We start from the raw sequence: 244,526 nt of genomic DNA, 5'->3' as shown, positions 1-244,526 counted from the left end.
GCACTGAGCATGGCAGGCCAGAGAGCCTGCAGCACCTCCCTGCTGTGCACTGGGTGGGGAGGAGTGTTGTTCATGCATTCCTTTTCCAGTGTCCTGGACTGCCGACTTCGCGGTTCCCGAGAGGTGATGCAAGATGACGGTGGGTAGAGGGCGGAAGGCTGAGGTTGAGCAAACATCGTCAACCTGGTGACTGGCCTGGGAGGATCAGTTGTGCATGTGGTTCTGACACAGGTAGACTATCTACTAGGAAAGGAGATGGCTTGGAGCAGAACCTGATGTGACTGTCCTGGATTTATTCCAGGGTGTTGCAAACTTGTTCTGCAGTAGCAGTGCAGCATTTGGCCCCAGCTGCTGCCTCACAAGGATGCATGGGCCTTAACCAGCCACCAAGACCTTAGTGTCCAGGACTACAGGGACAAACCAGTTCACAAATGGCAGCCTGCAGCAGGGCCAGAATCAGTGCCCAATCCACTGATGCATGGGGGCAGGACAGGCCCCTTCCCTAGTGGAGGGAGATGAGGAGTGGGAGAAACCCTCCCCAGCACTCACAGGCTTACGTGCTGATTGTGGTGTTGTCCCGTCCCGTCCCATTCCCCGCCCCCCCCGCCATCTTCTGGTTCTCATTTGTGTTGCTTCCAGGACCCCACCATTGCATCTGGCATGCCAGGGCACGGTTGTGTAAGCACCTAGATACTATGCGTGCCACTCCTAAGCAACATGTTCTTATGTCCTCTGATGCCTGCTGTATTTAAGGGATTAATTGTGGGAGAAATCTGTTTGACAGCTGTGTCCCTGTTTACTGTCATGCTGCAGCAACTTAGTCACCAACTCTGGTGTTCAGGTGGACCATTAACGCTTAGCGTTGGAAAACCTGACTGAGCTGTTATTCCTCGCTGACAAGCTGAGTGAAGACAGATCCTCCCAGCACCTTCGGTTCTGCACAGGTAAGTGCCAGCTGAACAGCCCTGAGTGGGGACAGGATATTGTCACTGCTGCTTCCTGCCCCTCTTTGTCACCTGCCCACAGCAGTGATCCATGTTCTGCTTCTACCCAAAACACATTAAGCAAAGTCTGCTGCTGAACCTGCACCCGAAGCTCTAGCCTACCTGCTTTTCCAGAGGGAAAGCAGGAAGAATTGGCACCTGATGAAGATGCCAGGAGGCCACAAGGAAGGGAACCCTTTGCTTGAAAGAGCCTGTCAAAAGCACCAGCAGCCAAGGATGGAGCCTTTCTTCTGTTTTCTACACAGGATGGAGGTCTCCCCCTTGTATATTGGCCAGCATCACTGCAGGGTAGGTTTGAATGTCCCAAGGGTTTCTACTCCCTTGGTACTTACAAGCTTCACACCTTGCTTTCCCCATCATAAACTATAATCCTTTCTTCATACAGGCCTAATCTGTTGCCTCCCTTCCAGATCCTGTGGCTTCTGTCCATCCTTAGTCAGGGCCCCTCCCTGCATTTTGAAAAGTTTGTTTAATCTTTCTCTTACTCTTCCCCCACCCTCCAGTCTTGTGTTTCCCTGTGTTGACTTCCATCTTTCTTGCTTCACTGCTAATAAGGGGAACAGACATCACCATGCTGCTCATGGGTTGTCACATTCTTGCTTTGGTTTGATTGTTTAAGCCCCTACGTACAATGTCTAGGAGTCTCTGACCCCAGGAAGTAGCTGCAGGAACTCCACTCCAGATGCAGGCTACAGATCCCTCTACAACCAGCTTCACTCTGTTCAGATGCACCCCGCTGCATCTTCATTGCTCATTTTCACACCTATGCCCTCTGATTCAGGTAAGTATGGCCTTTAAACCCAGAACAAGTTGCTTCCATCTATCAAACTTGCTGTCCAAGAAACACTAACTTAGGCTATTCATGTGCTTTCTTAAACTAGCGTATGCATATTCCTGGGACATGCAATCAACTTCTGGAGGAAACGAGATGGAAATGAAAAATAAACAAGAAAGGATGACAAAGAAACAAAATAATTTAAAGACAGGCTCAGTTAGTCTCACTGTAATCACAAAGTGTTACTCTTTATTATTTGTAACATGGAATCAGAGTGATACACAAGCCAAAGAGTCTGCGAGCTACTGGCTTACACCCACTTCTCATTCACTGCCCATCTTTCCCGATGCTCTAGTGCCAGCCACAAAAACCAGAACAGCAGTATATGACACCACTACTGAAAAAACATGTTGTGGGCTCAGGCTCCAAGCAGGCAGCAGCCCCCTAACTCCCTGGAGGTGAGATCTACTGCAGAGTGAAAACCTTTCCAGGCCTCCCTTACTGTTCAAACAGCAGCCAGGCATCTATGTGGCTTCCTCCTTTCCCTCTGTGCAGATGTCAGACTAGGGCCAGTGCATCGGAAGCAGAGGATGTGGTAATTGTAAAATGATGTGTTGAACAAAAGAAAGCTCTTGCTTGCTGCCAGTACCTGCTGGCACAGCCACATCCACCAGGATACGTCTCACCACTTTCTGCATTGCTTGTGGTCAAGGTGAACAGTCAGGAAGAGCTGTATGATCCTGTGCATTTGCTTAAAGGAGGGAGAGAAGGATGTGGATGGAACCTGTGGGATAGACTGTCCTGCCCTACACAAGCAGGTTGGTGTGTGGCAGGGGGGATACATACATGCCACAGGAAGCAAGTTTACTAATGCTCTGTGAATGGAACAGCCTTGTTTCAAGACACTTGTTGTTACCTCTTTCCAAGAGAGGTGGATTTCTGGGGAACAGGTGACTAGGGCCCATTGCCAGGAAGGGTTCAGACAGCAGAGTGAATGCCCTAGAAACACCACTGGTGGTAATGTGCTTTTGTCTCGTCTGTATTCATCCTCATCACTTCACCTTGTTGTGTTCTTGCTCATGGTCCTAAAAACAGGTCTCTGCTCAAACCCCAAAGCTGCAAGAGAAAGATGTATTATTACCCACATACCACCTCATGCAGGGCAGCTGGCCTCTCCAGTGAACACCTGGTAGCAGGCGGTTCCCTGGATCTCAAAGCAAAGAGGCAAACAGTGGAAGAGAAGCACAACCTGGCTTCTGAAATCAGGAATTTGAGCTCAAATGGAAAATTTCACATCCATCTCCCCTAGCTGCGGTCATACGAGTCCAGTGTTCTCTCCTGCCCAGGGCAGGGGGTTGGACTTGATGATCTACTTAGGTCCCTTCTGATCCTGCCAACTATGAATTTGTCTCAAACACCTCTGGGTGCTGGTGTCAGCAAACCCAGTGCCCAGCCTGTTCCTACCTGCCCAGGGTGCCCCCTGCCTGAGTGTAGTACTTGTTGTAGTCGAGGCGGAGCAGCAGCTGGGCCAGGTCAGAGTTGATCTGGTGGTTGCGGACACTGGAGAGAATCTTGAAGAGGAGTGAGGACTGGCGGCTGAAGCCCTGTGGGGGAGAGAAGACCAGCATCAGTGAGCTGAAGCCACAGCAGCTTCCTGCCCCATCCCTGACAGCAGGATGGTTCATGACTCAAAGAAAAGCTTCCTTCCAGAAGCCAACAGCCCCTGGTAGTAGTGTCACTTTGCAGGTAAGCCAGTGCAGTGGCTAGGGCTTGAAAACAGAACACAATTAGGAGAAAGATTCAACCAGTCTTCCCATATCCAGGACCTTCAGTGTTAACTGAGAGTCTTCAGTGAGTTTTACTAGCTTCCTTGCAAGCACTTCTCCATGCTGCTGCCAGAAAGTGCCGCACCCTTCAGCTCTGCAAAGAGCAAACAGCAGGACATAGTTGCTGCTTTTTGAGGCCTTTTTTTGTATGCACTGCACCCACTTGTTGGTTTTCTTCTGCTTGATCAAACCAGTCTACATGCTCTTGTTCCAGTTTAGCTTGAACAGATTCCAACCCTGCTGTGGCTAGACTAAACTGAATTATTCACCTCCATGCACTAATTTTATTACATCAGTTTAAAAATTACAGGATATATAACACACTGTCCCTGCTTCAAGCAGGCAGGACTGTCATCCTACCCTGCTCCTTGCAAGTCTCTGTACAGAGAGGAGGAGAGGGGTTCACGTGGCCCAAGACTCACCTTTACTAGGATGCTCAGCTGGGCAGCTCCACGTTCATCCAGCGGGCCCAAGTTCTGACTGACAAGGGAACAGAAACTGTGACACAGATCCAGGATTTCATTCAAACAGTGGAAAACCTGTGAGAAGGCAGGCAGGGCCAGCAAGGGAGTTTTAGATTTGTGTAACAAGTGGCATTTCCTAACAGTGGGTCTTGTTTAATCTGACCATTTAAAAACAGCAGGAAATGCTCACTGGGGAAGGCCGCTGACATGCTGGCCACTTTTCTACCCCTCTTTCTTACACCTCTGTAATGTTATTTCTCTGATCACCACTTGTCTGTTCCTGAACAGGAAACATGCAGCTTCTTTGGAAATCCTCTTTTGAAATTAAAGCGAAATAACAGCTTGGCCTTGAAATGTGGAATGTTTTGTATAACGCATTTCTTTAGAAGAGTAAGAACACAGATGACTGAAACATGGCCCAAAACTCTGTAAAAACGAACTTTGGATAAGATGTAAAAGCAGGAATTTCATGCTACGAAGTTGAGAAAATTCTTAACTTCTAAACGTTCCTCCATAAATGTTTGAAATCATTTTGCACTAAGTGCCTATGAGTGAAAGACTTTTCACTGATGATGAGAAAAACAGTACAGGTAGGGGCCTTTAAAAATTCACTTTTAGGACCTTGCAGGGACTGTGACATGTTGACATGATCGCTTTAACTTTAGAGGCCAAATAAGCCTTCCTGTGCAATCAGGTAGGAAGAACTGATGCTATGGAAAAAAGGATAACAGCATTTTAATGAAAAACAGGGATTGCTATAGCAGGAAATTCCTAGTTAACAAGGAGCTAATTCAGAGGACTCAGAGAGACCTGAAAGCTAGGCATGCATCAGCAAAATGAGACTAGAGAGAGAGCTTTTCATCAGTGAGGCAGAACCAACTGGATAAGCCACCAGCTGGAAGCGGTAGGTTCTCCATCTCTTGGCATCTTCAGATCAAAGTGGTGCCAAAAAGTGCTGGGCTCAATACCAGGGTAAGTGAATGAAATTTAATGGTCCCTTGTGGCTTCAAACCCTTGGATTTTGTTCTTAAGAAATGCTAATACACCTGGTGCATCAGGGAAAATATGCTGAACCCAAGCAGAATCCTAGGGCTGGAAGGGACCTTAAGGACCACCTAGTTCAAGCCCCTGCACAGGTGCAGGGTGCACTTGCTATTACCGAACAACCCTTTTACTAGTCTCTTCCAAGGATGAAAATTATTGCATGCAGTTCTGGGCTCCACATTTTAAAAGATGTAGCAAAGCTAGAGAGGGTCCAGAGGCAGGTGATGATGATAAAGGGCTTGGCAAACAAGTCATACAAGGAGAGGCTGAAGGAACGAGGCATGTTCAGCTTGTAGAAAAGGCACTTAGGAGGGAACATGGCAGCAGGCTTCAAATGTGTGACAGGCTGCTGCAAAGAAGAGGGAGGACATATTTTCTCTCCTGCTGTAAAGAGCAGGACATAAGCCAGTGGCTTGAAGTTGCAGCAAAGCAGGTTAGATTAGATCTCAGGAAGAACGTCTTCATCATTAGAGCAGGAAGGCAGTTGCCCAGGGAAGGTGCGGACTCTCCATCACTAGAGATGTTAAAAAACAGGTTGTGGACAGTCACTGGTCAGGGATGATCTACGCCGGGGTGGGCAAAACGCAGCCCCGGGGGCTGGCCTTTCTATCCGGCCCACAGGGCCCCTAAAAAACGTAGAGAATGTTAATCTGCCCTGGCTACCTCTCATGCGGCCTTGATGGGTTTCCGAAACTCAGTAAGCGGCCCTCTCCCCAAAATAATTGCCTGTCCTTGATCTAGGCATAGTGATTCTTATGTTTGGCTACAGGGATTTCCCAGGCTTCTGGGCTTGGCTTTTTGCTCCCCCCTCCCCTCACTTTCTGCTACATGTTTCAGGGACTAGGGACAGAAGTTACACATAAACCAGGTTAAAATCATCAGAAACTGGTTTAAACCCATAACAGAACAGAAGCTCAGTGCACATCAACCCATTTCAAAATGGCTGAAACTGGTTTAAGATGCACCTGGTTGAATGTAGTATCAGGCTTAACTGATTTGGGTCAAACCGGTTTATGAAACTTCTGTCCCAGACCCCCTCCTGGTTCAAGTTCAATCACAGACCCCCAGCACTCTGCAACCCCAGGCTGGGCTGGGCTGTGCTGTTAGCTCCCAGAGAGCAGGGGTGGCCCTGTCCCTCTGCTCCCTAGCTGGAGCAGTGAGAGCTGGCTGACAAGGAGGGGAAGGCAACAGTGTGGCTGGGGATGCAGCCCAGTCTGAAGGCATGGGGACTGCCCCCTCCAGGCAAACTCCAGCTGCGGTCTGGGGCCGGGGAGGGGGTTAAGCACCCCTTCCCTCCGCTCAAACTTATTGCTGGCTACAACTCTGGACTACAAATCCCAGAGGCACCTGGAAGCAGGAAGAGGAACTGGTAAGTGACTCTGCAGAGTCCTGCTGCTGTAAGTCTGGACTACAAAACCCAGAGGGGGCAGCAGGAAGAGGAAGTGAACACACAGTGAGAGAACCATGCTCTAGCTCCCTCCGGCTTGTGGCCTGAGCTACTGCAGGCATGTGGCTGCATTTCCTGAGTCAAAGGTAAATATCTGCTCAATTCTGGTTCAATTTAATCTCTGCATCTTGTATTAACCTACAAAGGTTGAATCGATTCAGCCTCAGGCTTTTTGACTGTACTTGGCCAGGGTGTTTTTAAGCCTCCATCAGAAGCACTGGGTATTGGCTGGGGATGGGGGGGAAGGAAGGGGCTGCACCAATGCACCTGCTGAGACTTAAAACTGGATGTTCCTGGCTAGAGAGTCTTGCCTCTCTGCTTCGGGTCAAATCGATCGCCACATTTGGGGTCAGGAAGGAATTTTACCCTATGGTCAGACTGGTAGGGACTGGAGGGTTTGTGCCCCCCCCTGCCTGGGATCTCTTAAGCATATATTAACAAACCTTTTATAGAAGCAGAACATTGGCTGCCCTGGTTCCCTTGTTTTATCTATGACAGATTCAGGTGTTATGTCCTGTGCTGTGTCAGTGTTGATGGTGGTTTTATGAAGGAGTTTAGATCGTGTATTTCTGAAGTGCACCAATACATCGGTCCCATATTGTTTCAGCACCAATATAAGGAAAATTGACATTATCAGCAGCCAGCTTTTTTTGATTCATGTTGCGATGATGTCACCAATAAATGTTGCATGCATGCATGCAGCCACAACACAGCACACAGGTGGCCAAGAACGCAGCCCAGCGATGTGGAGAGCAACATCAGGCTGGTAAGTCTGTTGTGGGGGAAGAGACCGAGAGAGTGGGGCGGGGGCTGGCACTAGGGCAGGGCGGGGCATGGGACGGACCTGTGAGTGGCTTGCCCAGGGGGCATGGAGTAGGGAGTGGCTCCTACCGCTACACACCCTCCAAGAGGGCATGGGGGGTACCCTCCAGATCTATGCATGGGGTGAGGGTGGGCTGCCACTGCTGGCTGGGGCCAGGGTTGCACTCGGGACAGGCAGCAGCGGTACTAGGAAGGAGGCTACAGCTACCAAAATTTGCAGTAGCCCCCTCCCAGAGCTGCCACTGCCTGGCCCGAGCCCAGCCCAGACTCGTCACCCCAGAAAGAGCCCGGCGCAGCCCCCAGCCCCAGCCCACCCTGTGCACAGAGCCAGGGTGCACCCCCATGCTCTCCTGGGGTGTGTGCAGCAGTGCCCCCTCCCCGACAAGTCATGGCTCTGTGCCATGCCCCACCCCACCTCAGGTGTGCGGTGCCTCCCCCTGCCCACTCTCCCCCTCACTGCAAGGGCCTTGATCTGTCCCTCCCCATGGCCCTTCCCCCACAACAGACTTTCAGATGCTGCTCTACAAGCTGCCAGACCACATATCAGCCATCAGATTGGGATCAGCTGATATGGATTGTGCCCCCCATCCCCCAGGATGAACTGTCCACAGCTCTGCCCTACTCCGTGTCCTATTTACCATCCTGGCTTAGCAGCACTTGCATCTGTCCCACTCCCACCCTCACTGTGGGAGCCTTAAGCAGCGCACCCCCCATCCCAGCCCCTTGCCCTTACCAGCAGAAGGCTGCCCTCCAAGCTGCCCAGCTGCACTCCTGGGTACACACATGGCCGCTGTATGCAAGCACATGGCATTTAATCGGTGACATTATCGGCTACACAGGCCAAGAAAAGCCGATTGCTGATGATGTTAATTTTCCTTTTAATCGGTGCCGATCCAATATACCACTGATATACCAGTGCATCTCTTGTTCTAAAGGGAGAACTTACCATAGTACCAGTGAATCAAGTGTAAATGTTATTTCAGTCTGTTCCCATCCTGCAGGAAGTGAAGCTAAGCCCAAGTAATTTTCCTCAGATAAACTGTATCTTACCTTCACTTGCTGCAGATTATGAAAGGACAGACAGCAATTACATAGGATCAGCTGGTATAAGCTCCTAAGTAGTAATTTCCCCTCCAAACCAGGGGAACTGTACAGCTCTCTGCCTTAAGTGTTTCAACAATGCCTCCTTGTGTCTTAGCAGCAGAGCTGTTCACACTTGGCGATCTAAGTTTTTCACAGAGATGGCAGGAAAACAAAACTTTAAGATGGAAGCAATGAACTGAAGATAGGACTTAGACTGTCTAATTTATCCTTTTAACAATCCTTTAATGCTAAATCAAGTTGTTGAATGAAAGCAAGCAAGATGCCAGAAAAAAGGAATGGAAGACACTTTTCACCTATCCTAGGAGCCTGTAAATAATGTTGTGAATAATGCAGAGGACAGGTTACAGATACAAAGCCATCTAGTCTCCTGGTCAACTGGGCATAAAGAAACAATCTGCATTTCAGTGCAGCAAGCATAAAAAGTCACACATCTAGGAAGACAGGCCATGCTGACAGACATGCTTTTCTAGAAAAAATGCAGATGAGTTAATTCCTGGGATTCCAATGGCCTGTGAGATTCAGGTGGTCACAGTAGGTTACTTAAATATGAACCTAGTGAAATGCTCCTGGCTTGTCATGTCTATTCATGAGTGAGCACATAATCTCTGTGATACACTGCAGAAAAGAATCAGAAGGCAAGAACAACTCACAGGTTTCAGCAGAATGAATGACTGAGCCAACAGGTTACTGAGGAAGTGATCATGAGCCAACCGGATACTCTCAAAATCCCGGGTAGAATTTATCTGTTGCAGAAGCTGTGAGAACTGAGATTCCAGCACATCCACCTGACGGGTACATCAAAAAAATCTCATTAGCATCATTCTGTTCTCCTTGCATGATGGATGCCATTCCGCCCCTGCCCAATCTATTCAGTCTGCTTGCAGACGGTTAGCAAAACCCTATGAATGACTCACCCCAGCTGACTTAAATGCTTGCCTAAATGCTTTTGGATTTAAATTTCAAGGCTGAACAAAAAGAAAGATTTCTACATCTCCCTGCCTTTCTGCCATCTGACACCACCAGGGAAGGAATCCTGCCTTCTCTGCATCTCAAAGAGCAACTCACAAAGATACTCTCATGGATCCAGAGGAACAGACTTCCACCTTCAGCTGCTTCTGCGCAAAAATGAAGTTTATTTTTTTACCTATGGGGACTTTTTACCATCTTTAATTTTCCCTGAGCCTGAGGAAGGGCACGTGTGCCCGAAAGCTTGCAGAAAAAACTATACTTTTTTTGCAATATCTTAGCTGGTCTAATAAAAGGTATCATCTCTGAACCAAGAGTTCTAGAGTTTTGCATTTATTTTTGTCTCAGACCAACGCAGCTACCAAATACATCCCTGTCTAAATGTTAGAATTTGTAATTTGATGGTACAGATTTTCTAAAAATGGAAATCTTCTTTCAAAAAAAAGTCTAAAGTTTGTTTGTAGTTCATGTAGGCTTTTTGATTCTGTTGAATAAAAAATTATCACCCACTTTTTCCTACTGGAAAAACAGGACTGTGAATAAACAAGAACTGAAGTTGGAAGGTTCTGTCTGGTCAATTAGGAAATTAGTTCAAAGTACCAGAGTTTCAAGAAAAAGTTAATATTTTCCCCTTTTCTACTTTTTTCCCTAACTCACATACTGTCCTTTCCTTGTTAAATAAGCAGTATAATTGCCAAAGTAAGCTAAGTGAAAAAAATACAGCTATAATGCAGGGAAAAGGTAATATTTTCTCACCCTACATACAGCTTGAGTGGAAAGTCACAGCTTGTATCAGTGAGAATTGTTATACTGTTAACTTTCAGCAAAAGATTCAAAAGATGTAATCTAACCTCTACACTTTACATTGACATTTTCTGACCAGGGTCTTGTTTATACCCTCCTGTCAATTCTTCAGATACTAAACACTAAATTCAGGATGGAGTTGATGTGGAGAGGGGGAAAGGTGGGAAGGCTCCTGATCACATGGATTCTCAGCATGGCTGCTATGAATGTGAAGTGCCATTTGGAAGCTGAGACTCCCACCTTTCTAAGAGCACCGAGTACTTGCTTACAGCTCTGCCAGAGACGATAAGCTTTAGTCATGTACTGGTTCCTCAGAGAACCAGTCTCTTTAGCACCTGTTCAGGATGTAATCTAGCAGGGGTTGGTCTGGTTCTGCGTGTTGTTAACCCTTGTCCTCCCTGCTACTCCATATCCTACAGATAAAACCTAGTGGGGAGGAAAAGCTCCAGCAAACAAGCTACATCTTGCTGCACTGGACTTGGGTGCCTGCTCAGCATCCCCTGTACCCTGACCTGCAGATAGTACTGGAGATTGTCCACAAGGAATGCCATGTGATCCCGCAAACGCCACTTGATGGCATCAGTTCTGTTGGACTTCAGGTGCTTGCGCTGCATCTGCAGGGCCCAGCAGTGCTGCAGCTCAGCCTGCACCCGCCTGACACTCAGCAGGTATTTGAAGACGACATTGTACCTGCAGCCAAGACAAAGACTGACCTTCTGAGCCATGTGAATTCTTCAGGACCCAAACACCCACTACAGAACAACACAGATGTGAAACCAAGGGGCAGGAGGGGGGCTGAACACTGAGGCAGAGCAGCCATGGTGATGGCCTGCCTCTGAACAAAAATGCTTCCTGCAGCCAGGGGCACTAACTCAGGGCTCACCCTGGTGCTGCAGAGGAGGAAGGAATGGAGCTGCCGGGTTTGCTGCAGGAGAAGCACTGCTGGTGGAGTGATACATACTGACCAGCACTGCAGCTGCTTACCCAGACACCAGCAACACGTTCTTATACTGCAAGTAAGGAAGGTAATGCAGCTGTACCCTTTTCACTGACCAGTATCCAAGATACTATATGCTAACTAAGCAGGCAGGGGCTGGCACTCACTTCTCCAAGACAGCAGGCGTGAAGAGAATGTGCAGTGGCCACTGTACTTTGTAAGAGAGGCCGAGTGCAGCCCAGCCAGAGGTGGGGGCCTCGCGAGGTGAGAGCTCCCGGGAGGGTCCTTCTCGGGCCTGAGAGGGATCTGGAAAGAAACAGAACAGCAGAACTGTGACCTGGGCACAGACACTTGGAGAAGGAAGAGATCCTCCAGCAAGCAACAGAGCAGGGGACAGAGTGCGGCAGGGCATCCCCCTCCAGGACCAGGAAGTACACAGGAGGGTGCCCGAGTCAAAGGCAGGTGCACAGGAAGCTCAGACTCCTTAACCTGAAGGTCTGTGGAGTGGAGCAGAGACTGAAGCAGAACAGCTCTTGGCTCCCCCCAACCCTTGGCAACAAGCTCAAGTCGGTACCTTTGTGCTCCTTCCCATGATACTCGATGGTCAGGTGGAGCAGGGGGAGGAGGTTATCATCATCCAAAAGCACCTTGTGGGCAGATTGCTGGAATGCAACGTTGACATCTGACAAGGAAAGAGCATAAGCCTCAGGAACAGCGTCATGGTGCAGCCAATGCTAACCCCAGAGCTGTTACCAGGACCAGGGGTTGAGAAGTTTGTTCTCATACCTCAGCCACCCATGGGTAGCCCACTCCCATCCCTCTTGGGGGCTGTGCAAGTGGAACCTGCTCCTCCACCCAGGATAATGGGCACTCACAAAAGCATGGCCCTAGCCGGGCCTCCTGACAGTACAGTGCCAGATAAGCCACTGCCCATATGTAGGAAAGGGGAGCCCTCCATCTGACTCCCAGGGCAGCACTCCAGTGGTTTGACTTGCTCCTATTTAAAAAAGGAACTTACCAAAATGCGAGGTAGCCATGCTACTAATGCCAGGTAGGAAAAACCTTTTTAAGGCACAGTTTAATCCATCTCACCCCTTCCTTAATGAAGGATTGCTCCCTAAAGCTATTACCTAGACCTGGTCAGTGCAAAGGGCAGGAAGACTGACTGGTAAAGCACTTGAGTGGGGACACTATGGGGTCTTCCTTGCTGGCTGTTCAAGAATTAAATTGATCTCATATTTGCAGTGCTGGTAGGGCTTACTATCCTCTCACTACAGCATGCAGAGTGAGCAGGACTGAGCATGGGACTCACCATGTTCAGTTACAGCAGTGGGTGGTGTTTTTAGCATGTGCTGTGCAGTGTCGATGAAGGCCTGAAACAATTCTCCTCTTCCCAAGAGATAGAAATCTTTAATAATCTGTGAAGACAGATATTTAAATATGAAATTCCAAGAGAAGGAGGAGGAAGAATTGTACAAACATCTGTTTCTGTTACTGCTTCAACAGACTGTGGCTTGGGCTGCTCTGAGAAGCGGCTGCAGAACATGAATTGGGCTGAGGCCCGTGGCTCTGGACAGCATCCATCCTGCCTGGATGGCCAGCAATGTCATTCCTCTTCCTTAGAGGGCAGACTGTGAAACCATGTACCCCATAGAGAAACTGCCTGCCTCTGTCAGTCCCTGATATGCTGCTCCTATCTTAGTGACAGAAGTAATGGGAACAGCTTTACCCGAAGGAGAAAAATGAGGGAAAACTGTTAAAATGACCCCTTGAAGAGAAGCGTGCATGAGTTTGCACAGATAGTTGTTACCTTCAGCTGTCCTAGTAAATCCGATTCTTCCACCATCAGCTTCCACAGGTGCTATGGAGATGCAAGAACATGCTCAGTCCAGCCCAACACCCACAACACTGTATTCTTCTCTGAACCTGATCAGATTCAACTGCAACTCAGAGCATGCCAAGTGCAGTAAAGGAATTTACACAGAACAGAATATGCTGTTCCCCACCACCAGGCCAGCATAGCAAAGGGGAGGAATCTGCCTGAGAATGATCTGTGTTACTAATGAACAAACCCTTTAATTCACACTGCCCCATTCCCCCTAGCAGCAAACTGTTCCCAAGATTTCCAAAAGAAGTCAAGATCCACATAAGAAGACACTACAGAGGATACAAGCGGAGTCAAACCCTGTTACAAAGCCAACTCAAGTCTTGGCTCTTATTCCTGGCCCCCTCCCCATGGTGAGGACATGTCTGACTCCTCTGCTGTTCCCATCGCTCTGAATACAATGCCCAAGTTCTATAATAAACTGAGACTTTGTATGCAAATTAAATCTCTCTGATGCGAACTGTAATGTTTCTTGCTATATCTATTTTGACTAAACATTTAAAATATGAAAACGAAAGGGTAAGGGAAGACAAGTGTTCCAACAGATATTCTTTACACAATGTTCTGATTAAAGAAGACAATGCAGTATCACAGCAGACATTCAATTAACAATGCAGTCACCCCACCTGGGCCTCGCCCTTCCTGATAGCTCACAGGCGGCTTGGTTTCCTTGCAGTGAGATTACCTCAGCAACAGTACTTCGTATCCAGTCAACCACAGACTCGAAGTCCACCAGGCTAAAGAGTGGCTGTTGCTTGAGTCGGTGCAACTCTGCAGCAAAAGTGTCCTCCTGGTTCTTCAGGATGGAGCCTGCCCAGCAGACAGAAGAGCATTGGGACACAGGTAAAACAGCACAGAAGAGCACAGTACCTCAACAAGCCACTCAGTAGCCTTTGCCTAAGAGACCGAGTAGAAGTTTGATGGCTACACTTCCCACCAGCTGCATCTCGGCCACTGGGTACCCACCTTCCTTGCACAGAGCACTGCCTAACTTGGTGTACTGGGGTCACCTAGAAGTAAAATGCTTCCAGAGGGCTTCTAGAAGTGGCTTGTCCCAATGATACAACATCCACCACTCTGCAAGCAACATTTTCTATTTCCATCCTACTTCAGAATGTGGGAGTTCTTTTGATCAGCTAAGCTAAACGACAGGCCCCACCTTTACAAGAAGTGACTTAGTGTGGATGATGCTTCATGCCATGAAATGCAACCACTTAAGTGTCTTTGCACAGAAGGCCCAAATTGAGTGCACTTGGGCAATGCTTGAACACAAGGGGGCATAAGACAAGATTTGGTTCTAGTAGCTCAGAGGCCAGAGACAGAGGATGCTGCCATCTGAAAACAGGTGCCCGAGTGGACTCCCAGCCTGGGGAGCAGGTCTGAGGGAAGGAGCGAATGGAGCCATGTGGCAGGTCATAGAGAGGAAGGTGTCACAGTAGTTTGCCTCAGACCTGACAACAGGCAGCTGGACCACAGGAAACTGGGAACAGCACAAACACCGCTAACCAGACTGGACCTGTGCAACAGCTCTATGTCTCAACCTTTTGATTTGTGTAACACTACTTCCCTTTTCCTAGAATATTGGCAGATGTGTGGGAGGAAAATGGAGACTGGCAGACTGAATGGGATGAACCCTAGGTGAGGATGTAGAAATACTGAATGGTGAGTGAGCCAGAAATACCTCATGGCTGCTATAACACTCAAAGACACAATTACTGTGAGGGCTGGGAGGCGACAACAGAGTCTCCGGTGGGCTCAAAGGTTGGCTTAGAAGTGATTGCTCTTGCACTGGAGGGCAGGGAGACTCAGCTGGAATCACAGAGGTGCGTGCTGCAGGATGCGTGGCACGATGCTCTAGAAGCGCCCATGTTCCACACAACATGGGAAGCCGCAGGCAGCTGTCCTACCTTTTCTGGTCAGGGTCACGTTTTGATTCTCAAACATCTGAACTGATTCTCCCACAAAGAGGATTTTCTCAGCAACCCGCACAGGAATGTATGATGGTAGCATCTCCACCCGCAGGGAAAACTGTTTCAGAGATGGTGCCAGCATGTTTTCCTCCTCAATCAAGCGCTATCACAGGACAAGAAAGGAACACAGAAAAAAGAGTTGGTGGAACGGATGAGGGACAGTGCAGGGGATGGACAATTCAAACAGAAGAAATCAGCCATGGAGATGGTGTGGAAGAAGACAAACCCAATCTACATAATGCAGGGGGCTTGCCTCCATTCAAACCATACCTACAGGTTGGGGAACTCCCCTCTTGTCAGCACGGAGGCAGAAAGGGATCTGGGGGTCATCACTGACTCCAAGATGAACATGGGCCGGCAGTGTGGGGAGGCAGTAAGGAAGACCAACCGCACCTTGGCATGCATCCACAGATGCATCTCGAGCAGGTCCAAGGAGGTGATCCTCCCCCTCTATGCGGCACTGGTCAGGCCGCAGCTGGAGTATTGCATCCAGTTCTGGGCGCCGCACTTCAAGAGGGATGTGGACAGCATGGAGAGAGTCCAGAGGAGGGCCACTCCTATGATCAGGGGACAACAGGACAGGCCCTATGAGGAGAGGCTGCGGGACCTGAACCTGTTCAGCCTCCACAAGAGAAGGCTGAGGGGTGTCTAGTGGCCTGTTACAAACTAGTCAGGGGGGGACCAGCAGGCACTGGGGGAGTCCCTGTTCCCCCGAGCACCGCCAGGAGTGACCAGGAATAACGGTCACAAGCTGGCAGAGGGGAGATTTAGGCTAGATATCAGGAGGCGCTATTTCGCGGTCAGGGCGGCTAGGGTCTGGAACCAGCTTCCAAGAGAAGTGGTGCTGGCTCCTACCCTGGGGGTGTTTAAGAGGAGGTTAGATGAACATCTTGCTGGGGTCATTTGACCCCAGTATTCTTTCCTGCCATGGCAGAGGGTCGGACTAGATGATTTGTTCAGGTCCCTTCCGACCCTAGAAACTATGAAACTATATTCACAGTACCAGCCAATTCCAGTAAGTGTGCATTTTTTTTTTGTTAGCTGCTCTCCCTCTCAGCTCCAAATTCTCAGCACTCAGGTGAAGAACCATCTAGTCCTTGTTCCTTACTGTATCAGGTAATCCTACATCTCCACTCCTGACAACTCAGTTTTAAGGAGTCTTCATCTCTTTATCTGAAAAGAAGCTGTTTTGGCATAGGCATCTCCAACATCCTCTGTGGAGATAACTGAGGAAGAGATGCATTTGATCCCTCTGCCATGTCCTTTATTTCTCTGGGAATCCAGCAGGCTGAACAATCATTTCACAGGCTCCCAGCATCTGATAAACTGAAAATCTTTATGCCTTCTGCTAATTGTCCTTAAAAATCTATTTTATCTTTCCTAGTCTGTGCGTTTGTGCAACTTATACTTGGCCTGACCTTCCTACACAGGGAAGTTGAGTGTGGAATATCAGGGGGTGAATTCACAGAGCACTTGCACTGTGGACGCAAAAGCAATGAGAACATCTGTGCACATGGTTCTTCTGCTGGCCACATGCGTCTGCCCAGACCCACAAATGCCCTAAAGAAGCTATGCCTTGAGCTGGAACCTCACCAGGTCCTGTAGCTCTCGCAGCTGTTTCCCTGTTAGCCCCCCAATTCCCAGGTCATCATCCTCCTCTTCTGGCTGGGCAGGGACATTCCCTGAAGATGGGCCTTGTCTGATGAAAAACTCTTCATGTTGATCCAGCAGCAGTCCATGCAGCATCCAGGCAGACAGCTGCTTATACATAACCCCATGACACACAGCCAGGATCCTGGAGACCAAGAGAAGTAAGAAGTAAGAGGGATCTGTGTATAAAGCAGCTGGAACTGAACATATATTATGCATCAGATCAGTTGGCCAGATAGGAGCTCTTTTGCCAGAAAGCTGTGCGCTCCCAGGAGACATGGATGGTCCTGTGCCTGCCACGAGCATGACACCTGCTTAGTTCCATTACAAGCAGTCAGACATGTGACACACTGACATGCCCAGGATGCCATATGGCAACCCTCCAGCTCACTGTTCCTTCTCACCCGGACATCTCAGCAGCTCCACAAACCACACCTGGAAAGTCAGTGCCCCAGTTCTCTCCACAGGGACATGCCTCTATCAGTGTGCAACTAACCAAATTACCCTACTGTCTGAACACCCAAGCTAACTCCCAAGGGCCAGTGATACCACGAAGCAGCTCCTACTGTGATGTGCACAGGAACTGCACCAGGTAATGGGGAAATCACGACAGTAACTAGCAGAACTCTCACCACTCAGCCAGTCTCAGCTGGCTCCTTATTGGCCACCTCAGCTGAGAAGCCATGGAGACTGAACTTCCCTCCCCCAGAAGATGCCCCAGCAGCTCAGCAATGAGACAGCTGGCAGATCAGTGTCTGGCAGAGGTCACACTGGTTTTGTCCAGGCTGCACTCATCCTGAGGATAAGCAGAGGACTTACACCCCCAGGGCTGTAAGCCCAGCCCCAAGCCCATTTCCTGGATCAAACAGGGGTGTTTGGAGAAAAGATTCTATTACTAACTACAGCTGTTCCACAAGAACTCGGCAGCAGGATTAGAGAATCTCCCTACTTTTCCAGTGCACTGCGCACGGGGGGCAGCCCTCCACAGCTGTGCTTGTGGACAGTCTCCAGGATCTGACAGCCATGAATCTGCAGAAGAAATAAAGTAGTTACAGTGGATCAGCAGCAAGTTGCTGTCTTGATGCACTGCTGGCATTCCAGACGTCTCAATGACGACCTGCCATGGGATGGAAGGGAAAGGCTTCACAAACTCCAGGGCAGTGGATTGCAAACTTTTTTGGCTGCACACTCCTTTACCTGAAGAACATCGCTGCTCATTTCCCTCAACCCCAGTGCATCTCCACATTCACTCCTCAGGAAGTGTGTTGATGCCAGCATCAACACCCAGCAATACCATCACTCATCACACACTAGCCAATCAGAAGCTTCACCACCATTATTACAGCTTAGCCACACGCGGCTGGGGTGTGCACACCTCAGTTTGAAAACCACTACTCTAGGAAATGCTGTGTGAGCCCCTTTTCCCAGACACCACTTAGCAGCCAGCACACAAGCTTCCCCCAATGCTTCACAAAATCTAGCAAATGCCCCCAATTTCCTGGGATGCAAATCCTTTGGGATCAGGCATAAGGAGGAGTAAAGCCAGCCGCAAACATGGCAACATGCTCCATCCCTGTATACTGAAGACAGCAGTGTGACCAGGTCAAGGGAGAGGATTGCTGCACATCCGCATCCTGTCCCAGCTCCAAGCCTGTCTGCCAAAAATCTGTCTCTTTCCCTCAACTTTAAAGATGCAAATCACCCCACTGCCTCACTCTTGCTTATGGTCAGAATCTCTCTGCTGCCTGCTTCATGTAGCCTCTGAGAAAAAGACAGACCCTGAGAAACCCGTTACTTCCTGATGAGTGCACCCACCAACCACCTACAAGCCCTGTCTATCATCTGGTGACACCTCCACCCACAAGCAACTCCAACTGAAAGCAAAGAGAGGGAATGCCACATCCCAGCGTGGATGCCCCAGTCACCCCTCACTGTACCTTCTGAGTCTTGATCTGCTCAACCACCACCATCACCGAGGGGAAAAGCAGCTGGAACTGCAAAGCAAGGATCAACACATAAGAGCAGGCTCCTAAGCAAGAGACAGCAAGGGCACTTGGGGCAAAGCAGCAAAATGTAGTGATTTTCTAGCTGGTTACTTCAGTTGCCCCACAAGTAGGTAGCACTATCGCCCTGATTTGGGTGTCCCTAGAACAGGAGACCTCAGTCTCTGCACGGACAGACAATCAGCCTAAGATATGGGAAATGCAACACTACGCCAGCATCAGGCTCAAGCTGCATCATGAAAGAGGAGATAGGCAGGTCCGGAGACACTCTGCACAGTAGGCAAGCTGTGTGGAACACAAAATTGTACTGATAAGCTGGCAGTGCATCACTGTGATTCTGCAGTTTCTCAAAATGCCAAGTTTGAGACTTTGGCTCCAGGATATGAAAAAAAAATCAAACAGCTCCCCCCACCACTCCAGTTTCAGAGCTGGACTCCAAATGAGTTTTCAGGAAATGGAGGGACAGATGCATGGTTGAAGTGAGAGCTCTTTGTGCCCCAGGCACACTCCTATACTCTTTAAAGGGGCTATCCGGGCATCCCCAACTCACAAGTTCTTCAGCCATGCAATAAAGCATAAGACTCCTGGCAGGACTCCATGGAGGAAAGGTCATGAAAGACAACACACTGGATTTAATGATTTTGGAAATCAAGATGCCTAAAAACAGACACCATGTAGCTTCTTCCACCTTGGTGATATATGTGCTACCAGCTACTGCAACCTTGCAGGAAGGAAAATCTATTTTTTCTTGCAAGCTTAGGACTAAAGGTTAATGGTGACATTAAAACACAGGAGAGAAGTACAGCTGTCAGGTGGTTGGAAAGATGGGGGTCTAGCAGCAATGCCAAGCTCTGCACCATTACCCACGTTGTACCAATGAGCGTTAAGGTGCATAAACCCGAAGCCTCCAAGTCCTACGCAACATACCTGATCCAGGGAATAGTTAACGTGCGAGATGGAGAGATGAGGATCAGCCAGGAACTGCAACGACAACAGCAGTTAGCACAAATTGAAATAATCCACAGCCTATGAGTCCGGCTGAATGAAGGTAAGTGAGAGCAGACAGCCTGATGACAAGAGCCTTTGCTCGCAGCTCACTCCACAGACTTTTGGGCCATGTCCCACTTCAGGCTGCAACTCACAGTGAGACCACTGGCCACCGACTCAGTGACTCCACCTGAGAGGTTACACGACAACTGCTATCCTGGCCATAACAGGGGAATTAGTTAAAAATCTTCAGAGTTAAAAGCATGGATCACTACAGCTGGAGTGACAGAGCCTTGCCCTGGAACTGAGGGAGACCTCACATGGATCAAGAAGTCAGTGACACAGAATACATTGACCAGTACTGACTGCACTTGCAGTAGCCATTTGGAAGACATCCCCAAAGTGAAAAGTGAAAGTTCCTGTCCTGTCCCTGGCAGCTAGTTGTCAGGCTACTTGCCATACAAGAGGCAGGTCCCCACTGCACCAGAGTTCAGGCTGCAGCATTTCCAGAGCCCAGCCACACAGTACCACAGCAGCACCTCCCTCTTACCTCTTGTTCCAGGTCAAGCAGTGCCTGACGATAGGGCTGCAGCACAGAGTCAAGCCCCGTGCAGAAGGCCCGCAAGTAAATCCCATGGAGCCCGCTTGGGTTCTGCTGGGATGGGTGATGGTCCTGGAATCAAACAGTAAAGTCTGGATTGGCCCCAGGCAGGTCTGGATGGTTTAACACCAGCCCAGAGATCCAAGTTACAAACATACCCATCTCGAACAACCGCAGCAAGTGCCAACAGAACTGACAGGTTATGAGATGGCGTTCATGTTGGCAAGGATGGAGCAGACCTGTATTCAGTCCCCTCAGAGACACTGCTCGCCACAGAAGAGGCAGGTGCCCACTGCAAGGCAGTCTGGAGACAGAAGACCATCTAATAAAGGTGGCCACTAACATGTTGCTGTTATTTGGGGCAGCCACTGAAAGAGGCACATGTATGTAAAGCACTTTCCACAGCCCCACCAGCCTAGTGGGATGGGCGAGCACCCTCGAGTCTTACAAAGCCTGTCCAGTCTGCAGTGACTGCAAGTTGTTATTCTTCCCCAGGTGAATTAGGTTTGCATGGTAGAGTCTGCAGGGGCTTCACAAGCCTTTGCTCTTCGCTCTCATGTGGTATTTCTCTCCCTGTTGCTCTCCTTCCTTCTCCAAATTAGCCTGACTGCAGCAGGTAAGACAGTACTGCGCTAAGGCAGACATCGCTATGGATAACCAAATGGAAGCGACCGCCCACCCGTCAGTGACACGGGGTCAACAACGCCTAAGTGTTCCAACAAGAGGCCCTAGGCCATAGCTCAGCGAGAGCGCTGCTGGTTTGGACTCTCCACCACAGGCATCTTGTTAGAGGACGTGCTTTTGTTTATATACAGCGCGTAGCCAACTTGTGGCACTTGTTGCCACAAGCGTTTGTGGAGGTAGATGGTATAAGCAAGTTCGGAAAGGAAGGTGGACAGGTCCGTTGGGAGCTATTAAACAGAAGTCAGTGATGCCTCCTTTGACCTCTCTAAACCAATGAGGGAAGGTGACATGGGGCACGCATAGAAAGATCCTCTCCATTCACAGACTTCCCCTCTAAAGCACTTACTACTTGCCCCCATCGGAGACTGCTGTATTTGTTATGCCATAACTGAGCTCTGCCTTACCAGAAACTACATCCCCCCTCGATGGCCAGAGATAGCACTAGGCGCACAACCGATTTCTTGAGACAAAAAAAATGACAGAACAGAAAGAGAAGTAAAACTGAAGGTTAATAACCAGGCACCAGAGGAAAGCACCAAGCAGAGAAAGACAGACCAGTGTCCGCTGCTGCCTGGAAGCACCTAGGTTTGTAGACATTGCACAGCAAGACTGCTTGGAGATGTGCCAAGACAGGGCACCAAACGGCAGCCCTGCAGATGCCTGGGCCCCCAGCCAGCACCTCGGCTCTCGTCTGGCGGACAGACAGCTTGGCCGGGGCCGGGAGGAGTTTGAGCCGAAGACCCTGGGATGTCAAAGGCAACATCCCGGGTGTGCGGATAGCAGCAGGTGCAGGGAAGAGCGCAACCAGAACCTCAGCGAGAAGACGTGGACGAGGAACGACCGCCTGGCATGCTCCGCTGCTGCGGGGGCCCGGGTCTCTGGCAGCTGACGGACCGGCGTCTGCACAAGCGCACCCTGCCCAGGGCTCTGCGCCGGAGCTGCCGCCTGCCTCCCCGGCGGGTCGAGGCCCGAGCGAAGCGCAAGCTGGCCCACGGGGGGGCTCCCTGAGCCGACACGTCCTGCCGCTCAGGGTGTGGGTGGGTGGGCAGTGGCAACACGTGTGCCACGTGGAAGCGTACAAGCAGGGTGTGGCGGCACGGCCCTGCAGCCGCACCTGGGACTGAGGCGGGCCAGGGTCTGGTGCCAGGAGCCAGGGCCCCCGGCCCCGCTGAGCGGGCTGCGCCCACCCTCCCCGTGCCCTGTGGCACTGGCGGCAGCCGTTCGCGGGTCCCCCAGCCGGGGCCCTGCGGCCTCGCGGGGCAGGGCGGGGTGGGTCCTGTCAAGATGAACACAGGCCTGGGCCCCGACGCCCGGCGCGGCCCCACCTGCGGCTGCTGCTGCTGCTGCTGCTGCTGCACGTGGCCCGTGTACTGCGCCACGAAGTCGGTGAAGCGGAGGTAGTCGGTGCCCAGGCGGCAGAGGCGGCTCAGGACGCCGGTCTCGCTCGGGTGCAGGAAGGGCAGCTCCTGGCTCACCTGCGGGCGAGGCGGGCGGTCAGGGGGGGCGGGCCGGGACGGTCGGGGGGGCGGGGCGGGGCGGGGCGCGGGCCCGGCGGTACCTGCAGGCCGCCCCGCTTGCTCCACGTGAAGGCAGCGCCCGGGAACCCGCTCAGCGCCAGCAGCAGCTCGTGGATCATCCTGCCCGAGGCCGCGGGGACTGCCGGGAAACGTCGCCCGCAGCCGCACAGGCCGCCGGCGTCGTAGAGCTTGCCGGGAAGTGGAGTCGCACAGGCCGCCGGGAGCTGCGGAGCTTGCCGGGAAGTGGAGTCCCGCGGAGCCTGCCGGGAGGCGCGGCGCGGGGCGCGTGCGGACGCTCGAGGCGCGGGCATCGCTCGGCGGTGAGTCTCCTCGGCCCCCTGTCTTGGGACTCTTGGGCGCGAGGCTGTGAGGAGAGCTCTGCTGTGAAGCCGGGAGTGCAGGGCAGGGCCCCGTGTCCGCTCCCTCCCCGCAAGGAGGTCGCGCTGCTGGCAGCCCAGGGAGGCGGCCCGGGCGCTCGTGGAGCAGCCGGCGGCTGCGGCAGTTTGCCGGGGGCCGGTACTGCGAGACCTGCAGACGTGGGGACGGGGCGGAGGGCAGGTCACGCGCACAAGGATTTGTCACAGAAACCTGGGCTTCAAGCTCGAGGCCCGCTCGCGGTCCAGCATTATGGACCCCCGTGCCGGGTGCGGAGCTACGGGCACCGCTCCTGCTCCATCTCCGTGGGTTTCGTCCGTGCTTTTCTGGCCACAGCGGTGCCCCAGGAGAGGGGCCGACTCCTGCCCAGGCACTCGTCCTCCAGCCCTTCTTGGCCGGCCCCTACCCCACCGGCACAGCCCACGCTCTCCTTCTCCGAGGTGGGGATTTGCACTTGGCTTGTGTCTGCTGCCCAGGCAGTCTGCGTTAGTGACCAGCCCTTAGCATGTAGGAGTCATTTAGCGCTGGGGAGGAATCTTTAACTTAAAAACCTGCTTTCCAGGATGTGGGGTTGAGGTTGGACAAATTCTGCCTGAAAAGGTGCGTGGTTTTAGCTGGGTATTAGGTAACTCCTGGGAGAACTCAGTTAGGGACTGGGTAGCTTCTCCATCGCTGAAGTGTTAGAAGGTTTGCTCTACTGTGAGAAGTTGTGGGTTGGATGCACAGAGTATCTGGTGAAAATCTGTAGTCTGTCTCCTGGCTTTCATAGACTTCATAGACATCAGGGCTGGAAGGGACCTCGGAAGATCATCGAGTTCAGCCCCCTGCCCAAAGGGCAGGAAGTCAGCTGGGGTCATAGGATCCCAGCAAGATAAGCATCCAATTTGCTCTTGAAGGTGTTCAGTGTAGGTGCTTGAATCGCCTCCGATGGCAGGCTGTTCCAGACCTTGGGGGCTCGGACAGTAAAGAAATTCTTCCTTGTGTCCAGCCTGAAACAGTCTTGCAGTAGATTATGACCGTTCAACCTCATCATCCCTTGGGGCATTCTGGTGAGCAGACGTTCCCCCAGATCCTGGTGGTCACCCCTGATAAACTTATAGGTGGCCGTCAGATCATCCCTGAGCCTGCACTTTTCCAGGCTAAAGAGCCCCATGGCTCTCAGCCTGTCGTCATGAGGTCTGTTTTCCTGACCTCTGATCATGAGCGTGGCTCTTCTCTGGACTCTCTCAAGCTTCTCCGCATCCTTTTTGAACTGTGGAGCCCAAAACTGGACGCAGTACTCCAGCTGCGGCCTCACCAAGGCTAAGGACAAGGGGAGCATGACGTCCCGGGATTTGCTTGAGAAGCGGCTATGGATGCAAGCCAGCGTCTTGCTCGCTTTACTAGCTGCAGCATCGCATGGCAGGCTCATGTTCATCTTGCGGTCAATGATGACCCCCAAGTCTCTTTCTTCTGTAGCGGTAGCCAGTGTACCACCGCCGAGCCTATAAGGATGCTGCAGGTTTTTCCTCCCAAGGTGGAGAGCCTTGCATTTTTCAGTGTTAAACACCATCAGGTTCTCATCCGCCCATTTGCTGAGCCTGTCCAGGTCAGCCTGGATCGCCCACCTGTCTTCTGGCGTGGATGCTTTGCCCCAGAGTTTGGTGTCATCAGTGAACTTGGCCAGGCCACTTCTGACTCCAATGTCCACATCATTAATGAAGATACTGAACAATATGGGTCCAAGGACAGAGCCTTGGGGGACCCCCCTGGTCACAGGACACCACGATGATTGACTTCCGTCAACCACCACCCTCTGGGTCCGACCACGGAGCCAATTTCCCAGCCAGTGGATCATTGTGGACCCAAAGCCACAATTGGCCAGTTTCACCAAGAGGTGATCATGGGATACCAGATCGAAGGCTTTTTTGACGTCAAGGTATACAACATCAATCACTTTTCCCTTGTCCAGGTGCTAAGTCACCTGGTCGTAGAAAGAAATGAGATTGGTCAAGCAAGACCTACCCGCAACAAACCCATGCTGCCTATCCCTCAGGATGTTCGCGTCGGCCAGTCCATTAAGGATGGCCTCTTTAATAAACTTTTTCTAAGATCTTCCCCGGGATAGAAGTCAGGCTGATGGGCCTGTAGTTTGCCAGATCCATTTTCCTCCCTTTCTTGAAGATCGGCACCACATTGGCCTTCTTCCAGTCTTTGGGCACTTCACCAGAGCGCCAGGAGCTCTTGAAGATCCGTGCCAGGGGCTGGGCTATGATGCTCGCCAGCTCCTTGAGTACTCTGGGGTGAAGATTGTCAGGGCGGGCTGACTTGAAGGTATCCAGCCTCTCAAGGTGTTCCTTCAGGAGGTCAGCATTGATGGAAGGCAGAGGATCTCCCTCACCCGGACTTCCCTGTCCCGTAACGGGCATAGGCGTCCCATGGGACTGATGAAAGACCGATGCAAAGTACCCATTTAATAGGTTGGCTTTTTCCTGGGCGTCAGTTGTCCCATCTGGTTCAGCAGGGGTCCAGTGCTTTTTCTCTGGCTCCCCACATATCTGAAAAAGGACTTTTTGTTGTCCTTGATGCTCGAAGCTAGTTGGAGTTCAGTTGCAGCCTTGGCTTTCCTGGTTTGCTCCCTGCAGGACTGAACCCATGCAGTCCTCCTAGTCTCCCTAGCTTTAGAGTCTGCAAACCTGTGTGGTTCCATTTCATTTGCTTACAGGTCAGTCTTCTCTCCTCCCTTTTTTAATACATACAACTCTCAAAACAAAGCAATGCACAGGCGTGGCCTAAGTTGTGCCCACATGGTACTTTAGTCTTACCAACCCGCTTATTTCAGGGTGTAGCAGCAAATGTGGGAAGTGGTCCAGCCTTGCCCACAGCTGTGATGGAAAGTGCTCAGTGACGGACCATAGGGTTTGTTTCCATAGCCACCTGGCAGCACTCTACCACTTTGACCTTGAGTTGCACTTTGAGGACAGACACATGGGGAGAAGGTGTTAGCCAGCCGATAACGCGTGTGGCTGAGCAGAGACAGTTTCATAGTTACTAGGGTTGGAAGGGACCTGAACAGATCATCAGGTCTGACCCCCTGTCCTGGGCAGGAACGAGTGCTGGGATCATAATACCCCAGCCAGAAATCTATCCAACCTCCTCTTGAAGACCCCCAAGGTAGGGGCAAGCACCACCTCCCTTGGGAGCCCATTCCAGAGCCTGCAGCTCTAACCATAAAGTAATGCCTCCTGATGTCTAACCTGAAACTGCTCTCAATCAATTTGTGGCTGTTATTCCTTGTTATCCCAGGTGGTGCTCGGGGGGAACAGAGCCTCACCAATTTTCCACTGGTCCCCCCGGTGAGTTTGTACATGACCACCAGATCCCCTCTCAGCCTTCTCTTGTGGAGGCTAAATAGATTCAGGCCTTTAGTCTATCCTCGTAGGGCCTGCCCTTCTGCCCCCTGATCATGTGGGTGGCCCTCCTCTGGACCCTCTCCATGTTGTCCACATCCCTCCTGAAGTGCGGCACCCAGAACTGGATGCAGTACTCCAGTTGTGGCTTGACCAGCACCCCACAGAGTGGGAGGATCACCTCCCTGGACCTGCTTGCGATGCATCTGTGGATGCACGACCAGGTGCGGTTAACCTTACTGACTGCTTCCTCACATTGGCAGCTCATGTTCATCCTGGAGTCAACAATGACTCCAAGATCCCTTTCAGGCACTGTGTTGACAAGGAGGGAGTTCCCCAGGCTACAGGTGTGTTGCAGGTTCCTTTTCCCTAAATGCAGCACCTTGCACTTGTTTGCGTTGAATTCCATCCTATTCTCATCCACCCACCTCTGTAACCTGTCTAGATCTAGCTGGATTCTGTCCCTCCCCTCCAGTGTGCCCATGAATGAGGGGTGCCACCTGGGCAAGGTGTTGCAGACAGCACTGCAGACACAGGGAAAGAGCTTCCCAATGTGCAAGTATTTCCAGAGGGTGTGTGATATTGCAACCCACACTGTGGGTAAGAGGGAGAAAGTGTCCCTGACTGCCCAATGGCAGCTGCGCTGCTCCATCCCGAACCTGCCTGGCCATGGCCTGGCATTTTGGCCTCTGGTGCCCTCACCCCTCCCAGAGAGGTAGCTGTGGTGCCTGCTTCTGCCCCCACCCTGCCCTGGGGACATGATGGTTGCTCGTGGGGCCTGGGCCATGGTGTTGCCTATGACTGGCAGAGACTTGCCATAGGTGCAAGTGGGACCAGTGGGTGGGAACAAGCGTCTGATGAACCCTGACCTGCCTGTCCCTGCTCCCTTGGCTGTGTCCTGGCCTGCACTCGCCAGCTCCTCCCTGGAGGCAGGAGCCTTCTGCACAGCCTGGGCCCCAGCCCACAGCCCTGTAGCAGTAGCACCACCCAGCAGCGAGCAGCAGCCAGGCCAGGTTGTCCATGGTGCTGGTGCTGGCTCCACTCTGGTCAGGTCCGACCTAGTTCTGTTGACTCCGTGCATGGCCTCTTTTTCCCCGCCCCGCCCTGCCAGGGCGGTAGGAGGTGGCACCAGGAGCAGCTTGCTCTTTGATCCATCCTGCTGGGTTGCTGCTGCGTGTACCACCACTGAATCAATCATGCTGCTGTCACCTCCACTTTCTGGCCCTGGGAGCGTCAGGCCTTGAGACAGCTGCAGCTCTGCAAAAGGTTTCCCAAACCTGGGCAGAAAGTTGGCTCCCCTACAGCCAGTGGGAGGCTTGTCATTGTCTTTGGTGGCTGCCCTGGGACAGAGGGGAAAGCAGGTGCAGCTCCAGGGTGGCTGGAGATAAACTGCCTTGTTTTCCTAGTAGGTGACCATCAGCTTTGGGTTTTTGGTGTCCATGTTCTAAAGGAATCACAGGGGCTCAGGTACAGAGAACAAATTCTGACCAAAATGAGCTCCAGTAGTTGCTACTGTCACCCATGGCCCATGAGTCATCTGCTGTGTACTGAGATACCAATGTGGTTCATTCCTGTGGGCCACTGTCAGAGAGGACCTCTGTTACCTGCTCCCATGAGGAGTCACTAGTATAGTTCACCTCTCTAGGCCAGGATCCCACATGCCACTGGAGTCATCCTGTTGCTGTTTATAGTTGCTCACAGAGTCCACATCAGGGAGCATGGTAAGAGTTGCATGAGAGAGACGGCAATTCTGGTTACTAGGAAACCTAGGAAATGGGGTAACTTGTCAGAGTGATTCCTGGATGGGCAGTGGACTTGAGGTAATGGTCCTGCAAATGCTTCCTGAATTCCTGGGGTTTGGGGGAATTTGTCTTGAATTCTTCCTAAGAAAGAGCAACATTGATTCCTTCTTTTCCTGGGACATTAGCGTTCAGCCAAGCCTGTGGTGGTTAAAATTCAGCCCTGTGCAAGGGTCAATGCCAAAGGACCGCTTTCTTTCTATTTTGTCATCTTTTCAGAATACTGAAGGGTGAAGAGCCTCTGTGCTGGTTCTCAGTTCAGGTGTGAATTTTATTCCTTCTGAATATAGCTGCTGTTGGAAGATTTCCTCATTGCTGTCTCTGCTTGGATTTCTAGCAAGGAGAGAGAGGAAAGAGGAAGTGCTGCATTCAGAAAAGATCTCATTTCAGAAGAAATGCTGTCCTTACCCTTTATTGGTTGATGTAGTGTGTTAGCTGATGCTGTAGTTGCTGTATCAAATTAATTTGGTAATCACAATGTATTCAGCACCGTACAGTGCACAAAAAATTGGCTCCCTGCTCTGAAGGGTTTCGCGTCTAAAACACAGAAGCACAGTGGAAAATCCAGAGGTGGAAGCGTAACTGTTGGACAAGCAAACATACTTCTTGTGGATACTAGGGAAGAAGCTGGTTTTATTAACAGGTTAGTGAGACCCCACCTCACTTCTTTTCTTCTTTTCAGATTCTGTACTGCTTTTCTTGGGAGGTGCCTGATTTTACATGGAAACCTAAGTCAACCAGAAAAAGAATATTTAAATCTAACCAGCCATCCAAGATATGGTTTCTCTTCTCCTCATTCTGTTTGGGTTGTTCAGTTCTCCTCATTCAGTTTGGCTGCTGGCCAGGCTCCCTGCTGCCTGATCACTGCCACTGCTGCCCCAGGAGGACCCCAGGTAAGGCTGCTGGGGCCAGCACAGGTGCTGGCCTCAGCCTCCTCTGCCCCACCCAGAGCATTTTTGCCTGCACTAACCCCATGTACAGGGGTGTATGCCAGGGCAAAAAAACAACAGCACAACCGCATGCCCTTCTCATGGGGACGCAGCCAAAGTGGCTAGTTTTGAGAGAATTAGAGTGTAAAAGAGCATATTAGCTCCAAACTCAGAACAAATGTTAAAAAATCCCAAAACAATACCTTTTTTAACTCTTTCAGTCTGGACAAAGATGATCCCAGGCTGCTGTCTTGAATACTTGGTGGACCAGATTGTTTACCAATATTTTCTCTGGACAGACATGTTTTTATAATTTTATTACGATTTTTAAGATCTTTTCACAGCTATAACCTTCAAAACAACTATACTGTTGATCCCTTGAAGGGATCTAAACATAAAAATACCAAACAATTTATTGGAATAAAATTAATCTATAAAAGATCTTTGTCCAATATACCAAAACACCTGGAAGATCCAGACAAAATAGACTGGACAGTGGCTTCAACTGACGGGGAACTAAAACTCTGGTAAAACTTGGGCTTGCTGGCAGTAGGTGAGGGATAGTCAAAAAATGGTTGTCACAGGGCACATGCAGACAAATAACACACCTTCTGTCCCAGACAACTGCAGTGGGTGACAAGTTAATTATATAGGTGTATTTGCATAAATGACTAGTCAGCAGTTAGCCTGTTTCTGGTGGTTCTGTGTCAGCAAAAAAGATTCTGCTCCCTTGTCTCTCTTATTGCTCTTCTCTATTGTTCTTTTTGAAACAGAACTTTTCCAAATGGCCAGCTGAACTGACTGTGACCCTCTTTTGAATGATACCGTTGCTCTAGGCAGTTTGTAAAGCCTCTAGGCATTGGGTTTCAACTCTTAATAGCATTATCCTCATCTGATTGTCAGAAAAAATATTTTGCTAGATGCCTGGGCAGTGGTAAACCTGTCAGAAACCTGGCATCAGGTGAACAATAAGAAGAGAGGGTCCAGAGGCAAGTGACAAACATGATGAAGGGCTCGGAAGACAAATTATACAAGGAGAGGTTGAAGGAGTTGAGCATGTTCAGCTTGCAGAAAAGGCATAGAAGGGGAGAACATAATAGTAACCTTCATGTTTCTGAAGGGCTGCCGTTAGGAGTAAATTTAGACTGGATGTCAGGAAACACCTCTTTACTGCTAGAACAGTGAGGCAGTGGGAATAGTCTAGGGAGCTGTGGGACCTCCGTCATTGAAGGTTGTCAAGAAGAGGTTGGACAAGCATTGGTCAGGGATGATACAAGTGTAGCTATACATATGCTCTGCTATGGGGATTTCCCAGGCTTTTAGGAATTGCTGGTTGCTGCACAGAGCTGGGAAGGAATATTTCCCACCTGCTGCTATGTGCATTTGTGCTCTTTTTCTTTTTTTGGCTTTTCTCAAAAGCATTGGGTATTGGCTGCAGCTGGGGCTGGGGGTTTTGACTGGGCTGTGCCTGTGCTCCTGCTGGGGCTGAAACACAGAGACTCCTGGTTAGAGGGTCTTGCTCTTCCACTCAGGGTCAGACAAATTGTCATATTTGGAGCCAGGAAGGAATTTTAACCCATGGTCAGATTGGTATGGACTGAAGGGGGGTGTTGCTTTCCTCTGTAGTGTGGAAGGAGGTGTAACCCTCTTCCCTAGATCACTTAGTGTATTTAACTACCCTTGGCACTTTCTCTCACCCCCTCTTGCAACTACTTTTCACTATGCTGTGCCTGGCTTGTTCTACTCAGACCTGAAGGAGAATGTCTTGCATTCAAAAGCTTGCCTAACTCTATCCCATATGTACAGTTGGTCCAATGAAAGACGTCACCCTAAGAAATCCTAGCCTTACGTAATTTCTAAGTAGCCATGGGAACAACACTCTTACACCACATTTAACACCCCGTGGTACCCCTGCTTTACCTGTGGCAAGTTAGGGGGTTGTAGTTGAGTTGGGGTTGACTGTAGATATGCTAATAGATTAGACAATGGATTTGTATGGGATGGAAACTAATATGAAATACATTCTTCCCTGTCCTACTCCTCCAAGACATAGGGATCCTTGCCAAAGCAAGCTGTGCTAGCTGATTATTTCTAACACCAGTATGTACATAGTGTCAAGAATTATAACCTTCTATTCTAGGATTATTCAAGTGTTTCCCACAGGTCAGAATTGGGTCTTTTGTATAAAACAATGTAGAAGGGCTTATTGCTTGAATAACAAACTGTAGAGCAATTGTCTTTAATCCATTCCTTCCTATCTCTTTCCTCCTATATGATTGTTCCACAACCTTAGAACCAGCAAAGTAGAGAGCCCTCACCATGCTTATTATGCTGTAGAGCAGGGATGTAAAACATCTGGCCCTGTGGACCGATGAAGGTCACTGGGCCACTCTATGGGCCAGACCAGACTGACCTCCTGTGCAGTGCCCATGACATGGGCTCCAGTCCCACGCTTTATATGCAGCCATGCTGGCCCAGAGGCTTGCTGTGCATTTGGGGCCAGCATGGTATGTGGGATAGACCCAGAGCTGCAGGTAGCACAGGGGGTGGTCCAGTAACCCATGGGCTGGATCATACTGTTCTATAGACTGTATCTGGCCCTTGGGCTATGTTTTTGACATTCCTGGTACAGACAGAAGCTGGGCCCTGATGTTGAGCTTGAAAAAGCATGCCTGCAGCTGGCCTGGTCCCCAGTGTCAGGCTTCTTGCATGCTTGCAGTTGCATGATTGGAATCTGAAGAATTTTCTCCCAAATCCCAAAAATCTCTTGTCTTGTCAAGCACACCTGGCATGACAGGACCTGCAATTTTGGGGATCCACAATGGCATGTCTCAGATCTCAATTGTGTGACTGCATTGTCTGCCAGGGTCCTAAGAGAGACTCCTCTCAAAATGGAATCCAGTGGTTTTTCCAGCCCTTGAAAACTTCTCCACAAGGGTTGGTAGAGGAACCCAAATGTACCTTATTCCTGTGAGTTCTAGTCCAGGGATCTTGCATAAAACAGTTGAAGCCAGTTTTCCTTGGTCTGGCGCTGCATCCCCAAGGTGCTTCCTACCTCACTTTTCATGAAGGCATTTTTAACTCACTTATTTCTTGTGCTTCTCTTTCCCGCTCCTCTGAGTGGCTTCCCCTGTAGCTCAGTGTTACATATGGCTCCTTTCAGTTATGCTTCAGCCTCTCTGAGCCCACTGTTCAGTCTCCCTTTGCTGCAGATGGGCCCCAGGGGCACTAGCCTCTCACAGAGCCCCACAACCAGCTCTTGGCTTCTGATAAGCACAGCAGCCCAGAGGCAAGCCAGCCGTCCCACCAAGGTTTTCAGTAAGCCAGAGCCTTCAGACAGCTCCTAATTTGCTAGTCTATTTATTTCCTATCAGAGCAGCCTGTCTGTCCTCTTCCGTAACCAAAATGCTGCTGCTGGCTTTTTGCATCTTAAGTTCAGCACTCATGAGCAGGTAGGGCTCTGGGAACAGGAGAGGACAGCGTCAAGCTGCTTGGCTCTTATGGGCTAGTTCATAATGTGGCAGTGGCAGCCCACCCCATCTCAGGCGCCAGATCCTGAAGTCCCTGCCCGGTTGCTACTGAATAGATAAGGTGTCTACTTTCCCATGTCAGATACATTTCTACCACAGCCTTAGATGCTTATACCTCTGCCTCTGAGCATGAAAACTAACCACTGAAACTGTACCAATGCTGAGTGACAACACTAAACACCGAGAGGATTTGCAAACTAGGCATTTCTCCATTTTTCTTGCTTGTAAGGCCTAATCTGGTAGGCACGTTTGCAGCTTGTGACATCCAAGTGAGTTGGTATAAAACATGTTTGGAGCCTTTTACCCAACAGCCCAGAAGTTACAGCGTGTCCCTGGGATGTTGGAGACCTGTGTTCAAATACTTGAATCAGACCTAGACAGGTTACAAGGGTGGGCGGATGTGAATAGGATGGGATTCAACACAGACAAGTGCAAGGTGATGCACCTGGGGAGGAACAACCGGCACCATACCTACAGGTTGGGGAACTCCCCTCTTGTCAGCACGGAGGCGGAAAAGGACCTTGGAGTCATAATTGACTCCGAGATGATCATGGGCCGGCAGTGCGGGGACGCAGTCAGGAAGGCCAACCGCACCTTGTCGTGCATCCACAGATGCATCTCAAGCAGGGCCAGGGAGGTGATCCTCCCCCTCTATGCGGCATTGGTCAGGCCGCAGCTGGAGTACTGCGTCCAGCTCTGGGCGCTGCACTTCAAGAGGGATGTGGACAGCATGGAGAGGGTCCAGAGGAGGCCACTCGCATGGTCAGGGGACAACAGGGCAGGCCCTACGAGGAGAGGCTACGGGACCTGAACCTGTTCAGCCTCCAAAAGAGAAGGCTGAGGGGGGATCTAGTGGCATGTTATAAACTAGTCAGGGGGGATCAGCAGGCATTGGGGGGGTCACTATTCCCCCGTGCACTGCCAGGAGTGACCAGGAATAAGCTGGCAGAGGGCAGGTTTAGGCTAGATATCAGGAAGCGCTACTTCACGGTCAGGGCGGCTAGGATCTGGAACCAACTTCCAAGAGAATTGGTGCTGGCTCCTACCCTGGGGTTTTTTAAGAGGAGGTTGGATGAACATCTTGCTGGGGTCGTTTGACCCCAGTATTATTTCCTGCCATGGCAGGGGGTCGGACTAGATGATCTACTCAGGTCCCTTCCAACCCTAGAAACTATGAAACTTTTCCTGTCTGAATTGGACTAGACATTTGAACTTGCATAACCTTCCTCCTTGAAGAGTACCATGTACTGAGTTGCAAGGCATTTGCAGTTGGATAGCTTTCAGTCTCCTTTTGAAATTGTTCCACTTTGTGTATACCTATATTTATTGGGCCACAGCAAGTGAGAGGTTTTTAAGACCCAGCTAGACAAAGCCTTGGCTGGGATGATGTAGTTGGGGCTGGTCCTGCTTTGAGCAGGAGGTTGGACTAGATGTGACCTCCTGAGGTCCCTTCCAACCTGAATTTTCTATGATTCTGTGACTCTGTAGCTTGGTGGTTTGGCCACTGATGTACCAGAAACAGGTTCAAGCACAAGCCCCCTGGGGCAGCATGATGTGAATTGCCTAGATTTCATAGACATTAGGGCTGGAAGGGACCTTGGAAGATCATCGGGTTCAGCCCCCACCCCAAGGGGCAGGAAGTCAGCCAGGGTCAAAGGATCCCAACAAGATAAGCATCCAAATGTTTCTGAAGTGTCCAGAGTAGGTGCTTGCACCACTTCTGGGGGGAGTCTATTCCAGGTCTTGGGGTTCAGACAGTAAAGAGGTTTTTCCTTATGTCCAGCCTGAAACAGCCTTGCAGGAGTTTGTTACCATTGGACCTTGTCATCTCATGGGGTGCTCTGGTGAACAGGCTTTCCCTCATATCCAGATGCACACCCCTTATGTACTTGTAGGCTGCTACCAAGTCATCCCTAAGCCTGTGCTTTTCCAGGCTGAGGAGTCTCATGGCTCTCAGCCTCTCTTCATAAGGGCTGTTCTCTTGCCCTCTGATCATGCGCGTGTGGCATTGCATGTCCCTCAGTTTCTTGTTCCAAGCAGTCTGAGTAGATAGCTGTTAGTCTGCCGCACCTATTACTCATCCTCTCTGACTGACATTCTGAATCTAATACAAAGCCTCCAGGACCAAGTTGCTAAACCACAGGTGCAGGATGTTGTGCTGCAGGCAGAAGTTCATGACTTGCAAAGCAGGTTTCATTACTGGATGCATCTCATGGCAGCAGAGAGAAATGTAGTTCCTAAACCAGTGTCATGTACTTTTACAGCTCCACCTGCTAAGGCATCCAACTGTCAAAGGTGTAGCAATGCTCAGGTTTGAGCAGATAGCAACAGATGGCTTTAAGGCCTCTGTGCGTGCATACCTTTTGTGCTGTAAATGCCAATCCCAGTGGGCTCTGTGTTATAAATTCTTAGTGGGCATGTGTCCGCCCTGTCTTTGAGTGGTGACTCATCATCACATTTGTTTTGCGGATGTGAGTTTCCAAAAGCAGGATGGAGAGGTGATTCTGGGGGCCATGTTGCTGTGACAGTACAGCTCTGATCACAGAATTGAATATATCTGTTTTGGTTATAAAGGGTTTTACAAGATCTAGATATGCCAACATAGGTTTTAGTGTGTACTCTTCCTTTAAACAACTGAAGAGGAACTGCATGTCCTTTCAGAGAAGTGCAGTCATTTGGGATACCAGTTTGGAAATCTTTAATGCCATTGAGGGAGGTTATATACCAGTAATCTAAAAATTACACAGAAGATCGGTCTAACTAGCATTTTCTAACTTCACATACAGACTACTTTCCTAGAGACATTTCAGTACTAGCCAAACATGTTGTCCATGGGAAGGTTGGCTTTCTATGAAAATAATGGTATGCCACCATTATTGGGCTAGATAGAAAATGCCATTGACAGAGTTCTGGAAGGTAGCTGGAGCATCTGAGAAACTGAAAGGCATCACCAGATAATCAAAATAGCCATACTGAGGTCTGCACTTTTTCCCCCACTCCATTGCTTTCATGGATGCAAACCAAATTATAGGTGTTGAGGAGGTCATGCTATACAAAGATAAACATAGATGATGTTATTCATTGGCTCTCACTATCCCTTTTCAGCAAGATTTATTTCTGATCAGAATGCCACCAGCAGCCAGCTCTCTGATTCTGATTTCATGAACAAAGAGAATTCTCTGCTGCAACTATTACATCTACATCCTACATGGTCAGCCACAACTTTAAATTCCCAAAGTTTGTGATGATGTGTGTTATGACTCGCCTCTTGCCAATGAGTTGGTACATTTTAAGAAATTTCTGGTAGTTGAGGATGCGGTTCTTTAGCAAATCTTAACTCCTGTGCTATATTTTCTTGAACAAAGACTTGCCAGGAGAGACCTTTTGATCTCCTCCCGATGTGTCTAGCCTATTTCAGCTCTTGTTACACATTTCCATGCATTCCACTGTCAGGCAGCTCTGGTCCAAAGCCGGCATAGTTATCTTAACTGTTCTTGATCAAGTCACTAAAGTGTCACCTTTCATATCATGCCTTCAAGTTCCCATTACTGAGGGACTGGCCTGGGTCTTACTGGTTCATGGTTTCAAAACTGTTGGTCTGTTATCTAGCAGTCTCAGCCACCTAAGTGTCAAATAAACTTTTTATTTCATAGACATTAGCTATAACAAATAGCCTGCAGCTCATCTAGGTGACGGCTGAAATTTTAAATCCCATTAAGCAGTTGGTTGCTTCCACGTTCCTACTGATCTCTGTGTTTAGCCTGTCCCTCGAAACCTCTTCTAGAAAATGACTTTCTATTATAGTTTCACCAAGATGCCGTAGGCAGGATTGGACCACGCTGTGCCTGTCTCTGGGCACACTAACAAGGTTTCAGGGTACCTGGGTCTATTGTACTGGCCCCTGCACAGTTCTTCAGCTGCATCAAGGAGTTTTAAAAAACACTGTTCTCTTTGCTCCAGACATTTGTTCTTGAAGCTCCCACAGCTGTCAGAACAACTGGGTGGAAGGGCAACAGCAGCAACTTCTCCGGCAAGACCCTTTTAACTGCCGTTTTGCTAAGAAAAGGGAAATTTTATGGGAACTGAAAAATCCACCTGTTCTACACACATGGTAGCATAGATTTCATACCCTGGCAAATACAGTTGTAAAATGTTGGACGTGACAGCCACTATAAAACCTGCTTTTATATTGTCTGTCATGCCCCAAAATTTGCAACTACATTGTTGATGGTAACAAATAAGCGCACTGCAGTGTAACTATTATCTTTGGCAGATTAACATTCTACAACTGTGGCCTATCTAAATGTTTCTTTTCTTCAATAAACCATTTTAGATGAGCAGCACCACACTGAGGTTTGTGTTTATCAGCCAGCATAGATGCTCCGTGGGTGCCTTAATTCACACAGCTGCAGTTTTGTGCTTCATTTGGCCCAAAGCCGTGATGAACATGAACTCTGGTTTTGATGTAAACCTTTTACACTTTTGAACTACAACCTTCTACCTACTATGTCCAGATTGATGGACAGACTGACTAGATTAGCCAAGTCTTCAGACAGTATCTCTGTTATCTTGTCAGTTATCACCCAGTGGGTCTCCGTCCTCCCTTTCTCGCAAGTACCTGCTACAATTCTGACTATTTATTGACCCGTCAAAGATCCTCATGTAACAATTAGAGATTGCATCCACAATTTTTTATCTGTGCTTAGCTACAGTCCCTTATACTCCTAAAATTACCAGCTTAGTTCAGAAACTATGCCATGCCTGGTACGAACTGAAAGAGCGTCTCAACTTTGCCAAAACGCCCATCAGTCTTGTGCAGACAAATGCCACTAGGAAGCATCCCTTGTCAGAGTTTGTGATGCAGTGTGAATGTCACCACAGAATTTTGACTTTACTCAAGCTTCAAACAAATTGGAATACCAACATCTGAACCTATTCAAAGTCAGCCAGCAAATCAGCTCTCTCGCCTTCAAAATATATTTACCCAAGTCAATAAAACTGCACCTGATTTTGCAGATCATGTTATTAAAGTCATGACAGTTGGTTTCTGGCATGATCGAACTCTCTACTCATGTTGATTGCTGTTCAAGGGCCTTGAGAATGATGTATGTAAAAACGTTCTTGCCCCTAAGCTGGTTGGAGGAAGCTCATATATCCAGTCAAGTGGAAAGGATATGGGCCAGCCAGCCAACTAGAGAGCCTGCTAGTCATGTCCCTGTGCTTGATTTGATCCAGGAATTAACCGCAACCCATCCTTTTGATTGGTCACCACAGTGCCAGAAGCCATCCCATGCTACTTCCACTTTAAGTTCGAAAAGATAAGTAGATGACATGTAACAACAACACAGGTAAAGGCTAGTGGTAAGAAGCAGGAAGGAGAAATTGTTTAAGTAAGCAGTATCATGTCTCCTCTGCCAGACTGAGATTCTTCAGAGGTTCCACATGTGTTAATTTTGTCTGCTGGTACTCACAAGTGTAATATTTAACATTGATTCTAGGCAAAGGTCTTATAAATACCAGGGAGAGAGAGAGACTAGAACCAGATGTTTGATGAAGAATCTTGAAGGTAAAGTCACTTTGTGTTGAAAGCTCCAGCACTGGAATTAAAACAGGAAGATTTAATTTTTAAAATGTCTTTTCTATGCTTGTTTGTCATTATCTCTGTTTGTATTATTTTTTAACTGCATACAGGCAACCCCTGACATTCTGATTAATTGTCTTGTGACATTCTCCTTTTTTGTTACACAGGTCTCAAAGTACCATGCAGGATTTTGCAGTGCCAAGTGCCTTATGGGGCTGAGCTAGTCAGTACTGTCACACTGTCTCTCAAAAGATGCCTGTTAGAAACGCAGGGATTTTTGGATCATTTGTTTGTTCTAGTGTTTGTTTTGGATTTGGTGTATCTCAGCTTGGGTGGGTTGTGTCCTAGTCAAGATTTACAGGAGAATGCCAGTGACTAGTCTTAACACATCAGAGCTAAACAATTGCTCATTGGGGTTATGCTTTAAAAAGCAGCATGGCAGCTGTTTTCACCAGACCATCTCACTTTGTGGATTTGTCCATTTGGGGATTGCGTCCAGAGTCTGAGCAGCTGCTGCCACACTGATGAGAGCCTCCCAGTACAGACCCTGATTCTTATGCCTTTTCAGATCACAAGTTCTCTGACTGAAACCCAGCGTTCTGCTCATCCCATCTCTTTTCTCAGGAGAGTCTGAGGCACAAGATAAAAACAAGGATAAAAGGTAGTTTCCTCTATATCTGTCACTGTTGTTACTTAGATAAATGGTTTCACTTGAAAGAGAGAACGTGTGAGGCAAAGAGGTTTTGGGAGGAGAGCAGGGGGATGGGAGCAGAGTGGACTGAGGGAAGAGAACAAGGGGGCAGAAGCAGGAGGAAGAAAATCTGGGAGAGGATAGAGGAAGGAAAAGTTATAGAGAGAGGTAGAGAAGACTGATGCATTAAACACATTTTTAACCAAAACATTTAATTTTTTTTACTGAAATTGTACATCTCTTTTTTCTTTCAGCCCACCATAGTGCAGATAACAGTCATGCTGCTGTTTTTCCATTAACCCAGCCCCCAATGCGTTACCCCGGCTGCGTGCTCCACAGATCTCTGCCTCAGACTCCCCAGTCTGAAAAATGTTCCTGACAAAGAAGCAAGAGATGTTGTCTGCCAGAGAGGGGTGGAAAGAGAATGGACCTGGTTACAAGGTTTGTTTATCAGTGGTCTTTGGATGGTGCAAGACCCCAGCGTGGGTGATGGATCGGTATACATTAAGGTTCTTACCGCTGAAATAGTCACCAGGATGAGAGGTAGCAAAATATCTAGAGCCAGATTTTAAGCAGTTTACCTAGCATCTCTGAATACTTTCCATAGGTGCTGCTGCATGACTGAAAACCTGGCCATTAGTTATTTTTATGTATTACTTAAGTGCCCTATTACCAACTTTAGCACTGCTTAATGGGAAAATTAGCCACACTTTGGGACCCCTACCTTGTTACTTTTCCTCTCCTACCCTCTCTTCTGTTTCTTGCCTTCCTGCTTCCCTTCTCATTTTTTCTATTTCATCAATCTCCTGTTTTCTACCCTCCTTTCTCAAATCATCTGGTAAAATAATCATCAATAAAAGAGTCAGTCTTGACATTTACACCATCATCTTTATGTTTGAGAATGTAAAGCAATGAGATAAGAGGTTATTTCAGGAACACAAGCTAGATTTCTTTTAGGGTTTTTTTTATGATGCTGATTCCATAGGATTTTTGGTAAATTATGTGATGGAACTGCTCTCTGCTGATACACTAACTCTCACCTTCACAACATGACCTGTGGCCACTTGAACATTTTAAAGAGTTTAAATATATCTTATTTAATTGCCTTTTTGCTTCCCAGAGAAGACGGAGAACTCTTGAAATGAGTGAAGCTAGTAACTGAGTCTGATCTAAGAGGCAGTTGTGGGAAATGCAGGAATCAGGAGAAAGAGTTGGACCTAGACACATGCAACACTGTGCCTTACTGGGACCTTCTACTTCCAGGGGAACCTATGCAGACCTGGCACTGGAAATGGCAGGTGTTTCTCTGTTCACAGTCAGGATGAGATGAAGGAGCCAGTTGAAAGGGCAGGTGGAGCGGTGGTGCTTGCTGCTGTCTGTCACATGCCGGAATGGGCTAAATCAGGGGTACTTAACCCCTGGCCTATGGGCCAGATCTGGCCCCTGACACTGTTTTCTGCCCCATGGGGATCCCGTTGCAAACCTGCAGGCCATGGCCCTGCATGCTAGACCAGGCATGATCCCAGTATGTGGGGGTGGCATGCAGCCTAACCCTGGCTGGGTGAGGTGGAGTCCTGTGCTGCCACTGCCTGGTGAGGATCAGGTCCTTGGGTCATGTGCTGCCTCCACCCAGCCCCACATGCCAGAATCAGGGTCTGGGTGCCCCAAACTGTCCCTGTCTAGCCAGGGTCAGGCTCCAGGGGCTTGTGCTCTCTCCCTGCCCAGCCAGGGCAGCCCAGCCTTGGCCTCTGGCTTGGTGGAGGCAGCATGGTGCCCCAGGGCCTGATCCTACTGCAGGGGGGCAATGTGGGGCTTGATCTGGCCCACAGACCAGCCCTGTGCCATTCATCTGACCTGCAGGGTCAAACCCACGTGCAGCACTGGGCCATCTAAACTCAGACAAAAAGCTCTGGCTGATTGTCCAGCTGGAGTTTTGCTTGTACACAACAGAGGTGAGATGCTGAAGACAGATAGCAGGGACAGCAGCAATACTAATCTGGCTGTTCACCCCCACTTAGTCATTTCTTAGGACTAGACTTCTGTTTGGAGACAGCTCCTCATTTCAGCCACAAGAGTGAGCTCCTTCCCTCCCTTTCTCTGTGGACAGGCACAGCTGCCGGCAGATCTTACTCCTTGGCACTGCTGCATTTTCTCTTACGTAGCTGCTTATCGTAGTCTTGAAATACAAGCCTCACTTATGAATATGCAAAACCAAACGGTTACTTCCCACAGAGCGTACATGAGTGGGGTTTGTCTCAGGTTGGCACTGGAGGGTGGATAATACGTGCCTTTGGTGCTAAAGACAATGGCAGGTACTGAATCAGAGTGATGGCAGTTTCTGAAAATGGGTGTGGTGAGGGTAGAAGGAGGGTGGCCACAGGGTGAGAACACCGTTTCATTCACCACTACGCAGTGCATGTGTAGAAGTACCTGTGGGTGTGTCACTAGGTAATGGCAGAGCTCCATTCCAGGGTACTCCTGAACCACTGCCTCCAGCGAGTGGGGACAGTACAGCACTTCCTCCCTTAGCTCTGGTGGTTGCTCTTTTTGTTACTAAACGCTGTGGTTTATCTTAACCATGTAACATCTCAGGGTACAGACGAGGTAAGTCACAGGCAATCTTATTTGAGTCCAGTCTTTTCTCCCACCCAGGCAGGGGGTCGGACTTGAAGATCTACAAGGTCCCTTTCGACCCTACCTCTATGATTCTATGATTCATTCCTCAGAGGTATTTTCAGTCTAATTTAAATCAATAAAATATCACCAGAAGCATGTTACTTACACTGATGTGGCTTTAAAGTTACATCAGAGATTTCACCCAACCCCTCGAGAACACAGAAACAGCTTGATTCTACCAGGAAGAGGACCCAAGAGGCCCATAATGAAATGGGCTGTTACTGATCTAAACCAACTAATGTTTCCAGCTGCTCACAGAGGTCAGGGAAGTTGTAGAAGCAGGTAGGAAGTGACATTTGAGATGCTGTTGGACAGGTTTTTTTCCTTCCACTGGTCTACGGAAAGAGCGTTTAGATCACGATTCATAAAATCATAGAAAAATAGGCCCGCAAGAAGTCTCCATATCATTAAGACCAAATCCCTGCTCAAGGGAGGATCGTCCCTGTCTACCACATCCCAGACAAATATTTACCTAACTTGTGCTTAAAAACTTGTAATGACAGATTCCTCAGCCTCTCTAGATAATCTTTTCCTATGCTCAACCAACCTGTTATCTAACCTAGATTTCTCTCATTTCAGTTTAAGCCCCTTGGTACTTGTCCTGACCCCTGTGAACACAGAGAACAATTTATCCCAGTCCTCCCTACAGAAACCTTTTTTGTATTTTAAGATGTGCAAAGAAGAGCAGGAGTGGCTTGAGAGGGTTTTATATTGTGTTAAGAGCACAGGAAGCCAGGGGCCAAACTAAAACAAAAAAAGATAATAAAATCTGTCCAAGCTTCACCCACTTGAGACACCAACATGTGACTGTTCACAGTAGGTTGTGTATGGTTTCTGCACTTGAGACTTTCAGTGGGGTTTGAACTTTTATTAGCGCTAAAAATTTAAAGTGCACAAAATGAATGCATCATATGTTAACTAGATTAAGACAGACCAACTGCTAGATTTCAAAGTAACTGTAGATCAGGAATCATTTTTGCATGGGGTATTTCTTGCAACGTCCAGCAAAGATCTGTTCTTGCCCCTGAGCAATACTGTATCAGTGATCCAGAGCAATGGTGCTCAACCCTTTGGTCCTGTGGGCCAGGTGAGTGGTATTGATTCGGCAGGCAAGATTGCTCCATGAGCCAGATCCAGTGTAGTGTCAGCACGCAGAGTCAGTCTGTGCTGCAGCAATTAATGCTGAAACAGCTCCTCCCACAGCGAAAAAACAAAGCAAGTGGCAAGTCAGCCACTATTCACAAAAACTGCACAGCTTTTAAGGGGTCATTGTAGTTGTAGACATTGAACATGACACATACCCAAGCAATGATGTGGAAAATGAAGAGAATCCAAGGATCCAGAAGAAGGGTTGGATGTGGTTAGAGCAGCAGGCAAATCTGAAGATCCTTGTAGCAGTGTTTTTGATAACTGGAGATGGGAGCACCTGAGTTTTCAGAGCAAACAATGCCAGAATCCCCTGTATTAATGCAGACACACCACCAGTGCTGAACCTATTTGATAGAAATGCTGAAATGAATTAATTGCAGCATGTGTAATAACTTCTGATGATAAATCTGTGCATACAGATACCAAGTGTGTTACCCTGGTGATAAACACTATACAATTAAAAACAGTGTTTTGGTAGTTTTCTTAGAAATCTAACAATGATATTGATGCGAGTGGTCCTTTGGGGTAACTGGCTGATGAATTCCTTATCATCCTTCCCCACTGCTTTACCATTGATCATTGAGGTGGTGGCAGGAAATAAGTGTTGGCTTGGAAAAGATCTCTCCTTGCATTCTATGGAGTTGCAGGGTACAGGGGTGTTGGAAAAGAATACCCCCCCAAGTTTCTCATAGATTGTATTAAAAGAATAGCAGTAAGAGCAACTGAAGGCAGAGTAGAAGGAAATGGACTTGAAAGGGAGTGAAAGAGCTTGACACCCGAAAGTATTGTTAGTAGCCTGTACCCAGCTTGGCACCTCTTCTGCACCTATGTGTATTCCTTTCTAATGCCAGATGGGGATCACTGTCTCAGAAAGGTTCTAATATGTGTGCAAAGGACCCGTGCAGTTCACAAGTCAAGCCCAGCAAGCTAGGGCATCTAGAGCAAAAGCTTGATTGGGAGTGATCTTGGGAATTACATTTTGAGTGGGAGTATGGGGCTGTAATTTTTGTATGGGGAGGGGGAGTGTCTTTTGCACGAATTGTCCTTCCAAACAGTCTTGGATGCCACACTAAATACCTTACAGACATGGGGGCAAATTCTTTAAGGCACAGATTAACTGGATTGACCGTGCATTTTATGCACATTATGCTACTTGAGGAAAATTCAGCAGTGGGCTTGGAAGAGTTAATTCAGCTTGGATCTCATTTCCAGCTTGGCCTTTACAATCAAAATGCCATTTCTTCCTAAAATGTAGCTGTTTTCCAGAGACTCGCTTTGAATGAGTGTCCCTGAAAACAGATACTGGATAGTAAAATCCCAGGAGGCTGTAGCAGAAGTGTATTTAAACTGACAAAAAGCTGGATGAAGTAGAATGAAAATGGCCTACTGAATTCTCCAGGGGTTTTGGTGAGAGCTCTGGTTGCTTCTGGATGTTAATGAGCATGTAGCAGCAGCCACAGCTCAGACCACTGATAGAGACCCAGCTCTCTGTGCCTAGTGCATGGCTGACAGTGCCAGGGCGCACACGGTAACTGGGGAGTCTGCTGGACTTCCAATACTCGCCCAGTCTTCTCTGCTGCCATGTAACTGGCACAGGAGCTGCCCCAGCATATTTCCTTAATTAGGGATTATTTCCCAGTTAGAAAAAGAAAGGGATGCAATTGAGTAGGATGCTGCCTTAGGACAGAACAGCAACAGAGACCCTGTCTACTTGCCAGATCTTTGCAAATTGTTTAAAAAACAGGGAAGGGAGGAGTCATTTCCATTTTCAATAGTCTTTTCCAACTAATTACATGTATTCATTTCTATTCCAGCAGTGCCAAAAGACCCTTATCAAAGATCAGGGCCCCATTATATTGGGCACTATCCAAGTGAATAATAAAACATTCCCTCCTCCGGGAAAGGTTTCAGTTTTCCCAATAGATCACCAGACATTGGGAAAGGTAGAAGTCAGTGCTCCTCTCATTTCATAACATACAGTTTGAAGGATGAGTTGGTAAGCAAATCGTGCAATTGAATATTTTATCGAACAAAGACATCTCCCTCTGGACAGACGGGCACAGAAGTTTGGACTCGATGGAAACCCACCCAGGATGCCTTTTGGGACAGGAGCAAGTTAGGAAAGTGCATGGCTGATCCTGACAAGAGAAGAGCAGCATGACCCAAGGGAAACTTGGGCTATGGTTGTTTTTACTCTCGTTAAAATAAGAGCTGTTTCAAAACCCAGAGTTGGCAGTATAGCAAACAGGTGGCATTTGGACAATGACAGTACTAATGACCCTAGTTACCTGAGCACCAGACTTGAGACACCCGATGCCTGGTTTTTGAAAGGGTTACTCAGGTTGCAGCTGACACCCTTGGGAGCTGCAGAAGCAGCATGGCTTTGAGAATCAGAGGTCCCAAGTTAGAATCCTGCTCCACCAGTGACTCACTGTGTAGCCTGGGGCAAATCACTGCATCTTCCTTTCCACCTTCCTCATCTGTCAAATGGGGATTACAGTATCCCTAGTTTCCCAGAGGTGTTGTTCCAAAGATCAGTGTCTGTACCTTGCTCTGAATGCACAAAAACACAAGAAGTGCTCTGACAGTCAAATCTTAGGTACCCCACATTGGGTGTTTTCACTGAGGCACAGGAATTTCGTGCAGGGTTTAGATGGGAGGCAATCCTCTATCCTCTCCCAGAGTTGGGAGGCAGTCCCCTCAGTGAATAGGAAGGAAAAGAAGTCCTGTCCTGTTCACTGAATGGCATTCATCCTGCAAATGGAATAATGTAGGTGTTCTGTGGAGAAATAGTGTCAGCTGCATCATATGCACAAAGGGGAAGAAATAAAATCTTTGAAGCAACTTTGTATCTAGTAATGAGTTTGCAACCAAAAAAGCCATTGTTTAAAATGTTGGGTTTTGTATCCTAGGTAAATAATTGCCGTGGGAAATTGGGAAAGGTCAAAGAGGAAGAACCTGCGTTGCTTGTACACTGCTACAAGAAGCTTCAGCAATGAAATGGAGGACTAGAACTTCAGTTGTGATGTGGCAGTGATCCTAGGATGGTGAGGTATTTCCATTACAGCCTTCCCCATTGACACGGGCACACAGGACATGCATTCATTTCTTTTAATTTTTCTCTTATTTGTTGCTGCTTCCATTTGCCTTGTGGTGCTGAGATTTACTGCTCTGCCCTCCTTGGTAAGGGCTGTTCTGAAAGTTTCCCAGGGAAGCTCTCCTTACTCACACCAGTTAGTTCATGTGGGAATCTTTGTGCTGGTATCTGGAAACAATGTGCCTCAGATGTCTAATGGTTCCCTCTGATTCTGGTGGAGGTGAGCTGCTGGTTGGGGATTTCTTGGACCTCTTGAGTGGTTTGGAAGACTGCCCATGCAGTGCCCACAACCTTTCACAGGTTCTTGTTTTTGAGGATGTTCTGTTTCCTGTATAATGTTTTGGAAAATCTCCAACTCTTGCAGCCCTACTGTAGCACAGATTATGTTGGAGTTGTAAAGACTACTCTCCACTGTGGTTCCAGGGCTGCATATCTTTGCTTTGCAGGTGTTGTTGAGCATAATAAATGTGGATATTATTCCCGGCTCTGATGCCACTGAGCTCTCTCTTGGTAACATGGTGCTGCCCAGGTAGATGGCCTGGTTTGCTTTCTACAATGTGTTTGCACCTCTGATGTTTCATAAGGCATTGGCGAGACCTCTGAAAGACTGCATACAATTCCAGTTAGTTGAAAGAGGAATTCGGACAGGAACAGGTATAGACAAGGGTTACTGGGATGCTCTGGGGAATAGAGAGTTTGGTTTGTTTAATCTAGTGAAACAAAGACAGATGCAGTGTGATGTGATTGTTATTTGTAAATACAGGAAGGCGGTAAACATCATGGCTGGGAAAGAAAACTGTTTAAAAATAAAAGACAATGCTGGCACAAGAACAAATGGAGATTAATGTAGCTGTGAATAATTAGAAGGCTCATAACCATCAGGAGTGAGGTTTTGGAAAAGCCTCCCAATAGGAGAAGTGGGGGCAAGAAACTGGACTTGTTTTACAGTGGAGCATCAGTGTGTGGACGTGGTTACATGGTGCGGTTCCCTGCAAAAGCAGGAGACTTCTAGACTCAGTGACCCAGGAGGTGTTGTCCAATCCTATATTCCTGTGTCCACGTCCACATGCCAGGGTCACGTTTCCTACTTCTATAGGAAGATTTAAAAACAAAACAACTATTGATGGGAGGTATTCAGCTGAAAAGAGCTTTGATTATTTTTTTTTTTTTTTTGGCAGGGGGTGGGCAAACCTAAAATTTGGACCAAATCTGAACCAACTAATGCTTTTTCAAGAAACCTGTTTAGTTCCTTCCAGCCCTGCTTCTCTACGATCTATGCCAGGCGCCCACAACCTGGACTTGTAAGGTGTCAGGGTGTGGGGATGGATGGCAGGGGAACCGTGAGGGGCCTGCGCCTGGTTGTGGCAGCGCAGCCCCAGCCCCTTGCCCAGTGTCTGCCCTGAGGTGGGCATGCCAAGCAGAGGGGCTGGGCATGCCGCCGCGGTCTGGCACGAGCACGGGGCTTGCCTTGCCCGCCCCGTTGATGAACCGTTTACGCCCCCGCCGCAAAGAGTTGCGCAGATCTTTGCGGTAAGAACCGGTGCTGGTACCGTCCAGGCATGGGCACGCCACGGCCAAGTAACGCCTCCTTGGCTGGGCGGTACCCAGTGCCGTGGGTGTTTGGGTGTGAGCGCAGAGGAGAGGGTGCTACTCACGCGGACAGGGCGCGTGCTCTCTGCCTGCCTCGGTCTTGAAAGCATCTGCCGAAGTGTTGGGCCCGGCGACAAGGTGGCCATCGGCGCGTAACGGTGACCGCAGCGTGTGCAGGCGGCGGCGGCGGCGGCCAGCCACGGGCGGGCGCGCTGCCGCGGGGCGGGGGCTGCTGGCTGAAGTCCTGCGCGCCCCCCGTGCCGGGAGACAGCGACGTGCTCGTGTCCGCTCCCGTCAGCCGCCGGGCGCGGAGCGGGGGCGTCCGCCGCGGCAGGGGCGGGGCGGGGCGGGATCCGGGGCGCGGGCGGCTCCTCCCCGCCGCCGCGCCCGGGCAGAGCAGGAACAGGAACCGCCGGCCCCAGCCCCGCGCAGCGCGCCCCAGCGCCATGTCGCTGTCGGACGAAGCGGACGGCCCCGGGGTGGCCCGGCCCCACTACGGCTGTGAGTACCGGCCCGGCGGGGCAGCGCCGCGCTCCTGCCGCGAGTCCGGTCCCCGAGCGGCGCTTCGTGGCGGGACCTGCCAGGGGCCGGGGGGGGGCACCCGGCTCCTCTGCAGCAGCCTGGGCGACGGGCAGGGGGCTTGCAGCCCGCTCGCTCGCTCCTGCCGCGTTGCCAGCTAACACGAGGCTTGTTCAGCGCTGCCCCTCCCGCCTTGCGCGGGAGCGCCCGAGTCCTGCGCCTGTGCCGGGCATGACGGCCCGCGGGGGTGGCCGTGACACCCCGGGCTGCTCGGCCTTTGCTTTCCCCAGGCCCTGGGCCTGCTGCCCTCCTCGCCTGCCAGGCCTTGACCACGTGCGAGTCCAGGAAGAGATGCTGCCTGGGGATCCCCCCTTCACCAGCTACCTCTCCCTGCTCATCTGTCACCTCCAGGGCTGATTTCCTGGCCGCCTCCCGCCTTCTAGCTGCACCCAGGCCTCACACATGCTACTAACGATGACTCGGTTCAGGCCCCGCTCCCGGGCTGGGTCATTTCAACGGGCTTTCTTGTCCTGCCTCTGCCTTCTCTGGGGCTGGGCTCTCCCCAGCCCCAGCTCTAGTTCTTCCTTTGCCCTGTTCCTGGGCTCCGGCCCTGCTCCCAGGCCAGCTGGCATCTCCACCACCCCTGGTCCCAGGCCCAAACCACCAGTGTTTTCCAGGCAGGCCCACAATATTCTACTTGCCTGCCCTGCTCCCAGGCTCAAGCATATCCCTGGTGTGAGTCAGGGGCTTCTCTGCTGCCCTCCAGTTTGGGAGGTCTTCCTCCCATACTTGCCCCAGCTCGGGCCCAGGCTTATACTCTCTCACCTGACCCCTTCCGGTCCCTTGAATGCCACCTGGGCCCTTTCTAGAGCCTTTCTCAGAAAGTAACAGGAGCACAAAGGTGCCTGTTGCGACTTGCAGATGCTGCACAAACCCTCCGGGTTAGGATCTGAACATGGTGAAGTTTCCAGTTTCTCCTATGTGCGTCCCTCTCCCATGTGAACAGCCCAGCGTTGTGCAGTGGAGGTGGGCTGCAGTCCATATGCACGTTTTCTCCAGCGTGAGGTACCTGGTTCTCTCTTCATGCCTCCTACTCGCCTGCATCAGACGCCCGGCTGTCCTTCCATATGTCTCCTCTTGCTTCATTTGATACATGAACATTTTGGTTCTTGCAAGACTATTCCTGTTTTCTGCACAAAGAGAATGTCTCCTTTCTAAATCGATACATAATGTGTTTCAGTTTGCAGTCCTAATGTAATTTTTAACATTGAAAAGTTGAGAAACTGTAGCGTTAATGTTGTAGCTTTACCTCTGCCCCTTCTGTATCTGCATGGTGAATGACGTGACTGCACACCCTTCTTTTCACAGGCTCCCGGTTTCATTCTCAGTACAAGTTAGAAGGTGGATGAGGCTTGGCTTCCAAAAGAATGAAAAAAGTGGTCATGTGGATTTATGGCTGCTTTGAGACCTAATTTGTCAAAATTGCATAGAAGCAAATGGATCTTGCTTTGAATATGCTTGTGTGTAAATGGGTGAATAATAGAAAATGAGGGTTGGAAGGGATATCTAATTCAGCCCCCTGCTCCAAGTAGGACCAGCTCCAGCTGTTAGGTTTGAACACTATGTATACTGAGTAAGGTAAGGGGTCTCTGTTTAGTAGTAGTGGAAACAAAAGTACAGGTGCTTAGCTGCCTTGCTAATTGCATGCTAAATGAGTCTGGGATAGCTAGGAAATAATAGTATGTGATTATGTATTTTAAATACTGTATCATTAGGCAGATGTGAAATGCGAGACAGTGTTGCACAAGACCCTGTCTCCATTAATGGCAGCCTGCAGCTTAATTATGTTAAAAAACACAGATTAGACTCTGCTAGATGCAGTTGAAATCTTTTTGGGATTTGGCTGTGAAAATCACTAAGCCACTGTGAAGGGCAGTTTTAGCCCCTTCCCCCAAAGGATTTATAGATTGACCAGATTTGGGTAGGTTTTCACAAGACAGCAAAAGGCACTTTTTTGATGTAAAGGCCATCCATGTACGAAATGCCAAGTTCCTGTTCAAAAGAATGGCAATGCTAGAGCTTCTCAAAACAAATGTCACCAAATTCTTTCAAAATGGGCAAAATATATTTTTCTCTCCACGTATTCTTGGAAATGGCTGAACCTCCTTGTCTGAAAATTTTCAGAATGATTCAGCCTGAGGTTAGCAACCAGTATGCAAAATTTCACCCTAAATAGCCAGAGTTTGAAGTTGTGCCCCATAAAATAGGAAGAATCAGACAGTGTTATAACAGCAGTTGTGCTGTCAGCTCACTTCGGTTCAGAAGGAGTCCGCAAATATCCATTTTTACCAAATTATGTAGTTGTCATCTTTCCCCTTTGTCTCAAACTTCCAAAAAAAGTAATGGCTGAGCCAAGATTAGATACTGACAGTGTTTCGTTTGAAAGCCTGTCTAACGCTATCCCAATGGGGGCTGGACTCGATGATCTCCCGAGGTCCCTTCCAGCCCTAATGTCTATGAAACTATGCAGGTGGTCCGATCAGAGATATTGCTGTTAGAAATCCTTGCTTCTCACAGTGTGAATCACAAACCTGTGGAAAAGCAGGGCTGGAAGGATTCTCCAGAGGTCATCTAATCCAGTCACCTGCATGAGGCAAATCCATTAGCTAACCTCTAAGCAAAACTGCGTGGTCAGCCGTGACACAGTCACACAACGACACCTGAACCTGCCACGGGTAAAGCAGGGGGACCATGGTGGCCAGCGTCCTGCTGCTGCAAGGTTGTTAAAAACACTCGAGGTCCAAAGAAGAGAGCCATCCCTCACTCGCTTTAGAGGAAGGTGACCCCTCGGTCTGTACGAATCTGACTGCGAGGTAAAATTCCTTCCTGACCCCCAATATAGTGATTGGTCTGGCCTTAGCCAGGAGCCTCTGGGTGTAAGTGCCAGCAGGAGCATAGGCACACCCCAGTAAAATACTTCTGAGGAAAGCAAAAAAACAAACAAACTCTTAAAACACATAGCAGTAGGGGGAGAAAAATTCCCTCCCAGCCCCATCTGGGAACCAGCAAAGGCCAGAAACCTGGGAAATACCCATAGTAGAGCATAGGAGTAGCTACGTCTAGATCCTCCCTGACCAATGCTTATCCACTGCCATTTTTAAGCACAGTGCATGAGATGCTCCGGGCACTTTAATTAAAGTGCCCCCCAGAGCGGGTGTATAAATGCCCTTCTTGAACTTCTCAGTCATGGAGAGTCCACAGCTTCCTTTAGCAATCTATTCCACTGCCTCGCTGTTCAAAAAGTGCACAAGTTCTTCCTGATAGCTTGTCTAAACCTACTTTGCTGCTGTTTCCTACTCTGTACAATGAGGAAGCAGACGTTCTCCCTTCTATTTACACCAGCATTTCAGATATTTGAAGACTTCTATCACGTCCCCTCTTCAGCGCCTTTTCCACAAACTAAACATACCTATTTCCTTCAACCTTTCATTTGACTTGTCATCTAAGCCATTTAACACCTTTGCTTGCTTCTGGACCCTCTCTGACTTCTCCATGTGCTTTTTAAGATTTAGAGCCTAGAACAGTGCACACAGCTCTGAAGCCTGACCAGTGATGAGTACAGAGGCATTATCCCATCCTGTGTCTTACAGCTAACGTATCCCAAAACTGCATTCATCTTTTGTGCAGCTGCGTCACACTGCAGACTCATGCTGAGTCTGTGATCTACCAAGACTTCCATATCCCAGGGATAGTTGAAGGGCGGATGCACAAGCTTGCGTCGGCTGCAGTACTGCAGAAAAGGCCTGGGGGTTAAAGTGGACTGTAAGCTGAATATGAGCTAATAGTAAGCTCTTGCTGCAAAAAAAAAAAGCCAATGACATACTGGGTTGTATTAAGAGGAGTGTCACTTGCAGATTGAAGGTGTGGTCTCTCCTGGAGTACGGGGGCCAGTAGTGAGACCTGCACTTCAGGAAGGTCATGGACAGATTAGAAAGAGTCCACTGGAGAGCGACAAAAATGGTGAAGCCTGGAAAACATGACTCATGTCTGGAGAAGAGAAGACTGAGGGGGGATTTGATAGTAGTCTTCAGATTTGATAAGGGGTCAGTACACACACCCATGGGAGGCCTCAAATGCCTCTACACAAACGCTCGTAGTATGGGCAACAAGCAGGAGGAACTCACCCTCCTGCCAGCTGACACCAGCCCGGACATAGTGGGGATTACAGAAACGTGGTGGGACGAAACACACGATTGGGCGGTCAATGTCAAGGGCTATAGGCTGTACAGGAGGGACAGGACAGGAAAGAGAGGTGGGGGCATGGTGCTCTATATTAAGGAGGAATACACATCCTCGTCAATTAGCAAGGAGTCAGGAGAGGGGCACTCTGAAGTGCTTTGGGTTAGAGTACAGGGCAGTTGAGGGGAAAGGGACTTAACGGTGGGGGTCTACTACAGACCTCCCAACCAGGGAGAAGAGCTTGACCAGGAATTCTTGGGTCAGTTCACAGAGGTAGCGAAGGCTAAGGATGTGGTAGTCATGGGAGACCTGAACTTCCCAGACATCTGCTGGGAAGAGCAGTCAGCCAGGTCTGACCGCTCACGTCGGTTCTTGGCCAGAGCGCAGGACCTCCATCTAACCCAGGAGGTGCACAGCCCCACCGGGGGGACGCCTTGTTGGACCTCATGCTGGCCACGGGTGATGACCTGGTGCAGGGGCTGCGGGTGCTCGACCACCTGGGCGACAGCGGTCATCGCCTGCTGGGAGTCACCATCCAGCGCAAGGTGGCAAAGGCATGCAGTAAGGCAGCGGCCCTAGATTTTAGAAGGGCAAACTTCAGCGACCTAAGGAGGATAGTCGGGGATGTGCTGAGGTCCCGGAGGGGAGGGGAGCCAGGTGTCCAAGGAGAGTGGTCGCTCCTTAAGGAGACGATCCTCCAAGCCCAAAGGAAGGTAATCCCAATGAGGATCAAAGGGAGCAGGAGAGCATACAAGCCTCCGTGGCTCACCAAAAGCATTTGGGAATGTCTCCTTGCTAAAAAGGAGGCGTACACCCAATGGAAAGAAGGGGTCATCACCAGGGAGGGCTATTCTGTAGTTGCTTGGTGATGTAGGGGGGCAGTTAGGAAGGCCAAGGCAAAGATGGAACTGGGGCGAGCTTCCCAGATTAAGGACAATAAGAAGTCCTTTTTTAAATACGTAGGGGGTAAAAAGAAGGTCCCGGGTAATGTGGGGCCCTTGCAGGACGCCATGGGAAACTTGGTCATCACACCAGACGGCAAAGCTAACACGTTTAACGATTTCTTTGCCGCCGTCTTCCTAAGTAGGGACCAGAACAGCCACCTCCCTGCTGGACCCTCCCCGGGCCCCGGGGGAGGTACACCTGGGCCACGGGTTAGCAAGGATTTAGTTAGGGAGCTTCTGGAGGGGTTGGACGTATTCAAGTCAGCCGGCCCGGATGATCTCCACCCTAGAGTACTAAAGGAACTGGCCGAGGTCATTGCAAGTCCCCTGGCACAACTTTACAAGCACTCGTGGTGCTCTGGTGAGGTACCGGAGGACTGGAAGAGGGCCAACGTGGTCTCCATCTTCAAAAAAGGGAGGAAGGAGGACCCAGGAAACTATAGGCCGCTTAGTCTTACCTCGATCCTGGGCAAGGTGTTCGAGAAAATTATGCTGGCACACATCCAGGAGGGGCCAGCAGGAGACTGCATGCTTAGGGGCAACCAACACGGGTTCATCAGTGGCAGGTCCTGTCAGACCAACCTAGTGGCCTTTTACGATCAGATCACCAGATCATTAGATGCAGGGGTAGCAGTGGACATCGTCTTCCTGGACTTCCGGAAGGCTTTTGACACTGTCTCTCACCCTGTTCTCATTAAGAAACTGGGGGCTGTGGTATAAACACCCACACAGTCAAATGGGTTGCCAACTGGCTGGAGGGCCACACCCAGACGGTGGTAGTGGATGGGTCCTTCTCAACCTGGGAGGACGTGGGCAGTGGGGTGCCCCAGGACTCGGTCCTCGGGTCTGCACTGTTCAACATCTTCATCAGTGATGTGGACGAGGGGGTAAAAAGCACCCTGTTCAAATTTGCTGATGACACTAAGATGTGGGGGACGTGGCCACACTGGAAGGATGCAACAGGCTACAATCAGACCTAGACAGGTTACAAGGGTGGGCGGACGAGAATAGGATGGGTTTCAACACAGACAAGTGCAAGGTGATGCACCTGGGGAGGAACAACCGGCACCATACCTGCAGGTTGGGGAACTCCCCTCTTGTCAGCACGGAGGCGGAAAGGGATCTGGGGGTCATCATTGACTCCAAGATGAACATGGGCCGGCAGTGTGGGGAGGCAGTCAGGAAGGCCGACCGCACCTTGGCATGCATCCACAGATGCATCTCGAGCAGGTCCAGGGAGGTGATCCTCCCCCTCTATGCGGCATTGGTCAGGCCGCAGCTGGAGTACTGCATCCAGTTCTGGGCACTGCACTTCAGGAGGGATGTGGACACCATGGAGAGGGTCCAGAGGAGGCCACTCGCATGGTCAGGGACAGCAGGGCAGGCCCTACGAGGAGAGGCTACGGGACCTGAACCTGTTCAGCCTCCACAAGAGAAGGCTGAGGGGGGATCTTGTGGCCTGTTATAAACTAGTCAGTGGGGATCAGCAAGCACTGGGGGAGTCCCTGTTTCCCCGAGCACCGCCAGGAGTGACCAGGAATAACGGTCACAAGCTGGCAGAGGGGAGATTTAGGCTAGATATCAGAAGGCGCTACTTCACAGTCAGGGCAGCTAGGGTCTGGAACCAGCTTCCAAGAGAAGTGGTGCTGGCTCCTACCCTGGGGGTGTTTAAGAGGAGGTTAGATGAACATCTTGCTGGGGTCATTTGACCCCAGTACTCTTTCCTGCCATGGCAGGGGGTCGGACTAGATGATCTGCTCAGGTCCCTTCCGACCCTAGAAACTATGAAACTATGAAATACCTGGAGGATGGGTAAAGAGAGGATGAAGATTAGAGACTTCTTTGTGGCCATAGGGAGCAGGACTAGGAGCAATGGCCTCAAACTGCAGCAGGGGAAATTTAAGCTGGAGACTAGGAAGAACTTCATGAGAGTGGTCAAGCACTGGGACAGGCTGCATAGAGAAGTTGTGAGATCACCACTGTTGGAAATTTTCAGGAGCAGGTTAAAAACTTGTTTAGGATGCATGAGTCAGGGATGTTCCTGCCTTTAGGAGGCGGCTGGACTAGATGCGACTTCCTGGGGGCTCTGCCAGCCTGACTTTTCTATGGTTCTAAGATGTTGTAAGAGAAATGTGAGAGAGGGAAGGGGAAAGCAAGGAGACGGAGTCACAAAAGCTAAGGGAAGATGAGGTCAAAAGGCGGGCCACAGTTGATTGTGATGAAGGCAGTTGACAGGCCAAGGCGGATGCGGATGGAAGGCTGGCTCTGAGCCTTCCCAGGACAGAACGATTAGAGTCTTTAGTGAGAACGGTCTCCATGCAGACTCAAAGCCAAACTGGGGAGAGCCCAGGGAAGAGCTGAAGGAGAGGAACCCCGGGCGGTAGTTGTAGGCAGTGTGGGCTGGGAGCGCGTTGTCAGGGCTCAAACATCGATGAATGGAATTGTGATGCGGAGTCTCCTAACAAGGGACTGGGCTGGGCTTGCTAAGCTAGGGGATCCTTTCCAATCCTTCATTTCAGAAACAAAGAGATAGAGCAGTAGTTGGAGAGGTAGGTGGGGGGATGGTGGGGTTTTACGATGGTTTAAGTTTAAGATGCGTAACCGGGCTTGTATAGTGAAGGGGAAGAATTGGATGACACTGAGAGGGTGGGGACATAGATGAGTCAGTGTGAAAGTTCAGAAGGGACAGGGTTGGTTCAATGAAGCAAGCAGAGATGAGAAGGGAGAAGACAAGATTTTTGTGCCAGTGACCTGTAGCAGAGGGGAGAGCGAGGAGATTGACTGCTTGATTATTGTATTTTGCTTTGTTTTAACGGAAAGGTCAGCTTAGTCCTATGTTTGCTTCATGGTAATGAAAATCTGGGGCCAGCTTTAACACTCCATTAGTGATGGTTTGGAGGAGTGATGAATAAGAGCAGTGCAAAGGACCTGTGTGGTCCAGTGGATGAGGTTCTTGGCTGGGAGTTGGGTAACTTGGGATGGGGCTTTTGCCTGGGAATCGGGTGACGTGAGTTCTGTTTCCTGTTCTTTCACTGCCTTGTCATGAAAACTTAGGCAATTCACTTGTCTTCTTTATGTTTTCCCTTCCTTCCCTTCCTTTATCTTGTCAGCTAATATTGTAAACCAGGGGTGAGCAATTATTTCAGTTGAGGGGCCACTTAATGAGTTTTGGAGACCTGTCAAAAGCGACATCCATATCTCCCCCTCTCTGTGATTCCTCTTCTCTCTGTCTGTCTTCTCATCTTTTCTCTGTCTATCTGTCTCTCTCCTCTCCCTAGCTTTCTCCCCCTCCCTCCCTCCAGAGCCCAGCTGGAGCTCTAGTTTGCCAGGAGCCCCGTAGCTCATCTGTGGACCCAGATGGCAACTTCCACCACAGCAGGCAGGCAGTGGCATCAGCTGTGGGTGCTGCCAGCAGGTTCCAGAGCCCAGACGTGGCACCTGCCGGCAGCTTCACAGCTGGTGCTGCAGCCCGCCCAGCGTGGCAGAAGCTGCTGCCCAGGTTCATGGCTGACACTGTCAGCAGGTTCCAGGTTGGGGCTCCGGGCAGGAGCTTCTGCTGCACTGGGAGCTGTGGATGCTGCCACCAGGTTCTGTGCTGGCCTGCTGGGGCTCCTGAACCTGCCGGTGGCAGCCACAGCTGACGCTGCCACCCATCCTCTGTGCCCAGGTCCACAGCTGATGCTGCAGCATCAAGGGCAGTGCCGCTGGGTGGAAGCAGTCCCGCCTGCCAGCCCTGCACCTCACAGCAGCTGCAGCCGCCAGCTGCCTGTGGGCCCGATCCAGTGAGTTGGCAGCTTTGTACTCTCAGGCCAGACTGAATGTGTTTGCCCCCCCCCCCGCTGTAAGCCCTTCAGGTCAGGGGCTGTACCTGTGTTTCTGCAGGGCCCTGCATGATGGTGCCCTAATGTCTTCAGGGCCTCAAGGCACTACCGTAATATAAATATGGTAATAAGGCAGTGTACATGGGGATGGCTCTCCTTGGAGATGGCTTTAGCATTACATACACTCCTCCTGGAATATCAATAGCATGCTCATCTCACCATACTAAAAGGAGAAACAACTATGAAACTATGTACGAATTGCTGAAGTCATTCTAGGTTTATCTGAGTATCAGCTTATCAGGTGAGTTGAAGACTGATGGGGATTTTTGTCTGTTTGCAGCTGTCCTTGATAATGAGAGGCTCACAGCAGAGGAGATGGATGAGAGGAGACTTCAGAATGTGGCTTATGAATATCTTTGTCATCTGGAGGAAGCAAAGAGGTAAGTAGGAGTGGGTTTGAAACCTGGTGGGAGGTATCATTGTACCTACTTACTGGTATAGTTGGATACAGCTAGTGCTTTGCCGTGCTGCTGAGTTGACTCTTGAGGTAGACACATAGATAACATGTCTATCTGTTGTAAGAAAAAGAAAATAGTGTGCAAAGACACTGCAGAAGTCTGTGTTGCAGTTATCTTACTGTTTATACATGCATACACTTTGTCTCCATTCTAAGTGGTAAGAGTAATGGCACAGATAAGGCAGTCTATGTTCAGTTGCCTGTAACTGCTAAAGTGTAATTGTTTTGGCTTAAATTTTACAGGTTGGTCTTGGGCTTTGGTTGAATTTTGGAAGTTTCAGTAAAAATGAGTTTCCAAGAGTAATAGTCATGGGGCCAGAGGGAGAACTTTTGCTGTCCACATGAAAATCTAGCTATGTTTGCTAGGATAGAAGCCACAGGCGACTGCCATTGTGCAGCTCTTGTTCTTTGTTCACTAATTTTCTACATATTTCCACTGTTAATTTTACTGAGCCTCACTGAGTTACCCGAGTCTGACTGCCTACTTTCATAGGTGCCAGGAGACTAGAAAGAGTGTTTCCAAGCTCTAGTGGGAGGCACAGGTTTTTACCATTTTTACAGATGAGGTAACTAAGAGATTTTGTGAGGTCCCTGTTGGCAGACCTGGCAGTAGAAGTCATGTCTCATCCACTTAGACCGCTGTTCTGAAAGCATCTGCTCTATCTGTGTTTGGGTATACTGTCTGCAAAAGGGGTGGCTGCTGCAAGTATAGTTTCAGTTCCTGCAAACAGTAGTAACTTATTACAGCTGCCTGCCAACACTAATGCACCTTGGTGCCAGTTGTTGATTTCTCTGCTGATGGTTCAGAATTCAGACCCTGCTGACAACTCGTTGTGTGTTGCGGGATTCTCCATCACAGTTTTCTTACAAATTCTGTTAAAGTTTAGACCTGTTGTTCTAGGCTCCAGGTCCAGATTCTCACAAGGACTTGGAATTAGGTCCCTAAATTCTACCTACATTTAGGTCCTCAAAACAGCAGCTCAGCTGTTGTCCAACCCTAGAAACATCTAAGGTCCTCAGGTACTTAACGTTTTCAATGCTGAATTTCCCCAGGCACTTAAAGTTTTCCTTTGTGTGCGTCAAGAAACACCTCAGTCTCGACAAGGCTCTGTGTCTGGGCTTTTAGTTCACATGTAAACTCTGTTGGAATCTGCAAACAGATGTTCCTCTGCCTCATTAGCCCAAGGGGCTCATTCTGCTGCATGTGCTGGATTATTCTCTACATGCAGTGCAGTCACAGCAGTTGCTTTCTTATAAAATTAAGGGTGGTGATGATGCAGCCTCCCTTTTATCCAGTAGCTCAGTGGTTAGAGCACTTGCTTAGGATGTGGTAGATATGGGTGTTTAATTTCTTCCTCTGAGGGATTTGGTCCCACATCTACTTACTAGGAGAGTGCTCTAAATGCCCTCTGTGCTATAAGCTGTGGGGGGTACTCCCATCCTTTTGAAACTGTGCCAGTTTGCCTAAAGTAATCATTTACATTGTGCCTGGATTGAGATTGAGCAAGACTTTCTAGTTTAATGGACAAGAGACACAGGTGAGAGGAGGAAAAGCTGTGTTCTAGTGTCCATCTTAGGGCTGATCATACATTTTTAGCAGTGCTTGTTGAATGTCACTTATACAAACAGTCCTTGGAGCAGGATCTGGCACCCAGGGTTTGAGATGTCACTGAGCAGTCACCCTCATGAAAGGCTGCATTGATGACCTTCTCCATGTCATGGTAAACTGCACTGTGTATTTACACTTCTGTTTTATTAGGACAGTCTTAGAATCATTTACATGTCCATTAAAATTCTTGGGTCGCATATTGTACGGACTTCCATCACACCAACACTGTTATGTGTTCTGCTGTTGCTCTGCTGAGAACTGGAAGTAGGGGTAGAATGCTAAAAAAAGCTCACACAAAAGTGAGTCGGGATAAGTTCATTTTAAGAAAAACTTCAGATTTCTGATTTGTCAGCCTTAAAATGTGAGTGCAACAGCTCAATTGATGATGATGTAGTCTGTTAATAAAGAGGCGATTGCAAATGTACAAACTGAACACTGGTGTCTTGGGCTGGTACTAAGGTAAAGTTGTATCAGGCTTTTGTTTTTTGTCACTATGGCTCTGTTATAATTTAGCACTTTTTGGCTCCAGCTCTCTTTGTAAGCACAATGACTCTCAACCTCCCTGTGATGCAAGTAATCCCCATTATATTACTAAGAGAAGACTGGCAAAATTTATTACTGACTTGCCCCAGGCCACAAAAGGAATTGGTGCCAAAGCAAGACTGCGGTACAGGAATTCCTGTCTTTTGGTCTGGTCCTTAAACCAGATTTCTCCTTTGGATAACACACTGCTTAAATTCCAGAAACAGAAGGACACTGCAAATCGCCATGGGTCTGGGCAGAGTCTACAGAATAAACATAACAACATGAACAGCTATATGGCAGGTATAATAAAAAATAACGTGTGTGCAGATGCCCTGGGCTTGCTCCCTGGAGTAGCAGCCACCAGCTCTGACGTGGCAGGATGGCCCTTATCAGAAGGGTGGGAGTTGGTGTTGTCATGTTTTTGATCTGGGACCTGAGCTGACCGTTTTTCCTTATATGTGTGAATGTTACCTGCTGAGATTTCATAGTATTTTAATGACAGCCCTGTGCTATATTGTGTCCTTAATGCTTGTCTTCCTCTAGTGGTCACTCCACTGATAAATTCAGAGAAAGCAACGCTTTCTCTTTCTAGTCTTGATTTGCTTTTTATCTGTTTTACTGCCTGTGTTTGGTCAAGCAGTGTGTAAATGTGGAGCCTCTAAATAAAAATAGCTGTGTGTATGTCTCTCAGTTCATTACAAATATTGTGTAAATGTATCTATGTATTGGGTATAGGTTTCTAATATGAGCCTTGAAGCGGCGGAGTTTGTGTGCCCGGCTCTAAACACTCTTCTGGAGTTTTTGGGGCAACCTGGAGATTGCAGCTTGGAGTGCTGGGATCCTGTGTGCATGGGCCAGGAGCTTGCAGCTGTCAACTGAGGAGTTAAAAGACATTTTCTCTTTCTTCACTGTTAAACTAAGAAGCGTGTCAGTCATGAAATGACTTAATTGACCCCCAGATCCATCCAAAGGAAAGATTTGGTTTAGGCCTGTGAACTACTTAATTTGTTTTTCAAACTTGCGTATGCCTGGCATATTTCTGCCCTTAATAGTTTTTAATTCCTAATCTAACTTCCACATACCTGCAGCCTGGTTACAGATTAACACTGTCTGGGTGATTTATGAACATACGTGTTTATGACTTCTGAGTGGTGAATCCCTGTGGCCATTCTTGCTTCAGAGTGACAGAGGAAAATTAAAAAATGTAACACAAGCCATTTTCATTTCTAAACTGCAAGGGATTTGCATTCTGCAGCAGTGAGATGCAGAATGGCATCACTAGCCTGGCATTGCATCTTCTCATCTTTCCAGAACTCGGAAAGAATTTTTTCCAAAAGTCATCTAAAATGCGGTTGAGAAATGACTTGATCGTAGCTGCTAACAGTCTACAAGGGAAGGTTTTTGCTGCTAAAGGGCTCTTCAGTAGAGCAGAGGGAGACCTGGCAAGATCCAGTAACTGGAGTTCTGGGTTAGACTCATTCAAATAAAATGCAGTCAGTTCAGAGGCAGGGCAGTTGGCTGTTGAGCACCTTGCCAGGGAGCTTGGTGAACTCTTTCTCACTCGAGACCAGAGTTATTTCTAAGAAGATTTGCTGTGGTTCAGTCACAAATTAAGCATGGTGTAGGAAGTACACAACGGTCACAAGCTGGCGGAGGGTAAATTTAGATTAGATATTAGGAGGCGCTACTTCACAGTCAGGACGGCTAGGGCCTGGAACCAGCTTCCAGGGGAAGTGGTGCAGGCTCCTAGCCTGGGGATTTTTAAAAGGAAGTTAGATGAGCACCTTGCCGGGGTCACCTGACCCCGGTGCTCTTTCCTGCCAAGGCAGGGGGTCGGACTAGATGATCTACCTAGGTCCCTTCCGACTCTAGCTACTATGAAACTAAGTACCAAGTGAAATTTGTGACCTGATTTTATGCAAGCAGTCAGACTAAATGGCCATAATGGTCCCACTGGTTTCAATTCTTTAATCTAAACTTGTGTTCTGAAAAAGGCTCCTGCACTTGGGGAGAGGCTAAAATCAAGCATGCCTTTGCTAAGCAGGCGGTCGCATATCTTGTATAGAGTTCAGTACCATTTTGAAGTTCATCTGTTTTCGGTTTCTAACTTTAATTCCCTCCACCCCCCCCATCAGACAGTTCTCTCTAGATCTACCACAGGTAGACTTAGGAACAGCGATGAACATGAAATAATAAGTAGTTGTTGTAGACTAGGGGTTCCCCAAATGTTCTTTGTGGAGGACAGTTAATGGATGGGGCATCACAGTAGAGGCTCGATAAACAAACGAGTCTGCAGTGTTGTACCTTTATGTTCAACAGAGGCTCAATGGGGCATGGTGATCAGTTTAAGTTGCATTTAACACAATGTACCTTACATCATATACAAAGTTACAATAAAGAGAGTCCCAGGGCTGCTGTGAAGATGTGTGTCAATTAGTACTGAGCAGTTTGTGTCGGTCGGTGCTGCGGAGAAGAGCCACCATTAGAGCCCCTGTGCAGGCTGCGTGCAAACATTCGTGAGCTGCAGGTGGGTTGTGGGCCCCATTTTGGGGACTCCTGTCATAGACAGTCATGCTTGTGGGACTTGTTGTATACTTGTCAGCAAGAGTTGTCTCTAAGTCAGAGTGAGGATGGACTCATGGTGAGGTTTACTGTCTCTGCAAAAGGGACTGGATTGCTTTTTCCATTTTGCTGCTACTGCTTAGCATATTGACCGGGATTGTCACGTAACCTCTCTGCTCTCCCATGTATATCCATATCTTGTCTTTGGTTGTAAGATCTTTGGGGCAGGGACTCTACTTTTGTTGTTTTTCTGTGTTTGTATGGTGCTTAGCATGATGAGCAGGGATCCAGGTTTTCAGTTTGCCACGGAAAAACACAGTAAAATCTGGATTTTCTCATTTTAAAGCGAGTTTCCCCTTGCAAGCTAGCGGAGTTCGGGCCTGCAAGGGGCTAAGGGGAGTGGGAGGAGGGCAGTCAGGCAGGGGTGCCATGTGCACGCGCACACACACATGTGCATGGCTGTCCTGCAGCCTGGAGAGCAGCTCCTGCAGGTAAGTCTGGTGGGGGAGGAGGGTGGGTTCCTGGCTCCATAGCCCTGGCAGCTGGGGGCCCCCTCCAGCAGGGCTGTGGGTGAGGAGTGAGGGAAAATGGCATGGGCAGAGAACTGACATCTCAAGGCTGCACAGCGCCTCAAAGCAGTGGGGGGCAGCCGCAGCTGCACCCGTGTCCTGGTGAGTGAAGGGGCAGTGGGAGCTCTGATTTTCCATTATAAAAACCCTAAACCAAGCACCAACGTTTATAGGTATTTAGAATGTATATTGCAGTCATTGAGGCACTGGTAGGCTTTGAAATTGCTTTAAAACTGTAAATGTATCAATAAAACATTGTGTTCAGCTGATACCTGTATATATAGTGGTGTTTCATTTTAACCATGGAAAAACACAGATTTGTTTTTTTTTCTAATGGGAGAATTTGTGGGGTTTTCTCTCCACCCCTGTCAGAGCATTTGCAGTTTTTAAACAGAGATGACCAGGATTCCTGATGAGGTCCTGTTCATGACTGGTGCTTTGAGTACAACAGTAATATAGTAGTAATATCCTGTTTCATCAGCTGTAGGCTGGAGTAGATGCTGTCTAATCTGCCACAGTTCAACAGAAGTTTTTCATTAGCTCCTGTTTGGGCTTCAGCTGTACCCTGTCCCGTTTCATGGATGACCTCATGCAGCTGGCTGGGGGTGGCAGCTGGAACTGAGACTGTCATGGGACGTGCATTTAGAGCTGTATTTTGAGCAGCGGGTGGAGAATGGGGAGGACTAGAGCAGAGTGTCACCATCTTTTCCCAACTCTGAATACTTTCCTTGTGACGCACTGGAAACAGTAATGAGAAGCAGAAGGAAACAGCAGTAGTTGCTTCCATGGGATTGAACTGAGAGGCACAGGGCTTGGATTTTTTTGACAGTAAGTGGCATGAAAGGAGCACTTAGAATGTGGTTTTTGGTGCGCACGGAAAAAGCCAACACACACTATTGTAAAATCTTTGTGGGTCTGTCAGGCCTGCCATTATTGTTCTTGACTTCCAAGCTCTTTTAAGTTTTTGGTTTGGTTTTTTTTTTAGTCCTGTTTATGGCAACAGTGCGAAGAGATGCTCATCATGTCCTAACTTACAAGTAGCCACCTGAGATAATTCTGCTTCTTTTTAAATCTTCTTTCAGTGATTAAAGTAGTTAGCTGAGCTAACGAGACTGCTTGCATTCTGTTTTTGAGGAACTTTGATTGTAAAACCGTCCTATTTCTCAGGGACGTAGACTTAACGTTTATTTGGAAACTTCTGCCCATGTCATAACTAGCAGTTTTGCAAATTCAGGAAATGTGGTGAAATTTCTTTTAAGGAGAGTAGTCAAGTTCATTTTCACCAGCTTTTAACAGCACAGGAATTGGGACTGCAGGAAAGGCTTGTTGGATACTTTAAAGAAGAATAGGAGCTAGATTTAAGAATATCAGTAGGCATGTTTTAGTGCAGCCATAAGTTGTCAGGCCAGAGACCGGAATCGTTGAGTAAAGTCACTGGCCTTCGTGTGCAGGTCAAACTAGATGATCATACTGGTCCATTAGCTCACAAACCATGAGGGCAGTAGAAAGCTACATGGCGTGTTGACTCTGGGTAGTGTGTCTCTTAGCTCCATGTGTCTATCCAGATATTTTTTTCTTGGTGCCTTCCTGTGAGGCCCTCTTTCCTGAGATGCTTTCTGAGCTGGTGTCTCAGGAGTTTGCTCAGTGCTGACTGTCAAAGGCATTCCGACCTTTATCTCTGAGAGCTGTATTTGTTGGGCGGAGGGAGTTTGGGTCCTGCGACTGCTGTGCAGTCTCTCACACGCGCTCTAGTGTGTGTGGATACAGAGATCCTCAGATTTCTAGGCAGAATGCGTGCCTCTGCTGGCAGCCTGGCACCATGTGGAGTCAGAAAGTGAGCTGAAGGCAGGCGGGCTGTGGCCTAGCATGAGATGTACTGGTAATTGCTCATTTCTGTAAGGTGGCTTTGCTGCCTCTGCACCATTCTGGGAGCATATATTTACAGAGTCGGAGATGGATGACCTCTCTCTTGTCCACTGAAAACACTTCCCAGGAGGGGTGGTTTTACCTCACGAGTGCTGCTGAGCTCAAGGATGGAGGTGTAAGGCTTGCACTTGCCTTCCTCGGAAGCTTTGGGACATTTGGGCACAGCTATGGCTAGAGATCTTGACTGGGGCATGCTGATGCTCCTCATGCTAACTACAGCGAACGCAGAGTTTGTTTCCTGGCCGGAGAGTCTCACTCTTCTGCTCAGAGTCATTCTGAATGCCAGATCTGGACTCGGGAAGAATTTTTCCCTTATGTCAGATTGGGATAGATTTGGGCTTTTTTTTGCCTTCCTCTGTAGCATGGAGCACAGGCCTTTTCCTAAGATCTGAGCATCTTTGCACTACTGGGAAGAACTTCCTTGCTGTTGTAGTGGCAGGGCTCTGACAGTGCCCTTGTCTCCTGAATGAATGAAAGCAGGGGATTGACGAAAATGTTCAGGGGGCCCTTTTCAGCCCTCTATTCCTGTGTATGCCCAGCCTGATATTGCAAGCGGGAAGCAATTGATCCTGTAGAGCCATGTTGGTGCCTGCTCTTACCTTTATCACCGGAGAGGCCTGGTGAGGAATGATGGGGTTTAGTATGGCTCAGCTGTTTGCTCTTACTAGAGGTGTCTTTCTTGATCCTAAACAAAAGTACAGAGGGAAGCAGTGATGTAGGGTCCTTTTCTTCCCAGACTACTTCAGCCCTTTGCCTTTGGGGTAAATTAAAGGAGGAGAAGAAAGAAGGATGGAATTTAGCTTTGATGTTGCTGAAAGCCGGCAGTCTGTGCCGAAGACAGGAGTTGCCTCAGTTACTGAGAAGTGGGATAAAAAAATGAATATTAAAATTAAAACACATTTTTATATAAACTGAATCTTTTATGTTTCATAGATTTCATAGACATTAGGGCTGGAAGGGACCTCGGGAGATTATCGAGTCCAGCCCCCTGCCCAAAGGGCAGGAAGTCAGCTGGGGTCATAGGATCCCAGCAAGATAAGCATCCAATTTACTCTTGAATAAGCATCCAATTTACTCTTGAAGTGTACTTTTCAGATTTCTAAAAATGAAAGCAGTCTTGTCAAATTTGCCAACTTATAATGACGCCTACATTTACTATAATCTATTAACATAATTTAAATATTATGCAGTACATGTTTGCTCCCATGATTTTAAAGAAGTCACCCTACTGCCAAGGTGGGAGAGATTGCTAACTAAGCATATGGAGCCAGTTTGCTGAAGCTTCAGGCGAGTGTTTGACAGCTGTAGTCTCTTTTGCAGGGTGAGAGGGAATACTTCTTCCATTTCTCTTTAGTTCAGCTCAGCAGTTAGCTCACTCAAAGTTGACAAACTGCTATGTAAGATGAAAAAGAAGGAAAGTTCATTTTTCCTTTTTTAAAACTATAATTAAAAATTATAGCATTATAACTAATGCTAAAATCTTGCGGTATTTGACGACCAGAAACAATCAGTTCATCTCATTACCTACACAGAATGCTTCCTTTGTTCAGTATGTGCCCATGTAACGTAGTTTACGAAAAAATAATTCTGAAATGCTGGGTTTTTTCATTTTAAGTGAATTATAATTTCAATCCAAAAGCAGCTCAACACAAATCATTATTTAAAAAAAAGAATTATCTAGGAAATAAGAAATGTCTTTCACCATTTTCTAATCTATCAAAATGAATATATCAATTAAGAATTTGTATGAGAATGTTTTAACAGATATGTTTGCATGTATTGGATCCTTCTGGTCAATAAAAAAGAGTACCATATTTATCTTAGTGGTTACCAACCACCTGAAGACCAGTGTTTATTTAAGAAAAAACTAACATGGAGAGGGTCCAGAGGAGGCCACTCGTATGATCAGGGGACAGCAGGGCAGGCCCTATGAAGCGAGGCTACGGGACCTGAACCTGTTCAGCCTCCACAAGAGAAGGCTGAGGGGGGGTCTAGTGGCCTGTTACAGACTAGTCAGAGGGGACCAGCAGGCACTGTTCCCCCAAGCATGACCAGGAGTGACCAGGAATAATGGTCACAAGCTGGCAGAGGGGAGATTCAGACTAGATATCAGGAGGTGCTACTTCACGGTCAGGGCAGCTAGGAGCTAGAACCAGCTTCCAAGAGAAGTGGTGCTGGCTCCTACCCTGGGGGTCTTTAAGAGGAGGCTAGATGTACACCTTGCTGGGGTAGTTTGACCCCAGTACTCTTTCCTGCCATGGCAGGGGGTTGGACTCGATGATCTGCTCAGGTCCCTTCCGACCCGACCAACTATGAAACTATAAAAGCATACAAAAACAAAGCAAAATTAAAGTAGGTAATATAAAGCCCAGTTTCTTGCTTGCTGATTTAAATTCCAATTAAAAATGATTACTCTAATATGTTGACCCATCCTGTGGATCTGTTTACCTTTTTTAACAAAGTCCTTGGGTCCTTGGTGCTACAGGAAATGAGCGGCGTGGAAGGAAGCTGTTTGGAATGCAGGTGTTTTTCCATGCCCAGTGGCAGAAGAGCTGTTGAGAGGGTGAAAATCAAGCTTTTAACCCATACTTCCACACTGTGGGAATATTTCTTACCTAACAACTGAATTAAAGAACAAAGTGTGACCATAAGAATATGATGATAGAGGCCTCAAGCTGGAGTGGGTATCATCCAGGAGAAGTTACTTTTGCAATCTTTGCTATAAGTTTTCAACTATAAGCTCTTGTGTGCATACATATATCCTAAACTGTTCTTGTTCTTGACAGGTCTAATTTTGTTAACATTTTAAAAATTCCAAGTTTAACAGACTACAATACACCTACAGAAAAGCTCCTGAGAAACATCATAGATAAATACAAGATTTTGTAAAGAGGGACATGTCATGTAATAGAATTGCATCACGTGGTCTATGGGACAAAAATATAGTTCGTTGGTGTTGGACCTGTTCAGAAGGGGGGAGGGAATTGTAGAGTCTTAGAAAAATGAGGGTTGGAAGGGGGCTCAGGAGGTCACATCTAGTCCAACCCCCTGCTCCAAGCAGCCCCAGCCCCAGCCCCAACTATATCATCCCAGCCAGGGCTTTAAACACCTCCAAGGATGGAGACTCCAGCACGTCTCTGGGGTGCCTGTTCCAGTGCTAGACCACTCTCCTAGTGAGAAAGCTTTTCCTAATATCTAACCTCAACTTCCTCTACTGCAGCTTGAGGGGAATTAGGGGTTCAGGTGTCCTGGGGGAATAGAAGTTACAAGGCAGGTCACGGCGGTACAACGGCAAAGCCTGTAGTTGTCACCCACGCTACCCAGGAGCCAGCGTCATGACCTAGGAAGGTGCCCTGATTGGCAATGGCATGGTTGTTTATGGGCATATGGAGAGGAGCATGTCACCACTATGTTTAAGAGGTGCCTGAGTTGAGGCAACTGCTTTTCTTTCTAGAGGAGATGATGAAACTTTAAGCCCTCACTTCACTCTTGTGTATGATGTAGCTAAATTTGATGTTTTGACTGACATTTCTCACCTTTTACTTTCAGTTCTAGAATGTGTTTTTATTTGAAAATTTAATTAAAATTTACTTGACTGTTTTTAGAGTGGAGGGATGTTTGCTCATGGGGCTTTGAATGTGTGTAGCACATCATCTTTTCCCCCCCAGAAGAATGCATCAGAACTCTGATTTGGGATGTCCCTACCCTTGTATGCATTTAGTTGTCATTGTTCATGTGGCTTCAGAGGATTATTAGAAGTTATAGTAAATTGAGGTGATTCTTTAAGCAAGTTTTATGTTCTCTAAATTCTTCAATTTCCCTCCTTTTGTACTTGGTGAGAATGCTGCCCAGCAGTCTCTTCATCTTTCAGTAACACCTGTTTCCCTCTTTGTGATGGCTTTTAAAACGTTTCAGTAAGGGCAAAGCAGGTGTCCTGCTATTTCACATATACCCATGAATCATGGGAAAAATTGGTCATGAGTTTTGAGAAATTCCAGCTGAAGGGACAGTGGATAGTTGCTGGAGAAATGATGATGTTGTCCTGATATTCAGAAAGAGCCTATGGAATGACTACATTAGCCGACATGATTCTAAGGGTGGGGATGGGCTAAGGAAGAAAATCAGATACAGGATTCAAATGATAAAGCACAAGGTTTTATGGAAAATGGCTCTTGGTAAATCTGATGTAATTCTGTGATTAAATTACAAGGTGAATTGAATAGGAAGATACGCAAATACAGTATACTAGAAGATTGATAAGGCAACTGACTTAATACTTTATCACATTCTCATTAAAAACTAGCAGGATTGCATTCCGCAAAAATCAAGGTTCCAACCTGGAAGGATCTGAGAAGCTACGAAGAACCCTAAACTCCAGTTTAGTTGAGTCTTTTGGCAGTTCCTGTGTTTCCAAGGCCTTAGCTATTAACACTTTTTCTCTAGTAGGTTTGACTCCCATTTATAAATTTGGCTTTCAGGGACTCAAAACACTCTAACATTCACAAAAGTGCTGCTGCAGCCTCTGTCCGTGTCTTAGACAGCTACTGCCAACGTGGTGCTTGTTTCCAGAGTTTGCTGGCAGCAGTTGGCATTTGACTGTGTAGAAGCCAAATGAAAGTCTGATAACATTTTTAAGTGGTGTTGGTGCTGGGTGCTAGATTCTGTTGGGGGCAGTGCAGTGTTTTCCTGGGAGGGAGCCGTTCTTGTGAGGAGGCATGGAAAGCTTGGAGAGAGACAGCTTTTGAGCTCTGCGTGTCGCCTGAGTGGAATGTGTGGTATTGCGAAGTTCTTACTATTGCACAGTTTGTCATTTGTGTAAAGTGAATGAAGTGGCTGCTTATTGGTGCCTCCTGGCTCGTTTCTGGCTTCCTGTTGAAAACTACAGAGATGCCTGTTCATATTGACGCAGGCTACTTGAGAGCCTATGCTCTTGTGTACAGTGCCGTGGCAAGGAAGTTTGGCACCTGGGGCGAAGCCCGCAGGAGCAGCCAGCCCTTGCCCCATGCACAGATCTGGGGGGCACATCCCCCCCACCCCCATGCTTGCCTGGGAGTGGACGCAGTGGCGGGAGCTGCCCTCCCCCCATCCCCATATCCCCCAACACAAGCCACTCGCAGCTCCCTCCTGCACCTCGCCTCAGCTGGGTAGCGCCCCCCTTTGCTTTGGCACCCGGGGTGGTTGCCCCACTTGCCCCCCTTGCTACGGCACTGCTTGTGTATTTTGTATGTGTCCGAGTCTCAGACTGTGCAGATCGAACGGTTGAACTCTGTGCAGCGTAGCGCACACAGGATTTGACTGCCCCAGGAGACCACTGTCAACAGAGCTGCAATGGCAGCAGGCCAGGCGTAGATGCGGCTGTGCTGGCATTACAAGGAGTTTGCTGCTGTTCACACCAGCTCCCCCCACATGGCAGAAGCTTCATTTGAGAAGCTCCTGTCTGCTGGCAGAGCTGAGTGCGCCCCGCAGGCTTTGCGACCAGAGCAGTGTTGGCGCATGGTGACATTGGCTTAGCACTGCCAACAGAGCTTTGCAGCATAGGCTGGGCCTTAGACCTTTTGAAAAAAGGACCGCAAGACCATGGATGGGAGCGGGGTGATACTAGTGATCTGCAAATGGAAGGTAGCGAGTGGCATGATGCACGATCCCAAGAGTTGCACCTCCCACCATGCCACACGTGTATGGCATGGCACATGATTCAGGGATAGGGCATTAAGAACCCACTTGTGCCTTACTTGCCAGTGCAAGGTCATTATTTTTAAGGTCTGCGGTGCAATGAGCCCAAGACTGGCAAGACTCTCCCCAGTCTTGGCCTCATTGCACCTCCACATCTGCTTCTGAGGCTCAGGCAGGGCCTGAAGTCCAAACACTGGTTCTGCCCCCACCTGATTGTCTAGGGGACACCTGTGTCCTGGGCTCTGGGACTGCTCCACCTAGATCCTGACACTCAGCATGTTGGGCTCTGTCCTGAGCTAGTCCCAACCAGCCCGTTCAATTTAAGGTGTGATACAAATGAGCTGTGAAGCTGTTACATGTTATATGTGGAATAATTCTGTGGCTTGTTTATTGTATTATCACACCTTAAATTGACCTTAATTGGTGGGCAGGTTACTATTTAAGGGGTGACTAAATGTAGCATGTGTTGGGGGCCTAGAGATCATTCAGAGAGGAGCAGGGTGGAATGATCTAAATTGCAGTAATTTACATCTCTAATACAACTTTAGTATAACCAGCTTCCTAGGAGAAGTAACGGAGGCTAAAAGCCTGACAAGATATACAGGATGGATCTGGAGAAAGGAGCTAAGTAAGAGTGGCAGATGTGAACAAGTGTATGTGTTAGCGCTGAAGGAAGAGAGAGCAAGCTTGGAAGTGCTGGCACTTGATTTTCTCCAGCACAACGTTTCTCAACTTTTTAAGACTCAAAGCACCACTTGGAATATACTCTTTCACTCATTTTTTGACTACAGAAAAATAACAGCGCAATTCTTCTGTTGCAAACAACTCAGAAAAACCAGATTTTTTTGATGCTATGGATTCGTATTTGAAAGCTCTGGATTTACCTTGTGTATCAGATGTATGTGTTTGCACAGCTAACAGCACTAATATCATGTGGCAGCCCTGGGTGAGAATCACTGCGTTAGGACCATCCAGTGGTTTTGAAAGAGGAGCTGAGCCAGGGCCAGAGATTAGGGAGGCACAACTGTTTGCCTGGGGAGAGGGAGTAGTGAGCAATGAATCGCTTATTTAAATGAGCCCTCTGTTCGTTTCAAGGTCTGTCCTTCTTGCCACATTTTCTCATGCTGTTTGGAATGATTCACATGTACTTCAGTAAAGACAATCATATGCTGTACTTGTTTAGATACCTTGTCTTCAGCTGCTTTAAATGTGCCTATTTTATTTTAACAAACCATCCCAAATGACATTTTTCTATTTATATTAGGTTTGAGATTTAAATTGGCTTTGAATTCCTGGTGCAAAAAAAGACTGTGAGCCATCTGGAGTAAGCACAATCTTGTTGGTACAGTGTTGCACGCTTTCAGGCCTCTGTCCCATCCCTGGGCTTGAAGTGCTACTGTAAAAATGAACTGCAGCTTCCTGGGAGGCTGCTCCTGAGGACAGCTCTGCCTGAGTGACGACAAGGAGGAGCTTCAAAAGGAATTTTCCTTTGCATGTGGTGTGGGGACCGCACTGCACCGTCTTGTCCGCAAGAGATTACTGGCACTGCAAGTATTACCTGTCTGAGGCCCAGCCAAGCCATGGAGATGCACCGCGTGTGTGCACTCGGCAGTGAGCGTTGAGCCTGGATGTGGTGCGCGGGCACCCTGGGCTGCGGGGCAGACCACCTGCCTGTTGCGTTTCCTGTGTCTGGAGCAGTGTGTGAACTCCACCCATTTCACGTTGAATTACTGCAGCACGCTGCACTTCGGGCTACACCTTCGAGCCCGCAGTGCATGTGCAAGGCTTGCCACTTGATTTCTGAATGACATTTAAGACTGCGTGGATGAAAACAAAATTTAGAAAACATGAAGAAAAGATTGGATTTTTATATTCAGATGATCTAGACCTCTCTGTCTAAATTCAAAATTGACATCCTGTTAACTATCTAGATTTATAATCTCTTAAAATGACCTAAATAAGAATGTTGCCTGGGTAAGCTCTCCTCAAAATCTGATGTGTTAAAAGGTGCTGCTTTTTTAATGTGATAAAGACTCAGGAGGGAAACATTTTAGCTTTTGAGGTAAACTCAAGATTTATAAATATGCCACAATGAGACTCACTGCATTAAGTATCTATATTATTTTTAGTCTCTGCAGTGGAAAAATGCTGGTAGTTATGTTCCCCTCACCCCTGCCCCCTCAAAAAACAAACAAAAAACCCATGCTTTCAGTTTCTGTTCCACCAAAAAGGTTTTTGCCTCATTTGTTTTTGGTTTCAGTCTAGCTAGCAGGTGTAGAGAGACCATTATTTTAATTTAAAATGTTTTGTTTAAAGTTGAAAAATCAAGAAAGTGTCTCTCCCATTCTATCAGTGAATCTCATGTGAGAGACGGGATGAGATCTGTTAATTCTAATAGCTTGATAGACACAGAGCCAGGCCACCTTTTTAAAAGCATTTGGTGTAAAAGATGCATATAGGTGCGTGGCGTGATGGGATTTTCTAAAGTGTCTGAGCAGGTTAGGAGCCAAGTCCCATTGATTTGTCTCCTGTTAATTTCTGCAAGAGTGTCAAGATTTTGTTCAGCACATATATGTACTTTAAAGCATCAGAATATCTTGGTTCTGTCACTTTGGATTAGACTTTAAATCTGTCAATTCACTGATGATAGTTAATGCTTCTTTTGGGATGGTTTTGTCAGGGATGGTCTTGCCCTGTGCGTAGGATTGCAGTAGATCAATAGGAACCAACCTTTTTGGCAGGTGTGCCACAAATTAAGCCCTGCACCCTTCCCAAATGGTACTCCAATCCACTTCCCCTGCCTGATCCACTGCTCTTCTTTCTGTTCTGTTATGTGCTCCCTGCCTGATGTACTGCTCTGCTTTCTGCCCTATTTGCCATTGTGCTTCCTGCCTTCTCCCTAGTTAGCCACATGCCACACGTGCCTCTGCTTCGCCCCACCGTGCACTAGATGACCTCCTGTGGTCCCTGCCAGCCCTGTTTTTCTGTGTGTCTTTCTATGAACTTTGCAGCATACTTGGGAATTTGGTGCAACTGAAAAATCTAGGTAAGATTTCTAGCCGGGATGCCTAAATTTTTCTGTTGAGGAGTCTCCCTGGACAGGAAAAAGTTAAACTATGTAGTAACCGTTTCCTGTCAGTGGTACTGGGTGTGCCACCTGCCTGCCTCTGCAGTTTTTGGCTGTCTGCCTGGTCAGTCACCGACGGAGAACAGTGGAAAACGGGTGCTGAGAGATTTTGTCGGTCTTGCCTTTTCCCTTTTTTTTGGTGGCAGCTGAGAGGGCTGTGGAGAGTTCAGATGAAATGGTCCCTTTGCTAGATACCCGAGACCCCTACAGTAAACTGCTGGGGAGCCTTTCCTTTAAGACGCTAAAAGAAAGTTTAAGACTAAAAGGTGGTTCCCTCTTCTCTGAGAATCTGAGTGGGAGTGCGCAGTGGTGTTATAATTTGTAATTATGGAGGCACACCCTTTCATACTGCTTTGGGATGGGCTGTGGGGGAACAGACTTCCCAGCTTTCCTGCAGTGCATTGTCTACAGATTCTGCTCTGCGTACAAATGTGCTTTGTGTGCATGTAATTGGATCAGTGTGGTGAATAGAGGCTGTTTTGATTTTTAGTTTATAGTACGTACCTCCTGGATTTAGACACCCCACCTCCCCCTGCCCCACCACAGCAAGGACACATACTAAGGACTAGCCCTTAACTCTCAACTTACAAGATTCCCGTTTCCAGCTCTTGGGCAGTAGTTGGGATCTACAGCCCTATGGCTTCTTGCTTCTGAGAGTTTGTGGTCGTAGTGCATCTGAGAAGATGGATCTGGCTCACCACAGCAAATGACCAACTCACTTCATGCTACTCTAAATCTCTTCGTTTCACTGGAGCTCAACACAAAGAAACCTCCATGCTGACCCTGACTCGGATCGTGGAGTTAATGGAAGCTGTTTGGGATCAAGGTTGGCAAGAACATACCTTCTCTAGCAATGACAGACCTCATTAGGCTACTCCAAGTGTGTCCCTCCTGTGGTTTCCAGATTTCTTGTTTGCCTTCCTGGCAACACCCATGAAACAGAGCAAAATGGAGATCATGTTGACATGCTAGATGCACATCCAGTGCATCCACTGATACAGAAACTTATTACAGTCCTGGTTTTGCTTGACCTGATTTCTCAAGTGTCGGAACTCAGCATTGCTGCACCTCACAGGTTGTCCCTGCCTAGATGGTGTCCACAGAGAAAAGATGACCAGCCGCAACTCAAACATCTTGCTTCAAAGCATGACTTTTTGCTTTCCAGGCTGAAATACGCAGCCAAATAGAAGGTATTTTCTATTGGGGTAACTCACCATCAGTTCTCACCATTGACAAGTCCTGTTCCAGCAGTTCTGGCCTCTACTTTCCTCAGGCAATTAGACCTATTCCTCAGCTCAGTAGGACTGGTTCCTGCAGCACTCTCCGCAGATCATTTTCCTGTCCAGAACCAGACTGTTTTTACAACAACACAGTAAAAGAGAAAATTCCTGAAAGTGTTGACTTATGTTTTCCCACTAGCCTGAAATCTCCTTCATGTCTGCAACTGTACTATAGCCCTAGCAGGGTGGATTGGTCGCACAGCAAGTCTGCGGCTGAATAGAGGTGGTTAGCCGAAGTCGCTCAGAAGGTGCAGCACGCTGGCACCTAGGCTAATGTCCTGGCCGCTAGACCATCCTTCTTTCCTTCTTCTCTCTTTTATCCATTACTGTTTTGTATGAAGTCAGAGAGATGACTGAGCGGGCGGGACCTTTGTCTTATACCAGCAAGTGAGATACCAAATTCTACTGAATGATTTGAAACAATGTAAAGTAACAACTTTTGCCATAAAGAAACTCATAATGTTATATTAAAAGTATTTGTATGGTCCCTTTTCAATGGGCATTTTAATATGTTGAAGTGAGGGGAGCAGTGTCTTCGGTGTAGATGGCATTCATCACCTCTTGAGTGTCTGATTTTCTGGCTATGACCAATCTAGCCAAGCCAGAAATGAGCGCAGCTGAAATGACAGAGGTTATTCTAGTGCTCTTCGTGGAAGATGTGCCCCTGACCTTTGACATGCAGATCTCCACTGTGGAGTCTGCTTCTGGACGTCAAAGCAGAAGCTCACACAGAGACTCCACACGGAGTACTTGTCAGCAGGGCTGCATCTTATCCTTCCCAATGCACAAACCTTGCTGCTGTCGCCTTGGACTGGGTTATGGAGGTATGCTGTGCTACGGAGGACCACTTGGAAACTTCTGCTAATGCAAAATGTGCCCGCTTGCCTGTCGAGTGACATCTCATACAAGAAACGTGACGTGTGTGTTCCGACACAGCCTAGTGTTGGTTTGGCAGCCAAGTGCAGCTTATTGGTTTTTGACAGTTATTGCCTAATGATTTGCATCTAGAGGCGCCTTCTCTCGGAGGTGCTGCATTGATTACAATCTGCTGATCTACCTGAACTAACAGGTCTTGGTTCAAATGGGACTGGGTTTGTAGCAGCACTTGATCTGCAATACGTCCCTGAGTTTAGAATTTTCTTGCCTTCCTTGCTCTAGGATTACATCTGCCTGTTTTCTTAGGCTTTTCTGGAAGAGATGGGCATAAGAGGGAAAGTATGACTAGTAGGTAAGGAAGGATAGTTTCCTAGCTGTTGGATCAAAATAATGTTGGTGGATTCCTTATGAGAATGGCCAGAGTGCAGATAGGTGCCTTTTGTAGCTGAAGTGTCAGTGTAGTACACAGGCTCTTGTACATGTGCTCAATGACAGAGGCTTACATAGGGGTGACAGGAGGGGAGATAGCATCCCAAGGCAGTCTGCTGAGGGGTTACCTGTGCCAACCACAGGACATACAGCCTACCCCACAAGGCATGACGTCTATATGAGGGGCTGGTCTCAGATTTTTGCCTGATCTCTCCAAAACCTTATTGATGTCCCAGTGGGAAGGTAACATAAGATGCCTCTGAAAAGGAGCCACCTTTAGCCTAGAAACCTGCTTACTCCAAAGGAAGTAATTCACATATTTTGTTTTCTAAGGCGTGCAGCTGGCATAACTGTAATGTAGTTTTTGGGGGAGAACTAGGCAATTAGTAGAGGGAGGGGTATGGTATCATGTCCTAAAAGTGGTGAGACTCCAGCTGGTTCTCATCTCTGGGTATAACTTCTACAGTCCAGGCCCCCACAGCAAGATTGTCCTGCTCTCAGGCCTTACAGCTTGCCCTATAGACTCTACCTATTATCCACAAAGGGGCATGTGCTCTGACCCAGGTTGAAAAGGATCTGACGTGTCATAGGAGGTACGCATCTCTTTGGATTGCCCCCACCACTTGCTTCCTCTGTCAGTAGTCACGTAGCATTCTTGCTGGTATTTGCTACTCCAGAAAGGCACAGATCTGAATTGCAGCTGGTACAGTTGACCAAAGTTGAGTATTTCAAAACCAGTGCGTGTGGGGGAGATCCTTGCTCCGTCAACACTGATCCAAACTAACCAAAAGTGGTGTGAAAATATACCTCCTTCCCTTCAGGCTCAGCTTCCATGAAACTGGAAAAGATCTTGGATCCAGTCAGTTTGTTTTGCGAAGGAGGTTGGCAGCTCTTAACAGGAGAGGAGGAGAAGTGAAGTCAAACTGCAAGTCAAATGTACCAGTACAGGCGAAAGAACAGATATGGGACTATTTAGAAAAGTTGGATGTATACAAGTCCATGGGGCCGGGCATGATGTACCTGAGGGTGCTGAGGGAGTTGGCTGATGTGACTGCAGAGCTGCTGCCCATAATCTTTGAAAACTTGTGGTGATTGGGAGAGGTCCTGGATGATTGGAAAAGGGCAAATCTAGTGCCCACCTTGAAGAAAGGGAAGGAGGAGGATCTGGGGAACCACAGATCAATCAGCCTCTCCTCAGTCCCTGGAAAAATCATGAAGCAGATCCTCAAGGAATCCATTTCTAAGCACTTGAAGGAGATGATGCTGGTTAGGAACAGGCAGCATGGATTCAACAAGGACAAATCATGCCTGACCAAAACCTGATTGCCTTCTTCGATGAGATGGCTGGTTCCGTGGATGCAGGGAGAGTAATGGATGTGGTATACCTTGAGTTCAGCAAGGCTTCTGATACAGTCTCCCACAACATTCTTGCAAGCAAGCTAAGGAAGTCCAGGTTGGATAAATAGACTGTAAGGAAGATGGACAGCTGGCTGGATGGTTGGGCTCAAAGGGCAGTTATCAATGGCTTCATGTCTAGTTGGCAGCCGGGATCAAGTGCAGTGCCCCATGGGTTGGTCCTGGAGCCAGTCTTGTTTTATATCTTCATCAACAACCTGGAAGATGGGATGGAGTGCACTCTCAGCAAGTTTGCAGATGACACTCAGCTCGGTGGAGTAGCAGATACATTTGAGGATAGGGCTAGGATTCAGAGTGACCTTGAAAAATTGAAGGATTGGACCACAGGAAATCTTTTGAGTTTCAATAAGGTCAAGTGCAAAGTCTTGCACTTAGGACGGAGCAATCCCATGCACTGGTAGAAGCTGGGGACCAACTGGCTAAGCAGCAGCTCTGCAGAAAAGGACCTGGGAGTTAAAGTGGACAACAGGATGAATAGGAGCCAGCAGTGTGCCCTTGTTGCCAAGAAGGCTAACGGCATCCTGGGTTGCATTGGGAGGAGCGTTGCCAGCAGATGGAGGGCAGTGATTCTTCCCCTCCATTTGGCACTTGTGAGGGGCTGGGGGACACGATTTGTGAGGAGAAGCTGAGGGAACTGGGCTTATTGCATCTGCAGGAGAGAAAACTGAGGGGAGATTGAATTAGCAGCCTTAAACTCCCTGCAGGGGGGCTCCAAAGAGGATGGAGCTGGACTGTTCTCAGTGGGGGCAGATGACAGAACAAGGAGCAATGGGCTCAAGTTGCTGCAAGAGAAGTTTAGGTTGTATATTAGGAAAAACTTTCTCACTAGGAGGGTAGTAAAACACTGGAACAAGCTCCCCATAGAGGTGGTGAAATCTCCATCCTTGGAGGTTTTGAAGACCTGGGTAGGCAAAGCCTTGGCTGGGATGATGTAGTTGGGGCTGGTCCTGCTTGGAGCAGGGGGTTGGACTAGATGTGACTTCCTGAGGTCCCTCCAACCCTCATTTGCTATGATTCTGTGACAAGGAGAATAATGAGGAATAGCCAGGAATAGCTATTCAGACAAGTTTTTGTTTCAGGATTTCACAGAAGATGAGATGGATGCAAAGGCCTCTTATTGGCTCTTCTAACATTTGCCTAGAAGCAACTCCCTCTGTTGCTGTGTTAACTGGATTCCCATCAGGTCTTCTGCTTTCCACATTCCAAGCATCTTTTATTTGTTTAATCTCTCACTGTACCATGCTGACCTTTCCATCCCACCTCCCCACACCTTTTGGTATGTGTTGATACGGCATCAGGCATGGTTGTGGTATCTGAGTGCACACTGTGATTTTTCTGGGCCTTGTTATACCTCATATAAGGGTGACAAAAAGAGGGTAGATGGGAGAGATTAAATGAGGTAGGTTGGAGTGCAGAGAAGACAGTAGGAAGACTGGAGGTGACCTCTTTTTGTAGAAGGTGAATGTCACTAGAGTCCACCTGGTTCAAGGAGGTAGGGTGGAAGACAGGACCAACAGGATACAAGCCTTGCAGGTGCAAATAACATTCAGTCCTTGTTTGTAGGCTTGTTTTTTGAGGGAAAAGCTGGGAGGTCTTGATGAGTCTAAACTACTTTCCATTTTAACTGCTGATTGTGCTTGGGACAGCTCACTGTGCTGTTGTTTCTGGACAGGACATGTGGCAGCAGACTTGCTTTCTCTGAAAGGATTTCTTCGTAGCCCACTGCTCAGAGCACAGACTGATTTCCTGCTGGTGACCTGAACTTCCAAACTCTCCCTCTTTCCAAATACTTCCTGTTATTTATCCTGCTCCTGTTTTAGAGTTGTCCGTGCAGTGGATTCCCCTTTGGAATGTGACATACTGTTGGCCCCTTAGCTAAGTGTTAATTGTTATAATAAGTCCTTTATCTTCCTGATGACATTTAAAAGAATTGCGTGCAGCCCACCCATGTGAAACTGTTTGCTATAATTTACCTTCTGGCCCATGGGTCAAGGTCTCTTGATTTTCAGTTTTTGGAAAGTTATGGTTTGACAGTACTGGGAGCACCTTTATGCATCTGGAAGAACATGTCAATCCTTTTCTCCATCCTGTCTGGGTTTCATCACTGAATTGTCGTAAGGATTATTGATGTGTCTTATGCTTTGGAAAGAGCCTGTGTGACAGGCTTGAAGGTCCCTGTGTGACTGGTCCAGTCCAGTATCTCTTCAGAGTTTAACATAGCCACCTTTAATCACAGTTTGTTAAATTACTGAAGCTGTCTTTCAGTAACTTTGAGGGACTCCAGCATGATGATCTTGGCCTGGGATAGAGAAGGCAGGGAGATTTGGACTGGGCTGAGGATGCTTAGCTTGGCAGATGGAGTACACTTTGATCATGAGAAAGGAAGTCAAGGGAAAGAACGAAGTCTGTTGGGTTGAGGGAAGGATGCAGCATGTTTGGACCTGGGGACTAGCTGCAGCCCACTGGCAAGTGTGATTTTTCACTATCGCTGATCTAGGAGGGGCCTCATTACTCTCTGCAGGAACATCAAGACTCAGTATTTTCATTTGGGAACAACTTATTAAAAACATGTGCAGAATTAAATATAGGAGAAGTGAGGAATTCTGTGATACCTTTTACTGGATCATTCTGAGGTCCCTTCTGGCCTTACAATCAATGAACTGTATAGCTGGGAAATCTTCTGGACAAGCTTTGGGCATCAGGTGCCCTTCCTCAGGTCTCAGCTCTTAGCTTCCTTCTCTGAACTCAGGCTTAGACCCGAAGAAGAGCACTTAATGCCTGAAAGCTTGTGCAGCAGCTCTCCCAGGTACACAGTTGGTCCAGTAAAAGATATCACTGAATTTCTTGCTTCTCCTATGTTTCCTGGACCATCACGACAACAACACTCCTAACCTACCACTGAATTCAATAGTTATTTTTGGTGTTGTGGCAGTCTCTTATTCAACAGTAGGTTCACCTCTTCCATCTGAGAGCTTACTGTTCACTATTGCCTTGGGAATATAGTGTACCTCTACAGCATGGGAGATTGCCTTAGCTATACCTTACCTAAAGGCGTGTCACTAAACTATTGTGTGTCCTGGCCCTGCTGTCATCTGGGAATCTTGGACAGGAGATGCTGGGTCAAGGAGTCTGCTCTGTTGGTATCACAGGCACTAACATTAAACCTCTTTTGCACATTTTTTTCAAGCTCCATCTGAGTGCTAGTCAGCATTCTTGGCCCCTGTCCTCCTCCCCTTCCGCCTGCTTGGAGGCTGTTTCAGAAGTTACCTGATCCAAGAATCAATAATCTTTTCCTGACTTCTGGCCTTCATGTATTTGTTGCTAGTTTACACTCATTTGTTGTTGTGTGAACAGTCTTTCAGCTCTGAATAGTTCTTCTCCTTCCCTGACGTTTGCCTTCACAATCATCCCAATATCCCTTCTCTGACTCTGTTCCACTTCAGGTTAATCTTTCTTGAACATGAGTGACCAGAATTCTCCAGCGCTCCATGGGGCCTCTCCAGATGCCATACAAACGCTTGCATGGGGTCATTGATATATCCCTATCTCTACTAGAAATAATCCTCTTGAAATAACCTATTTCAGGAAAATACAATGCCTTTTCTATGTGTACATCATGCTGGTGGCTCATAGTCATTTTGTGATCAGCTGGTCCTTCTCTCATTTGTTTTAAACTGGTGAGCTCCCAGCTCATAGAAACCTTCCTTTATTAGTCTGTGACCTCATAACCCTGCACTGCATATTATTGTATTCCACCCCATTTCTGGCATCACAGCAGAGACTATGCTATTTCTATATTTAGTACTGGATTGGGCTATCATACAGCAAGAGCTCTACAGTCTTGAAAACCGCCCAGTTTTCAAGACTGTAGAGTAGTTTCTGCATGATATCCCAATCCTCCTCTGTAATTATATAAGGCCTTCTGACTTAGACTCATTGGCAGATTTTATCCTCCTTGTTCGTTGTGTGTCTTAGTAATGGAAATATTAAACCAGAGCAGTCCCAAGACTGATTGCTGAGGGATTTTGCTAGGAGCCTTCTTTCAGTGCTATCCCTTTAGCCATTCCTTACCCACCTTACTAGCATCTCGTCCCCATCTCCCCCAGTATAACACATGACTTCCCATATGGCACTGTGTGATAGCTTTGGATCACTCCATTCGTTTTTCTTTGTCAAGGAGCTGCCACCAGCCCAGGCTGGCTTTGTTTTATGGGCGCACCTGACATGTTGGTTCCTTTCCCCTCCATTGTGCTGACTGGGCAGTGATGAACTGTGTTAGCTGATTTTGGCATGGTGCGTGTATGGCTGGTTTGGTAGCACTCTTCCTTCACTGAAGCTGACCTGGCTAGTGCTTGCAGCTCTAAACTGTGAGTTGGGCGGGATCTTATTCATAGTAGTCGCATGGACTAGATAGCCTAATGGGTCATTCCCACCAGCCACCTTCTCACCATTCTCTAAAAACATGTTCCTGTTGTGGCCATGTGACGGCACAAAGAATGTGGACAGTAAGCAAGACACAAGGGAGAAAAGAGACACTGGTTTTAGCTGAATCACTGAATTGTGACTCTTCTTTCCACTATAACTACAGGTTTTTTATCCTTCCTTTTTTGGCCTTTTGTATGTCTGCCTGTGATTCTCATTTATGTCAGATTAAATCTAGGCTGCCTGTTCCCTAGTGCAAGGACCACAATGCTTGTTTATTCCTTTGTAGAGGTTCGTATGCTCCTCATGGCTTGACAGATGCTCTTTCTCTGGGACCTGTGCTCGCTGGCGAACAGTGTTGTGTTTATTGTGAGAGCATTTGAACAGAACGCTTTCGTGGAGGTGACCTCTTCATTTCTTTCCCCATTTTCATACCTGTCTATTTCCTTCATCTCCAAATGCTGATGCAGGTCATCTTTTTGAGGAGGCAGACATTTTGTATACAGCATTTTTTTTTAAAAGCCCCCAAAAGAAAGAGCAGCAATGAAAAGAAGAGATTGTTAGAATCAGGTATTTTCACATACACAGACTGGAGCAGAAGACTCAACTATAAAAGACCCTTAAAAACCTAGGCGAGTAGGGGAGTGCAGTTACTGAGTATGCTAGTACTATTACTGAAACCAGTTCAGAAGACAGACATGGAGACAGGCAGGGATGCATGCATTTCACTTTCATATAAAATCAAAAGGGACCATTGTGGTCACCTAGGATGACACCAGGGCAGCACAGGCCAATATACTTTACAAATGAGAGTAAATGAAGGAGTCAGGTATATTTTCTAGGGAAAAAACCCTTCACTGTTTTCTAAATGTAGGTGATGGACAGCCCACTATAACCCTGGAAGTGCTGTTCCAATTGTTAATTGCTCTTCCTGTTCAAACTAGGAATAGTGTTTTGGGTAGATGTGATATCTTTTATTAGACCAACTGAATAGTTGGAAAAAAGTTTTTTGCACGCTTTCAGGTGCAGTCGCACTTCTTCAGGCATAGGAAATCTCTGCTGTTCAGAAGGGTGATTGCACCCGAAAGCTTGCAAAAAACTTTTTTCCAACTACATACTCGGTCTAATAAAAGATATCACACCTACCCAAAGAACCTTTCCTGCCTATGTCCTTAGACCAGCACAGCTACAGTGAAAATCGTAGAAATAAAATGGACATTTTTAATTTGTCTAGCTGCTGCTTCCCCTTGGATCTCATGAACCTTTTCCAGCTAAATTGGAGCCTGCTTTTCTCAGGCTTCTGTTCTCATGTGCACACTTCAGCTGTGATTATGAGTTTTGGCTCCACCTTTTCTTTCATAAGATCAATAAACCAAGCTTCTTAAGCCTTTCACTGGGAAAGATAGCTATAAATCCATTTCTGGCTTTTCCTTGAACCCAGATTTGGGTTGAACCCAATTTATCAGCCTCTTTCTTGAGTTATGTTCAGAACTCAGCCTAACTTTCTAGCAGCAATCACTCCAAGGCCAAGCACAGAAATACCATAACCCCTCTGCCCACCCTCTCTATTTCCCTCTAAGATATTTGAGAACCTCATTAGCACTTTTGGACATTGGCATTGCAGTTTAAGCTTTTGGTTTGTTAATTATCCATTAGGGCTTTGGCAGTCATTTCTAGGGAAAAGTGTGTTTTTCTGTAAGTACAGTTTGTATTTTTATTCCTAGATCAGTTGACATGTCCTTTTCATTATTTATCACTCCCTCAATGTTGTCACCTGCGGAGTATCGGTAAATTATTTTGTTTTCTCCAAGTCGTGATAAAAAAAAGATTAAATAGTGCAGAGACCTGCAGGATCCCAGTAATAAGAGAGACCCTTCATATAGGTTTTCCATCTTGAATTATATTTTGGAGCCTGCCCATTTTTAGTCCATTAGTATGTGTCATGGTGATTTTATATCATTCTAAAAAGTGCCATAAAATGTCATATGCTATTCATCGTTTCATAGTAGTTTGGGGTCAGAAGGGACCTGAACAGATCATCTAGTTTGACCCCCCCCGCCACTGGCAGGAGCACATGCTGGGATCACATGACCCCGGACAGGTGTTCGTCTAACCTCTTTTTGAATTTGCCTAAGGTAGGAGCGAGGACCACTTCCCTAGGAAGTTGGTTCCAGATCCTAGTCACCCTGACAGTGAAACAGTGCCTCCTAATCTCTAACCTGAACCTGTTCTCCTGCAGCTTCTGGCCATTGTTTCTTGTCAACCCAGGTGGTGCTGAGGAGAAAAGGGCCCTTCCTGCTGCTGATCTCCCCTAACGAGTTTGTAGGCAGCCACCAAATCCCCCCTCAACCTCCGCTTGCTGAGGCTGAACAGGTTCAGGTCCCTCGGTCTCTCCTTATAGGGCTTGTCCTGTTGCCCTCCAACCAAGCGGGGGGCCCTCCTCTGAACCCTCTCAAGGCAGGCCACATCCCTCTTGAAGTGCGGGGCCCAGAACTGGACTCAGTACTCCAATTGTGGCCTGACCAATGTCACGCAGAGGGGGAGGATCATCTCTCTGGACCGGCTTGAGATGCATCTTTGGATGCACGACAAGGTGCGGTTGGCTTTGCTGGCTGCGGTCTGGCATTGGCAGCTCATGTTCATCTTGGAGTCGATAATGACTTCAAGATCCCTTTCCGCCTCTGTGCTCGCAAGGGGGGAGCCCCCCAGCGTGTATGCATGCTGTGGATTCCTTCTCCCCAGGTGCAGCACCCTGCATTTATCTACACTGAACCCCATCCTGTAGTCTGTCTAAATCTAATTGCAGCCTCTCTCACCCTTCGAGCATGCCTACCTCTCCCCACATCTTGGTGTCATCGGCAAACTTGGACAACGTGTTTTCCACCCCCCTCGTCCAAGTTGCTGGTGAAGATGTTGAACAGTGTAGGCCCCAGGACCGCGCCCTGGGTGACCCCACTATTCACATCCCGCCAGGTCGAGTACGACCTGTCCACAACCACTCTCTGGGTGCGCCCCGTCAGCCAATTTTTGTTTGACCCATCCAACTGTGTAGGCATCAATGCCGCAGTTGCTCAATTTTATTAATGAGAATGGGGTGAGAGACAGTGTCAAAGGCTTTCTTAAAGTCCAGAAAGACTACGTCCATGGCGACACCATGATCCAGGTTAAGTCAGCTGTATTATGAAGCCTGCTTCATAAGCAGTACTGCCTTGAACGGCATTTGTCGTGTTATTTAAAGAAGGTACCAAGTTAATTTGGTGATACCTGTTTTCCAAAAACACGTGCTAATTCTTAATCAAAGAGCTGAACCAGTTGGAGTGCTACTATGCGTGAGGAAGAAGAAAGGTGGGGGTGGAGGGTGAGCGGGGGTGGAGAAGCCGAACTATGCAAGATCAAAGGATGAGTTTACTTATCACCAGACTGCAAATAAAGAAGAGCACCCTCTTTCCCCTCACCTACCTGTCTTGCAGCTATAGTCTCCCATCCCCTCTGATCTTTACTGCCACCTATTAGCATTTTCACAGACCTGCATTTTGCATATAGGCTTAAGCTTCTGTTGTGCCCAGGAGAGCACAGAAACATCAGCAGACTCTCCCTATGCCTGAAGAAGGATGTTTGTGCCTGGAAGCTTGCAAAGAACAATCTTCCCAACTATTTAGTTGGTTTAATAAAAGATACCACGTTTTCCCAAAGAACCTTGTCCACCTGTTAAGTGATGCTCTTACCTCTTCATGTCAGTTACAAACTGAAGAAATAACCCCTGAAAAAGAGCAGAGGAGGAAGATGGGGTATAGGTGCGTGCAAATATTAGTTTTAAACGTTAGGCTGAAATTCCACGTTCTAGTTTAGATGCAACAAAACAGGCTTGCATTTATTTAAAGTTTAAAAAAAAAAAAGTAAACATCTTGAAAGGAGATGCACAATGAGAGACTTATTGCATTAATGTCTTTTGTTTAGTAAGTTGAGGAATGTCCACAGTACTGATTAGAAATCTTGGGTTGTTCATATTAAGTGTGAAGACGGAGGCTTGGATTTTCAGTGGGGCTGAGGAGGGCTGGTTCCTTACTCAGAAATGCACAGGATCTGGCACCTAACTCCTTTAAGGTCATTGGAAAATTTTGAAAATTGTGTGACATTTTGTCTTTAAGGCGTCTGTGAGCTGCTCACAAACCCAAGGTTTTAAATGCAAAAAAAAGTTCCCCAAGGAATGCTTTTTGAAAAGACAGATCTTTGGTCTGTGCTTCAGCAAGAAGTAAGTTGCAGTGCAGAAAGAGGAGTACTGTATTAACTCCATGCACATTACCCTGATATACCAGCCATGCTGACACGCAGACACCTCTGTGCAGACCTGTTCAAACAAGAGTAAGAGCTCTCAGTCATTCCTGATTCTTGTGCAGTGAAACTGCCTGTTCCCTGGTTTTGTGGTTTTTGAAATCCTGTTCTGCATAGACACTTGCACTGCCTCTATCACCATAGCATAAGCGTGCATCTTAGTAGGGTTTTTAAGTGCTGTGACAACTGTGTGTCCAGCCCATAACCTATCAAAAGGAAAGCAATAGGGCTGTAGTTTGCCTCCATGGGGCTCTCAGGCAGGGAGTTATGGTCAGTGTTTTTAGCAAATGGGGCTTCCTCAGTGCTCCAGTAGGGTCCTTTTGTCTTGAAAAAAATTCCAGTTGCAAGGACTCAAGGCAGTGCAGAAAGCTATCATGCCATAGGGAGAGGGACAGAATTTGGGGAGATAAAAGACTAGTGGGAGAAATGAATGTTTGAGGTGGGATTTGAATTTGCAGGTTTGTAGTTGCTGCACTGTATGCACTATCTGCATGTTCCTCTCCCCTCCCCCACATTTGCATATATTTTTTAAAAAGTGTTTGTTTCAGATTTCCTTATGTGTTCATTTGGTCTACCTCTCATGGATTTCTAAGGGCCCTGCACGTCCTCTATTCTTTCTTTCATAATTGCAGCACACAGCCCTTGATTCTTGAAGTGATCAATGAGGCATCTTATCTTTTCAGTAGATACCTTTAGACATGTTGTGGATTATAATAAGCATGGATGGCGTGTAATGAACATACACAAACTATCCCTTTCCTCAGAAAGTATAGATTCAGCTTCATAAAGTCAGTATGTGTTTTATGGTTTGAGGGCTCATCTTCAGGCCTTGAAAAGTACATGCTGGGCTTGCTACTAACCTGCTGTGGTCTAGGGGCCAACCCCAGCTCGTTGCTAATATAGGAACCTACCTCCTCCATCGGCAGGTTTCTCCACTCACTAATGAAAATAGACTTAGCATGTGAAATGTTCAGTTTTGCCCCAGCTGCAGAAATTCTGACTCTTGTATATTGTGTTAGCGTGTGGGGGACTGCCCGTGCTCTAGGTCCTAGGAGCTGGCTGCGATGGGCAGTCGCCGGCGGGGTAGGGTTACCGTATTTCCAGGATCAAAAAAGAAAATACATGTGAGGGGATGGGGGAGGAGAAGGAGAGGGGGATATGATAGGGGAGGGTGGGCAGTGCCCTGCCTCTGCCCCTCACTCCTAAGCCAAGCTGCTACTGCCCAGGAAAGCAGAGGCAAAACAAAAAACCAGACATTTGCTTGCATTTTAAAAACTTGCGGACACAAGGACAGGGGGCCAAAAACGAGGACAAGTCTGGGAAAACCCGGACGTATGGGAACCCTAGGCAGGAGGCCTGTGCGACAGAGCTTGCTCAGGCAGTATGGTGCATGTGAGTGAGGTCTGCCCCCACCTCCCTGCACCCGTGGCTGCCCCTGTGGTGCATGGGTCTGAGCTCTACCCACTCCCACCCAGGGCAGCCCACGCTGTGCTCCCACTTGCACCCACCCTGCGCCCACCCATGCACAGCTTCTCAGCCAGGCTGCTTCTGCTGCTGGGTACTGCTTGGCTCCCCCCACCACCAGTGGCTCCTTCTCCTCCTGCCCGTACTGCACCACGCCAGGCAGCAGGTAATGAGGGAAGCTGTGGGGACGTGTGCCAGACAGCAGATGCTGAGCCAGGCGGCGTGGGGGCAGTGGGGAAGCTGCTGCTAGGGTACTCGAGGCTTTCCACTCACTCGACCTGCCCAGTGCAATGAGCAGCCACCTGGGCTGGCTGCATGGGCGGAAGGCCTCTGGGAACTGGAGCCCCGCACGCTGGGGCAAAAGCTGCCTGGTCGCAGCTTCCCCTCCGAGACCTGGCTGGGCATCTGCTGCCCCGCATGCATCCCCATGGCTTCCCTGCGTTGCCTGCTGCCCACAGTGGTGCGGCAGGAGGAGGAACCTCTGGAGGCAGGGGGAGCCAAGCCGTACCTGGGCGGCTGAATCTGCACCGGGAGTATCCCTGTCAGGAAGCTGCATGTGCTGGCCGGAGCTGCCCTGGGCGGGATTGGGCAGGGCTTGACCCTGTGCAGAGCACCATGGGGGCAGCTGTGGACCAGAATTGGCAGGTGCCCACTCACAGGCCAGATCCTATTGGTTTAGGGGCTGAACCTGGCCCAGGCGCCATATTTTGCCCACCCCTGTGTTAGAGGCATAGGGGAGTGCCTCCCAGGGGAGGATCAAAGGGCCAGACGATCAGATTTGCCTCAAGGGAGGGACATGCGACGCTTTGGAGCATGCTCCCTGCACGGATATAGCGAATGGATTGCTTCTCCCATGAACTCTCGTCGATTCCTGAATACTAGGAGGCTGACTGATGACGACTCCTTTTTTTATTGCATGCAGCTAGGAAGCCGTTTGCTGGGAAGTGGAAAATTCAGCTCAGGCCAAAACTTGTTGAACTGGTTTGATTTTTACAGCTTCAGCTTCAGACTGCTGTCTTCTCTCACCTTCCCCTGTTGGGTTGGGCTGGTTTTCTGTAGCTCCCAGGCTCTGCATAAACAGCCTTTTGTTTTTCTGAGGTAGACGGCCTAAGGAGGTTTGGAGCTCAGAAATGAAGGGGAAGGCACGGCTTACTATTTGCCTTAAGATGAGGGCTGCAGAGCTGCCTTTGCCGGTGGCTAGCCTGTGACTTTTGAGTTGTTCCAAGTGTACGTAACTTGGTCTGTGAAACCTATTATCACTTCCAGGGCATTGAGTGCTGTGGGAGCTTGGGGCATGCGGTACTAGCAATAATCCTCTAGCTCCTACTGGAGTTGCCGCCTGTCAGATGTCAGAGCCGCAGGGACTGAGAAATGCTGTGTTTCCATATGTGACCTTTCAGGCTGTAAGTGCTGGCCCGTCTCCACCCATTGCTTTTGTGGAAGACCGCCTGCATTTGGCACACCTGCTCCTCTTGCTTCAGTCCCCCTCTGTAGGTGTTTTCAGCCCCCGACAGCCTTTTGCACACTAGTAAAATTCCACTAGTAACGTTGCCAATAAACTCCTTTCAGCCAAGCAGCAAGGCTGAGTTCCTGCCTGTGCTCCTTGGGCTGTCTGCTGCCTGCGGGGTTAGAGAACCACTCCTTGGACCTGAGACTGTCCCGTCCCATCCCACCTTCAGACAGTCCTCTCCAGGCTTTTGTTCTTTCCCCTTCTTAACCTGCTTCTGCCTGCTTTCAGCTACTGCTGCTCTCTCCTGCTTCCTGGTAACCTCTTTCAAGTTTGTCCTTAGCCGATTATTCACCCCCCTCCCACCCACCTACCCCCCCGGACTGTTTTTAATCTCTGGGCAATTGTACCCAGTTACAGTTTTCCCTCTATGGGGAATCCTGTACATTTCTGAGTAAGGAACCAGCCCTCTTCAGCCACACTGAAAATCCAAGCCTCCGTGTTCACATTTAATATGAGCAACCCAAGATTTCTGATTAGTACTTTGGACATTCCTCAACTTACTAAACAAAAGACATTAAGGCAATAAGCCTGTTACTGTGCATCTCCTTTAAAGATCCAAGCTTGTGGGTCCATGTTGCTGCTCCTGTTTTCTCTCCCTTTGGTCCAGACACTCTTAGTGCCACTCTCGCATCTTGTCATGGTGGTCCCATCCCCACCTGAAGGTCAGCTTGGTGACACTGAGCTCTTCCTCCTTCTAAAGCTCTTCCCTTCTGTTTATTACTCTTGCTTATTGCCTGTGGAAACTTTCCCACCCTTTCCTGGGGGTTTGAAAGCATCAGTTGTTTGACCTGCCTTCCCCTTGCACCAGCATTGTTTGTGAATCTAGCCTCTGATGCTTGTTACAGATGATCATTAGTCTACCCAAAATGCTGCCACAAAAGGGCACCTTGCTATGATGCATTGTTACCAGATGATCTTTCTGTTCCTTTGCTTCCCTCTGACATCGGCATCATTAGCTTGCGAAGACTTCTGGGAAGGAGTGGGCAGTGCTCAGGTGGTGGATTTGAAGGCCAGAGTGGCCGTTATGATTAACTGGGCCTCTAGAACAGCGCAGGGCTCCAAGCTGATCCCTCCATCGAGCCCAGTATTGTGTTGAGCCAGTTAGTGCACATTTTATTTTAAAAAATCAGATCTTGATATAAAGACTTCAAATGATGGAAAATCCCTGTGATCTTCACATAAGTTGTTCCAGAGGCTAATTATGCGTATTTACAAACCTGTCTTTGTCTTAGCTCAATTTTTTCCAGCTTCAGCTTTCAGGTACTGACTCTTGTTAGTCCTGTGTCTGCTCAGTTAGAGCCCTTCACTGTCAGAAGCATTTTCCCTGTGTAAATGCTAAATTACTTCTTATTTGATAATCTGTTGCTTCAAGAGAACCACTGCGCTCCCTGGCTTACCTAGGTAGGATCCGGCTTCCTGCAGACTGTGTTTAACCCTCGGTCAGTGCTTCTCAAGTTGAGTGCCACAGCAGCGTGGGGTGCTGAGACCCTTTTAAAGGTGCCATGGGGTGCAGTGCAGTATTAGCACGGTTAGTTGTGCAAACACCTACACATGATTCACAAGATTAAACCTAGGGATTTCAAATAGAAATCCATGGTGTCAAAAACATTCTGACTTCTTGGGGCTTTCTGAGTTGTTTGCAACAGATGAATTGCTCTATTATTTTTGTGTAGCCAAAAAATGAGTGAAAGTGGAAGGCTGGCATTTACGCAGGGGGGAGGGGACCTCACGTTTAAAAAGGCACATTTCACCTGAGGGATGAAGGTGCAGTGTCCCCATCGCTGTAATCCTTTCTTTGGACGGTTGCAGGGACTGTTGTTCTCTGATGCGTAAACTTGAGCACAGCCTCAGCAGGGACGCTGGCAAGGTACTGGTGACTGCGGGCCTTGAAGGGGGAATGACCGGTGTGCGTCGGGCAGTGGATGAGCACCTGTAGAGAGCAGCAGTGGTGGGAGTGAGCTTCTTGGGCGGGTTTCCATTTGCTGGATGGATAATTCTAGCGTGTTTGGTCTCGGAAGGGCAGAGCTGAGATGCACCTTTATAGCAGGATGTTGTTCCCTTTTGCCATGTACAGTGAGAGAGCTTATTTCAGAACGTGTTTAGTACAAAACTATGAAACTTTTAATTCCCAGTGCAGAGACATCTCAGAAGTTATTTCCAAGCCTGTTGTAGATGTATTTCTCCTCCTTGTTCCTTGCTGATGAAGATGTCTGCACACATTGTACCCGATGCTCTGGGTGTGGTCTAAAGTTATGTCATATTCTAAATTTTTTAGAAAATTGCCTGCTTAAGTCACTACCTGGGAATTTTATTGCCACGCCTGAGGTTGGAAAGAGTGAATGGAAAGCCTAGAGATGGGGAACAAGGAGAAACCAGGAGCATCTTGCGATTTGTCTTGGTGTTCTGCAGAACTGTGCTCTCGTGGTCACTGGAACGCAGTTTTCTTTCCCAGAAAGGCTGCCTGTGGAGAACGCTTCTTTTCTTGTGATGCTTTTGAGAGCTGTTCCTGACAGTGCTGTAGGCCCTTCGCCTGGAGCTGCTCCACGTCGCTGCCTGTTGAAGGGGTAGTCTGCGTTGGATTGCAGTGCGTTTCTGTCGCTGGTTCAGTTACTGTGACAACACCCACGGAAGCTCGTTTTGACCCTTCTTATGCTCTGTTTCTATTTGCTTTTCAGAGGTGTTGGTACTGCAGCTCTGAGCTGTAGAGGAGCCAAGCAAGGAAAAAAGGCTGTCCCCTGGGCTTAGGGAAGAATGTAGAAGTTGAGTCATTGCCTGTGTTTGGCTGTAAGAGACAGTAACACTGAGATTTGAAGAGTGCACAAGTGACTGGCACTGGATAGTTGGTGGGGGAATAGGATTTACTTCTGAAGTGACTTTTTATCAATCCTCCTGAAGTATCTGGCTGTGATTGACAAACGCTTAAAAAAAAAGACACAGCCGTGAAATAGGAACAATTTTCTCTCCTTTCCCCTCCTCATCTGCTGATCCATATTGAATCACAGACATGTCAGCATGACTTTCACCTGCTGAAGCACCCTCCTGAGAAGGGGTGTCTTGCTCCATAGCCTGAAAAAAGCCAAACCCATGTGGCTTGCGGGCGGGAGTGAACTCTAGATGTGAGGAGCTTCTACTGGAAGTGCCCTAACACTCATTTTTGCTTCAGTCTTGAGGTAGAGAGCAGGAGAATTCTGGCCGAGATCCAGTCTGCAGTGGGAAAGGCCGTCTAGGAATAACTCAGAACCAGGTTACCTCGGGTTTTATAGTTCAGAAATTGAATTGCACTTGCAGGTAAATGAGAAGCTAGTGCAAAGCAATCATGCTGCCTGAAGCTTTCAGGTGGGGAAGGGTAGAATAGCAACAAGGGCAAATGTAGTGAATGGTTTTCTTCAGTACACTTTCTTGAGGAACACGAGAGATCTGGAGAGTGATCAGGATGTCAGTGTATCTTAAATGTTGTCTGTAGGTTTTTCCAAATAAGGCTGGATGTTGCATAGCAGTAAGTTGTAGTCTGTGTAAGACTAGAGCAGGGGTTGGCAATGCTTTTGGGCAGAGTGTCAAAAACACCTACAACTTTGACTCGTAAGCTGTTGGTGTGCCAGGGGCAGATGGCGTAGGAACTGCGAGCGGTCCAATCCTTGTTGTGGCAGCACAGACCTGGCCTCTTCCCCTCTGTCCACCCAGAGGCGCACATGCCAAGCAAAATGCCTTTGCATGCCACACTCTGGCACCCGTGCCAGAGGTTGCCTATCACTGGACTAGAGGATAGGTCTGTGGTAATGGTTGTAAGTAAACCCTGGCAAAGCAGGAGGTGGTGGGGATAAGACTGTAGGAAACATTTTGGAAAAACAAACAAGACCTCAACAGCTCTGCGACTCCCCCAGCATCTGTCCTCCTGCATGTGACCACTGTGGACACAGCGTGGTGGCCCAAGAGAAGCCCCTGCCGGCCCTGTGTTCCACAGTGCTCGTCTTCCAGGTATATTTGCTCTTCCTGGCCGTCCCGTTGCCCTCAGTGGCCAGAAAGGACAATTTATTGTCTGCTGCTGATCAGATTATGATTTTTCCTATCATATGCAAAATTGGCGGTGCTAATTTTGTGTGCGCACACATGCATGTCCTCTACAATTTACCTTTTAGGAAGGCATCAGGTCTTGAAAACATAGACATTCCACCTTTGTTGCTTTATTCCAATGGTCATTTAACCTCAACATTTAAAAAAATTAAAGTGCCTCATTTCAAATGTGATTTTGTCTGTATCTAACTCCAAGGCATTGCAGTCAGCTGGAGTAGAGCTCTTTAATACCCAGTATTTTCCTTGCAGTGAAAGCAGTTATAAAGCACAATCAAGTTGCTCCTCAGTCTTTATGGTAAACTAAACAGTTCCTCAAGGCCAGGCATTTTCCTTTGGTCCTTGAATTATTTTTGCAGTTCTCTTCTACAAGCTGTCCAGTTTCTCAGCATTAACTTGAAAATGTGGACCCCAGCTTTTATAAAGTATTCTAGCATCAATCGCAAGCAGGGCCATACACAGAGGTAAAGTCACAGCTGTTGCTACTGTTGCCATTTTTTATTTATAAGAATCCATCCAAGAATTGATCTAACCCTTTTACAGGAGGTTCATAGATGTTCGGGTCGGAAAGGACCTCAACAGATCGAGTCCAGCCCCCTGCCTAGGCAGGAAAGAGCGCTGGGTCAGATGACCCCAGCCAGATGCCCATCCAGCCTTCTCTTAAAGACCCCCAAGGTGGGGGAAAGCACCACCTCCCTTGGGAGCCCATTCCAAATTTTGGCCACCCTTACCATGAAGAAGTTTTTCCTGATATTCTGCCTAAATATCCTCTGTCAGTTTGTGACCACTGTTCCTTGTTACCCCAAGAGGCGCCCTAGTGATCAGAGCATCTCTGATCCCTGGCTGTGCCCCCCTAATGAATTTGTAGGTGGCCACAAGATCACGTCTCAGCCTTCTCTTGCGGAGGCTGAAGAGGTCCAGGTCCTTCAGTCTCTCCGCATAGGGCTTGTCCTGTAAGCCCCTAACCAGTACTCCAAGTGCAGCCTGATCAGTGCTGCATAGAGGGGAAGGATCACCTCCTTGGATCTATTTGTCATGCATCTGCTGATGCACGATAAAGTGCTACTGAGAGCTCCACCAGGCCACCCGCTCCCAGCAGGGTACAGTTTTAGGCCAGGACCAGGAGCCTCCGATCAATCCCCTATGGCTCCTGCCCTTACCTCCAGAATGATACATGAAGCCTCACAGCCAGGCAATGTTGCTGCCTTCCCATCCAGCAGCGAACTGAGCTCTTTATATTATAGGCAGCCAGAGATCTAAAAGGGCCGCCTTAATCAAGCACCTGCTGGCTGCTTAGCTTTGGTCTTAAAGTGGCAGGCACCAACAGTGCCCTGCCACACATCCTCCTTTAAATGGTAGCTAGGGGGTTTCCCCTGCTGCTTCTCCAAAGCAGGGTCCCACCAGAGCCTGTGGGAGCCCCCAAGTGGCGAGCACCCTCAAAAGTCACACCTTTCCCCTTTGAATGGACTCTGGGGGGGTTTCCCTAGCTGCCTTCTCTGCTCGGCTCTGGCCCAGCCGACTGCAGCCGCTACCACGTGGCGAGCATCCCAAAGGTGCTCTGCCACACTCGGGCATCCAAAGGTTGCACTTGCACATTTGAGGCTGTGTTGGATTTCTTCACTGATGTCAGCCTTGTGCAAGAAATCCAAGGTATGGGAAATACTCAACATTTTCCAGAGTCTCCAGGTAAATCTGGATTACCAGATTTAGGGACTGCTCAAGATGGGGAGCTTGTTGAGGGGAGGGTCTTAGTCTTCTGAATGTTAAGTGTGAGTCCCATTTTCTTGTACGCCTCGGTAAAGACATGGTCCGTTGCCTGAAGGTTTGCTTCTGAGTGAGAACACACTATAGCATCAACCCTCCCATTAATCTTTGTGCTACCTGCAAATTTTATCAGCTGTGACTTTATATTTACTTCCAGCTCATTGAAAATGCAGTGCTAAGTTTTAATCAGTGCAGTATTAAGTCAAATGTCTTAAATATCTATTCAGTTACCTTTACCAACCAAGCTGTAATATAATTGAAGAATGAAATTGTTTGAGGTTTATTTTCCATGAAGACACATTAGCTGATTTTAATTATACTTTCACCTCTTAATTCTCTATCAAATGAATCCTGTATCAGCTTCTCCATTGTTATGCCTGGGATTGACATCTGACTGACTGACCTCATTAGTGATACCATTCTGCTTGTCCTTTTTTGATATTGGCATACATTTAGCATGCTGCTAGCATATAGAGTTCCCCTAGTATTCCAAGATTTATTGAAGATTGACGTTAGTGAGCCAGCAGCCTTCTCAGCTGTTTTTTCTGCACTCCCAATATCAGTAAGCTATGTTCACCATTTCCGCCTCTGACTGACCTATGTGTTCTCAATGTGCCATACTAGAGCTGATTTTTCTAGCCCTTATGCATCTTATGTGGCTATTATCTTACCAAGGCTCTAGAGCTACTAAAGTGGATTGGGGCTTTTTAGAAGATGAGCCGGAGTGCTGGAACTTCCTCCACAGGCGTTGGAATGACCAGAGAGTCTACATTCTTCAGTGTACACTGTAAATCCCACTTCTATACTTTAGAAATGTACCATGTCAGCAGTCCTGAAAGAGGCATTTTCAGACATAGCTTTTCAGTTGTAACTAATCTTTCAGATTATCTGCTTTCTATAATCTTGGGTAATTTTAGTTGCTTCAGGTATAGCAATTACAGCCATTATATTAGATAAGGAGAAACAAGATAAGGAAATAACCAGTAGAACATAATGACATTGGATGGCTAACAAGGAAAATTAGATCACACTTTGAGTAGTAGCAGATATGCAGGTCTTCATTTGTGATTTCAGACTTTGTTAAAAACGAAAATACAGGTAACAAACCACATTGACCACATGGTTCTATGACCAACTTGAAGGGACTTGAATCAGGGAACCCGAGCCAGCAGATGACTGGTGGGGGCTTTGGGGTATGTTGGATGTAGAGGGGTGCAATGAAGGGCAGCCTGTGAATGAATTTGTGCCTCAGGGGAGGATTTTTCTTGGCTAATCAGTTTAGATCAATTGAAACTGCACCATGGCCTATAGTGAAGAAATTAATGAGTGAAAGGATGTTGTAGAAATAATTGGGCAACTTTGACTGCTGTTTTCAGTACTTTTATTTGGTATTTTATCTGGTGATGTCAGCTGAAAGAATCACAACATGAACATGAAAAACTCAGCCCTGGAGTCATAAAGCAGTGTTTGGGGTTCAGACTGCCTTATCTCCCTGTACCTGTTGTCATATTATGAAACAATGAACAAATAGGTTAGGGAAGAATGAAGTGGAGACGGCACAGAACCTGCTTGGAAAATAAACAGTTTATGTTCCTCTGGGAGGACAGGTAAGAAGGTGAATCAGAAGAGCACTGGTGTGACCTGCATGTCCTTTTCCATTTCCAGGTGGATGGAAGCCTGCCTGAATGAGGAGCTGCCTCCCACGACTGAGCTGGAGGAGGGACTGAGAAATGGAGTCTATCTTGCCAAACTTGGAAACTTTTTCTCTCCCAAGGTGGTGTCTCTTAAGAAAATCTATGATCGGGAACAGACCAGGTATAAGGTAAGTGCTCTCTGTCTGGGATTCAGGACAGTGGAAGCAGGAGGCAGGGTAGAGAATAGGCAATGTGGGGCCCGAGGAAATGTCACAGCAGTGGTAAATTATGGGAAATTTAAATGGACAAAGAAATTCTTTCTGAATAATGGGAAGTCAAGTGAAGGCAAATCTCTAGTTTTGTCTTTGGGGGTGGGATAGTGAAAGCCTGAGAACTGGCCTGTTGCTGCAAGTCCTAAATGCAGCTTGCTCTCTAAAGTATTCCTTGCAGTATCTGAGACTGGAGATCTTTGCAAGTGGTAGCTCCCAGAAGTAGCTTTTGTCCGTTGCTTGTCTTAGCAAAATTCCCTGGTACATCTCAGTGGCTGTGATGTTTTACGTGTATGGTTTTTTGCTCTTCCTCCTCTTCATTTCAGGCAACTGGTCTCCATTTCCGGCATACTGATAATGTGATTCAGTGGCTGAATGCCATGTCTGAGATTGGCCTCCCCAAGGTAATGTCTGCACTGTATAGGCACAAGTCCAAGCTTGGAATGTTTTTGGGCAATTTTGCTGTTGTATAAGGTTTAGCAGACTCTGGTTAGCTAGTCCTCAGTTTCCTAGACTTGTTTCTCTCTAGCCATTCCATCTTGAAGTTTGCGCTGTGTGCCTGAGGAACTCAGAGACGGTGGTGATGTTTTTCTTTCAGTGCCATATGCTTAACGTTCATAATTTTGGGTGCACAGCCTCCAGAAGACATTCATCACTCTTTTGAGCCATGTGCCTGAGCTATGGTTTGGTTGTGGCAGTTTTTAAGAATCTTCCTAGGGAACTCATGAATGAAAGGAGCAACCCTTAAGGGAAAATGGAAGATTCTCTCTTTCTTGAATATATGCTCTAGTCCTGTGTTTTTCAGTCTGTGGACCCTGGGGGTTCGCAGACTATGTCTAAAGCAGGGGTGGAAAAAATACAGCCCGTGGGCTGGATTTGGCCTGCCAGGCCATTCTGCCTGGCCTGCAGGTCCCCTAAAAAGTTAGAAAATGAATTATCTGCCCCTGGCTGCTGGTCAAAGATGACAAGGTAGCATTGACAGCAGGACCCAAGGGGAGCCAGTGGCAGGACTCAGGAGCTGCAGCATCAAGACCTGCGCCGCACCCCCCCCCCCAACCAGAAGCTTTTGCCTAGCATATGCTTTTGGCCTGGCAACCCTGGGGCTCTTCCCTGCCTCCCTCCACCCAAGAGGGAAACTCAGCTAAGAATGCAGTGAGGAGGACCGTAGGCAATCACCTGAGTCCTCAGAGTCGGGGCAGCTCTGGCTGCATCCTGCAGTCCAGCAATGCTGCCAGGAAACATGTGGTGTCAGAGTGGCCGGCGGGTCAGGAGAAGCAGCAGTGGTAGGCAGGAAAGCAGGGAAATAGCGGTGGCAACAGTGGCAGACAGGAGTGCAAGTAGCAGCGAGCGGGTGGCCAGGCGTGAGTGCAGCGACAGCTGGGTGGGAGTGCAGGGCCCATGCCAGTGCCTTTGCTTGCCACCCTCTCCTTGCTGGCACAGCCCAGCCCAGCCCAGATCCACAGAGCCCCTGCCGGTCCTGGCTCCGGGGCACCCGCTCAGCTGTTGCTGTGCTCCCTCCCAGCTGCCCACTTGCTGCCACTACCATTTCCCCACTTTTCTACCCGCCACTGCTGCTTCTCCCTTCCCCCTGCCCACCCATCAGCTGCTCTGGTACTATGTGGTTCCCAGCTACATTGCTGGGACCACAGGACTCAGCAGGAACCAGGCTGGCCCGGGCCCCACGATTCTCGGCTGACTCCATGTGGTACCGTGGATGGGGGATGGGGAAGCATGGGGAATGAGGGTGCATGTGTGTGTGTGTTCATTCATAGGGTGTCCTACACACACCCCATACACATGTATTCATACCCCCTTGCACTGCCATACACGCACACCCCACCCCCTCACACTCCAGCTACCATCCACTTCCACACACACCACAATCCTCCCCCTCACACATTCACAGCCTCCACAAGGCCCATACCCATCCACACACCCACATGCTCCCTCACCCCACATACACCCCCACACACACCCTCCCCACACCCCACAAGCCCATAGCCCCCCACAAACCTATACCCCCCCAATATACATTTTAAGCTATTATACAATCACCTCTGTGTACACTACATAAACGCATGTAAATCAGGACAAAAATATTTTTTGAAATCAAATTAATGAATGTTGTAGTTGGTATTTGATTTTTATAGAGTATGATTTGGTAAGGTTCTGGTTCCAAGATGGCAAACCTTGCTGAAAGGCATACTTCCAGGGGCAGGGTGAGGGTCTGCTGTTCGGAAAGGTCAGTGGTTAGGGGGCGGGACTTCCAGTCCCAAGATGGAGACCAGGGGGCAGGGCACCAGTCAAGGGGCGGGGCTACCCATGCACCCCTCAGTGGCTTGCCAAAATTTGGTAAGCAGCCCTCCAGCTGAAGTAATTGCCTGCCCCTGGTGTCTAAAGGGTCCACAAAAGATGACTGATCAATCGAACGTATATGAATATCCACACTTACGTTTCAAAGGTGTTCGCACCTCCATTCCAAATTTCTGAAGGGATGCACACCTGCATCTAAAATTTTTTAGGGGTCCGCAAATGATAACAAGTTGAAAACCACTGCATCAACTGCGAATTACTGGCCTTAGTACACTAGTAGCTGGGTGAAATTTTTTGACGTGTGTGTTATATAAGATGCCAACATTGATGATTCAGTGCTCTCTTTGTACCTGAAAATTCATGAATCTATAAGGATGGAAAACTGAAAGGCAAGTGACAGGTATCCAAACTAACTTTTCCTCCCGCTTTTGTGTGTAACATGAGCAGGCATGTGTTCTGTTGCGCAAGGGTCAGCATTGTATGCTGTAACCTGCCGTTTACATTGAAAAAAGAATATACATTGGCATGTTTTTGGATTTTGTGAAAGTTCTCCAAGCAGTTCCAGCTCTCCTGCCCAGTCAGCCATGCCCTGCACAGATACCTGGCCACCCAGAGGAGCTGGCGTGGCAGCAGGGATTGTAGCAGTAGGCTCACTGGGAGACAGGTGGGGTGAAAGGAGAAAGGATGGGGGCCAAAGGAGAGTGAAGCTGGGGGTGCTAAGGCTTTGGGAAAGAAAATAATTGAGTAGTACTGTGCAAACCTGGACAGGTATTTTCAGAGACTTGGACCTGGGTAGCCTTTGGGGTGATGGCTGTGCTGAGACACTTCCTGTTCACCTACATCAGGAAGACACTGACACATCCAGTGCTTTACAGTTTCTGTCACCTGGGGTATAGGGGACTGAGGGGGAGTCTGTCCAGTCCCAGTGTATTTTTACAGAGGCTCTTGTTCTGTGAGCACAGGCAGCAGCAGGATGCACCCTGAACCTACAGAGTTATAAGACCATTAAATGTTTTGTTACAACCAAAAAGCAGCCTGTGTAGTCAGCACTGCCACGTGCAGTCACAACTACCATGTTAGCCTGCTAACGCTGGCACTTCCCAAACAGGCTCCATGTCCTGGAATGTCACAGTGGGAGCTGCCGTGTCCCGAGTGCCAGTGTGTCAGGCTACACGTGCTGCTGCTTGGTGCTGCACTCCACTTGTGCTGCCCCTTCTCCCACCAGTCCTTGGGGTCCCTGCATGTCTCCATCCACCCTGGCCAATTTCTTGGTGCACTGCACAGTGTTTGTATGAGGAGCCAAAGTGAGGGAGGGTCCTACAGCAGGAACATGGGGGCTGAGCAGGAAAGCAGAGGGAACAACTTTGTGTGAGGAAGATACAGCTGGCAAAGGGCCCATGGGGGACAAGGAGAGAAAGAGGAGAGTTGCTGGGAGCATTCAAGGCTCATCAGAGTCCAGAATCCATTCCTGTACTGTATGCATGGCCAGCCGGTCTGTTCTGACTCTTACCATGTGTTTGTTGTAGATTTTCTACCCAGAAACTACAGACATCTATGATCGGAAAAACATGCCACGCTGCATCTACTGCATCCATGCACTCAGGTAATGCACAGTGCTCAGGAATGCTCGGGAAACTAGGAATGAAGATTGTGTGAACATCTAAAAGCTGAGAGGATGAGCGTGTTCTCTGAATAGGGAACTGGTGGCATTAATACACTCTGGGGGTGAAGGAGAGTCTTAATGCCACAAGTAATGCTGACTGGAAAATGACAGTCATTGCTGTGTCCAATGATCAATGCCCTAAGTAAGCATTTGGGAGCTGGAGGTAGCAAGTACATGCTGAGATCCTAAGGCACTGGAATCTGCCAGCTGTGAGCCACTTATCCCAGGAAGCACATGCATGTGGGTGCATACTAGTGAAGGTGCAGGCGCAGGAGGGATTCACCGTACTTCGAATCCTGGAGTACTCAGCATAGCGTGTCCCACCCCATGGAAGAATGCATTTGTCCCTGGCACAGCACAGATGGCATCACATTATGTAGCAATCTGACCTTAATGATAATTAGGGTCGTCTTAACTCGTGGTGAGACGAAACTATTTTTTGCTGTTCGGTTGAGGCATGAAGAGCTGATTTTTGCGGGCTTTTCCCGGTGGCTCTGCCCTTTAACTGCTGATTGATGGAGAGGAGTGTACTATATAATTTAATAGCATATTCCGCAGAAAGTAAGTGCATCATATAATTTATCATATTATAAATCTAAATATTAAATTTAAATCAACAGTTAAATATATTATAAATATAAATGTATATACAATATAAATTGTAACATTTTCATAATTTATTATTATGTGTAGCGTTCTTCAAAAGGCTTAGAAATACTAGTTAATGCTAACCTTAATAGAAACATTTTCACTTCACTGATTGGCGCCTTCACTTAGTCTATTAGCAGACAGTAACTCTCAGTCAAGTGATCTATGGCCGCAGTTTCCATGAAAACCGCAAAACCACAAATAAAGCAGACTTCTAATGATAAATGCTTGCAAGGATCAGATCCCAAGCAGAGTGTAAGCCCTCTCTTGGACAGATTTTACCTCCTTTATTTTTCACTGCCATCACTTACCAGAGGGGTATCAAACCCATCTGGCCCTGCAGGGCCAGTGTGCAGGCTGGACCAGACCCACAGACAGACCTGCGCCTTTCAGCTCTAGTTCTGGAATGGCCAGCGTGGGCGCCATGTGCAACCTGATCCTGTTCCAGCTGCTGCAGGGCTGCAGTGCATGGCCCTGGAGCTGCTGCTGCCACTGCTGGGCTGCGCCAAATGCTGGAGCTGCCTCTGCATGCAGCCTGGCACTAGGGTGGCACGTGGTCATTCTGGGGCTGTGCTGCATGCACGAGCTGCTCTACTGCTCTGGGACGTGAGCAGGTGCAGCACTTTGTGGGGTGTGCAGGGCCACCTGGCACATTCCGCATGCTGCCTGGGGCCCAGGTAATACAGCTGCGCAGGCCGGACCTGGCCCATGGGCCATATCTTTGACACCACAACCTACCAGATGCATGCAGGGTGGCTGGCTTTTGTTTTCACTTTGGCAGCACCTACAGAATTTGTCATGCCAGTGAAGGGAGAATATCCTGGGTGAAAATACGCATGCCCTGCTGTCTTCCAAGAGGTGTATCTGCATTTATAATAGTTCTGGATTTTCACTGGTGTTAACTGTCTGATTTGTATCTGGGGCTCCTGCATGAGAGACACAAGGAGGAGAGATTACACTGTCATTTTCAGCTGCTAAACTATGCCTTTCACCCTGTTGGGGCTTGTCTTCTCAGCTTCAGCAGGTCAAGAGTGGGGTGTGTCAGGTCTCTTGTATGAAGCATGTGTATTTTTAGGATGAATTAATAGGGGGCTTTGTAAAAAGCCAAGGAAAGTTTTAATCCTGCACAGGCTGAGCGGGGGGCAATGTCTTAACTCTTGAGAGCTCTAGAAAGGCGCATCTGGCTATGCTGTTCTCTTAATTCCAGGGCCTCATTAATTTGTTGTTGAGGGGAATTGTTTTACTGCCACTGTGTGCTCCAGAGAGCTGGAGTGGGGCATTGCACTGAATGTATTCCTTCCTGGTGCCAGTTTAGATTCAGGTGTTCATCCTGATTGTTGAAGGAAGTGTACATGACCTCATGTCAAGAGGACTTCTTGTGCAGACGGTCCTGCGTAGAAGAGCTCACTGCATGTGGGTCTCCATCTGCAGTGTGTTCAGTTCCGGTTCTCAAGAAGGAGTTTGTTCTCCTGCTCTCTGATCTTTTACCAGGGAGGAATCTGAACAGGAAAATCCAGGACAGATTGCAAATAGCTGAGCACCAATAGAAATGTCAGGCTGATCTGAAATCACATTTTCAGTTGTTAGTGTTGAACCTGCTCTAAGCCCAGACAGCAACGCGCATGATGCTTGAGGGTAGGGGTCAGATCGAGTTATGTGGTGGCCCGGCGTGGTGCTTTGTTGCATATCTTCCTGTGACTGGTGCGAGTGAGATTTCTGACATTCAGCAGTGAAGCTCCTCCTTATTGGCAACCTCGTGATAGCTGCTCAGTTACTCGGTGTGCTTCTGCTCCATTGGCAGGAGTCCAGGTCTCGTCTCAGCCTGGCCCTCTTTCCTAGTCATATGTAAATCTGGATCCAGGGATTTGGTGCGTGCCGGATTTTTGCTGAGATGTGAATAATGGACAAGCAATTGCTTTCCATGATTAAAAGAGAAATGAGATTTTTGTACCAAAGTCCCTTTACTTTTTGTATCTGTATTTCAGGAAAATAAAATGAGGTGCCCTAGGAAGTAGATTGCAGACAAATTAAAAAAAAAAAAAAAGAGCTTAAAATAAGGGCTGTCAAACAATTTAAGAATGTGATCATGATTAGTTGCACAATTAAAAACATTATTTGCAATTAACCACACAGCTAAAAACTCAAAATTATGCACAGAAAAACTCAAAATTATGCAGGTACTTTGTATGATTTGGGGCAGAGGGTGTACAGGCGGAATTTGTGGAGGTGTGGGCGGCTGCGGGTGTGTGTGTGGGGCTTGGAGACCAGGGAGGGGGGTCCCCACATGCCCTGGCAGGATGCAGGGTACTGTGGATCAGGAGAGAGGGGCAGCAGCAGGGCTGGGTGGGGGCTGTGTCTTGGGAGTGAGGGGCACACGCGCACACACACATACGCGAGCACACCGTTCAGTAAGTAAGTCTGTGGAGGAGGAGGGATGGGGGAGGGAGGGAAGAGGTAGCAGGCAGCAGATTGAGGCCCCCATGGTGAATGGGACCCTGAGGCCAGGGCAGGTCGTGGGATGGAGCCGCGGGTGGCTCGTCTGGGGGCAGAGGGGGCACAGCTCCCTGCCACTGCACACACCCCCGCGGGAGGCATGGGGGTGGCATGTGCGCCCTGGACTCGTGCACAGGGTGGAGGCAGGCTGGAGGCTGGGGCCCTGCACCCTGCTGTCTTTGTTCCAGGAGCCACGTGCAGGCCGCACCACACCCCCTGCCTGCCTGGTGGCAAGAGGCACAACATGGTATCATGTGGCTCCCAGAGCAAAGGCAGCAGGGTGCAGAACCCCAGCCCACAGCGAGCAGACCACCTCTGCCCTGTGCACAGATCCAGGGGGGCACATGCCCCCATGCCTCCCTCAGGGGTGTACACAGCAGCAGGGAGCACCCCACAACCCCCCCATTCCCTCTGCACCCCTGGATGAACTGCCCGCAGCTCCATCCCACAAACCACCCTGGCCCCGAGCCCCATTCACTCCAGCACCTGCCCCCGCCCCACTCCCTCCCTCACCATGGGGGCCTCAATCTGCACCCCGCTGCTCCTTCCTCTCCACAGTCTTTCTGGCACGGCACTGCTCTATACACAACGTGCATGCTGTGGCTGCTCGTGTGCGTCTTTGTGCGTGCCCTTCCCCCCAGCACTGCAACTGCCCAGAGCCTGCACCCAGGCTGCCATGTGGTCCTCTGAGCTGCCACCGCTGCCCTGGAGGCCTTGATGCAGGCTCCAAAACCACATGTGTGATTAACCTGTTAAAAACATTAACAGAGGAACCAATTAATATGTTAATTGCACGCGTTAACTGCAATTAATTGACAGCCTTACTTAGAATGGTGAAGGCAGAGTGTGTTGGGATAATAAAGACATGTTTCTATTTAAAAATGCTTTTCCGGTACATCTTGGCTTTTTCAAATATTCACTTTTTGGTCTGGATTTTTCACCTACAGTTTCTGTCCAAGGTGGTCTGTTGCGAAGAGCTGTTTAAGAACAAATAATGAAAAAGGACACTTTCATTTATTTAGAAAAAAGTACAGCCGTCTTTGAACAGCTGTATTGTCTCATTTTTTGGTAAACATCCGGAGCTTTGGCACAACAGCAATATCCAAGTTAGACTTTGGAGGGGGAAAGGGGGCACTGGGAGTCCAGTGAAAACTAGTTTAGATGCTACCAAGTAATAAAGACTTGCTTCAGACTTTGCCTTTGCATGTTGATTTTTAGCACCCAATAAGGCAGTTTTACTGCAGCTGTTCACTGTTCTAATGACACAGTGCTTCTGTGTGAATGATTAAAAAAGTTGAGTGGAAACTGAAGTATGCCCTGTGTGCACTGCTCTGTGAAGGCTGGTCTAGAAGAGGCTTTGAACTGAAGGAGCTTTCTCACTCTATTCTAAAATAAGCATCGCATAAGATGGGAAGCACTGCACTGAGCACTGTAACGTGTGCCCAGTGAAAGGGCTATTCAGGATCTCTTGCCTCAGTGCTCGTCTTATCCGAGGTACTGATGGTATTTCTGTGTTGTATGTTTCTTTTATTAAACCAAAGGTTAGGAAATTAGAAACAAGTTTTAAAGAATAAAGTTTTACAGGTGATGCTCTGAAATCAGGACACAATAATTTGCATGCCCCTGGTCTGTGAATGTATTGCAGCTTATCTTATTTATGTGTCCAGGTGCTGCTTTTACCTGCAGGATCACTGTATAGGTCAGCAGGCACGCAGTGAATGAGGCACGGTCCCAGCAAAAAGATTAGTATGCAGTCATTTATTTCAAGACTGTATCTCTGAGCAAACCCCTGGACAGCAGTCCTCTGCACTTGTGGCAGCTATGAGTGTAAAACGTATATCTGTCCACCGCCTGAGCTTTTTATTCTTCTCCCCTCCTTCAGACATGTATGTGGTGCCCCGTCCCAATTTCCGAACACATGCTTCTGCCATCTCCCACCCCTCGGTGCATATACCCCGCTACTCCAGAAGATACAGTGCCTGTTTAGGCCGGTGTCCCAGGTTGAGTGTTTGGGTTGGGTCTCTTTATTGAGTGCACAGGCACCAAATAGATTCAGATCAGGCAGATGAACAGCTGGCAGTTGGCATTGCTGCAGGGTAAGCAACCAAATATTTCTACTTGGAGATAGCGATGGGGGTGAGAGAGGGAGGGGAGATTAGACAGAGGAAACTGGCAGTAGCAGGCATGGTTTGTATGGTTTTTTTAACTGAGGTGGCTGCATTGTGTGCTTTTGACTGTAAGCAAGGCCTAGCTGGCTTTGTATGCTAACCAGATACTCAGATGTACAACCATATGTCTTGTGGCCAAGGGGAACTTTAAGTCCAGAGGTCCCAAGCCACATGGCTTGAGCAAAGGATCTTTCTGTTTTCAGGTGTAATTTTTATGCATGAGGGAACAAATTGTCATCACAGTTGTTTAAATCTCCCTTTTCAATCTGGAAGTCTTTCCACTTAGCTGAGTGTTTCCCTGTATCCATCTTCCTTAGTTGATGTTTGAACAGCATTAGAGCCCCAAAGAGCTAATTGGTACTAATTATCCTTATGTCCTCTTTCCTAGTTTGTACCTGTTTAAACTGGGACTGGCTCCTCAGATTCAGGACTTGTATGGGAAGGTGGATTTCACAGGTATGGTGCCTGCTTGTTTTTCCAGGATTTCAGCGTGTGTGAGTTTGGATGTTTCTTGTGCTAGATGATGCTTGACATCCTCAGTGAAAGGGGACTACCTCTGAAAAGCAGCCAAGACTTGCATTTTATTTGTGTCAAGTGAGTGAGGGATTTGAGATCTTCTAGAGCAGTGCTTCTCAAACTATCTGGTATGGTGGACCAGCAATGTTTTTTCCAGTGGGCCAGGGACCGTGCCCACTAGAGCCGGTGGGAGCAACTGCATGTAACAGCGCTACACAAATGCGTGCCTGGCTGTTTCTTCTCTTTCCTCACCTCGCATGACATGACGTCACCTGGAGTGTTGGAACGTACGAACTGTGGTGCTATGACATATCGATGTTATGCTTCTGAAAATATATTTCTTTCTTTCCTGGCAACTCGCTGCAGAGGGGTGACTGGTGGTTCGTGGACCGGCACTGGTCCATGGACCACCACTTTGAGAAGCACTGTTCCAGAGGAAGTTTTATTCTGAATGTTTTGAATCATTGGTGCAGTTAGCTGTAGCATTTCTCCACCCTTTTTCCATCCTCTTTCCTTACATTTAGGTTTTTTTGTTTGCAGCACCAACCGCAGAAGTATGTAAATATTAACATGCTGCTGCTGATACACTTTCTCAGTCCTGTTGGTAGCCACCTTTTGAGGTGTACAAGGCTCACACAATCATTTTCAAGCTATTGCACTGAACTCTTGATGTAGTTTAGTGAGCCAGCCTTCTGTGGTTTCTTCTCGTGGAGCGACTGGAACGTATATGGGAAAACTTAAGGGAAAACACAAATTCTCACCAGCATTCATTTAGACTCTCCCCGGTTTGTGGCATAGAATATTTGTGAAAAAGCAATTTGCAACTTACTGTAGTGGTTTTGCATAGGGGAATAAATATCATTGTTCATTCTGAATGTGCTGCCTACATTACATTCATTCCTTTACATTTCAGAGGAAGAGATCAGTAACATGCGGCTTGAGCTGGACAAATACGGAATTCAGATGCCTGCCTTCAGCAAGATTGGAGGAATTCTAGCTAATGAACTCTCTGTGGACGAAGCAGCATGTAAGTGGAAATGGAATTGCTGAATTGCCAGATTAGAGAGCAGTTACATGTTGCATTGCTGGGGCTGATGTTCCTTATTAATTATGCTCATGCAGTCTGTGAATGGAGCATTCTTTATTAGAAAATATGAATTTGATTAATATCAAAGTACAGTATTATGAAATAAGACTCTACCTTTGCCAAAAATTTGAAGCCTGACCAGAATCCCAGGTATATGCTGATCATTCTTGTCTTTATACCAAAGCTCAACTGCTCTTTTCTTTCCCAGTGAGAACCTTAATTGGTTGCAGACAGAGCAGTCACCTTTGTGGCTAACAAAGAAGCTGTGATTTGTTTTTTTTAGTGCATGCTGCTGTGATTGCCATTAATGAAGCAGTAGACCACCAAGTCCCGGCTGATACACTTACGGCAATGAAAAACCCTAATGCCATGCTGGTGAATCTCAGTGATCTCCTGGCACCCACTTACCAAGACACACTGTACCGGGCAAAGCAGGACAAGATGGAGAATGCTAAAAACCGGGTAAAATGAATTCTTTAAACTGTGAATTTGTGTTCATCGTATTGGATTCATCATCCATCAGAAGAAATTATCAGTGAATAACAGCCTATTATTCTGTCATTTTTTAAAGATCCTAGGTCAGATTGATCTCTGGTGAAATTCTGTTGTGGCCCTCAGAGATAAATTTTGTCCTGTTAGAACATAGAAAAAGACTGACATTGACCTCTGATCTAAAGCTAACTTACCTTATGGAGACACCTGAGGGTGTGAGATATGAAAATGGAGGAAATGTCTTATTTTAATTATGAGAGAAAAACTGTTCTCTAATTTCATAGGATTTCTTTGACAATCATTTCCCTTTTTAGACAGATTTAGTGAGACAAAATCTCCCTACCACAAAGCCTGGGTCTACCTCTGAAACTCCATCTGTGGGGTACACTGGTGATTTGATTACTAAATCTCATACTCAAAGTGCACTTGAGCTGTGAGTGAACCTTCTGTTCCATGCTATCAAAAGCTTGCGTGGAAATATGCTGTTTAGTAAATGAAGCTGTGCAGAGAATTCTACTTGTCCTGGAATATCAGGAGCATTTATTTGGTTTAGAACATCTTCATTGTTTGAGAACAGTGTCTAATGCACATAACTGGATCTGTGTGTTTGAATTCCTGCTGTGTACTGTAAAATGAAATGCCACAAGCTTATACAGTGCATATCCTTTTGTAGAGCTCAAGGAAGCACACTATGTGGGTGTACCTGTTCACTTTCAAGTCATACTTTTGGGTGCACACAAGGCATTGACCTATTATATCATCTGTGAGGACACACTGCAAGCATAGTTAGGTTTGCTTCCCCTTCTGTTAGGGCAGGGGTGTCAAACTTATCCAGCCCTGCAGGTTGGGTTAGTGGCACAGAGCCAGTCCATGGTCTAGATTTGGCCCTGAACTCCCCTGTCCTCCCCCCCAGCATATCTAATCTGGAGGCTGCTCCAATGGGTCATGTGGCACAAATTCCAGAGCTGCCAGAACAGGTGCCATGTGCTGGAGCAGCAGCAGGGCTGCATGTGATGTTGGCCCCAGCCATACTGTGCCACACATGGTGCCTGCCCCAGCAGCTGTGAGATGCGTCACACAGCACCAGCTCCAGCTGGACTGGGACCGGTGGAACCAGTGAGCGCCATGTGTGGCACAGATCCCAAATCAGCTGGACAGGGTACCATGTGAGTGTGCATCCCAGAGCAGGTGCACATGGGGTGAAGTCCAGCTAGGGTGGCCACAGTGTGCATTGGGGTTGTTTCTCCAGCCAGACTGTGCAACAAATGGCAGCCCTGGGATACCAGATCAGGTGTGCTGGGGGAGAGGTGGAGATCTGTGTGCCGGAACTGGCCTGCTGATCAGCCCCGTGCCATGGGCATGGATTGTGCCCTGTGTGGGTCTCCCTTCTATCTTAGGGAGATATACAGTGTTTGTGAGTGGTGCATTGCAAAGTCTGCTGTGGAGTTGTGCTGATAGGGTTTTTTTCCCCCTCCCCCTGACTTTCAGATTGCCTCTGAAAATTCAGAGAGAGAGAGAGATGTGTACGAAGAGCTGCTGACTCAAGCTGAGATTCAGGGCAATATCAACAAAGTGAACAGTAAGTTTTCCAGTGACTGGGTAACCCTAGTAATCAAAATGGACTTCTACTCCCCCTTCCATCTTTTCTCTTTGGACAGAGTGAGGTTACAGTCCTTGCTGTATGTGTTCATTAATCATGTTTTGCAATATCCCAAATCCCTTCCCTCCCTGCTTATGAAATAAAGTATCCCCACTAAACTTGCTACCTTAACTAATACATGTTTTCATCTGATCGCTGAAGTCCTCCTGGGTTAACTGACTTTTGGAGTATCCAATTCACACTCTGTATCTGGGCTTCCAAGAGATTAGTGTCGAGGAAAATATACCTTCACGGGCTATTTTGTGTAAACTGATGATTACCATGTTTAGCTTTTCCCTCAGTCCCTACTTTGCTCTTTCTCTAGCACATACGGCTCTATCAAAGATTGATCTGGCTTTGGAACAGGGAGATGCAGTAGCATTATATGAAGCTTTAACATCACCATCTTTGGGGCTCCGAGGTGTACAGCGAGAAAATTGTGACTGGTATCTTAAGCAGCTCTTGAGTGATAGACAACAGAAACAAGAGGTATGGAAGAACCTGTATAGATAGGTCTTGCGAGGTCCCTTGCAGCCCCTTACAATCTGTGAATCTATGACACGTGACCTAACCTCTTAATTATCTGTGCTGACCACCTGCAAACAATGTAACTTTGAAAAACTTGACTGTTTACCATGCAGCTTTTACCTCAACACAAGAAAAATGTATATAAAGTATATATCTGCAAACATATGCATATATGGGTTTTATATGATGTAGGCTTATGACCTCTTAATTTGAAAACTTCAGTGTCTAAGTACTTTGTGTTGACGTCTGAGAGATGGCTAAATGCACAATGTTGTCTTGTTATGGGGAGTTTCTCCACAGCTAAGGTTGAACGTGGTCTCCTGTTACAAGCCCATTTTCAGTGAAATTTGCATGCATATTGCTTATATTTGTTGCTTATGGGATCATAGGAAAGTATGGCTCGGAAGGGCTTCATGAGGTCATTTCAAGCTTATAAAACGTATAGTGCAGATTTCAAAACTAGCTTCAACCTATGCTAATATAATATTATAATATATATTGTTATATAATAATATAGTATACTGCATGCTTAGGGGCAACCAGCATGGGTTCATCAGTGGCAGGTCCTGTCAGACCAACCTAGTGGCCTTTTACGATCAGATCACCAGATCATTAGACGCAGGGGTAGCAGTGGATATAGTCTACCTGGACTTCCGGAAGGCTTTTGACACTGTCTCTCACCCCGTTCTCATTAAGAAACTGGGGGGCTGTGGTGTAGACACCCACACAGTCAAATGGGTTGCCAGCTGGCTGGTGGGCCGCACCCAGAGGGTGGTAGTGGATGGGTCCTTCTCAACCTGGGAGGACGTGGGCAGTGGGGGTCCGCAGGACTCGGTCCTCGGGCCCGCACTGTTCAACATCTTCATCAGCGATTTGGACGACGGGGTAAAAAGCACCCTGTTCAAATTTGCTGATGACACTAAGATGTGGGGGGACGTGGGCACACTGGAAGGATGCAACAGGCTACAATCAGACCTAGACAGGTTACAAGGGTGGGCGGACGAGAATAGGATGGGTTTCAACACAGACAAGTGCAAGGTGATGCACCTGGGGAGGAACAACCGGCACCATACCTGCAGGTTGGGGAACTCCCCTCTTGTCAGCACGGAGGTGGAAAAGGATCTGGGGGTCATCATTGACTCCAAGTTGAACATGGGCCGCCAGTGTGGGGAGGCAGTTAGGAAGGCCAACCGCACCTTGGCATGCATCCACAGATGCATCTCGAGCAGGTCCAAAGAGGTGATCTTCCCCCTCCATGCGGCACTGGTCAGGCCACAGCTGGAGTATTGCGTCCAGTTCTGGGTGCCGCGCTTCAAGAGGGATGTGGACAGCATGGAGAGGGTCCAGAGGAGGCCACTCGTATGATCAGGGGACAACAGGACAGGCCCTATGAGGAGAGGCTACGGGACCTGAACCTGTTCAGCCTCCACAAGAGAAGGCTGAGGGGGATCTAGTGGCCTGTTACAAACTAGTCAGGGGGGACCAGCAGGCATTGGGGGAGTCCCTGTTCCCCCGAGCACCGTCAGAACCATATTCCCATGACCCACAAGTGAGTCTCCTAAGAAGATATTATAGGAATGAAGAATAATCTCCTGTTAAATGCTTTGTCTGGCAATTATTACTTTATTATTATTTTTCCTGTTTTACAAATAGGGACTCTTACACATTAGGAGACCTATCCAAGACTTTTTTGCAAATTAGTAGCAAAGTCCAAATCCACACTGAAGGAATCCTGACTGTGTTTGGCTCATGTTCAGTGTGTCAGTCCCCCTCTGTACCTCTCATCTTGTGCATGGCATCAGATGAGAGCTAAGCCTGGCTTACACCACAAGGACTGTAAATAACCAGTGCATAATTTCTGCCTTCTGTGTTTGTGTGGTTCCCTCTGTTTGTAGAGGACTGAGTATGACTGACATTTGTATGATCGCTGCAGTTGTATCATCATTTTCTTTACATGTGATTATTCTTTTCCTCAGAGTGGCCTAACAGGCCCCCTGCAAAAAGAAGATTTGCAGCAAGGGGTAGATGCAGCTAATAGTGCAGCCCAGCAGTACCAGCGAAGTAAGGAACCTTTCAGCAGAGATCAGGAGTTGGTGGCAGTGATCAGAGGGAGGAGGCAGTGCAACTTTTATACACTTGTTGGAACATATCAGTGTTTTGAGCCCTCATGACTTTTTTTTAAACCTCTCAAGGCTAGTCAAGTGCTGGCAGAACCCCAGTGTATGACTGTCTTCAGATTACTCAGATAGTCTTGTGACAGTTGGAGATTATGCTTCAAACTAAAAACTACTGAATATGCTTGAACATTTGGGTCTTCTTTAGATATCTCCTGCCCTTGAAAGCCCAGGCCTGTGAATGCCTATGAATCCAGGAGGGTTGATGGGACAGAGCCCAGGGCCACCCACTGATGCTCATGATGAGTGCGGTTCTTCCTGCATTGAGACATGAGCCTGGCATGCCTTCAGGCAGCAGGCTGGTGGGAAGGCGATTGCAGGGGTAACGCTGATCCCTGCACTTCTCACTGATTGATTTGAACTGAGCAAAAAGTATTTGCCCCTAAAATGTATTCTGAAATATCTAACCGACGACAGCCAGCCTGTTCCCTGCTTTTTGAAATCGCTTATATAAAGTGATTGACAACCAGGCTTGGAACAGCATGCGTTATAAGTCTGAAAAGGACTGCTGTGATTACTTAGTCTGAGCTCCTACATAAGTATTAATGCTGCTGCACTGGGCACTGATGAGACCTGATCTGGACTGCTGAGTACAGTTCTGGTCCACCGTGTTCAGGGAGAGTGAATCAAACTGGGCTAGGTGCAGAAGGTGATTGGGGAAGTAGGAGAGCTGGTTTTATGTGAGGAGGTTCTAGGCAGTCCTTTAGCTGGGGTCCTGAGCAGAGAGAGGCTGTTCCACAATGGGTGGGTAAGAATGCTTTGTTAGAGAGTGCAGACAGTTTCTGCCTTCATAACTCTTGTGCCTTCTCTTCCCTAAACCCCCAGAGCTGGCATCAGTGGTGAGGATTAATGCTGCAGTCCGAAGTGGTGATGCTGACAAAACTGTGGCCGAGCTGATGCATCCAGAGGCCCAGTTACCGCAGGTGTATCCATTTGCTGCAGCCCTTTACCAGAAGGAGCTTGCCACCCTGCAGCAGCAGAGCCCCAGTGTAAGTTACCGCTTGGAAATGGATGTGATAATTCCCAGCCAGATGAGGCTTGCCTAGTTCCTCACCCCCTTTTCCCACTGGAATGTAACTGCTTTGGGAATCCTTGCATGGTGCTGCTGTCTGATGCACCATTAATCCCTAAATCCCAGGTGTGTTCCCTCGGCCACCAAGGGCTTGGTGTAGTTTAGTGTTTTGTGTCCCTTTTTCTGTCTGCTGAACTCACCTGTGAGATGCTTCCTCTCATCCCAGTGAAAAGCACTTTCTCTGCATGGTACAAATGGCTGCACTGTCTCCAGTCTTTGTTTATCATTATAACTGCTGCCCCATTCTGGTATCTGCACAGAGCATGAATGTGTGAAGAGTGTATGATGCTCATTGCCTTCTTTGTGTACAGGGGAACCTCACACACCCAGAGCTCTCAGTTGCAGTAGAGATGCTGTCGTCTGTGGCCCTGATCAACAGGGCTTTGGATTCAGGGGATATGAACACAATATGGAAACAATTGAGCAGTCCAGTCACAGGGCTTACCAACATTGAGGATGAGAACTCCCAGAGGTGGGTACTTGGGGGCACTATTCCCTACATTGCTGTCCTCCTTTTGACATTTCTTTATTTACTCTTCAAAGTCTCTCTCCAAATTCTTAATCATAGTGTAAATTATTCTTTGGAGCCCTGTGTTCCTGGCCCTAGAAGCTTGCTGTCTTGCATATGATCTCTGCACCACCCTGTTGTACTAGGCCTTGTCAAGTGCTAACCCTTGGAGTCTCGTCCCACCCTTCAGAACATTCCTGTGCTTGGGCACTGTTTAGCTCTTGCTGGTGCTGTTCCCTTCCCCATGTCCCATATCAAGGTCATGCCCACCTTCCTAATTTGCGGTGGTCTGGTGTTCGCTTTTCTGCCGTCTGTTTCTGTGCTGCCACACTCTTCACAGTGACCCAGGAGCTTTCTCTTTTGCTGGATGCTTGTGTCAATACTCCTTATTCACTTTTTGTATGAGTTGCACTTTTATCCCATTTGCTGCCTCTCCATATTAGTCCTTCACACTGCATCTGGGTTCACATGCCAGGTGGGGCCCACATGATGTCTCTTATTATTTCTGTTCTGTACGGCAGATACATCGATTCCTTGATGAAGCTGAAAGCTCAGGCACACATGGAAGGGAATGAGTTTATCACATGGAACGACATCCAGTCTTGTGTTGACCGTATGAACATCGTAGTGCATGAGGAACATGAGAGTAAGTTCTTCCACTTTATCTCTGCTGGACACCCTTGGAATCTAATAAATGCTGAGACCAGAGGGGTACCTGATGTTGATTGGCCTATCTGAGGCTGTCCAACCTTGACTCCACTTACTTCTCCAATGAGCTTTGTGCCCTTTTAGGTATCGACTTGCAGAGGTACTGTCTGCAGTTTATCACCTGGCATTCCTCTCCTCCATTTCCATTCTAGAGCCTCCCCAATCTATCTTTCGTTTCTGGCACTCATTTAAACTGCTCTTGCCACAGTTTCTACTGACCTAATTGTGGCTGAATCTTGGAACCATTACTCTCCTCACTCTTCATCTATCACATACCTTCTGTGCTGATATTTGGAAATCTTGTCCTCCCTTGGCTTTCGTGACTGATCTTCCTACCACCCTAGTCACCCTTCTGTGTGCCCTTTGCTAGTTCCTTCTGATCCTCCTTCTGACCTTCTGTGGGGCTCTGCAGGTTGTCTTTGATTCCTTGCTCTTTGTTCTCTGTGCTTTTTCCGTGGGTATTCTCATATCCTGCTGTCATCTTTATTCTGGTGATTAATGGATCTCTTTCTCCTTGCCAGGTCTCTCTGTTTCTGTCCAAGCTAAATCTCAGCCTGTCTCTGCCATTTCTCTGTAGATACTGAGCTATCAACACAGGGTCTTTGCAGCTAAAAGCAGAGATCTAAATCCCTTTCCACAGCCTCCTTTTTTGGTCCTTGACGGCACTATCGTCATCTTCCCCATCCCTCATGCCTATAAACTATAGGCATTGTCTTTAACTTTAACCGCTCTCTAGGTCCTGGGATGTAGGCTGTGCTTTGGTCATACAAATTCTTTTTATATAACATCTCCAAGATGCAGCCTTTCCTGAACATCCATGCAGCTAAAACTCTCATCCACTGTCACCACTTGATTACAGAAACATCCTTGTGTCCAGATTTAACAACTGTAATCATGATCCACGTGTGTCCTATCAGAAGCCATGGACAAGTGTGTATTTAGAGACCTCCAGAAACCATGGAAAGACATACAGCCTCCACCACTCACAACATGCAGCAGCATGCAGTCTAGACAGGGGACTGAGCGGAGGTTTGCTCCATTTTAAGATTGTTTCCCCGGCCCTGTGGGGCATGCAGGAGGATGAGTGAGGCACTCTTCTGTGCACTTGGCCTCTGATCTCCGAGTGCTGAGCTCAAGAGCCATGCAGGGAATCTTTCTGTCCAGTCCCAAGCTTCCAGAGATCGCCAAGGGTGGGTTTTGACTTCCAAGGGCACAGGAGAGTATTTGCTGGCTGTCCACAGAGGTGGGGGGAGGAGCTGAGCAGGTGCGGGGAGGAGCTAAGCATTGGGGGATACCCAGCAACCCAGTATCATGCTATGCTTGAATGTGCACACCTAACTAGGAGGGCTTCAAAATGAAGTGCTGAAGAGAAGTGTCCTTTTTGGAGCATGCTGACCAGTATTAGAGCACTTTGTAGGGCAGGTTCATCTTGCCCTTTGAAATGCTTTAGTTTGTCCAGGGCCACAGCTTTGGTTAGATTGTAATAGCTGTAGGGAAGGGGCCTGTGTCTGTACAGTGCATCATGCTGTGGGTATTTTGCTCTTGACTAGGTTTCCTGAGCACTACAGTCTCAAGGCACGTGTGCATGGGTGTAGACCAAGGGTGGGCAAAGTGGCGGATCTGGCCAGCAGCCAGACTCCATTTCCCAGCAGCCCCTGCCCTGTTCCAAAGTTGGGGTTGTCATTGAGACAGGCCCCAGCCATGCTGGCAGGGCGTGTGGCAGTGCAGGAGGCTGCTCCGGAGCCACTGGGATCTTGCAGGGGGTGGGGGATAAAGCTTGTTCGGGGTCAGGGCAGAGCCGTGATCTGCAGCCTGCATGCTCTGGGCAGGGCACACGGGCAGTGGATTGCAGCTCTGCCCTGGCTCCTTGCAGCAGTGACAGCATGGTCCTGAGTCAGGGCAGAGCTGTGAGCTGCTGCCTGCATGCCCTTGCTATCACAGCACAGCTGCAGCTGGGGTCTCCATGAAGACCAGCCCCATCCATGTGGGCAGAGGCTGTTGGGAAATGGAGTCCACAGCCAGCTGGATTCGGCCTGCGGGCCAGACTTTGCCTGCCCCTGATGTAGACTGTTAATGTTCAGGGACCAGAAATGATCATAAGTTTACCTTCCGTTTCTTTTAGTTCTGGTATGGGTCTGAGTCTGTATTTATTGCTCACTGCAGTAAAGGCTACAAGTTAAGTAAGTTGACACGTTCAGAAAAATTATGGGGGGAAGAGAACACCTGAGGTGCATGGGGACAAAACCAGAATGTCCAAATGAGGAGTAGAGAAGAAGAGCAAAATCTTCTGTTATTTAAACAGTTCAGTCTTAGATTCTGGCCTTGTCACCTGCCCGTCTCAGACTTCTGGAAAGACTGTGAACAGGGAGAATTGTAGAACCATAGAAGATGAGGCTTGGAAGGGACCTCAGGAGGTCACATCTAGTCCACCTGCCTGCTCAAAGCAGGACCAGCTCCAACTAGAGCATCCCAGCCAGGGCTTTGTCTACCTGGGTCTTAAATGCCTTCATGGATGGAGATTCCACCACCTCTCTGGGTAACTGCTGGGTAACAGGCCTGAGGACTGACCCCTGGGGCACTCCACTTGATTCTGGCTGCCAACTAGACATCGAGTAATTGATTACTACCCTCTAAGCCCAATTATCCAGGCAGTTTTCTATCTACCTTACAGTCTGTTCATCCGACCCATGCTTTCTTAGCTTGCTTGCAAGAAAGTTGTGGGAGACCATATCAAAAGCGTTGCTAAAGTCAAGGTATATCATGTTCACTGCTCTCCCTGCATCCACAGAGCCAGTTGTCTCATCATAGAAGGCAATCTGGTTGGTCAGGCATGACTTGCCCTTGGTGAATCCATGCCGATTTTTCGTCATCTCCTTCTTTTCCTCCAGTTGCCTAGAAATAAATTCCTTGAGGATCTGCTCCATGATTTTTCCAGGGACTGAGGTGAGGCTGACTGGTCTGTAGTTCCCTGTATCCTTCTTCCCTTTCTTAGGTATGGGCACTAGATTTGCCCTTTTCCCAGTCACCTCTCCTGGTCGTCATGAGTTTTCAAAGATGATGGCCAGTGGCTCTGTAATGCATCAACCATTTCCCTCGGTGCTCTCAGGTGCATCACATCCAGCCCCTAGACTTGTACACATCCAGCCTTTCTAAATAGTCCCTAACCTCTTCTTTTGCCACTGTTGGCTACTCACCTTCTCCCCAGACTGTGCTGCCCAGTGCAGCAAACTGGGAGCTGCCCTTGCCCGTGAAGACTGAGGTGAAAAGGGCATTGACTACCTCAGCCTTTTCTGCATCCTACGTCGCTAGGTTCCCTCCCCCATTCAGTAAGGGACCCACACTTTCCCTGATCCTCCTCTTATTGGTGACACATTTGTAGAAAGCCTTTTTGTTAACCTTCACATCTCTTGCTAGCTGCAACTCCAGTTGCACTTTGGCCTCCCTGATTTTACCCCTGCATGCCCAAGCAGTGCTCTAATACCCCTCGCTGGTCATTGGTTCAAGTTTCCACATGTAAGCTTCCAGAAGGCAGTGTTTAGTGGGTGAGGAGTTGTGGAGTTGGATCGGCAGGGTATATTTCTAATCCTTTAACTCCTGGCTAATAGCACTGCTCAGAATTGGGCAGACAGGGGACCAAGAAGAGGTGTCCAAATGGACTCCTACTTCTCTACTGAAGTCCCTGGATCCAGACTTGCAGCTGTTGCTGCCCATCCAGGTCTGCCACAGTCACCCCACCAGCTCTGCTGAGGTTCCTGTGCTAAGCTGTCTGTATACACAGCCATACCAGGGTCCTTTAACGCTGATCTCGCAACGCTGTTGGAGCCATGGCACTGTCCTGACTCATGGACTTGTTGATCTAGAAAGTGTCTTCCAAATTCCATTCCATTGCAAGTAACATGCAAGGACCTTTCCTGAGCTTGTCCCAGTTGGGACTAGCTATTCCTGAGTTAGTGGGAGTGAGGAGAAGGCCCTAGATTGCACCTTCTTCTGGAGACGAGTCTTAGACAAACAGTGATTCCAGGCAAATTCTGAACCATCTTTCGAGAACTGAAACTCGCATTAAACTGGGTTAGTCTGTGATAACATATTTTTGATATGAACAAATGCAGGTTTGAAGCGGAGACATCAATCCTGTTTTACATGACCCAAGTGAGACATCGTAGGCACATGTTTTCAAAAAAGTTCAGTTTTTAAGTATGTCAAGTTTGAATGTTTGTTGTGAAATACCTATGATTTGCTTTTCTTGAGGGGGCTGAATATTTACAGTATAAATTGATATCAGTGGAGGTCTGGAATGCTTAACACGCCTGAAAATTATTGTCCGCTGTTGATTGCCTGGTGGCAAATCTTTTGGTCCTCCAAGAAGCATTTTCGAGTTTTGTGCATTCCAAGTTCTTACTGTGGTACCTGTCATGAGAGACTGCAGGAGGTGGCTGTGGGACTCAGCTGGCGTGTGCCGACGCCATGTGCTTGAGATATGAGGTTAATGCACCCTTTTTAGCACGAACTGCTACAGCAAGAATGGGAACTAGCTGAAGAAATATGTGGCAAGGAGCTAGTGTCAGATTTCTTAACTGGAGTATACAGGAAGGAAATTCCTGCCACAAGTTCAGAAGTGTATGCGTGTGTGGTTCCCCTTCAGCCCTCGTTGTACACAGATGCCTTGGTAAAAATCCGAACACTGGCTCTTTTCTGTGCTTGTTTAAATTCTGTTCCTCCCTTGCCCCCAAACCTCCTGGTTTGGAATTCCTTTGAGAGGCATAAAAATACTCTTGTCTTTTTGATGTCTGCCGCTGATGCCTGTTTACTCAGTTGCAAAGACATCATTGCAGTAGCAGGGAAAGAGAGGGAGTGAGAAATAAATATGAAAATAGTTAAATAATTTGAGAAATGTGAATAAAAAATAATACTTAATTTGTGACAAACGATGAGGCCCATTGGGTTACATATTCAAAATCTTGCATGCCCCGCAAAAGGAATTGTTGTTTGCTTTATCTTAAAACACTGCTTATAACTGTGTTGTCTGAGGTGCCCGTTTGAGTGCTTAGTTGTATTTGAAATGCATACAAGTAGGATAAAGGTAGCTGTGATGGTCAGGAATTATGCGAATCCTTGCCTCTTGCAAGTAGGATACAAATCCATGTTGATTAAAAAGTTGTCATTTGTCTTCATCGGCAGCAGGAGGTACAGAAGTAGGTACACAAATAACATCTGTAAAGATACTTCTGAATAACTTCACTCCTGGCCAGACAATGTTACTTAATTGAAATCCAGGTTGAGAAAGTAGAGTGCCTGAAAATGAACATGCTAAAACTTAAACGATTTACTGTATTTCACGGTAGATAGGTTGACACGGTGTACAAGTCGATCCCATTTTTCTGATCCAGGAAGTTAGATTGATTTATACACTGGATCTACAAAATACCTAGCTTTTTGGATCAGAAATATGAGGTTAACTTATACTGTGGACTGAGCACCCAAGGGGTAGATGTGCCGCAGCATCGCTTGCCAGGGCCGGGCTTAGCTGGCATGGCCCCATCCCCTATGAGCAGTGCTGCCTGGGGCACGCCAGCCAAGTACCAAGCCCCGTGCTACTTGCAGGGGATGGGGCCGCGTCAGCCGAGTGCCAAGCCAGGCCCTATCTACTGCGAGCGGCGTTGCCGAGCCCATCGCCATCCCCTGCAAGCAGCAATGGGCTTGGCGCTCAGCAGCAATGCTCGCAGTGGTTGGGGCTGGGCTCGGTGCTCGGCTGATGCAGCCCAGGCAGCTTAGCTTGCAGGGGATACGGGTGCGCCAGCCGAGCCTGGGCCTGTCCTCTGTGAGCAGCGCTGCTGAGCACAGAGCCCAGCCCTGTCCCCTGTGAGTGGCACCAGGCTCAGCACTTCGCTGGTCCAGCTGGGCTTGGCACTTGGCAGCGCCACTCGCAGTGGACAGGGCCAGGCTTGGTGCTCAGCTGATGCAGCACCAGGCTTGGCATTCAGCTGGCACTGCCCAGGTAGTGCCATTCACAGGGGATGGGGACGTGCCAGCTGAGTGCTGAGCTGGACCCTGTCCTTGCCCTTGTCCCCATCCCCTGTGAGCAGTGCTGGGCTCGGTGCTCAGCTGAAACACCCCCATTCCTTGCGAGCGGCACTGCCTGGGCCGTGCAAGCTGAGCGCTGAGCCCAATGCCATTCCCAGGGGCCTGTGACATGATGTATAAGTCGAGATTGAATTTTAAGATTTAAAAACTGGTCTTCAAAACTCAATTTATACACCATAAATATGGCAATTCACCTTTAAATGCACTGCTGTTAATCTGTGGAATTAGTTAAATGACCCAACATAGAATCTTCTTCATTGGAGGTTTTCAAAAAGAGTCTGGGCAGACATCTGTCTGGGGGATTTAGGAATAGCAAACAGTTGCAGTAGTGCAGGGGATTGGATAAGATCACCCTGAGAGAGTTTGCAGCCCTAGCATTCTAAGATTCAGAAAAAAATGTCTTGGGGCATAGAGGAGTGATTCCTAAGATCCCCACTGTTTGCCAGCTGCTTTTCCCTTCTTCCTTTCACCTGTCCTCTTCTGTCTCTCTTGACTGTGAACACCTTAGAGCAGGGTCACGTCTTCCTCTGTTTATAAAGATTCATGTGCACCTTTGGCAGTTGCTAACATCAGGAGCCGTCGTTTAGAACATGTGACGGGAGTGCAGTGGCTGCGGTGCAAGCATGTCAGTTCTTTCTAGGCAGTTCTTTTACATGTCCTTTTATAGATGTTAAGAGGCTATTTCCCATACAATATCATGCCAATATGGTGGAGAAGGCATTCCTTAGTTATGTTAATAACATCTGGCTGTTGAAGAAGGGCATGCTACCTAAAGACTTGCTACAAGTCTGGAGTTTCCTAGAGCAGCTCTGTGTATAGGGCTATTACTAGGCTAGCTGAATTTCCTACTAGTTTAGTGCTTGTTTCGGTATTTGAAGACATGACATTTGTGACTCGTGCATTGCCTAGAACCACCTGCATATATACATTGCATAAAATAACGTAAACGTATCCCAGGATCTTCTGCAGGAGTGCATAAGGATTTTGCTACGAATGCTAAGGGCCAAGAAATTATTAATCAGTGGAGACTGACCAGATAGGTTTGTCCGTGTTCCAAGTTACAGTTATTGAATAGTCTCTCTTTCTCCTGAAGTGATTGTGTGAGTAACGGGAAGGGTTAAAATTTAATTTAAATGCTTGCTATCTTGATTAGCCTGCTTCCTGAGTGCTTCAAATAGACTCTGGGTTTCCTGTTTGACTCACATGAGCAGATCTCCTGTTGAAACCACAGAGCAAGCGAGCAAGTGTGCAAACCAGGAGTTAGTTGCTCAGCACTGTTTGGGCAGGACTTTGAGAAATGCATGCATTTTCATAGATTTCATAGATATTAGGGCTGGAAGGGACCTCGGGAGATCATCGAGTCCAGCCCCCTGCCCAAAGGGCAGGAAGTCAGCTGGGGTCATAGGATCCCAGCAAGATAAGCATCCAATTTACTCTTGAACGTGTTCAATGTAGGTGCTTGAACCACCTCCGCTGGCAGACTGTTCCAGACCTTGGGGGCTCGGACAGGAAAGAAATTCTTCCTTATGTCCAGCCTGAAACGGTCTTGCAGGAGTTTGTGACCGTTCGACCTCGTCATCCCTTGGGGCGCTCTGGTGAACAGACGTTCCCCCAGATCCTGGTGGTCACCCCTGATAAACTTACAGGTGGCCATCAGATCACCCCTGAGCCTGCGCTTTTCCAGGCTAAAGAGTCCCGTGGCTCTCAGCCTGTCATCGTAAGATGTGTTTTCCTGACCTCTGATCATGCGCGTGGCTCTCCTCTGGACTCTCTCAAGCTTCTCCACATCCTTTTTGAATTGTGGAGCCCAAAACTGGACGCAGTACTCCAGCTGCGGCCTCACCAAGGCCGAGTACAAGGGGAGAATGACGTCCCGGGATTTGCTCGAGAAGCATCTATGGATGCAAGCCAGCATTTTGGTCGCTTTATTAGCCGCAGCATCGCATGGCAGGCTCATGTTCATCTTGTGGTCAATGATGGCCCCCAAGTCTTTTTCTTCTGTAGTGCTAACCAACGTAGCACTGCTGAGCCTATAAGGGTGCTGCAGGTTTTTCCTCCCAAGGTGGAGAACCTTGCATTTATCGGTGTTAAACACCATGAGGTTCTCATCTGCCCATTTGCTGAGCTTGTCCAGGTCAGCCTGGATCACCCGCCTCTCTTCTGGCGTGGATGCTTTGCCCCAAAGTTTGGTGTCATCGGCGAACTTGGCCAGTCCAGTCCTGACTCCAGTGTCCACATCGTTAATGAAGATGTTGAACAGTATGGGTCCCAGGACAGAGCCTTGAGGGACCCCACTGGTCACAGGGCACCACGATGAGTGACTGCCATCAATCACAAGCCTCTGGGTCCGACCACGGAGCCAATTTCCCAGCCACCGGATCGTGGTGGAGCCAAGGCCGCAACTGGGCAGTTTGGCCAAGAGGTGATCATGGGATACCAGATCAAAAGCTTTTTTGAAGTCAAGGTATATGACATCAATCTGTTCTCCCTTGTCCAGGTGATAGGTCACCTGGTCATAGAAGGAAATGAGATTGGTCAAACAAGACCTACCCGCAACAAACCCGTGCTGGCTGTCCCTTAGGATGTTAGCCTGGGCCAGTCCCTCAAGGATGGCCTCCTTAATAAACTTTTCTAAGATCTTCCCCAGGATAGAAGTCAGGCTAATGGGCCTGTAGTTAACCGGATCCACTCTCCTCCCTTTCTTGAAGATCGGCACCACATTGGCCTTCTTCCCGTCTTCTGGCACTACACCAGAGCGCCAGGAGTTTTCAAAGACCCGTGCCAGGGGCTGGGCTATGACGCTCGCCAGCTCCTTGAGTACCCTGGGGTGCAGGTTGTCAGGGCCGGCTGACTTGAAGGTATCCAGCTTCTCAGGGTGTTCCTTCACGAGGTCAGCATTGATGGAGGGTAGGGGATCCCCCTCACCCAGATTTCCCTGTCCCATAGGAGGCATGGGCGTCCCATGGGACTGATGAAAGACTGATGCAAAGTACCTATTTAATAGGTTGGCTTTTTCCTGGGCATCAGTTGTCAGTTGCCCCATCTGGTTTAGCAGGGGTCCAACATTGCCCTTGCTTTTCCTCCGGCTCCCCAGATATCTGAAAAAGGACTTTTTGTTGTCTTTGATGCTTGAAGCTAGTTGGAGTTCAGTTGCAGCCTTGGCTTTCCTGGTTTGCTCCCTGCAGGACCGGACCAGCGCGGAGTAATCCTCCTTGGAGGTGAATCCCGTCCTCCATCCTTTGTAGGCTTTCCTTTTTAGCCGCAGGAGGTCCGCTAGGTCCCTGGAGAGCCAGGGGGGCTGCTGTGCCTTCTTGCTGCCTTTCCTCCGTGTTGGGATAGATTTAGCTTGTGCACTGAGGATCGCTTCCTTGAGAAGCAACCACTCTTCTTGAACTCCCATCTCCCTGGGGTCATGGTCCCTGAGCATGCTATCAAAAAGTATACCAAGCAGCTATCAAAAAGTATACCAAACTAGAGCAGGAGGAAGCTGTTAGTTATGAATATAAATCAGAAGACAAGAATTGCAGTTGATAGAAGAAACAAAAGAAAACAGGCTGGGTACCTATTTCTTCCTAAGGACAAAAAGAAGTTCATCAAGTACACTGAAAATTAAAGGAACCATGACAGAGATTTACAGTGATCCGTTCATAAGTGGAAACAGTAGACCCAGCAGTAAGGAGAAAAAGCAGAAGTATTCAGTAAATATTTCTGTTCTGTGCTTGGGGGAAAGCCAGATGATATATTCATATCATATGATGGCAATGGTAAAATACTTTCCATTCCAGCAGTAACTAAGGAGGATCACAAACAGAAAGTACTAAAGCTAGAGATTTTTAAAACAGTAGGCCCAGAAAACTTGTGTCTGATTTTGTGCAGTTTTAGTCCTCACACCTCAGAAAAGATATAGAAGAACCACAAAAAGTACAACACAGAAAGGCAGCAAGGATCATTAAGATATGGAGGGGCTTTCATATGAGGAAAGAGGAAATAGGCTAAGATGTTTTCAGCTTGGAAAAGATGCTCAAGGAGGGTCACAATAGAGGTTTACAGCATATTAAACAGTGCAGCAAAGAGGTGTTGATTATTTATGATTTGACACCATACTACAACCACGGGATGTACAATGCAACTATTATGTAATAGGTTGTAGAGCAGGGATGGCCTGCGGGCTGGATCCAGCCCACCAATTGATTGTATCTGGCCCACGGCTGCCTGCATGGCGTTCTGCATTGGGCCGAGCCCCACCCAGAGCAGCCTGCACCGTGCTCCCTTCTGCACCCAACCCCAACCCTGGCCAGTGCGCACAGCTTCTCAGTGGGGCTGTTCCTCCACCTCTTGTCCCACCAGGTAGCACGGAGAAGCAGCGGTGGTCGTGGGGGCACATACCTGATACTGCATTCCCAGCCAGGTTGGGGGCGGGGGAGGAAGCTGCAACTGGGGGCCCCAGCGTGCAGGGCTTCAGCTTCAACTCCAGTTCCTGGCTGCCTTCACTCTGGTGAATAGTTGTTCGCTTAACCCCTGATGCTCTCCTCTGATATATCTGTAAGCTGTCACCAAATCCCTACCAGAGTCTTCTCTTTTCTAGGCTGAACAGTCCCATATCTGTCAGCCTTTCCTCATGTGGCTTGCTCTTCAGGCCTCTAATCATACGAGTGGCTCTTCTCTGGACTCTCTCTCGCTTCTCCACATCCTTCTTGAAGTGACACCCAGAACTGGACGCAGTGCTCGAGCTGTGGCCTCGCAAAGCCAGGGAGAGCGGGAGAATAACCTCCTTAGTTTTGCTTGAGATGCATTGGTTGTTGCATGCCAGCATATTGTTTGCTCTGCTAACTGTATCATCGCACTGGTGGCTCATATATTCGTTTTATGGTCAATTATGTTGGAGCCTGTAAGTTTGTTGTGGATTTTTCCTCCCCAGTGGAAACTCCTCAGTGTTGAACAGCATCTGGTTCTGGTCCAGCTGTCTCACTCATCTGTCTAGGTTTGCCTGGATAGTCCACCTACCCTGATGCGTGGCCACACTTCCCCAAAGCTTAGTGTCATCGGTGAACTTTGCCAGTGTGCTTTTCATCCCCACAACCAGATCGTTGATGATGTTGAAGAGCACTGGACCAAGCACTGAATCCTGGGGGACCCCCACTGGCTACCTTCCGCCAGGTTGACATACAGGTTCTTGTGTTCTTATGGCACGAAATGTCAGAAGATGGTTAGTTCTGATTTTCAGTGGTTCTTAGAGCATTGGAGAAGTTCAGACGACCAGTAGAAAGCAAATATTGTTCTCACATTTCAAAAGGATAAAGAGAGGTGATCTGAGCAGTTATAACTCAGGGGTGGGCAAAATGCTGCCCGGAGACTGGATGCGGCCCACCAGACCATTCTATCCGGCCTGCGGGGCCCCTGAAAAATTTAGAAAATAAATATTTATCTGCCCTGGGCTGCCTGTCATGCAGCCCTCAATGGCTTGCCAAAACTCAGTAAGAGGCCCTCTGCCCAAAATAATTGCCCACCCCTGAGTTATAGGCCTTTCATAGATGTAGGGTTGGAAGGGACCTAAGTAGATCATCAAGTCCGACCCCCCACCCTGGGCAGGAATGAATACTAGGCTTATATGACCCCAGCTAGGTAATTGTCCAGCCTCGTCTTAAAGACCCCCAGGGTAGGAGCCAGCAGCAATTCCCTTGGAAGTTGGTTCCAGGTCCTAGCTGTGAAGCAGCGCCTCCTGATGTCCAGCGTGAACCTACTCTCAAACAACTTATGGTCATTGTTCCTTGTTACTCCGGGAGGTGCTCGGGTGACCAGGGTCTCTTCCATTTCCCACTGGTCCCTCCTGGTAAGTTTGTAGACGGCCACCAGGTCCCCCCTCAGCCTTCTCTTGTGGAGGCTGAACAGGTTCAGGTCCCATAGCCTCTCCTCGTAGGGCCTGCCCTGCTGTCCCCTGACCATGCGAGTGGCCTCCTCTGGACCCTCTCCATGTTGTCCACATCCCTCCTGAAGTGCGGTGCCAAGAACTGGACGCAGTACTCTAGCTGTGGCCTGACCAGTGTCATGTAGAGGGGGAGAATCACCTCCTTGGACCTGCTCGAGATGCATCTGTGGATGCATGACAAGTTGGGTTGGCCTTACTGACTGTGTCCTGTGTCATTGGCGGCCCATGTTCATTTTGGAATCGATAATGCTGCGGTGCTTTCGAGATGAGAGTTCCCCAGCCTATAGGCATGCTGCAGCTTCTTCCTGCCTAAGCGCAGCACCCTGCACTTGTCAGTATTGAATCCCATCCTAATCACATTCACCCACCCGTGTAATCTGTCCGGGTACAGCTGTATCCTGTTCCTCCCTCCTAGCGTGCCCACCTCGCCCCAGATCTTGGTGTCATCAGCGAATTTGAACAGGGTGCTTTTCACCCTGTCGTCCAAGTCACTAATAAAGAAATTAAACAGTGCAGGCCCAAGGACTGAGCCCTGAGGGACCTCACTGCCCACCTCCTTCCAGGTCGAAAATGACCTGTCCACCACCACTCTGAGAGTGGCCCCCTAGCCAATTTGCAACCTATTTGACTGTGCAGGCATCAATGTCACAGTTGCCTAGCTTTTTAATGAGAATGGGGTGGGAGACAGCGTCAAAGGCCTTCCTGAAGTCCAGAAAGACTACGTCCACCACAAACAACACCTGCATCCAGTGATTTTGTGACCTGATCATAGAAGGCAATCAGGTTGGTCTGACAGGACCTGCCCTTAATGAACCCATGCTGGTTGCCCCTGAGCATAACCTCCCCTGCTTACCCCTTGCAGATGTGCTCCTGGGTAATCTTCTCAAAGAGCTTCCCTAGGATCGAAGTAAGACTAACAGGCCTATAGTTGCCCAGGTCCTCCCTCTTCCCTTTTTTGAAGAATGGTGGGACCACATTGGCCTTCTTCCAGTTGTCTGGCACCTGGCCAGAACACCACGAGTGCTCATGAAGCCGTGCCAGGGGCCCCGCGATGTCCCCTGCCAATTTCCTCAGCACCCTGGGGTGGAGAGCGTCTGGACCTGCTGATTTGAACCTGTCCAGCCCCACCAGAAGTTCCCTAACTTGGTCCTTCCTGACTCTGGGCTTGGCAGAACATCTCCTGAGTCCATCCTGAATCTCAGCAGGGGGAGTCCTGGTCCCTGCACAAAAAAATGGAGGCAAAGAAATGGTTAAAAAGGTCTGCCTTTTTCTCTGGTGCAACAACCAGATTGTCAAGCATATCCTGTAGGGGCTCCACATTACCTGGTGCTTTCTTCATACTCCCTATGTATTTAAAAAAGGAGTTTTTGTTGTCCTTGATGCTAGCCCTAGCTCCATATCTGCCTTAGCTTTCCTAACAGCCCCCCTACAAGCCCAAGCAATGAAGGTATAATCCTCTTTGGTGATAGCCCCACCTTCCACTGGGTGTATGCCTATTTTTTGGCTTTCAGGCATTCCTGAGTGCCTTTGGTGAGCCAGGGGGCCTTTTGAGCACTCTTGCCCCTTTTGATTCTCATTGGGACTGTCACGCCTTGGGCTTGGAGGATCGTCTCCTTAAGAAACGACCACTCATCTTGGACACCCATTTCCCCAACTCTCCAGGACCCCAGTGCCTCTCCTACCAATCTCCTTAACTCGTTGAAGTTGGCCCTCTTGAAGTCAAGAGCTGCTGCCTTGCTGCAGGCCCTTGACACCCTGTGCTGGATGGTGGATTCCAGTAGGCAATGATTGCTGTCGCCCAGGACCAGGTCCAGGAGGCCATTCCCGCTGGTGGGGTTGTGCACCTCCTGGGTTAGGTGGTGGTCCTGTATCTCAGCCAAGAACCTCCTGGAACGGTCCGACCTGGCTGACTGCTCCTCCCACCGGATGTCCGGGTAATTTAGATCACCCATGACAACTACATCCCTTGCCTTAAGTACCTCTGCAAGCTGGCCCGAGAATTCATGGTCCAGTTCTTCCCCTTGTTTGGGAGATCTGTAGTAGACCCCCACCATTAAGTCCCTTTCCCCACGACCCTCCTGTATCCTGACCCAGAGCACTTCAGCCTGCCCTCCCTCTGACCCCATCCTGTTAGTTGAGGACGTGTATTGCTCTTTGACATAGAGCGCCGCACCCCGCCTTTCCTCCCTGTTCTATCGCGCCTGTGTAGTCTGTAGCCCCTAATGTTGACCGCCCAGTCATGGGATGAATCCCACCAGGTTTCTGTGAGCCCTGTTATATAGATTTCATAGACATTAGGGCTGGAAGGGACCTCGGGAGATCATCGAGTCCAGCCCCCTGCCCAAAGGGCAGGAAGTCAGCTGGCGTCATAGGATCTCAGCAAGATAAGCATCCAATTTACTCTTGAACGTGTTCAATGTAGGTGCTTGAACCACCTCCGCTGGCAGACTGTTCCAGACCTTGGGGGCTCGGACAGGAAAGAAATTCTTCCTTATGTCCAGCCTGAAACGGTCTTGCAGGAGTTTGTGACCATTCGACCTCGTCATCCCTTGGGGCGCTCTGGTGAACAGACGTTCCCCCAGATCCTGGTGGTCACCCCTGATAAACTTACAGGTGGCCATCAGATCACCCCTGAGCCTGCGCTTTTCCAGGCTAAAGAGTCCCGTGGCTCTCAGCCTGTCATCGTAAGATGTGTTTTCCTGACCTCTGATCATGCGCGTGGCTCTCCTCTGGACTCTCTCAAGCTTCTCCACATCCTTTTTGAATTGTGGAGCCCAAAACTGGACGCAGTACTCCAGCTGCGGCCTCACCAAGGCCGAGTACAAGGGGAGAATGACGTCCCGGGATTTGCTCGAGAAGCATCTATGGATGCAAGCCAGCATTTTGGTCGCTTTATTAGCCGCAGCATCGCATGGCAGGCTCATGTTCATCTTGTGGTCAATGATGGCCCCCAAGTCTTTTTCTTCTGTAGTGCTAACCAACGTAGCACTGCTGAGCCTATAAGGGTGCTGCAGGTTTTTCCTCCCAAGGTGGAGAACCTTGCATTTATCGGTGTTAAACACCATGAGGTTCTCATCTGCCCATTTGCTGAGCTTGTCCAGGTCAGCCTGGATCACCCGCCTCTCTTCTGGCGTGGATGCTTTGCCCCAAAGTTTGGTGTCATCGGCGAACTTGGCCAGTCCAGTCCTGACTCCAGTGTCCACATCGTTAATGAAGATGTTGAACAGTATGGGTCCCAGGACAGAGCCTTGAGGGACCCCACTGGTCACAGGGCACCACGATGAGTGACTGCCATCAATCACAAGCCTCTGGGTCCGACCACGGAGCCAATTTCCCAGCCACCGGATCGTGGTGGAGCCAAGGCCGCAACTGGGCAGTTTGGCCAAGAGGTGATCATGGGATACCAGATCAAAAGCTTTTTTGAAGTCAAGGTATATGACATCAATCTGTTCTCCCTTGTCCAGGTGATAGGTCACCTGGTCATAGAAGGAAATGAGATTGGTCAAACAAGACCTACCCGCAACAAACCCGTGCTGGCTGTCCCTTAGGATGTTAGCCTGGGCCAGTCCCTCAAGGATGGCCTCCTTAATAAACTTTTCTAAGATCTTCCCCAGGATAGAAGTCAGGCTAATGGGCCTGTAGTTAGCCAGATCCACTCTCCTCCCTTTCTTGAAGATCGGCACCACATTGGCCTTCTTCCCGTCTTCGGGCACTACACCAGAGCGCCAGGAGTTTTCAAAGACCCGTGCCAGGGGCTGGGCTATGACGCTCGCCAGCTCCTTGAGTACCCTGGGGTGCAGGTTGTCAGGGCCGGCTGACTTGAAGGTATCCAGCTTCTCAAGGTGTTTCTTCACGAGGTCAGCATTGATGGGGGGCAGGGGATCCCCATCACCCGGATCTGCCTGTCCCATAGGAGGCATGGGCATCCCGTGGGACTGATGAAAGACTGACGCAAAGTACCTATTTAATAGGTTGGCTTTTTCCTGGGCGTCAGTTGTCAGTTGCCCCATCTGGTTTAGCAGGGGTCCAACATTGCTCTTGCTTTTCCTCCGGCTCCCCAGATATCTGAAAAAGGACTTTTTGTTGTCTTTGATGCTTGAAGCTAGTTGGAGTTCAGTGGCAGCCTTGGCTTTCCTGGTTTGCTCCCTGCAGGACCGGACCAGCGCGGAGTAATCCTCCTTGGAGGTGAATCCCATCCTCCATCCTTTGTAGGCTTTCCTTTTTAGCCGCAGGAGGTCCGCTAGGTCCCTGGAGAGCCAGGGGGGCTGCTGTGCCTTCTTGCTGCCTTTCCTCCGTGTTGGAATAGATTTAGCTTGTGCACTGAGGATCGCTTCCTTGAGAAGCAACCACTCTTCTTGAACTCCCATCTCCCTGGGGTCGTGGTCCCTGAGGGCCTGACCGACTAGCCTCTTGAGCTTATCAAAGTCGGCTTTTCTGAAGTCAAGGACTTCTGTGTTGCTGACTGACTTGCCAGCTTTACGGCGGATGGTGAAGGTGATCAGCTCGTGGTTGCTGTCACCCAACTTCCCATCGATCACTAGGTCGCCGATTAGGTCGTCCCCCGTAGCCAGTACCAGGTCAAGCAGCGCTTTGCCTCTCATTGGCCCATGGACTTCTTGAGTCAGGTAGAGGTCATCCACGCACGAGAGAAAGCTTTGCACCCGCTCAGATTTAGCTGAGTGATCTTCCCACGAGATGTCCGGGTAATTGAAGTCACTCATGACAACCAAGGTCCTGGAGCAAGCGGCCTCAGTCAGTTCCCGGGCGAACTCCTGGTCAAGCTCGGGACTTTGAGTGGGAGGTCTGTAGTAGACTCCCCCCGTTGTGTCCCCTGTGCCGAATTCCCCACGAATTTTTACCCAGAGGGTCTCTGGCTGTCCATGCCGGTCGCCAACATCAGCTTGCAGGGACATGTAGCCTTCCTTCACATAGAGAGCTACACCCCCGCCCCTTTTGCCAACACGATCCCTCCTGTATAGGGTATGAGTTTGTATTAGCTATCCAGAGGGCGAGTTTCTTCTGCTTATTTCCCATGCTACAAGCATTAGTGTAGAGGAATTTAAGGCCCTGTATTGGTGCATGCACCCCTCCCCCCCCCCCGATTCTTTGGACTATCCGGACCCCTGTCACTTACCTGGGTACTCTGTGCATGTCACCTGTCTTGGTTGGGAGGTGTCCTCCTGTGGCCCCATCCCCCAGCGAAGCCAGTTTAAAGCTCACCATACAAGATCAGCCAACCTGGAAGAAAAGACACGCTTGCCTTTAGGGGAGAGATGTAGCCCATCCCTCCCAAGCATGTCCCCTGCTCAAAAGTGTCCAGGAACCTGAGACCTGCCTGGCCACACCAGCTCTGTAGCTGCCGGTTGACCTCACTGATGCAGGCCTTGTGTCACTGTCTGCGTCTGCTTACCAGGAGAATTGAGGAGAATATCACCTGTGCCCCTGTCTCCTTGAGCTTGGCCCCCAAGGCCTCAAAGTCCTTCATGATGCAGTCTGGGTTGCCCCTGGCCACGTCATTTGTACCCACATGGATGAGGACCATGGGGTACTGGTCCAAGGGTCAAATGTAGGCTGATTTCTGGTCTCAGGCTAAAAGTAAGCTTGAGTCTGAGAGCAAACAAGCTTGACCTTGTAAGGATTGTGAAGGATTTTCCTTCACTGAATCAAGAGTAGGTGTATATCTAAAAGATATGACGATCACAGGAAAGTAGACTTCACAAAGTCATCTAATCCAGACCGTGCTCAAGGCAGGACCATCCCTGACGAAACCATCCCAGCCAAGCATCTGACCAACCTGATCTTGACAACTTCCAGGGATGGAGATTTCACAACTTCTCCAGGTGCCTGTTTCAGCGCTTGACCACCCTCATAGTCAGAAATTTCCTCTTCATCTCCAACCTAAACATCCTCTGCTGCCACCTGAGCCCATTGCTTTCAGTTTTGTTCCTTGCAGCCACAGAGAAACGCCCATTTCTATCCTCTCCATGGGCGACTGGTGCCACCTTAGTCGGTGGGAGGGGGCGGGGACACACATGCTCCCTCCCGCCCCCAGGTAAAAACTTACCAACCAGTGAGTGGCTGTGGCGCTCCTGAAAGTGGCTTCAGCCTACATCTGGCACTCACGGGGGGGAGGCACCTGCCCCTTCCCCCCATCACCTAAGCAGGGAGCGGAGCCGGTCACAGGGTGGCCCCTGACACTCTCAGGGGGTGCACATGGATCCCTTATGCGTTGCCACTGATTCTCTCTATTATCATCTTTCAGCTATTTAAAGGCTGCTATCAAATCCCCCCTCAGATGCCTCTTCTCCAGACTCAAGAATCCTGGTTTTTCCAGCCTTTCCTCAACAGTCATGCTTCCCAGGCCTCTAATCGTTTTTGTTGCTCTCCACTGGACTCTTTACAACTGGTCCATAGGACCCTAGTGCTGACTAGAGTGGAATACTCCCTTCCCTTGGTTTTCAAGTGATGCTCTTGTTAGTGCGACTAAGTACGCTGTTGGCCTTTTTTGCCGTAGGAGCACACACTCAGCTCATTTTCAGTTTACAGGCCACCATAACTCCCTGGTCCTTTTCTGCAGGACTGGCATCCCAGCTCCAACCTGGCCCTGCTGTGGGGAGGGAGGGGGCGTGGCCCAGCCCCAGCCTGGCCCCATGGGAGAAAGGGGGTGTGGTCCAGTCCCATCCAGACCAGGAGTGGGGCATGGCCTGGTCTCATCCAGCAGTCGGGGTGGAGGGAGGGGACATGACCTGGCCCCAACTTGCTGTGTAGGGTTTGAGAATTTGGCAGTGGAGAAGGGTGACTGCATTTATTGCTACCTCTCCCTTGCCGCCAAATTTCTCAATCCGTGGGGAGATCTGCAGGCCCCGTTTGGCCTGTGGGCTGGAGGTTGAGCACCCCTGCTTTAGGCTGTTTGACTTCTTCCTTAGTGGGGGCCAACTGCGCTTGCCTTCTGTTAGGTACCCCTATTTGTGAAGACTGAAATGAAAAATACTTCAGCCTCCTCTGCACTATCTGTAACTAAACTGCCTTCTGCATTCTGTAAGGGACCTGTGCTTTCTATGAGCTTTCTCTTCCTCTTGACATGTGTAAAATCCCTTTTTATTGCCTTTTAGGTCTCTTGCCAGTTGCATCTCAGATCATGCTGTGGCCTTCCTAATTTTCTTCCTGCATGCCTGTGCAATACTCTTCCATAGTTATATGACCAAGTTTTGACTTTTTAATAAGATTCTTTTTTGACTTTCAGTTCATTGAAGAGATTGTTGTCCTGCTAGGTTGGTGTCTGGTTGCAATTTCCATTCTTCTGTTGCACTGGGATAACAATATATGTTCAAGTTCAAACAGTAATTAATCCTGGCAAGTTCTATGGCAGCCAGCACAAGAGAGCTTTTGGTTCATAGGATCAACCCTACTTTTTTCCCCATGGGTCCTTTCAAACAAGCAACAGCAGAGATACTCCAACCCACTTCCATCTTCTCCTACTGGAGACTGCAAATATGCCTATCGCATCCCACCTGCAATGGCATGAAAGGCAGCTAATAGAGCCAACAGAATTGCTACTAGGCCTTTCATCTATGGCAAGTTTAACTTTTCAGCTATGCTCGTGGGTGCATGCATACACAGTTTTAGGAATGTGCAACTAAAATGTGGCTACATATCATACACTGAAAGTATCCAGGTTGCTGGTCCTCGAGACTAATTTGGGGAAAAGACTTATGTACACACCTGCAAAATGAGTTTTGTCAGAATTCTGTCTCTCTCTGCAGTCACTGAGGCCTCTCATTTTTGTACAGTATGCAGCCCACTGAGTGGGTGCTCATCATATGAAGAAACCGTGCAACTTTCATTACTAGCAAAAAGCTGTTTCTATTAAAAATATTGTAATGCTCAAGTGATGTCAGGTTGGGAAGGACTAGTGCATGTGCTTTCTTCATTGATCAGAAACTGTCCTTGTGTTCCTTTGTTTCTAGGGATTTTAGCCATTGGGCTTATTAATGAAGCGCTAGATGAGGGAGACACCAAGAAGACCCTTCAGGCCTTACAGATCCCTGCAGCAAAACTGGAGGGTGTGACCCCAGAGGTCGCACAGCACTACCAGGACACGCTGCTACGAGCCAAGAGGGAGAAAGCCCAGGTGAGTACTGAGACATGTCTGTACAAGCGTGTGCAGGCCAGCACAGTCCGTCATGTGATTGTTTCAGCAGCACTGCTAAGTGTGCACATGCCATAGGAGTATGGGGCATGGTTGTGTTTACAGTGGGAACCATCTACATTAAAGAAACAGCAGTTTACAGCCACAAGCTGCATGTTTCTGAAAGCCTGTCAAGCTTGTCTCCCAACTATATAGTTGGTCCAGTAAAGGACCACGTGCCTCCATAAACCAAGGAAGCTACTGGAGGGGACACGGGTGTATTAGATGATTGTTTGCAGCTTTGGTCCTTGCTGCAGTTCAGTCTATACAGCAGTATAAACCACCCCCCTGCCCCACCAGTGGTCTGCGAGGCTATGCTGCAGTGGCCATTGGCTTCGACTGGGCAGCCAGCATTTCACATTTAGTATTCCATCGATTCTGTGCAAAATCACAAAAACCATCATTTTTCGTGGTAGTCTCGAAAACAGCGAAATTGTGATTCGAGTAGGTCTCTCGTGTATAAAAAGTGCAAGGTGGATTTGCCATTTTTTAAATCCCATATTTTCATGGGTTCTTAGAATAAGACCATGTGGGACCATTATGAATGTCAAGTCTGACCTCTGGCATAACGCAAGCAATAACATTTTACCCAATAGTTCGTTCCTGCATGTAGTCTGATAATGCTCGAGATGGCTGAACAAGAAAAGAGATCTGGTCTTGATTTAAATTCCTGCTACTGAGTGGATAGTTTAGCCTATCTCCTGGTGAACTATTCTGGAGGTAACTATTCTCAATATAAAATATGAATAGCAAATGAAAAGCTTGCTTTTTGAAATGTCCGGCCAGAGGATTTTGTTCTGTTTTTCCCTGCTAGATTGAAGAGTCTTCTAGTGTTAAATATTTTCTCCCTGTGGAGGTATATGTAGACCTGGATTAAATTTCCTCTTAGTTTATTTTTAATGAGCAGAATAGATTAAACTCCTTCAGTCTCAAGCAGGTTTTCTCACCCAATAAATAAATCATTCTCGTAGCCTCTTCTGGGGTATCTATTTCAACAAGATCATATGCAGAGGGAATGCAGCCTCCTTACTGCAACTTATTTCCCTGTTTACATACTTTTAAATATGCATTTTCTCCAAGGAACTTTTAAAGAACATTTGATTGCTTGACTTTATGGCTTGAAAGGGAAGCTGTGCCAGAATCAAGGTTGTCTGTACAGCTTGGGTTCAGCTACCTTGTGCATGTATAACTTGATCACATAAGTCTTTTCACAGGACCCAGGCCTTGGTTAGTGCACAGGCGTGATGGTGCTTAGGACATGAATCAGAGTTGTGTAATGAAGGGTGTGTGTAGAGTTCTAGGTTTGGAAGGAGCCTAAAGGTCATCTAGTGGAGCCCCTGCATGCATGTGGAAGCATCTCTCCTAGTTCGTCCTTGCCCATTGCTTATCTGGCCTCTTCTGGGAAACGTCCAGTGAGGGCATCCACCACTCCTACAAGCAGGGCTTTCTTCTGCCTCACGGCTCTGGCAACAAGGAAGTTTTTCCTGAGATCTAATTCCACTCTGGTGCAGTTTGAAGCTATTGCCTCATGTCTTTCCCTCTGCAGCAAGGGAGAAAAGTTGTTCTTCCTCCTCTTTATGGGGTCCTTTCAGATGTTTGCAGATTGCTGTTATGTCCCTGCTTAATGACCTTTTGCAAGCTTAGACAACATTTCCTTATACAGCTTGCCTTCTAACCCCTTTATGATTTTGATCACCCATCTCTGGACCCTCTCTAACATCCCCATGACCCCCTTAAAACGTGGGGCCCAGAACTGCAGGCAGAACCGCAGATGAAGCCTAACTAATGCAAAGTGAAGTGATACTATATCCTCCCATGCATCTTATACCCAATACTCCAGTTCTCCCATTGATGACACCCAAAATTGCATTTGCTCTGTGTGCAACTGCATCATATTGCTGACTCATTTTGAGTGTCTGATTCAATGTGAGTCACCATTTGGCATTTGCGGTTTTGGTTATTCTTCCCTAATCATAGCATCTGGCATTGTCTGCATTGAACTTCATCCCATTGTCTCTAGCCTAACTTTCCAGTGTATCAGGATCCTTCTGGAATATTTTCCTATCCACCAGGGTGTTTTCAGTCCTTCCCAATTTTGTCACCTGCAGATTTGCTCAGGAAACTATTCTGGCATCCAACTCATTAATAAATATGCTAAACAGCACCAGGCCTAGGACAGACCTCTGTGGGACCCCACCATACTGATCCACTTATAATGACCTTGCTTGAGGGTAGTGAGACAATTATCCATCCACCTTGTAGTAATTTTATGTAGTCTACTTTCTCCAGTTTCCTTATGAGATAGTCATGTGGGCCTTTATCAACCCTGTTACTAAAGTCTGAGTACACTGTGTCCATTGCATTCCCTTTATCCCCACCCAGCTAGTTACTTGGTCAGAGGAGAGCGGTTTGGTTTGGCGTAATTTGTTCTTTACAGGTCCATGCTAGTCGCTCGTGATCAGCCTTTCCTCCTCCAGATGCTTACTATTTGACTTTTTAATTTGCTTGTGTAACTTCCTGGGTAGTAAAGTCAGGCTGACCTGTTCGACATTCCCTGAGTCCTCCTTTTTGCCTTTTTAGAGGGGTATTTTTTGACTTTTTCACAGTCCTTCAGAGCTTTGTGCGTTTCTGTTGCGTTTTAAGGAAAATGATAATTCTGAATGCAGTGTGGGGTTAGGAAGCTGCTAATAAGCAATGCATGTGGCTATCCATCGACTGTTAAGGCTAAGGAGAAATACCAAATAGCTCCCTATGTAGCAAGCACCATCCACCTAAGTCCCAAACGACAAAATTGCATGTGATCATGTAATTGAAGACTATTAGAAATCAGAGAAATGTAGGGCTGGAAGGGACCTTCATCTCGCCAAATCCTGTGTCTGAGGCAGGATCACCCCTATCCAAACCATCTCAGACAAATCCATTCTCTAACCTATTAGCAAAACTACACAGTCAGCCCCAATACAACCCCAAGACATAACACCCTAACCTGACGCACAGAAAGCAGGGGGACCATAGCAGCCAACGTCCTGCCGCTGCAAAGGTTGTTAAAATACGCTCAAGATGTCCAAAGAAGAGGCCTTGTTCCTGTCTACAGAGGGAGGCAATGCCTTCCCCCTCTCCCCCGTCCATACCAGTTTGACCACAGGGTAAAATTCCTTCCTGACCCTAAAATTTGACTCCCTTGCAAGGGAGCCAGAGTAATTCTGGCAGCTCCTGACTTTTGAGGGCCTAATTTTGCAAACTTAATATTCTTTTGCTTTAGGTTTTTAATGTCAAATATAATTATGGATATGTGTGTACTTTTCATCTATAATAAAGAAAACAAAAGTTCAGGGAACCAATAGTTCAGTACAGATTTTGGGAAGGAGAGATTAGGTAAAACATGCTAATAAAAGCTGCTTTCTGATAGCCTCTCTTCTCTCAGTCACATATTTTTGTTGTCCCTTAACTCAGTGGGGGCCCTACCTTCTTGACAGGTGTGCTACAAATTAGTCCCCCCTGCCCCTCTGAGTATCCCTCTGGTCCCTTTCCCTTACCCAATCTTCTGCTCTGCTTTCTGCTCCCTGCCCTGAGCTCCCTGCCTGATCTGATGTTCTGCTGCCTGCCCCACTTGGGTCACCCATGCAGCCATTAGCCACCTGTGTTTTATCTGATGCTTGTATGGCTTATATTGTCAGAAGGAACCTGCTGTCCTTACTTGTCTGCAAACACCCTGATGTGCTTTGAGCACCAGCTAAATAACCAGGTGAAGGTAGGAAGAGGAAGCAGGTGCCCTGTCTTCTGGCTGGGGAAGGAGGAGGCATAGTTCTGTGTCGCTGTGTGCGCCTGCCTCGGGCAATCCTTTCCTTCTCTCTTCTCCTTGGGAAGAGGATATTAGACTTACCTGGTTTTGGTGACCTGAGGAAGAAATTTTCATTTTGCCCACCTCAGAGGCTGTCATCACCTCATTATCAGAGGTTGAATTGGGGTTAGCAGCGGTTCTACACACATTTTACCTGTGACATGGAGATGACTGACTGTTGTGCAAATTGCTCTTTACCACAGAGTAACTTCCTTTGGAGAGGCCCTGAGAGGGTTAAAATGTCCCAGGAACCGATTGTGCTGAAGCATTTCCTTTTGCTGAGTCAGTGTGAAATAATGAGCTCTTTTTAGTGCAGGCTGGGAGCTTGTGCCAGGCTGGGCTGGTAACTGCAGTTGGGGTGAAATTGCCTTTTTTAGGCATATGCTGAGCTTCAGGGCTCCACCCAGCTGCATTTGAAGTAATTTTAGAGATTGAGATATCAGTCCGCGATGACGTATAGCAGGAAAGTGGTGAATGTCTTCAACTAGCCACGATGCCCTGGCCAGTAATGACTGTACTTGAGACTGAGTAGAAATGTGGTCACAACGCTCATGAGCTGGTGGGCTGCAGGGTATGCATAGTGCTTACTTCCAGGCGACAAATAAGTATGGGAGTGTGTAGGAGAGGAGTAAAAAGCAAGCTCTGTTCTCGGAAGAGAGCTGAAGGCATCGGTTCCTTCAGTGCATGTGCCCAAAGCCCCCTGGTGCTGCATTAGCGGGGTGGGGGGCTTTCCCTGAAGTTGTGCTGATAGTCTGGATTGATTCTTAGGAGAGGCTGAAATTTGAAGCTTATTGGTTGCTTTTTACCAAAAGGACTAGAAAAGCCCTCCTCTTCCTTCACCTGGACGGCACCTCCTGTTTTCCTGATACACGCTGGCCTCTCAGCTGAATCTGCCCTTGGCAGATAGGTTGTTGTCTAGATGAAATGCACAAGTGTCTAGATTACTAAGCGTGGCCAGGTTTAAAGCTGTAGAATAAAACTTTACTAAAAGGGAAAATTTGGAAGGTGTGTAAAGAAGTGTTCCTTGTGAAACTGCCCTGAGACTCCCCTCCTAACCACCCCCTTCCCAGAAGGGACTTTTTAATTCTGGGTGGTTGTGGGGTTCTTCATACTGAGGTTGTGCCTTTCCTTTACTCTGTTTGCTGCACCAGGAAGGGCTTTTGGAGGAGGTGGGGGTGTTGGCTCTAATGTTGTTTTTTTGTTTTTAAAAGCTAGCAACAGGAAGCAAATTATGGATGAGGAGGGGCTGCTTGGCAGCTGCTGGGTCATTGTTCCTTGTGAAGGTGCTTTGGACCCTTTGTTAAACCGTAGGCCCCTCTCGGCCTCCTGCGCATAAACACAGCTGACTAGTTTTATTCAAAGCCTAGCCAGCATGGGCATGGCATGGTAAATACCCGATATGTGCCAGCCTGTTAAAACAGGGTTCCCATACTTAGCAGAAACTATGTTTAACTGCACTTCCAGCCAAAGATCGTCTGACACTTTGGCCTCCCAGTGTGGACATGGTCAAACTTATCTGAACTTTGTTCACCCTTTGGTTGTAAAGTCACAATTAATTTTCATGGTAAAATGGGAAGAAATGTTGTATGGGAAGAACAGCATCAAGGCTTTCAACTAGAAGGTACTGATTCAGTGGCTCAGTGCTCATGTCTGTGGTCTCTGCTTATCTGAGCTATGTACAGCGTGTAGCTTTGTGTCTCCCTCACCTTCCGCAGCTTTCTATTTCGAGGTGAGCCTGAGCTGTGGTTGTAGCAGCCTCTGCTGGTCACATGCACAAGAAATGTTAATTCTTGTGCTTCAGTGAAATGCAGAATATGTAAAGAAGAATGTGTCTTTTTCCCCTCTGTGCATGAAACGAAATACATGGATACTTGCCAACGGCACAGCTAACTTCACTAATCATAGTCCCTTAGATGCATAACTGGAGACATTGTTTGTTCATTTATTCCATTTTTGCTTCAGGACACTCGGGATGAGACAGCTGTGCTTTGGCTGGATGAAATTCAGGATGGGATTCATCGGGCCAACAAGGACACGGAGGAGGCACAGAAATGTAAGTTGTGCATTAAAGTTTCAATTAATCTTCATCAAAGAATAATGGAATCACAGAGAAGTGGGGCTGGAAGGAACTTCCAGAGGTCATCTAGGCGAACCCCAGTTTGAGGCAGAAATAGCCCTGTCCAAACCATCCTATGTGATCCATAATCTAAACTCTACATGAGATTACCTGTAGCCCTGACACAACACGGAATTAACACCCTAACCTGCCACTGGTAATGAAGGAGAACTACGGCAGCCAATGTCCTGCTTCTATGAAATTTTGTCAGTATATGCTCAAGAGATCCAGGAAGAGGGCCATGCCCCTCTCACTACAGAGGAAGGCAAACATGCCCAGTCCATACCAATCTGACCATGGGGTAAAATTCCTTCCTGACCCCAAATGTGGCAGTCCGCCTGACTCTGAGCGGAAGGCCAAGACCCTCTAGCCAGCAATCTCTGGCTTTGGTCCCAGGAGGAGCATTGGCACACTCCAGTCAACATCCCCAGCTTTGACTTAAGCCTTCCTCAGGCATTGCGTGTTGGCTAAAAAATACCCTGACACATGTAGCAGAAAGGCAGGGGGTGGTAGTCCTTACACTACTTAAAGAACAGATGAAGTTCAACATTGACCAGATGGACTTCAGCATTGATAAATGTAAAGTGCTCCATCTGGGGACAGACAATCCCCATCATACTTACAAGCTCGATGGTGCCAAACTGACTAGCACCATGACTGAAAGGGGCCAGGGGGTAATAACAGACCACAGTATGAGCATGATCCAGCAGCGGGATGCTGTAGCGAGCAGGGCAAACAATACGCTGGCAGGCATCAACCGATGCATCTCAAGCAAAACTAAGGAAGTGATTCTTCTGCTGTACACAGCATTGTTGAGGCCACAGCTGGAGTACTGCATCCAGTTCTGGGTGCTGCACTTCAACAAGGACTTGGAAAAGCTTCGCAGTCCAGAGAAGGGCCACCCATATGATCAGAGGCTTGCACAGCAAGTCATATGAGGAAAGGCTGAGGGATCTGGGACTCTTCAGCCTGAAAAAGAAGGCTGAGAGGGGACTTGGTAGCAACTTACTGCTATATCAGGGGAATATGTCAAGGGCTTGGCGAACAAGTGTTCACCAGGGCTCCTTTGGGAAAAACCAGGAGTAATGGCCGTAAACTCCTGCAAGACCTTTTCAGGCTCAACTTCAGGAAAAACTTCTTCATGGTCAGGGTGTCCAGACTGTGTAATAAACTCTCTCCAGAGGTGTTGCATTGCCTACCCTGGAAATCTTCAAGCGGAGACTGGACGGTTATGTTGCTGGGGGTCACCTCACCCCAGCTGTCTTTCCTGCTTAGTGCAGGGGGCTGCACCTGATGGTTTTCCAAGGTTCCTTCCAGCCCCTGACAGTCTATGAAACAGGGCTGTTAGTGTCGGGGTAGCAGTACAGGCCCTTGGAAGCGTGCTGGACATTAAGTAAGTAGACTTAGAACAACAGTTATAGTGAGGATGGCCCTTCAGTTATTAACCAATTACTTAATATATTTCCTTTTTCCTCATTATTCTCTGTCACCTTCTGGTTATATTCCAACACCCAGTCTTGTATCCATATCCACTGTAGCACATTGGATATCTAGATCTCTTCCCTGAGGTTGCAGCTAATTCATTATTATCTGCATTATTAGTGACTGTGAGCTGATCACCTTTACTATCCATTGCAAAGCTGGCAAGTCAGTCAGCAATGCAGAAGTCCTTGACTTCAGGAAAGCTGACTTTGACAAGCTCAGGAGGCTCATTGTTGAGGTCCTAAGGGACCACGACTCCACAGGAAGAAGAGTCCAAGAGGAGTGGCTGCTCTTCAAGGGAGCGATCCTGACAGCACAAGGGATGGCCATCCCATCTCGGAGGACGGGTAGCAAAAGGGCACAGCAACCCCCTTGGCTCAGCAGGGAACTTAAGGACTTCCTATGCCTCAAGAGAGAGACTTATAAAGGGTGGAAGTTTGGAGGTACCATCCAGGAGGAGTACTCGGCACTGGTCTGTACCTGCAAGAGGTGGATCAGGAGAGCCAAGGCTGCAACCGAGCTCCATGTGGCCACACATATCAAGGATAACAAAAAGTCCTTTTTCAGATATGTAGGGAGTCAGAAAAGAAGCAAGGGTAACATTGGACCCCTGCTGAACCAAACGGGACAGCTGATAACGACACTCAGGAAAAGGCCGTCTTCTCAATGGGTACTTTGTGTCAGTCTTTCGTCAGTCCAATGGGACTGCCCTGCCTAGCAAGATGCGGGACAGCCAGGAGGAGGGTGTATTTATACCCAGACTTGGTGTTGATCTAGTAAAGGATCACCTTGAGAGGCTGGACACCTTCAAGTCAGCTGGTCCTGACAGATTACACCCTAGAGTACTCAAGGAGATGGCAGATGACATAGCCCAACAATTGGCAGAAATATTCGAAAATTCGTGGCACTCAGGTGAAGTACCTGAAGACTGGAAGAAGGGCAGTGTGGTACCCATCTTCGAGAAAGGGCAGAAAGTTGATCCCGGGAATTACAGACCAATCAGCTTGACCTCAATTCCCGGTAAGATTCTGGAGAAAATGATCAAGGAGACCCTTCTGGATAAGCTGGCTGAGGGCAGCATCCTGAGGGACAGCCAGCACGGGTTTGTGGTGGGTAGGTCTTGCCTGACCAATCTCATCTTCTTCTATGACCAGGTGACATGTCACATGGACAAGGGAGAAGAGATTGATGTCATATATCTGGACTTTAAAAAAACTTTTTATCAGTTGTCCCACAACCTCCTCATGGAAAAAATGGCCAACTGTGGCCTCGGCTACACCACAGTCTGATGGCTGGGAAACTGGCTCCAAGGTCAGACCCAGAGAGTAGTAGTCAATGGTAGTGAATCATTATGGCGCTCCGTGACCAGTGGCATCCCCCGAGGCACTGTCCTTGGACCAGTTCTTTTTAACATCTTTATCAGCGATGTGGACATTGGTGTCAGAAGCGCACTGGCTACATTCACCGATGACACTAAACTTTGGGGTACAGCGTCCACACTGGAGGACAGGCTGGTGATCCAGGCTGACCTGGATAAAATTAGTTAGTGGGTGGATATAAACCTGGCAATGTTTAATACCGATAAATGTAAGGCACTCCACCTCGGGGGCGGGGGGGGAACCTGCAGCATTCTTATAGGCTCGGCAGTGCTACACTTGCTAGCACCACATCTGAAAGAGGCTTGGGGGTCATGATTGACCACAAGATGAACTTGAGCCACCAATACAATGTCACAGCTGGTAAAAGAAACCAAACTCTGGCTTGCATCCATGGATGCTTCTCAAGTAAATCCCAGGATGTCATCCTCCCACTGTACTTGGCCTTGGTGAGGCCACAGCTGGAGTACTGCATCCAGTTCTGGGCTCCGCAATTCGAGAAGGATGTGGAGAGGCTTGAGAGAGTCCAGAGGGAGAAACACATGCGTGATCAGAGGACAGGAGAACAGGCCTTATGAAGAGAGGCCAAAAACCATGAGACTTCAGTCTGGAAAAGTGCAGGCTCTGGGGGACCAGGTGGCCACCTATAAGTACATCAGGGGTGTGCATCAGGATCTGGGAGAATGTTTGTTCACCAGAGCGCCCCAAGGAAAAACAAGGACCAGTGGTCATAAACTTCTCCAAAACCTTTTTAGGCTGGACATAAGGAAAAATTTGTTTACTGTCCAGGCCCCCAAGACCTGGAGTAGACTGCTCCAGAGATGGTGCAGGCACCTACTCTGGACTCATTCGAGAAACGCTGGGATCCTTTGACCTCAGCTGGCTTCCTGCCTCTGAGGCAGGAGGCTGGACTGGATGATCTTTGAGGTCCTTTCCAGCCCTAAAGTCTAAAAATCTGTATGTGTATACAGGCATGGTTAAAATCAAAAGTTTGTCTTCCTGTGCAGATAACCTTGTATATACTTAGAATCATAGAAAATGAGGGTTGGAAGGGACTTTAGGAGATCACATCTAGACCAGCCGCAACTACATCTTCCATAGTTTCATAGAAGTAGGGTCGGAGAGGACCTGAGCAGATCATCTAGTCTGGCCCCCTACCCTGGGTAGGAATGAACATAGGACTCCTATGATCCCTACTAAGTTTAAGCTCAAATCACCCTATCTAGGTAATTATCCAGCCTCCTTTTAAAGACCCCCAGGGTAGGAGGCAGCACCACTTCCCTTGGGTGCTGGTTCCAGATCCTGGCCGCCCTGACTGTGAAGTAGCGCCTCCTGATGTCTAGCCTGAACTTAATTTCAGTTTACTTATGGCCATTGTTCCTTGTTACTCCAGGAGGTGCTCAGGGGAACAGGGTCTCACCCATTGCCCGCTGGTCCCCCCGGTAAGTTTATATACAGTCACTAGATCCCCCCTCAGCCTTCTCTTGTGGAGGCTGAACAAGTTCAGGTCTCATAGCCTCTCCTTGTAGGGCCTGCCCTGCTGCCCCCGATCATGCGGGTGGCTTCCTCTGGACCCTCTCCATGATGTCCACATCCCTCCTGAAGTGCAGCGCCCAGAACTGGACGCAGTACTCCAGCTGCGGCCGGACCAGTGCTGCATAGAGGGGGAGGATCACCTCCCTGGACCTGCTCGAGATGCATCTGTGGATGCATGACAAGTTGCCGTTAGCTTTACTGATAGTGTCCTCGCATTGGCGGCCCATGTTCATTTTGGAATCGATAATGACTCCAAGATCCTTTTCTGCCACTGTGCTTTCAAGAAAGGAGTTCCCTGGGCTGTAGGCATGCTGCTGGTTCTTACTGCCCAACTGCAGTACTCTGCACTTGTCAGTGTTGAATCCCATCCTATTCACGTTTGTCCACCCCGTACCCTGTCCAGGTCCAGCTGTATCCTGTCCCTCCCTTCTAGCATGCCCACCTCGCCCCAAATCTTAGTATCATCAGTGAATTTAAACAGGGTGCTTTTCACCCCCTCATCCAAATCACTGATAAAGAAATTGAACAGTACGAGCCTGAGGACTGAGCCCTGGAGGACTCCACTGGCCACATCCCTCCAGGTCAAAAATGACCCATCCACCACCACGCTCTGAGTGCAGCCCCCTAGCCAGTTCTTTTGGCCCAATCCTCCAGTTTGTCTAGGTCACTCTGAATCCTAGCCCTACCATTCAGCATATCTACTACACCCCACGGCAAACTTGCTGAGGGTGCAATTCATCCCATCTTCCAGGTCATTGCTGAAGATACTGAACAGGACAGGCCCCAGGACCGACCCCTGGGGCACTCCACTTGATACCAGCTGACAGGTAGACAGTGAGTCATTGATAACTACCGTCTGAGGTTGAGGATCCAGCTAGTTTTCTATCCACCTTACAGTCCATTCATCCAACCCTGTACTTCCTTAGCTTGCTTGCAGGAATGTTCCGGGAGACCATATCAAAAGCCTTGCTGAAGTCAAAATATACTTACTTACAGTGAATTCATTCTGCCAGTCTTTTACCTAATTGCTGAGTTTTATCAGATGCTTTGGGAATTCCTAAGTTAAATTGTTTCATATGTTAATGGTCTTCACCTTTGTCATTTCCACACAGCTTTCAGATTGCTTAAAAAATACCTTGAATGCTAAACCTTGCACTATTTGCTGGGGCACCTCCCTGTTTACCTCCTTTCACCCTCTGGAAATGTTGGTAGATTCCTGCTCTTGGCTTTCTGTCTCAATACTTTTTTGTTGTTGTTGTTAGTAGGATTTTTCTTCTCACTTTGTGTTTTTAAATTTTCTTATTGGTCTTTTGTAGCAAATGATGTGAAAAAGCCTTTTGAAGTTCTGCTTGCCAGTTTTCCTTCATTTGCCACGTTAGCTTTGTGAGGCAAGTGGGAGTTCTGTTAATTTAGGGAGTATTAAATTATCAAGATCTTTCAATTGCCTATTATTTCTCCAGATTCTTTTCAGTCTTTCATTCTTGATAGTGTTTGCCATGCAGACTGGTCGGCCTTCCTTGTACTGAAATCTAAGACACAGTACTGGAGCCTTTTATCCTCCGTGTGGTCTTGGGCCCCATTCCCCACCCATTAGTAGGTTCCCTTTTTCTCAGTGCTCTTTCTGTCTGTAATCTGGTTAAAAAATATTTATTAGAAATTAAAGAAACAGAGGAAGTATAATTATGTTTTCATTATAATGGTATTGAACATTTTCAGAGATGGTCAATGAGCCACTTGGGTTCTTTCTTCAGACACGGGAACCTGAAAGTTCAGTGTTCCCTGCCAGTGGCTCTGAAGCACAGCGGAGTGCATTTCCCTACCGTGGTGACACAGCATCATTTGTGCTTCTGCGGTTCAGGGTGTTTGGTGCAGTAGGCATGGACCTCCCAGTTCCCTAGTCTCAAAAGTGACCTTGGACTTGGGTTGTGTGCATTTCCTTGCTCCGTTTCCATTTTGTCTTTTAAATGTTGCACAGAAGCAAGAGCTGTAAAAAATTGAACTATCTGGTGTGAATGTTCAGAACAAGGAGTTTAATGTGCATTTCCTAAATCCTTTTAGTAGATGGTGATGGATTTCCCTTTTAAACCAATATTCTTTGGCCAAGGTCTTTTTCTGCAAATTCTGTATGCAAAAAGCTCTAGGACTTTATCTAGAGCGCAGTTCACCTCATCTTTTGTTCCCATTAGTACCATGGGAACAAAATAGGTTGCTCTACCTGTTAGAACTGTCTAAACAGCTGCTTTGCCAGGGTAGCAGCTTGAAGGTAATAACAAGGAATGTTCAGTCTAAGGGAAGCCGGTGCTTCTGCGCCCAACTTGCAGTCAGTCTGTTTCTTTCCAGCAGATTGTAGACTAGCTACGAGAAATCCTTTGCATACTACTTTGCATAATTAAGAAACAGTTTAACCAGATTAAAAAAGGGATTGGGCAGATTCTTGGAGGAAAGGTGCATCAGTAGCTATTGAGTGCAGGAGTTAAGGGCATGGCCTTTGAATTAGAACTTCCTAGACCTTAAATCCTGGAGACTGCAAGTGGGAGAGGAACTGTGGAAAAAAAAACCCTAGTTTTACCCTGTTCACTCTCCGTTTTAGTATCTGCTCTTTGCCCCTGTGTGACACAGGAGAGTGGGCAAGAGGGACCTACAGTCTGACCCAGTAAATGATTCTTGTGTTCTTAAATTGGCTTTGTTTGGGCATGGATTGAGTCATGTGATGCTTGCCCATAAACTAAATGTTAACCCAACACACTCAGTTTTGTCTTGCAATTGCAGTTTCAGTGTAACTATCTGTAGACCACGGCTTCTCTTAGTGAACTGAGAATCACATAGATAAACTGGACAGAGTGGAATGAAAGTAAAATATCTGTGAACAGTCATGCTCCTGTAAGATACTCTGTTATTACAGATGTGACCCCAAAGTCCATCATCCTCCACCCCTGAATATGCAGTCACAGTTACTTTTCCTCACCGTGTGGCCCAGTGTTTGGTGTCGAACACTGAATCCCTGCATGCAGGTAACTCGTTTTTCTGTGTATTACGGAAGTTTCTTTAGGAATTCTGGCCATTAATGAAGCAGTGGACCATGGTGATGTTAGCCAAACCCTCAGTGCCCTGCGCTCACCTGATGTTGGGCTTTATGGAGTCACTCCAGAGTGTGCTGAGACGTACCAGCGAGAGTTGGCAGAAGCGAAGAAGAAGAAAATGGCAGCAGGTGAATTATGGGAATCCTAAATGGAAAACTAGCTGAGAGACAACAGATTAAACGACATGAGGGAATGGAGAGCAGGGGCCAGAGAACTAAGTCTGTCTGAAATGGTGTATTTGATGTAGGGAAGCATTTATGTCGTTTGGGTGGAAGCATTGTATGGAAGACATGGGATATATTAATATAGGGGTGGGCAGTTATTTGGGCCTGAGGGCCACATAGGGAGCTGTCATGAGCTGTTGCACTGCCGGGGCTGGGGGCCAGGTGTCGAGCCGAGAGCCCTGATCTACTTCCAGCGCATCCCTGCCCGGTGGCGGGGTATGAGGAGGGCATATGCATATATATGTGTGGGCGGGGGGCTGCCTGGGTGCTAAGTGCTAGAAGCCAGCCAGGGGTGAGGGCGGGTGTGGGGCACGTGCATCAGCATGGTGTTCAGCCCTGCCTGCTCCTGCCTGGGGCAGCCCCTGCCACGCCTGGCCCCAGCCAGCATGCAGCTTCTGGTGGGGCTGTTCCTGATGCAGCTGCAGCCAGCTGGGTGCTCCCTTGCTTCCCTCACCTCCAGCAAGGGCTCCTCCTGCTCCTGCCCCTGCCCCTGCCCCTGCCCCTGCCGCTGGTCTGACCAGGGAGGGGGAGCTTTGGCTGAGCAGCTCCTGCTCCAGCTGCCTTCCACCCACTCCACCCTCGTGCAGGTGGCTGCTCATTGCACAGGGCCAGTGGAGCGGGTGGAAGGTAGCTGGGAGCTAGAGCCAGAAGCTGAAGTAGGACCTGCCCCTCCCCAACACGCGCACACACCCACACCACTCTGCATGTGGGGTAGGAGGAGGAGCCACAGCTGCAGGCTAGGGAAGCAGAAGAGCACCCCACCTGCTGCAGCTGCACTGGGAACAGCTCTGCTGGAAGCTGCTTGCGTGCTGGTTGGGGCCTGGGCCAGCAGGCGCAGGCTGGAGCATGGCACGGGCTGCCCCAACAGAAGCGTGCGGGGCTTGGCCCCAGGCAGAGCTCTGCAGGGACAGCTGTGGGCTGTGCAGTCAGTTGGCCAGCCAGATCTGGCCTGAGGGCCATATTTTGCCCACCCCTGTGCTAGTATCATTCTGCTTAGCACTTATTGGGCCATAGATGGAGTACCAAGCCCAGTCCGGGGACTGCCATTTTAAGAAGAATGTAGAAAAACTTTAGAGAATTCAGGAGCAAGCAGCAAAGGTGATAAAGGGATTGAAAAGCAAGCTGTATGTTTTAGTTGGGAGAAAAGTGATTGGGGCAGGATTGTGTATGTGGAAGGGGCAGGGGGTATTGAGATGCTGTCATAAAGCCTTGTTCTCCCATGGCAGAGGGGGTAGGATGCATGTAAGTTGATTAGTTGACCCCTCTTCACTTCTAGTACATATTAGGTTAGGTGGCAGTCATAGGAGTTCAGTGAAATCTCAAGGGAACATTATCTTTTGTTCATCTATTTGGAGGGAATAGACATTTACGTATTTAAATAGTTGTTTTGACTTTCTAGTTTAATGTTGGCTGTTTGCTGGAAGGCTGTCTCTCTCCTTGAGCCTTACACTTCTGTTTCTTTTAGGGGACAATGCTAGTGAGTGGGTGAAGCACTGGGTGAGAGGCGGCTACCATTATTACCATAACCTGCGAAGCAGAGATGGAGCATGGGATGAACCTTCAGGATTTGTACACAACAGCACACAGCTCTCCCGAGAGGAGATACAGGTAGGAGGATAAAATGTTCCCTTTTTTTGAAAAATAAGGTCCTTTAGGGTGTGGACAAGTGTACGTTTGTAGTGGCTTCAAAAGAGGAGGGGAGGCTGCTTCTGTAGGGTACAGCAGCTCTTGTGCTGTAACTGTTGCATTTCTGTGATGCTGTAGGGACCCCGATGAGCTAAATTGCCCCAACATTGACTCTGGATGGAGCATTTAGTGCTGCTGTGGGCTCATGCACTGCCACAGCTGCTGTTTGGTCCGAGTAGTAAGAGCTCTCCCATCCCTTTGAAGCTACTACCTGGGTACCTTTGTCCATGCTCCTGGCTGCCCACATGGGCAGTTCTCCCTCACAGTGCTGGAACAGTTCATGCTAAAGTCAAAATGGACTGGCTGTAGCTGGCTGTGAGATGATGCTTATCTAAAAATAACCCAAACCCGATGCTTTGCTTGTTGTCTCCTCACTCTGTTCTGGTTTCCCTTTTGTAATTTGTACTGTGGCTTCCTCCTGCCCCACTGGATCCAGAGCACCATCTCTGGGGTTACTGCTGCTTACAACCGAGAGCAGCTCTGGCTGGCCAATGAGAGTCTGATCACCAAGCTGCAGGCTTGTTGTCGTGGATACCTTGTTCGGCAGGAATTCAACTCAAGATTGAGTTTCTTGAAGAAGCAAGTCCCCGCAATCACTTGCATCCAGGTAATGAAAGTCCCACATCTCTGCATGACTTCTTTTGCATCCCTTCTACATGTGCTGGGATATGTGCTGGACTATTACTTCTTGCTTGTTAGGTGGAGGTAAGCTAAGGCCTAAATGTGTTCCTTATCCAAACAGTACATGCATTTCAAACAGTAAAATTGTACCTTTCACAGTAAATGATAATTGAACTCCTCTGACCCTCTGCCTCATCCATACCCCAGTGTCTGCAGCAAAATGTCTGCCTCAAGGTTAATAAAAATGAGCAGTTTCTCTTTCAAGTAGCTTCACATCCTCTTCCACAGGCCCCTTCAGGTGGAAACACCTTTCCTAACTCTGCCTGCTCAGTCACTTTTCTGTCTTCCTTCTAGAGGCCCATCTCTATCTACCACGAGACCCATAATAAAGTCCCTAATGATGGCAAATAGTGTAGCCTCAGTATTTAACAAGGGGTCAGAGGTGACCTTGGGGAAAGCTGAGCCACTCAGCAGAGGTGGGAATTGTAGATGCACCTTTTCTACCACCCTACAATGTAACCACTTTCTTTGATCTCAGTCTCAGTGGCGTGGCTACAAGCAGCGGAAGGCATACCAAGATCGCTTGGGGTATTTGCAAGCGCACAAGGACCAAGTAGTGAAGGTACGGCTTTCTGGGAAGCGTCTGCTGCTAAAGACATTGTAATTAGTGATGGAAAATAGCTTTTGGTCATAACCCTTCCTAGAGGCCAGGGCAGAGTTATTTTCTTCCATGGGTTATGTTTTGTTTCTAGTTCTTTGTCTAGTCACCTCTTAAGTTGCTGTAAAACTTCTTCCTCTTTCAATCTTATGGACTGTCTGGAAGTCTGTCCTTGTGTTTATCTTGAATTCTTGTCTAAATTTAATCCTGCTGTTCCTATTATACTCCCCCAACCCTTGCTTGCTGTCCTAAATATCTGCATCACTGATTCTCAGCCAGAGTGCTGTGGCACCCTGGGGTGCCTTGGGATTCTTTCAAGGATGCTATGGGATACTACACAGTGTTGTTAGCAGTTAGATGTGCAAACATGATTCACAGGATTAAACCCAAAGATTTCAGACAGGAACCCACAAGTCAGAAACATTCTGACCTGTTGTGGTCTTTCTGAGTTCTTTGCAACAGAAGACTTCTGCTGTTACTTTTCTGTAGTAAAAAACCCCAAACAACTGAAAATTAAAAGCTGACATTTTTTGAGGTGTGTCTTAAGTCTAATGAAGTTGAGAGCCACTGGTTCTTGGAATCCAGGCACTTCTGGGTTTGTAGAAAGTTGGATTTGTCTCCCTTCATTGCCGTCTGTAATCTAAGGCCTGTCTATGCCACCTGGAACAGCTGTTCCCATACATGTGTAGACACGCTCTATGGAATCCCTCTGCAGCTGCTCTTAAGACCTGTCTCCAAAGCCTTAGTCGTGGCTGTTGGGTCTGACTGTGGAGCAGCCTCATCAAGTTTTGAGTGTCCAGGTGGAAGCAGGCTGTGCCACCACCCTGTTGTAGACAAGCCCTTCACCAAAATGATTTTTTTTCTCAAGTTTTTCATAAGTCTGTCCTTTTGATCATTCCTACCATGTTCCTCTAAACTCCTGGTGATTATTGTTCAGTATCTTTGTAGTAGTGAAATTCCTACAAGACCCTGTTGTGGAGTAAAGACTGTCTCTGACTGTTTTCTTTCCCATAGATTCAGTCAATGACCAGGATGTATCAAGCCAGAAAGCGGTACAGGAATCGGTTGCAGTATTTCAAAGACCATGTAAGATCCTTTCTCTGCTATACTAGTTAAATACAAATTTTCTGTATTTTTACAATGAATGAATTGATGTGCGATTTTTTTTTTTTTTCCTCGTTCTAGATAAACGATGTTATAAAAATCCAGGCTTTCATCCGCGCAAATAAAGCACGAGATGACTACAAAACTCTCAGTAAGTATTGCCATGGGAATATACCTGTAGCAGCACAGTATTCTTAGCACACTGCTAACGTGCTTGGTTGCATCATGGACAGTTTGGAATAATGGTAGTGTGGGAAGTACATGAGGCCGAGGGAAATCTTGATTCTACATATCACAGTTGCTACTAGAAGGTAGGATTCAGACTTTTTAATTAGTCTGAACGCCCCACGTTAGCCGAGATAAATATTGGTTTGACTGTTCTCATTTCTTGTCACATTTTGATCAAAAATAAGGTATTGCAAATGCTGTTGCATTTATTGCTTATTCCATCATATCCTTAGTCAGTGCTGAAAACCCACCTATGGTGGTGCTTCGAAAATTTGTTCACTTACTGGATCAGAGTGATCAGGATTTCCAAGAGGAGCTTGACCTTATGAAGCTGCGTGAGGAGGTTGTGACCCTAATCCGCTCCAATCAACAACTAGAAAATGATCTCAATCTCATGGACATCAAAATTGGGCTCCTTGTGAAAAACAAAATCACTTTGCAGGTATGAAGCAAGGGGAAAGCAAAGTACAGGCTTGAGCACATAGAGTAGCCAGTGCTGAGAAGAAAACCACAGACCTAAGTAACTATGCCAAGTAACTAAATCCTTGGATGATGGTGTCACCGTGAACGTAGCTTTTCTAGACTTAAGAAGGCCTTTGACACTGTCTCTCACCCCATCCTCATCAATAAATTAAGCAACTGTGGCATTGATGCCTACACAGTTGGGTGGGTAAAAAATTGGCTGACGGGGCGCACCCAGAGAGTAGCGGTGGATGGGTCGTACTCAGCCTGGCTAGATGTGAGCAGCGAGGTCCCCCAGGGCTCACTCCTTGGGCCTGCACTGTTTAACATCTTCATCAGCAACTTGGACGAGGGGGTGGAAAGCAGCTGTCTAAGTTTGCTAATGACACGAAGATGTGGGGCGAGGTGGACACACTTGAAGGGAAAGAGAGGCTGCAACTAGATTTAGACAGACTACAAAAGTGGGCAGATGAGAATAGGATGGGGTTCTGTGTCGACAAATACAGGGTGCTGCACCATGGGAGAAGGAATCCACAGCATACATACAGGGTGGGGACTTCCCTTCTTGAAAACACAGAGACAGGATGGGATCTTGGAGTCATTATCGACTCCAAGATGAACATCAGCTGCCAATGCCAGATTGCAACCAGCAAGGCCAGCCATAGAATCACAGAATCACAGAAGTAGGGACCTTGTAGATCTTCAAGTCTGACCCCCCGCCTGGGCAGGAGAAAAACTGGACTCAAATGACTCCAGCCAGGTAGGCATTAAGCCTCTTCTTAAAGACCCCCAGGGTAGGAGCCAGCACCACTTCCCTTGGAAGTTGGTTCCAGATCCTAGCCGCCCTGACCGTGAAGTAGTTCTTATGGACATCTAATATAAACCTCCTCGCCAACAATTTGTGGCCGTTATTCTTTGTTATGCCTGGGGGTGCTCGGGGAAACAAGGTCTCTCCCAAACCCTTCTGGTCCCCCCTCGTGAGTTTATAGACAGTCACCATGTCCTCCTCAGCCTTCTCTTGTGAAGGCTGAACAGGTTCAGGTCCTGCAGTCTCTCATTGTAGGGTCTGCCCTGTTGTCAAGAAATTGAACAGTGTGGGCCCAAGGACCGAGCCCTGGGGGACTCCACTGCCCACTTCCCCCCAGGTCAAACATGACCCATCCACCACCATCCTCTGAGTACGACCCTTCAGCCAGTCTGCAATCCATCTGACGGTGTAGGCATCAGTGCCACAGTCGCCTAGTTTTTTAATGAGGATGGGGTGGGAGATGGTGTCAAAGGCCTTGCTGAAGTCCAGAAAGACTACGTCCACAGACAAAGATGCATCTCCAGCCAGTTCAGAGAGGTGATACTCCCCCTTTTGTGACATTGGTCAGGCCACAATTGGAGTACTGTGTCCAGTTCTGGGAGCCGCACTTCAGGAGGGATGTGGCCAGCCTGGAGAGGGTTCAGAGGAGGGCCACCCACTTGGTGAGGGGGCAGCAGGGCATACCCTACAAGGAGAGACTGAGGGACCTGAACCTGTTCAGCCTTAGCAAGAGGAAGCTGAGGGGGGACCTGGTGGCTGCCTACAAACTCATCAAGGGAGATGATCAGCAAATAGATAGAGCCTTTTTCTCCCCAGCACCACCTGGGGTGACAAGGAACAATGGTAATAAGTTGATGGAGAATAGGTTTAGGTTAGAGATCAGAAGGCAATATTTTACAGTTAGGGTGGCCAAAATTTGGAACCAACTTCCCAGGGAAGTGGTCCTCACCCCTACCTTGGGCAAATTCAAGAGGAGGTTGCATGGTCACCTGTCTGGGGTCTGGTCTTGTGACCCCAGCATTCATTCGTGCCTGTGGCAGGGGGTCAGGCTAGATGATCTGTTCTGGTCCCTCCTGACTCTAGGTACTATGAAACTATGACCCTTGGCCTTACCTGCTCTGGAAGCCCTGCTAGCACAACGATGAAACCTGCTTTAGGGATGGAGGTACAAGAGAAACAGGGGCCTCTGGGTGTAATCACAGAAACATAGACAGTGAGGGTTGGAAGGGAGCTCAGGAGGTCACATCTAGTCCAACCCCGTGCTCAAACCAGGACCAGCCCCAACTAGATCATCCCAGCCAAGGCTTTGTTGAGCTGGGTCTTAAAAACCTCCAAGGATGGAGATCCACCACCTCTAGGTAACTGGGCAAGAAGAAGCTGATCGGTGGCTCTGGCTTAGCTAAAGAAGAGAACAAACTGAGGGTTAATGCTTTGGAGATAGAGAAGCAGGAAGAAGAAGAGGGGGTTGGGGTACTATAGCCACCCCTCCAAGTGCTGCTGCCGCCTGCCCCGTGCAGCAGAGCCTGCCCCACTCCTGCCTGCCCAGCCCAGCCCCTACACTGGGAAGAGACCAACTCAGCCCCTGGCCTCAAGCCCGCAGTGGACAGCCTGCCTTTGCCCTGCACATAAATCTGGAGGAGCACATGCCCCCATGCCTCCCTCGGAGGTGTGTGCAATGGCAGGGAACCACCTCCTGGACGAGCTGCCCATAGTTCCATCCTGCTTCTGGCCTCAGGGTCATATTCACCACCCTAGCTTGGCAGCCCCCAGCCCCTGCTTCTGTCCCAGCCCCACTCCCTCCCTTACTGTGGGGGCCTCAATCTGCCCCCACTCTCCCCCCCACTTACCAGCTAGCCATTGCTCTCCGTGCTGCTGGGCAGCATTTCTGCGGTGCATGCTGCAGCTGTGCTCATGCACGTCGCATTTACTGGTGACGTTATCATCTACACTGGCAAAACAAAGCCAATGACCAATAATGTTAATTTTTCTTTTATTGGTGCCGACCCGATATGGCATCGATACATTGCCATCTAGAAAAAAGCCATCACAAAAACTAACTATAAAGCAAAGGAGAGGAATGAAAATGGAGAGAGTTAAAAGGTAAGTTGATTTTCAGTGCTTAAATTTAAAGCTCTCTCTGGCTCTCTGCAGGATGTCGTCTCCCACAGCAAGAAGCTTACGAAGAAGAACAAGGAGCAGCTGTCTGACATGATGATGCTGAACAAGCAGAAGGGAGGTCTGAAGGCTCTGAGCAAAGAGAAGAGGGAGAAGCTGGAGGCCTACCAGCACCTGTTCTACCTACTTCAGGTAAGCAGCTCCTCAGGCTTCCCCTGGCCATAGAGACTCCCATGTTCTTACTCAGTCCTCACTTGTTTATTGCACTTCTAGCCCACCACTGTCACAAGTTGTCATGGCCTCTGTAGAAGTGAATGCTTAACGGCTGTTGTTGTTGTTACAGACTAACCCAACCTACCTGGCCAAGCTGATTTTTCAGATGCCTCAGAACAAATCCACCAAATTTATGGATTCTGTGATCTTCACACTGTATAACTATGCATCCAATCAGAGAGAAGAGTACCTGCTCCTGCGGCTTTTCCAGACAGCTCTGAAAGAGGAGATAAAGTATGTATTAGTGCGCTGCTTGGCCTGGCTGTGAGGGTGGATGAGTGTGCCTGTGGTGAAATGATGTTTTTCACACCATGCTAGCCTGCTCTCAGTTTCTTTTTAAGTGGTTTTTTTTTTCATATGGCATGTAGGATTAAATGCCTGCAGCAGCACTAGGTCCTTTCAAGCTGGGCGTTGATGAGCTGTGCAAAGGCCCTTGGCTTTAAGTCTCTTTGTGGCACATCAGAGCCATGTGCCAAGAGCTACCTACTGCAGTCTAGCGCTGTATTCATGTTTCAGGACAAAACCACTGGCTGTTTCTTGACAAATAAAACTCTAAACACGGTCTGCTTCTGGAAGCCTGTGCCATGGCATGTGACACAGTGGACAAAAAAATCCCTAGTTAGTTGTTTATTCATGTTCATTCTCTTCCAGATCCAAGGTAGATCAGATACATGAGATTGTGACTGGCAATCCCACTGTTATTAAGATGGTGGTAAGTTTCAACCGTGGTGCCCGTGGCCAGAATGCACTGAGGCAGATCCTGGCACCTGTTGTGAAGGAAATCATGGATGATAAATCACTCAATATCAAAACGGATCCTGTGGATATTTACAAATCTTGGGTTAACCAGATGGAGTCGCAGACTGGAGAGGCCAGGTATGGAAGCTCCTGCTGCTTTGCTTTGCATACTCAGCTGTGTTATGCCATCTGATTTTTACAACCTTGGTTTCACTGAGTGTCTTGCCCAATTTAGCAAAGTTGGAGTGATACTTAGCTGTGATGGTCAAGGAATTGTGAGAGGCAAGGATTTTTCTGGCTAACATTTTATTATACTATATATAATCTACCTGCTTCCTGAAAACCCCTTTTTTCACACTACAGGTGATAATGACCCTCTTCCTTTTTGAAAAGGCTGGATCTTCCACTAATCAGTTTATCTTTTCTCTATTCATTGTCTGTCTGCTACCCCTGGGGAATGTCTCTTCTTCGATTTCACAGCCGTCCGGGCTACTTAATCATCACTGTATCTGCTGAGGAATGCTTTGCATTTGAAAGCTTGTCTAAGCCTATCCCAACCGTGCAATTAGTCCAATAAAAGATATCACTCACAAAAATCCTTGCCCAATTTATGCTGGGATTAAGGAACATTTGACTCAGGAAAGTAATTTCTGGTCAAATAGTGCTAAAGTTGAAGTCTTGGGGATAGTGCACTCATATTTGGACACTAATGGCAGGGCTTTACTTGTTAGTGTCCTTTGTCATTTTTCCTGCCTCAGACAGGACTCTTCCTGTGAGGGAGTCTCCCAGAGCAAGGAAGAAACTTGATCCTGTTTTGGCCAAAAACCGCAGGATGCAATTCTTTTAGTTCTGTCTGTGTTTTTAAGTAAAGAAGCAGCTGGAGACCCCAGTCAGGATTAGGGAGACCACTTTATGGTTGGTCAAAACAGCCCTGTGAGTTTTATTTCTTTCAGTGCGTAACATAATGCCTAGAGCTTTAAAATACACTAAAATAAAAAAAGAGTGAAAATACTTTGAGGGCATTAATTGAGCTTGCTTGCTTATAAAAGCCTCCTCTTCCTCAGCAAAAACTTCTTGCATAATATCTTGTTGGTAAGAACTCCTGATTGTTCAGAGTGAGGTTGGGGACCAGTTCAAGGCTTGAGGCCCTTTTGTAACTACCATGTTACTGAGGCCAGAGGGCGTGGATCTAAGGGCTGCCAGTGATATACCTGGGTGCACCTGAAGATTAAAAAATTCAGTTATGGTAGAGTAAACATGCCTGCTTAGTTATCAGTGTTCTCCACTGAAAGTATATTGTAGTCGTCCAGAGACAGTCCCAGCTTCTGCTGTGGGTCCAGGTCACATGAGCATCTTGTCAATCTGTCACTTGCCTGGCCTCTGAAAAAGAACTGACCAGACACCTCTTCTTGCTCAGTCTGCACGTGTGCTACCGAAGTGTGTGTAGTGGTGTGGAAGCTGTTGGGCCTTTTCTTACAGTGGCCTGGAGAAGGGACCAAAAGAATACCAAAGGAAATCCCCAGGCTTTCTGAGTACAGGAGAGAAGGGTAGAAGACCAGAACTTGGTTCTTTAGCAGCCCAGCACATTAGAATTACATAGGACAGGGAGAGGGGATGAGCCAGAAAGGTAGCAGCATGGGAGTGCTCACGTGTCATCAGCTGTGGGTGTCTCCAACAGTAAGCTGCCATACGATGTGACCCCTGAGCAAGCCCTGTCTCATGAGGAGGTGCGGACACGCCTGGATACCTCCATCAGAAACATGCGGACAGTGACAGACAAGTTCCTGGCAGCGATTGTTAGCTCAGTGGACAAAATCCCGTGAGTATAATGGGCTTGCACACTTGCTCTCTAAACACAATTGCTGGTTTCACATTCCTAGTGATTTCACTTTCTCTCATCTCTTTCACAGTTATGGCATGCGTTTCATCGCCAAGGTCCTGAAAGATTCATTACATGAGAAGTTTCCTGATGCTGGTGAGGATGAGCTGCTGAAGGTGAGGACCTGCATGCCTTTGCCCTCTTTTTGGTGGAGAAGTGTGTGTAGTTGGAAGCTGGGCCCATCACACACCTGCTATTGCAGAGGCTCCGGCCTTGTGGTTCATCCTGTCCCCGCAAATACAAATTTTAATGTTTGATCTTTTTTCAAGGAGGCCATTGAACCTCCTGGCTATTTTTTGTGCTCCAGGTGACAGTTCTGATGAATGGCATGAGACTCAGATGGAGGAATCGTGTTGCTTCTGTCTTGCTTTTAATATTCTTTGGGTATTTGATCCTTCAGGTTTTCTTGACTCCACTGTACAGATTCTGCAAATGATTGAACTTTGGTGTTGCTGAAGCAATCGCAGCCCATCCTTTCTTTCTTAAAGAGACAATGTCAGGTTTAAAACTTTATTACAAAGTCTACTATTCTAATCTGTGTCGTTAATAATACCTAGAATACTTAAAAGCAGGATGTATGAAATAATTGTCAATGTTTATAGCATATATTAACTTTTTGCCTTGCACTCAGCTTGGACAGTAAAAAAGTAGTTCTTGCTCTCAGATCAGGTCACCTTCTGGCTTATATGCATTATCAGAATATTGCATTATTTGACCTGGACCTGTTTAATTCCAATTCCATTTTTTTTCACAGAAATTTAAAGGCATCATGAACATGTTACATTTATTTCTGTGGATCCTATGTTAGGGGCCCTCACATACCTGACACTGTCTCTTTAAACTGCTCTGCTCCTTTCTTTTATAAAATAAAATCTGAATGCTGTTTTCTTCTCTCTTCTAGTTCTGTGCTTTCCCATACTGAGGCATCGATTCTTTCTATGCAGGTGAATTAATGTTTTTCCAACTGTAAATATAGGGGAAAGCTATGACTTTCTTTAGACAGCTTTCTGTGGAAACAGTATTATTGCAAAGGTAGCAGTATTGAAGCTGCAGTGTAGTAGATGTAATCCCTACATTTGATGGACAGATCTTTGAGAACAAAAGTGACCTGTTCTCATTCATTTTTCTTAATTAGAAAACTAAGATTTTCTCGTGGGCACATTTTTCTACTACAGAGATCTTTTTAACATTCATGATCATGCAGCATGCCTGTGTAGTTACGTGGAAGTTTGCATGGAAAAGTAATATTGAAGTCATGTATTAATTTTCAACATTTCACTGGTGCCTGCCAGGTCTGCCAAGCTTCTCTCACTTTTCATTCTCTCTGGTAGCAGTGGCTTGGCTGTCTGCTCCGTTGTTAACTAATATCACATCCGACACAGACTCCTCATGGCAACCAGCACTGTGGACCCACCAGAAAGTCTCAGAACACAATGTGGGAACATTGCTGTATGATAACTGGCTGCAATAACTTTATCTCAGAAAGGTTGGAACCAGCCTGTCAGCATGTGGATGATGTCTTTAGTAAAGGTTGACATGGTTCTCAGGGGATTTGGCCTGTTCACGTTTACTCTGGTATTTTTAGTTACAAAATCCAGTTTAACAAGTAGCCTTTATTACTGGCTTTTGTCACTTTTCTGACATCTGAGTGAAATAGTTTCTCCACTTCATTAACCTTTTGTTAGCTTGAGGTCTTACAGAAAAATATAGCTGGTTTATTCAGGAATTATTGTGAAAGAGAGAGGAAAAGAAAAGTGGTGCTGGGACATAGCTGCCACTTCCTCCCTGCTTCCCTGCATTGAGCACAAACTTCCAGTGCTTATCTGTAAAGGTTTTCTCAGTTTAGTTCTCCTTATTTGTCCACTAGTCTTGCCACCCGTTTCGTTTTGCCAGTGTTAATAGCTGCTTTTGTCTCTCTTGCAAGCATCGTTGTGTTGCCTTGTAGACATGGACAGAGGCTCAGCTATAGTAAAGTTGGCACCCTGTTCCAGTGTCCCCTTTCTCTACCCTGCTCCGCTGCCCCTGAAATGTTTCTCTGCAACACCCAAACTGCCTGCTGCCTCTTACCCTTGTTGACAATTCCCGTCACCACCGACAGCCCCAAGCAATGAATTTATGCGTAAGAAGTGGCAGCTGCAATAAGGGGACCCGTGATAGAGCAGGGAGTGCTGGGGCAGAATTAGCAGCAATGCACAGAGCAGGGGGGTGTGCTGGAACAAGCTGCTCTGCAGCAGGTGAAGGAAACCTGGAGGCCAGGGTCCAGGCACCTGCCCCTACTTTTACTACTGGGTCTGGATTACATTCCCCAGATTGTTGTACAGTCATTACTTTATCCTTATAACGAGTCTTTAAGACTCACTTCTGTGCCATTCCTGAAAGTAGATTGCGTAACGACTCTCTAGGTAGCTTGTTAGTAACATACCAGTATCTCTTGTCCACACATCTTGTTTATCAAGTAAGAATAAGAATCATTGCGGCCCACAAACCATACACTAAGCTAAGAATATCTGTAACTTCATGTTCTTACAGCTAGCACCCTTATCTTCTCCTTCTACTCAGATTAATATCCTTTTGTATCTGGTTCCTACTTAGATTTTAAACCCTTTCATAGAAACATAGGAAGTTAGGATTGGAAGGGAGCCTCAGGAGGTCACGTCTAGTCCAGTCCCCTGCTCAAAGCAGGACCAGCCCCAACTACATCATCCCAGCCAAGGCTTTGTCTAGCCAGGTTTTGAAAACCTCCAAGGACAGAGCTTCCACCACCCCTCTGGGTAACCTCCTCATGTTTTACTACCCTGCTGGTGAGAAATTCTTCTTATTGTATTCTAAACTTCCCTTGCTGAAACGTGAGACCATTGCTCCTTGTTCTGACATCTGCCATTACTGAGAACAGTCCAGCTCCATCCTCTTTTGAACCTCCCTTCAGGTAGTTGAAGGCTCCTATTAAGTTCCCTCTCAGTCTCCTCTTCTCTAGACTAAATAAGCCCAATTCCCACAGTCTTTCCTCAAGACATGTCCCCCATCTGCCTCACCATTTTTATCAACCTCTGCTGGACTCTCTCCAACTTGTCCACATCTTTTCTGTAGTGGGGGGCCCAAAACTGGACCCGGGACTCCAGATGTGGCTTTACCAGTGCTGACTAGAAGTGAATGATCACTGCCCTGGACCTACTGGCAAAGCTCCTCCCAGTGCAGCCCAGGATGCTGTTTGCCTTCTTGGCAACAAGGGCACACTGCCGGCTTATATTCAGCTTGCTGTTCACTGTCTCCAGGTCCTTTTCTGCAGAGCTGCTGCCCAGCCTGTCAACCCCCAGCCTGCACTGGTGCAAGGGATTGCTCTGTCCTAAGTGCAGGACTTTGCACTTGTCCTTGTTGAACCTCATGAGATTCCTTTTGACTCAATCCTCCAATTTGTTTAGGTCACTCAGGATCCTAGCCCTACCCTCTAGCACAAGGGTGGGCAAAATGTGGTCCAGGGTCCAGATTTGGACCGTCAGGCCATTCCATCCAGCCTGCAGGGCCCCTAAAAAATTTTAAAAATTAATATTTATCTGCCCTGGGCTGCCTGTCACGTGGCCCTCGATGGCTTGCCAAAACTCAGTAAACAGCCCTCTGCCCAAAATAATTGCCTGCCCCTGCTCTAGCATATCTACTAGGGCTGTGTGAAGCCCCCGTCACTGATTTGATTTGGCAGAGATTCAGTCCGATTCAGCAGCTGAATCTCTGAATCCGAATTGAATCAGGCAACCCTTCAATCTCCCTGAATCGAATTGGAACATCTCCAAATTGATCTGGAGAGATTCAACGATTCGGACATAAACACAGCTTTATATGTTTTTTCTATATACCTTAAGGTACCAGGTGGCTTGTGAATGCTGAGATGGTGGAGCAGATGGAGTGTCCCACGGGAGTGCGGGGTGGGGTCCCCAGCGTGCTTGGTGGCAGACCTGGAAGTGGACCAGAAGCACTTCCAGTCCACTTCCGGGTCCTCCACGGAGCACGTGGGGGACCTGCCCCCAGCTCGGCAGCTGGTACCTCCTGGGTCTGGGGGGGCACCCAGGGTCCCCGCCGTGGCTGATTGCTGAACCGGTGGGGGAGGTCTGCCACCGAGCACGCAGAGGGCCCCCCCGCACTCCTGTGGGCCGCTCCATCCACCCCACCATCTCAGTGTTCACGAGCCATGCCTGGTACCTTGAGGTATGTAGAAAGACCATATAGAACTGTCTATGGTCAAATTGCTGATTCTCCAAGTCGGAATCGAATCTTCAGATTCAGCCAAATCAAATCAGGACAGTGATCTGAATCAACGAATCGTATAACTGTCCCCCGAATCAGGCCAAATCCGAATCAAATACGGCCCACTTCGCACACCCCTAGTATCTACTACTTCCCCCAGCTTGGTGTCATCTGCAAACTTGCTGAGGGCGTGCTCTGTGCCATCTTCCAGGTTGCTGATGAAGACATTGAACAAAACTGGCCCCAGGACTGATCCCTGGGGCACGCCACTTGATACCAACTGCCAGCTAGACATCAAGCTAGCGATTACTATTCTCTGAGCCCAAAACTCCAGCCAGTTTTCTGTCTTCCTTACAGTCCGTTCATCCAGCCCATACTTTCTTAGCTTGCCTGGGAGAATGTTGTGGGAGACTATATCAAAAGCCTTGCTAAAATCAAGGTATGCCATATCTATCAGTCTCCCCGCATCCACAGAGCCAGTCACCTCATCATAGACGGCGATCAGGTTGGTCAGGCATGACTTGCCCTTAGTGAATTCATGCTGACTGTTTCTAACCACCTTTTCTCATCCAAGTGCTTAGAAATGGATTCCTTGTGGATCTGCTCCATGATTTTTCCAGGGACTGAGGTGAGGCTGACTGGTCTGTAGTTCCCTGGATCCTTCTTCTTCCCTTTCTTCAAGATAATCACTATGTTTGCCCATTTCTAATCATCCGGGACCTCTCCTCATCACCGTGAGTTTTCAAAGACGTTGGCCAGTGGCTCTGCAATCACATCAGTCGACTCCCTCAGCACCCTCGGGTACATCCCATCCTGCCCCATGGACTTTTACACGTTCAGCTTTTCTAAGTAGTCCCTAACCTGTTCTTTCACCACTGAGGGCTGCTCACCTTCTCCCATAGGCTATGGAAGGCCAGGGTTAATGGGGCTCCAGGCAGCTGCAGCAGGCGGAGGGGTGCACACAGACACGCAGCCAGAGCTTGCAGCAGCCTGGTGGCATGTCCCAGCCCAGCAGGTAAGTCTGTCGTGGGGAAGGAACATTGGACACAGACACACACACACACACACACACACACACACACACCCTCCAGAGAGGGAAGGAGTGGGGCAGGGGCTAGGGTGAATGGGGCCTGGGGGCCAGGGCGAGTCATGGGATGCTCAGAGCTAAGGCAGCTCATCGAGGGGTGCAAGGGGGCTCCTGCCGCTGCACTCACCCTGGCAGAGGCCTTGCGGGCACGTGCCCTCCCAATGTGTGCGGGGTGGAGGTGGGCTGCTGCTGCGGACTTGGGCTCAATGCCGCACTGCTGCTACCCCCCTGGGGTGGTGCAGTGCCGTGTGTCTGCTGTGCACGGAGTGCAGGTCCCAGCCTGCAGTGGCAGCTTGCTTCCACCCTGCACACGGATCGGGGGGCACATGCCCCCCCAGCCTCTGCTGGGGTGCACGCAGCAGCAGGAGACCCCCTGCCCCTCTGCCTTCCCCTGGAAAAGCCACCTGGGCTCTGAGCATCCCACGACACACCCTGGCCCCGGGGCCCCATTCACCGCAGCTGCTGCCTCTGCCCCACTCCCTCCCTCACCATGGGGGCCACAATCTGCACCTCCCCATGCCCCTTCCCCATGACAGACTTACCTGCTGGGGGGAGTGTGCATGCACCTGCACAAGCATACACATGCTCAGCGCACACCCCCCCCCCAATAATATTTCTTCCCTCTGTCTATGCCTCCTCCCCTAACTGTGGTGGCTGGTACAACAGTCTGGGAGCTGACCTTGCCCATTAGGACTGAGGTGAAGAAGGCATTGAGCACTTCAGCCTTTTCCTCCTCATCTGTCACTAGGTTGTCTTCCCCCATTCAGTAAAGGACCCCCACTTTCTCTAATCTTCCTCTTGTTGCTGACATATGTAGAAAGCCGCCTTGTTACCCTTCATGTCCCTTGCTAGCTGCAACTCCAATTGCACTTTGGCCTTCCTGACTTCATCTCTGCATGCCTGAGCAAGGCTCTTGTATTCTTCCCTGGTTATTTGTCCAAAACATGGTACTTTGGGACACGGCACTGTTTTTTACTGTATGTTCCTATAATCCTTAACACAACAGGGCCTCAGTCCTGAGTGGGACGTATAACGGATACAAGTGAGAATACTCTGAGCCTATTCAAAGTAGTTCTGTACAAGTCTATAAGGTGCAAATCGACCCTGCTGGCTACAAAAATCCATCAGTCCGCTTCACTGGTATTTGACACATTTCTCTGCTCCACTTTTCCCAGATTGTTGGCAACTTACTGTATTATCGCTACATGAACCCAGCCATTGTTGCTCCAGATGCATTTGACATCATTGACCTTTCAGCTGGAGGTCAGCTGACCACAGACCAGCGCAGAAACCTTGGCTCCATTGCAAAGATGCTGCAACATGCTGCATCCAATAAGATGTTCATGGGAGACAATGCACATCTAAGCATCATTAATGAGTATCTCTCTCAGTCCCACCAGAAATTCAGGTAGGCGATTCCAGCTAATTGGTTGGGGGGGATTGAGGAGGGTTATACTGCAAAGAAACCAGGCTAGTAAGCGTGCACTGGAGTGGCTCAGTCTCTGCTAAGTGAACAGCCTCTGAACAGATGGTAATGTTGGCATAGGGAGGTTTGCATGTGTTATTGCAGAGCTGGGAAAAGGAAGCAGCTTCCAAATCTTGCTTTTAGGGAAGACCTTTGGAAGAGTGGATGGTGCCTGGGTGGTAAAGCAGAGCAGATGCTCAGGTTTGTATAGTGGGTGAGGCTCCAGCCTGCCTGACATAGCTTGTCCCCACTTGTTCTGGAAGATGGAAGGTGTCTGGAGAACAAAGCACAGCACTGCAGGGAGAGAGCTGTTTTGTGGTAAAGGTGTTTGAATACCATCCAGGCAAACTGGGCTGTATTGCTGCCCCAATCAAAGACTTCCTGTACAGTGCTTGGCATTTAACTTATGCCAGAAGTGTTACAGGTGCCCAATGTGCTTCTCATTTGTTAAGTGCTCCACTTCTTCAGAAGTGCTGGAAGCTTCTGGGGGTGGCCAAGGTCTGTGGAGCCGTGGGTGTTCGGCAGCGCTGGTAGTGAAGTGGTAGGTTTGGGAGTGATGCACAGAGGTGGCCTTCAGGAGGACCCATGGTCTGTCCTGCCTCTAACACTGATTCATTTCCTGATTTTAGGAATGTCGCTTTGGGTATGCTTACACAGCAAAGTAACGGTAGGAGTGTAGCACAGGAAGGCCTCCCTGACCTGGCTGTAGTCTAGCTAGCAGCAGTAATGAGCATCACAAACCTGCTGTTATCTCTGAGACATCTACCCCAAGACTGATTTAACTGACCTTATGGTTAATCTCTTTCAAAAGTCAATGCTATGCTGTATTAGTCTGTCACTTTTATCACTGTATGGAATATGTTATGCTGTCTGTAGCTGTCTTTACAATTTTAGTCAGAGATTATGGCCAGGTCTGTAGTCAAGAGTGTGTGTGTGTCAAAAGATCTGAGGAATGCCTAGCTAAAGAAAAGGGAGAAGGCAAAACTGCTAGTTATCTCTTGCCAATTGTGTTACTAGTGCGACAGCAATTGGCACTCCCAAACCCAGATGGAAAGGCCTGTTGTTGGCCTGTGTACCCAAGGTATTGTCTGCTTGTCATGGGAAAAAGTCAACCCCACAATAACGAAGGCATCTCAGGGGGTTTAATTAGAGGAATTCCAGATTCCTCAGGAAGAAAAGACATTTCTGTAAAGTTCCCAGACTTCTCAGGAAAGAGAACAATGCCAGTGGAGGACTGGTGTGAAGGTATTTAGGAGCTACTTAGGAGATAGCTGTGTGTTTGGATCATCCCAGGCCTTCTAGTGAGGCGAGGTCCCCAGTGGTCATGGGCCAGCAAACTCATCAGGAGGGCTGAAGTCTAGGAACTCTGATGGGACTTTCTGGAGGATGGTGTGTTAGTCGGGAAAGAGAGTGAGAAATTATACCTGGTTTTGTATTCTCTGCCTTCAAGCTATATGGTCATTTTTTTCTTTTCTCCTACAGAATAAGTCCTTTTGCTGGTTTGTTACCTTACTGTTTGTCTGTGGTAAAATGGGATCTCAGGGCAAGTGATGTCCCAGGCCAGCTCCTTCCATGGAGAGAATAGGTGTACAACGCAAAGAGTAATCACTTGGAGCTGGCTGAGATTCCCTTGTTGCAGCTGCGGGGTCCAGTTGAAAGGCAATGGAGCTTGAAGCTTGCAGGGATACAGAGTTATTTGAGGGCGAGCCTTGGTCTGTTTCTTGGGGAAAGCAGGGAGAAACTTGGGACTCTTGGGGTACCCCCATGGATGGGTCTGTGACAATGAGCATTGACAACATGGTGACACATGCTAGCAACCACAGCATTTACTCAGTCCTTGAAAGGTTTGTCCTCTGGCTGGTAGCCCACTTTGAATGCCATGCTTCTATGTCATAAAAACATAAAAATGTTAGAGCCATTTGACAAAAATGTCAGACCACAGAGCCATCTAGCCCAGCATTTTATCTCTCAAAGTGGCCCAGAATGGAGACCAACAGAAAGAGTGTTTACATAGGACTCATCCAGACTGGCCTGTTTCCCAGCCCTTCATTGCCTCGCGGCTTCCAGCATTCAGAGCCTCGGGAGTTCAAATCTAGAGTTTGCAACCTTAGTTATTATGTTTAACATCCACTGCTGGACCTAAACTCCCCCCAAATTCCTTCATGAATTTGTCTGATGTTCTTTTGAACCTGGTTAAATTGTCAGCCTCTAATATCTTGTGGCAGTGAGTTCCACAAGTTAATTGTATTCTAGGAGAAAAAGAACAACAGCAGAACTAGGGAACACAAAAGAAAATTATCAAGAAGCAGGCTTAAAATAACAAAAAGAAGCTACCTGTGCTAGCTAGATTTAAAGCGTGCATCGGTATGCGCTGATAATATCGTCAGTATGACCACTGAAAAGAGTCTCTGCTGTTCTCCTTAATATAATAGTACTAAAGTATGATGCAGTTAGCCTGCTCTGACTTTCTGTATTTTCACAGCCCCAGCGTGGTTGTTCAAAAAGCAGATTATCACCTGTCCATGTGCTCTTGGGAGCATCCTCAATATAGCATAATGCATTGTAATAGGTACACTAAAAGCCGACACACCAAATATCAATATACGGTACTGCAGCAAGATTCTGGTTGTGTCAGTGATTCTGAATTGCAGGATTGTGATGTTGAGGTTTTTACCTGTTTCCTCGTTTGTTTGTCTGAAGACGTTTCTTTCAGGCTGCCTGCGAGGTCCCTGAGCTACAGGATAAATTTAACATTGATGAATATTCTGACTTGGTGACTCTCACGAAACCAGTGATTTATATTTCCATTGGTGAAATCATCAATACACACACTGTGAGTATGCACCAATTACATTTCTTCTGGCTCTTCTGACTAATTTGTTATTGGTTGGTGTCACAGGGCGGGGACCCAGGAGCGGCCGTGATCTCTCCTGGCCCCCCTACCGTGCCAAGTTGTCTGTTGAGCACCCTCGTTCTCTCCTGCCACGTCTTTGATGGTTCAGTAGTTTATAAGGGAGGCTGCCTTCTGTCTCCTTGGACACGGTGCTAGTATTAATTCTGGCCCTTGCTTCCCTAGATTGATTAGGTGCACTCTGCCTTATGGGCTATGCGTGGCTCCTACCACCCCTAATACCACGCCCCAAGCCTCTCAGATATTCCGGATGTTGTTGAGTCTGTTCCTAAGGCCCACGCCCTCATGGACGCTTTCCTGGCCTGCCTTCGCCTAATGGCCCCACCGGGCCCTTCTCTACGCTCTTGCCCTCTCCTGGGCTTCCCTCTACGTGTTCGCCCTTCCGGGGCCTTTGTGTCCCTAGATGCCTGCTCCTAGGACTCCTCTCCAGGGGCTCTCACTGTACGTGCCCTCTCCCGGAGCCTCTCAACAGGCTCGACCCCTTCTGGGGCTTCTTCCGCACAGACAGTGCCCCATGGGGCCTGTCTCTCCGCGCTCTTGCCCGCACTGGAGCCTGTCTCTCTGCGCTCCCCGCGCTCTCCTGCGCTCACACCCGCCTGCACTAGGGCCTACCTCCGTGTGATTCCTGCAGTCGAGGTACAGGTGGCCGTAGCCGTGCCTGGCCCCCGGCCCCCTTTTCGGATCCTACACCCGACTCGGGCTTCCCAGAATCAGGGCTCAGGCGGCCTCAGCCTCACCTGGCCCCCAGACCCTCCTTTTGGGCCGTACGCCCCCTGGGGCTTTTCTCAATTGGGGCTCAGGCGGCCTCAGCCTTACCTGGTCCCCAGACCCCTTTCTCTGGGTCTTGTGCCCCACTGGGCCTTTCGCCTGCGCCCCACACTGGGCTTCTCCCGATACTGCCCCACTGGGGCCGGGGTCGGGACACCCCCAAAACGTGGCACCCTCTGTGGTGCCAGGAACCCCTCCACGCTACTGGGGAGCTCCCCTGAGGTCTCCTCCAACCCCTACAGCCTCGCCCGGTCCTCCGGTCTTAACAACAAACAACAAAACAATATCATAAGCCAACTGGCTACAACTCAAGAACTAAGCCACCTGGCTAAACATAAACTCTAAACCATCAAGGAGTTTCTCCTCCCAAAAATCCCTACCAGGGCTTCCTCCACCCGGTCTACTTCCAACGGAAGCTGCTCAGGCCACCGGGCTTCTTTCTTCTACCCGCTTCCGCCACAGCCAGAGGGGAACTGACCTCCGGCCTCAGCCTGGCTGTTGTTATATGGGCCGGGCCCGGCCCCCTTCTGGTCAGCTGACCAGGCTGGTTGCCCCGGCACCCCACACCTGGGTTGCCCTGGTGACTGGCAGCTGAGTCTATATTACTGCTGTCAGTAGCAGGCACCTTAGTGCCCTGCTACAGTTGGTTTTAAATGCAAGTTACTTGGTAGATTTCGTAGATTTCAGAGATGTTCGGGCTGGAAGGGACCTCGGGAGATCATCGAGTCCAGCCCCCTGCCACAGGGGCAGGGAGTCAGCTGGGGTCATAGGATCCCAGCAAAATAGACATCCAATTTGCTCTTGAAGGTGTTCAAAGTAGGTGCTTGAACCACCTCTGGCAGCAGTCTGTTCCAGCCCTTGGGGGCTCGGACAGTGAAGAAATTCTTCCGTATGTCCAGCCTGAAACGGTCACAGAGGAGTTTGTAATCGTTCAGTCTTGTCATCCCTTGGGGTGCTCTGGTGAACAGATAGTTTCATAGTTTAGATGTTCCCCCAGATCCTGGTGAGCGCCCCGCTAAACTTGCAGGTGGCCACTAGATCACCCCTGAGCCTGTACTTTTCCAGGTTGAAGAGTCCCATAGCTAGGGCCAGGTAAAAGGCCCTAACTTCCTCTGTTGTATCTTTGCTGAAGGTAGGTATAGTACCCTGGAGACACTGTAACAACCCCTCAGTATGCATGTGTGTATATATAATTATATACAAAGAATCATGCATCCACACACATCCGTATATCATCAACACTGTGTGCAGGTCACATCCATAGAATCATAGCAGTCGGGTCGAAGGGACCTTGTAGATCTTCAACCCCGACCCCCCACCTGGGCGGGAGAAAAGACTGGACTCAAATGAGTCCAGCCAGGTAGGCATCAAGCATCTTCTTAAAGATCCCCAGGGTAAGAGCCAGCACCACTTCCCTAGGAAGTTCGTTCCAGCTCCTAGCCGCCCTAACTGTGAAGTAGTTCTTGCAGATGTCTAATCTAAACCTACTCTCTAATAATTTGTGTCCATTGTTCCTTGTCATGCCAGGGGGCGGGAGGGGAAACAGTGTCTCCCCTAAACCCTTCTGGTCCCCCCTAGTGAGTTTATAGACAGTCACCAGGTCCCCCCTCAGCCTTCTCTTGTGAAGGCTGAACAGGTTCAGGTCCCGCAGCCTTTCATTGTAGGGCCTGCCCTGCTGCCCCCGATCATGTGGGTGGCTTCCTCTGGACCCTCTCCATGCTGTCCACATCCCTCCTGAAGTGCAGCACCCAGAACTGGACGCAGTACTCCAGCTGTGGCCTGACCAGCGTCGCATAGAGGGGGAGGATCACCTCCCTGGCTCTATTTGAGATGCGTCTGTGGATGCACGACAAGGTCCAGTTAGCCCTGCCGACCGTGACCTCGCATTGTCGGCCCACGTTCATCTTGGAGTCAGTAATGACTCCAAGATCCCTTTCTGCCTCCGTGCTCTCAAGAAAGGAGTTTCCCATTCTATAAGTGTGCTGCTGGTTTCTACTGCCCAAGTGCAGCACCCTGCACTTGTCAGTATTGAAACGCATCCTGTTTATGTCAGCCCACTCCTGTAACCTATCCAGATCTTGCTGCAATCTTTCCCTCCCTACTAGCGTGCTCACCTCACCCCAAATTTTGGTATCATCAGTGAATTTAAACAGGCTGCATTTTACCCTGTCGTCCAAATAGCTGATGAAGAAATTGAACAGCGCAGGCCCAAGGACCGAGCCCTGGGGGACTCCGCTGCCCACTTCCCCCCAGGTCAAATATGACCCGTCCACCACCACCCTCTGAGTACGACCCTTGAGCCAATCTGCAATCCATCTGACTGTAGGCACCAAAGCCACAGTCGCCTAGTTTTTTAATGAGGATGGGGTGGGAGACGGTGTCAGAGGCCTTGCTGAAGTCAAGAAAGACTACGTCCATGGCGACACCTGCATCCATTGCCTTTGTGACCTGATCATAAAAGGCAATCAGGTTGGTCTGACAAGACCTGCCCCTAATGAAACCGTGCTGGTTGCCCTTGAGCATCATCCCTGAAGCCGGCCCATCGCGGATGTGCTCCTTGAGGATCTTCTCAAAGAATTTCCCAAGGATAGAGGTAAGACTGATGGGCCTGTAGTTGCCCGGGTCCTCTCTCTTCCCATTTTAAAGATGGGGACCATGTTAGCTATCTTCCAGTCATCTGGCACCTGACCCGAGCACCATGAGCACTCGTAAAGCCATGCCAAGCGCCCTGCAATAACCCCAGCTAGCTCCCTCAACACCCTGGGGTGGAGAGCATCTGGATCCGCTGACTTGAACACATCCAGCCCCTCCAGAAGCTCTCTAACCCGGTCCTCCCCAACCTGAGGTCTGGAGGCGTTCCCCTCGAGTCTGTCTGGCATCACAGCAGGGAGGTCCCGGTCCCTGCCCAAGAAAACGGAGGTGAAGAATTGGTTGAGTTCCGCTTTCTCCCCTGGCACAACCACCAGATTGCCCAGCGTACTTTGCAGGGGCTCCACATTACCCGGTGCCTTCTTCATCCTCCCTATATATTTGAAAAAGGACTTTTTATTATCCTTGATCTTGGACGCTAGTCCTAGCTCTATGTCTGCCTTAGCTTTCCTGACAGCCCCCCTACAGGCCCGAGCAGAGGAGTTATACTCCTCTTTGGAGATAGCACCCCCCTTCCACTGGGCATACGCCGCCTTTTTGGTAAGCAGGCATTCCCAGACGCCCTTGGTAAGCCAGGGGGGCTTTCGGGCACTCCTGCCCCCTTTGCTTCTTGTTGGGATGGTCACCCCTTGGGCCCTGAGTATCGTTTCCTTAAGGAACAACCACTCATCCTGGACACTGAGTTCGCCTGCCCTCAAGGACCCCAGTGCCTCTCCCACTAGTCTCCTTAACTTGTTGAAGTTGGCCCTCCTGAAGTCTAGGGCTGCCGTTTTGCTGCAGGCTCTTGACACCCTGCGCTGGAGGGTGAATTCCAGTAAGCGATGATCGCTATCGCCCAGGTGGTTGAGGACCTGGAGGCGCCTGACCAGGTCGTTGCCTGTGGCCAGGGCCAGGACCAGGTCCAACAGGGCGTTTCGTCTGGTGGGACCGTGCACCTCCTGCATTAAGTGGAGGTTCTGCATCTCAGCTAGGAACCTCCTAGAATGGTCCATCCTGGCTGACTGCTCCTCCCAGCAGATGTCCCGGTAATTAAAATCACCCATGACAACTACATCCCTTGCCTTAAGTGCCACTGCAAGCTGGACCGAAAATTCCCGGTCCAGCTCCTCCCCTTGGCTGGGGGGTCTGTAGTAGACCCCCACCGTCAAATCGCTCTCCCCACGGTCCCCTTGAATCTTAACCCAGAGCACTTCAGCCTGCCCTTCCTCTGACCCCATTCTGCTGGCAGAGGATGTGTAGTGCTCCCTGACATAGAGTGCCACACCCCCACCTTTCCTTCCTTCAATATTCATAGATTGATAGATTCATAGATGCTAGGGTCGGAAGGGACCTCAATAGATCATCGAGTCCGACCCCCTGCATAAGCAGGAAAGAGTGCTGGGCCTACATTACCCCAGCTAGATACACATCTAGCCTTCGCTTGAAGACCCCCAGGGTAGGGGAGAGCACCACCTCCCTTGGGAGCCCGTTCCCGTAAAGCCTATAGCCCCTAATGCTAACTGCCCAGTCATGGGACGAATCCCACCATGTTTCTGTTAGCCCTATGACATCTGGGTTTGAACTAGCTATTCTGAGGGCGAGCTCCTCCTGTTTATTCCCCATACTGCGAGCATTGGTATATAGGCATTTAAGGCCTTGCAAGACTGTGTGTGCCACCCCCGGTTTAGGGGGACTGTCTGGACCCCCGTTCCTTACCTTAGCACTCCTTGTCTTTGTCACCTGTCTTGCTCGGACGGTGTCTCCTCGTCTTCCTGCGGCCCCCTCCCCTGGCGAGGCTAGTTTAAAGCTCGCCGTACGAGATCAGCCAACCTGAAAGAGAAGACACGCTTGCCTTTAGGAGAGAGATGAAGCCCATCCCACCCCAGCAAGTCCCCCGCCCGAAAGCATGGGTCATTATCAAGAAACCCAAAGCCTGCCTGGCGGCACCAGCTGCATAAGCACCGGTTGACCACATCCATCATCATTCATCGTTGGCAGCACTTGTTCCTCTCACTTGGCCTTGGTTATGTAACACTTCCAGCTCTCTTTGGGTTTCATCCTCCATCCTGTCTATGGTGGGGAGGAGGAGAGCAGGCCAGGAAAGCTTAGCCTCTCTGCTCTCTGCTGGGGCCTGCAGCCCCACAGCTGCACAGCCTGGGCAGGTAGGTTAACCCTAAGGGCAGGGGGAATCCTGGACCAGGAGGGTGGACCGCTCCAGGGTCAGCTAGCTGATACCCATCGAAGTGTGTGGCTCACAGCTTAACGTGTTAATGAGGCCCTTATTGTTCAAAATAAAAGACAGCAGCTTTTGAATGGTCTGTATGTGTTAAGGTTAATAATTTACCTCCTTATAGCCTATGAAATTGTTTTTTCTTTTAAGGTCACATGACTAGTTGTTTTGCACCTCACGTGACTGGGCCAGGCCTTTTGTCTGTTCATATTTCCCTTGGAATAGTATGAAACGATGCGAGAACACCAGACCCATATCACATCACTTTACACTGGCTGAAATATGGCCCCAGATGAACAACCCAGTGACTTGTTTCTGTGTTTCTCTCTGTTGATTTAGTTGCTCTTAGACCATCAAGATGCAATTGCTCCTGAGCACAACGATCCGATTCACGAGTTGCTGGATGATCTGGGGGAAGTACCCACAATTGAGTCTCTGATAGGTGAGCTGTTGTCATTTTATGCGAGGGACATGTCCTGTCGGGGGCCCTGGTGCTTGGATGGGGAGTTGGCACTAGATTATTCCACTCATGGAGCTTGTTCCCTTCTCATGTGAGGAGTGTGGAGTCAGATGTTTGCCTTATTCCCACATATTAATTAGCTGCTTCTTTCTTTGTTCAACATTTTTTAAAAATTTTGTAAGAAAAGTGCCAGAGCAGACAGCTCTAAGTTCCCTATTCAGCCTGTTTCCAGATTATTACTGTTTGTTGACCAGCACTGGTCCTGGAGTGGATCTCTGGCATGTCCAAGATAAAAAATTGACTATTTATACTTGTTTCGTTTGCATATCCATTAAAATGCAGAAATAAGTGATGGAACTTTTTACCTTCTTACCCTTGCCCCATGGTGTTAGGTAGAAATAAAGACCTTAGTGTTAACCTGTTCTAAATGTAACCTGAAAAGTCTCGCTAAAAATGGGTTTCAGCTTTTGTTTACTGCTTCATGATGTATAAAGGTCTGAAAGGTGTTAGATGTTTCCTCCTCCTGCTTTTTATCCTAGAAATATCAGGAAAATCAAGCCTGGTATGCCCTGTTTTGTAGAAGGATCTTTTGGAATTGAGATATTTATGAACTCTCATGCCTTACTTGAATGGACAAGGGTACTGAATCTTTAAAAATAGCCTTTTAAAATATGATGCAACAGGTCTCATGGCCACAGGGGCGGCTGACGCCCCCTAGTAGCTCTGCAGCTTTTGCCCGGCTCAGACCCTACTGCCACTCTCCCCTGATTGTTCATCCACTACACCTTGCTCTTAATATTAAAGGTTGTCTAAGGGAGGCTGCCAACAGGCCTTAGAATGAATCTTACTCCTAATAATGTCCCACTGGGTCTCAAGCCAGCCCTCTGGCCTGATAGGTCCCTCTCAGCCTGACTAGGACCCTATAGAGCACCTGTAGCCTGAAAGGCAAATTATGTAGCTCTTTTCCTCCCTTACACCATGCCCCAAGCCTCGCAAATGTTATAGTATCATTGTCCACTTGTTGGGCTTTGACCTCCTCGGCTGCCACCCTTTTCCTCTCAGCTAGGCCTTTTAGCCCAGCCCATTGCGTCATGCCCGGCTTTGAGGCCCTAGCTCTAGTTTGTCCTTTTCGGTTCCCAGGCTGCTGGCCCCTGTCGCGCTGCACCCCGCTCAGGTGCTGGCCCCTGGCCCCATGTGGCTCTGCAGCCTTGCACTATGCCGCTCTCTGGGCTCCACAGAAACTCCAGCCTTGAGCCTGCCCCGGCAGGGCTCACAGCGATCATGTGCCCTTTGGGCAGTAATGGGACCTCTGAAACCACCCCTTGCAGACCCAGCCCAAACCACTGATATATAAACAGTCACGTAAACCATAAGCCCCCGAGCTCTAACAGAAACACAACAAACAGCAGACGCAGCCCTCATACTTCCCTCATCTCCCAGAGGGCGTACCTGCCAGCCCAGGACTGTTCCTTGCCTCTGCACTCAGCCCCTTTAGGCTCTCAGACCCTCGAGTCCCACACAGCCCTTCCCTGGGCACAGGGACACTCTAGTAGGCACCTCAGACCTCTAGAGTTAATCTAAGACAAAGCCTGTAATCCAGCCTTTTCTCTGCCCAGGGAACTTGCCTCTGTCCCCAGGCTTGCAGAGCAGTTTAACTAAATCCAGGGCCCTTCAGGAGTCCTGCTACCCTGCAGCCAGGAGCTCCTCGCTTCATGGTTGCTGGGGAGAGACTCCCTGATCGGTGCAGGCTCTGGGCTTATATAGCTCCCTCCTGAGCCCTCTTCCAGTCAAGTGAGTCCCTTATCAGTTCCCCTCTGCCACCTGCAAGCAGCCTCTGAGGCTGCCGGCTCTCTTCAAGGAGCAGGAACCTCCCAGTACCCCGCTACACAGGAATATTGTTTTTTCTGTAGTGTGCTGGCTAAAAAATACTGGAGACCTACAGCAGTGCTCGAGAAGGTGAAGAGTGCAATCTTCTCACCTGCCTGTGGGAAAACAGGTTCCTCCACCTCTCTTTATAACTCTCCTCTCTTTATTTCTCCCAGGGGAAGGGACTGGCAGTATTAATGACCCCAACAAGGAAATGCTAGCAAAGACTGAAGTGTCTCTGACGCTGACTAATAAGTTTGATGTTCCTGGTGGTGAGAATGCTGAAATGGATGCAAGGACAATCCTGCTGAAGTGAGTGATGGGTAACTGCCTGCAGCATTTGTCCTTGAAAGAAGGGGTAGGATTTGTACCCTTCGAGCTGGCCTGCAAGGAATAAATAATTGTTGTGACAAGCAATAAAATAAGAACAGACTTCAGGCCTGTTAAAGCCCATATAGCTTTTAGCCAGGGCAGCATGAAAGGGGGCTTACTGAGGGATAAAATCCCCTGCCTTCAATTGAGAACTCATGGAAGCTGCTGCCAGGTCCAGTGCTCTGCAGAGCTCCACACACAGCATTGTTCAGCATTTGGATCCAGCCAGCTGTAGAGCACCTCAGTTCATCTTTTCTCCTAGGAATGAGTTCCAGGAATCTGTAGACCTGGTAGTTGGCTGGTACTGTGTGAAATATTTCATAAGCCAAAGGCAGAAACGAATCAGCTACAGTGAATCTGACATTAACTGTGCAGTCTACAGCCATCTCAGTTTTTTGCTTTCCATTGGACGGTGCCTGAGAGCATATGAGTCTACACCTGCAAAAACCCTTCCTAGCTGCTTTTCCTCCTATTTTTAACTCTAGGTAGCTTGTAGCTCTATATTAATTATGTTTCCTTTAACTTTGGGTTTGATGCACCTGGCAAAGATCTTCCAGGGTCCTATGGTTCAGAGCCCCATCTGGACTGGACCATGATGTAGGTTATCCTTCCGTCTCCTCACAACCAAGTGCTTGTTCTGCCTGAGTGGCACCTAACCACCTGAACAGTACTTGACAGGGAAGGCCTTTGTAATTAGAGCTTACTGAGGTAGATGGCTGGGATGCTGCATGTGGGGAAGAAAATCGGATGCAAAATGCAGAATAGGGTAGATAACTGGCTTGGCTGTAGCGCTGCTGATGACAAGGACCTGGGGGCTGTGGGGATTAGAAACTCCATGACATCAGCAGTGTGATGTGGCAAAAATATAAATTTGGTGCTTTAGCAGAAGCATTATCTGTAAAATATAGAAGATGATAGATCTACTCTACCCGGTGATGGTTGTGCCTCAGTTAAAACTATCCAGTTTTTTGTTCTAAGTTTTAAGAAGGATGTAGGAAAACTAGAGTGGATACAGAGGTAACCAATGAAGATGATAGCAAAAATAGGCTTTCTGCTGAAAGGATGACGAAGCATTGGAGAAAAGGTTGGAGAAGGGTCTTGAAAGCAGTTTTCAGATACTTGAGAGGCTGCCATAAAGATGTGGGAGAAGCTTTTCTCTTGTACCAGAGAAGGCAGATGAAAAAGCAGTGGGTTTAAACTACAGGAAAGCAAAGTTATGTTAAGTCACTGGGAAGCCTCCTAACTTGCAGACTGTAGAAGAGTGGTGAGCGAGTGCCCCGGGCAGCTCTACAATCTCGTGTCTAGGATGTTTTCAAGAAGCAGGCGCATGAGAATGTGGAACAGCAAGGCCTGTGCCTGGGCAGGGCTTGGAGTAGATGACCCTTCAAATCTCTGTGGCTCTGATTCCAAGATCCCTGATGGCAGAGCTGTGTAGGCAGAGACAGCCTTTTGCTGGCCAGGACATTGTGAAAGGCCTTAGATCAGTTAGTGCCCACAGCAAAGCCGCGGTTTCTAAGTGAGAAACAAGGAACAGTCCTTGACGCCCATTGTTCTACCACTGGGCTGATGCAATACGAGGTTTCTGGTGCCCTTCACGAGGGTTTCCAGGTTTGCGCCGGTTCCAGTACAGACTTGTGTCTGTCAAGATCCTCCAGTCCCAGAGGCTGTGCCGCTGACATAGACCCGCTCTGTGTTATAGCGAGAGCTTACGCTGTCTCTGGCACAGCCACAAGAACATGGGTATTGCCATTTACTGGGGGAGACCGTAGGTTCATCTTGCCCGGTCTCCTGTGTCCCATAGGGGCAGAGAGTGCATGCTGAAAGGGAGAGTGAACTGGGTCTGACCAGGGTTTGTCCACTGTTTCTCTCCTCCTAATATCCTCCAGCATTCAAGGTCTAGGAAGTTCTGATTCAGAGGCTGTGCTCCTCACTCCATGCTCAATAGCTACTGATGCATCTTTCCTCTGAGAATTTGTCTAATCACTTTTTTAATCTTGTTAAACTGTTAGCTTCCACGGTATCTTGTGGCAATGAGGTCTTAATTATACACTGCGTGAAAGAATTTCCTTTTCTTAGTTTTAAATTTACTATCTACTAGTTTCATTTAGTGGCCCTTAGTTATTGTATTGAGAGAAATAGTAAATAATAAATACCTATTTACTTTCTGCTCACCGTTTAGTATTTTGTAAACTCTTATCATGTCCCCTCTAATGGGCCTTTTTTCCAAAATGAAGAGGCCTGGCTTCTTCCATCTTTCCCTCCATGCCCCTACTCATCCTCGCTGCCCTTCTCTGGCCCTTCTCCAGGGCATCTCGATCCTGGCTGAGGTGCAGGGACCGGCGCTGAGCACAGTATTCAAGGTGTGGATGCACCGGGGCTTTATAAAAGGGCATTATGAGACTTACCATTTTCTTCACACTTCCCTTCTTCATCATCCTTAATGTTTTGTGTGCATTTTTGATGGTGTGTTGAGCCCGGAGCTGCTATTTTTAGCAAACTATCCCCAGTGACTCCCAGATCTCTTTCCTGTGTGGTAACAGCTCAAGCAGAGCTCCTTGAAGTGGATGTCTAGTCTGGGCTACTTTTGCCCAGTGCAGCACTTTACAATAATCTACACTGAATTTCATCTGCCAGCCACTTGCCCCTTTGCTCAGTCGTGCCAGATCTTTCTGCAGCTCCTTGCAGTCCACCTTGGTCTTTACGACTTTGACTAATTTTGTGTCATCCACAACTCTAGCCACTTCACTACTCACCCCCATTCCCAGATCATTTATGAGTGTGCTTAACAGCCCTGGTCCCAGCACAGATCCCAGGGAGACTCCACTGTTCACTTCTCCCCAGCCCCAAAACTGACCCTTGAGACTCACTCATGGTTTTCTATCTTGAAGCCAGTTTCCAATCCACTGACATATCATCCCTGTAATCCCATCACTACCTAACTTCAGTAAGAGCCTCTGAAGGGGGAGTTTGTCCAAAGCCTTTTGGGAGTCCAGATATACTGTCAGCTGGGTCCCTCTGCTCCCCCCCTCCAAGACCTCCAGTAGGTTGGTGAGGCATGATTTACCCTGGGCACAACCACATTGATTCCTCCCTAGCGAGTTGCGTTCATCCATGTGCAGGACAATTTTTTTTATTGTAGTTTGTACCAGTTTTCTAGGAGCAGAAGTTAGACTCATCGGCCTATAGTTCCCCAGGTCCCTTCTAGAGCCCTTTTTAACTATGGGACTTGCATTGGCCCTTCCAGTCCTCTGGTGCTGAGGCTGTGTTTAGTTGAATACTACAGTTAAGAATTTGGCAGTTTCCTGTCTGAGCTCCTTCAGGACCCTAGGGTGAATGCCATCAGGGCCTAGTTTCGTAGTTGGTTGGGTCGAAAGGGACCTGAGCAGATCATCAAGTCCGACCCCCTGCCATGGCAGGAAAGAGTACTGGGGTCAAACAACCCCAGCAAGGTGATTGTCTAGCCTTGTCTTAAAGACCCCCAGGGTAGGAGCCTGCACCACTTCTCTTGGAAGCTGGTTCCAGATCCTAGCTGCCCTGACTGTGAAGTCGCGCCTTCTGATATCTAGCCTGAATCTCCCCTCTGGCAGCTTGTGACCGTTATTCCTGGTCACTCCTGGTCATGCTCGGGGGGGAACAGGGATTCCCCCAGTGCCTGCTGATCCCCCCTGACTAGTTTGTAACAGGCCACAAGATCCCCCCTCAGCCTTCTCTTGTGGAGGCCACGGCCTCTTCTCGTGGGGCCTGCCCTGCTGCCCCTGATCATGCGAGAAGCCTCCTCTGGACCCTCTCCATGTTGTCCACATCCCTCCGGAAGTGCAGTGCCCAGACCTGGACACAGTCCTCCAGCTGTGGCCTGACCAGTGCCACATAGAGGGGGAGGATCACCTCCCTGGACCTGCTCGAGATGCATCTGTGAATGCACGACAAGGTGCGGCTGGCCTTCCTGACTGCGTCCCCACACTGCCGGCCCATGTTCATCTTGGCATCAACAATGACGCCAAGATCCTTTTCTGCCTCTGCACTGACGAGAAGGGAGTTCCCAGCCTGTAGGTATGGTGCTGGTTCTTCCTCCCCAGCTGCAGCACCTTGCACTTGTCAGTGTTGAATCCCATCCTGTTCTCATCCACCCACCCCTGTAACCTGTCTAGGTCCAATTGCAGCCTATTCCTCCTGTCTAACGAGCCCACATCCCCCCATATCTTAGTGTCATCCATGAATTTGAGCAGGGTGCTTTTTACCCCCTCGTCCAAGTCGCTGATGAAGATGTTGAACAGTGCGGGCCCGAGGACCGAGCCCTGGGGGACCCCACTGGCCACATCCCTCCAGGTCGAACATGACCCGTCCACCACCGCTCTCTGGGTGCGGCCCTCCAGCCAGCTGGCGACACGTCTGACTGTGGGTGTCAACACCACAGCCCCCAGTTTCTTAATGAGAACAGAGTGAGAGTCCAGGAAGACGATGTCCACTGCTACCAAGGATTTGGTGACCTGGTTGTAGGAGGCCACCAGGTTGGTCTGACAGGACCTGCCCCTAATGAACCCGTGTTGGTTCCCCTAAGCATAATCTCCCCCCCGGCCCCTCATGGACATGCGCCAGAATAATTCTCTTGAGAAGCTTCCCCAGGATCGAGGTAAGACTAACTGGCCTGTAGTTCCCCGGGTCCTCCTTCCTCCCCTTTTTGAAGATGGGAGCCAGTCTTCTGGCACCACACCAGAGCACCACGAGTGCTCGTACGGCCGTGCCAGGGGTCCCACAATGACCGCAGCCAATTCCCTCAGCACTCGGGGGTGGAGATCGTCCTGACCAGCTGATTTGAACACGTCCAGTCCCTCCAGATGTTCCCTGACTAGATCCTCCCTGGCCCTTGGCCTGGGTGCGCTTCCCCTGGGGTCTAAGGAGGCCCAGTGGGGGGCTGATCCGGTCCCTGCTCAGGAAAATGGAGGCAAAGAAGTCGTTAAATAGGTTAGCTTTGTCATCTGGTGTGACGACCAAATTTCCTAGCCTGGTGACTTGCTACTGTTTAGTTTATCTGTTTCCTCTACAACATCATCTACTGAAACCTCCGTCCGTTTGTGTCAGCTCCACTGACTTGTCCTAGAGAGGAATAAATCTAGTGAGGTAATTTCCCTGATACCGTGAAGACATATGCAAAGAAGGCATTTTTAGTTTCTCGGCAATGGTGCTGTCATCCTTTCGTGCCCCTTTTACACCCCGATCATCCAAAGGCCCAACTGGCTCCCTGCCAGCTCTTTGACTTCTGTGTACTTACAAGAAATTGTATTGTTACCTTTCTGTTTCTAGCAAGTTTCTCCTCACATTCTTTCTTAGCTTGTCTTATTACCATTTTACATCTGATTAGCCAGTTTGTGCTCCTTATTTCCCTCATTAGGATTTGTTTTCCATCTTTTGAAGAAGTGTTTTCTCTGCTTGTTGCCTCTGCAGCTCTGCAATTAAACTCTGCTGGCTTTCTTTTGGCCCACTTTCCATTTGTAGATTTGCAGTATGCATTTGCTCTGTGCCTCCAACGTGGTGTTCTTAAGCAGTTCTCATGTTGCTTGCAAGATTTTCACCTCCTTAGAGACCCGTTTTGACTTTTAACTAGCTTCCTCATTTTGGTAGTCCCCCTTTTTGAAGCCCCATCAACTTGTCCCACTGTAACAGGGTGGCCTGTCCTCTTAAGAGAAGGTAGCTAGTCTGGCTGAAGGGCTGTAGGACAGCTAACGAGGGCATGGCTTGCTGGGAATCAAGAACCCCTGGCAGAACCAGAGGGAAGTTGGAGGAGAAACACCAGAGACAGACTTCTGGGCTGGGAAGGCAGAAGCCACAACAGACCCTTCCCAGTGTCCAGGACAATGAGGTTTTTGCTTTATTTTTACTAAAAGACTCTCTATTGCTGGGGCATGATGGAAGATGCTCCAGGCAGCAGAAGCCAGCAGATTTAAAGACTGCATAAGACAGAGCCTTGCTGGCAGATGGTCAGGGAAGGGGCACAGCTGGGTTGAAAAGGCTCTGAGGTGGTGTTCTGCTGGTCCCACTTAAGGTGCTCTGTCAGAAGGGAGGAGGCAGCCCTCAAGTGCCAGTGACACATTTTATAGTTCTGCCTCCAAAGAGAAAGGGGCACGTCTGCTGTCCCACTGGCATCTCTTGATGTGGAGCCTCCCCAGTTAGCATTGGGAGCAGGGCCTTACCCAGGTTAGCAACAGGCCCCACTGCTGTTTCCATCGGTCAGACAAGCATGCAGTGATGGGGACCATCCAGAAACTGCCTTCTGGGATCTGGCTATAAGTAGGAACTGACTTCCCTCTGCCCCAGACCCACCGGTTCTTCCCAGCTGCATCTCCAGGGTCAGTTCATCCTCCCAGGATCCCATCTTTCTTCCCCCTCTTCCTTCACTGTTCTTGGCTATTCAGGAGTTGCCCCTGTGACCTTCTACTCCCTGCCCCAGGGGTGATGTGTAGGAGGTGCACGTGCACCCCCTGAGCATGGCGGTGCACCCCTTACAAAAAAGCGCCGCCAGCACTGCCGGCGATGCCTGTGGGTGGTTGCTGCTCGCCACCAACACTGCTGGCAGTGTCTGCAGGTAGCCCATGACCCCCACTGACCACTGCTGCCGCCAGCAGCATCTGTGGGTGGTCGCCAACCCTGGGTCCCCCACCGCCAACAGTGCCGGAGGCATCTGCAGGAGCTCCCCACTTACAGCCACCGAGCTTCCACCACTGTGGTGCCTTCCCCAGCTGCCAGGGGCACAAGTTGTTCATGCCCTGCCCCACTTCTCCTCCACTGTTTGCATTGCCTCCCTGGACTCCTGCAGCCCAGAGGAAGGACTTGGCTGAGGTGGAGCTGCATTTCCTTAGGGCTTTGTGTAGCCAAATGTTCAGCACCACAGGGAGTTGCTCCTGAGAACCCAGTGCTGCACCTCTCCAGAGGACTCTGCAAGCTTGTGGGTCAGGGCAGCACCCTGGGTGGGTAGGCCAAACCAGCTGTGAGAACCACAGTCCAGCAAGTTAAGTTTTTTTTCCTTGATGTAGTAAGAAGCAAGATATGAGCATTGACAACATTAGAGAATTGTGGCTAGCTATGTTAGTGTGAACCTGGGCAGAGCAGGGTGACAGCTTATAGACTAACTTGTTCAGAGGCATGAGCTTTTGTAGGCTACAGACTACTTTGTCACATCTGTGAAGACTCATGCCTCTTCGAATGAGTGAGTCTATAAGGTGCTGCAGTAATGGTGTTGTAACAGCTGTTGACTAGTGCACGAATGGCCCAGTCTGGGCTCAAGGTAAGTATGATCAAGCCAATAAAAATCAGTGACAGGTTTGGTCTTATTTCAGGCCAAAAAGCATGTGGGTTTGTTGTGGGGTTTAATGCTTTCACTTGTCCTGTGTTCCATTTCAGCACAAAGCGTTTAATTGTAGACGTGATCCGCTTCCAACCAGGGGAGACTCTGACGGAGATCATAGAAACTTCAGCCACCTCAGAGCAGGTACAGAAGAGCAGTCTGGCTGCAGTCTTTAAACTAATGCATTCTCTGACATCTCTGTGCATGGGGGCATAGGCTATATCAGTCTGTCTGCATGGTCAGGGGTTACAAACAGCATGCAGGTGTGCATGTTGATGTTGGAGACCTGTGCATGTGCAATAGTACTGGGGAGTAGGGAAATGGAAACACCCTGTACGTGTCAGTCTTATTTCTGTGGCAGTTGGTTAAATGCATGCCAGGGAAGATTGTGACTAGCAGGCTTGAGATAGGCCAGAGTAGGTACCAGTATGTGAGTGAGTTCACTAGGTATGCCTTCATTTAAATAACTGGTTGAAGTGCTGCAGTTTATGTTATATCAAAGGCCAAATCATGGTGATGGGTTTTTATGGCCTCAAAGCTGATTTAATCCATGCACTCATAATTCTCTTCTCTCCTAGGAAGCAGAGCATCAAAGAGCGATGCAGAGACGGGCTATTCGTGATGCCAAAACCCCTGATAAGATGAAAAAATCTATATCTGTGAAGGAAGACAGCAACTTGAGTCTTCAAGAAAAGAAAGAGAAAATCAAGACAGGGCTGAAGAAGTTGACAGAACTAGGGATTGCAGACCCAATGAATAAATACCAGGAGCTAATTAATGATATTGCCAAGGTATTTGAGTCACTGTCAGTTAATTACGTATTTAGAGTTTAAGCTTTGCGGTGCATTTATTTTCCACAAGTGGAAGAGACGGTGGAAGTCTCCCAAGGTACTAAGTAATATTATAGCTGCCCCAGAGAGAAGTGGGTAATGCATCCACACCCGATAAGTTATCTAGCCTTTCACAGGTGTGGGAAATGTGTTTTCTCAGGGACACTTTTCTTTGTCAGGGTTCAGTGACTGAGGAAGGCTGAATGCACCCTGTTGTCTTAGGGGAAAAGTCCTGAAAATGAGTTATTAACGTGTTGCATTAACTTTCCTCTTTCTTACTTCCTATCCTAATGTATGCTCCTGCCCATTTTGTCCCCTCCTTTTAAAATTTACTTATTCACAAAAATTGCTTTACTGCAACATTTGTTTTTGTAAATAACCTTCTTTTTCACTGGAGCACAAAATCAACTTTCATATGAGTCTTACATGGGCAGATTTGTTATTTGCTGTTCCACAGAAGGGAAAGGGAGCAGCAAAAAACAATTGTTGCTATCAGTTGTTTCATCTTTCTGATGCTTGGCATTTGTCATGCTGATGGTAATTTGCTATGGCATGTTTACAAAGTTAACGTGAGAGACGGGTATAACACAAGTATAACACGTGGCTTCTGAAAAAATCAGGAGTAAGCCTGTAGAAGTGATTCGTACTCATCAGAAGTAACCAAGACAGCTGGCTTGGCACCTGGACATCCTCATTTGTTCATTGTTACAGTAATACTTGTTTCTAACAATAGCTAACTACTTAGCAAAGAGGTAGTTAGCTGAAGTAGTTTCAAATCAGGCAGAAAGCAGAGTAGAGATTAACTGGGTCAGAGAGGTGCAAGCTTTCATGGGCAACAACCTACTTTGGCAGATGTTTTGTTGGGTGGTTGGCGTCTGACAAAGTAGGTTGTTGCTTATGAAAACTGGTGCTTCTCCAACACAGTTAATCTTAGTTGTCTTCTTGCCCAACCTTCTTTCTGAATTTTTTAGCAAGGAAAGATTTTAAAATTTTGATACCAGTTTTATTAAGCTAACAATTCAAGGTACTTAATTTCTGTCTGCTTATATTTGATTATTAATTCTGGGAAAAGGCTAATTACTGTCTGTCTTAAATTTAGAAGTAGGTGTTCCAAAAGTTTTTTCTTAATGTTGCACTTGGGCCTGGTGAATAATCCAGCAACAGCTTGGACATAAATCTTCATGCACTTGTCTTCATGCTCCAGGACATCCGGAATCAGCGTCGATACCGTCAGAGGAGGAAGGCAGAGCTGGTGAAGCTACAGCAGACTTACAGTGCCTTGAACTCCAAAGCTACCTTTTATGAGGAGCAAGTGGATTATTATAAAAGCTATATCAAAACCTGTTTGGATAACTTGGCCAGCAAGGGCAAGTGAGTACCTCAGAGCAGTGCTGGCTTTCTGGATAGGGTCCTCGGTAAAGAAATACATAGATCACATCTCAGAGGAGCCATGACACCTTCGCTTAGCGGTCTGGGGAATAATTATCTGAGCAAGTCATTATAGTCACTGTGGTGAGAACTGATCTATGGAAGGAAGGCCAAGGTGGATGTAAGGAAAGGAAAGGAAAGGAGATGATCAGGTCAAAAGAGAGGACTTGAGAGAACATGATTGTACCAAGGGTAGAAGAGTACAGGGAAGCAGGTGATAAAATGGTTGCTCTGTCCCTACTCCAAGTATTAGCCCAGAAGTCCAGAGTATTGTAGAAGTCCAGAAGATGATCTCAACACAGCTTTATCAGTCTGTCCTGTCGCTCCTTTGGGAAATGGGATAAAGACACACTATAGTTAGCTTTACCATTTATTCATTTATATAGGAAAGCTCAGGCCAAGTCGCGGGTGTTATGTGCCGATGACTGTAGTATCAGCAGAGAGGAACTCGGCGATAGGCTGCCTGATTTAAAAAAAAAACCAAGAGCTCTGTCCACCTCAGACTCTCAGACTGGCATGGACTTGGGGCACAGGAAGGATTTGCTTCCTCTGTAGCAGGGAGTGTGGTCCCCTCCGTGGATCTCTCAAGTATATTTCCACAACCTAGTTACCGCCTTTGCAGTGGCAGGACATTGGCATGGCTCTTGTCCACTTACTTTACCTGCGGCAAGTTAGGGTATTCTTGATGTTTTCGGACGTTGTGCAGGGCAGGGAGCACAGGGCAGCAAGCAGAAAGCTAACCAGTAAATCAGGTAGGCAGAATGGTTTGGAAGGGGCGCTTGGGGAGGGTACAGGGCTAATTTGTGGCACACCTACCAACAAGGCTGCCCTTCACAGGTTTAGTCAGGGATGAGCCTGCCTGAGCACAGAGCTGGACTAAATGGCCTCCAGAGGTCCCTTCCTGCCCAACTTTCTGTGTTTTATGAGTCTCTCCCCTTGGTATTAAGAGCATCCTGGCTCCTTAGGATGTGGAGGCAGATTTCTGATCCCAAGTTGCAGCCCACTGACACCTTAAAGATCAACCCAGAACTTCAGTTTCCCACCACAACCTGACATAGATATGGAATAGCGTGGGGAGAGTGGAGCCTTGTGGAGCTTAATCTCTGTCACCCTGTCCTCCTTGTGGCCTGTGCCTGCCTCTTGTTCTCTGCAGAAGTGGTAACTGCTTCGGGGCAGGACCTGTCCCTTCTGAGACTGTGCAGCACCCAGGATACTTGGGGCAGGAGCTTCTACAGGCTGTCACAGCACAACCATCATGTATCAACCTCTGCCAGTAAGAGCTCTGCAAACACAGCTGCCCATTGCAGCCTTCTGGGCATGGTCAGTGTGTGAAAGACAGGGCTGAAGCCCACATCATTCACAGCCATCTCCTGCTGGCCTCTTGGCTGACTGGGAGGAACCAGCAGCAGCCTATGGCTGATGTTTGAGTGTTACATAATTTGGGTTTGCAGAGGACATGCAGTTGCTTCTGGATTAACATGAAAAGCCCTTTCCCCTTTTAAAAGGGTGGAGAGGGGGAGCAATCGCTTACTGGAACAAATTACCAGTGAGATGTATTTCCTGAGGTCCCTAAAATGAGTTAGGAATATGCCATCCTGACTTAGAGAAACCCCAAATTAGAAAGGCATCACAGGGAGCAACATGCTGGAGTCATACACTCCTTTGGTTCCACAGATCACACTGTGCTTCTTTCATGGTGACCTGCCCAGTGAGGCTTGAGCTCCTGCTATAGGCAGGGCTCCCCAGCTGACCTTCTCCCTCCCGTGCCTCCATGCGCAGCAGAGACTTGCACGTTAGCTTCTCATTGCTGAATTTCTCAGAGGTTTAAACTACCATTCATGCCCTCCCCCACCCTGGCTCCCTGTGATCCATCAGGAAAAGGGATGGAAATTCCCCCAAGTTCCAGCGCCTCATGGGAGAGGTGAATGTGGGGCTGACAGGAGCATCCCAGCTTTAACTTCCTCACTTTGCTTGATCCCCAGCCCCTGGTCCTGATCTTCGTGTCATCTCTTTTCCCATTTATCCTACTTCCCATGGTTCCCTCTGTCCCCTGGGGTCCCTCCATCCAAAAAGGTGTTTATTTTCTTTTTGAAACCTTGTGAGGCTCTTCTGAATTTTCTGCTGTACTCAGCTTGCATTTCTTTAGCAATGGGGAGAAAACCCTTTGGCAGAAATAGATTGCAGCAGCTTGTCTCCTTTTTTGTTTTCAGCTATACGGGATTTGGTGTGTTGCTCATGTTTTGTGAACACAGCAAGTCATTTCTGCTGCCTAGTTAGCAACCCTCAGGAAGAATCTTGTCTGTCTGTGTGCCTTGTAATCCACTGGGTGACTAGATGCAAGGTTGGTGCCTGTCTGTACAGTGTAGCTCTTAAACAGTCAACTTTTATCCAGCCTCAACTATACCAAAGCCTGGTGCACCTGATCTTTCATGGTATAGGTTATTGTAACCAGGTCATGCTGCAGGGACAGCCATGATGCCCCCTAATGGCCACACAATCTGCACTCTGCTTTGCCTCTAGGGTACCCTCCCCTGCTTTCCTGCCATGCCTTGATGTACTTGTTGGAGCCAAAGGGAGGCTGCCTCAGGGGCCTAGAGCAAGGCTCAATCTGTCTAACAGCTAGCAGGTCCCTCCTGGACACTGCTGGCCTCCGTCCTGCTCTTAAGCTGAAGTAGGCACTCTCACTCATGCCAGGTGTACCTGTAGCCTTAAGGGCTAGTCATGGCTCCAGCCACTCCTTACACTACACCTATGCTTCACAGGTGTCACTACCTCACTCAGGTGGGACTCTTGTTTCCCAAAGTCACCAGGACACCTCAGACTTTTACTCCCTTGTTGAGGCTTTGGCCTTTCCAGCTTCTGCCCGTCTGTTTTCGCTGCTCCCTTAACCAAGGCCCTCTGTTCTGGACCTGGGCTCTGAGCTCCATCCCTTATCTTGGTTATTTTAATGCTGGGCCCCCTAGCCCTGTCTCCACCCTGCTGTGGGCCCTCTGGTCCCAGCGTGGGCCTTGAGTCTGACCTGTGGCAGGGCTTAAGGCAGTCACATGCCCCTCTGGCACTAATGGGACCTCCAAACTGTCGCGCCCCTAACACCGGCGCACCCTTGACCTGCGAGCCTGGGTCGGCACAGCTGGCTTGGCACGAGGAGGGGGATTTATGACCGGGCAGGTAGGTGATAACGGTGAGCAGGAGTCAGTATGATTTAAACACAGCGTGGTGGTTACACAGAAAAGTTTTATTTTACTTATGCTACTGATGTGCTGCAGTGTAGGCAGAGGAGTTGATTTATTCAAGTACAGCATGCAGATATCATGTTACCCAGCATTTACAGGGTGGGTAAGAGAGTTGCTTGTTACAGATTCCGAGTGATTCACATAAGCCGTTGCAGCCTGCAGATTACCAGGAGCTCTTGATAAGAAAGATAACACCAGAGATGGAGAGATAGACGGGCCGGCAAGACGGGGATACGCCAGAAAAAAAAAAAAACGTAGGCGAATAGATAACATTCGTTGTGCACAATCTGTTCTTCTTGAGTGTATACACAGTTCTCCGTTCTCTGCTTTGGGCGGAAGTTCTTTCAAAGTTATATTGGGCAAAGGTGACCAATTACCATACACTAATTATGAATAATTAACGAGTTGGCACTTGTGCTCTTTTTGTTTGCTCAGGTTTCAGAAAAAAGGGGGGTTATTTTTATTTGGGTGGTACTGGTCCTGTTTGGTCATAGGATGGCACACATAGTATATTTAATTTTACAACTTTACTGAAGTCAGCTCATCTCGTTACTATAGGTACTTTATGTTTCGTGCTGGGCCGTCAAGGTCAGTTTCTCTCTCGTATGAGATGCTCAAGTAATTAGAAATGAGGCACAGACAGGGGTGTGTATATGCAGCACTGTTAATACAGAGGGATAAATTACAACCATAGAGTTTGTTGTGTTAGCTTCTGACCCTTTGCCATCTGACCTTTTGCCATCGGCATCTGAAATCAAAGACTTTGATCTTTGACACAAACCATCCTCAATCCCTTTCACAAACCACCCATAAACTATAACAAAAGAATAAGCTCTCTGGCTATAACACCACTTAATCCACTCTGGGTCCAAACGCAAACAGTGGCTGCCTGTCTGCACCACTAGGCAACCCCTTATGCTGGGTCCCATTCCTTTGCAAAGCAGCACCATTATGTTTGCCTAGCCATTATGTTTGCCTAAGGTAGCACGGGTGCCAGCTAGGCGCTGTCCTGGCCCTTCCTTCCACTGCAGCCTCTAGACTGGGCTCCCTGCTCTGGCTCAGGCCCTGGGTTTATATGTCTGGAAGCCATGCCCCATTGGTTATGTGGCTCCCTGAGCTGCCACAGGTGTTTGCTGAGTAAGCTCACTGACTAGCCTTCTGTGCAGCTGACTGCTGCTGGTCTCACTGTTGCAGCAGGGCCTGTGCTTCCCAAGAAGGGTTCTGCCCTGCTGGGTTATTGCAGAGTAGCCAGTTCTGAGATAGGCACCCCTAGCCTCTGCCTCTTCCCCAGACTGGCTGTATTTGTAGCCAGCTCTGCTTCAAGTAACAGGAGCCTTCTGGCTCTCTGTCACTGTCATAAACCTAATTTCCTGGGATTAGGAAACCACTTCTCTGGGAAAATGTTTACTTTACAGGGATTTGTGCACCTTCCCCTGAAGTTAGAGGGCTAGATTGATCGCTGCTCACAGCTGAACAACTGTTTCTGGGTTGTGTTGGGTGAGGGCCTCCTTAGACGTGGACATCGCAGAAGAAACCCTGTTTAGGAGGAATTTGAATGCAGTTGTGGCGGGGGCCTGTGCAGTCTAGTTGCAAAAGATGTATGAGAAACCTTGCCAATGACACAGGGTAGAAGGGGCAGAAGAAAAGGGGGCACAGGGGCTGCAATTACTGGTAGAATGAGGGAGAATATTATAAAACTGGAATCTGAAACAGGGTTGGATGGGCCTGTGTTGGCCTTGAAGACAAAGATGAGAATTTTAATCAGATGGGCTGTGTCTGGAAGAACAAAAAGGGGGTTGAAGAGCATCAGATAGTGAAGTGGTCTGATAGGGCAAAGAGATCTAATAGTTGCTCTTTGGACAGCCTCAGAAGAAACCATGAGGGTTACAGGGAGGCCAGGGATGAAGAGCTTAAAAGCGCAAGTTTGCAAGTCATGCACACATGGCCCCTGTACATAGTCTGCCTGGGCCATCCAGGTTTTCACCTTGCTGTAGCCTTGTAGAGACTTTCCAGAATAGATGTTGTTGTTTCTTCCTTAAGTTTTTCACTTGCTGGAGTATTTGTGAAAAGGTGTGTTGTAGCTACAAGAACTTTCCTATTAATCTAACAATAAATAGGACACCGCTGTATATAACTTGCTAAATTAACTTCCCTCATAATTCCAAAAGACACCAAACAGAATCAAAGCTCAATTTTACTGGGTACTGTGTTCACTCTTTTCCTCTCTTTGTGAGTTATATTTGTGAGTATGGTTTCTGCCTCCAATAACTTGCAATGTAAGGTTATTCTGTATTTAGATAATCTGTTTCTGTTAGTCTGAATCAGTTTATCACTCAATTCTTGCCAGTCACTTAAAGCGGGGAAATTCTTTCACTGTTTAAACTTACTTTTGTTGCTTCATTCATCTGACTGCGTTATCTGTTTTTCTCAGGGTCTCTAAAAAGCCTCGGGAGATGAAAGGCAAAAATAGTAAAAAGATTTCCCTGAAGTATACAGCAGCCAGACTGCATGAAAAGGGAGTTCTGCTGGAGATTGAAGACCTGCAAGCCAACCAGTGAGTACCTGTTAACCTGCGAATGTAGTGTGCTTAAAGCCGTCCTGCAGTCACTGTGAGGGAAGAGGGTGGTCTCATTCCTTCCTGTTGTACTTGTTCTGAACACCTGGTCAGAGGCTCTGAACAGAGTGGCCCAGCACCTCTTTAGCCTGTGCTGACTGTCTGCAGGCTGCTCTGAAATAGTGAAACTCTGACATGTGGCTGGGTGTTTGTAGACTATGGGGACATTATGACCTCCTAGTCTGACCCCATGCATATCATGGTCCAAGAGGGCTTTACGTGGGCATCCTCTGCATCAGTATATAAGGACATTCAGTGTTGAAGTAAAGATTCCACATTAAGGAGAATCTACCTCATCACCAGGTAAGCTTGTACCGATTGGCTAATCACCCTCACCGTTAAAAATTGGTGTATATTTCTGACCTCTTCCCAGCCTCTGGGAGCCATTTGAATCCCGTTGTGCCTTTTCCTGGTAGATTGATGAACTTTCTGGTATCGGAGTTCCTACCCAGCTGGATGGCAGTGTCACTCAGGGTACATTATATGGCTTGTTGGTCTGGGCCAGAGTACCCCACTCAGCAGTATGGGGTGATTCCATGTTACTGTCTCTGAGGCAGAGACAAGGTCTGGCAGACATAACACAAATTGTGTTTCTTTTCCCTAGGGAAGATTCTTAAGCTCTGCTGTTCTTTCTGACCTCTCCATAGTCTCATTAGGTGCAGAATGTGAGCATCCAGAATCAGAGCAAAGATAGGATCTGTTCGGAACTTTAACTCTGAACCTTCTCCACTTCATTAAAATTGCATGTAAAATAATACATTTCTGTTTTTTTGTGATCCCTTGTAGGTTTAAAAATGTGATATTTGAAATCAATCCAACAGAGGAAGTAGGAGACTTTGAGGTAAAAGCAAAATTCATGGGCGTTCAGATGGAAACATTCATGCTACATTATCAGGTAAGGGGGTCTTCCTATCTAATGCTGAGCACCAGTGGTGTGTAATCTGTGATCTATGCAGGCTGCATGTAGCCAACCCAGATCTTTTTTTGCAGGTTTCTGTAGTTGCTTTCTGGAAGCTAAGATTTCACAAAAGTATTTCTGTCCCTTCTGGGTGTGAGGAAATGCTTCTGAAAGCTGCTTAGTGCTATGCAATTTTAGTGAGCATGCAGCCTGGTGAGAGCCTTGAGGGAAAGAAAACTGCCCTCTTCCATCCAAGACCAGTTTATAGGCGGTACCAGCAAAGGCTATTTCTGCATCACAGTCATAGAAGTGGGGCTGGAAGGGACCTCCAGAGGTCACATCTAGTCCAACCCCCTGCCTGAGGGCAGGATCATCCCTATCCAAACCATCCCAGACTACCATAATCTAAACCAGGGGCAATTATTTTGGGCAGAGGGCCACTTACTGTGGGATGCTCCATCTGCCTCAGCATTTGTGAACCACACCTCGTATGTATATATGTAGAAGAAATATTTAAAGCTGTGTCTGTGGCCAAATCGCTGATTCTCTGAATCGGAATCGAATCTTCGGATTTGGATTTGGCCAGATCAAATCAGGACAGTGATCCAAATCAGCGATCGAATACGCATTGTCCCGATTCGGGCCGAATCTGAATCGAATACGCACACCCCTACTGTCCAACCTCTTTGTGAATACCTCCGGTGATGAAGAGCCTACAGTTTCCGTGGGCATCTATTTCAGTGCCTCATTATTCTCACAGTGAAGTTTTGCCATATATTCAATCCAAACTTACTTTGCTGCAACTTCAAGCTATTGGTTCATGTCCTTCTCCCTGTACCGAGACAGAAAAGGGGCTTTCCCTCTTCTTTTTGGCAGCCCTTCAAGTTGAATCTTCGCCAGCAAATCAGTATGGATTTGTTTGTCCAGTATTGCCTGGTACTGCAGGAGTTTGTCCTAGGGAAGGCATGTTTGGTCAAGGCTGGATGTCTCCCTTGATGGTGGTTGTGCTTTTTTAAAATTTTCTTGCCCCTTTGTATGCTTTTCTCCGTGTAGTAAATCAGCTGTTTGGTTTAGAGAAGCTGCTGTGATTACAGATAGTAGAACAGCTCCCAGCCCTTCTGGACAGCTTCCTTTGCCCTGAATGCCAGTTCTGGGGCCCAGGTTTTCTTGGTGGGCATTGTCACCTAGAGGTGTTCTCAGTGTTGGCCCAATGCCCAGCACAGCTGGAGTGAGAGACAGCAGTGTGGAGCTTTGTGCTTCATGAAATGCTGTAATGTCTGCTGCAGCCTCCGATTGTTGGTGCTTTCTGGGAAAATTGAAGTGAACTCCGTCTTTGAGGAGCAAAAGGACTAGGGCTGTTTCAAGCCCCTTCAGCCGAGTCTGGTGGTTTGTCTGGCATCACTTGCCTTGAGAGGCATCTTGGCTTTGAAGAACAAAGTGGTGGCTCTGATTAGCACGGAGGACAGTGGTCTCATCTGATTGACTGCCAGTGTTGAGAGACATCTTAGTTTTGAAGGCCTACTTGCCAAAATGGCCTTGAAGCTTGAGGGCTACTGACTGGGTTTGCGACTTGGAGTCTGTTGGTTTCCTTATGTTAAGAACCTTCCTTTCTCTCTAAGCCAGAGGGAGAAGCAAAAGCAATGTGGTGTGGTCCCTCGCTTCTGTGTGACTTGATTTTCAGTTTCCTAACAAATCTTCAGGCTTGAGAGAGTGAGCGGCACAGGGGGTATTTGTTTGCTCCATCACTATCTTGTCACAGTACTCTTCAACATTGGAAATAGTGAGGTGTATCATTAGCAAGCTTGTCCCTGGGAGAGACCAGTACATCTGAGTCAGCATTTTCCATTTGACCCTTGTTGGGGAGCGCTGGTTGGTCACCTTCTTTGAAAATCGCTCCCCAAGGTCTTGTATCTTGTGGCTGTGAGATGTGATTGAAGGAGAGAGGGTGGGGAATGCCATCAAAGGGCTCTGAGAATTTCATAGGGAATGCAAAGCACAAAGAGGCTGAAGCTGAGCATCCGGATTGACTTGGGTCTTTGAAGTCACGTTAGATGTTTGAGAGTTGAAAGAAAAGGATATCATTTTCATTTAAATACCCATATTAATACAAGTATCAGGAAATGGAGATTGGTGGTGCTGATTGCTTGTAGTTTGTCATGAAAGTCCATCAGTACACCTTTGTCATGAATCTTTCAAGCTCAAGTCTTAGACCCACAGTGGATATGAATCCTTTAGAAACCAGCTTTGTACTTGTCTTCTAAATTGCCTCTTTCCTCTTGGGTCCCATGGTTTCTTCACTAATCAACGTGTTCTTTTTGTTCAGGATCTTTTGCAGCTCCAGTATGAAGGTGTTGCAGTCATGAAGCTGTTCAACAGAGCAAAAGTTAACGTCAACCTTCTCATCTTCCTTCTGAACAAGAAGTTCTATGGGAAGTAACCGGTATGTCCCAGAACATCTGTGGCAGGGATGCATGGAAGAACTGCGCAGCTCTTAATGGCCTCTCTCACCTGTCAGAAGCAAGCACATATTGTATCTTAAGAGACTTTATATTAATGTACCCCTTTTGCCCAACTACAACTATATCATTTCAGGAAGCAGGACTAGAATCTCAGTGAATCAGTCGTTCTGACTGGGTACATAGAGGTTTTGTGCATCTCATTGCTATGATCTTTCCCTCTCTTTTTTTTTCCAGACCCCTTGACAAGCAGTTCATTTAGAATGTGTTTTGGTGGCACTGGGGAATTAAACATTTGCTAGAATATACATTGGGCTTATGGGTGTTTTCTTTGCTTAAACATGTGGATGGCAAGGCTTGGAGGAGGAGAAAGCTGGCACTAGGAAATCACTGGTTCTGCTTTGTTGGCTAGAAGCAGATCAGGATTACTATTTATATTGAGACTCCCCCACTGTCAGTTCTGGTACAGAAATGAATGACTTTAAAAGCAGTTAAAGTCCAGGTTGCCTGGACCATTGTCACCATTTGGTGGTAGTGACTATTGGCATTGGATTATTGCAGCAGTCTGAGAAAGTGACATATGTGGTTGCTGAATTACTACTATATAGAATATCATAGCCATGTAGAATATCACTGCTGATCCCTTTTTCTTCATCCTTTGTTTCTCTTAAAGGCGCCTTACTAATTTTCAAATTGTGCCTGTAGTAGAGGACATGGGGGATGCATGTACTGATGCCTGAAGATGAAAAGAAGCCTTTTGAGGCAAGACCAGTTTATTTTATAGTATTGCTTCATAAGCCTTTAGATTAATATAAAAAAACTCTCAAGTTTGCGCAGTAATCCATTTATTAATACCTGATGCCATAAACACTAGGCTCTATCTTCAGACTTGCCAAAGGGAATTCATGATGTCTTAAATAGTTCTGGGCTGTTAAATATGTACATTTTATCAAGTAAACCTTTCCTTCATTGCTTAGATATTCCTGCCCCATTAGGGCTATACTGCTATAGATAATGGAAATGCAAAGAGCAACAAAAATGAATTCTGACATTACCATAACTTGGGCATAACAGTTTGTTCCTAGATAAAAGTGTTTGCTCCAGAAAAGCTGTATGTTTTTAAATATCTTTAAAAAAAATCTGTGTCCCCAAACTACTGCTTAAAATAAAGTCTCTATCCTTAAACCTTCTCTTGTGCTAAGCTGTGTTTTCAGTTGAATTGGCTTGTTTTCAGTCTGTATCAGATCATACCTTTCTAAGCAGGGGGAGTGGGGTGTTAACACAAGGACAGTTCTTAACATCAGATAACTGTTGCAAGCTTCAGGAATAGCTGAATATTTTGCTTCCTTAATCTTTTCAAGAACCAAATAGGTTTCAGTTTTGTGACAGTCCCTGCCATGATGGAAGGCGTCCTGAACAATTATCTTGACCCAAGCAGGGTCCCATATTGCAAGAAGAATAAAAGACACGTAACTTCCCTTTGGTATGTAAAACAGACCAGAGCCAGGAAGGTTCAGATTAGGGAAATTCTGCCCTGAGAGGGGAAAACCTGAAAATAAGAATTACTTCCCACCGATAGCATCCGAGTGGGACAGAAACAGCATAAAAGTATTAATGTGGATGCACCTGTCTGTGTCCCCATTGCTGTTTAGTTGAAGAGGTTTTAAATATAACAGACCTTTCTAGATAGAGATACTAAAGATAACAGGGGGACTGTCTCATGTTCGTCAGGAAAATTAAACGGTCCCTGGGACCAGTTGAGCCACAGATGTTACGAGTGCAAACGTAAGTGCAGCTTCCCGCTGTAACTGAGAATCCTTTGCAGAAAGCAGTTTCAGTTGCAACCGTCCCCTGGACCAAACAGAAGTTCACTGTTCCTCCCAGAGGGGAGGGGCATCTAGCTGCTAGATGCCTGGTTTCCCTAAGCAACAGCCCCATCATCATCCCAGCCTATCCCTGTTTTCAGAATGGGAAGGGAGTAGAGGGAGCTGTTTTTAGGGGTTCCCCAGCCAGCACTGGAGTGTGGGGTGGGTGAATTGGAGCCCTTCCGCACGCACACACCTCGAGGCAGGGGGTTGGGGTTCCAGTACATCTTCCCTGCCCTCCAGCGTGGGCTGAAGAAACCCCAGATGAAAGTCCCTCCGCTGCCTTTCCATTCTGAAAACAGCTCGAGACTGGCAGGCAGCACAGACACCAGGTGTAGAGGATGCTATTTTGAAATATCTTAACCTAACCCCTCCTGCAGTGTGGGGTCTGATTTTCACCCAATCAGCCATTTTTGAAGCAATCTGCAACCATGCACTTGTCTTTGGTCATGGCTATAGACCGTTTTCTGTGGCCAGGTAGAGCGAAAATTGCTACTTCTGTCTGTGCCCTAAATCTTGTTCACTTAGAAAGGGATATGTTTTTAATATCTGTAAGGCCTCTTCACACCATAATGCAGTGTGGAGCCAAGGACCAGATAATGAGAGATGGTAGTGCCACCGTTCTCATATTATTGTCATACCCACATGGAAAAGCACACGTCTTGAATTAGTGGTAACAGCAGGGGCCAACCTTCCTGACAGGTACGCCCCTGCACCTTCCCTGAACACCACTCTGATCCCTTCCCTAATTTGCTGCTGAGCTTTCTTCTGTTCCCTACCTTCTGCTCCCTGGTCAAGCTGTTACTCTGCTTTGTTCCCATTCTGCGCTTTCTGCTTACTCCAATGCTCCACTTTCTAGTCCCTACCCTGATTGCCACAATGCTGCTTTCCCCTTCTGCAGTCTGCTGCAGGTCACTCTCACAGGCTGTCCATGCTACGTGGCTTTCTGTGCCACAGGTTGGCCTCCCCTGAGTTATAAGAATAGCCCAGTCTGATTTGAAATATGTTTTGGTGCATGTTGACAGGAAAAAATGGTTTGAAAAAGTGGGAGATCTTTATGGGTGAAAGTCAACAAATTAAAATTGAATAACTGTGTGAAACTTGGGTAGGAGATCAGAAAACACAGGAACTCTGACAGAAAGGTCCAGTCTCAGCACTGGAATTTTCTCTTTGCTTCTAATTTATTGGTAAGTTTACTTTTATTTTTGTACCTTATCCACTTCCTGATCATTGTTGTATTTACCCGGGAAGTAATTCCTTAAAAACTACTAGATGGCGTATCTTACTGTTTGCACACAGAATTTGCCCCCTCTCGTTGACATAAAAGACCTTTTGTTGACATCTGAATGTCTTTCTGTTGTTTGTTGCCTGCTCTAGTATGTGGGGAAAATGCATGATGTAGCGTGTCCATGTTAAACATAGGACTTTGCTCTTTAGTGATACCCCTAATGTTATAGGACCATAATTAATAAACGTATTGCGAAGCAAACACACCTTGCAGCTCTCGCACTTCCCTGACCTCAAGTAAACAAGAAGAGTAATTGTCTTCACTTAGGGACAAGACTGTGACCTCATGATGACCAGCATAATATCTGAATCATACGGGCCATGGTAAGAAAAGGGCTATTAACCATTTCTTCCCCTAGCAGGTACGAGCCAGGTCTCATCGGCATTCCTGGGCTGATTCAACATCCGACCCGCTTCTTAGGCAGAACTTTGTAGGCACCAGGTCTCCGTTCCACAGTGGCTCCAACATACTCCCCCTCCCCTGTGGGAGTTCTACTTTTCTCATTGCACCTTTCTTGAACAATGTTGTAGTAAAATGAGGACACAAATAGCCGGTGCCATCAGGATCCACAAACTGGTGGTGGTGGGCTCAAGTGAAATCCCTGCATGGGAGGAGGAAGTCCTGGTCACTTGTGGTTGGTGGATGTTGAAAGTGTGTTTACCTGCCCTGCTAAATTTGGGATTTGTGGTCTGGGGTTTATGGCCCTCTTGCAGTGTTACAGGGGCCAGCAAGCAGTTTACAGCCCCTGAGACTTGACTGCTATTCTCAAGGAGGCCAGGCCAGCCAGACTTGGCAATACTAGGGGTGGGTGATACCAGGAGCCAGCACATTATGGGGGGTGGAGTTCCCTCCCTGTGTTTCTGTTGGCCTCTCTTTAGTGCGAGTCAGCTGAATTCCTTGGGTAAGGGAGAGTTTTGTTTTGTTCTAAGGCAGGAACCAGAAAAAGCAGCAGCACAATTGCTGGCAGTCATTCTGCCAAAACCAATGCCAGTGCTAGCTCCTCCTCTGTCTGTGCAGGCTCTGTCCAACTGGGGCTTCTCACCATGGGTGGTTCCACTCAGTCCCTGCTCTTGCTTTGTAGGAACCACAGCGTGCATGTTTCTGACAAAGACAGGAGTGCATCTGGTGTGAAAGGTTCCTATTGATGGATTGTTTTACAAAATGGGTAAAAGAGCTACAGGAGATGGTGGCTGGGCTGAAAATGGGTAAAGGAGCTACAGGAGATGATGGCTGGGCTGAAAAACATCAATGTAGACTACTTAAAGATATGACACAAGCCCATCTCCAAGACTGGAAGAGATGAGGAGGCTAGAAGCCAGGAGCTGGTTGCTTGCAGCAGCAGAATAGCCCCTGGCTGAACCCTTATCAGGGTGAAGAGTTACGGAGTGGGCATCTACTCCACTGGGGGCAGAGATGAAACAACACTGTAAAGGTGGGAGGGCTGAGGCTACTGCTCTCAAAAATAAGCAACTCCCAAAAGGTATGGAGGCATCAACCCTAAACCAGTCATGCCAGGTGGTCGTCTGCCTGCCAGGCTTGATCCAAGATGTTACAGAGATTGTCAGGACTCCCCTTATCAACAGAGTATAGGCCCAAGCAGCAGATGTTTGGGCACTAATGATACTGCCAGCAGCAGCTCAGAGAATAGTTCTGCCTCCAACCTGAAGGAGCCTTGGGTTGATGTTGGACTCATTTTCCACCCCACGGCTATTGCAGGTGACTGCACTCTTTCCTTCCTTGGGATGTGCAGCATGCACCTCTTCCCCTGCCAAACCCCTCACCACAGCATGGGTACTTTCTACATTGGTGCAGTTGTTGGTGGATCTATGTACACAGCTGTCCCAGGGGGACAGGGCATTGCCTTGAATAGGGGACTTGGAAAGGGATGGGGTCTTCAGTGTTGGAGCTGCAGTCAGGAGGGCGATGGCAGCATTGTCAACACTCAGGGCCACGTGGAGCTTTAGTGGTCCACAGCCACTTGCCGCTCACCCCCACCCCAGCACACGCAGTGCACATAGTGTTAAAGGGGGGGTTCAAAGGGTGGGTGCACTGACATCAGTGCTGTCTGTGCCATATGGCCCTTCTGAGCCAATCAACCTTAAGATGTATGCACCCTCAGGAGGCTAGGGGTGACCCCCAATTCAATTCTGTCCTTTCCTCCCAGCCTTTTGTTTGAATTTCCAGACCCCTTATTTTCCCTGCCCCCTTCTCTGTGTGTCTGAGCAGGCCGGCAGGGGCACAACCGACAAGTTATCCAGTAGAGCTATCCTCCTCCCCTGCCACTTCTTCTCTGCCTTCCCCATGTTCCTACTTCCAATGATACTTGCCACTCAGCTGAGTCAAGATAAACCAGAAATCCTGTTAACCAGAAGTGTTGACTTCATGAAGGTAGCCAAAAAAGCCTGTACAGATATTCTGAGAAATGCAGCCAGCTTCCATAAAGCAGCCTGCTCCAAACTGGCTGCATCTACACATGCAATTAATACAAAGCAGTTAACTCTGATGCCCCCCAGTTCATTTCTCCTGGGTGTACCATTTAAGTGTGTGCCTGGGACTGGTCAGAGCAGTCCCAGCTGGCAGAGGACCTGGGGGGTCAGCCTGCCACCCCAGGACTGCTCCTGCATGGCTCAATGTGCTTTAGGGGGGCTAGCTGGGGAATGGAAGTGCTCCAGTGCAGGGTTAGCTGCAGCCCCTGCACTGAAGCACTCTTGTGACCTAGCCAGCCACATCGGTGCCTACACGTGCGGTCCTGAGAAGTGGGAAAAAAAAAAATTCTGCTGTGGAGTTAATTAGTTTCCTGTGGCCTAGTAGGGGCGCACATGTAGATGCAAGACATTTACTGCAGAGCTAATTAGTCATGTGAGGTAAGTCTTGTGTAAATGTGCTCACAGTACCATGTTTCTCTGCTGGAGTAAGAGTAAGTCCTTTACTGCTTTGACACGCATGTTCCACGCTTTACAAAACTTATGGCGTTGCTGCACACAAAGGTTTCCCTTTGTTAAGCTCAGTGGAAACTAAGAGAATAACAACAACTGAAGCAGATCTTAAAGTAGAGACAGTGACAACACCTGCATCCAGGTAAGTCCTTTGGCCTAAGCACGCGCTAGTGGCGGAAGGTTTCTGCACATCGGATGGGCTGCAAGGAAAGAAAACTTTGGTCTTTTCTGTTGATTCTCAAAACGTGCTGCAGCCCTGCTCCTGCCGCGGCACGGTCTGTGGGCGGCACCAGCCCCTCTCCCAGTGCCTGCACACCTCAGCCTCTCCTCACTCCTCTGTGTCTTCCTCGGGGGCGGCGGGGGCCTCCGAGGCTCTTGCCGCCTCTGCAGCTCTGGCCTTCCGCAGCCGCTCAGCGTGGGTGATGGTCATGGGGTGCAGCGGGAAGAACCCAGCCAGACCTGCAAGAGCAAGGCCAGGTGGGTGCTGCAGCCAGGGCACTGCGGGGCTGGTCCGAGCCCCAGCCCCGGCCCCTTGCCCGCCTTACCCAGCAGCTTCTCGGCAGGCCGGGAGATGTGCGCGCCGGCGCCGAGCCAGTGGCGCAGCCGCTCCACGTTGATGCCCACGATCTTCTCGCCGTGCGCGTTGGGCAGCGGGTCGTAGCAGCCCAGCTGCTCCAGGAAGGGCCCGTCGCGCGCCCGCCAGTTGTGCGCCGCCACGAGCAGGAGGAACGGCCGGTTGGCGCAGCCGCGCAGCGCCAGGCGGATCACCACGCGGGCACGGCGCGGCATCGCCCGCAGCACCCGCCCTGCGGGCACGGCGCGTTAGCGGAGGGAGAGGCGGGGCCGCGGCCGGAGCCGGGGGAAGGGGGGGGCTCACTCACCCAGCTGCACCATGGCGGCTCCCGGCGGCACCGCAGCGAGCGCCCAAGGACGGGACGGGATCGGCCTCCGGCAACCGACTCCGCGCTGTCTCCCGCGCTCGCCGATGGCGTCACACGCGCGGGTGGTTGTGGGCGCGCCGCTTGCGTCGCGGCGCCGCGCCCGGCCGCGGGGGCGGGGCGGGGAAGGTGCTCGGCGCTGCTCGCGGGAACGCGGCGGCGGGGGCGGGGCGGTCCTGGGGGGCAGCCGTCCATGAGGCTGAAGTTGGTTCCTTATTCCTGGTGCCTTTTTGAAAGCGAATCTAGACCCAATCAACACTTGCTATTAATGAATAACTTCTCCCATCCTACACGGGGAGAAGTTCATTAGCTACACATCTCCTAATTAGCATGTCAAATAATATCTCACATCAAGAACAGAGCCAGAAACGAAGGTCAGATTAGGATGGGATTATGGGGAAAGAGACTTCTTGGGCCACCCCAGATTTGGTGGCGATGCCACTGGGGGACCCTCCCAAAGACGGCTGACCACCGCCCCACCCGGCCCAAAGCGCGTCCTGCCGGGCCAGCTGCCCACTACCATCCCCATGCCACAGTGCTAAGTATAATGGCTTAAAGAAGGAACTGGATTTGGGGGTAGGTTATGGCTAGAAATCCTGGTTGGGCCTCCCCAGACCACACCTCGGCGCCCCGGGGGGACCATGGGCTTGCCCGGCCCAAAGCGCGGCTTGGCCATGCCAGGCTGCCCACTGACACTGTGCTAAGCGTCTGGACCCGAATAAGGACCTGGGATTATACCCAGAAACCCTTCTTGGGCCACCCCAGGCCGCACCTCTCTGGCATGGAGGGACGCTCCTGGACAGCTGTGACCAGAGACCTGCCTGGCCCAAAACGCGGTTTCGTCGCACCCTTCTCCACACCCCCAGGGCATGTGTATAGCTAGATAAGGCCCTAGGGATTTTTCAACAGCATTTCACATTTACATCCAACCGCCACCCAGAAACTTGGAAAATAACTTAGAGCTGGGTGTTGTAATTTGCTCGCTCACCAGCAAATGTTAAATTAGAACAAGTTTATCACAAGGGAAGAGTGGTACTCCCTAAGCAAAACCTTAATTATTAGCCTTTAACTGCAGCTCAAAATGCATCACAGTCACGGTCAGACAGCCAGACGAAGCCTGTTGTTATGTTACTGGCTACGGGGGCTGCAGTTAGCACCACAGCAGGAAGAAACTGCGCTCTGGGCCAGGCAAGACTCTGGTCAGGGATGTGCGGGGGAGTCCCCCGGTACCACAGAGTCATAGTGTGGGGCGGCCAAGAAGGATTTCCATTTCTAATCCCAGCCCAAAAAGAGCTCCCTATTCAAGCCACTGTCCTTAGTACAATCGCTGGCGGGGGTGGGTAAGAAGGATTTCTAGCTGCAATCTTGGCCCAAAAGCCTTGGGTCCACATATCTAGCACAGTGGCTGGGGGTGCTATCTCTTGGCACCCTGGCACAAACAAACCGCCTTTTGGGTCCGGCAAGTCTCTATTCAGAGATGTCTGGAAGCATCCCCCCTGCTGCCACAGAGGTATGGTCTGGGGTGGCCAAGAAGGATTTCTGGGTGTAATCCCAGCCCAAATCCAGTTCTTTATTCAAACCGTTATACTTAGTAGAGTGGCATGGGGGCTGGTGTCAGATGGCAGCCTGGCACGGCCAAACTGCACTTTGGGCCAGGCAGGACTGTGGTTGGGGTCTTTGGGATGGTCCCCCAGTGGCATCGCCATGAAATTTGAGGTGGCCCCAGAAGTATTTTGCCCCATAAACCCATCCTAATCTGACCCTTCGTTTAGGGCTCTGTTCTTGATGTGAGATATTATTTTACATATTAATTGGTGTAGCTAATGAAATTCTCTCTTTTTAGGATGTGAAATTCATGAATAACAAGTTTTCACTGGGTCTAGATTAGCTTTCAGACAGGAACCGGGAATAAGGAACCAACTCCAGCCGCATCCGCCTGTGCCCGTCCGTGTGAAGGAGGAGCTCGATCCAGGAGGTCACGTAGCGTCATGTCTGCATCCGACAGCTGTGAATCCGTGGAGCTGCTACACGTACCCCGGCTGTGCCGGGGACCCACGCCGAGTACCGAGCAGCGCCGCGCTCCCGGGCTTCCTCGCGGCCGCTGCCGGGGCGGCGCACTCCAGGCGCGGCGCCGAGCCTGCAGCCGGGAGCGAAAGGCGGGGACAGCCCAGCCCAGTGCCGCCCTGCAGCTGCGTGCCTCGGCAGGTAAGACGCGGGCTGCGCGCATGCGGGAGCGCTCCCGCGGGGCACCGACGCCACCACGAAAAGGCAGAGGAAAGCACCCCCCCACCCTGCTCCTCCCCGCGCTTCCGCCGGGCCTTTTAAGCCCGGTGATGAGGGCAGAGAGAAGCCTTCACGGGCAGCGACCCGGCCCGGCCGGCATCGGAGTCTCGCGTTTCCATTGGCCACCTCGGGCCGTACGGCGATTGGGTGGCGTGGAGACATGGGCGGGGTCAGGGCCGCAACGCCCTTCTTTGCTCTGATTGGCTTTTGCTGGAGGGTCGGTTCCAAGAGGTCGCCCCCGCGCCTTCTTCGCGTTCTGATTGGATGTCAGGGAGCGGTGGGTGTGTGCAAGCGTGTGCGTGCCGATTGGTCCGACTGCGGTGCCCACTGGCCCCGCTCCGCCGGCGCCGCCCGGCCTGGAGCCCGCGCCCCGCAGCGCTGTAGCCCGCGGCGTGCGCAGGCAGGAGCTGTGCTGCGGTCCGTCTTGAAGCTGGAAGTTGCGTGTGTGTCTGTCCCGGGCCCCGTCCCTGGCCTCCTCCTGCCGGGCCGGCCGCCCTGCCTCCTGCACGCCGTGCGAGCACCGTTTGCTTCTGGGCTGGCGCTGAAACGTCTCCGGGCGCGCCCGCACGGCACCGCGTTTCCCTTTTTTTTTAAAGTGAAAAATGAAGTCAAACCTGTTGTTGTGCGGGACATCAGTTCGGCTCTAGGGGAGCGAGCCCGGGATCTCTGGTGTCGCACAGGGCGTTGAAGTGACGGGGTTGTTCGCTGCCTCACTCACTTTGAAACACTTCGCTTGTACAGAGATGCCCAGGGCCGGAAGGGACGTCCGCGGCCCGTCCAGTCCGACCCTGCCCCGGCCCACCCACCCGGGGGTCACGTTATCCCAGCCAGGGAGCCGGTTCCAGAGCCTGGCAGCCCTGCCCCTGGAGAACAGTTTCTGCTGTCCAGTCTAAACCTGCTCTCCAGCCGCTTGTGGCCGTTGTTCCTTGTCGTTCCAGGGCCGCCCTGGTGAACAGATCCCCGCCCACTTCATGTTGCTCCCCCTTATGCATGTGTACCCCACCAAGGGCCCCTCTCGGCCTTCCCGTGGAGAGGCTGAGGTCCCTTAGCCTTTCCTTGTGGGGCTTCCCCTGCAGGCCTCCAGTCAGACGCGTGGCCCTTCTTTGGACCCTCTCCGGGCTGTCCGCACCCCGCTTGACCTGCAGCACCCAGAACTGGACGCAGTACTCCAGCCACGGCCTGACCAGTGCTGCATACAGGGTCTGATGGCAGTTCTTCCTCCCTAGACACAGCACCTTGCACTTGTCCTTATTGAATTGCATCCTGTTGCTCTCTGCCCGCTTCCTCAGCCAGTCTAGGTCAGCCTGGCTCTGGTTCCTCCTCCCCAGGGTGTTAGCTTCACCCCATATTTTAGTGTCATCCACGAATCTGGAGAGGGTGCTTCCCACCCCCTTGTCCAGATCACTGATGAAGATGACACTTTTTCATGCTCTGGGGACCAGGAGCATGGCCACCTCCCCTTGTGGGGGCTGCTTCCTTTAGGGGTCCCTGGTGCACCAGCCGGAGGAGCTCCAGGCTGCACTCCAGCGACTGCATACCATCAGGATTGGTGAGTGGGTGATTGACTCCTACTGCCAGGCCCTGCACCCCCTGGAGGCGGAGGGTAGACCCAGGTCGCCTTCCGGAACAAGGGAGGGCTCAGGGACCTCCAATGCTGTCCAGCCAGGGGGCTGGACCAAGGTGGTCGAGGGCCCCAAGGCCCGCCACACCAGAGTCCACCCCCCGCTGGAGCTTAGCAACAGGTCCGCACCTCTTGCAGCCCCAGCAGAGCCTGCCAAGCTGCCAGCTCCCGCGGGCAACACGGGCTCAACTGCAGGTATCGCCCCCCACTCTCCCCAAGACAAAATGCGAAGTGTTTGTCGTGAGAGACTCCATCCTGAGGGGGACTGAGGGGGTAATCTGCTGCCCTGACTCCTTAGCCTGGGAAGTCTGCAGCTTCCCCGGAGTCCAAATCCAAGACATTGTGGAGAAGATCCCTGGGCTTCTCCGGCCCCATGCTCCTTGTCCATGTGGGTACCAATGACACAGCTCGCAGCGCTCCCAGCCAGGCCATGAGGCACTACAGGGCTTTGGGAGCGGGGCTAAAGGGGTTGGGGGTGCAGGTGGTGTTTTCTTCGATCCTCCCAGTGTTGGGCTATGGGCTGTGGAGGGAAAGGAGGAGCCAGGTAGTGAACCAAAGGCTGCGGAGCTGGTGTCATCGGGAAGGCTTCGGCTTCCATGACCACAGCCCGCTCTTTGGCAAGAGAGGCAGCGAGCTGCTGGGAAGAGATGGCCTCCACCTCTCCCCCCTGGGGAGGCAGCTCTTCTCAGCCAGACTGGCCGACCTGCTCCACCGGGCTTTAAAATAAGCCTGCCGGGGGACTACCGCCACTTCTGGCCTGCTGAGCAACCCTTGCAAAGCCAGCAGGCCAAGGCACTAAAGGGAACCCACCCCTGCCCCAGCCCTGGTACAATCTGTGGGCAAGGCAAGGGCCCCCCAAGAGGACACTTGCACATCTATACACAAATGGCAGGAGCTTGGGGAATAAACTCAACACAAATAATTATGATGTCATAGGGATAATGGAGACCTGGTGGGACTCCACCCATGATTGGACCACACACAGGTATAGATGGCTATACCCTGTGCAGGAGGGACTGCGTAGATAAAATGGGCGGGAGTGTAGCTCTCTATGTCAAGGAAAGCTATGTGTCCCTGAGAGCCGACACTGGCGCCCAGGGTGGATGACTGGAGATCCTCTGGGTGAAAATCCGTGGGGAACATGGCACAGGGGACACAATGGTGGGAGTCTATTACAGACCTCCTACCCAGGATCAAGACCTTGGCCAGGAGTTTGCCAGAGAATTGGCTGAGGCCACGCACTCCCGGCGCATGGTTGTCACAGTAGGCTTTAACTACCCCGACATCTCGTGGGAGCAGCGCTCGGCCAAATACGAGCAGTTGCAAAGCTTTCTCTCATGCATGGATGTGCTCCACCTGACGCAAGAAGTCAACAGGGCAATGAGAGGCAAAGGCTGCTTGACCTGGTATTGGCAACCGGGGAGGACCTAATTAGTGACCTAGCAATTGAAGGGAAGCTGGGTGACAGTGACCACGAACTGATCACCTTCACCATTTGCTGTAAAGCTGGCAAGTCAGTCAGCAATACAGGAGTCCATGACTTCAGGAAAGCCAACTCTGACAAGCTCAGGAGGCTTGTCAGTGAGGCCCTAAGGGACCACGACCCCAGGGGAAGGGGAGTTCAGGAAGAGTAGTCACTCCTCAAGGGAGCAATCCTGGATGAACAAACAAAGTCTGTTCTATCTCAGAGGCCAGGCAGCAAAAGGGCACAGCAGCCCCCTCGGCTCTCCAGGGACCTAGCAGACCTGCTGTGTCTAAAAAGACAGACCTACAAAGGATGGAGGAATATTCTGCACTGGCCCAGTCCTGCAGGGAGCGAACCAGGAAAGCCAGGGCTGCAACTGAACTCCAACTAGTGACATGTATCAAGGACAATCAAAAGTCTTTTTTTAGATATGTGGGGAGCCAGAGAAAAGCAAGGGCAACATTGGACCCCTGCTGAACCAGATGGGACAACTGACAACCAACGCCCAGGAAAAAGCCACTTTACTAAATGGGTACTTTGCATTGGTTTTTCACCAGTCCCGAGGGACACCCCTCCCCGTTATGGGATGAGAACACTTGGGTGAGGGTGATTCCCTGCCCTCCATCAATGCTGACCTCGTGAAGGAACACCTTGACAGGCTGGACACCTTCAAGTCAGCTGGCCCTGACAGTCTACATCCCAGAATATTCAAGGAGCTGGTGAGCATCATAGCCCAGCGCCTGTCACTCTGGTGAAGTGTCCAAAGACTGGAAGAAGGCCAATGTGGTGCTGATCTTCAAGAAAGGGAGGAAAGTGGATCCGGCTAACTACAGGCCCATCAGCCTGACCTCTATCCCGGGGAAAGTCTTAGAAAAGATCATCAGAGAGGCCATCCTTAACAGTCTGGCAGATGGCAATATCCTGAGGGATAGCCAACATGGGTTTGCTGCAGGTAGGTCCTGCTTGACCAATCTTATTTCCTTTTACGATCAGGTGACCTATCACCTGGATAAGGGAGAAGAAATTGATGTTGTATATCTTGACTTTAAAAAAGCCTTCGATCTGGTATCCTATGGTCACCTCTTGGTGAAACTGGCCAGTTGTGGCCTTGGCTCCACCACGATCTGCTGGCTGGGAAATTGGCTCCATGGTCGGACCCAGAGGGTGTTGCTTGACAGAGGTCAATCATCATGGTGCCCTGTGGCCAGCGGGGTCCCCCAAGGCTCTGTCCTAGGGCCTATTCTGTTTAACATCTTCATCAATGATGTGGACATTGGAGTCAGGAGCGGACTGGCCAAGTTCGCCGATGACACCAAACTTTGGGGCAAAGCATCCACGCCAGAAGAGAGGCGGGTGATCCAGGCTGACCTGGACAGGCTCACCCAATGGGCGGACGAGAATCTGATGGCGTTTAACACTGAAAAATGCAAGCCTCTCCACCTTGGGAGGAAAAACCTGCAGCAGCCTTATAAGCTTGGCAGAGCTACGCTGGCTAGCACTACAGACGAGAGGGACTTGGAGGGGGTCAGGATAGACCACGAGATGAACATGAGCCTGCAATGCGATGCTGCGGCTAGTAAAGTGAGCAAAACACTGGCTTGCATCCATAGCCGCTTCTCAAGCAAATCCCGGGACGTCATTCTCCCCTTGTACTCGGTCTCGGTGAGGCTGCAGCTGGAGTACTGGAGTCCCGTGATGGGAGTACTGTGTCCACAGTTCAAAAAGGATGTGGAGAAGCTTGAGAGAGTGCAGAGGAGAGAGAGCCACACGCATTATCAGAGGTCAGGATAACAGAGCGTATGATGAAAGGCTGAGAATTATGGGACTCTTCAGCCTGGAAAAGTGCAGGCTCAGAGGTGATCTGGTAGCCACATATAAGTTTATCAGGGGTGCTCACCAGGATCTGGGGGGGGGACATCTGTTCACCAGAGCACCCCAAGGGGTGTCAAGGTCAAATGGTCACAAACTCCTCCATGACCATTTCAGGCTGGACATGCGGAAGAATTTCTTTACTGTCCAAGCCCCCAAGGGCTGGAATATTCTGCCACCAGAGGTGGTTCAAGCACCTACATTGAACACCTTCAAGAGACATTTGGATGTTTATCTTGCTGGGATTCTTTGACCCCCTGATGACTTCCTGCCCCTGGGACAGGGGGCTGGGCTCGATGATCTTCCAAGGTCCCTTCCAGCACGAATGTCTATGAAACCTATGAAAACCACCTGCGCCCCCCAACCCCCTAAGCCCTGCTCCCAGAGCCCTGTAGTCTCTCATGGCCCGGTTGGGATTGCTCTGAGCCGTGTCATTCCTGCCAACATGGATAAGGAGCATGGGGTAGCACTCAGAGGGCTGGAGAATCCTCTTTGGGAGCCTCTCGGCTATGTCCCGGATGTGAACCCCCCAGGAAGTAGCAGACCTCCCAGGCAAGGGGGTCAGGGTGGCAGATTGCCCCCTCAGTCCCGCTCAGGAGGGAGTCTCCCATGACGAGCACTCTGCGTTTTGTCTTAGGGAGAGTAGTGGTGGGTGATCCTCCCTTGCCTTCAGGAGCTGGCATCTCCGCAGGCTCTGCTGGGGCTGCAAGAGGTTGTACCTGTTGCTAAGCTCCAGCGGGGGGTGGACCTTGGTGCGGCCGGCCTTGGGGCCCTCAACCACCTTGGTCCAAACCCCTGGCTGGACAGCATAGGAGGTCCCTGAGTCCTCCCTCGTCCTGGAAGGCGACCTGGGTCTACCCTCTGCCTCCAGGGGGTGAAGGGCCTGGCAGTAGGAGTCAGTCTCTGTGGTCTGGAGCTCCTCTATCTGACACCCCAGAGACTGCAAAGTGGAGCAAACCCCACAAGGGAAGTTGGCCATGCTCCCTGGTCCCACGTGCCTGGAGCCGTGCCAGGCAGCCCCCGCAGCCGAGAGTCAGGGGCTCCATCCTCGTGGGGCCGGAACCGCGGGTCCGTCTTGGGGAGACCTCTGAGATGCCAGAGGGGGAAGCTGCAGACTCCGAGGGGACCCACTGGGTGCGGCACGTGCCCATCTGCATCGTGCCGCTGGGAGGCCGGCTGCTGATGGGTCTGGCTTCCCTGGGGTGTGCTGGCAGGGCCGCGAGCCCTCCCGCTCACCCTCCTGCGCAGACTCATGCACTAACTCATGTGCTGGGCAGACAAGCGTGCCTGGTTGCACGGCCTGTTCACAAGCCTCCGGCTGCGCTCTCTGCGGGGCTGGGCGAAGTGACCTGGGGCAGGGCAAGACCCTCCTCGGCTCCTCTCAGCTGCCTCCCCACAGCTCAGCTGGGCTAGTCCCCCCCACCGTGGACCCCGCTTTCCTCTGGCTGTGCTGGGGCTCGGTGGTGGCGCTCCGTGGCGGTTGGGGGTCACTGGGGGACTTCAGGGGTGTTGGGGGGGGGGCACAACGGCTTGCACCTGTGCATCTCGCGCAGCTCCCTGAGCCGGACTGATGGGTGAGGTGTTTTCTTCTTTTTCCAGTGGCTCAGTCTTGCGGCGAACAATATACAAGGGAATGTTGTGCCATGGTGATGGAGGAACAGGTTGTTGAAAGGTGGGCTGGGTTAGTGGGGGTGTATTTGGCCTGGGGAGTATTTGGGTGGGGGAGGAAAACCCTGATGTGGGATAGTGTCCAGAGCTCCAGGCTTCCCAGGCGATGATGCAAAGGAGAGGACTGCGGTCCTCAGGAGTGCCCCACAGCTGGACAGTGTAAGCCTGGGTTGAGTTTAGCCAGGCTGCTAGTCCTGACTCTTTGTAAAGGCTAAAAATAGCCTTTGAGTATATTGGGGATTTCAGGGTTTGCCCCTTGTATGTGGGTGAAGATCTTGCCCTTGGATGTGCTGGGGTGGAGGAGCTGGTGCCTGCCTGTTGCTGCCGCCACTGGCCTCCCTTCATTTCTGGGAACTGCACTTTGTTCTGTCTCTCTGGGTTTGTCACTGGTGTTTCTTTCTAGTTTGATCTTTAAAATCACAGCAGCACTTTTTGCTCTTTCTTTGCTCTTCCCAGAGCTGGAAGGAGGGCTGTGATGGCCCTTAAATTGGTCCCCTGATTTGGGAGGGGTCTGACTGCACCTTGCGTGCCTTGTTTGGGGGTGGCTGTGTGCTGCTTCTGGAGTCCTGGGTTGATGGGGGGGGTGGTGTCTCCCCTCAGTACTATGAGAGGTGAATAGTGTTCCGTGTAGTAATTGCTTGTTGTTTTGGGGTGATGCCAATGTCTGAATCCTGAGCAGAGAAGAGCTGAGGTAAAGGTGAAGCGACCTAGAGCCGGTGCCGTGTAGGAGGAGGTGGAGGAATCTGGTGGCCGTACACCTGTGGGCATTTCTGGCTCTCCTGGAGGTAGGCCTTTGCCCGTTGAGTGGAGCTGTGGGCATGGGCAGAGCCTGTAGTGCGTAAGATGTTACTCTCAGTGGTGTGGGATTGTCTTCCAGTGGAGGCCTTCTTCTTTGCCCTTTTGTTTGGTAGTGAAGTTTCCTGTGTGCCCTCAGGAGGTGCCTGCATCCCCTGTGTGCGGAGGATGGCAAGCAGGGATGAGGGGGGGCTGGAGAAGGAGCAGCGTGATGCCAGGTGCCGTGAGTCCTGGCTCTCGGGGCTGAGGCCTTCCCTACGGCAGGGCGGGAGCACCCTGGCCTGCCTTGGAGAGCTTTGAGCTGGGAGCTGGGTGTGTGGAGTGGGAATTCTCCCCGTGGGTCCCTTCTTCTGTTCGGCTGTGCCTCTGAGGGTTACTGCCTGTTCTGTCTCTGAGCTGTTGGGTGAAAGGTGGACCACCTTGCACGCAGGAAGCTGCCCTCCCTGTTGCCTTCCTTTTGATTCTGATGCTTCTTCACCTGCTGGCCGTGACCGCACAGCGTGGCTGCCCTGTAATCAGGGCCCAGGCCCAGGGCTGTAGCTGGCTACTGGCGGAGAAGCCACCCAGTTAAAAGGGTGCGTGCTGCTTTCTGCCCAGAGGCAAGACTGAGCTGTGCGGTGCCTTGTATGTTGTAGCTGCCCCCTAGGAAGTGTGTCAGACCACTGCCATAGCTGGCTGCTGGGGGAAAGACCCTCCTGCAAGCAAGGCGCATGTCTCTTATTCCTCTTGTTTCTGCTGCGCAGGTTACTCTGCTTCCTTGAGCGTTGTGACCTTCCTGTACCTTGGGCTCAGGTCTCCAGACTCCTCTTTTCTGCTGTCCTCGACACTTTTCAGAAGCTCTCCTAGCCCCCACCTTTCCCCCCCGGTAATCCGAGGGTTCGTCACCCCCAACCTCAACTTGGGGGCTGAGGCCTCGTTTAGTCCTTTGGGCGCTGTGGCTTCTGTGACAGGAGGCTAAAGTCACGGGCCTTTTATCCTCCAGACATGGGGCAGCTTTGACCCCTGATTCAGACCACCTGGGGCACCTGTCAGCTGACATTCAGGTCTTTGCAGGTTTTCTCCAGGCTTCATGCCCCAGCAGCTAGCTGTGTGCAGGGAGCACTGCCCTGTAAGCAGGGTTGCCAGTGCTTGTGGTCACTGTTCATGTGCCACCCCAGCAGTTGTGTCTAGAGTCCTTGTGCTTTGCACACTGCTTCTGATGCCTCCAGCAGCCGAGCCTGCAGATATCTGCGCTCCCCCATTTCCATCGATGGCAGACAGATTTGCAGTAGATTCAGGTAAGAGAGGGAGACAAGTCTGAAGTGCCAGTGGTCCCACAGTCCCATCCTCCGAGGTGGCGAGTTACGTGCAGTGTCTGTCTCTGTTTATTATAGGCCCTGGTAGGAGAAGCAGAAAAGATGACACACAAGCAGGAGTCAACTGCAATTCAAAAAGGATTTGGAGACGCTTGAGAGAGCGCAGAGAAGAGCCACGCGCATGATCAGAGGTGAGGAAAACAGACCTTACGACGACAGGCTGAGAGCCAGTGGGCTCTTTAGCCTGAAAAAGCACAGGCTCCTGGGTGATCTGATGGCCACCTATAACCTTATCAGGGGTGACCACCAGTATCTGGGGGAACAACTGTTCACCAGAGCGCCTGCAATCTCTCATTGTAGGGTCTACCCTGTTGTCCCCGGATCATGCGGGTGGCCCTCCTCTGTACCCTCTCCACGTTGTCCACATCCCTCCTGAAGTGCGGTGCCCAGAACTGGACGCAGTCCTCCAGCTGCGGCCTGACCAGTGCCGAAGAGAGGGGGAGGATCACCTCCCTGGACCTGCTTGAGACGTACCTGTGGATGCACGACAAGGTCCGATTAACCCTGCCAACCGTGACCTCGCATTGTCGGCCCACGTTCATCTTGGAGTCAGTAATGACTCCAAGATCCCTTTCTGCCTCCGTGCTCTCAAGAAGGGAGTTTCCCATCTTATAAGTGTGTTGCTGGTTTCTACTGCCCAAGTGCAGCACCCTGCACTTGTCAGTATTGAAGTGCATCCTGTTTTTGTTAGCCCACCCCTGCAACCTATCCAGGTCTGGCTGCGGTTTTTTCCTCCCTACTAGCGTGCTCACCTCACCCCAAATTTTGGTATCATCAGCGAATTTAAACAGGTTGCTTTTCATCCCATCATCCAAATCACTGATAAACAGATTGAACAGCGCGGGCCCAAGGACCGAGCCCTGGGGGACTCTGCTGCCCACTTCCCCCCGGGTCGAATATGACCCGTCCACCACCACCCTCTGAGTGTGACCCTTCAGCCAATCTGCAGTCCATCCGACTGTGTAGGCACCAATGCCACAGTCACCCGCTTTCTTAATGAGGATGGGGTGGGAGACGGTGGCAAAGGTCCTGCTGAGCTCCAGAAAGACAACGTCCACGGCGACACCTGCATCCAATGCTTTTGTGACCTGATCATAGAAGGCAATCAGGTTGGTCTGACAGGATCTCCCCCTAATGAAACTGTGCTGGTTGCCCTTGAGCATCATCCCTGAAGCCAGCCCATCACAGATGTGCTCCTTGAGGATTCTCAAAGAGTTTCCCTAGGATTCAGGTAAGACTGATGGGCCTATAGTTGCTTGGGTCCTCCCTCCTCCCTTTTTTAGAGACGGGGACCACGGTGGCTATCTTCCAGTCATCTGGCACCTGGCCCAAGCACCACGAGCGCTCATAAAGCTGTGCCAAGGGCCCTGCAATGACCCCAGCTAGCTCCCTCAACACCCTGGGGTGGAGAGCATCTGGATCCACTGACTTGAACACATCCAGCCCCTCCAGAAGCTCTCCAACCTGGTCCTCCCCAACCTGAGGTCTGGAGGCGTTCCCCTCGAGTCCGTCTTGCATCACAGCGGGGACGTCCCGGTCCCTGCCCAAGAAAACGGAGGTGAGGAATTGGTTAAAGAGTTCCGCTTTCTCCTCTGGCGCAACCACCAGATTGCCCAGCGTATCTTGCAGGGGCCACACATTACTCGGTGCCTTCTTCATCCTCCCTATATATTTGAAAAAGGACTTTTTATTACCTTTGATCTTGGACACTAGTCCTAGCTCTATGTCTGCCTTAGCTTTCCTGACACACCCCCTGCAGGCCCGAGCAGAGGAGGTATACTCCTCTTTGGAGACAGCACCCCTCTTCCACTGGGCATACGCCACCTTTTTGGCAATCAGGCATTCCTGGACACCCTTGGTGAGCCAGGGGGGCTTTCGGGCACTCCTGCCCCCCTTGCTTGTTGTTGGGATGGTCACCCCTTGGGCCCTGAGTATCATCTCCTTAAGGAACGACCACTCATCTTGGGCACTGAGCTCCCCCGCTCTTGGGAGCCCCAGCGCCTCTCCCACTAATCTCCTCAAGTTGTCGAAGTTGGCTCTCTTGAAGTCTAGGGCTACCGCCTTGCTGCAGGCCCTCGAGACCTTGTGCTGGACGATGAATTCCAGCAAATGATGATCGCTATCACCCAGGTGGTCGAGGACCTGGAGGCCCCTGACCAGGTCATCGCCTGTGACCAGGACCCGGTCCAACAGGGCATTTCCTCTGGTGGGACCGTGCACCTCCTGGATTAAGTGGAGGTCCTGTATCTCAGCCAGGAGCCTCCCGGGACAGTCTGACCTGGCTGACTGCTCCTCCCAGCAGATGTCCGGGTAATTGAAGTCACCCACGACAACTACATCCCTTACCATAAGTGCCTCTGCAAGCTGGCCCGAAAATTCCCGGTCCAGCTCCTCCCCTTGGCTAGGGGGTCGGCAGTTAGATCCCTCTTCCCACGGCCCCCTTGTATCTTGATCCAGAGCACTTGTGCTTGCCCCTCTGACCCCATTCTGCTGGCAGAGGATGTGTATTGCTCCTTGACATAGCGTGCCCACCCCACCTTTCCTTCCTTCTCTATCCTGCCTGTAAAGCCTGTAGCCCCTAATGCTAACTGCCCAGTTCTGGGATGAATCCCGCCACATTTCTGTAAGCCCTATTATGTCTGGGTCTGAACTGGCTATTCAGAGGGCAAATTCCTCCTGTTTATTGCCCATACTACCCCATACAGGGATAGGTTTTAGGTGGAGTACTGAGGATCCCGTAAACCAGAGTGATGTCATCTTCCCCTTCCTTTTCCAAGGCAGGGAGCTCTTTAGTACAGTGGGCATTGTGAGCTTGCTGTCATTTCCAGCTGCAAGTGGGCAGTCACTCCTTCCCCCACCCACTGCTGTTATCTGGGGTTTTGTTACATCCCCCAATTGCTGTGCACAACCTAGCCCTCCACCAAGAGGCACGGGACTCACACCTTCATTACAGAGTGGCCCAGGGGTCCGGACGTGGGGTGCCAGGCATAGATGCAGGAAGAAGGACAGATGCCGGAACAGTGAGGAGGCCACAGGCTTCAACCCAGACCACAGGGAGGTCATCAGGCTCAGGGGTCTAAAGAGTTTCCTGTCACCCCATGAGACTCGGCTCCTGTCTGCACAGCTGTCCTGCTGCACAACAGTGCAGACTGCTCCATGTCTATCAGGCCAGAGGGAGGAGGCTACGCCCACCCTGCTGACAGGGGCTTCTCTCTGACTGGCTGGCTATGGCACTGGACTTCATCTCCCAAGTATGGGACGTCCAGAGCTATGCATGTTCATATCACCTGTTGTTCTCCGACGGTAAGAGACAGCACACACCCTGCGTACAGGAGGCTGTGCCACCGGCAGCCTCGTCTGGCAGCTGGCCTGGACCTCGATCACAGGGCAGCTGCGCTGCACAAGGCCACCAACCAGACCCATGGCCTTTAGAAATGAAGCGGCAGTGATGCATGCTTTGAATGCAGAGGTGTCCACCTTCCACTTGACTGCTGCAGAAGCGCAACACCGTCAAGGTCTGAGACCCATTTCTGGGTTACAGGAAGCTTACCCAAAGGCTCACACAGCCGAAATATGGCTAATACATGATCGAGACCTAAAGGCAGGGAGGTCGCTCTGTCCAGAGTCACTTTCCTTCTCATCACGTTTTGCTGGCTTTTTGCCTGTCATGGTTTGCCCACTACTTGTCCTTCCAGCAGCTGCAAAAAGGAAAAAGAAAAAAATAAGAACACAGCCCCACAAAAAAGTGGGGAGAGACAGCTTAGGTGTAAGGCATGGAGCCAGAGACTGGGACAGGAAGTTGTAACGTCTCCCTCTTTGGTCCGTCCCTGTGACCCCTGTTGATCTGTCTTCTGTTTGACAGAGGGGCGAGCAGGAATCGCCTTGTTCAGCTTCCATAGACTGGATCAGTTGGAAATGAAAAGCCATAGGCCACGAGCCTACAGACCAACTCATACCATGGCACAAGATACAGCAGCACAAGGCACCTGGAATCCTACTTACAGGATGGTCCCCCCTCCCAACCACCGGCTTCCATGACAGAAAGCCAACCGAACAGTGGTTGTTCAGGTGGTACATTTCATAGATGCCACAGATTTCATAGACATTCAGGCTGGAAGGGACCTTGGAAGATCAAGTCCAGCCCCCCCCACCCAAAGGGCAGGAAGTCACCTGGGGTCATAGGCACCCAGCAAGATAAGCATCCAATTTGCTCTTGAAGGTGTTCAATGTAGGTGCTTGCACCACCTCCGATGGCAGGCTGTTCCAGACCTTGGGGGCTCAGACAGTAAAGAAATTCTTCCTTACGTCCAGCCTGAAATGGTCTCGCAGGAGTTTATGACCGTTCGACCTTGTCATCCCTTGGGGCGCTCTGGTGAACAAATGTTCAACCAGATACTGATGGTCACCCCTGATAAACTTATAGGTGGCCACCAGATCACCCCTGAGCCTGCGCTTTTCCAGGCTGAAGAGTCCCACGGCTCTCAGCCTGTCGTTGTAAGGTCTGTTTTCCTGACCTCTGATCACGCGTGCGGCTCTTCTCTGGACTCTCTCAAGCTTCTCCGCATCCTTTTTGAATTGTGGAGCCCAGAACCGGACACAGTACTCCAGCTGCGGCCTCACCAAGGCCGAGTACAAGGGGAGAATGACATCCCGGGATTTGCTTGAGAAGCATCTATGGATGCAAGCCAGTGTTTTGGTCGCTTTACTAGCCGCAGCATCGCATTGCAGGCTCGTGTTCATCTTGTGCTCAATCCTGACCCCCGATTCTCTTTCTTCTGTAGCGGTAGCCAGTGTACCACTGCAGAGCCTATAAGGATGCTGCAGGTTTTTCTTCCCAAGGTGGAGAACCTTGCATTTTTCAGTGTTAAACACCACAAAGTTCTCATCCGCCCATTTGTAAGCAAGTTCAAGTAAGCAAGCAGCTCCAAACCTGGAGTACAATGGGCAGAAACTATAGTTTTCCTGACAGAGAAGTCAGAGCTCTCAAAGGACCTGAAAAAGTTTCAAAGTGCCCGTGTGGCGGGCCAGTAGGGGGTGCTCCTGCATTGAGTCGCCCACCTCCCTGCGCCCACCCACCTGCCAGGCTCCGAATGCCTCCCTGGGCCGCCTTATGCTTGGCTGACCCCTCTCCTGGAGCACACTTGCTAGTCTGGGGGTAACGTAGCCGCCACCACCCCGAGAGGGGACTGTCTCGGCCCTGTCCTCGGGGAAACACAGGCCTAATAGTCCGACGGGTACTCGACCCAGTACAGGCACTTGGGGCACTTCCCCAAGTCAAGGGGGCAAAAAGTAAAGTCTCCCTTAGTCCGCAGACCTAAGGGGTCTCTTAGGCATAATTTAGACCCACCCCTCAATAAGTCTCCCACACCAGTCAAAAAGAACTTTATTGATTACAGGGGGTAGGGGAAACTAGGGTACAGGGTTGAGCAATATCTTAGAAATCCTAAAGAGCAAACAGTGTGGCTGAGGTAGCCTTTTGATTACGCATCTGTGTTACTGCCAGCTAAATATCTAATCCGATTGACCAGCTTACTCACAAGCATCTTCCAGAGGCTGGTTGAGTTTCCCCTCTGGAGTCTTGGGGTGAGAGAGAGAGCTAGGTCCAGATGCCAAGGCTTCTCTGTCTCCCCTGCTTTGCTGCTGCTTCACCTCATGGCCAAAGAGAGCGAGCCTCCTTCCCCCCGTAACCTATATAGCCCCTGTGACCTCATTCACCTGGTCCAGTGGAGGCCAGCCCCAGTTGGCTGTCAGCCAACCAATTTGAAGTCCATCACCTGTTACTGGGCAGATTCCAGCTCCCCAGGTAGATGGCCCTCACCTGGGTGGCGGATGCCAGTCACGTAGGCAGAGGGAGCAGGTTTTCCCCTCCCTCAGGAATGCAGCCAGCTCAGGTTACCTAAAGAGACAGGCTGAGGTGTGAATCCTCTGTGCTGGCCCATCTAATCATATTGTCACAGGGCAGAGATTTTGGGGAGAAACCAAGGTGGCTTTCTGCCACAGCCCATGCTCAACTGGGGGATGTAACGAAAGCCCACATAACAGCAGTGAGCAGGCAAAGGAACGACTGCTCACTTGCAGCTGGAACAGACTCAAACCCGAATGACAGCAAGCTCACAATGCCCACTGTACTAAAGAGCTCCTTGCCTTGGAAAAGGAAGGGGGAGATAACATAACTGGTTTACAGGATCCTCAGTACTCCACCTAAAACCTATCCGCGTATGACAACATCAGAAGCTAAGACATGAATCCTGCTTAGAAGGAGGTGCCAGCTGCCTGAAGGATGCACCGCCCTGTAAACAGGGTTGCTGGTGGTTTTGGTCACTGTTCATGTGCCGCCCTAGCAGTTGTGTCCAGAGTCCTGGGCCATCGTACTCTGCTTCTGCCTGGCCAGGATATCAGCAGCCGAGCCTCTTGACGTCTGTTCTTCCCACTTTTCGCAGACAGAGGACAGAGTAGCAGCAGATTCAGGTAAGGGTAAGAGGAGGAGAGACATTGGGGCCTGTAGTCTTTGATATGCCGACTTAAATCCAGTGTCAGTCTGTTTTTTAAGCCCCCAGAACGAGAAGCAGACAAGACGGCAGATAAGGAGGAGTTAGCCACTAAGGAGGGAAGAAACCCAGACCCACCCAGCAGGAGGGGAAGTTAGGGGAGTTTGGATGCAGTGTCTGTCCTCTCTGCAAGTTGCATCCCCAAGTTGTCGACCTTGTGAGTAGCGCCTTGTGGAAGGTTTGGAGCACTGGGACCACCTTATACACAGGATTTGTGTCTTAGGTCCTGTTGTGGTCATACATGGGTAACTGCTAGCAGGGTACTCTCCCTCATTTAGTAAATCGGAGGTATGTCACATCCCCCTTCTTTTTAAAGGACATGATGCTCGAGAATATAATGGACGTTGTGAGCTACATTCTTTTATATTTTTAGGGGAGTGTGTAATTCATTGCCAGCCAACTCCACTTCTGTTCAGGTCCCTGAAGGGCAGCTGGAGAAGAAGAAATGGAAGCAGGACAAGAAAGCTTGGAAGCAACAAGTGTGGGTTGGGGTGGGCAGGAGGGAGAGGAATGTTTAATGTATGCTTAATGTATGCTTTAATGTCTGCTTATCCCTTTAAAAAAGGGAAGAGGGACAACCCGGGCAACTACAGGCCCATTAGTCTATCTTCAATTCTGGGGAAACTCTGAGAAGATCATCAAGGAGCACATCTGCAATGGGCCAGCATCAGGGATGATGATGCTCAAGGGCAACCAACATGGGTTCATTAGGGGCAGGTCCTGTCAGACCAACCCGGTGGCCTTCTACAATCAAGTCACAAAATCCTTGGACGCAGGTGTCACGGTGAACGTAGTCTTTCTGGACTTCAGCAGGGCCTCTGACACCGTCTCCCACCCCATCCTCATTAAAAAACTAAGCGACTGTGGCATTGATGCCTACACAGTCAGATGGATCACAGATTGGCGGAAGGGTTGTACTCAGAAAGTGGTGGTGAACAGGTCATATTCTAGTTGGAGGGATGTGGGCAATGGAGTTCCCCAAGGCTCGGTCCTTGGGCCCTCACTGTTCAACATCTTCATCAGCGACTTGGACAATGGGATCAAAAGCACCCTGTTCAAATTCGCTGACGACACCAAGATTTGGGGGCGAGGTGGGCATGCTAGTAGGGAAGGACAGATTACAGCAGGATCTGGACAGGTTACAGGGGTGGGCTAATGAAAATAGGATGGGTTTCAATACTGACAAGTGCAGGGTGCTGCACGTGGGCAGTAGCAACCAGCAGCGCACTTATAAGATGGGAAACTCCTTTCTCAGGAGCACGATAGCAGAAAGGGATCTTGGTCAGGCCGCAGCTGGAGGACTGCGTCCAGTTCTGGGCACTGCACTTCAGGAGGGATGTGGACAGCATGGAGAGGGTCCAGAGGCCACTCGCATGGTCAGGGGGCAGCAGGGCAGGCCCTACGAGGAGAGGCGACGGGACCTGAACCTGTTCAGCCTCCACAAGAGAAGGCTGAGGGGGGACCTGGTGACCGTCTGTAAATTCACTAGGGGGGACCAGCAGGGATTGGGAGAGACCTTGTTCCCCCAAGCGCCCCCCCTGGGGTAACAAGGAATAACGGCCACAAGTTGTTAGAGAGTAGGTTTAGACTAGGTATCAGGAGGCGCGACTTCACGGTCAGGGTGGCTAGGGTCTGGAACCAGCTTCCAAGGGAAGTGGTGCTGGCTCCTACCCTGGGCGGCTTTAAGAGGAAGCTTGACGTCTACCTGGCTGGGATCATTTGAGCCCAGTTTTCTCTCCTGCCCAGGGCAGGGGGTCAGATTAGAAGATCTACAAGGTCCCTTCTGACCCCACTTCTATGAATCTACAAGTACAAATGGAGACTGTTGTGTGCATCACTACACTTTCAAATACCCATTAGGAGATAGCGGCCACACGCTTCAAATTGCACTGTGCATTCGGTCCTTGATTTGCCCTGATTGCGTGCAAAGAGATCAAGGCATCATGCTAGGTGCTAGTTGTGCATACTGATATGCAGCAGTCAAGGGTTTTGCTGGTTGTTTGGCTCTGCTAGTTAAGCACTTGATCAAAATAGATGTGTTTGGGTTTTCTCGGTCGGGGTGTTGAGTGGATTTTGGCGTTAGTGTAGAAACGGAGGTTTGTGCTTGGCTGTATCTTGCTTAGGCTGTAGCTTGCTGGGCCAGTTTGAGGCTGTTTGTGGTGCAGTTTCTTTGTATCTGTAAATTAAGGCTCTGCGGGTGTTTGGAAGCGTTAATCTCCAGCTCCGCAGGGACGAAGATCTCGTCCTGTGTCCAAATGGTCCTAGAGGTAATTGGTGTGCTCAGCATCAAACCAGTAGGAACAAGTGGTCCTAAGATGTACAAAGTTGAATAATAAATGGTATATAAAACTTCACCTCGTGGCTGGTGCTTTTCTACACTGAGAAGATTTGGCCATGATCCTTTCCTACCGAGAGCTGGCTGAAGGAATACGCATTTTCATTCTGTCTGCCGATCTGATCTGTGTTCTTACTTGTTGAACACAAATATTTACTGTTCTGATTTACAAATGGTAAAAGAATGTGGAACACATGGTGCCTAGTCATCGGTTTCCAATTGTTAATGCACTGTAAGAAATCAGTTCTGATTTGAGCAACTAAAAAATAAGGTCCAGTGAAGTTGTGGTGCTTGGGTATTATCTGTTGAAATTCAGCTGTCCCTTGACTCAAAAGAAAAAAGCTGGTCCCAATAAAAATAAAATGCTCAGGAAACTTGTGAGCTTCTTGGTGTTTTTTTGGTTCAGTTGTTTCAGACCTGCTTCTCTGAATGCCTTCAATACAAGTTTTGCTATTTCTAATGGCACGGTGTGGGTGCTTTCTCTCTAGCGGGCTGGGTCATGGCGGTGGGATGATGTACTTGTCACCTTGCAAGAAGGAGAATGACGGTGTCGATCCCCAGTTGCCTTAAGGTTTTCGTGAGTCCCTTAAGTCCAGCTGTGGCCCCTCCCGGCCTGTTTAATGTAATGTCTACAGCATTTCAGCCATCTCTACCCATGTCATCCCTGATGGACTGCTGAGTTCTGGGGGATACAAACCCATTTTCTCATGGGCATTATATAATTTTTTTAATTCATTTTTATTCTTGAAAATATAACTCATTTTCAAACATCACTTTAAATATTAGGGACATGTTAAGACCATGACAGGCAGCACATTTCTCAGGCCATTTGGCTGGAGGGAGGGCATGAATATTTTTTAACCATTGAAACAACAATGCACTTCACTTGATTGAGCAGGGGCTTCTGATTAATGTGGTGTATAAGATACAAATCTACCCTTTGTTTAGGCTGACATGCATCAGCCTAACTGAACTCCAACTAGCTTCAAGCATCAAGGACAACAAAAAGTACTTTTTCAGATATGTGGGGAGTCGGAGGAAAAGCAAGGGCAATGTTGGACCCCTGCTAAACCAGATGGGTCAACTGGCAACTGACGCCCAGGAAAAAGCCAACCTATTAAAAAGGTACTTTGCATCAGTCTTTCATCAGTCCCATGGGACACCCATGCCTGCTATGGGACAGGAAGATCCGGGTGATGGGGATCCCCTACCCTCCATAAATGCTGACCTCGTGAAGGAACATCTTGAGAAGCTGGATACCTTCAAGTCAGCCGGCCCTGACAATCTGCACCCCAGGGTACTCAAGGAGCTGGCGAGCGTCATAGCCCAGCCCCTGGCACGGATCTTTGAAAACTCCTGGCGCTCTGGTGTAGTGCCCGAAGACTGGAAGAAGGCCAATGTGGTGCCGATCTTCAAGAAAGGGAGGAAAGTGGATCCGGTTAACTACAGGCCCATTAGCCTGACTTCTATCCTGGGGAAGATCCTAGAAAAGTTTATTAAGGAGGCCATCCTTGATGGACTGGCCCAGGCAAACATTCTAAGGGATAGCCAGCATGGGTTTGTTGCGGGTAGGTTTTGTTTGACCAATCTCATTTCCTTCTATGACCAGGTGACCTATCACCTGGACAAGGGAGAAGAGATTGATGTCATATATCTTGACTTCAAAAAAGCTTTTGATCTGGTATCCCATGATCACCTCTTGGCCAAACTGGCCAGTTGTGGCCTTGGCTCCACCACGATCCGCTGGCTGGGAAATTGGCTCCGTGGTCGGACCCAGATGGTTGTAATTGATGGCAGTCACTCATCGTGGTGCCCTGTGACCAGTGGGGTCCCTCGAGGCTCTGTCCTTGGACCCATACTGTTCAACATCTTCATTAATGATGTGGACATTGGAGTCAGGACTGGACTGGCCAAGTTCGCCGATGACACCAAACTTTGGGGCAAAGCATCCACGCCAGAAGAGAGGCGGGTGATCCAGGCTGACCTGGACAAGCTCAGCAAATGGGCAGACGAGAACCTGATGGTGTTTAACACTGAAAAATGCAAGGTTCTCCACCTTGGGAGGAAAAACCTGCAGGATCCTTATAGGCTCGGCAGTGCTACGTTGGATAGCACTACAAAAGAAAGAGACTTGGGGGTCATCATTGACCACAAGATGAACATGAGCCTGCAATGCGATGCTGCGGCTAGTAAAGCGACCAAAACACTGGCTTGCATCCATAGATGCTTCTCGAGCAAATCCCAGGACGTCATTCTCCCCTTGTACTCGGCCTTGGTGAGGCTGCAGCTGGAGTACTGTGTCCAGTTTTGGGCCCCGCAATTCAAAAAGGATGTGGAGAAGCTTGAGAGAGTCCAGAGAAGAGCCACGCGCATGATCAGAAGTCAGGAAAATAGATTTTACGATGACAGGCTGAGAGCCATGGGACTCTTTAGCCTGGAAAAGCACAGGCTCAGGGGTGATCTGATGGCTACCTATAAGTTTATCAGGGGTGAACACCAGGATCTGGGGGAACGTTTGTTCACCAGAGCGCCCCAAGGGATGACTAGGTCGAACAGTCACAAACTCCTGCAAGACCGTTTCAGGCTGAACATAAGGAAGAATTTCTTTACTGTCCGAGCTCCCAAGGTCTGTAACAGTCTGTCATCGGAGGTGGTGCAAGCACCTACACTGAACACCTTCAAGAGTAAATTGGATGCTTATCTTGCTGGGATCCTATGACCCCAGCTGACTTCCTGCCCTTTGGGCAGGGGGCTGGACTCGATGATCTCCCGAGGTCCCTTCCAGCCCTGATGTCTATGAAATCTATGAAATCTTAAGCCCAAGCCCAAACGGAAGATGCCTCCCCTCCTTGCGCCCACAAGTGCAGCTCCAGTGGGCACAGTACCGGTGCAAGCTGTAAACTCGGAAGGGACCGGTGCTATTGCTGTCTCCGCATTTATTCCAGTGCTAGGGAGCTGTGGTTAAAACGCTGCTCTCCTCACTGTGCTACCCTGGCTGTTGCTTTTGCTCTCATAGTGAAGTTCATGCCATGATCTTCACTGCATGGGCAAGGGCAGAGCTTTCAACACTGTCCTGTGGTTTTGAGTGCCCACCATCAAGCCCCTGGCAGAGCTGTGATAGTCACACAGCTGCAGGGGTTTCCACACTTCCCGAAAACCCGGGCTCTTTCAAAGCCTCTGGCTATTCACCCAAAATCACTAGTCAATTCTTAATATCCTGGGCAGTGTCTAGGGGCAGGGTCATCGCACTTGACTGAGATGCTGAGCTATGCCATTATCTGGCCAAAAGGGATTTCTGTCTCCGCTGAGAGCCCACGGGAGGCTTCAGCGCCTGCGCTAAGCAGACAAGACGATCTTGCGTTCAAAGAAGGAACTCTTCTACACAAGAGGGAGCCCAATTCTGTCCTGTTACACCAGTATCACCAATAACTTCTTTCAAGTGGATGGAGTCATGTGAGGATGAAGGGGGGCAGAATCCCAGTAGACTTTTCCTTTCAAATAGCACAACAGGTGCACAGTGTCTGGAGGTCTGTTGGAGATGTGCGAAGGGGAGCTGCTGGTAGGCCAGGGCGGGGAGGGATTTTGGCCCAGGGCCCTGGCAGTGCCTGAGCAGGGATGCCCAGCAGGTGGTTTGGCACTCGGTGCAGCAGGAATCGCGGGGGGGGGGGGGGCCCAGGCCCAGGCCCAGGCCCCAACCCGCCTCTCCCCACCGCTGCTCCAGCACACACGGTCGCCTGCACTCACCCTCGTCCCAGCCGAGGCGGGATCTGCCGGGATCAGCTCTGGGCTCCAGCGCACAAGTCAAGACCCAGTGTCTGCGTACTGGGGAGCCTGGACCACTGCGGGGGTGGGCTCTGGCATGGCAGCGAAACGCTGTGGAGGGAAGAGGCACGGGTCTGGCTGTAACAGGATGGGACGGGACGTGAGGGGCTGCCCTGGGGGCATGAGGCGACGGTGAAGCTCGCGGCGGGCAGCGGTTTTCGCCGGACCAGAAGTGCACGGGCCTGGCGCTGCGGGTGGGGGGCGGGTGCGGCCCTGCAAGGGTGGGAGCAGAAAGCAGAGCGGGGCGCAGGCAGGGCGCGGAAAGCAGAGCGGGCGGTGGAAGGCGTCACGGCAGCCCTCGGGGAGCACGGACTGCAGCGCGGCAGGAGGGAGCGCGGAGTCTCCCCGGTGTGCGGAGGCAGGACCCTGCCATTGCCCGGCGCTCCCGGTGCTGCTTCCGCCGGTCCCGGAGTGCTGCGGTGGTGGTTCTGGCCTCCTCGGTGGGTCGTGTGGGAGACCGCGTCCCCAGGGCGCCGGACTTTCAGACTCTCTTCTGAGGTGGGTGTTGAAGCTTGAACCGCTGCTCTGCCCCGTGCCCCTTTTCTCTTCGCCTGCTGCCTGGGGATCCTCCCTGTCTCCTCCACGTGATGTGAGGTGGTCTACAGGGGAGCACGTGGGCCCCAAGAAGCACCGTTTGCTTCTGGGCTGATGCTGAAACCTCTCTAGGAAGCACCTTGCAAAGCACCACATTTTCCCTTTTTAAAGAAAAAACCAATGAAAACCTGTTGTTCAGAAAGCACCGCTGGACATCAATTCAATTCTAGGGGAGAGTTCGGGACCCTTGGGGTAAAACAGTATAATACTGAAAACAGGGCGTTGCCGTGAGGGTGTTATTCACTCCATAGTTACTGTGAAAAACTTTAACCGTACAGAGATGTATCCAATAAGGATGTGTGCGTGTATACCGAGATGCAGACAGTGTGTAATACACACCCTAATTAACCCAGGGGCCCTATTACTGCCTCTCTCTCTATACATGGCGATAGTGATAGGACCGTTCATCTGTCACCCTTGCCTATAACCCACACCAGCGTCTGTACATGTATCACAGGTGTCGCGTGCGGCCACGCTCGGTGCGAAGACAACCCGGCTCCGCGCTGCCCCCGGCTCCGCGCTCCGAGCGCTGCAGCCCGCGGAGCGGCGCCGCGGCGGGGAAAGGAACCCGCCGCTCGGTGCTGCCCCCTGTGGTCCGGCCGGGGCAAGGCCGCAGCAGGTGAAGGCTGCGATAGGACCCCCGTGTTCCCGTTGGGCTGTATGAGGAGCGCAGCGATTGGCTGCGAGGGTCGTGCGGGCGGGGTCAGTGAGGCCCGGCGTGCGCCGCGTGCGGTGTCGCGCTGCCCGCGGCTCCTTCTCAGGTGTGTCGCTGCTAGCAAGGCTTGCACGGAAATGGTCTTCTTGAAAGAGAATGAAATGAAAACCCGTTGTTGCTCGGTAAGAACTGGGAGACATCGCTTCAGTTCTAGTGGACAGCTGGGGATTCCCGGAGTAAAAGAAGTAACGTGTTGAGAACGGGGCGGAGGTGACGGTTGTAGTCATCGCGGGCTGACTCTGAAGAACGTGAACCGGTCGTGGGCCTGGGCCTGAGAGAGATGCAGAAGGGGTGTGTGTACATACCATAGCAATCGCAGTAATCCTGCTACTCTCGCCATCGAAGGGGACGTAGCTGCCGGCATTTATATGTCATTGTTTGCCTCGCAGTGCTTATTAATGCGTTTAGTTTTACATGCATGCTCAGTATGTTGTGCACCCATTAAAGTATTAAAATATGTTTTTGAACCCCCCCCCAACAAGAAAACGTTTTGGTGTTGCCCTCCTGCCCTTCCAGTTGGGCATAGCAGCGCAGGGATAAAGGCAGAGAAGTGGGCCGCGGGCGACCCCAATAACTGCTATCCTTCTATGCTTCAGCCCCCACACTTTCCAGTGGTCTCCCCAACTCCCAACCCGCACCCCCACCCCCACCGTACCCAGTGGTGTCCCTCACTCCCGACCTGCAGCCCACTGATATACCCAGCCATGCCCAACCCTTAGGACCCCATTTTTCAGTGATGCCCCTCACTACTGACCCACAGCCCCCACTTGTACCCAGCAGTGCCTCTCCCAACCCACAGCCCCGCATTTCTCACTGGCACCCCTCACTCCCAACTCTCAGCCCCACTTGTACCCAGCAGAGACCCCCGCTATTCCAGTCCTGCACTCCTCTCGCACAAACACCCCACTCCTGTCAATGCCCCCTAGGCCCTACCCTCACCTCCCTGTGCCCCGTGGTCTGGACTGCTTCCCCACCACCCCAAAGACACCTCAGTCGTGACCTACAGTCCCGTGCTGTTCTTGCCTCAGGCTCTCCTCCTCCCCAATCCCCTCTGCAGCCCCTGCTCTGCCCAGTTCCCAGTCCTGCAAGAGCAATGGGGGGGCCCCTACTACAGCCACGTGTTGGGCATTGCTGCTGAGCCTGTAGCCCGGGATCTTCTGTGTGTGGGATGGGCCTCCTTTCCCTCATGCTCACCGCTCAGGACCACACCACAGCGAGGAGCAGGCAAGGGAGAATCGGCTGCTTTGGTCAACGTACCCAGTGAATTTCTTAATCGTCTGGGCCAGGGTGGATTGATTTAAATCAAGGCAATTTAAATCACCAAGAGAAAACTGTGATTTGAAGTGATCTAAAGATTTCCGCTGATACTTCTTCACATATTTCTTAAACAATGTCACAAATCTGATCACTAAAACATGTTATTTTAAACTCAATACAGCATTTTACAACATCTGTCCTTAAACTTTTTTTTTAATTTTCAAATTTTATTAACTTTAACAGACAAGTCATCACAACACTAAATGTATGCTGTCCTTAAACCTTTTGCAACTAGATCTCATCTTCTCCACTCCCACTGTCATTTTTATTCATAGACTGAAACAGGAATATGAGTTTTTCTGCCTTTCCAGCTTTGAGTGAATAATACCAAACAATGAAAATATTCTCTCGGTGCCTGCAGAGGAAGCTGCTGCTGTGAAAAGTTGGCTTAACACCTGAAGGAACTCTGTTTCAAGGTGCCTGGCTAATCGTTTCCACCAGTTCAGGGGAGTGACTTTGTTCAAAGCATCAGCAGGAAACAGGTACTGTTTAAATGGTTCCCCTCCAGCCCTGAAATGTATTTTGACTGGCATAACTGAGGAGTGATTTTTGAGATGCCCATGCCATGGCAGTAGCCTCTTCAGAAGTTAGGCATCTCGCTTTATATCTGGGGTTGAGCGTGTTCTCAAAAAAATGAGGCGGAGTTAGTGCTTGATCCATTCGCTTCTTCATTGCCTGCAGTTTAACTTTCTGGTTTTGTATTTCTTTCTTCAGTGTCTCTTAAAGTGCCTTCCAAATTTCGACAGCATCAGCAATGCAGCAGCAATCTCTCTGAAGTCTGTTTAAGGCTATGGATATAGGCTTCAGTGTACTGAGCATATCTTCTACATAACTCTTGAATCCAATGTTAGATACTTTGGATGAGATGCTTCCACCTATTTTATCATGGTTTTCTTCACAAATTTTGATGAGAACAGGCCAGTTCTTAATAAATTGCTCAAAACAATCAACCACAGAATCCCCTCAAACATCTTGAGGGAGAATTAGTTTGGATCCTCCCGCTGTCTTTGGTGAAGCTGGAGCAAAATGGTTGCTACGGAAGCATTTTGCGACTTCAGCAACCTTTTCTTTTATTCATGGAGAAGTACTTAAGTCTTTGGCTAAAAGATGCATTAAATGGTCACTGCAGCCATATGTTCTTAAGGCGCATCCTTCCATTTCTTCTTCTAAGTATCTTCTCATCTTTGCCATGTTTGCAGCATCGTCTGTGACAAAACCGTGCACGTGACAGTTGAATTTTTCTTCACAGTTTATTACAGCTTTCGCTGCCACGACTTTTAAATATTCTGCTGTGTGGGCATTTCCTGGTGCATCTCTTGTTTCTGAAAGATATGCACCCCCATCTTCTGTTGTCACACAGGCCCATGTTACTGGAGCATTGTGTACATTGCTCCACCCATCAAGGCTTAAGGTGGCAAATTTCCCCTCAGTATTTCTTGCACACTGTTCAAGTTCCTCCTCATCCACCGTATCTAGCCACCTTCCACCCATGTCTGCTCTACCGAGTGGAGTGCAGCCTGGTTGTAAGCACTCAACCACGTCAATATAGTGCTTATTGTGAACAATGCGAAAAGGAGAAATTGTGACATCAGTGAACCGAGCAATATTTTAATCTACGGTGTCTTGTTGGTATTTGCCGTTCCTTACTACAAAACCATCCACGGTGGTGGATTTACTGGACGATTGAAATCTTTTGCTTGCTACTGGTACTTTGTTTTCTGAAGTGCATTTAGTTGCAGCACGGCTGCTAAAAGTATCAATGGATGACTCTGAAGTTGTTGCAGATAGACAAAGTCTCTTATGCTATAAATGGGATCCTGAAACAAAAATTATTTTTGAATAGTCATTCTTTTATTTTCTTCTTGCTCTATTATTCAGTTAATCATTTACATTTTTTTTAAGCAAGGATGCACATCTGATTCCAAACGACCAAAAAAACAAAGACTGACTGCACTTAGAGTGCATTTAATTTTGGAGTAAGTCCCATTGAACTCACTGGCACTGGCCGATAAGCACTTTTCATTAGGATGTTTCATTCTTTTGCAACTAGGCCCTGCATGTCCTTCTTGCACCGTTTCCACTTGACACGTTTTCCTTTTTTCCTCGGGGAAGGAATTCTTCAAAATATTCCCAGATAGGGTCTCTCTTACACCCAGAAGCCATGACAGTTTTTCTGTGTCAAATGTGTGCAGCAATATAGGAAGCTGTGTGTGTACTACTGAATTATGTCTCCCCTTCTTCTTTCTAGTCCACTCCACTGTTCCTTTCTACTCTGCCTCTGTCCTTTCTTATACTGTCTCTCTGTTTTGAGACAGTGTCTTAACTAACTCCTCTGCCTTGCTTGGCCCAGCTCCACCGTCACGTAAGCACGAAACAACAACATTCCTATCCAGCCTGTGTCTTTGCACATGTCACTTTAGTGTGCTGAGAAATAGAAACTGAAAGCCTAGAAGTTTCAAGAAGCAAGAGCTGATAGTTAGGCTGGACAGACAGACTAGAGCTATTTTCATGAGATGAAAAATTGAAATGAGTGCCCATGTTTGATTTGGTAGGTAACTCAATGTGTGTGACTATGACAGCAATTAATTCTAAGCGTAGGTTTAGCATGTTTGTGATGATATTTAATTATAACTGCCTTTTTTAAATGAGAGAAATTTAGTAGTTTATTGATGAATTTTAAATTGTTTTTAAAACCAATTTTAAATTAAAAAATCCATTTTTTAAATTATTGTTAAAAAAACCCAAAACATTGATTTTTAAGCACCCTGGCCTGGGCCTTGTAGATGACATCCATCATGTCAGAGAAGGTGGCAGCTACAGCTGTGTCCACAAGCAGCTGGTGAGCCAGAGTCAGGGCATTGGAAGCATTGATGGGCATCTACGGAGCGGGGGGGGGCGTAACATGGCGACACATGAGCAGTCAGTGTGAGCCCAAGAGCCACGGCGCGTGCCCATCGCCAATTGAATTGTGGCACACATGGCCCAGCTCCAAGGACAGACGCTGCAATAACTGTTCCACCTGCCAGCCAGGGGCCATGCTTTCAGACTTCTCCATTGCCCTGGGAAAAAGCAGGGCCCATGACCTCCCTGGCACAGTGCCCACTCACCAGCAGGGCAGTGTAGATCACACGGGCGGTGTTGTTGGCGTGCAGGCGCTTGGAGTAGTCACCCTCTTCCCTGCGGCCTGTGTAGTCACAGCACTGTGATGCCTGCTTCTCTGCCGAGGGACCCCGGCTCACGGCCATTGAGGTGAAGGGCTAGCGCAGGCAGGACTGGGAGACTGTGATGCCAGCCAATGAGTGGGGCCACCTGCCGGCAGAGGGGAGAGGCATGTGTGCAGGGAGCAGGTGCCTGGCCACTGGGGCCAGCCTGCACCACTTTGCATGCACGAGTGCCATTTCTAGGCCCTGAGCAGGCCCCTGGCACAAGCCCTTGTTGCCTGATCTCCTTATAGGCTCCTCTGTACTCTCCCTGACCCCTGCCAGATGGGAAGGATCCTCAAGGATCATTCCTTGGCCCTCCTGGAAACCTGCTTCTGGTGCAGGGACATGCTGTCACCATCCTGCTCTAGCCTGCCCTGCCCTCTGCCCTCCCCAGCCAGCTGGATAACTCCTCTCCTTGCTTATTGCTGAGATCCCGCAGCAGGAGCCTCTCTCTGTATGTGCCTGATTCCCAGGTACTACAACCAAGGTGCCAGGGAACAGAGCAGTCCATGGACCCAATGCCCTGCGCTCTGGCTCTCGGACAAGCCTGATGGCGAAAGCAGCGCAATCTGCCCGTGGCCAAGAGCGAGCAGAATGCAGTGGGTGTGCGCGGTTGCAACCCGACGGCTGGCCCCAAAGCCTCCCCGAAGGGCTGCTCTGTTGTAGCTGACTCCGTTCTGCTCCCCTCACAGCTGCCCTGGCCCTGCAGCCATCAGCGAGGGCAGCAGGGCCCAGCTGAGAGCCCTTCCCAGCAGCCTCTGCCACTGGCTCTCCTGTGGGGTGGAGCAGAGGACCCGTGCCCACGGCCCAGCTGTGACTCTCATGTCCCGGGGCTCTGCCCTCACATGCGCGACTGTAAGTGTGATGGCAGGGCCCAGCGCTTGGGTCCCAGTTGCTGCAGGAGGACGTCTGACACCGGCTGCAGTCGGGCACTCTTCCCAGGTGCTGGAACTGGCAGCAGAGCAGAAGGGGCCCCTTGGCAGGGGCCTCACCTGCTGATGAAGGTGCAGTCATGGATGAGGCCTGTCTGCTCATCCTCCACCAGCCCCGGTTGTGGTGCCAGAGGATTTTGTGTGCTCCTGCAGGAACATGGTGCGGAAATGCGTGCGGGGCTATGCTGCTGGTTGTTGGAAGCGGTGTGCTGATTTGGGAACTGTGCGTGGAACAGGGGTGGCTGATTATGTGCAGCGACTTGGGAGCTTTTTGTGGGAAAAAAGTGTGGAAAAATGGTGAGCGGTGGAAAACCGGTGGTGTGTGGTCAGTGGGACGGGCGGATCTGGTGGCATTCTTGCGCGGCAAAGGGGGATCTTGCGGTGGGGCCGAGTCTGCCTGGCCGGAGTCGTGGCCCCGGGGCCGGGCGGCTGCAAACGGGGCGCAGCGGGGGGCTCAGGCTCCGCGTCTCCCGCCCGAGCTGCGGCGGGTGCTGGCGGCGCGGAGAAGGGGCGGGGGGCGCCGAGAAGCAGCCCCGTGCGTTCAAAGCTGCCGCGGTGCCTGAGCCAGGCGTTCCCGGACCCGGCGCCGGGAAAGGCCGGGCGAGAGGAGGGGCGGGCCGGGAGCCCGGATTCTCGTGAAAATCCCGTAGTCGGCTGACGTGAAGGGGATCTCGCTCGGGGTCATCTAGGCCAACCCCTGCTCTCCACACAAACCATCCCGCGCGAGGGCTCGTCTCGCCTGCTCCTCCGGCCCCACGACGAGCCCCGCCCCGCCCCGCCCCGCCGTGAAGCGCACGGCTCGAGGGCACCGCCCTGCTGCGGGGAAAGCGGGCACCGCGCAGCTGCTCTCCGCTCGCCGGAGGCGCCGGGAAAAGGACCCGGGCCCAGCCCGCAGGACGGCCGACAGCGCACGTGGCTGGCTGGCCGGGGCTCGCCGGTACGCAGATTGGCGGAGGCATTTCCCTCTCCACCAATGAGGAGACGGCAGGAGGAAGACTTGCCCGCCCTGACCGGGGGCGAGAGGACCAAGGGGCTCTGAGGGGGACTGACCCCCTCGGGCTTCCCTATTGGTCCATTGTCAATCGGGGGCGGGCCTCCTGCAGGGATAAAAGGCCGCGTGCGAAAAAAAAAGAAAAAAAAAAAGTGGAGCTGGCCAGCCGGGGGGAGCGGTAACCCCGGAAGCGCCCTGAAGAGCCGGCGCCCGGACGGGGTGAGGCGGAGCTTCCTGCAGCTGCTCTGCCGGAGTAGGGGGCGGGGCAGCACTTGGGCTGCTGTTGCTGGGGACCCACGGCCCTTTCCGGCGGTGTCAGGCTGTGGGGAGTGACTTCCCGAGCCACGTGGGTGCTGCGCGGCTCGTAGTGCCTGTCAAGCACCGGTGACCCGGGGCGCGGGCAGCGGCCAGGCTTGCACGTCTCCGTGCCTTGCCTGAAGGCGCCATTCGGGGGGCGGCGGGCGAGGTCCCGGGGCCTCGGCCGCAGTGCTTCCCATAAGGCGTCCTTCGGGGGGCGGAGCCTCAGGTCCGAAGCCATTTCCGGTGCGCCCGTACGGTGTCATTTGGGGAGGTAGCGGGCAGGGTGGGTTTGTCTCTGCCCGCGGTCCCGTCTTAAGGCATCGTTCGGGTGAGCAGCGAGGGGGGCCGGAGGGCCCCCGCGGCCTTCCCTCAAGGTGTCATTTGGGTGAGCAGCGGCAAGGTCCGTAGGCCCCCGCTGTGCTCCCTTAAGGTGCCATTTGGGTCGGCGGCGGGGAAGGTCCGAGCCTCTGGAGTGTCTTCCTTAAGGCGCCTTTCGGGCGGGGCAGCGGGCAAGGTCCGGAGGGCTCTGCCCGCGGCCCCTCCTTAAGGCGGCTTTTGGGGCTGCAGCAGGCAAGGGCCGGGAGGTCTCCGTTGCCTGCTCTGGGGGTCATCTTGCCGAGCTGCGGTGTGGTGCTGCCCTGCTCGCAAAAGGGTCAAGCACTGACAGCCTGTCACCCCCCCAGCCTGGGCTAGGTGTGGTGCTGTCTAGCTCTATGGGCGGTCAAGCACTGACGGTCACTTGAGGGGGCTTGTGCCCTCGCAAGGCCGTCGGGGAGCAGGGCACATTGGTTGCTGCCAAAACAGAGAAGCAGAGAAGACAACAGAAAAGCAGGCATGAGCTGCCTGGTATTTTAATGGACTAATAAAATTGCTGTGCCACCCACCGCCTTGGTGCCTGGTGCCTTTCACCTCCAAGTTCATCCCTCCCCGCTGCGCTGTTTCTCCTTTCCTCTCCTGTTGTTTCACCTCCAAGTTTTCCCCATCTGCCGCTCCACTTTCATGTCGGCAGTGGCTCCCTTGAAATCACTGCATGCTGAGTGCCTCTGAGCAGGTCACCCAGGAGGCTGAATCCCTTGCTGTAAAGGGATTAGTGGCAGACATCGCTTGACTTGGCTCTCTGGGAGTCAAGTGTTGGAGACTGGACTGGCCACCTGAGGCTGCAGCCCCAAATCCTGCAAAGCAGGTCCCCCTTGGGGGTCCGTGCACATCACCCCCGGAAGGACAAGCAGACAAGATGGCAGATGAGAGAGAGCGAGCTGACTAGGAGGGAAGAAAATGAGGCCAGCATATCGAGGCAGAGGTAAGACAATTTTAACACAAAATGTCCGCTCCTTGGGCTCCACCACTAAGTGGTACACCCTGGGATTTGTGAGCCTTGGGGGCTTGGGATGGTGGGATTTCCTGGGTTTAAAGCTCCAGGTTTCTTGCCTTTATGATTACTCATCGGAGGCGATTTGGCAAAGTTGGCCAGAGGGATTGCCCCGGGAGGCAGGGAAAGGTGCAGGTTTCCGCAGCATGCTGGGGGGAAGGAGAAGTTCAAGCTGCAGGACGCCTCCTCCGGCTCTCTTCACTTACAGCCGCTCTCGCTCGCTCTCCTTGCAGGCCTCGCAGCAACAGGAAGGAGAAGCGCACGGGCAAGCAGCGGGGGAGAGGCGAGGCAGGAGAAAAGCCAGCCAGAGAAACGGGGTGAGAAGGAAAGGGACTCCGGACAGAGCCACCTCCCTGCTTTTGGGTCTCGATCATGTCTTAGCCACATTTTGGCTTGACTGCGTGAGCCTTTGGGTGAGCTCCCTGTCACTCAGAAATGGGGCTCTGCCCTCGAAGCTGTTGCACTTCAGCAGTGGGGTGGAAGGTGGACAGCCCTGTAAGCAAGGCGCGTGTTGCCATTCCCTCGTTTGTAAAGGGCCGTGGATCTGGTTGGTGGGCCTGTGCAGCGTGGCTGCCCTGTAATCGGGGCCCAGCCCGGCTGCCAAAATTGACTGCCAATGGCGCAGCCTCCCGTAAGCGGGGAGCGTGCCGCCTCCTAACACGTGAGGACAGGCGATACCTACGTGTGTAGCGCTGGACATCCTGTAACTGGGAGTCCGAGTCCACTGCTATTGCCAGCCGGTCGGAGACGTGCCTCTGTCAGCAGGGTGGGCGCAGCCTCCTGCCGCTGGCCGGAGAGAGACAGAGCGGCCTGCCGCGTTGTGCAGCAGCACGGCCTAGCAGACGGGAGCCGAGTCTCGCTGGTGACAGCAAGCTCTTTACAACCTGGAGCCTGATGACCCTCCCGTGGCTGGGTTGGAGCCTGTGGCCTCCTCTCCGATCCCTGCGTCCAGGCATCTGTCCCTCGTCCTGCATCAGTGCCTGGTACACCACGTCTGGACCCCGGGGCCACCCTGTACTGAGGGTGCAGGTCCCGTGCATCCTGTAGGAGGGCTAGGTTGTGCACAGCAGTGGACCACCCTGTAAGCAGGGTGCAGGTCTCAATGTGCCTTTGGTGAGAGATCTTTCCTTTGGCTAACTGGGCCCTCCCTCTAAGCAGGGCTCTGGGCCCTTTTGCCCCTTGTGGGCAGCCTGGCTGGTGAGACGGACCGTGCCCTGTAAGGAGGGTGCGAGTCCCACGTCTCTTGGTGGAGGGCTAGGTTGTGCAGACCTGCGGACCCCCCTGTAAGCAGGGCTCTGGGCCTTTCCCTTTTGCCCCTTGTGGGCAGCCTGGCTAGCCAGACGGGCCGTGCCCCGTAACGAGGGTGCTGGTCTCGGCCATCTTGCCCCCTGGGAGCGGAGGAGGATTGTGCAGCGTAAGGCTCGAGGAGAAGCGGTTTGCGGCATGGAGCTGCTTTCTGGCCTGGGAACACTTTTTCCCCTGGCTGAGTGTGGCGAGCGAGGGAGAGGAGCGCCTGGGAATGAAAGCGTTTGTTATTTTCTTTTTGTTGTTAAAACTGCTGCAGCGTATTTTATTTCCTTCCCAGTGCTGGAAAGGGGCAAGATGCGACCTCGTAGCCTTCTCCTCCCCCGTTCTAACCCAGGGGGTTAAGCACCGGCATAGATTTCCATGACTTCTGGCTTCGGGGGGCATTAGGCCACCCCCCCAGGAATTTTGGGCACGTGACCTCCCTGTCTCTCAGGGTACGGGTCTTAGGCCCCCTCTTGGGTGGCCAGCATATACCTTTGGCCACTTGGTAGCTCACGTGAAGAGTTCCTGCCACCCTTCCTGGGGGCAGGCTGTGTATTCCCTGCCCGAGTCCCTGGAGACGAGGTGCCCTGGCACTTGGCCAGTCGTTCTCCTGCGCCCCCGCCCCCGGCCTGCAGTCTGTAACCAGGGTCCAGGTCTCCTTGGTCTTCTGGATCCGGTTCCAGTGGGTGAGGTTGGCCAGAGACGACACCCACGGGCTACAGGGAAGGTTGCAGTGCGTTGGCACCCCGAGGCTTCGTGACCTCCCTGTAACTCAGGTCCAGGTCTCTGCTCCTCTGTTCTGCTGCTCTTGCCACTATTGAGAGGGCCTCTCCCCGCACCCTGTAAACAGGGCTGCGCCCCCACCTGCTCTGACCCTGGGGGAGGAGACTTCGTTTAGTCCTTTGGGCTCTGTGGCTTCGATGACACAAGGCTGAAGTTGTGGTCCTTATGTCCTCTGGGCACAGGGTAATTTTGACGCCTGATTGAGACCGCCTGAGGTACCTGCCAGCTGGCATTCAGGTCTTTGCAGGTTTTCTCTGGGCTTCACGTCCCAGCCACCAGCTGTGTGCAGGGAGCACCGGCCCGTAAGCGGGGTTTTTGGTGTTTGTGGTCACCGTTCATGGTGCCGCCCTAGCAGCTCTGTCCAGAGTCCTGGCCCATCGCACTCGGCTTCTGGCTTGCCAAGATGTCTGTCTCCGAGCCCGCGGATGTCTGCCTCCCCCATCTCCACGGACAAAGGACAGTGGCCACAGGTCCAGGTAAGGGGAAAAGAGGGAGAGAAGTTGGGGTCTGCGGACGCATCTTCCACCATGCTGACTGACATCCCATTTGTCTCGTTCCTTCTGCCCCTAGAGGGAGGAGCGGAGAAGACGACAAACAAATAGGAGTTAACTGATAACCAGGGCAGAAAACCATGCCGGGCAGCCCAGAGGCAAAGGTAAGAGAGTTTCAGTGAAGACGGGGTGGGTATTCGTCATTTAGTTAACTGGAGATATGTCAGAACCCTCCTGTTTTTAAAGGACATCATGCTCGAGTGTATAATGAGCACTAGGAGGTACAGTCTTCTAGCAGGGTGTGCCATTCATTGCCAGCTGCCTCCGCTTCTGTTTTGTGAACTATTGCAGGTCCCTGAAGGGCAGCTGGAGAAGAAGGAACGGAAGCAGCGGAAGAAAGCTCGGGAACAAGAAGCGTGGGTTGGGGTGGGCAGGAGGGTGGGGAATGTTTAATGTCTGCTTAGATAAGTACAGAGGGAGACTGTTGAGTGCATCTCTACGCTTTCCAACACCCATTAGGAGCCAGCAGCCGCACGCTTCAAGTTGCACCACGTACACAGTCTTGGGTTGGCCCCAATTGTGTGTAAGGAGGTTGAGGCATTGTGCTAGTTGTACGTATTGATATGGAGCAGGTGAGGGTTTTGCAGGTGGTTTGGCTTGGCCAGTTAAGCAGTGGATCAGAATAGATGTGGTTGAAGGCAGCGTGTAGGTTTTCCTCGGTCGGATTGTGGAGCGGTTCTCGGTGTCAGCGTAGAAGTGCAGGTTTGTGCTCGGTTCGGTTTGTGGCTCGGCTGTAGCTTGCTTAGGCTGGAGCTTGTGGGGCCAATTTTGAGGCTATTTGTGGTGCAGTTGGTTTGTGTCTGTAAGTTAAGGCTCCATAGGTGTCTTGAAAGTGTTTTAAACTCCAGCTCCATGGGGATGAAGAGCTCATCCTCTGTCCAAACGATCCTCAAGGTAGTTGGTGTGGTCAGTGTTAAACCAGTAGGAGCAAGTGGGCCTAAGATGTACACAGTCAACAATAAATGGTCTAAAAAACGTTCCACCTTGTGGTCAGTACTCTTCTACACAGAGTACATTTACAAATGGTAAAAGACTGTAATGTGGTTCCCAGTCATTGCTTTACAACTGTAAATGTACTGTAGTAAAATTGGTCCAGATTTATATAAAAGATTAAAAAATAAGGTATAGTAAAGGTGTGGTGCTTGGGTATAACCTGAAGTTCAACTTCCCCTTTTCTCAAAACATGGTCCCAATAAAAATAAAATGCTCAGGAAACTCATGAGCTTCCGAGTGTGTTTCAGACCTCTGATTGCCTTTAGTACAAGTTGCTATTTCTGAGGGCATGGTGTGGGGGCTTTTTCTCTAGTGGGCTGGGCCGTGGCAGGGGGCTGATGCACTTGTTGCCTCGCAAGAAGAATGACTGTGGATCCCTAGTTGCCTCAAGATTTTCAGGAGTCCCTTAAGTCCAGCTGTGGTCCCCCTTGGCTGTTTAATGCGGTGGCCGCAGGCTTTAAGCCATCTCTACCCAAGTCATCCCTGAGGGGCTGCTGAGTTTGGGGGAAGCCAAACCCATTTCATCCAGTTTTTTAAATTCCTTGTTAGCTGAAAAAAGAACTTCTATTTTGAAATGTATTACTATTTCCCTAATACTTAAAGTAGCAAGTCAGTGGCAGTCAGCACAGTTCCCAGGCCCTTTTGCTGGAGGGAGAGCACAGATATTGTAATACCTATGCACCTGACTAAGTAGGGGCTTGTGATTCCTAAAGCGTACAAGATATAAATCTCTTTCTGTAGCACCTAGCATTTGAGCATCTTAAGCTGAAGCCCAAAGACAAGATGCCTCCTCCGGGCCAGGGGGCTGGGACCGCGGCAGGGGCAGGCTCACGGTGCCGCGGGGTGTGGTCCTGCAGCACATTGCAGCCGGGAGACAAGGGTGAAGAGAGAGGGGGAAACACGGCCTCGCTCGCTAGGGACTTGACTGGAGCAGGGACCGCGGCCGGGGCGCACACACGACTCAGGGACCTTCATTCCGGGCCGGTATCGCAGGCCCGCGTTTTCATTGGCCGCCTTGAGGCAGGACGCGATTGGGTGGATTGGCTCATGGGCGGGGTCAGGGCGGCTCCGCCCTTGTTCACTGTGATTGGCTTTGGCGGGAGAAGGCGGGTCCGAAAGAACGCCCTTCCCCGCTCGCATTCTGATTGGCTTCCGGGACCCATTGTTCATTAAAGTGCAAGAAACCCTTCAAAGCCCGGAGGCGAGACTGGGCCATAAAATACTCCAGCAGCGCTCCCAGGGCAGGGGAGTGACCGCTCTTCCTCGTGCACTCCCAGTGGAGAACGGGAAGGTGTGCAGAGACGGGTGTGAGAAGCACGTGTGCGGGCAGCAGCGCGCGGACACCACAGCCCCGCGCGAAGGGAGGGGGCAGGGCTGTCTCCGGCCAGGGCGAAGGCTTTCCTCTAGCGGAGCGCCGATTCGTGCACGAAGCCGGCCGGGCGGGGAATGTCTTTCGCAGGCGGGCTGCGCCTCCGGCACGGTGTTCCCCCCCAAGCCACTGCTCGAGGCCGCCGGCTCCGCATGGCAGCCCGTGGTGCAGGCGGAGCCGGGCGCTGCTCCGCGCGTGCTGGGAGCCGGGGGCGGCGGCGTGCAGCAGGGCCCCGTCGCGTCGGAGCCCGCGGGTGGGCGGGGCGCGGCGGCGGCGCCCGCCGCAGGGACGCGGGTCCAGGCGGCTCCGCGCGCTGCAATGGGCAGCGTCTCCGAGCGGGGCGGGAGCGACAGTGTCCGCGGTTGTGCACCCGCCGCGCGGTGCGGGGAGAGGGGCCGAGCAGGGCGGGCCGTGTCCGTGTGCGCGCCGTGCGGGGAGAACGCCGGCGCCGGGGGTGTCTCGCTCTGAACTAAGGGCGGTCGCGTTGGGGGTTCAGTGTCGCTGCTGCCGGCGCCCCCCGCGTAGAGCGGCGTGCAGGTGACGGGCACGGGCCTGGCCTGCGCGCATCCCGGGAGTGCAACGGCCCCCTCCGCGCCGCCCTCCCGCGCCCCTCGCACTGCCGTCCGCACAGCACCGGCGAGCCCAGCTGCGTGCTGCCGCCCCGTGGCGGACAGCGGGCCTTGCAGCCGCGCGAGCGCAAGACGCGGCTCGGCGCCGCCGCCCAGAAGGGCGGGGAGAGGGCGGGAGAAAAGGCCTCGCTCGCTCGCTCGCTCGGGCAGGGTCGCTCCGCGCGGGGCGAAAACACGAGTCACGGACGTGGATCCCGGAAGGCCGGGATCGGAGCCTCGCGTTTCCATTGGCCACCTCGAGGCACGCGGCGATTGTGCCGAGGATACGTGGAGTAGCCGCATGGGCGTGGTCAGGACCGCAACGCCATTCTTCACTCTGATTGGCCTTTGAAGGAGGGGCGGACCTAGAAGCACCCCCCCCCCCCCGTCTGCACTTAATTGGCTGCCGGGTCCCGTGCGCAGGCTTCTGTGCCCCGATTGGTCCGTCTGCGATCCCCGTGTCTGCAGCTGAACCGCAGCCCACGTCCCACTGCCGGGCTGCCCGGCGGGCGGACACGGAGCGCTGTGGCACTTGCTCTGGCGACCAGGGCGGGTCGTGCGGGAGACTGCGTCCCCAGGGCGCGGGGCCGGCCGGGATCTCCCGCACCAACCCCAGTGCGTGAAGCCGGTCGCGTGTCCCGGAGCCCCTTTGCTGGGGAGGCTCCCTGTCTCCTCGCCGTGCCGAGGGGGGGCACGTGGGCCCCGAGGAGCACCGTTTGCTTCTGGACTGACGCTGAAAGCTCCCTAGATAGCGCCTTGCAAAGCCGAAAGTTACCACTTTCTAACTGGAAAAATAAAAGGAAAACCCGTCGTTGTTCAGGAAGCACCGCCGGACATCAGCTCCGTTCTAGGGCAGCGTTTGGGATCTTTGGTGTAAAAGAGTATAATTTTGAGACCAGGGGGTTGAAGTGACGGAGTTATTCATTGTGTCACTTACTTTCAAAAACTGAAACGGTACAGAGATGCATGCAGTAAGGCTCTGTGTGTCCCGACCTGGAGCTAGTGTAACACGCACCCTAATGAACACAGTGACGCTATTACTATCTCTCTCTCTCTCTCCGTGGTGACAGTGATGCAGGTGTTCATCTCTCACCCTTGCACACCACCGCACTCGAGTGTGTCTCGTGCATGCACACTTGGTGTGGAGACAGGCGGCTCGGTGCTGCCCTCCGGTGGTGCGCCCCAGCACTGCAGCCCGAGGAGCGGCGCCGCGGCGGGGGGGCGCAGGCGCGGCTCGGTGCTGCCCCCCTGTGGTGGCGGCGCCGCATTGCCGCAGCGTGGGCAGCGGAAGCCCAGGCCCTGCTCCGTGCCGCCCTCCTGTGGCGGCGCCGGGCATTGCGGCGCGGGGAGACCGCTGCCGTGCTCTTTCGCTCCGGCCTTTGGCTTGCTTTTGGAAAACTGCTCATGGCCTGTGGTGAGAGACCGCTCCGTTTGGGCGGCTGCCGTGCTCTTTCGCTCCGGCCTTTGGCTTGCTTTTGGACCTTTTTGAAAACATGGGCACTCTGTGAAGAAAACCGGTGATTCGGTGAGCGCCCGTGTGCATCCGTGTGTGGAAATAGGCAGCTACTTTCGTGTCTCGAAGTTGGTGTGGGAATTGGAGGGTGATTTAGGCACCTTTTAATGCCACTCGTGTGTTGTGGAAGATTGTGCGGGGATTGGGTAAATGCCGGGACGTCTGGTTCTGGTGTGTGAGGGAAATGGTGTGGGCATTTGGAAACCTTTCTTGAGGGCACGTGATGGCTTTTGTGTGGAAAAGTGCTCTTTTTCTCTGGTGATTGCAGCCCCCTCATGGGAACGTGCTGGGCCAGCCCCTGGGCATCATCGTGTCCGCTCGCGTGAAAGCGTCCGGCCGGTGTGGGGCTGCCCCTTCTCGCAGGCTCCCCACCATGCCCCGGCCCTCGGAGCCAGTGTGTCGGCGAGGAGCCGCAGCGGGACAGAAGCGGGACTTGGGGCAGAAGGGCCCCCGGGACCTCTCGTGGCTGCAAGGGTCGCTCTGGGCACTCAGGCGCCTCTGCGGGGCTGCCGCGGCCAAGGCACCACGGGCGACACGTGAGTCCGTCTTTCTGCTTTGACACGCTCGGTGCACACTCAGCTTCCGCCTGGATGCACATGGCCACGTGCCCTGCTCCAGCGATAACACATCCAGTCATGGCAGCTGTAACTCTCTATATCTCCATCTCCATGTATAGCCAGCTTTCTATGTCTCCAATGCTATATGTCTCCAGCTTGCTATCTCTCTAGCTGGAAACTTGTCTATCTTGAAATATCTCCATATCCATATATCTCCATCTATCTCTCTCTACAGCTGTACATCTATCTAACTCTAAATATCTCTGGCTCCTTGTATGTGCGGGCCCATCTACATGCAGCTCTGTACACCTCCAACTCTGTATACCTCCAGCTCTAAACATCTCTACCTCGAGAGATCTCCAGATCTCTATTTCTCCGTCTTCATATATCTACAGCTCTCTTTATCTACCCCTGTGTATATCTCCAGCTCTGAATATCTCCAGCTTTATATATCTCTCTTTCCATATATCTCCTCCTTCATATATCTACAGCTCTCTATATCTACCCCTCTGAATATATCCAGCTCTGAATATCTGCAGCTTTATATATCTCCCTTTCAATATATCTCCACCTCTGCATATCTCCACCTTCATATATCTCCAGCTTTCTT

At 49.6% G+C, this 244,526-nt stretch overlaps 3 protein-coding genes and 2 long non-coding RNA genes across 8 annotated transcripts; 3 read left to right on the top strand and 2 right to left on the bottom strand.

Annotated features, from left to right (window-relative positions):
• Window positions 1-2,002: 2,002 nt before the first annotated feature.
• On the bottom strand, window positions 2,003-22,731 carry TUBGCP4 (tubulin gamma complex component 4). 3 transcript variants are annotated; one of them, XM_090029173.1, is made up of 18 exons: window positions 22,532-22,721; window positions 22,299-22,448; window positions 20,239-20,361; window positions 19,629-19,682; window positions 18,636-18,692; window positions 17,648-17,727; window positions 16,642-16,843; window positions 14,986-15,151; window positions 13,764-13,888; window positions 13,004-13,054; window positions 12,506-12,611; window positions 11,768-11,875; window positions 11,361-11,499; window positions 10,769-10,946; window positions 9,137-9,271; window positions 4,028-4,144; window positions 3,244-3,383; window positions 2,003-2,895 (listed from the first exon to the last, which is right to left on the bottom strand). In XM_090029173.1, exons 1-18 carry the CDS (start codon window positions 22,607-22,609, stop codon window positions 2,883-2,885), a joined length of 2,022 nt encoding a protein of 673 aa, XP_089885299.1. In that variant the 5' UTR covers window positions 22,610-22,721; the 3' UTR covers window positions 2,003-2,882. The 3 variants fall into 3 exon arrangements, with proteins under 3 accessions (XP_089885299.1, XP_089885300.1, XP_089885301.1); XM_090029174.1 differs by having other exon boundaries at window positions 2,003-3,383; window positions 22,532-22,726; XM_090029175.1 differs by lacking the exon at window positions 2,003-2,895 and having other exon boundaries at window positions 3,246-3,383; window positions 4,028-4,085; window positions 22,532-22,731.
• Window positions 22,696-39,175, top strand: LOC149851939 (uncharacterized). Its single transcript, XR_016439344.1, has 3 exons — window positions 22,696-22,810; window positions 38,662-38,754; window positions 39,039-39,175. It is a non-coding gene; the product is annotated as an uncharacterized LOC149851939 (long non-coding RNA).
• Window positions 39,176-47,430: 8,255 nt separating this feature from the next.
• Window positions 47,431-197,228, top strand: IQGAP1 (IQ motif containing GTPase activating protein 1). The gene is made up of 38 exons (XM_090029158.1): window positions 47,431-47,797; window positions 57,160-57,259; window positions 96,554-96,710; window positions 97,118-97,195; window positions 100,631-100,707; window positions 106,465-106,532; window positions 107,506-107,619; window positions 107,963-108,141; window positions 109,660-109,750; window positions 110,136-110,299; window positions 112,315-112,399; window positions 113,338-113,501; window positions 113,896-114,056; window positions 114,614-114,738; window positions 134,775-134,938; window positions 140,799-140,889; window positions 148,387-148,554; window positions 150,116-150,258; window positions 150,773-150,943; window positions 151,496-151,579; window positions 152,630-152,701; window positions 152,801-152,870; window positions 153,181-153,389; window positions 156,369-156,524; window positions 156,676-156,839; window positions 157,257-157,481; window positions 159,022-159,162; window positions 159,254-159,338; window positions 165,721-165,953; window positions 168,711-168,843; window positions 174,887-174,989; window positions 177,050-177,185; window positions 184,641-184,728; window positions 185,163-185,375; window positions 186,619-186,785; window positions 192,507-192,629; window positions 193,476-193,584; window positions 195,911-197,228. The coding sequence occupies exons 1-38, from the start codon at window positions 47,743-47,745 to the stop codon at window positions 196,022-196,024; spliced, it is 4,980 nt and encodes a 1,659-aa protein (XP_089885284.1). The 5' UTR covers window positions 47,431-47,742; the 3' UTR covers window positions 196,025-197,228.
• Window positions 197,229-202,094: 4,866 nt separating this feature from the next.
• On the bottom strand, window positions 202,095-203,161 carry MRPS16 (mitochondrial ribosomal protein S16). Of its 2 annotated transcripts, XM_090029177.1 has the most exons (4): window positions 203,014-203,161; window positions 202,678-202,938; window positions 202,449-202,591; window positions 202,095-202,332 (listed from the first exon to the last, which is right to left on the bottom strand). In XM_090029177.1, the coding sequence occupies exons 1-3, from the start codon at window positions 203,024-203,026 to the stop codon at window positions 202,461-202,463; spliced, it is 405 nt and encodes a 134-aa protein (XP_089885303.1). In that variant the 5' UTR covers window positions 203,027-203,161; the 3' UTR covers window positions 202,095-202,332; window positions 202,449-202,460. The 2 variants fall into 2 exon arrangements, with proteins under 2 accessions (XP_089885303.1, XP_089885302.1); XM_090029176.1 differs by having other exon boundaries at window positions 202,095-202,591.
• A 31,560-nt stretch (window positions 203,162-234,721) lies between these two features.
• LOC149851936 (uncharacterized) lies at window positions 234,722-240,089 on the top strand. Its single transcript, XR_016439408.1, has 4 exons — window positions 234,722-236,183; window positions 236,486-238,801; window positions 238,896-238,980; window positions 239,168-240,089. It is a non-coding gene; the product is annotated as an uncharacterized LOC149851936 (long non-coding RNA).
• The last annotated feature ends 4,437 nt before the right edge of the window (window positions 240,090-244,526 follow it).

This window comes from Crocodylus siamensis, chromosome 15 (assembly GCF_052110815.1).
Source record: "Crocodylus siamensis isolate JL-2025a chromosome 15, ASM5211081v1, whole genome shotgun sequence".
Lineage (NCBI taxonomy): Eukaryota > Metazoa > Chordata > Crocodylia > Crocodylidae > Crocodylus > Crocodylus siamensis.
This window is presented reverse-complemented; position numbering and strand designations above follow the sequence as displayed.

What these genes read in the sequence shown, in the direction of transcription:
- TUBGCP4 (XM_090029173.1), bottom strand. Translation starts at nt 22,609, where the DNA reads ATGATCCACGAGCTGCTGCTGGCGCTGAGCGGGTTCCCGGGCGCTGCC. An exon ending in AGCAGCAGCAGCAGCCGCAG is followed by an intron (nt 20,362 to 22,298) that starts GTGGGGCCGCGC and finishes GTTTGATTCCAG; the next exon opens with GACCATCACCCATCCCAGCA. An exon ending in TGCGAGAGCTACAGGACCTG is followed by an intron (nt 15,152 to 16,641) that starts GTGAGGTTCCAG and finishes GTCCTGTGATAG; the next exon opens with CGCTTGATTGAGGAGGAAAA.
- IQGAP1 (XM_090029158.1), top strand. Translation starts at nt 47,743, where the DNA reads ATGTCGCTGTCGGACGAAGCGGACGGCCCCGGGGTGGCCCGGCCCCAC. An exon ending in TGGAGAATGCTAAAAACCGG is followed by an intron (nt 108,142 to 109,659) that starts GTAAAATGAATT and finishes CCTGACTTTCAG; the next exon opens with ATTGCCTCTGAAAATTCAGA. An exon ending in GAGGATGAGAACTCCCAGAG is followed by an intron (nt 114,057 to 114,613) that starts GTGGGTACTTGG and finishes TCTGTACGGCAG; the next exon opens with ATACATCGATTCCTTGATGA.
- MRPS16 (XM_090029176.1), bottom strand. An exon ending in GCCTGCCGAGAAGCTGCTGG is followed by an intron (nt 202,592 to 202,677) that starts GTAAGGCGGGCA and finishes TTGCTCTTGCAG; the next exon opens with GTCTGGCTGGGTTCTTCCCG.